The 288358-nt window shown below is 43.3% G+C and overlaps 1 protein-coding gene and 1 pseudogene across 2 annotated transcripts; one reads left to right on the top strand and one right to left on the bottom strand.

The window, feature by feature from the left end:
• Positions 1-38209: 38209 nt before the first annotated feature.
• Positions 38210-144402, bottom strand: Prep (prolyl endopeptidase). 2 transcript variants are annotated; one of them, XM_085691058.2, is made up of 15 exons: positions 144364-144402; positions 137799-137873; positions 117992-118125; positions 116194-116324; positions 113856-114065; positions 110823-110944; positions 92055-92160; positions 80725-80916; positions 78925-79122; positions 73024-73127; positions 48711-48847; positions 46351-46445; positions 43879-44010; positions 41421-41577; positions 38210-38953 (listed from the first exon to the last, which is right to left on the bottom strand). In XM_085691058.2, the coding sequence occupies exons 1-15, from the start codon at positions 144385-144387 to the stop codon at positions 38659-38661; spliced, it is 2112 nt and encodes a 703-aa protein (XP_085547184.1). In that variant the 5' UTR covers positions 144388-144402; the 3' UTR covers positions 38210-38658. The 2 variants fall into 2 exon arrangements, with proteins under 2 accessions (XP_085547184.1, XP_085547181.1); XM_085691055.2 differs by lacking the exon at positions 144364-144402 and adding an exon at positions 143440-143595.
• Positions 144403-200712: 56310 nt separating this feature from the next.
• LOC125409875 (10 kDa heat shock protein, mitochondrial pseudogene) lies at positions 200713-201078 on the top strand (annotated as a pseudogene).
• The last annotated feature ends 87280 nt before the right edge of the window (positions 201079-288358 follow it).

Genomic DNA, 288358 nt, shown 5'->3' on the forward strand with positions numbered 1-288358 from the left:
AGACAACACCCTTCTCCCTTCTTCCTCCCTGTTTTCCTTCCTTCCCTCTTCTTCTCCACAAACATATATACATACACCCAAAGATACTAGGATGAAACCTGTTGCCTTGCATCCTGACCTAATGTTTTCAAGTGAAGAAAGAGAGTGGGCTCTTCATCTGCTTATAATGGAATAAAGGTGATCAGAACACTTTGTCAGCAAGAAAGGGAATGAAGATGCTTATAGGGAAATAGTGCACGAACAAGGAGAGAGACTGGATGTTAAGAAGAAAGGGAAACAAATCCTTTCAACAGTGTAAAGAGCAGATGTCTAAAGGGGGCAACAGCACAAATATCTAGCATCAGTTCACAGATTAATCAGAATGTGGGATGCTCACACAAGTGAATATTATTCAGTCACAAAAAGAAATGAAATCCTGATACACACCACCTTGAAGACATTATGCTCAATGAAGTAAGCCAGGTATGCCACAATAAATGATGTGTGTTGTAGCTTAATGTGGTCCCTAGAAAATTCAAATGGATAAGGACAGAAAATAAGAGGGTAATTATGAGAGGCTGGTGGAGATGAGGGGATAGGAGTCCCTCTTCATGGCCATAGAGTTTCGTGTGGAAAGATTGACAGATCCCATGGATAGGTAACTCTAGTGGCTACATAGCATTGCTAACATGTGCAGTGCCCCTGAACTGAAATCTGGAGTGGTTAAAATGACCACCTGGAGGTTGTATATATTTTGTAAGAAAAATAAATGGATGACAGCTGATCAATGACTGGAGATAACAATGGGAACAAGCCATGCCACGGTAAGATGGGGATTGGTGAAGCTGATACCAAGTGACAGACTGTGTAAAACTTTCTCCATTTCGCCTGTGGTCCCATTACTTCTGGCTGAGGGCTATATGAATCGAGGAAGGTAAGAGGGGCTCTTACACAGCATGACAACTTGGTCACCTATCTTGAAAAACAAAGGTGAGTGCCTATGACGATAGAGCAGGAAATTGTTCTCTGGTGGGTGGGTGTTTGTGTGTGACATATAGTCTACACCAGTGTAAAGTCACGGTGAGGGCGACAAATGGCTCAGCAAGGAAACACGCTTGATGAAAAACCTGAGGACTCCAGTTCAACCTCTAGAAGCCACGTGACAATAGATGGAGCCAATCAACTCCATGAAGTTGTACTATGACCTTCACCTGTGGGCTATGGCACACATGCCTCCCTTCCCCCATCTCTATTATGCACACAGATATGTGGAGACACATAAGAATAAGTAAAACCAAATAAGACCATGGTACCATAACTAAGGGCTTAGAACAAAAGCCACACATTTTATGAGGAAACTATTGGATTAGGCACCCTCACCCATATAAGCATCACTTGATTGTTAGAGCCTGGGCAAGTCATTTCCTTGCTAAGTCTTCTTTCTTGCTTGACCTACAGAAATAATGGAGTTATTTCTTTTACTGGCATTCTTAAATTTATTTTAAAAGTTTGCACATGTTATCATTGTCTCTAATCAGCCTACAAGTCACAGGTCAATTTTCATTACACTTTTATTTCCATTTCTTCTAAAGCGTTGAAATGCCAAATGTTCATTTGCCAACAAGCTACACAAAGAAGACGTAAAAATTTCACACACAGGAGATTCTTGCTGTATGGGACGAATGTCTTCCCTGGACAAAATGTGAGAGGAGTGAGGTTTGTTGTGAAAGTGAGCATTGCGTACCTACTTCACAACCATGGGTGCACGCAACGATTCTCATTTCTCGAGTGTCTGTCGAGTGCTTCTGGATAAGACTGGCTTTTGAATCAGTGACTTCAGTAAAGTACATGGACCCTCCAGTGTGGACAGACATTGCTGAATCCTTTGAACAGATAGAGGAAGAGAGACTGCCTGCCTCTGACTAACTGTTGGAACAGAACATCAGCCCCCATGGGGCACTCCTGTTCTTGGACTTTTGAGATCTTGCCTAGATTCTGCACTAGTTCCCCTGATCGGGTCTTTGGACTTGGATTGAGTTTCTCTACCAGCTTTTTTTTTGCGGGGGGGGGGGGGGCTCCAGCTGTTGGTGACAGATTATGGGATTTTTCAGCCTCTACACTAGCACAAACAAATTCATGTACATATGTTTCCATATCTAACTTGTTTTTTCACTTCTGAAGAATGCTGGGAAGCACATTTGTATATGCTATTCTTGCTGGGTGATATCTATTTTGTCTACAGCAACCACCTTACAGTTATGACAGGACATGTCGGAATGGCAAGCCAGCACTGGCTATTTAAATGAAAATTTAGAAACACCTGGATTTTTATGTTCCCAAATCCACTGGACAGCTGCCTCCCTGGGAATTTCTTAAGATAATTTCTATTATTAGAGCTATTTTCCTTGGATGTTTTCCAGCCCAAAGTAATCCAGATTATATAATTCAATATCTTAAAATAAATAAGCTCATTAGAAACAATGGGGAAAAATTATTTCAACATACCCTCATCCCATTATTAATGTGCTTCTATGTGCCCGCACCTGCTCTCCTCCTGTATCAGTGATGAATGATCCCTGTTCTGATGCTCTCTGCACATGCTCCACCTCTTCTGCCTACTCAAGGATGGTACTCTATTCCTAATTGCCATTTTTCCTGTCTTAGGGTTGTTCCCACCACCACACAAATGGAGAGAGATAATTCTCACTCAAAACGCAGCAGAAAACAGACAACCCACCCTTTGACTCCATCTGCCAGAATCGTCACTAACCTCTTTGCTTGCTAGCTATCATGCCCAAATTCTTTCCTGTCCTTCCTCTTCTCTACCTACCTGCCACAGAAATCCCTCTTGATTCAATGCATTCACAACTCATGTCCCCACTACACCTCACAGTCCGACATTCAGTGAAGGCACCAACGACCTCCATGTTACTAGCTCAGTGGGCAGTGGTCATTCCACATAACCCCAAGGAGCTTTCGACACAACCTCTGCTCCCATGTAGAGACACTGGATGCCCTGTATTCTTATGTATTCTCTCTTGTGGGTCTTCCTCCTTGCTGTCCTTCCCCATCATCACCCTTTTTGGGGTCTTCACAACTTCCTGACTGCCAACTGTAGGAGTAACTCAGAGCTCAATGTTTAGCACACTTCTACGTTACATTCCCCAGGCAGTTTGACTTAACTAAACTCCATATATTTGAACCCAAAAGGTCTACACAGGAACAACAGCATTCCCCAGTGTCTAACATACATTTAAACTTGATTATTGACTGAACATCTCAAGTTTAACATTCTCTGAAATAAGTGTTTATTTTTTTCTCACTCCATGTCTCCCTTGCCTTTTTATTCTCAGTGACTGACACGCACATTATTTCACATGCTTTGGCCAAAAGTTTTGGAATCACCCTTGATGCATTTTGTCAGCCAGCGTTTCATGGTTTTGTTTCTGCTGCTTTCTGGGCCTCTGTCAACACTTATCCATTTAATAAAAATGGACTCTAAATCAGTTGAGTGAATTTGGCTACAAGAATATCATTCACAAAGGTATCCTTTCTTGGGCTTGAGCTATTTAATACGACAAATAAGTCATGGAATCAACTAGACGCAAAGTCTTTTCCCCAGCGCAACCAGAATAAGGATTATTGATGACTTCTTTCCCAACACCTTTGTGAAAACTGGCAATAACAGCGAAGCCTGCTCCTCATGTTTTCTGTGAGCTTGCTCCTGACTCTTGCTAAAGCTCCACCAGCGCAGGGGTGTGGCTTCCCATCTTAATGTCCATGTACATAATGCCGCATGGAGTGCTGCTGAAGACTCGGTTTAACCTTGATGCCTCCCAGGAACAGCAGGCAGCTATAACCTGACCCTTGCTTGGCCCCTCACTGAGCATAATGCTGTGGCATGCATTAAATATTTAGCAGCCTACTCCCAGTTTAAAACAAACGGAGGTGATCTTTTCAGATTGTCAGCAGCTCCACACAGCAACTGAAGAATGACTTTCCTGCCTCATTAAACATTTAGGCTACTTCTTGGCTCATGCAGGTGCCTGTCATCACAACGGCAGACAGAGTATAGCCGAGCAGGCTTCCTTCTTAGTTCAGGGAAATGATCATGTTCTTAAAGACGGTCTCTGGCAAGGAGATGGGAGCTTCAGAAGAAGGATTGCGCTAATCACATAAAATTGACACATATTTTCAAGAAATACATGTGGGAGCATATAAAAAATGTCTGATGATTAATAATGGCATTATGACCATTTATTTCAGTTTTGGATTGTATTTTCCTCTTTATCATTTGCTTTATCATTGATGAAAACACAAGCAATTTCTAAGGGCTTAGCTGAAATCATTTATAAACCTGAACAAGCTGTCACAGTTATCATTCAAATGGCAACAAAATCACAACCTTTGTCCTATCTTGTTCCATTGCATTAGTAGCTGTTTGGTCCACCTAAACTTATAGTATCATTATTTATTTATTTAGCCAAAATCATTGTCTCAGTGGCATATATGATGCTGGTAATCAACTTCTAGATTTTTGTTGTTGGTTTTGGTTTTGGTTTGGTTTTTTGTGTTTGTTTTGTTGCTGTGGTTGTTTCTTAGATGGAGTCTCACTTAGCTAGCTTGAAACTCAATATGCCAACGAGGCTGGCCTCAGGGCACCTCACAAGTGCCAGGAATGAATACATGAACTACCATGCTTGGCTTCAGTTTCAGTGTTTAAACCTATATTCAAATAATTTCAGGAAAGAGTTGACTGTATTGGAGATTCAATGAACATGGACCCAACTGATAATAGTCAAATAATAACAAAAACATCAACTGCTGGGTGTTTGCGAAGCGCTTTGAACTTGTGCTCACAAGCTGGTTCCTTGCTTGTTCTGAGACAAAGCTCAGTGTGTAGCCCAGGTTGGCCTGAAAGACAGGATCTCCCTTCTTTAGCCACCCCGCCCCCAAATGCTGGGGTTACAATGTGTTCACAGGTTTAAAATCTTCACAAATGACACTATTTGTTTTACATCCCAGCCACAGAACTGCAGCTTCCCTCTGTCCTCCCAGTCTCTCCCCAACCCCTCTTTATTCCTATCCCCCCTCAATCCACTCCTCCACTTCTACTTAGGAAAGAGCAGGCCTCCCATGAGCATCAACAAAGAATGGCCTCTCAAACTGCAGCAAGACAAAGCACCACCCCATGCATCAGGGCTGGGTAAGGCTACCCAGCACAAGGAGTTGGGTCCCAAAAGTCTGCAAAAGAGTCAGAGACAGCTCCTGTTTCCACCATCAGGAGTCCCACAAGAGGATCAAGCCACACGACTTAATTACCATCAAAATTATGAATTTTCGAAGCCAGAGGTATGGTTAAGTGCTTAAGAGCAATTGCAGAAGAGCCAGGTTCAATTTCCAGCACCCACATGGTGGCACACAATCATCTGTAATTGCAATCCCAGAGGGTCCAGCACCCAGTCTGGCCTCAGTAGGCACTGCAAGTATGTGGTATGTGGACATACATTCAGGCCCAACATCCATATACATATAAATAAGTAAGTAGATAGAGAGAGAGAGAGAGAGAGAGAGAGAGAGAGAGAGAGAGAGAGAGAGAGAGAGATAGATAGATGCACATTTTAGGCCTAGGGACATAGCTTCATCAGCAAAGTGGTTGTTACATGTTACATGTGTGAGTTCCAAACTTTGATGCCCGGAACCCACATAGAAAGAGGGGCATGGTGCCACATGTTTCTCATCTCAACTGGGATGTAGAGGCAGGCAGATGACTGGCATTCGCTGGCCAGTCAGTTGGTGAGCTCCAGGCCAGTTTAAGACCATTTCATAAAATAAGGTGGGGAGATTGGTGAGATAGCCAACAGGGTGATGGTCCTTGCTCCAAATCTACCAACCTGAATTAATTCCTTGGAACCCACACGATGAGAGGGAATAACCAATTTTTTTTTCCGTTACCCTCTGAGCTTCACATACATAGGGTGGTGTGCATAACCATTCACCTACCTACACAAGTCAATATAATTTAAAATTTTAACAATTAAACACAGTGGACTGAACCTGGGGAAACACATACACACACACAGACATCACATGCATGCCACATGCACACATGCACGAGCATCCATCAGCTTGTTCATGTGTAGCAGTTCCAGCAGCTTCTCCAGAGTGTCTGTCTTTAGAGCAAACATTTCGTGGTTCAGAATAAGCGCAGTATCTTTTTCATTCTCTGTCAGAGACACCATAAAGAGGATAAACAGGTTGCTGAGGCTTCCCCAGGACTGGGCAGTAGTCAATTTATTGATCACTTCCGCAGGTTGTCATTGAGTCGTGATCTAGCAGACATGTTGATGGCTAACTGACTATAAAAGAGCTTCCATATCTGGGTGTTGCATTTTGAAACAAAGCTAACAAAGAATAGATTAAGTAAGTGACCACTAATAGTTTGAGCCTAAATATTCTCTCCGGTTATTCTGTTACTTTTTGACCATGGGATGCTTTGTCAAGGGTAAGCTGCATGCCATGGAAGTCATGTAGATTTGTCCTGAACATCTCAGTAACCACACTGAATTTTCTAAATGCAGGTCAGTATTCCGCAGACCGTAAGGTTCACTTCAGACAGCAGTTCCTGGTGTTTGGGTTCCTCGAGTCTTCATTACTATCACTGTCCCAATACTGTCATTTATCCACTGCATCCTAACAGGTGCCTTCACATCAGACCAAGGCTCAGTAAGTCAATTGCTCTGGTCCCCTGCCATGAAGCTGCTCTGAGAGTTAGTAGATGGCCCTTTAATCATTATCCTTAAGTCGATTCTTGTGTGTATATGGTGGGTGTGTGCACACCATGGTGCACATGTAGGAATAAGAGGACAGCCTCAAGCATTGAGTGTCGGTTCTCAAATTTCACCTTGTGTGAGACAGGGTCTCTCGCTTTCTGCTGAAATGCCAGGCTCGCTGACCCATGAGCTTCTGTATATTCTCCTGTCTCTGCCTCTATGCTCTGGCAGGGAATGCTGGGATAGACATTTGTGTCTGTGAGTCTGTGTCAGTTCTGAGGGTCTGAAATAAGGTCATCAGGCTTCTGTAGAGGTGCTTGGCTCACTGAGCCATTTTCCCAGCCACTCAACTTTATTTTTAACTGATGTGTCAAACATAAAATTATACATATTAATGGGGTCCTATGTGATGCTTCAAGGCATGTATATCACATGCAGTACTTATATAAGTTAAGCATAGCCCCTCAATATTTATTAATTAATTATAGCAAAGATGCCCAAGCTCCTTTCTTCCGGGTTTTAGTTATATACAGCTCACAATCACTACAGCAGCTGTGTCACTGTGCAGCGGCACACTAGAATGTCTCACTCCCTTCTCAGCCACTCAGCAGCCTCTGACCAGGCTGTGTCCTACCCTCTATCTCCTTCACTCTCTCAGCTTCTAGAACTCCATTCTCCTCCCTTCTGTGAGGTCACTCCACGTATGGTTGAGAGCATGTAGTACCTGTCCACGTCTGACTGATTTCACGTAACAAATGTCTCCAATGTCATCCGTGTTGTTACAAATCACAGGATTTTACTTCTTGATGACGGGACCACATTTCCTTTGCTCGTCAGTGCTGGGTGCTTCAGTTGTTCCCATGTCTGCCTGTTTGAATAGTGCTGCAATGAGCAGGAGCGCAGAGGGCGTATGAGTACAAATGTCTCTTGGACATACTGCTTCATTTCTTGACATATACACCCAGGCTCAAATTTCCTGAATCATATGGCTGTTTATTTTTGGTCTTATGAAGAGAACCTACACTGTTTTCCATAATGGTTTTACTGACTTCTATTCCCGTTGATGCCAGCACTTGCTACATTGTTTCCTACATATTTGCTAGCACTTGCTATTTTTACTCTTTTTGATAATCCTTCCTGGAGGGAGGTGTTTTATCATTGTGACTTTAATTTTCATTTCCTTAATGATCCTAAGCATTGAGTACTTTTTCATGTCCCTTTTGGCTATTTTTGTGTCGCCTTTGGAGAAATGTCTCAATTTGGGTTTGGGCTGTGTGTATGTGTGTGTGTGTTGTGTGCTCTGTGTGTGTGTAGATGATATGTTTTTATGTATGTCCATATGATGTGTGAGTGTGCATGTGCTGTGGGAGTGAGGGCACACATGTGATACTCTGTATGTGTGGGATGTCAGAGACACTGTTGAGTGTGGGTGCCTGACTTCCACTTTGTTTGAGAAGCCTCTTATGTTGCTGTTGTTCAGGATGGCTTCAGTCCTTTTCATTCCTTGCTTCATCTTTCTGGTTTGTCTCTTAGTCTTTTTCTTGTGCTTTGAAATGCTAGCGACAAAGTGATTGAAAAGTAGGGAATATCCCTGTCTCCCTGCCCCACTCCACCTACAAAATCTATCTTATTTTCCCTCCCAAGGAGATTCAGAGGTTGCCCTAGTCCCTTCTTGCTGTAGAATATTATTTTAAGGTCTGTTACATTTGTTTATGTTTTGGAACATTTGTTTAATGAAGCAAAGATGTATTGCATTCTTTTATCCTGCATTTGTTTAACTCTGTGAAGCTGTGTTACTTTGCTTGTCTAAAACATCTGATTGGTCTAATAAAGAGCTGAACGGCCAGTAGTAAGGCAGAAGAAATAATAGGCAGGACTGGCAGGCAGAGAGAATAAATAGGAGGAGAAATATGGGAAGAGAAGATTAAGGAATGGGAAAAGGAAGAGAGGAGGACATCAGGGGCCAGTCACCCAGCTACACAGCAAGCCATGGAGTAAGAAATGAAGAAAGGGATACAGAAAAGAGAAAGATAAAAGCCCAGAGGGAAAAGGTAGGCAGGATAATTTACATTAAGAAAAGCTGGCAAAGACTTTGTTGACTCCCCCATGGGAGCCCTTACCTGTTGGGTAAGGGGGTTTAGGTAAAGGTAAGGGGTACCTGTTAGGTAAGGGGTTTTTTGGTAAATGAGTTTAGGGGGTGGAATGTAGGGGAGGTGGGGACAGGAGGAGTGGAGGGAGTGAGAACTATGGTTGAAATGTAAAATAAAGAAAAAAATAAAGATAAAAATACTAAAAAATGCAAAAAGAAAAGAAAAGAGAATAAAAGCTGGCAAGAAGCAAGTAAAGCTAAGGTCGGCATTCATTAGTAAGAATAAGCCTCTGTGTGGTTTATTTGGGAGCTGGGAGGTGGACCCCCAAAGAGCAAAGGGTAAAGAGTCCAAAACAACCAACACCACCATTCTCTGTATCTAACCTCTCTGAATCAACAGATTATAGCCTGGTCACCATTTATTTAATGACTAATATCCACATATAAGCAAAAATATGCCATATTTATCTTTCTAAGTCTGGGTTACCAAAGAATGATTTTTTCCAGTTCCATTCATTTGCCTGAAAATTTTATGATGTCATTTTTTAACAACTAAGTAATACTCCAAAAGTATAATCTCAAAAGTGGTATAGCTGGATCTTGAGGTAGATCTCATTCTCATCTTTCTGAGGAACTACCATACTGATTTCCATAGTCGCTGTTTACATTCCCACCAGCAACATAGGAGTGTGCGTACCCCTCACTCCACATCCTCACCAGCATGAGCTGTCACTTGTGTTATTGATCTTAGCCATTCTGACAGGTGTGAGATGAAATCTCAAAGTAGTTTCTATTTGTATTTACCTGATGGCTAAGGATGCTGAATATTTCTTTAACTATTTCAGGGGAGATGGTGTTGAGGCAGGGAATTCAGGGAGAGACAGCTAGAATTGAGGAGCATTTGAGAAATGCTATGGAAATCTAATGCATTGGAAATATTTTAAATATGTGAAGGCAATCCTAATTAAGTCTCCAAATGATGAGAAAGATAGAGTCCCAACTGACCATCTCTTGTCACCAAACAAAGCAGTACTGTGAGTGGGTTATATCCAATTGACTTGTTAGCCAAAGGAGCCAATGGAAATCTCCAAACAACCCAGGCTGTTGCCAAGACAACAGGTTGTTCTTCACAAACTGACAACAAGTCCCCACTGCTAAAGACAACACCCACACAACTCATTGGACATAGAGAGGTCTATTTGGTGCCTATATAGACCCTTCACCCCCACATTCTAATGTCTTTAGTATGGAAAGGTACTCTGACAGTTACCAAGAGAAAGGTGGGCATCAACCCAACCACAAAACATTGATCAACAATCTGTCCTGCCTGCAAAATATATTAGGGCAATGGCAGCACAAAGCTTGTGGTTATAGTAACCAACTAGTGTCTGATTTGATTTTAGGCCCACTCCTCGGAGATGTAACCCATATCCCTCATTGTTTGGGTGACCAAGAACCAGAGACTAGATGGCCCACAGACCTAGGGTAAAACCAAATATTACTGGTCTAGAAAAAGTTAAAATAAAATGACCCCCCAATGATACTCTACTGTACTCATAGATTGGTGCCTTATTCAGCCATTACCAGAGAGGCTTCCTCCAGCAATAGAGCAGAGAAAACATAGAGACCCACAGTCAGATATTATGGAGGGGAGGAGAAGGGAGGAAGGGAGGGGGGAGGGAGGGAGGGAGGGAGAGAGAGAGAGAGAGAGAGAGAGAGAGAGAGAGAGAGAGAGAGACCTTGGAATATAGAGCTCTAAAGGGAGTGTCTCCATCAAATCCTTCCCCTCAGAGCTCAGGGAACCAGTGTGGGATCTAGAGGGATAAAAGACACCAGGAGAGCAAGGCCCTTTAAATCAACTGAGCAAAACTCATATAGACTGTCACAAGCACAGGGCCTAGAGGGGCCTGCACCAGGTCCTCTGAGTATATATTATATCTTTCAGTTTAGTATGTTTATGGGACTCCCAAATAAATGAACAAGTGTGTCTCTGATTCTTGTGCCTTCTCCCAGGGCTCTTTTCCTTCTGTTGGTTTGCATTGCTCAACTTTGACAGATTGTTTTGTTTTTCTTAATATATTTTATGTTGAAAAATAATAAATTGCACCACCAAGTTATTTACTATACAAGACTTAAACTAGTTAGGATAGGATAACTATTGAATATATTTGTTCTTATTGTATATAATTTTGTATTAGGTTTAGAACTCCCTTATTTAAACAGAAGGGGGAGGAGCTGTAGGAAGTCTTACAGCTAGTGGCTACCTGCCTACTGAGGCATGGCCTTTTATACTATATATGCTGATGCAGAGCCTGCGTCCACCCTCCTTTCCGGCCTCTCTGTTTCAGTTGCAGATTTCATTTTCTGATCTCTGTTCCAGCAGAGAATTCTGATTTGTGAGTTTACTCCTAAATAAATAACCACCTATTTCTCAATTCTGAGTTAGTGTGGTATTTCTTTTTTAAAATTTGCATATTTTTTATTTTTCTATTAAAAAATTTACACTTTTTTCCCTCCTCCCATTCTCCTCCCACTCTCCCATTTCCCCTCCTCCCTCTCCCTCCCTCCTTAAGAGAGGGCAGGGTACCCTGCCCTGTGGAAAGTCCAAGGCCTTCCCCCCTCCATTCAGGCATAGGAAGGTGTGCATCCAAATAGACTAGGGTCACAAAAAGCCAGTACATGCAGTAGAGACAGGTCCTAGTGCCATTGTCGATGGCTTCTCAGTCAGCCCCCATTGTCAGCCACATTCAGAGAGTTCGGTTTGATCACATGCTCATTCATTTCCGGTCCAGCTGGCTTTGGTGAGCTCCCATTAGATCAGGAACACTGTCTCAGTGGGTGGACCAACCCCTCGAGGTCCTCAATTCCTTGTTCATCTTTTCTCTCCTTCTGCTCTTCAACTGGACTTTGGGAGCTCAGTCCGTTGCTCTGATGAGGGTCTCTGTCTTGCTGATATTCGAGATAAACATCAGTGTGATAGTGGGGCAAGGACAGTTCAGGCACCCTCTTCACTGCTGCTCGAGGCCCTAGCTGGGAACATCCCCGTGGACACCTGGGATCCCCTCTAGAGCCAAGTCTCTTGACAACCCTAAAATGGCTCCCTTAATGTAGATATCTTCTTCCCTGCTCCTATATCCGCTCTTCCTCCATCTCCACCCCCCCACTCCCCCAAGCTTTCCCCAGTCTTTCCCTTCTTCCTTCTCACTCCCCCTCCCCTTCCCCCATCCTCACCCCTACCCTTACCCCCACCCCTATGCTCCCAACTTTTGCCCAGCAATCTTGTTTGCTTCCAGTTTCCAAGAGGATGTTTTTCTTTGGGTTCACCTTATTATTTGGCTTCTCTAAGCCTGTGAACTATAGGCTCGTTGTCCTTTATTTATGGCTAGAATCCACTAATGAGTGAGTACATACCATATTCATTTTTTGGGTCTGGGTTATCTCACATGGGATAGTGTTTTCTATTTTCATCCATTTGCATGCAAAATTCAAGATGTCATTGTTTTTTTTTACCGCTGAGTAGTACTCTAATGTGTATATATTCCACACTTTCTTCATCCATTCTTCCATTGAGGGGCATCTAGGTTGTTTCCAGGTTGTGGCTAATACAAATAATACTGCCATGAACATAGTTGAACAAATGCTTTTGTAGTATGATTGGGCCTTTCTTGGGTATATTCAAGAATGGTATTACTGGATCCTGAGGTAGGTTGATTCCCAATTTCCAGAGAAACCGATCAGGATAGTCAAAACAATCCTATACAATAAAGGAACTTCTGGAGGCATTACCATCACTGACTTCAAACTCTATTACAGAGCTACAGTAATAAAAACAGCTTGGTATTGGCATTAAAACAAAGATGTCAACAAATGGAATCGAATCGAAGACCTGGATATTAACCCACAAACGTATGAACACCTGATTTTTGACAAAGGAGCTAAAATTATACAATGGAAGAAAGAAAGCATCTTTAACAAATGGTGCTGGCATAACTGGATGTCAACCTGTAGAAAAAGAAAAATAGATCCATATCTATCATCATGCACAAAACTCAAGTCCAAATGGATTAAAGACCTCAATATAAACCTGACCACACTGAACCTGATAGAAGAAAAAATGGGAAGTAGACTGCAACACATGGGCACAGGAGACAACTTCCTATGTAGAACCCCAGTAGCACAGACAACAAGAGCAACAGTGAATAAATGGGACCTCCTGAAACAGAGAAGCTTCTGTAAAGCAAAGGACACTGTCATTAAGACAAAAAGGCAGCCTACTGAATGGAAAAAGATCTTCACCAACCCCGCCTCAGACAAAGGTCTGATCTCCAAAATATATAAAGAACTCAAGAAACTAGACATGAAAATTCTAATTAACCCAATTAACTGTAACTGTACAGAACTGAACAGAGAATTCTCAACAGAAGAAGTTCAAATGGCCAAAAGACACTTAAGGTCATGTTCAACTTCCTTAGTGATCAGGGAAATGCAAATCAAAACAACTTTGAAATACCATCTTACACCTGTCACAATGGCTAAAATCAAAAACACCAATAATAGCCTATGCTGAAGAGGATGTAGAGTAAGGGGAACACTCATCCATTGCTGGTGGGAATGCAAACTTGTGCAGCCACTGTGGAAATCAGTGTGGGATTTCTTTTAAGTGTCATTCTTCATACCAGCAAGGTTCCAGAGTGTCTGTCTCTGGCGGTGGCTCCATGGTTTTCTCTGATTCCGCCTGGCTAGCTCAGTTGGTAGAGCATGAGACTCTTAATCTCAGGGTCGTGGTTCTGCATCCAGAATAAGTTTTGAGACTACTGGCTGAGATGACTAAGCCTCCCAGAATTTTTCAGTCAGGACTTGATCATAATCTTAAATTTTCTTTAGGTCCCCATAAGATTATCAGCACCCCCAAACAGCGGAAACTAGCCTGGAAAACTATGCCCACATTCCCAAAATATATATTTTGAGTGTTTGTCTTTGTTTAGAATGTTGGTTGCAACTTGTTATGGATAATGATCAGGAAAAAAGCTAAACAAAGGAGATTCGATTCAGAGTTCTTATTTAAAAAATGGGGAGGGAAAGTGCTATGGGACAATGGCCTGTAGCCTGTCATTTGTATTTTAAATAAATGCTAATTGGCCAGTGGCCAGGTAAGAAGTATAGGTGGGGTGACCAGGCAGGAAGTAGAGGCAGGGTGATGAGAATTCTGGAGAGGAAAATTCAGTCTGCAGTTACCACCCAGACACAGAGGAAGCCAGCCACAGAGCAAGCAAGATGTGACTGACTCACCGAAAAAGGACTAGGTGGACAGAAACCTCTGTCAAAGCTGGTCTCTGTATTAATTCTCATCTACTGCAAAAAGAAGCTTCTCTGATGTGGTCTGAGTGAGGTACCGATCTAAGGGTATAGTAGTATGATGTTATTGGGAGTCATTTTATTGAGTTGGGCCTACTTGAAATGGATGTACACAGGGGCATGGGAAGGCAGAAATGACTATTTCCTTCCTCATCCATCTGTGTGCTGGTCTTTGTAGAAGTTCTTCATCTTATTTTCTTTCAGCCTGCAGTCATTGCTTTTATGTCAACGCTAGATGGAGACCCATATCTAGTTTTGTGGTGAATTGAAGCTCGGTGCGCTGTTACTCTTTTAGCAGTAGAGGGGAATCCAAGCCCAGGTCTATTGTGATAAGTTGTACAGCATGAACCAGGGATTACTAAAAGGGAAAATTCACCCCCCAAGCCTGTCCCTGGACTGGAATAGACCTTCAGGCTCCTTCCCAGTTACTGGCCTATAATAGAAACTGTGACTTTTCTGTCTAGCTCAGCTCCAGATACAATCACTATTTTTTATATCACATATCTTTTTATATCTACCCTCTCGTTTACCAGTCCTATAAGACGTGCCACACTGAGGCCACAGCAGCCCTGTTAGATGAACACAGCACTGGGAAGGACCAAGGTCCACACAGCTATAGGGTGTCTATTATTGAGACGAATATTTTGCTCAAGTCCAATACAAGCAGCCACAGATGATCTTGACAAAATTAAAAGTCTAACAGGTTCAAGCCATGTGGTTGTGGGTTGTACCTGGGGACTCACTTGTGGACTGGCTTGGACACAAGTACTGTTAGGATCTATCTGTGGTTCATTTTGTTACCATAGCACTGAGATACAAGGCAAATTCTTGCTCGAAACCCTGTCCTATTCTCATTAATTAGAGTCTAGTTCTATGTTATGCTACCTAAGGTTAAGTTAAGCATTGATGAAAGCAGTTTCTTTGTTATCTAAACTGACTGGGTAGCATCCTAACTTCATAGCTGTAAAAACCTGCACAGTCTGCACTTTGGGCACCCTAAGCCCAATCCAATATTGGCAATAATGGAGATCAAAATTCAAGTTCACCTTTCTGGCATGTGTCTGCCTGATAGCAAGTCAGATTCAACCATGATGGGTGCACTGGTGTTTGGATTCTGTATCATACTATAATCTCGGCACAGAACACCACATGCTAAGCTGTGATTCAGTCCTGGGCTAGTATTTGCTTCCTGCTCCCCACTGATGGGAGTCTTGGCTCTATTCTGCCATCTGAGATTGGAGTCCTCCTCCTAGCTAGCCCAAACTCTAGCAGCCGAGTCCACTGGATGTAGATCTTTCTGTTCTGTTGTAGGTTCCCTATGGTGGGCCTGGTATGGGTTTGAAGTTTAAGGTCTGGACTGAATTTCTTCTCCTTTCCCCAAATGGGAAGAACCTATACTGCTTGATTGGAGAAGGAGCGACATTGGCAACTCTTTCCTTCAATGTCTCTTTCATTCTTATACTAAAGGCAGGTACTGTCATCTCCCAATGGGTTTCTTTAGCTCTTATTAAGATGTGTAATGAAATTGCAAACTACCAATTCATTTTAAAATAATACCTTTCAACTTGACTGTTTGACTTACATCTCTCTTCCTGCTGTCCACAAGTCTTCCCTTAAATCATGTCTTCCTCTTCAGGATCTGCTCAATCCAACTTTTCAAACATTGGGTGTTAAAAAATTTATCAACGATGAAAGGATTCTTGAATGTACAATGACCAAAAATTAATACAAATCCAACATGAATAGATCTGAGATGTTTCTGGTAAGTGTTTGCTGTGTTATACATCATGACTTCACTTCGGCCTTGGTCACATGAGCACTTAACTGTCACTCCATATAATACCAAAGAGTGTGGCCTGAGATTCCTCACTCAGATTTGTGTAGTTTTCTGTACATATAAAATTTTCCACTCCTACAGAAACACAATGGTCTAATATGGAAAATGAAGACAGTTGATATTTTCCCAGCATCATTCCTTAGCATGTAAGAATCAAATATGTTTTTGCACTGCATTGTGATAAAATGTTTGACTTTTGACACTGCTGTTTGAGTTACTGGCTTGAATTTCAGAAACCATTCAATTACCTTTGACTTGAGAGGAAAAAGTTTCTAACAATTATGAAATTTACATACTTCTGCCATTTTTGTACTATGTGTATGAAGCAACATTCTCATCGATTATAAATCAATGAGAATATCTATATCTGTGTAATCTGAAAAATATTGAAGGCACTCTACATCCTGCAATATCAAATGTCCAAGCAAGATCTAAATATACAGGAATTAACATATCCAACCCATTAGTATGCAAATTTGCTTTTGACTTCAATAAGTGATAAAAAAAATCCTATGTATACCAGACAATTATGTTAAACTAAATTTCTTTGTGATTTCTTGCCAGTACATGTTTGATTTGCATGTTTGTTTTTATATACCGGGGTCACTTGATTTCTTGGGTGAAAAGGGAAAAGAAAAGTGTGCAAATAGAACGAGCTAAAGCTCCATTCTAGAGCCAACTCACATGTTACTCTCTGTTCCAATCTGCTTCAGTGCAGTGGCTTTTTAACTGAGCAGTGCAGTTTATCGTATAGTAATAAAATGCTTCAATAGGAAACTTTGATTTCACCCAGTTTTTCTGGTTTATGTTATTCTACATCAGTTATTGAATGTTTTAAACTTAGTCTGCCCTAAGGGATTATCTAATCTAGGTCCTTAGTTTTGAGCTGTGTGACTGAGGGTCCAGGCAGGTGGAAGATTTGTGAGCTGTCTGCTGTCTTCTTCAATGTCTCCATCAATTCTTTCCCATGGGATAAGACTTTCCTGTTTATCCCAGATCCTTGACCTCAATGATATCTATAATGCTTCACTTAGCGTGCTCTTTCTGGGTTATCCCTGTCTTCCTCCCATCTATACAGTGCCACCTTTTGGTCTAGGGTGTGCTTTGATCTTTGACATTCAGATCTTGCTATTTTCTACTCTAAAGAATGCATTATTGAACTTGATGTAGAGGTGAATGTTTTACACCATCAGGCTTCTGTCCATCACCGTCAGCATGTTGCTCTGTGAGGCATGTAGAATGAACACACAGAAACAGACACCAAGCAACTGCTCAGTGTGCGTGAGTCTGATCAGTATGAGTTTTGCTTTTCATTCTTCCTTCCATTAAAGTCCAAATTTACTTTCTTATTTTGAAGGTGAGAATTGTCTTACTATGTAGCCCCAGTTGACCAAACTCACCACCCTCCTGCCTCAACTTCCTAAATGATAGGGTCACAGACATGTGCCACTATTCCCAGTTTACATTTGTATTTTGTCTTTCCTACTTTTGTGTTACAATATTTTCATTCTAATCAATGAGTATGCCAATATTTATCATTGACCCAGTTACTATACATTCATGTTCAATGAAATCTCTTTTCTTTACCTTTTGTGGTTTTGCCCGTTGTTTTATCGACACTTAATTCAAATTCCCTGAGTTATTGGGTCCCCAGAACACCAAATTCTACACTTGCATAGGAGCACACGATAACCAAAATTAGCATCCCTTTCCCTGCAGCCCTGGCCAGGACTTTCAATTCTGCCTCTGACTTTTTTTCCAGCTCTTAGGCTGAACAATATTTTCTTAAGAGCATAACTCCTGCTGTCAGATTATGGTAGGATGAAGTAAGTAGCCTGGAATTCCTTGGCTGTAGCCCAGGGCTAGAGCTGTGCCCTTTCTCTGATAGAGCCTTGCCAGCTTCCAGCACATGATGCGAAATAAGAGGCCTGCAAGTGTCTACTTAAAGGCATCTATTTTAATTTCCAGCATCCTAGCAACATTTTTTCCGATGAAGATTTGGCTTGTTTCCCTCAAGTGCTTGATGTCTCCCAATAAGTTTGTTAGCGTCCTCCTCCAGGGTCTTTCCCCTTTCTTAACTCCCTTGTCTCCTTTGCCGCAGCCCAACTTTATCAAATGCACATGTTTCTGGCATCGATGTTTAGTACTAGGGACATCCCATTTCTAATACTGCTTCAATGTGCTTGCTCTGCTAACTCTCGCCTATCCTTCTTGTCTCATTTTGCGGTCCTTCTTTTAGTTCTCTGCCAGATGAAAATTCTGGTGCTAGAAAGCGTGGTCTGAAGTTTATGCTACAGCAGAGACCGATCTCGTGCTTACCTGGTCCCCAGAGCATGTGCGCCTCACAGTCGGTGGTTTAGACCACCATGTAAGTACAGCAGACTTCTACACCGGCTCCCACCTCCATCTGCCTTCTAGCAAAGACTGGCATAGAGCATGCCTTTTCATTTGATAGCCTGGCCAGCTCTTCAGTTCCCCTGACTTGATCAGGAACTAATGGATTTGACTGTGATGCTTTGATTCAAGGTAGCTCTAGGAGAACTCAGTTTCATGGTGTCTCATTCTACACTGGGTATAAACGGAGTCATGGCATTTCCCAGAACATGACTTAGTGAGATTGGTATGACATCACTTGTGAGAAGAGCCACTTTTGAGTTCACCAATAACACTTACATCACATTTTGTGCAGGCCCAGCTTCTGATTACTCACAGCTAATTATGTGGCTGGTTATCTCCTTGGGTGTGCCTCACGGGACTGTGTGCTCCTGGGGTGGGAGGTGGAGGAATTGAATAAGATATCTGAATAATTTCACAAAACAATCTAAAAGTGGTTGGGAATGAGAACATTTTAGGAATGGCAAATAACTGTTAACACAGGAAAAGAGGTTTCTGCCGTTCTGAGGGGCTTGAAAGGCTCTTCTGGGACTTCTTTTCCCAAGGGCTGCACTGTATTTTTAAACAGTACTGAAAAAATGAAGAATTGATGTTGAAAAAATTAGTCAAATTAACAAACTTTTAGACAGATTAACCAAAAGAAAGAGGGGATCCAACCTCCATTATCTGGGTGCCTGCCTACTCTATCCTCTGCTCCCCTTCTCCTCCTGGTAGCCATGTCACAGCCTCCAACTCAGACAGAGACACCCTGCTCAACTTTTTTTCTGCTCTTTTGAGGTTTAAAGTTTTTCTTTCTGATTTCTACTTTTCTGTGTCTTTTGATTTCAAAGGGTTCTTATAATTCTTCCAAGTTCTACACTCCAAATAAAATGCAGTGTGATTTAGCCTGTGGTGTAACAATCTAATCTATCACCTTTTAATAGACTGCCACAGTAATTCCAAAAGAAAAATCCCACATAACATAAAAGGGCCACCCAGGGAAATCCCTGATTAGCTCTCCCAGATCATTTAACAACTCATTCATTTGGAGTTTATTAGATTTACAACTGAGACTCTAAACTCGGAGTATTACATTTTCAAATTCATTATGCTTTGTTCATTTTTAAAGTTTTTTCATTTGTGTTTGACCAGCATCTACCATGAAGATCTTTTCCTTATCAGTTTTTTTAACCAGTTAAAAAAAAAATTACCCATGGGGATCTTTATGCCTCATTAGGATCCTTTTCATTATTTAATTCACCTAGTTTTTCTTGAAAGTTAAATTTTATTGATTTGTGGACTTCCTAGTTTTCATATGAGGAGCCTTGCCTTGGTCCAGTATTTTCTTACTGTGCTCCCTTCCTTGCATTTTGTAATAATAATGCCATTATATGTTGGAAGTAAGTGATTTGCCTTTTGATTTTGACTTTACAGAGGGATTACAGTTAAGAGATTTCCATGAGTCTCAGAAGAGACTTTGGACTTTGAAACAAGTTTGAGACTATGATAGACCATGGGGACTTTTTAAGTTAGACTAAATTCATTTTGCATTATGACATTACTGCAAGCTTATGGAGGGTGCCAGGGAGTGGAATGTAGTAGTTTGGATGTAAACTGGCCCCATTAAACATAGGAAATAGCACTATTCGGAGGTGTGTCTTTGTTGGAGTGGGTATAGCCTTGCTGGAGGAAGTGTGTCACTGTGGGGATGGGCTTTGAGATTTCCTATGCTCAAGATACCACCCGGTGAGTCAGTCAACTTCCTGTTGTCTCTGAGTCAAGGCCTCTCAGCTCCAGCACCACGTCTGCCTGTATGTAGCCCTGTGCCCCCCACCATGATGATAATAGACTGAACCTCTGAAATTGCAAGCGAATCACCCCATTTAAATGTTTTACTTTTTAAGAATTGCTGTGGCCATGGTGGCTCTTCATAGCAATAAAAACCCTAGCTAAGACACCAATGGAATGAATAGGGGACAAAGAGAGAAAGTCGGGTGCACACTAGCATCTGTTGAGCTCTACCTCCTGACTGAAGACACAGAGCAAGCAGCTGCTCACTCTCGTGCTGCCTTGCCTCCTGGCCAAAAAGTTTTCTTTCCAACTCTTTGTTTTTTAAGCTTACTCTTTGTCTGGTATTTGTTGTGGCAGTGAGAAAAGTAACTAATACCTAAGGGGGAAGGAATCCTCTTATGCCAGAGGATTTGTCCTTAACAGACCTCTTCCATGGGATAGAGCAGTCATTCAGAACCTAACTGACAGGGGACACAGACACCCTGCTTCAGCCACCCCTCTTCTTTCTGTGCCTGCACCACCTAAGTGGGGAGAGAGCTGGGAGGCACCTGTGGAGCTCAGCACAAAGGTCTAGGCTCAGTAAACACTGGACCTCCTCAGAGGGCTGCAGAACGCCCCCCCACACACACTCCACACCTTACCCACCTCATTTATAAAAGCCAATTCATGGTGTTTCCGTTTACCCACCACATATCTATGGAGATCAAAAATTGCAAAACACATTAAAGCATAAAGTATAATTGGAAGAGCGAGAGCAAGCATCAGAGGCAGGCATAACGAGGATGCTGCAATTACCAGTCTTGAGACTCTTATGATGGCTATGCTAAGGGGTTCTAATGAATCAAGTAGATCTCATACAAAAACCACAGATGGACTGTGCCATCAAGGAGAATCCAAACCTAAGAAAAGACCATAAGAAAGGGCGGGGCCAAAACCACTGTGAGACATGAGGGGTGTCTTTTGTAGGCTTGTCAAAAGACTGGAGTCAGCCGAGGACAGATGTTCTGAGCTTGGGGATATGTTAATATAAACTTCAAACATTGAGAAGCGAAGAAAACAGAACTGAAAACAAAAGCACATACGACAAACAAATTAGCAGAAAGGACCATGAAGCAGCAGCAGGTCACACAGCATTTTAACAGAGATGAAAGAAGAAAACAGGAACAGAAATGTTAACGCCAATAATGACTGAGAATCTTCACAAAATCATGTCAGGTATCAAAATTCCAAACCTAGGAAGGAAGGTCTACAGTCATACCACACTGAAGATACCCAATCTTGTAGGATCTCGGAAGCTAAGCAGGGTCAGGGTCTTCCTAATACTTGGATGGGAGGACACTAAGAAAGACCTGTTCAATGAACAAAAACCACCCATATCTGGGCAAATCCCTTATAAACTATTGAAAATCAAAGACAAAAGAAAAATAACACGTACAAAGAAATAAAAATAAGAACCGGATATGACTGGTCAGAAATTGCTCAAGCAAGAAGTGAGCAGAGTGAAAAGACAGCGCCATTAGTGCAGCAGTCTGTACAACACTAAGCTGTCCATCAAAGGTGAAGGAGAAGGGTTTCTCGGACAAATTAAGATTAAGGAACGCTGCTGCTAACTGATTTTTATTTCACCAACAAAATGTAGCAAGGAGCTCTTTAAGCAGGGGGAAGCGATACATCTTGGAAACAGATCTACATGAAGAAAAAGAAGTGCATCAAAGAGAGTAAGTGAGGGTAAAGAGAACATTTTACTTCTTCTTAATTTGTCTACGAAAATCAGAAGTTTATTCCAACTGATAGCAGTAGCCACTCAGTTATACTTGCAAACGTATATTATATGTGTATATATATACTATATGCTAACGCATGCATATATACATATATGCACATACTTACATACTTGTATACACATGAACTGACAGCAGTGATTGAATGAACAGGAAGGAGGAAGTGGGATTCTTTTGTTGTTATAAAGTGATCTCCTTCCTGTGAGGTGGTACCATGTTTTACAGAAGCAAGCTTGTAAACTCTAGAGCAAACACTAAATAATTTTTTTAAAAAGTCCAGATGACCCATGGCTTACTATGAAAATTTTTCAATTGTGTGATTGTATGAGTATGAAATGATTCTTTAAAGAAAACATTGAAAACATGATTTGTGTGCATATGTATGTGCATGTGTGTGTGTATGCATGTGTGTATGTGCACATATGAGTTCAGAGGTCATGGAGGCCAGAAGAGGGTGTTGAATTCTTAGAACCTGGAGTTGTAGCAGTTTTGGTGGATATGTGTAAATGGAGGCTGCTCGTTTGTTCCCAGCTGCCCAGACCCAAAATAAATATCTTTGTGTATGGCTGTGGGAATCTGCTGTGTTCTCCTGCCTGTGCACGCCTAGCAGATCCTAACCTGCTGCCTGCCCAGGCTGCAGAGCGGCAGGCATGCTCTCAGCTACTGTTCTCCTAACCCCAGGCAGGCATACAAGCACCTCCACCCAAAGTGTGTGGCTTACCACACGGGTTAACCCCAATCATTCATGTGCCATTTCCTGTACTGCTTGGTGTTAGGCTGTATGAACTGGGGATGCAGCACCCACAGAGAAATGACTGCTGAACTTGCCTAAAGGTGAGATGATCCTTCAAGGTTCCTGTTTCATGAAAGAGTCTGCCAGACATTCTGCAGGACACAGAAGAAAGTAACTGACAAACTGTCAATAGAGGTAGGAACTGTCTTTGAAATTTTCTGTTTCATGGAAAAGTCTGCTGGATATTATGGGCCTATAGGCTGAAGATGGGTGCCCCAATGTTACAGAACTTTGGGTCCATGTATCTATCAATTCAAGAGTTTTGGAAGTTGCTTGCAATGCACTTTTTGTTTACTTAGGCAATATTTATCCTTTTGGAGTCTTTGATGGAGTTGAAGAATAGATAGTTATAATTATTGTTTTCCTTAGTTATGATAAAAGATAAAGTAGATACAAATATTATAATTATAATTCTTGCTTGATAAATGTTTTGTTATATGTAATTTTACTATGTTAAAATCAAAACCTTTCTTTTATATAGACAGAAAAAAGGAAGTGATGTGTGATTCCCCTCTGTGTGCTGTAAATGTTAACAATGAAGATGCTTGGCCCTAGGATAGGGCAGAATAGAGCAAGGCGGGAAAACTAAACTGAATGCTGGGAGAAAGAAGGAGTAGTCAGTGAGATGCCATGTAGCTGCCAGAAGAGAAAGACACAGTTGATGGTTGGCCATGAACCTCATGATAAAATATAAAATAATAGAAATGAGTTAATTTAAGATGTAAGAGTTAGCCAATAAGAAGTTAGAGTCAATAGCTAATAGAGCTAATAGCTTAAGCTTGAAATACACTAAACATTATTGCAGCTAATACAAATTTCTGTGTGATTATTTTAGGAGTCTGGGTGCCCAGGAAATTCACAAGCATCCTCCAACAATAGATATGTATCCTGGAAATCAAATTTTGTTCTTTGCAAGAGCAGCAAGTACTTTTAGCCACTGGTCCATCTCTCTAACCACACGAAACTAATTCATATTTGGAAGGAACCATAGATTGTCTCTCTGAGCTCCCTGGGCCAGTGACATGTGGTGTGATGGTCTCTGGTAATAGTGGGCCGTGGCAGCAAGGTGCAGTCAATCACATAACTGTAAGGATAAACACCTCATAGCCCATGGCGTACTGAGTTACTAAACCATGATGGAAAGAGGAAAGAGGTATTAATTCTACTCTCAGACTACAATATTTCCAGCTTAGGAGTGGTTTGCTGATGTGTGACCTCATTCTAGTCAAGGAGTATCTGTTTAACTGGCAGGCTAAGAAAGAGAAATGGGTAAAAAAAATAATACCCATAAAAGGCATAAGCAGTTTGGAAGACAAAAAGAGAAACAAGGAATAATAGTCAATGGAAAACTAATAAATGATATTAAGTATTAACAATATTAATACAATTATATCAACAATGAGTGAATATTAATTATCTAAATGCTCAGTTAAAAGACATGATTAGGATAGATAAAAGTTCAAGGCCCTGGGGCCTGGAGAGATGACTCTCTGGTTAGGCACAGTTTGCTCTTGTAGAAAACCAGAGTTTGGTTACCAGCACCCATGTCAGGTGGTTTACAGTCACCTGTAACTCGGCCCCAGGAGATCTGACTCCCTCTTACGGCAGGAACAAATCTGAAATAGCTATGCTAATTTCAGACAGAGCGATTTTTAAACAAGGGAAGTTATCATGAACAAATAAGATCATCACATAAGCATAAAGGAGCCAGTTTGCTAAAAACACAGAAACTCATAATTCCTAACAGTGGTGTCGAACTCTGTGTGGTTAAAAAGTAAGAGACCTGTAAGGGGAGGCTGACAGGTCCCCATAGGCCCTCAGTATGCCTGCCAAAACACATCCCATTTTAGCCCATAAGATATAGTTTAACAAAGTTTAAACAAACAATCATATGGTAATAGCTTTGTCAGTAACTAATAAAGGGGACATTTCTAAAAGTGGAGGTTAAATAACACCTGGGTCAAAGATTGCTCGTAAAAAATTTGAATTATTTTGAGCAAATAAAAATGAAAATACAGCACGTGGTGCTGGTATGCAAGAGAGTTCTGATCTGGAGGGAAATTTAGAGCATGAACCGTACGTACTAAACAGGAAGAGATATCCAAATCCAGGCTTCTAAGTTTCCATCTTAGGAAATAAAAATGCAACAAAAAATTAAATAATAAATGAAGAATCATTTCAATGTCAATAGATATTGAAAGAAGAATATAAATAGAGAAAATAAACCAAAGCTGACTCTACAGAAATCAGTAAAACTGGTAAGTCTCTAACCAGAGTAAGTAAGAATCAAGAAAAGAGGGCAAGGTTGCTAATATAGGAAGTGAAAGAGAAGTAATCAGTCCAGACCCCATGGGCACTGGAATGGTAATAAAGGAATCCGAACAGCTCTGTGATTACATACTATAGCCTAGAGGAAATGGAACAGCTCAGTGAGAATGTAAACTGCCTAAACTCACACAAGAAGAAATCTATAGATCCAGTGCAACCCCGGTCAGTCCGTATTTTCTAAGCCAACTGAATAAATAATAATAAATAACCTTCCAGAGCAAAAAGCAACAGGCCCAGATGGTTCACTATAGAAGTCTATTAAATACTTAAGGACGTAAGTGGATCAATTTCTAGAATTGCTGGGACAACAGAAACAATATTGTCTCAGTTATTACCTGACACTAATATAAAAATCAGAGAAGGGGGCTGCAACACTAACCGTTCTTCTAGGGAACCTGAGTTTAGTTCCCAGCACCCACTTGGATGGCACAACCCACTTTTTCCAGCTCCAGGGACTCCAACACTCTTTTCCAGTCTCCATGGACAACTGCATGCATGGGCACACACCTGCGCAGGCACAAATTAAATAAAATAAATCTTTATGAATATTGCAAAAAGCAAAAACTGGAAGTGAACAGCACTCATAAAAATAGATGCAAGACACAACAAAATGTTAGCAAGTAGAACCTAATAATGTAGAAAATGAATTGTCTAGAGCTGATTCAACATTAAAAATCAACAGACCAGGGTCGGGCGATGGTGGCACACCCTTTAATCCCAGCACTCGGGAGGCAGAGGCAGGCAGATCTTCGTGAGCTCGAGGCCAGCCTGGTCTACATGAGCTAGTTCCAGGACAGGCACCAAAGTTACAGAGAAATCCTGTCTTGAAAATCCAAAAAACCAAAATAAATAAATAAATAAAAATTTAAAAAAATCAATGGACCAAAGAAGAAACATAAATGTCTGTAGAAAAGCATTTTGAATATATACTTATTTATAACAAAATATCTGAGAAAGTTATAATATCACCAAAGAAGATACACAGATGGCAACTAAACACATAGGAAATTCTCCACATTCCATGACATCAGGAACATGCAAATGAAAACATCAGTGAGGGACTACAGCACATTCATCAGAATGGCCAAACCTGCAACAGGCCTCACCAAATGCTCTTGGGGACGAATGCCAGGATCTCCCACTCAGTGCTGGTAGAGGTTCGAAAATGATCCAGACAAGTGGGAAGAGTCCTTGTCTGCTTAAATCCGAGATACACGATTGAACATCTTTGTGGATTGCATTATGATACTTAGACACAGAATAGAGTAGAATACAGTGTGTAATCAAGCCAAGGCAATAGGCAGTTCTGTGTCATCAAACATTAGTTCTATGTGTTGGGGATTTGACACCTTTCTGAAAACTTGGAGATGTGTTAGACTGTTTAAACTGTCACCCCAAAGTGCTGCACGACACCATCTCTCCCCTCAACCTCTGTTCCCAGTGACCGCTGTGCTACACCATCTTTCTGTGATGCTGATTTCATCATACACAGATGCGTGAGAATGTGCAGTACACACTGTCTTGCTGTGTCCAGCTTGTTTTACTTAGCATGGTGATCTGCAGTTCCATCATTGCTGCTGCAAATGACAGGACTTCCTTCTGTGACTAGCTGAATAGTATCCCACTGTGTACACAACCATTGCCTTTGTCCATTCACCCACTGACAGGATCTGGGCTGCTTTCATAGTTAAGCAGCTGTGGATAGTGTACCAAGAAATGTGGGTGTGAAAATATCTCTTTTATTTTTGCAAATATATTTTTAACATAATGATTTTGTCTCTTTGGTGCATATGCTTAGTAGTAGAATTTCTGGACTGTGTGGTAGTTCTGTTTTTGTTTTGCAGATTTGCCACTCTGTTTCCCATAATGGCTGTAGGACGTGGCATTCCTACTGCCCAGTGTAGGTGAGCCTTTTGCCTTCTGATGACAACCATTCGAACTGGGTTGTGTTGATGTTGCCTGTGGTTCTCATTTGCATTTCTTTGATCATTAGCAAGATTAAAAATTTAAAATATACTTGTTGGTCATTTGTATATCTAATTTTAAGAAATTTCTGCTCAAGCCGGGCGGTGGTGGTGCACGCCTTTAATCCCAGCACTCGGGAGGCAGAGGCGGGCGGATCTTTGTGAGTTCGAGGTCAGCCTGGTCTACAAGAGCTAGTTCCAGGACAGGCACCAAAGCTACAGAGAAACCCTGTCTCGAAAAACAAAACAAAACAAAAATTCTGCTCAGATTTAAAAATTGGTTTATTTTTGAGTTTTTATGTTCAGTCTTTTGAGTACTTACCATATTGTAGATATTAATCTCCTGTTGGATGGTGGTTTGATGCCCCCCTCCCCCCACCGCTTTTTTTTCTCTGTAACCTCCCTGACTGTTGTGATACTTACTTTGGAGGTAAGGCTGTCCTTAAACTTGCAGAGATCTGCCTGCCTCTGCCTCCCAAGTGCTGAGATTGAAGGTGTGTGCCATCACTGCCCAGCTTTTAAATTGCCTTGTAACACAGTTATTTCTTTTCCTATATAGAAAAATACTCCATTTCCCTGTTTTTTTTTTCCTGTTTTTTTTTCTTTTTTCTGTGCTTTTAGGGTCATTTCTGAAAAATACTATTCCCTCTGTCAGCCTCTTACAGTCCTTGTTCATTTCATGTTTAGGGCCTTTGGTCCATTTTCAATCGATCTGAATGTGCACTAAGAGGGATCTGAGTCAAGGCTCCTGTGTATGTATGCCAATCTTGTCAACTATGGCACTTTCATAAAAATCAGTAGGCTATGTGGACACAGATCGCACCTGTGTGCTTGAGCATGTCTGTGTGTGTGTGTGCCTTTGTATGTGTAGTGTGTGTGTGTGTGTGTGTGTGTGTGTGTGTGTGTAGGTCAGAGATCAACTTGCAGTAATTCTCTTCTTCTTCCACATGTATTCTTGAGAAAAACTCAGGTCAGTAGGCTTTGCGGCAAGTGCTTTTATCTGCTGAACCAATATGCAGCCTATAACTAGTACTATGCTAAATGAGAATAGTGGAGGTTACTATCCTTCTCTTGTTTCAGATCAGAGAGAAAACACTTTATGTAATACTGTAAACGGAAACTACACTTTGTTTCCTGGCCATGCAGACCTGAATAATCACACAGAAACTATATTAATTACAATACTATTTTGCCTATGACTTAGTTGTATTTCCAGATACTTCTTATAGCTTAAATTAACCCATTTCTATTAATCTATGTATCACCATGAGGCTGTGGCCTACTGGTAAGGTTCCTGTGGCATCTGTCTCCTTGGGCAGCTACATGGTAGTCTCTCTGACTCCGCCTACTCTCTCTTTATATCTCTGTTCAGATTTCCCACCTGGCTTTATTCTGTTAAGCCATTGGCTGAAACAGTTTTATAGATCAGTTAATAAAAGCAACACATATACCGAAGGGCATCCCACATCAACTGACCATGTAGTTGTAAGGGTAGATATATGTATGTGTGTGTGCCCATGTGTACATGTGCAGAGGTTTGTATAACATTTAGGGCTTTAAGACATGTCCTTTCTGTGCTTAACTTGTACAGAATTTTACTCATAAAGAGATGTTGTATCTTGCGTAACACTTCTTTTGCATCCATTGTTAGAAGCCCATGCTTTCTGTTCTTCATTCTGTTGATGGTTTAGGTCATCCATGTTGACTGGTCTGTGCTGAATCATCATTGTTTCACCGTATACTCTTTTTGATGTACTGTTGAGTTTAGTGTGCTCTGTTGAGAACTTTGGGACACATGTCACAGGTATGAGTCTATAGTTTTCTTTTTTATTTGTTTTTATTGTTTGGCCTGCAATCAGGGTAATTTTGATCCCTGTCAAAAGAGTTGTACAGATTATCTTCCATTTGAGATTTTTAAAAATATTTTAAGAAGAACTCCAACTAGTTCTTTATATATTGATAGATTTTATTGGTGAAGCCATTAGGTCTTGGATATTTCTATTTTTAGACTTGATTACTGCTTATATTCCATCACTCTTTATTTGTCTGCTTAGATTTTCTGTTTCTTCTTGGTCCAAGTTTGTTATTTTGTATGTGATTAGGAAGTTTCCCATTTCTTCTATATTTTTCACGTTTTGCATAAAGTAGTTCCTAGCAGCTACTGATAGTCCTTTGTGTTTCTGTGGCATCGATTGTAAATGCCTTCTTTTTCATCACTGATTCTATTTATGTCTTTCCTCTTTTTTTCTTGATTAGTCTAGTTGAAAATGTATGTTTTGTTTGGTCCTCCCAACAACTCCTCTGTCTCTGTCTATTCCTCCCACATATATGTGTACATAAATGTATGCATGTGCACGTGCATGGACATGGACACACATATGTGCTTATTTGCAGTGAGATCAGCGGCCAACCCTCTTGTCGTTTCTTAGACATTATCCACCTCGAAAATACTTACACTTATATCCTTAAGTTTCTGTGTATATACGTGCATGTCTATGTGCATGCCTGAGGAAGCGGGAGGAGTACGTTGGACTCCTTGGGGCTGGAATGACATGTGGTTGTGAACTGCCCAGTATGAGTACTGTGAACTGAACTCAGATCCTCTGGAAGAGATGCAAGCATTCTTGCCTGCCGAGCCAGCTCTCCAGCCCCTATTATCCACATTTCCTTGAAACAGGGTCTCTCACTGGCCCACAGCTTGCCTAGCATTCCACGCTGGCTGGTAGTGAGTGCCAGGATCTTCTTGTCTCCACCTCTTCAGTGCTGGGATTACAAAAGTAAGTACTGGGGTTGAATGTGAGGTTTCCTACATGCTGAACGAGGTGTGGGGTTCAACCCCATCCACAAGCTGCCTTGGAAATGAAGTTAAAGGAGCCTGGAACAGTGGAGCATGCCTACAATCCTAGCACCTGGGAATTTGGGGGGCTGAGACAGGGCATTGCTAGTGCAAGGACACCCCATGTTACACAATGGAAATCTACACAGTGAAATAGCTTGGGCTGGGAGCAGGGTTGATGAGTGGAGAGTAAGGAATTACGGTCAACCGTGTAAAATTATGTGGAGGTTTTTACAAATCTGACGTGAAAACATTACTCCTGTAAGAAAACGAATGGTGAACTTGATACAAACAACTATTAGCTTAGATTTTACATACTGCCTTTTCATTTCTGTTTGAAAATGAGTAAAAAAGTCACGTATCAGTAGATGGTGTGTACTTGTCTTCGAGCCTTAGGAATCACGATGATGCCCACAGCCCTGGCCCTGCCTTCTGTCCCTGTCCAAAGTCTAGGAAACAACTTTGCAGTAGTTAGGATCTCTAAAATAACACAGTCGGATCTGCCTCATGATCCCCAAAAGGATTATTATACTTGTAGCACTGGAGAATTAAATTTACCAAGTCTTAGGTACTGAGTATTTGGGGATTGGTGGCATATTTGTGAGGTGATGTGACCCTTTTCCCTTCTAGGTCACAGTGGACCAAGTAGCCCTTTTAGCATATCTTTTTGATGCTCTGGAAAAACCCAAAAGTTGGGGGGGGGACTGAGGTAGAGGGTGAGGAGAATGCAGACCCTTGCTAATGCACATGTACAGGAAAGGATCCTGGTGCTTTAGTTCTTAATGTATCTAGAATAATGTATCTGCAGCCTGGACACCTAAGCACTTGGGCAGTCTGACTAGTAGGAGACATAGCTACCAAGATACTTTTCCTGATTATTTCTTATCTAATGCCTTTTAAGAATACTCATGCCTCATGAATAATCTAAGGACCATCTGTCAGTTAAGACACTATGTTAGTTTTTAAATTAATGTTTTATACTAAAGGTAAGGGCCAGAGTTTTACAACAGATTGGCAAGCTACGTAACAAGAAACAGGACTTGGGCTATCTATAGGATTTCCTTCAACTCGCCCATCACTCACCTCTATCTTCTACTAACAGATAAGCTTAAAGTAAGGGACAGTCTTCAAAGGGCTTGTCATTAATAAGAAAAGAAAGACAGAGGCACACGGTCCCAAAGTGCAAAGCAGGCTCTTAGAACAGAAGATTCAAGTTTAAACAAGGGAATAATTTAATGGCATTATATAGTCTGTTAATTGTGGATACATCAATAAGAGGAGAGGGAGATAAAGGGCCAATGCACTCATACATAGAAAGCAACTTTCCTGGTCTTAAAAAAAAATACAAGCAACATTCACTGTATGGGAATGGGATAAACTGTGTAAGCTCTGAGGCATAGTTTAAGCGCTGTAAACTGCATGTGGGCGCTGAGACACTGTGCACATGAGTGCTGTGATCTTGTGTGTGTGTGAGCGCTGTGACGCTGTGCATGTGGGCGCTGTGACACTGTGCACTTGAGTGTGTGACACTGTGCACTTGAGAAGTGTTGTGATACTGTGCACGTGGTGTGGCCAAGACTAGAATTACTCTGATTCCACATCAGCACTAGTCATGACTGGTTCAGGCTGCAACCCAGGGCTCTTGACTTGTGCTGAAGCTAAGGGTGGACAAAAGCATTCCTAGACAGACACCAACATCAGCAGTACAGGGCTGGAGAGATGGCTCAGCAGTTAAGGGACCACTGCTCTTCCAGAGGTCCAGAGTTCAATTCTCAGCAACCACATGGTAGCTTACTACCAGCTATAATGCAATCTGGTTCCCTCTTCTAGCACGCAGGAATATAAACATACATTTATTTTTTTAATAAATATTTTTTTTAAAAAAAGACAAAAAAGATTCGGAAAGGCCAATTTACTTGTATCCATTTCTTAACCCACAGCTTATCAGGACCTCTCTCCCTACTCTGCTAGTCACCAAGTTAACCTTAGGTAAGCTTTACCCAAGTGATGTTATTCCTCACCACCCTATGATTCACAAGGAATAGCTAAAGGCAACTCGAAAGTACAGTGGGTACCAGATGCTGAAGTCTTCACCCACTCTCTCAAGTCATTAGACTTTAGCATGTCTTGATGGATCACAGGGAATTTCCCAGTGTGGTGGCAAAGAGCAGCGACAGGGCTGGCTTTGGGGAACCATGTGCTCTGTATCCTGCATTTGGGGAAGCAGTTTGCAAGGATCTGTGGAAAAGGCCACTTCTGAAGCTGGTTCCTATTCCCATGCCCTGCTACTGAGCTGCCTTTAGCCTTTCCCCTAGAATTTCCTCGGGTGGTTATGCTTGATGCTGGTCTTGACTTCAGCTTAACTAACCTTAGTTCACCTTCTTAGTTATAGGCACTGGAGGTTCCTCTTGCTAGTTACTAAAGCCTTCAGCACTTAGGAACTAGAGCACAGTCTTGTTTCTATTGTCAACTCATGTGAACAATTCCCTAAGCCACTTGCTGCCATTAAGGTATTTGTTTACAATTCCAAGGGTTATTTGATCCAGATAATGTCTACAAATGGCATCCCAACCCCCACATCACAGATAAAATAGAAGCCTGGATGTTTACTAAGACTTAATAGTGGCAGTCAGGAGTGGGCATGGCTTGCCCTGGGGCTTCCTGGATGCCTCTGCTGCGTGCAGACTTGTGGGAGCCAGTAAGAGGATCAGCAGGCTGACTTGGGTCCAGGAGCCATTTCAGTGGAGGAAGCTGAAGAGCTTTGCCCTCAGATGTGAACTCTGATGTAAAGATCCCTGCTTAGAATGAATGCCTCTGCTGTCTCAGTGACATGAGTAATATACCAGCTTTTTATCTCAATTGCCCGTCACCTGCTTTGCTTTTCGAACTTGACATTGCAGTACACCCGCGCTGCTCTTGAATGACACCCATCCAGGAAGACTTACTGCTGCTTTTCTCTTTCCCCACCAGTTTGACATCTTTATTGAAGAACAATGTCCACAGCATGAAATGCACTCTCATGATTCAAAGATGTCCTAAGTTTGCTGGGCTGAGCAACCTTGACCCTAATATCGCTAAGCAGAGAACCTCTATTTCTACCCCAACTCCATGGACCTTATGAACTGCAATTTCACCTAAATGGAACGTATGCCCCATGGTTGTTGGAGCCTGGCTTCTTTGCTTAGCATGTCTTTGAGGTTCTCCTATGGTGTGGCATCCCAGTTATTTGTGGGCTCCTGCTCTCTTAGCCCCAAACCCCCTTCAAGGAGTTAGGACCATCTGATTCATGTGGCCTTCTTGCTTCATTTAGGCTCCTCTGGGGTCACTTCTGAGTTCCACCCCAGTGGCTTCTCCTGGGTTCATTCTACTCTTTCTGGCCTATCCCCCAACTCTGCCTTGTTCTCCTTTGGGGGCTTGGTTGTTTCCTGCCTCCAGCTCTTCCTTGGCTCCTGCCCTCACACTATTGCTCAGTCTGTCCCCTCATTCTGCCCAGGAATTTGTTGAAATCAGCCTCATTACATCGAATGAAATCGCATTTCTTGTCATGGGCTGCACATCTGTCCTACTTGCCTATTCAAAGCTCTTGGGTCCTGAAACTGAATTTCTTGTATATTGGGTTCTTTTTTTTACCACTTCCTAAATAAAACTACTTCCTAAACATAACACCAGTAGCACAGACACTGAGAGCAACAATAAATAAATGGGATGTCCTGAAACCGAGAAGCATCTGTAAAGCAGAGGACACAGTCAATAAGACAAAAAGGAAATCTAGAGAACGGGAAAAGATATTCATCAACCCCACATCAGACAGAGGACCGATCTCCAAAATATATAAAGAACTCAAAAAATTAGACATCAAAATTCCAAATAACCCAATTAAAAAATGGGGTACGGATCTAAACAGAATTCTCAACAGAAGAATCTCAAATGTCCAAAAGACACTTAAGGAAATGTTCAACATCCTTAGCCATCATGGAAATACAAATCAAAACAACTCTGAGATATCATCTTATAACAGTCAGAATGGCTAAGATCAAAACCACCAATGATAGCTTATGCTGGGGAGGATGTGGAGTAAGGGGAACACTCCTCCATTGCTGGTGGGAATATAAACTTGTACAACCACTCTGACAAACAGTTTGGCAGTTTCTCAGAAAATTGTGAATCAACCTACCTCAGGACCCAGCAATACCACTCTTGGGCATATACCCAAAAGATGCTCAACTATACTACAAGGATATTTGTTCAACTATGTTCATAGCAGCATTATTTGTAATAGTCAGAACCTGGAAACAACCTAGATACCCCTCACAGAAAAATGGATGGAGAAGGTGTGGCACATTTACACAATGGAGTACTACTCATTTCAAAAACAATGGCATCTTGAAATTTGCATACAAATGGTTGGAACTAGAGAAAATCATCCTGACCCTAAGCAATAGTGGACAGGTTGCCCAAACTGGTTTTGCCCTTTAGTCAGATTGATGATTATCTTAAATGTCACCATAGAACCTTCATCCAGCAACTGATGGAAGCAGAGACAGAGACCTGCATTAGAGTACTAGACTAAGTTCCCAAAGTCCAGTTGAAGAGTGGGAGGAGTGAGAATATGAGCAAACAGGTCAAGACCATGATGGGTCCACCCACAGAAACAATTTACCTGAGTTAATGGGAGCTCACCAACTCCAGCTGGACAGGGAAGGAAACAGCATAGATCTAAACTAGAACATCTGAATATGGGTGACAGTTGTATGGCTGAGGCAGACTGTGGGGCCACTAGCAGTGGCACCAGGATTTACCCCTACTGCTTATACTAGCTTTTTTAGAACCTATTCTCTTTGGATGGACGCCTTTCTCAGTCTAGATATAATAGGGAGTGTCTTGCCCCTTCCCCAAAGCAATGTGCATTTTCCTCTCTGAGGAGTGGGTGGGAGGTGGGAGAGGGGTAAGTGAAGGGGATGGGAGGAGAGGAGTGAGTGGAAACTAGGATTGGTATGTAAAACAAAAAGGTAAGTTTGTTTTCTTAAAAAAAAACCAAAAAAACTTATTTTTATGTGCACTGATATTTTGCCTGTGTAAGGGTGGCAGATTCCCTGGAATTAGAGTTACAGACAGTTGTGAGCTGCCATGTGGGTGCTGGGAATTGCACCTGGGTCCTCTAGAAGAGTAGTCAGTGGTCTTAACTGCTGAGCCATCTCTCCAGCCCCAGTGTAGTGACTTTTTAACAGAGAGAAGGCAAGTGTCTTCATCTGTTTTGGGATGTTGTAACGAAACATCACACACAGAAATGACAGCTCTGTAGGTTCAGAAGTCCAAGATCAAGGGGATGACAAGCAGTCTGTCAAAAGGGCCACCTTCCTAGTCCACAAACGGCTCCTTTGCTGCTGTGTCCACACAGGGTGGAGGAGACTGACTTTCAGAAAGGCACCAGTTCCCAACTACCCAGAGGCTTCGCCCAATTCTACCACCTTGAAAGCTGAGGTTTCAATATTTAAGTTTTAAGGGGAAGCACCCCAATCATAGCAGTCTCTAAGGCCCTACTGCTAGGTTTATGGCTCTGTGTATTTCCTGGTTGGGAAACCTTGGGTCTTTCCTAAATTAATGACATAGGGTGTAGCGCAGGCATCATCGGGCTACATGGGGACACTCAAAACACATGGTGGTTAGTGCAGAGCAGGGCAGGGGGAACTTCTAAAACACTGTTCTGAAACAAGGGAGGATCCACTTGATGCGGGAAGAACTTTCTATGTGTATAGACTCTGGAAATGGCCCTGTTCCGCCAGCCTTGGTCCTCACTTGACTGAACTCCCGGACGATGTTTTCATGGGGTCTTTCTAGCCCCCCTCCCCTCGCCCCCTGCTTTCTAGCCCATCATTAACTCACCTTTGGATGTTTGCACCCTGTTCTGAGAATCACTGTGTGGTCTTCCCTGGAAAGCTCCCCACGGTTGCTAAAGCTGTCACCAGACAGTGGAGACTGTTGTCAGCTTCCTTTTCCAATCAGTACCACTATTTGGGTGTAGCTGCCTAATGACTGAATTGCAGGGCTTCACAATAGTTCATGTAGGAACACAGTAAATGTCATCAATCTTACTAAGGGTAAGATGCTAAGCAGGCTCAACAAGGCTCCAGATCACACACACACACACACACGCCACAGGCAATGTAAGACAGGAGAAGGCAGAACATGGACAGAGAAAGGTGGCAATGAGTAAGTTCTGGAAAGACCTGCCCTCCAGTCCTAATCCCGGTTCCTCTTTAAAACTGTTTGGATGTTTACTTATGTCTATGTGTGCATGTATAAGCCAGAGGACAAGCTGCAGGTGTCAGCTCTCTCCTTCCATCACTGGACCCCAGGGGTTGACCTCTAGTTGCCAGGCTTGGTGATGCGTGCTTTTACCCACTGAGCCATCTCTCCACTCTATCTACTATGCATAAAGCTTAAGACGATAAAAAAGGCAATCTTGCCGGGTGGTGGTAGTGGCGCACACCTTTAATCCCAGCACTAGGGAGGCAGAGGCAGGCGGATCTCTGTGAGTTCGAGGCCAGCCTGGTCTACAAGAGCTAGTTCCAGGACAGGCACCAAAGCTACAGAAAAAGCTTGTCTCAAAAAGAAAAAAAAAAAAAAAAGGAAAAAAAGAAAAAGGTAATCTTCAGTGTGTGGGGAGCAGCGCCAATCTAAAGCAGATATGAACACTTGGAGACGTATTGCTTTGTTTATCTTCCATCACTGCCAGCAACCAGCGAGAGCTGGGCTTTGAACACAGGCCTCCGACACTGCGACAGGTACCATGCACCACACTTCCACTCTCAGCTGTCCAGGAGACATCAGTGGGGAGGTCCTGCTGGATTCTGCGGGAGCTGGAAGGCACCTTGTGTGGGGATAGCTCAGCTACCTCCCTCAGACAACTCAGTAGCCTGCAGAGGCAGCCCTTGGCTTCCCTCGGCAGAAGTATTCCTTCTCTCTGTCTTGCTGGCCAGAGGTCACACTGCCGACTAGCTAGCATCTCTCTAGATGAACGCTGCTGCTTCTGGTCTCAGCGTGGCCTGCAGGTGGTGGCATGGGTTTCCTCCAGAAGGGTCACAGAGTCTGACGTTCAGTGCCAGCTGCACTCCATGTCATGGTACTCATGTAAGGATTAGAAGACAGCAATGGTTCCAGAACAGAGAAAAACCTCATCCCACTTTTGAGTTGTGTTTGGTGTGTATTAGCAGGCATGAAGGAAAATGCTTATCTAATGATTTCGAAGAGCAACACTGCTTAAAGGGCATATAATGTGCTTTGTGATTGGACGCAGTCACTGGGACGAGTCGCATTGTGAGTAACTTTGTGTAAAGTTAAGATATCTCTTTTAATCACATCTGGTAAAGTGACACAAAGACCCTCTTTCTTATACACCAGATTGGCATTTTCCAACTGAGGGACAAGGAACAGTATTTAAATACACCCAGAATATTCTTCTCAAAGCCTAAGTTTGAGGAATCTTCATTGTTCCCTCAGAAATTACCAGAGCGGGGCAGGGCAGAGGGAGGGTGCAGGGGCTGGGAAATATTGCAGGCTCCCGTGTAGGGGAGCCTGGGTAGATGACTCTATCTGGGCATTTACTTGTGTAGTTTGATTTCCACAAATACTCTGTAACCAAGTCAACACACGGACAAATCAGTGAATGATCTTAATTTCTCCAGTTCAGGTTTTTTTTTTGGGGGGGTGTGTTTATGCAGTTTTTGCGTGTGGTACAAGCATGTAAGTGTGTGGGTGTGCCCATCTAGGCACGTGCACTCGGAGGCCTGAGGATGACCACTGTACTTTCTGTCTTTCTCTGGCACCATACCATCTCTCAATAAACCAGAAGCTCACCATTTTGGCTAACTTGGATGGCCACTGGATGTTAAAGATCGGCCTACTGCTGCCCCCACCGCTGGGGTTACAGGCACACGGAGTCTTGCCCAGCATTTTACATAGGTGCTGTTACTCAAACTCAGCAGGTCCTTGGGCTTGCACAGCGAGCGCCTTGCCTTCAGAGCCATCTACCGAACCCCAGTTCAGAGGTTTTTAAAAATAGAAGCAACCAAAATGAAAAATCTCAATCAGCTCTTTACCTGAGTAGTAACAGCGGAGATGGTGAGCCATCTCCCTTAGCTGCATCCCTTGAAGTGAGATGAGGTGGATGGTCAGCCTCTTTTGGGTGGTACTAATATGCTAATCGTTTGGAAACTAACCTACAGCATAAGGAGGGTTAGTCTTCGTTGTGATAGTCATCCGCATCCTGAGGGCTGCCTCTCATTGCAAAGGAACCAAAACTAAAGCCTCCACTCTTAAATAGCATTTATTAGTATTGCAGTGGAGTCTCCCTCAAGGTCTCCCATTTATTTAAGGATATATGTTATGGTTAGAGAAGCAACTTCATTATTATATATGAGTATGCCCAACTATGACCCTTACTCAATCCAGGGGTCAAATATTCACATCATGTGCATCACCATTTAGTTTCTTATCCAAACATGCCCCCTTCTCCCCCCTTTTAAAATATGTGCCTTGATCAAGTGGGAAAAAAACTGAAAGAAACAAAGCATCAAGGGCTTGCTATAAAGGAGAAGCCTAGAAAAGATAAAACCCCCATGGCATTCTGCTCAGTTGCTGTCTGTGAGCAGAGGCACAGTGCTCACGCGGGCAGCATTCTGCCCAGTGGTTTCTTGGTCAGGATGGTGAGAAAGCCCTTGAGGTTTTCTGTGGCTGTTGGGAGGAGGCGGAAATCCCATCTACTGAATCCACTCGATGTTTAGGCACCGCGCTATGAATGCAAACATATCGGAAACTTCTTCTATCACTTTGGCGGTGGGTTTCCCGGCCCCGTGGCCAGCCTTGGTGTCCACGTGGATCAGCAAGGGGTTGCTCTGCTTCCGGCTGCGGCCCACAATGTATTGGAGCGTGGCGATGAACTTCAGGGAGTGCAGCGGGACCACCCGGTCATCGTGGTCAGCCGTGAGGAGAAGCATGGAAGGGTACTGGGTGTCATCCGCCTCCGGAAGCTTCACGTTATGCAGTGGTGAGTATCTGCAAGGCAGAGGAACTTCCGTGAGGTTGGACACCAAGAGCAGAGTTACCACAGACAAAAGGACAGCGCTGCACCAGGATTCACGTGCTTCACCAGCCTGACCACTGCCGAGGAGGGCTGGAGCTAACAGCACATGAGGGCCACCATTTAGGCCAGGATTGTCAATGGCTACTGAAAATTGGGGAGCTGGGTCAATTTATTTAGCTCTAACCTTGAAGGCTGAATAAGAAAGGAAGTCATGGGGCTGGTGAAATAATGGAACTGTTTCGAGTTTACCATCTCTGTGTTGTTTATCTCTTGGCAGAAGGACCTGGCACCTGCCATGTGTCTGTTCTTTAGCGGATCTAACGCTTGTACCCCAGGGAAAGGCTGCTGCTTTAGGAAGGACACACCTATTCTCTGGGACTGGCTGCTAACCTGTACACTGAGAAGACCTAGCCCCAAGGTTTGGCCAATGGAGAAAAAGTAGTAGAAGACACTTCTAAAGCAGAAGGTAAGGTGAACTGGTGAGTTCATTAAGAAGGGCTTTAAGAAAGAAACAGAGTTGAGTTATAGGATGCTTGCTAACAGTTTAATGAAAGGAACATCTAGGTATCCTTTCTTTACATTTTTACCCATTATTAATGCTCAGTTTTCACAGTTTTACACTAATGGATATAATAATTTGTTTCAGAACAGACTGAAAGTGTAAATTTATGCTGGAAACAGCATAAATTCTGCTTAGCTTATCACATGAAGTCAAGAAGCCTGAGGCTGTAAGGTGTTGGAAGGCAGTGGGTCCATCTAACCAACCCCTGCATAAGCGTTAGCTCTCTGCATAGCGTGGAAACCCTGCCTATTAAAATTCAAATAACTTTTGTGGGTGAACAATTCCCGTTAAGCTACCGGAGCCCCTGCATGACCCTCTCTAGCTGATGTGCAGGGCTGAGCTGTGTGCTCACTCACTAGCTGCAGGGAAAAGGAAGGTTCAGTCTTGAATGAGCAACATCAGAACACTGAAATTGTTAAGCAGGAGTGCCATAAATTCTTCTAGAAACTTCCTTTTTAAAACTATTTAGGAAACATCAGATGCTGTGGAGTATCTTTCTTTTTTTTTTTTTTTTTTTTTTTTTGGAGACAGGGTTTCTCTGTAGCTTTGGAGCCTGTCCTGAAACTAGCTCTCCTCGTAGACCAGGCTGGCCTTGAGCTCACAGAGATCCCCCTGCCTCTGCCTCCTGAGTGCTGGGATTAAAGGCATGTGCCGCCATCTGGTGCTGTGGAGCACTTTGACATCTTTGATACACAATTCAGAGTTCATCATTTTAAAGGTCTTGAGCCTCTAGGTCCTCATTTCTACTTCATCTGAATTATGACTTCTCTGGACACAGTTACACCATGAACAGCAGTGAGTAACCACAGTATCCATGTAGCTTTCTTCTCTTTGAGGATGAAGTGCAGCAGTTTCAAAGCATTTAATTAGACACGTCAGATGAAGTTCTAAGGAGGGAAGTTAGTTACAAAAAACAAAGCATGACAAATTAAAAAATGTTTTGAATCAGAATTTATGATTTTTCCGAGAAGACTGCGATGAGAAACGAGTTTCTTGTACAGCCTGAGGGAATTCCTAACCACAGCTGCTAAGTGATCTGCAAATGTCCCGCGTGGGCCGTGAAGAGCCAGAGAGAAGGGAAATGTCTCATTTCCTCACCGCTGTCCTCAGAGCTGCCGAGGGTCATGAGTAAAGGAAATGTATAAACCAATGCCTCTAATTCCAAATATTTGTGGGTACAAATATTCGAGCATAAAAATGGTTTAACTGTGTTCTACGTTCCTAAGAAAGGCAATGTCTCTACTGATATAGTTGTAGACCATTCTATCTGAACTCCAGTAACAAAGGCTCCTGGCACAGAACAGGAGACTCAGGCCCCTCTTCCGCCATCAGCACCATGGACTGCTCGGCTCGGCTCTCTGCTCCCAGTGTCTCAGAGCAGGCGAGCTGTGAGCGGTCAGCACTTCTCCTGGGAACACTGGGAGAGAATGACAGCCACCATTCTTCTATTTCTTCTGAGCAGAACTCAGTCTCACACAGCTACGGGGCTGAGGACTCCATTTCTTCATTGCTATGAGTCACAGTGAATCTCAGGTTCCAGAGGACCCTTTTGCCACCTGAAAAATCCCTTCTTCATAGTACAACCTATATTAGTGTTTGACAGGAATCTTAAATAGCCATCTTTATGGAAAACAGTAAATCTGGGGGTTTGGCTGTGACTCAGCAGTAGAACGCTTCTCTACTATGTGCAAGGTCCTGGACTCAATCCCCAACACCGCAGACAGACAAAACTCAGGAAGACAAGAGGGCGCCGTCATCTCCGTGACGCTGCAGTAAATTACATGCAGTCAAAACACCAAATGCTAATCCTGTTGACAATGGTCACGATTAAGATAGTAGATTTTGAATAGCATAGGCAAACATTAAGGAAAACATACTTGAGAAGCCATTCGAAGTGTTGCTTGCTGTCTGAGCACCCATAATCAGTGGTCCAGGCATGACCAATGGTAAACTTGTGGAACTTCAACATGTCCATCACTCCAACCTGGGCAATAACACAGCCGAAGAGGTCTGGACGTTGATTTGCACAAACAGCTAAAAACCAAGAGAGAAAAAGAGGGAAGATGTTTATAATTAAACATCTAGATGAACCCAGTGCTTCATATCTTCAGGACGCTGGTTGTTTCATCCCTAGAACACAGGCAGAAGTTTTCATAAATGATTCAGGCATGAATCTCCAAGCAGCCCAAGGGAGAAGGCGGGGTCTTCCCAGTAATGGAGCATTTACTCCCCAGAAACACAGTGGGAGATGACCTGCTACGTTACTGGTTGGCGTTTCTCCGAGCCAAGTTACTTTCCCGGGTGATGGGGATGGGAAGGACTTGTTCAGATCTCAGGACAGTTCAGCGCAGAAGAGGGGCTGAAATGCAGCTCTAACCAACGCTGGTACAGTCTATCCTGTTTTCAGATGTTTTGTTGTTGCTTTGTAGCAGAAAATCTACGGAATATTTGCCAAGTAATAAAATAGACGATTTCTAAGTAATAAAACCAAATGTACTGGGAAGAGACCTGAGTGAGCCGTTAACAAATCACAGCAATCACTGTTGCTAAAGAAGGTCGGATGCCACGAAGTGGAGCAGGTGCCCTAAACAGCAGCCAGTGAGGCTGGTTGGAAGCCCACGAAGGCCACATGACTAGGGGTCAGTCAAAAGATCTAGACTATTCCTGCCTCTGGTAAAATCCAGAGTTCACACCCTATTCTAATTAGATCACATGCAATAAATAGCACAGAAGTCTGAGCCATTCCCTTTGAAGCCAGATCCTCTTGGAGGGTTAGGAATGTGCATGCCCAGAACGAGCATCCCATCACCTTGCTGCGGCTCTGTCTTTGTGGATTTCTCAAAGGACTTGGCTTAAGAGGGACAAAGCAAAACCGCAGCAGAGTTAGTGGTGAACCTGTAGAGTGCGACACAGATCACACGGCCTTTACAATGGTCTTTCCCGCTAAGCGTGGACTCACCTGTAGTTCTGTGGGCCCTCTGATTTGTAGCTCAGAATCTATTCAGACTCTAACTACCTATCTTCCAGAGCCACAGTGTGGTCCAAGCCAGTGAGGTCTCTCATCTGCTCAGTTTCTCGGCCCTTACCTTCTCCCCATCGGTTCAAGACTCCCAAAGCTTCCTGCTTCCCAGAGCAGAGAGAGAACTCAGGCTGCATTCCAAGTCTGTCCTTTCTGGGTTGGCTTTGGGACACCTACCTGAATCCATGAGGACATGAGCCTCCAGCACCTCTCACCTAAATAGTCTGTGTTAGCCTGCAGGCCTTGGTTTGTGTTTGACTCATCTGAACAGAAGCAAAGCTCCAGGAAGATAGTGACATCTGTCTTGCTCACCCATCTATGCCTGACACCTAAAGACATGCTTGGCATCTCTTGACAACTAAGAAAATTTGTGAGTTGCCCCATGTGAGTCCTAAGAATCCAACTTGGGCCTTCTAGAAGATCAGGAAGTGTTCTGAAGAGCCGAGCCACCTCTCTCAGCCTCACCCGTGCCAAATTTAAGCAAATTATTCTGCACAACTATAGTCTGATATTCATGAGCCAGCTGTGCACTTCTTTAGCAGGGCTTGGGATTTACGCAGGTCACGCATGTCAGGTATCACTTTACTATCACCAGCTATGAAACATTTGGCTAAAGACCGTGCTCTATTGGGGAAAGCGGAACTACAAAAATTCATGTGTGCACATGCTCCAGATGTTTCAAAGATAAATGAACATTCAACCCTCAACGCCCAAAAATAGTGGGCGGAAAACGGTCATGTACTGTGCCGCCTGCACATGTAACAACATTAAACACCTCAAACCCTGGGCTCATGTTCATGAGTATGCCAAGTGCTACCGAGGGAACAAAGAGTAAAATTTCACTAACCACCAACTTAGAAACGTGCCAGGCTATTTCCTGTGACGTGACAGGAGAGGGCTATCTAATCCTCAGTGTTCCTTAGATGTGGACAGCACATCTGCCTCGCAAGGTGCTCAGCAAGTGCCAGTATTCACACCAACCACTCCCTCCACTTCTGCATTACTACTAAAGTACGGGTTCCTCATGTGTACCCCTCTCTATGTTCACGGCATTTAGCTTCACACAGCATAGGTCACGAGGCTCACATCTTACTAGGCCTGAGTGGCACCATCAAGGGATATCAGGTTCAGCTGAGGGCTGCCACACTGTGGCGTTAGCCCGTAGAGAGTAGAGCAGTCAGGGCAGGCGATGCTCAAATGCAACTGAGTTCTGCAGTCTCTGCACCACTCCCATCTGTGAGCCTCCGGGAAAATGGAGCTAGGGGAAAGTCCTAAGAGAGGTAGCTCGTGACTGAAAGAAAAAACGCAGCTCTCACCCACTAAGAGGCCTCCATTGGAGCCTCCGTTGATGGTAAGCCTCTTGGAGGACGTGTAGCCTTCTTTAATGAGATACTCGGCAGCACACTGAAAGTCATCAAAACAGTTTTGTTTGTTGGCCAGGATACCACCTGTAAAGTGAGAGACTGCAATTAAAAAACAGCACAAAAAGCAAGTCTGAGCTATTTGGAGCTTTCCACTGCTGACCGATGTCAACAATGACTACATAAGCCACATTGATAGAGATGACTCAATTTAAATTTTATAGACTATGGAAATCTCAGCATTTCCACATTGCAGGCCCATATAGTGAATTTGTATGTTATTAACAAACTATACAACTGATAAGGCAAGAGCCTCAAAGAGCAAAATAGGATCTGCTCGGTGAAAGAGGCCATCAAAAAGAAGCTGGATGAGAAACGGACCAAGAAGGCCCATGCCCACCTAGCACACACCACCAGGGCCGTACCTGCTTCCTGCCCTGGAGAGCCACCCTCCCTCTGCAGTGTTGTGCTCAGCCGCTAATTTAAAGGGAAAGCTGAGACTGGGGGTGCAGCAGCAGAGCACAATGGGGACACCTGACTGTCACATGCCTTCCCAGGGACCATGGCACATCATCACCTATCACCTTTCCTATGTACGAAACCAAAGAGAGTCCTCAGAGGGAAGGTACAGGTGAAGGCCTCAAAGATGTCTGAAGCAACTGCCTCGGAATGAACAAAGAGCAGACCCAGATCTAATTAGATATTCAAGATTAACCACTTGTGCAGAAATTCAATTAAACATGAAGCAGTGCTACAGAAAGAATTTTTTCACATCAAAACAAATGCTATTAAGATTTTAATAAGCAATTACCGGTGAATTAGAACAGCTAGGATTACTTAGTTTCCAGGAACAATACCATTTGGTGTATATGTCTATTTTTAAAAGTGCATTACATTTTAAGCTCAATGAGCAGAATGAGAATTAGACACATCAGTGTTCTGCATACCAGGCTATAACTGGAAAAGGTCCCCTTCTGGTCCTTTCATTAGCTTTTTGAAGCAGTCAGAAAGTAATCTGGCTGTAGTCAAGCTCCAACTTGTCCACTCCCAAGGCTCTGGACAACGGTTGGGCTAATTAATGAACGCCTGTAGAAGCAAACCAGGGCGAGCACATCCTGTCTTTTAGACCACAGGGTCCATTCTCCCAGAGGGAAAATCTGGGAGCTGGAGCTGGCTTCAGGATCACAGTCTGTGGTTAGGATGTGTGTATATGAATAATGACACACAAAATTAGGTGCGTGAAAGGGCCTTTGACTTTGAGATGTAGGTCAAATTTATGCTGTGCATACATTTTCTTTTCATTCTTTCAACCATCTTTTCATACCATGGTATGTATTCAGTGTAACTGAGATCCACCTACTCTCAAGTCAAAAAATCACACAGTCACTCCTCTGTTGTGTCAAATCCAGTGACAACTGGGTATGGCAGGAGTAACCAGTCATGCTGTGATGCTGTCAGGGAGTCTAGGAGGATGTGCTGGCTCCAGGGTCAGGCCTTGGCCCCTGCAGCATTTCACGACCTACTAGGCACATAGAACCATCATTTTATAGGTTCACTCTTGTTGCTGAACTGATGTGGGGAACCAGGCCTTGGAGAGCGGAGAAGAAAGCTCTCAGATGTTCCTGCAGTGAAAGAAGATGCCTGTCGGTTGGTGCTGATGACACCGTATTGTAAATGCTGGCAGAGTTTGGGAAGTGTGAGGCTGGACGGAGAGTTGTCTTTGTTCTCCACCATAAGGAAACAGATCACAGTGAGTGAAGAACAATTCTGGTTGCACAGAGTCTGGACAAGATGTGAGAGGCTCCAGAGGGAAGGAAGGGGCAGGGATTTAAACAAATGACCATCAGTAACAATCCCAGCCTCTAGGGAATGAAGCTGGACTGGTCCATGAGCTCCACGGGGCCAGGAAACAGATACAGAAAAAGCAGAGAAGAAAAGGAGCTAAATTCTGGTGTCTAAAGGCTACTCGGCCTTCCCAGCACAATGCTAGGACATGCTGGTAGCCATACAGGAAAGCAGTCATGTCACAGGGCTGTTTCTTCCTCCGAGCAGAAATGGCCTGCTTTATGACCTCTTCTGATAGCCAGATGATGCCAAACTGAAAAAGCAAGGCCTTCAGGAGGCGAACTAGACACCAGAAGCCCCCACAATCTCCCAAACCACCTCAGGTGTTGCTGAAAAACAAAAATTCCATTATGTTTTATGAGGACTATGTCTGAAAAATTGTGCTTCATTATCCGAGGCTACCAAGGAAAACAACATATGAAGAGAGCTGTTTTTACTGGGGGAACGGTTTGTGCAATGTGTCGGAAAAGGGCTCTCATTCTGCCAAGAAGCTCTCGGTTCTCTCTACCCCAGCTCTTTCCAACAGGAAGATCAGCATGACCTAGTCAGGTCAGACTCGGCTCTGCAGAGAAAACACCCCACCTTTGTGCCACGTCTCTCCGTATTCACCACCGCCTCTGATGTTAGCCACTGCGAGGACGCCGCCCATGTGTCTCACAAAAATGAGCCTGGACACGCTGAGGAACAGTGAAGACAGTTTAATCTTTCAGCAACTGCCAACAAGCCCCAAGACTCTTCCCTCCACCTCAAAGTAAAATTGTATCCTAAGAACTCTCCATGCAGGACAGCACCCAAATAGAGGTCAAATAATTTTATATTACTTGATTAAAGTGGAAATCATGTAACTTCTGATTACTACTTGCTTGCAAAGCTCACACATGTTCATTAACAGTACCTTTCACTCTTCTGCACTGGCAAATGATCCACTGTGAGAGTCACAGTGCAGACATTACACAGAAACAATCAGAGACCCCATTTCACACTGACTACCATGGCAAACATGGGCCAGGCGACTCCCAGCCCCTCCCGACAGCAGACTACCATGTCTAAACTGCTCAACATTGGATAAAGCAAGCTCCCCTTGAGGACTTTAACTGCACATCTTAGGAAATTTAGATGGCAATTAGACAATAGTGGATGTGCAAGAATGGACATCATACAGAATGGGAGAGGAACAAGCCTCGAGGCTGAATGTTCTAGAAATAAGACACTATAGCACAGAGTGTCCAGAAAAAAAAAATACTCAATCTCTTTTGAAACCCTGGGTTTGTTTCTTTTTTCTTTTTTACTCTGACCCTAATGGTGTACAGTGATATCTTTCTGTTAAAAGTATTTTGCTTTAAACACTATTTCTGATGTTCTCCTTCTTCCTTTTGTGAGGGGTGAAGGAGGGGCCCCTGAGGAGATGAAAGGGAGTCGGAGTGAGGTAGATACAATTAGACTAATCGTGACCAATTTGCCAAAATGACTTAATGATTTGGTCCTTTACATTTTCAGGCACCTCGAACAGTTTCTCTCTTGAAACTATGACATCCACTACAGGCACGAAATGGCCTGGGGAGTCTCTCTTGATTCCTAGCCTAGAGGTCTAAAAAGAACTCACTGTACAAATGGAGAGACTGCTAGCTTTAGACACAGCAGACCCACTCAGGGACCACCGGGGTGAAGGGGATGTGGAACAGTGTGCACGTGTCCTGTTATCCCTGGAGGAACCATGTGTCACCATTCCTGACGTAAACAGCATTCTCACTGGAAATGCTATATAGAGTGGCAAACAATGCCATATTTAGGCTAATCTAATAGATACTGATTAGCTTGAGTTTCCAGATAACTGCCTCAGAATCAACGTGGCCTGCGACTGACCACTGAGATACGGCTGAGATAGGAGATGGCAGCCCAGAGAAGGGTTCCAGGCAGACAGACTGCTACTTTTAGCCTAAATCCAGGCTGTGCACCACCACAGCACTCTACTGGACCCACACCATGAATACTGCTCTGTACAATGATTTTATACAACCTGCCAACCAAGGCAAACAACCACCTCCTCAGTGTAGTTCAGTCTCATTTAAGATTCTGAGGGCAGGGACCATCTTTTAGCTTCATTAAATCTAATATCATGAGCAGCTTCAGTTACTGGATGTCCACAGCAAGGCAAGAGCTTTTGTGCAGTCAGGTTTAGGGCAGCTGGCTGATGGGTGTGAATGAATGTGCCCCAGCCATCATTAGTCCACCAGTCTCCTCACAAATGGAAAGGATCCTGGGCCAATCATGAACCAGACTTCAAATGAGGCACTATTCATATTGCTGCTTGATGTACGAACTCCTTTTATTAAAAATACTCAAGGCAAATTCTATTTCATACTAGGAATGGGATCCTGAAGTTGCAAAACAAAACAAAAAAACAAAAACAAACAAACAAAAAAACCTGACAAACTACTTAAACAAATAATAGCAATGGACATATAGAGATGTAGGCATCCATTATCTGAGAAATAATCACAGAACAGTTTAAAATGGATGACCCATAGACTACTCATAAAATGTGTTTATGGCTAAGAATTAACAATTTATTTTAGGCCTCTGCTTTGAAAATTCAATCATTAGCTATGAAGGCATTCCTCTGAATAGATGAGAAGGTAGTGACATGCTAGCCAATGACATGCCCTGAGGACAGGAGTGTCTTCTTCAGACCTCAAATGATGGTAACCATTTCCAATCAGGCATCTGTAGACTTCACAGCTACTTCTGGAACAACCTATCCTATTGAGGGCATCAAGTAACAACAACAACAACAACAACAACAACAACAACAACATGATGGGCTTGTGAAGGTCCTATGGTTCCTAAGCAAAAATTCAAGAAGTTAAATAAAAGTCCTGCCCTTAGCAGACCCTGCTGTGTGCAGAAGATCACATACAGGTCGTCAAGTGTCCCGTGCTTACCTGTAGTTGGGTGTGATGGAGATGTTGAAGCCACCATAGCCATATAAGAAAGCAGGATGTGAGCCATCCAACTTTATGCCCTTTTTATGCACTATAAACATTGGAATCTTGGTGCCGTCCTTGCTAGGGTAGAAAACCTACAATAAAGGAAAGCATAAGGCTTAGCTACAGCATGGTGTGGAAAACACATACAGGACTTTAAAGTTGAAAAAAGAAACAGTTGTTGAATTCTCGGTTCAATGTGTGCAGCAGCATGGGGGAAATCTAGTACTACCGAAGGGCACATGGGACAGCGAGACACATTTTCATTTCTCAGAGACAGGTGAGCGCAGAGGTGTGGATTGGATACCAGGAGAGGAATCAAGCCTGGCAACCTTCCCTTAGCCTCAGTTTTAGTCTCCCCGTGTGTTCATCACACCCATCTCAGGGCCTTCACGGAGCCACAAGAGAGAATGAGCGTTCAGTCCTTGCTGCTCACCCCTCAACCCTGGAAAGCCAGACTCTGCCAATCAATTTAGTCTCAGGAGACTTCTTGTCTTGAAGACAAATTTCATGTTCAACTTCCTCTCTAAAGGTCAAGACACTCAATATGTCTTCATTTTTCTATGTTCGACTATTAAACAAATGTTAGTGAGAACAAAAAAGATTAACTGAGTGAGCTGACAAGGACATCATGAAATCCTATTATTCTTGGCTAAACAAAGCCATTTTCTCAGGGTTGGTAATTAAGCCTCATAAACCTTTTCTAAATCTGGGCTATCTAGGATAAGTTCAGCCAGCATTTTCATATTCATTACTTTTGGGATAAAGAATTAAAAGGAAAGGATAAGGAACCCTAAATGCTACTCCTGTGATAAGCTACAGACTGAGTGATAAGCTACGGACAGAGATAAACAGAATCCCGTAAATAGCTTTTTCTTTGAGCAGACGTGGTATTTTTACCCCAGCTGACAATGGGAAGAGGTGGCTGGAAAAATCCTGTTGACCTTGGTCACACTAGAGGGCATTGAGCTTCCAGTAGTTCTCAACCTGTGGGTCTCAATCCCTTTGGGGGTTGTATATCAGATATTTATCTCACAATTCATAACAGTAGCAAAATTACAGTTATGAAGTAGCATAGAAAGACTTTTATGGTTGGAGAAACTGTATTAAGGCAGCATTAGGAAGGTAAGAACAGATAACATATGCTCTTTTATTTTAAAGTTACCACATCAGAAGCTTTTTAGGGTACAGCTCTGCACCAGAAAGCTACCCCAAAGTCCTTGGAAACAGAGGGAGCAGGGAGAGGGGAGTGGGCAGGACAGGTGTTACAGGGTAGTAGTATCCTGGCTATATTTTTTGTTGTTGTTTTTGGTCAACTTGACAGAAGTTAGGGTCATCTGGAAAGAAGAACCTCAGCTGAAAAAACAAACAAAATAAATAAAAAACTGCCTCCATCAGACTGTCCACATGCAAGTCTACAGGTTATTTTCCTGATTGCTGATTGTGTGGGAAGGCCCAGCTCACTGTGGGTGAGGCCACCACTAGGAAGCTAGTCCTGGATGGTAGAGAAAGGCTGAGCCAGCCCTAGTTTCTGTCCTGAGCTCCCATGCTGGCTTCCTTGGTGATAAACAATATGGAGGCCAAATAAACCCTTCCACTCCCAAGCCGCTCTTGGTCATGGTGTCTTCAGCACAGCAATAAGAAGCAACTAGGGCAGTGTCAAGTACTCATCTGGTTTTGAACAATTCTTTTTTTAAACTTGTCGATAAAAATAAAAAGAAAAACACAACAACTTTGTTTTTGATTGCTGAAAGAAACACTGCTGAGACACGGACTAAATCCGGCAGTATAGGATCCTGGGAGATGTTCTGCGGATTCTGAATTGATCAGAGGGGAAAGTTTGTGTAGAGTTACGCTGGGTGCCACTAGTGGAACATAGCTGTGTGGCAGGGACATTGCTTCTCAGGAACAGAGAGGAGGAGCCACCTGAGAAGCAATGGTGTCTATGGCACAAAGGAGAAGCTGTGCCCCATCACAATGGAAACTTGGTGTGCAAAACTTGGTGTTCCCTCCAGCTATGCCCAACTGCATGAACTGTACCCAGTCCCTGCTCAGCTTCCCCTCCCTGAAGCTCTTGGCTGTCACTCAGGCAGGTGGACAGATGTTCCTCTCTCTTCAGACCCTCACATGCTCCCCGCTCCCCACTGTATGACACTTCAGCTCCCCCATAACCTTTTCTGCTCCATCCTGTGAGACCGCCAATGTCTAGAGCTGTCCTGCCACCCCCAATCTCACCTGGCTCTAGGACCAAAGCATACTTCTAGAGTGTTATGAAAAGCCCAAACAAAGCCCCATATGTCCTCAGTGAAGACCCTAAAACATGGTTTAAGTTGGTATGGTTCTGATGGTACAATAACAGTATTTTAAACTTTCAAAGTTGAAAGACAAGCAAACACCCTGTAAAAAGGCAATTTCTTTCTTAAAATACATGCACTGCTCCTCTTCTACTAATAACTGAGCCTAAACTAAAGCACATTTCACCATGCAAGCATTTTGGAAACTGTCATTAAAAGTAGTCAGGGATGGAGAGATGGCTCAGCAGTTAAAGCACTGGCTGCTCTTTCAGAGAACCTGGGTGGATTCCCAGCACCCACCTGGTAGCTCACAACCCTCTGTAACTCCAGTTCCAGGGGACCTGACAACCTCTTCTAGTCTCTGAGGGCACCATGCACGCTCAAGGTACAGAGACATACATGCAAGTAAAGCAACACAATAAAAACTAAAACACAAGAAAGGAAGAGCAGAAAGAAGGATGGATGGACAGAAGGAAGGAAGTTAAGTAAGTAAGTTCTCCAGGCATTTCCCACCACACACTGGCTTCCTGTTGAGGCCACTTTGCTAGATGAGGAGAAGCCAACAGATTCCTCCCTTCACAAACAACACCATACACTCTACATCAAGTGGATCCCAGAGGATTTTATCATCCTTTTTGGCTGGGGCTAAGCATCTATGAAGAATCATTTTATGTTCCAAGCGGCACGGAGCCCCAGACCTTCAGAACTGATACATTTTCTGAAACTTGCCAAGGCAGTCTATCACTTTTAAGGCTCTTAAGTCAGTCAGTCGTTTGTGCCTTCTTTACTGTCAGCTTTCCTTGTTCTTTCTTGCCCAGTTTAGGATTCCTGGCCAGTCCTGTGACTGTCATTAATTCCTGAAACCCTTTCATTCTCATCTCAATCCATTGGCTCCTTTACTCCAGCAGTGGGCCAGACACCAGGGAATGACAGTCGCTTCATCACAATTTAGCAGCGCATGAGCTTAACTGGCCCTGAAACTGCAATGGGGCTCCTGCTCCATGGGAATCCGTGTATCTCTGTTCATGTGTCTTCCCTAAATGTCTCCTTGCCCCACCCCTCCCAACCACCGTCCAAGTCGATCTAGGGTAACTGCTTCCTAGGCTTTCACATTCGTTCATTCTCACCACTCCACACTGGCACCCCTCTTCCCTTTCTACCTGACCCACCTGTCCCTCACTTCCTCCTCCACCACTGCCCTCTTCCAATCACCACTTAAGCTTTGAACTTTCTCCCTTTCTGGGGCAAGTAAACAGACTTAGGTGTCTCCAACAATGATGTCTGTATGACCCGAATTCAAGCTGAATTTTACCTTCAGCTTCCTTTGGACTGACCTTACCTGGTGTCACCCAGACTCACAGGACCGACCTTACCTGGTGTCACCCATACTCACAGCTTACCCATCACCTGCCTCCTGGATGTCTCTGACTCTCCCTGCTCTTTCAAGAGTCATCAATGAGGACTCTGGTCTTTCCCTCACCCATCTACACAACCACTATTCATGGCTATATCCTTCCCCACTTTTCCATAAGCCTGGAAGCAAGACTGTATACACAAATGAGGGGCACCTCAAAACATCTCTCCTTTCTCTGCATCTGTTCTTTCAGGATATCCACTGTGGGCATTGCCCTACAATGGGACAATGATGCTTTTTTGGGGGGAAATTTTTAATGGACAGAACAATAGCTTATGTGGAGCTAGCAGGTGCCCACTGGAGAGGCAGGAAAAGCCTGTCAACCTAGACTAATTGCTTATCACATGCCTGAGGACACTGCCTCCACCTTCCTACCAGGGGCACAGCAAACGGCCATCCAACAGATCTACTTTTCAACGAGCCTGTGATGGAAACATTTTTTATTTGAGTAGATTTTAAGTCCCACCCAAGAGGCTATGTGGACAGATGTCATTTGGAAGCATGGTTAGATCCCGAGAAAGCTATTTTACACATGAGCTTTCATCAAAGATAATGCAAACAGAAAACAATGGCAAGGCAATCCAGAGTTAAACCATGAATAAGAAAGCTTTTTCCTTTTGTTTTTCTCCCCCTTCAAAATTTAATTATTTTGGAGTCCTGAGGAGCTTGAGGAGAGGGCTCTGCCCTTTGTTGCTGTAAAGAAAGAGACAAATGGCAGGCCTTCTCTTCAGGTCCAGGGCCCTGACACTGCAGGACAGCCAGCCTGTGCAAAGCTCACCTGCCGTAAGTGCCCGTCCTCAGTGAGCAGCTGAGTGTATCTCTTGTGATCAACCAGCCCACCCAGACCCAGAACTGGGTACCCAATTCACCCAGACCAAGGACTATGTACCCAGTCCACCCAGACCCAGGACTGAGTACCCAGCACACTCAGATCCAGGACTGAGTACCTAGCTTGTCCAGACCCGATACTGAGCACCCAGCCCACCCAGACCCAGTGCTGAGAACCTGGCCCACCCAGACCCAGGACTGAGCACCCAGCTCACACAGACCCAGGATTGAGCACCCCGCCCACCCAGGCCCAGGACTGAGTACCCCATCCACCCAGGCCCAGGACTGAGCACCCCACCCCACCCACCCAGGCCCAGGACTGTCCTTCCCGTATTTATCAACTTTGGGAGGGCGGGATGGAACTTAAGAGCCACCTGTGAACAGAAGGTTCACAGGCAGAGTCTATGCTAGACTGCTGTGGAGTGTCAAGGATGGATGGGCATTCTTACGTCAAGGGAGGTTCTGACTTCCTCCCGGGAATCTCCACAGAGCCGTGGCCTATAGACCAGCCTGTTTTCATTAGGAAGTGCCGACAATGTGTGCGTGCTACGCTCACTGTCTCAGTGGCCGCTCCCCAGTTAAGCCTGGTTATACGTTTCTAGAGAAAATGAGATTTTTCCTGTTTCATGTTGTGAATTGTTTCACGTTGTGAATAGAAATAGAAAAGGCACACTCAGCGCAGGAGAGCAGGGTGTGCTGGAGGCACACCTGAACCTAGGGAGGCACCTTTGGTGGGTCACCTGCAACAGAGTCAGGAGCATAAAAAGCCTGGCAAGACGACGGTGGCTATGTGACAAACAAACAAACATTGCAGACCCAGTGCTGTGATCTCCTGTGACCAGTGAGAACACACCAGAGGACATTTTCAGTAAGTGCAGGGGAGGCCCAATGTGCAAGAAGCTAAAGGAAGCGCCTCCTGCTGAAGACCAGGGGAGAATGCCAGGGGAGAATGTGGCTGTCTGCTCACAGCACACATGTGTGCCCTCTGCTCCTGCATGTGACCAGAGGTTGCACACAGAGGGTTATGACCACTTGCCATCAATCAGTACCTGCTAAGTGAATAACAGAAGGAGAATTGTATGCTGAACAAATGTTCTATCTAAGACAAAATGCCTAGGTCAGCTCGTTCCTGGGGCTCAAACCATTCGTGTCCCTTGGCACGGCAGCCTGGCCTTCCAACAGACTCCCACTACGTTCAAACTGTGGGCACCTCTTCCCGGATTTACCTCTCAGACTTCCCTTTTCAAATACGTATTTATTTTAAGGTATGTTTATGTGTGGGGCATAGAGGCCAGAATAGGGAACTGGATTCCTGACCACCAAGGTGGAGTTAAGGCAGTTGTGAGCTACCTGATGAAGGGTGCTGGGAATCAAACTCAGGTCCTCTGGAAGAGCAGAAGGTACCCTTAACCACCAAGCCATCTCTCTAGCCCCCAAAGCCTCCCTTTAAATGTGGGTGACTCCCCATTACAGACCTGTTTCCATTCCCTCCAGAGCCAACACTGCCTTTGCCCTTGATGAATCCTTTCTAGCTTCACCACCCTCCTGTCTAGGGAAAGCAGCTGTTCCACAAAGCCTCAGTTCCAACGCCACATTCCTTAATTACAACTGAACACTCCGATACCCCTGGCAGCTCATTATACCAATCCTTCCCCCACATCCAGCTGGAGACACTTCAGAGTTCCAGGTCAGGCAGGTGTGCTCTTCCCTTGAGAATTCCTATTACATAAAAAGAAACCTCAGCTAGTGCATGACCATTCACTTCACTTCAGAGCTTGTTAGAAAGTTCCCCCTTACCTGACAGTGTTAAAACATCACCCGGACCACAAGACAACAAACAAACCAGGACTGGAAGTTAGGAACCCTCGGAGACCAAACCAGTACATCCTACGCAACCTAATTAAATATAGCTCCTTATGTTCAAAAGCAAATACTAGGGGCTGGCCAGATGGCACGGCAGGTAGAAGGTCCTGCTGCCAAGCCTGATATTCTGAGTTCAATCCCTGGGACCCATGTTGTGCTGACAAGCTAAAGTCATCTGAGAGGAAGGAATCTAAGTTAAGAAAATGCCTCCATAAGATCAGGCTGTAGGCAAGTCTGTAAGGTAGTTTTTGATTTGTGATGGGGGGGTGAGCACATTATGGGTGGTGCCATCCCTGAGCTGGTGGTCCTGGGTTCTATAAGAAAGCAGCCTGAGGAAGTCATGTGGAGCAAGTCAGTCTGTGGCCTCTGCATCAGGTCCTGCCTTCAGGTTCCTGCCCTGTTTGTGTTCCGGTCCTGACTCCCTCAATGCTTAACATCGATATGGAAATGTATGCTGAATCAACCCTTTCCTCCCCAACTTCCTTTCTGGTCATGATGTTTCAGTGCAGCAATAGACACCTTAACTAAGACACAGGTCAAGGAGGGGGTGAACCTACGCCAGCCAGTTGACCTCTGCCTCAACCCCCCTATCTCCCATCCACGCCACAAAACAAGCAGTTGGTCTCTCTAGTTTTCACAATAGGGTTTGCTTCATTTGTAACTTTATTAAAGTGCACACTGGCGAACTTGGACTTGTGGAAGAACACCCTTGTAGTGCTTACAGTGTACCACACTAGTTTCGGGACTGGATTCTCTCCTTTGTAGCAGGGGCCATTCTGACACAAGGAGGTAACTGGCCCCCTAAGTGTGGTCAAGAACTCCTGCAATCCCAGCTCGGCGAGCAGAACCATCATTTTCAGACCAGCCTGGGCTACAAGTGAGGTTCTGTCTCAAAGAAGGAAAGAGATAAAAGCAAAAGCAAACAGGAGAGAAAATTAACCAGCCCAAGCCACACATCCTGTAAATGATGTGGCTAAGGTCTAAGGATTTCTGGCCCCAGACTCCATGTTCTTAGCCACTGTCGACAAAGAATTAGCTAATCCCTGGCCACTCCTTCAGGGGTGCTCCTAAGACCTCTTTGGGGCTCCTTCCGGGCCTTTCCCAAGGCTGTGCATCTCTCTGCCTCTGCACTTAGCACGGTACTTAGAAGAGTCTGTGCTTAGAACATAGGCTAGATAAGTGCAGACGCATATCCCAGCTGGGTCCTGCAATAAAAGTAAGGATTTTAAATGGCCTTTCATTAAAAATCTACACGCATACAGTAGCCTACAGTCTGGCCACAAAATGCTTTGCTGGAAAATAATAAAATTAGGTTTGGCTGAGGACTGAAAAAGATTATATAAAGTTTTTAGGGTCACAAGTTCCCAGCTTACTACTAATAAAAATATTTAACATCTGACGTTTTCCTTATATTTTGCTGTTGACCGATGAATTTAGCAATCCAGGGCAGAGAGCTTTATGGATCTTAAACTGTTTAGCTCTGGTAATTTATTGCAAGGGATTGCACCTGCATCATGAGGCCGACAAGGATCTAGAAATTCATTTTAAATCCTCATTAACTCAAAACTATAGCAGGACACTTATTTATTCCATTAGAAAAACACAATAAATAACAAAGATGCTCTGAGTAGAATGTTCAATTACAGAGGAGAAGGGAACTGTGTGGCCGGTAGTTATTCACCCCTGAAGAGGGCAAATTGTTAAAGACAGCCAGATGTTAGTGAAGAGAAAGGGGAGTGAGGTCTGTGGGGTCCGTAGTGGTACGGGAGGATTAAACAGGATACATAAACAGTAGCCCTGAATCCTAGACATATAATCCCAGCATAGCATCTATAACCATTATTTTATTTGCACAGTCAGCATAAAACTCATATTCAGTGTGAGATATTGAGGAGCAAGAATACACAAAATAGTTTTCTTAAAACAAAACAAACAAAAACAAACAAACAAACAAACAAAAACAAAAATCCCAAATGGTCAGAATCTGAAAGGGGTGAGTGAATCTGGTATTGGAAAAACCTAAGGCTGCTATGATTCTCTGGTCTGAATCTTTTGGATGACACAAACGTCCAAAATAGATTCCCCCATATGAGTCAGAAGAAAGGGGTCCATGATGGATGGTTTCAAGTTACTTAAGGAACAATCTAGGAGCCCAGGGGCACCACGGCTCTGCAGCCCCCAACTGAGAAACGTGAGCAGGTCCTTGAGGCTGGACTTGGATGCATGCTGGCAGTGGCAGGCTGCAGGGCAGTTGTCAATTAGCAGGGACTGCCCAGGGGTGCAGAAGCAGCATCACACTGCAGCTTCTAGGAGGTGGCTCACTAGGGGGAAGGGAAAAGAGGGCTGCTGAGGAGGACGGCAAATCACAAAGTTCAAAATTCCTGCTGGGAGGGTACAAGATCAATTCCTTTCTGAGTTATATTCTAAATTGGGCTGTGCAAAGTGTCCCTTTGTATTTGTACATGCTGATCTCAGGAGAGAAACTGTATCCTTAGCCTGAGAGCTAGCATGATAAAAAGGTTTTGTCTATTGCTTTGAAATGTTCCTAAACACGGAAAAATATACTCTTAACCACACACAGCCTTTTTATCATCAGTGGTAATCAAGGAAACGAAAAGGCAGGGATGAATAATGGAGCCGTATTCATGGGTGTCTTGAATAGAACATCGGATGCCGTACTGATGATAGATAAAGCACCAGCGTGTGCAGGAAAGCTGCCTATAAAGCCAGCACACACTGAACAAAAATCCCCACTGAGTGAGCTCCACAGAACACTCCTGACGGCTGACACACAACGCTGGGCTCTACTGGAAACAAGTGGGCTCCCCAACCCTACCTACCCTACGGTGCTGTTTCCATCCCCTGCTCCAGGTTGTGGAGGAGAGAACCGGTTGGTGTCCCCATCACTGCTCCTCCCCCAACACTTCTCCCTGGCTCCCACAATGCACGCTGTTCAGGTTCCTCTTCCTTCCAGGTACCTTTCCTATTGGAGTCCTTGCAGACCTTACACTCTACTGGAGTTTCAGCCTGTATGTATGTTCCAGGAGTTCTCTGAGCATCTGGCAGGTAGATGACCTAGGGCGTATCCCACACAGGCCCTTTCCTTGCTGCCTTGCCAGAGACAGACCCAGCCCATGGCGTCTGGATGTGGGCTGCTTTCCTGTCACTGGTTCTAGCTGTGCAGAACTGCTGTATTCTTCCCTGCTGTGCAGGCCACCCTCCTCTGGAACACTTCCTAGGTACTGCTTCCCAGAGTGGTCCTAGACACTACTCCTCTGGGCTTCCTTAGGACCTAACAACTGCACCCCACCCCACCCCCACATACACATTAAATTGTCAGATACGTTTTATTACTTTCCCATTTTCCCTAGTAAACTCCATCTTTCCTTGCAGCCTCGGCATGACCAACACTGCCAGATAAAAGGCACAGTGCTTAAAAAGGGTCTAAGGAAGAATTATCGGTTTCACCCTTCTCCACACCACCATTCCCACTCACTCAGGTGAAGCAGGGGTGGTGGTGTACAATTCCATACTATTTACAGCACGATGTATCAGCAGAGCGACCACCATCTTTAGCATCCTTGCATGGGGAGACTTTGGGACCTTATTTAGGGTAAAGCCAGGAAGAAGGGCATTTTGCAAGAAACACAAATGCTGCCAGGAATCATAAAGAAAGTCTCATTTTGTTTCTCTTAAAGCGAGGCGGCGCTCTTTCTGTTTTGGTTATAAAGCAGGGTGAAAATCATTTCTAAAGACTAGCTCTTACAAAAACAATGCCACAGAAAAACTGGAGCGAATGTCTGTTTTGTTTCCAGTCTGTTCTGAGTGGACCAGACCAGGAGAACAGGGAGGTGGTCTAACAGAAACGCTGCGGGAAGGAACGGCCCTGTGATGCCAGGTTCCTGGCGATAAGCATATTTCACAGTCCATCACCTGTCACGGCTCTTCTCATTCAGTCAAACATTTACGCATATCTGTTCTGTGCTCTGAGCAGACAGCAGTGGGTAAACTGCACTCCACTGGGAAGGAAGAAATGTGAAGTCAGCTCACGGTGGGAGCAAAGAAGAAACAAAAGTTGGACACAGGGAGGAAGGGCTAGGGAGGGCTCTGTGGTTCATGACGGTGTCTCTAATACACTGACAAAGTGAATATGTGGTCAGGCCAGGGTGACGTTGGGGTGGCATGTGTGTATAAGCCAAACAAGGTGGCCAGTATGACTGTCCTCTAACAGGCAGGAGGGAGAACAGTGGACATGAAGCCGAGAAAGGACCAGAGCCAGAATGGGCGGCGGGAGCCTGTGAGCACGACTCAAGGCCGGACTTAAGAAGTCACAGTGTCCTATGAGACAACGGCAAAGTCCTGTTCTCCTCACCAGTGAGCTAAGAATGGGTTGCTTTGTCCGTGGGCACCAAGCCTGGCAGGGAAGAGAGCTGTTACAGGATCAAAGACAACATTAACTACTCACCTGTACAGCCCAACAAGCGCTTTCCATCCTACGGGGTGATACATCTACCAGAGGCTACAGTCCACCCCTGCCACCCCAAGGATAGGGGCGACTAGACAGCTCATGTTCTTCCAATTGAAAAAAAGAACATATTTAAGGCAGCCTAGTTGTAGAGGTTAACCCCACTCCCATATACACTAACTCCGCTCTCAGCCTTGCAGCTGGGAAAATCCAGTGGCTGTGAGGGCACAGTACTCTCAGGGAGTGTCACCGCTCTTCCGGAAGAGTTTGGCCCCAGAGCAGGAGAGATGGGGAGCAAGAAGGAGGATGAAGGAGGGCCAGGGGACCAGAGGGACAGGACTAACGGCGGATGGAGACCAAGACCCCTCTGGCTGAGGGGCTACCGGTCACCACGTCTCCTGTCTGCCCTCTTCTCACAGACCCAACACCAGGCCTAACCACGGGTTCCAGGATCCAGAAGGTCCAGAGACAGATGCTGGCAGGCTCAGCCACAGGAAGCATGCCTGCAGGAAGCCCCACAAGGCAGGAAACATTCCTCTGCAAGAACACTGTGCTCAGGACATACACATGATTTGGAGTGTGGCAGAGAAAGCAAATAATAAGGTTCACGGACGAAAAGAAAAAAAAAAGATTTTTTTTTTTGAAAAACTGCTTGTATTTTTAAAGAAAGCTTTTGGAAAATGAAAACATACAATAACAAAATAGATTTTTTTTTTCTTGACAAGATTTTTGGTAAAAGAATGAGAGAGTGCTGAGGTGACCCACACAGCCCATGGAGTTGCCTTGATTCCTGGGCTCCATCCCACTCTGCCTACTCTCAAGGTCTCCTTGTGAGGTGGTGGTGTCTGACCTATGGGAGATGCCACTTCTAGACAAAAGGATTGAAGGTCACTGTGGAGATCAAATTCTATGTCTCAGTGGCACTGGGAGAAGCAAAGTTTGGGTGGGAAGCTCTGCAAGCAGGCCCTGGTAGAAGTCCCACGGAAAGAGCCTGAGATGATGTCTGCTAACATCATGTTCATGCTTGAACAAATGTGGTCCTCAGGCCACATGTGCGCAAAAGGCCAATACCCAGTGCTCTCAAAATAAATAAACGAACGAATGAATGAGTGAGTGAATATCTGACCTTCGGCTGTAAGGCCCTGACACTCTGGAGTGGTTTGCTAACAGCAATGAACAAGCTGTGCTGGCTGGAATCCGAGTATAATATTTCTCACACTTTTCCTTAACTCTAGAGCTCAGACCACCAGCTACTGAAAGCCTCGCCTATAAAATAAGCTTGAGAAGGAAAAAAAAAACTTATCTTATTGAAAAATGCACCTTTGTTGTCTTGGCGCAGCCATGCAAACATTTGTCTTCGGGGACAAATGGCACACTTGAAGGTAAGCCAGAGAAGTCAGAGAGGATGACAGTCAGGAAGCTGCTGTAGGCCACGGCTGCTCAATGCGCGATGCGTTCAAAAAACCCACAAGGGAGTTTCCTCAGTTTCCTCTTGCAGGACCAATGGAGGACTGCCGGTCCATCAGGAGCCGATGCTACAAGACCTCCTGTCTGTCTCCAGCACAGCACTCACACTCTAGAGAGCTGTTCTCGGTTAAAATCACCAGTGATGGTCAGATCTAGAAACACCTCTTTCCTCCTTACTCCACCAGCCGACAGCAGGGAGCTCAGTCTGCCATCTTTCCTCCTTAATCCACCACCAGGGAGCACAGTCTGTCACTCTTTTCTTCTGCCTCTGCATCTACCACATCTGCATTTTCCTTCTCTTCCTTACTAGTTTCTTTTCCTTTGCTGGCTTTTCCTTGCCCAACCAACCCCTAGAAGATAGTGTCTTAGTTATTTTTTTTATAGCTGACAAACCACCATGACAAAGGCAATATAAGAGAAAACAGTTAATTTGGGGCTCATGGTTCCAGTGGAGTTCATGACCGTCACAGTGGGGAGCATGGCAGCAGGCAGGCAGGCAGGCAGGCGCGGTGCTGGAGCAGTAGCCGAAACACCAATCTCGAGGCCGAGAGTTAAGTGGGGATGCTGTGAGCTTTAGAAACCTCAAAAAGCCCCTCTTAGGGGCACATCTCCTCCAACAATGCCACACCTTCTAATCCTCCCCAAACAGGTCCATCAACTGTGAGGACCAAGTTTTCTAAATATATGGGCCTATGGGACCCATTCTCATTTAAACTGCCGTGAGTATCCATCCTCCTTAGGGCCCAGTCCTGAGCCTTCTCCATGCCTTACAGTCTTCTCTATCATGTGATTGTGTCTTGTCACTGTATTAAATAACACAATGAAGATTCCCACATTTTTAGCTCTTAATTCAGATCTTTCCTGTGAGTATAAGACTCAAAGCACTCACTATATATATAATACATAACCACTTTATGACAGTTGATAATGTTCCAAAATGACATACTGAAAATCATGTTCCTTCAGAACCCATCCTAGCCAACCTACTGCCAACATATTGATAAATAGTACCAGCTACTTAGATGTGGAGTCAAAGATTCATCTCTGCTATGCCTTTTCCCTCACTATTCCAGTGCCCAATGTCTCTACTCTCATTCAGACCATCCTTTCTATCACCAAGGCTACTGCTATAGATGCCTCTCCCTGTTCCTACATCAGCACCATTAATTTGCTCTCTGCAAGACGGAAAAGGACTTTCTTTCATCAGAACCATACCACTCTCCAGTCCAAGACTTCAAAGTGACTCCTACTACCCTTGGAATCAACGTAAAATTTGAACAGGACTACAATGCCCTGCCCTCATCCACCATCTAGTTCCCCGTCCCTTCACTGGACCCAGTCTTCCGGCAGGTTTCCTTTGTAAGCAAGCACTGTATTTTCAGAGCCTTTGCTTTAACATTTTAAGCTGTCTGTCTCCCCAAGCACATGGTTAAATCCTTGTTAGCCCTAAGTTCCCCATGTAGGTGACCTCCAGAGGGGCGTGGCCCCTCCACCATCCCTGGTTGCAGTTCTTCTTTAGTGTATTAAGGGCCTTCCTGGTAAGTGTATTCTGGATGCTTACTTTCTATTTCAGACCTCACAAGGGCGAAGGCACACCTCCTAAGCTCACTGCTATCATCCAGTGTTTAGAACTCTGCTTGACATGTGGTAAATTATTAGTGGAAAACAACAGGAAGGACGAATGGATGGTTCTCCTCCACCCTATACCCATCAGTCAAAGCCGGCAGAGTCTCTGATGGTGGAGCACCACTGACAGCTGCGCGTAGACTGAAATGAGGTGTGCAGCCAGAAGGAAGAGCAGAGGCAGCTCCGGCAGCACCTGGAATATCCCACCATAGCTCCTACCAGAAGGAAGAGCAGAAGCAATTCCAACAATGCCTGGAACACCCCCACCATTGCTCCAACCAGAAGAGGAGCAGAAGCAGCTCCAACAACACCTGGAACACCCGCCATTGCTCCAACCAGAAGGAAGAACAGAGGCAGCTCCAGCAACGCCTGGAACACCCTGTCATTGCTCCTACCTTTGAGGCTTCTGAGCAGGCGTCAGATCCAACATAACCAAACCAAACCAAGCCATAGATTCTCAAAGGCCACTCCACCACGGTTCAGATTACATGTATTCTATCCAGCCTTTCTCAAATATTTCAATCATTTATATACACAGTAAAACTCTGGAATGAATAGATACAGCTTACACAAAACACAAAGTTAAGGGTCTGTATGCAGATAGCAATGCATACATATAATGGCTTTTCCATTTGTATCCAATATGACTTTCTTTTAAAAGTACAACTTCAGAACCATCTACTACTTGAACTGGGATTAAAGATCACATCCTGTTTAAAAATACGCTTTCAAGCACACCCACATAATCTCCAACACACATACTTACAGATGTCCACAGCCGAGGTGGGGAGGACTCGGTGTCAGCTATGGTTTAATCTAGCAGATCCTCGTAGAGAGATGATCTTCAGTGTTTCAGGATTAACAAGGGGATGCTTAGCAGTGCAGCCTGGGTAGATGACTTATAAGTATTTCTTTTCAAACATCATCCAAGTGAATGAAGTGTCTCTCGGGTCTTAGGAAAGCCCCAGTGTGTTACATCAACTTCTACATGAGGATCTGGAAGAACCAGCCAAGGCATCAAGCCTTGATTGCAAGAGCCTGACAAGGGGAACTGGCATAGCTTCTCACAACTCAAGTCTTCCTCTCAAGAAATGGGCACAGGGCACAGGGCCTGGCACACAGTATGAACATCCACACTTTGCTGCTAATTGACAGCTGGTGCCCTTAGTCTGTCTTTTGCTCCAGACTGACCTCCCAAGGGCAGAAACAATAAGAGACTCTACAGAGTGTTGGAAAACAGAACAAAGATGAGAATACAGCAGTCACAGGGTGCAGCTGAAAGTGAGCCTGGACCAGGGAAGGGAGACGGCACCTGGGCAGCTCACACCCCTTTTCTTAGGGATATCAAAAGCCAAGTCTCTAAGAACAAAATGTAAACCCACGTAGGATGACCAGGACCTGGAGTGTCCAGCATGGACTCTCACATGGCCTTCCATGTGTATCATCAGGATAGCACATCCGTGTTGTACTGTACATTTGCTCAACACCAGGCATGAGCTGGAACAAGTGAGTCCGCCTCTGGAGGCACAGGCCAGAGAATTCATAACACAATCAAGGGACTACACTTGTGGAAACGGACAACTTTCCATTCCTCTGCTCAGGCCAATGTCAGTTACGCTCGTCATGGCTTTCCCCCAGGGGTGTAATGGAATATCCCCAACACTGGAGATATTTATATGCATACTGTCATCCGCCCATGCCCATCCATGTGATCATGGCAGAACAGAGCGGAGGGGAAGGGGGAGCAGGTCAGGAGTCCACACAGGCTCTACCGTCTCTTCTCTCACTTTACCCTGAAACACAGAGTAGAGCAGGACTCCGAGAACAGCTGTTCAGACGGCCACCACTGTCCTCCTGGAATGACTGACTGAACAGTCTGCAAGTGGCAGGGACCAGACTAGGAGAGGACGTAGGTTCTGTCAGTCAGATCCTGTTTCTAGCCTCGTAATTCTGGGTCTAGTAATTGCTTACTAGAAGGCAGAGCGATACGAACGGACACTGGAGTGGATGCACACCTGCAAGGCGGAGCGGAAGAGAAAGCCACCTGCCTGGTTGCAGAAGCTGCTACCCATACACGCTGCACAGGAGCCAAGATCTTAAGCTGCTACCCATACACGCTGCACAGGAGCCAAGATCTTAAGTTAGCTTCCATAACCGAAGCCTGAGAAAAATAACAAGAATAAAAGCATACACAGCTTCCATTCGTTTTTGAATATACTTAAATGGACTCAAGCTTCCATGTGTGATGATCAAGATTTAAAAATACAAGTAAGGCTCCGTAATAAGTGTGAGTGTGCCGTGTGTCGTATGCCACAAATATCAAAATGGCAAACCAGTGAAGTCCCTAGTAACATGAAAGACTGAACATAAAAATACTACAAGATCTCTGTCTCTTAAAAAGGTTTATGTCATAAATAATGTACTTAAAAATGTAAACTTTACACACAGAATATTTCTATTATTTAATAAGTTCCACAAGAGTTTACTTTAGCAGACACTGAGCACAGAAATGGTTTCAGAGGCAAGAACAATGATTTAGGAAATCTACAGCCCATTAGTCTTTTTCCCATCCAAATTATTACACGGGCAAAATAAAACAAACACCAAAGGCACACCTTGAACTCTTTCAGAGAACAACTAACTTAGACAACAGTCATTCTAGAGACTGAGACCTCCCTATGTGTGAACTCTTCAGGGACACTGTCAACCACATTCAAATCTAAGACGCCACAGCTCTGTCCTAAGGGCCAGACCCCATGAGAGGACACACACACTATGCAGGAAAAAGGAAAGGGGTAGCCATGAAACTAGCAGCCCAGCTTCAGGATACAGGCTCACCTGCACCATGCCTCCATCCCTCACAGTAGTAGCCCCCGCCCCCCCACCCAAGAGGGACCATGTCCACAGGCTAGACAGAAAGGAGGAGTTGGTTATCTTAAATAGGAATCTGGTTCTGGCACCAAGTCAAATGTCCAAAGAGTCGTGTGGGCATTGGCTTCCCTTGTAGCCTCACTGACCCAGACAACCCTTCAGAACTCATCTTTAACCTCAAATACTTCTATATCCTCAAGACATAGATTTATCCCTTTGAAGTTCTCATGTCCTTGTCAAGAGCTTGTGCTGGGACAGGGGAGACGACTGGTTGGTAAAGGGCCTGCTATGCATGCAGGAGAAGCTCAGTTCCTACTACCAACATTCTCCTCAAAGCCGGACAGGCACATATGTGTAACTATCACCTATATGCAAACATCCACACAAGTATGAACATACGCATATATCACACATACATACACACAAAGTGCGTCTGTCTTTGTTCTGTGTGATCACTAATCTCAATCACCTTGCCGTAAGCCAGAGACCTCCTGACGGTGAAAGGATGGAAACAGTATTCCACGCAAACGGAACCAGGAAGCAAGCAAGTGCTGCTGCCATAGCAAAATAGATTTGAAACCAAAACTAATCAGAAATGATAAAGGAAAATTCATTCTGATCAATGGAACAGTTAACCAAGAAGACACTACAATCCTAAATACATCTGCCTTGGGACTCCTACTTACATCCAGAAAACATACTACCGGGCCTAAAGGCACAGACCAACTCTAGTTCCACACACCACGGGAACTAAAGACAGCCCGACTCCAGCATGCACACATAGACCAACTCCAGTTCAATAGCAGCAGATGATTTCAATACCCCACTTTTTCCAATAGACCGATCATCCAGACAAAAACAGAGAAACATTGGAACTGAATTATTATAATACATCAAGGGACCTAATAGATATCTAAGGAACAGTCCATTCAAACACCAAATACATGCTCCACTCAGTAGCAGGCTGAAGCTTCTCTAAAGCAGGTCTTGTGCTAGGACACAAAACAAATCTTAAATTCAGGAAAAAGTTAAGTAACTCTGCATCCTCTCTGACCACAGTGCAGTAAACTTGGAAACAACAGCAAGCAAAGTTCTAGTAAGTACACAATCTCAGTACTGAATAACAACCAATTATCAAATGATGAATGGGTCAAAGAAGAAATCAACAAAATTTCAATAGTCTATGAGTTTTTATTTTTATTTTTCCAATTCTAAGAGTGATATTTAGGTACCTGGCCACCAGGGGATGTAGAGTCCTCTGGTTTCGGGGCATAGTCCAAATACCTAGTTGGCTCCTATTCTGTCCTAGGTCGGGAGCTGCTGGTTGTCATCTTCCCCCACACTCAGTCCTGTTTCCATGGCAATAAGCTCTAAGTTTTAGCTGGGCACGTACCTCCCCTTGGGATTTACACTACATTTCACACCTCCCTGCAACCAGGCCTTACTCTTTCCCCATAACTTGCCAGCAGCTGAGACCTATGTCTCTTTCTAGCACACAGCCATAGCTGGTGTGGGCTGAAGAATGGGTATAATGGGGTCAAACCCCCAGCAGCCATGAGGGAATAGAAGCTATGCAAAGCTGAGCAACAGAAGAGGTGGGGAATCCTTGACCAGCTAGGACCCCTGTGCACTCCCTTATGACCTTCAAGCTATCAACATTCTGATTTACTTTGGTGTTCAGAGATGCATCTACACTGAAAAACAGTTTGGTTTGTTTGGTTTGTTTTGGCTATTTGAGAAAGAATGAAGGCTGCCTTGAACTTAAGATCCTCTTGTCTGAGAGCTGAAATTACAGCCAGACTGATCTCATTTTTAAATACAATTGTTAAAATGGCTAGTGGCAGGCACATTACGCCACTGATGTTTTCTAGCACGCTACAGAATAGGGACGTGATGCCACTGTTTTCCATGACAACGGGGTAGAGGGGCAGAGTACCTGCCTCAATATCAGCAGAGACCACAGCAGCCTTTACACCTCCCAAAGTCACAACTCCTAGGGAAATACTGCACCTGCATAAGCGACTTTATCACATATAAGAGAAAATTCAGTAATATATGCAAATAGCTGAAATACGAAAAAATTTTAAACACATTAAGCATAGATTTCTTCACCCTTACTTAGAGAAGAGAGTTGCTGGAGTATATTCAGCTACTGCTCCATTTTCAGGTCTATGATCTTTTTCTTTCATTTCAGTCCGAGGGGAAAAAAAACCAATCTCTCAGCTGGCTGAACCACAATGAGACTGTGAGAAGCCAGAAGTGTATTCTGGCTACGCTCCATTTCTTTGTTATGCCCTGCTCAACCACAGCACACAATTCCATCTACTGATGACATGGGCCAAAGGCACTGCTATCACACAGAATACTGAGGACTAGAGGCTTAGCTTCTTGAATTGACTGGGAAATTATGAAATCTCACAGCAATAAAGAAGCAGATGCATGCTCCGAGTGACAGGAGGTGGTAAGCGGTCAGTGATTATAAAAGACACTCACACCTTACACACCCCTCCCAGTCTCCACCTGCTCTTAGTCCCTAGCCAGAAGCATCTCCACATACAATAGCATCTTTCCCTGGACTACGGCAGCAGCATCCTCAGGTGTCTTTAGATCTTTATGCTCAACTCTCAGGCCTGACTGTATTTTCCATGGAATGGCTGCATTCACATAGTCCCTGGCAGTATTATAAATACAGTATTTATTAACAGACTAAATAACTAAACTCATTTTGCTAACAGGGAAACTCATTACTGGCAATACATACATATAGATAGGTTTTTCAGGCAACTTCACAAATCTGTTTCCTAAGATGACATTACTAATTAATCTTCACTTCTTTTGAAAAGACTTGGGCAGACAGGTTCTAATCAACCACATATGATTGTCCAACAGTAAAAGGCAGAGGAAATGATGATCAACTAGAGATTTAATAAACCCACCTAAAACTGTAATTCTTACATGGACCCCCAAATGAGAAGAGAGGGTACCAAGTCTTTTAGAGACTTGTCTCTCGGGTTGCTGTGAACAGTACCTTGGACAATAAGTAGAAAAAGTGTCTCTGATACACTCCGTTTTCCCAGAGCTGCCATCAGGATGGAGACATTGACTTTGTTCTGTCTGCTGACAAAACGCAACGCTACGTCCTTCACCTTCCTGGGCAAAATAAACAGGTCTTGGGAAATACAGACTGTTTAACAAACACCCTTTCCCCAGGGGGAGGCCCTAGCCATGGGTTTCCTTGCTTGTTCCCCACCCTCTCCTTGGTTTGGTCCTTCGGCCTGCTGCACCTCCAGGAAGAAGGTACCTCTAGGATGCAGGAGGCCACGGGCACGACTCGTGGCCACCAGCCCTGCAGGTTACTCCACGCTTCTGCAGTCACACACCTCACAGATGGCAGAAGGGAAGCAGCCCAGGGAGTCTGTTCAAATTACACATGGAACAAATAGAAACTCAAGCCATGTGGGATTGAAAGGGCCAACACCCAGAGTAACTGAAAATGAAAGGAAAGGAGTTCTTCCAAATCTGCTGCCTTTCCAACATGTACACAGGCTAGGGACGGCTCAGGCTTTTGAGTACTTGTCCAGCGTTTGCACAGCCCAAAGCGGAAAGAGAATGTCTTCTACTCACCGCAAATCTTCCTCCCCTGAATAAAAAGCTCTAACTACCCAAGAAGGCCGGGCTTCGAGCCTTGAAGTGTCAGGGACCGAGGGATTCTTGGAGTTGTGCAATGACACAGGCACCGTCCCCTGGGAATCTCAGCTGCTCTGTGCACAGCTAAGGCATTTGTACTCCACACAAGCACTTGCTCAGCTCCAAAGCTTTACCCTCCCATTTGGAACTGAAAAGAATGCATCTACCACCCTCATCAGGGATCCCCAGGCAGGAAGAAGGCTTACGGAAGTCAAACGCAACAGCCGACAGTGTACCTTTTCTACAGAGCCATGTTACACGCGTGTGGGGCAGCAACCCCATATAGAAACCCTCCCAGATGACCAAACGGCAAATGAAGCTGGTGTCCAACATGTCCAACTGATGTAGAAAAGTTACATGAACACTAGTTATTTTTATTGTACTCAATCTATATGTTACTTCATAATACACATTACCTTCTAATACTCCCAAAGGGACACTGAAAACTGTTTCCAATGAAAACATAGTGGCAGAAAGGTCACGTGACCTACCCAAAGCCACTCAATAAGTCAGGCCTGTCTGAGAGGGCTTCTGATTTTAAATACCATTCACACAGACCACAATCCACCAGCCAAGTTTCTTCAGTGTTCTAACATACTAAATAAATTAGGTCTGGTATAATGGGTCTGCTCTCCAATCTGACAAACCGCCTGCTTGCTAATAGTTAAAACAGGACATAGATGGTAAACCACAATTGTGTACCAAACCCAGCTTCCGCCTGTTTTGTTTGGTAAATAAAGTTTTACTTACAGTCTATATCTAGTCCACCAACTGACTAGTTCCAGACGGTTGAGGATAATTCACCCCATCTTAATGCTGTTCTAGTGTCATGGGAACACCTTTGGGAGCATTCAAGATTCTTGAATCCAAGATCTACTGCAGTCTTTTTGATGTTCTGTAGGCTCCTGTTCTGTAGGCTGTGGGATTCAGCCTTCCAGGTGGGAGTGCCTTTTATTTTAAGCTTCTTTGAAATGTTTATTATTTTTTTAAAAAAAAGTGATTTTTTCTTCACACAATGTAATTTCGACTGTGTTTCTTCTTCCTGCACCAGTTCCTCCTACTTCCCTACCTGTTGGCAGAGGCTGCTCATTCATTCCCAGCCGCCCAGACCCAAAATAATCACACAGAAACTATATTATTTGTAAAACTGTTTGGCCAATAGCTTAAGCGTACTTTTAGCTAGCTCTTAAATCTTAAATTAACCCATTTCTATTATTTTATATTTTACACAACGTTCGGGGTTTACAAGCAAGGTTCCAGCACGTCTGTCTCCTGCGGTGGCTACATGGCATCTCCCTTTGACTCTTCTACTCTCTATACATATCCTTTATAGCCTGGCTAATATTCTGTTAAGACATTGGCTGAATTTTTTAGTAACCAATGGCAATAAAACATATTCACAGCATACAAAGGGGAATCCCACATTACCTCCCCTTGCCTTGGTATGGATCTTGGCCTAATGATATAAACTTAAGATTAATTTTGTTATATGTATTTCTGCACCTGATTAAAGTATTGTGTTTGTGCAGCTCATTTAAAAATGTAATGTATAATTAAGAAATACATATTAATAGATGTCATCTATAATAGTCAAACTTGTAGTCATGCTAGTTAGGTTTTCTAGATGTATAAAGATGTATTTCAGATGGACAGATATTCTTCAAATCTTTCAAAGACTAACAGAATATGGCATTTAAAATGTTTTAATAACTTAGGAGTTTTCATGACAATGAGATTCAGTTCCTGGTAGCGTTAATTATGTCAAGAGTAATATGGGCATTAAAGAGGCTCCTTATAGAGTTTGTTAGCCATTTGGGCAAAAAACTGTCCTTGCCTGAACTGTTTGATGTTATGCTGTATAAACTGGACACACAGGACCCACAGAGAAATGACTGCTAAACTTGCCTAAAGGTGAGACAGTCCTTTGGGGTTCCTCCTTCATGAAGAAGTCTGCCAGTCATTCTAAAGGACACAGAAGAAAGTGGCCAACAAATTGCCAATATAGGTGAAACTGTCTTTAAAATATTCTACTTCATGGGAAAGTCTGCTTTGGGCCTGTAGGCTGAAAATGGATGCCCCAATGTTACAGAAGAACTCTGGGTGACAGTCCAGGTATTGAGATATTTCTATCAATTCTAGAGTTTTGGAAGTTGCTTACAATGTACTTCCTATTTACCTACGTAATATTATATTCTTCTATTGTCTGTTATGGAGTTTAAAAAGATCGTTATAATTATAAAAGATAAAATAGATATAAAACTTTAGACTCACAAATATGGATAGATAATAGATTATTTTCCTTAATTTGCCAAATGTCAATGGACTAAATATTATAACTATAATTCTTGCTTGATAACTGCTTTGTTATTCTAATTTTCTTATGTTAAAGTTGAAACCTTTCTTTTTATTTGAACAGAGAAAGAGAAATGATATGGGAAGTCCTTCTGTATATGTTGCTTTAATTGGTTAATGAATAAAGAAGCGATACGGCAGAATAGAGATAGGTGGAAAAACTAAACTAAATGCTGGAAGAAAGTAGGTGGAGTCAGGGAGATGCCATGTAGCCGCTGGAGGAGACAGACGCCCAGTAAACCATGAGCCTCATGGTAAAAATATAAAACATAAAAGTGGGTTAATTTAAGATATAAGAGCTAACTGGCAATATGCCTAAGTAATTGGCCAAGTAGGGTTTTAATTAATACAGTCTATGCAATTATTTTGGGTCTGGGCAACCAGGAATGAACACACAGCCTTAGCCACCACCTACCCACCCAATTTTAAGTTTTTCTCTTTCTTTAAAACAAAAGCAAAATAAAAACCCCACTAAAAGACCAAACTCCACAAAACAAATCAAAATAAGGAAGCAAAAGACCAATAAGACATATAAGCAAACACAATTCCCAAACAAAATAAAATGAGGCAAAGTGCCTACACAAACACCATTGAGATTATTTGTAGCTGGACAACTACCCTTGCACATGGGAACTTCCTGAAGTGTGGTTAGTATCCCCAGTGAGATTCCACTGGCGAAAACTGGTTTTTCCGTTGCCACCGATGATAGACAGCTTTCTTTGTTAGCGGTGGGACCTGTGTGGGCTTTGTGTCTGCTGCCATAGTCTCTGCAAGGTTGTATGTGCATCAGTCCCATTGTCTCTGGAATGGGGTGCCTTTCAAAACACCTCACACCCTGTGGGTAATCCCTCACTGCAAAGGAACAGACAGCTCTTCATCATGTCAATCAAACAGCAATTCATTTTCCAAAAGACTCAATACCCTCAGGGAGCTAAACAAGCCAAAAAGAGAGTTATGCTGGAAAGACAGTGACCAGGGACTGAAGTGCGGTGCCCTACCAATTTTTTTTTTTTTTTTAGCTCATCCGTTCACTCAGATGTGCTGCGAGTGCCTGGTCTACTGAGCAGAAACACACAAACTTCAGACTGAAGATGGAGACACTTTACATGGAGCAAATCTCATGAAGACCTGAGCTTGTAGTCAGACAGACACCGACAAATGGTGTTGGTTTTTTGTCAAGAACAACAGCCCTGGGAGCAGAACCCAATGGGCAGTGACTACAGGACCTACTTACTACTGAGCCCTAAGCACTTGGCTCAGTGCCTAGAAACAGTGGGAGCTGCGAACGTATTTTCCTCTGTATTACCATGGGTCAGCTCTGTGGGTTTTGACAAGGGGGAATGTGAACAGCAGCCTGTGAGTCACATTCCAACTGTCCTGCTAAAGACATCAATTTCTCCATACCTGGATTGTCTGGTAATCAGAAGCATCGATTCCCTTCACCGTCACCTCGCGGAAAACCATGGGTTCCAGCTCCTCTTTGGTAAGATCACAGTGGTAAATGACGCCTAGAAGAGGAGGAAGTCTCAAGTTAGCATCCAAGACTCATGAAACACAAGGGCCTCAGCGATGCTAGGTGGTACCCGAGGCTAGCACCAGGCAAGACCCTATCCCATCAGCACCCTGATAGGTGTGGCAGGCAGATGAGAAGAGTCTGCTATGAGCGGTACCCTGGAGGAGTGGAGGTCTCCTCATCAGCACCACCTACTGCCTCCCCTCCTCCAACACCCTGATGGTACTGTTTACTGTCAACCTGACCATGTTTGGGTCACCTAGTGGCCACACCCTGGGTGTTGCAGAGAGTATGTCCAGGAATTTAACCGAGGAAGGAAGACTCACCCCAACTGTGGGTAGTGCTATCCCATGGATTGGGGTCCTGGACTGATATAAAGGGGACAAAGGAAGAAGGCAGGTGAGCACCATCGTTCGGCTCTCTTCGCTACCTGCCCTGCCCTTGTGTGAGCAAGAAGTCAACTCTCAGGCCTTCCCCGCTGTCTTAACTACTTCTAGATTGTTGTGATAAAACACCATGACCAAGGTAATTTACAAAAAGAGGTTTAATCTGGCTTAAAGTTTCACAGGGTTAGAGTCCATGATGGCAGAGTGATAGAACAGCCTAGAGCTCACAACCTGATCTGCAACCATCAGGCAGAGACAGACTGGGAATCCCATCAGATTTCTGAAGCCTCAGAGCCCATCCCCAAGGACCCACCTCCTCCCACAAGGCCACACCTCCCAATCCTTCCCAAACAGTTCCACCAACTTAGGACCAAGAATTCAAATAAATGAGCCTATGGGGGCCATTCTCACTCAAACCACCATATCCACCATAGTGGATCCCACACCTTCAACAGTGAGCCTTCTGTCCAGGACTTTGTCACAGCAACCAGAAAAGTAGCTAAAACCAACACCACCCTGAGCACTCACTGGAGAAAACTCACACATCCCTGGGAATTTGAGAAAAGGAAGGATACCTGACTGACCTCAACAGTTTTTCTCCAACCCAGTTCACAAAGGAATGCCCCCACCCCCATGGTAAACTCATCTGGAGTCATTTACCTGAAAGGACTCTGCTAGGAAAGTCCCACCATCTACTCAAGATCTACAGCTGGGGGCGGGGGCTCTTGACCAGTCCCTTTGGGCTTGTGCTACCTGACACACACCCAGCCAAGGACACAAAGGAACAAAGGTGATCCATCACACGTCATTTCAGAATCAAATTTTCAGCTGTCCCAGTGATGGTGGAAATACCAAATAACTAATATATACCAAGGATTTTAGCTTATTAAAACCACTAATGAAAATTCTACTTCCTGAATTTCATGCTGCCCTCTTAATATTTAAGAATTACATGAAAGAAAGAATTAGAGAGTGAGTCAGAGAAGCTGGCATGGAAACCTTGGCTCGCACTTTAAATATACACTGTCAAGGGGAAGACAAATTGGTCCCAGGACCCCAGTGCTTGCTAGAATCCCACAGGGCACAGTGAAATCGACTGCTCATGGATTAAAATGACAGCTCTCTTTCCTCTCAACCCCTCATTGATAGGTATTTCCCTAGCAGCTGAGAAACAATATTCTGTATATATATAACTATGACAGTTAATGAGGGTTTTTGGTTTTCTTTTTTTTAAAAAAAAAAATCAGTACAAGGTACCCTCCCCTACACCTCTGAATTGGGGAGAAAAATAGGTTCCAAACATTGCAACAAAAATAAGATGGAATAAAGAGCAAGCATGTGCCACATGATCACCTAATTTGTCTTGATGTCACCACAAATAATGAAGGATTTAGGAGCTAGAATTAAGAGCTCAGTGAACGCAGACAAGGCACCAGATACTGGAATTAAAATCCCTAATGAAAGATGAAGAAGAGGAGATAGACTCTCCATTCCTGTTTACTCAGATGACACAATTCTCAAGACAGAATGAATACACAGCCGAGGCTGGCTGTCACTTAAAGAGAGTGGCCCATACTTCCTCCATCCTGGACAAACACACACAAATGGTCTGTGAAGGAGACAAGGATAAGCTTGATGGTCTCCATGATAAATGCATTTTATCAATATTCCTGGGTATAGTCATCTGGGTTAGGGCAGGTTAGTTTACTGTACATTCTTAATACTATAACGTGAGCCAGGGTAACCATGTCTGTCCCTCCTGATCATGTAGAGAAAGTGAGCTGGAAGAAAACGTTCTGGATCATAATCAGCAGAAGGCTGCCGAGGAAATGAATTCAAGATTGAAAGAAGGACTCAGTTATAGAAGTTTCTTAAGGTAGAGGAAGTATCTGGCCTTAAGATGATCCTTGATAAAAAGCAGGGTCATTACAACAGTAGGAGGGAGGCGGGGAGGGCGGCTGGTGTGGGCTGAGGATGGAGGACAGGAGAGCGGCTGGTGTGGGCTGAGGACGGAGGACAAGATGGAGGACAAGAGAGCGGCTGGTGTGGGCTGAGGATGGAGGACAGGAGGGCAGCTGGTGTGGGCTGAAGATGGAGGACAGAAGAGTGGCTGGTGTGGGCTGAGGACGGAGGACAAGATGGAGGACAGAGTGGCTGGTGTGGGCTGAGGACGGAGGACAAGATGGAGGACAAGAGAGCGGCTGGTGTGGGCTGAGGATGGAGGACAGGAGGGCAGCTGGTGTGGGCTGAAGATGGAGGACAGAAGAGTGGCTGGTGTGGGCTGAGGACGGAGGACAAGATGGAGGACAGAGTGGCTGGTGTGGGCTGAGGAGGGAGGACAAGATGGAGGACAAGAGAGCGGCTGGTGTGGGCTGAGGATGGAGGACAAGATGGAGGACAGAGAGCGGCTGGTGTGGGCTGAGGACGGAGGACAAGATGGAGGACAAGAGAGCGGCTGGTGTGGGCTGAGGATGGAGGACAAGATGGAGGACAGAGAGCGGCTGGTGTGGGCTGAGGATGGAGGACAAGATGGAGGACAGGAGGGTGGCTGGTGTGGGCTGAGGAGGGAGGACAAAATGGAGGACAGAGAGTGGCTGGTGTGGGCTGAGGAGGAAGGACGGAGGACAGAGGGCGGCTGGTGTGGACTGAGGAGGGAGGACAGGAGGGCGGCTGGTGTGGGCTGAGGAGGGAGGACAGGAGGGCGGCTGGTGTGGGCTGAGGAGGGAGGACAGGAGGGCGGCTGGTGTGGGCTGAGGAGGGAGGACAAGATGGAGGACAGGGAGTGGCTGGTGTGGGCTGAGGACGGAGAAGGGGTAGTTAGGGAGGACAGCACTCTGGGAAGAGGTGGAGAAAAAAAGGGTCAGGGGGATCTCCAGGGGAATCTCCGATGTCCACATGAAGAGAAGGCAACAGGGTCCTATAATTCAGGTAGGTATCTTACCTGCTATATTACAAGGTAGGATTTAATTTCACAAAAAAAAGGGGGTAAAAACAAAACACAAAAGCCAAGGCTCTTTAAAAGATTTTGTCATTTCCAAACCATGTGTGAAAGGCTCTTTCCTCCCTGCCTCCAAGAGCTGGACCTAGCAGCTGCTGCCCTGCCTTATTACAAAGCTCAAGTCTGGCTGAAGCTAACCGAAGGCAAGCCCACCCAACGTTTCCACAAGTACAAAACTAAGCAGTTCAAGTACTAAGTGGCCTATATCACAGGAAGTCATTGGACCCTGTTCCAGACTGCCCTGGCTGCCTGTTTCTTCCCAAGTGGGACTTGAAGTCAGAAGTCACAAATGATCCGGTCTCAAGATGTGTCTTTACCATGTATCTCCACACAGTATGAAGTCAGCTGATGTCCTGGCTAGAGGTACCTTGCTTACACTGGGAAGCTGGGGCTGTACATCATCTCATGACTTATGTACTTATGACTCAGAGGCTGATCATCTCATGCCTCTGCTCTGACTGCAGTAGCGAACGCTAATCTACAGACCGACAGAGGCCATCTTTTGCGTACCGGCTGTGCCCGGATGTGTACATACACAGGGAGTTCCTGTTTGCCTGACAACTTCTGTAATTATTGGAAGGCTGCTTTGCACTTGGCTTTCTTAGAAGGCCTGAGTCTGGAAACTCCACTCTCTGGCTTTAGGTGTCAATTCCATTAAGAGAGAAGGGAAGGATGGGGAAGTGAGCGAGAGGAGACAGGGAGACAAAGAACATCACAGTAACAAATGAAGCCTTTCTCGGAGGCAGCCAGCAGCACGCAACTAGGAACACACTTTTCCCTCCAACCTCCACAGCCACGGCCACAGGCAGCAGTTCACTGCTTGGCACAGCATCATCACTTCCCACTAGGACAACAAGCCCTTTGCTTCAGATAATGATGAAATAAACAGCCACGGGGGGTCACTGGAGGAGGGCCTTGGGGACCCTGGATTTCTATTAAGAGTGGATGAGTCACCCTTATCTGTCTTCTCTCTCCTTCATTCACTCAAATGACTGACGACAAGAGTTTAAAGCACAATGTTTAGACCCAGCGGAAAGCTTGAGAATTAAGTGTGGGCCCTGTGACAGCAGGGATGGGGGTGTGCCCCTCTGTTCATCTGTTACTGCTGAGAACCAGGTTTTGGGCAGGGGGGTAAGGGTCAGGGCTCCTGACTTCCAGCTTTGGGGTCTGCTTCTACTCTCTTGGGCTCCCTCAATCCCCTGAATGGTACTTGGGGAGTAAGGCCTGATGCACCCCCACCTGCTCACGGAGCATCCCTCTCTCAGTTGTAACAGTCCTGTCAGCAGGCTGTCAGGCTAAGATTTCTTATGAACTCAGAGGCGCAAACAGAATTGCACCCAGATGAGGCACCACTGCAATCTGGTCAAATCCTGAAGGAAGGCTGGCCACTTTGTCACCCTCTCCAGAGACTGCTCCGTCTACCAGCAAATAACGGCGACAAAATCGGAGGGACAGAGAGTGCTCCCCAGGAGCCTGGCAAATGAACCAGACAAGTGTGGGAGCGGGTCTGCCTGGTCAGCTACAAACTGCCAACTGAGCAGACTCCTGGGGCAAACACAGTCTGTGTGTGGCCACAACTCTATACAGTGGAGGAGAGAGACGTCCACACAGAGCCAGATGAATGTGACCAGCTCCGCAGACAGTACAAAACAGAATTACTTTACTTTCGAAAAAATTAACCCATACCACAAAGTGAAAAATCTCATCTTCGAAGTCTCTTCCTTCTCTAACAGATCTGAGACAACACACTTTTTTTTTTTCCAATGACAATGAGACTGCACCTTTAGAATTAGTTCATTCTGGGAGGCATTCTGTATGCCGGGTGTGGCTGTTCAAGGGGTTTGTCGCTGTTACCTACCCTGTACCTCTCTGTGCAGATCAAGGCCTGGACTAAGATGTACATTTGTTGGCACTGAGAATAGCAGCTGTTCCCACAGAAGGTAACAGGAATCCGGTTTCTAGTTTCCTTTGTTCTGAATTTCCGATTCCCTCTAGATGGTTCTGTCTATAGCCCAGCCCTGAATTCCTGGTTCCCTCTAGGTGGTTCTGTCTATAGCCCAGCCTTGAATTCCCGGTTCCCTCTAGGTGGTTCTGTCCATAGCCCAGCCTTGAATTCCTAGTTTCTTCTAGGTGGTTCTGTCTATAGCCCAGCCCTGAATTCCCGGTTCCCTCTAGGTGGTTCTGTCCACAGCCCAGCCTTGAATTCCTGGTTTCTTCTAGGTGGTTCTGTCTATAGCCCAGCCTTGAATTCCCGGTTCCCTCTAGACAGTTCTGTCTATAGCCCAGCCCTGAATTCCCGGCTCCCTCTAGGTGGTTCTGTCCATAGCCCAGCCTGTGTTAGGCACAAACATCTTCACACTGCCGCTTCCCAGAAGACTTCCCCTCACCACCAGCGAAGGACCTCTCACCTGGAGACAGAAAGGACGTGAACTGGTAGAAGATCTCCGAGTCCTTTTTGCGCCCGCTGTACCCCACCACGCTGCCCACGTCCAGCGGGAAGGTCTTGAGGAGAGCACCCGTGGTCAGGTCGTGAAGCTGCAGAATGTTCTTCACGTCGTGGAGGTAGCACAAGACCAGGAAGTTGGACCTGACACAAGCCACCCACTCTGAAATGACAGGGAGAGAAAACCCAATGCTGCTTTGAAAATCAGAGAACACGTCACTCAGTGAACTAAACAGCAGTGCTACAGCCCGACTGGGTGTGCTGTGATGTTTTAACCCTGCGCCCAGACTTCAGCACAGTGGCGGCTGTTATGTTCACTTATGGCACCCACAGTAACACGACAACACAACACACAACAACAGAGTTCAATCTTGAGAACTGCATAGTGTTTAGGTCGCACTCCGGCTACCCATGGCTGCATGAGTCCTGCAGACTGGACAGGAGACATGTGGCTGCAAATGTCCCTGCCTTGGAGCAGGTGTGAGCATGGCACCTCGGCAGGGCTCCTGGCTGTACCACCTCATGTGGAGAGCTCTGCCTCAGTAGAGACAGGTCAACTGGCTCTCCGTGTGACATGGAAGGGTTCTGGCCCGATTGTGCCGAAGGGAACGAAATGGTCCAGCATCTGCTCTGCAACTCATGACTGAAACGGTCCAGCTTGCTCTGCAACTCGTGACCAACTCAGCATCCAAAAATAGAAGGTCAGAGGAGACGGTTTTGAGGAAGACAAGAAGGTGCTCCTGGCATGCTATGAGCATCTCTCCCCATGCTGAGAAGTCTGGGAGAGACTACAGCCTGGCACGTCTACACTGTGGCAGGATCGAACAGGTAGGACCAGGTGCTACCTTAGTGGAAAACCTGGGCTGAACTGGGGCTCTCAAGTTGCCGGTGTGAATTCTGCAGGGAAGAGTGGGTGGGGCTGTCTTGGGGCTTGTCTGACTGGCTTGGGGGTTCAAGGCAGGGATCCTAATACTTAATATCAGATGGTGGAGGGGTGCAGCCCAATGCCCAAGGCTGGGGAGAAGCCAAGCAAACTCAACTTCCTCAAGAACCACGGACATTGTAGAAAGACACCCTGGGAGCCTGTGACCCTGAGATCAGCTCTCCGCTGTCCACGCCAGCAATATCAGACATTTCTGCAAAGCGCGGTGGGCAGGACTTTCTCACAGGTCCAGATGTGAACCTGGATCTGCATGGCTGCACACAAGTGTCACTCCCTGGAGAACACATAGCAGGAGGGCTGTAGCTGAGAAAGGGCTATTCTGCAGCCTGGGCACAGCTCTCCCTACACACAGTATACTTCTGAATGGCCTTAGTTCCTCACTCAACTTACCACAGATGCTCACTTCAACAAGCGAACTCTTCATTGGTCTGAAGAACGGGGCTCTTTGGTGTGATACTTTCTAGACTAGTGAGGCATCTAGAGAAATTCTGTCTTCATGCACTCATTTATAAGTCAGCACATAATTTTTGATAGAATGTTTAAGTGCCTGTAGCAGCTTCCAATTAAACATAGGTGCAACTTAGTCTCTCTTCTAGCAAGGTGGCTGGAAATCCACCCTCACCTCTACAAGAGGCGGAAACAGTCAAAGGCGACACAAGAATTGTCATTCTTTTTCATCATAAAGTGCGCACTGTTTAAGAACGGCATTCCTAATAATTACACACCAAGGGTTCGGTACTGAGGAACTGTCACCAGACTGTGAAGTGGACCAACCTGATGATGTTCTCACAAGCACAACTTCCCAGCAGCCACTGTTCTTACCTAAGACATCTTTCTCATGCTCGGGAACAAGCACTTTCCACTTAGACTCGTCAGGGTCCATGAAGTCGATGTTGATCAGACGGTAATTAGGAGAATTGCGGTTCGTCTTGAACGTGAACACCGTCCCCTCATTGGTCACGTAGTCATATTCTCCTTCAAAATTGTCTATCAGTTTGACCCACTTCAGGATTCCTGGGAAGACACAATGCATTCCTGTCACCTCTGATACTGTAAGAAATGATTCAGGGTTCTGCAGAGGGAGGTTAGGGGCTCTTCTCTTTCCATAAACCACAAGACACAGATGGTACTGGGAGCTCCAACACACAAGAATGAGCAAGGGCTAGCTGTGAGTGGGGGCCAAAGAGCGCTTGAACACTGGCGCTAAGGGGGGAACTGAAGGATCTCGTCTCCCGCCCTACCATTGCCCAAATCTGCTAAACCCTCTTCTGAGCAAGTCTCAAATCAAAGCCTGTCTTTCCACCTCTCCTGTCACCCTACAATGTCACCACCTGGTCTATGACAGTGGCCCTTAACCCGGGCAACAGACACACCTCTTCTAAGCAGCATTTGAAAGGTCTACAGATAATTTTGGTTGCTGTGATTTAGGAGGTGAGGACTGCTACTGCCATCTAGTGGTAGAGATCAGATATGCTGCTAAAAAAATGCTACCACCCACAAGTCAGCCCATAACAAGAGTCAACAGCGCCCAGTCTGAGAAGCTTTGGCAATAGTTAGCTTTCTGACCGGCTTCCCACAGCCACTCTTGATTTACTCTATTCCAGTCAGCAGGATGCCCTAATACTCTAACCTGGTCCACAATGGTGCCCTTCCCATTACACTCGGAATAAAGCCCCACACAACACAAGTCCCACCTAAGTCAACGTTGGCACATGCCAACTCTGAGCTCTAGGGGTACTCAGGCTCTGTCCTCTGACTGGGCCACTTTCAAGTGACTGGTCACTTCTAACAAGCACACGCTTGGTGACACTGCTCTCCAAGATATAGCTTTGCTGCTTCACACTCAGCTTGCAGGCATTCGCAGTACATAAGAGCTGCATTGAATGAAGCGAGGGACACTTGGAAATCCTTTATTCCGAAGACCTGGTACAGAGTGGTCATCACTAAGCATCTTACCACATTTGTCATCATCTTGGAATGGCTCTGAGTACCTTAATGATTGAGTTACTTAAAGATTGAGTTCTTAAGAACTCAACAGATTTAAATATTCTCTAAACATCTCCTGACTTCAACTGCACAGCAAACTTCCATGTTAATCTGGACCATTCGTTCCTACCCCAGTGTCTTTGGTAAGTACTCTGTACTCATGTCTTATCTGCAACCACAGAATAGCTTTACATATAGTGTTGTGGACTTAAACAAATCAGGGAAAGTGTAATTCCAACACAGGAGACCAGTCCCGTGGTTAGAAACTTGGATCAAAATCCCAGCCCTCCCCTGGTAAGTCACGTAGTTTGGAGTGATTTCTTTATTCTCTGTCTAGCTTTATTTCCTCAACCATCAACTAAGAGTCACAGGAAACATGAAAAATGATTTTTAAAGTGGTTGTTAGTATATCTACTGCACAATAAAAATTCAGTGAAACTATTTTTAAAAGTAATTTGAATTAAAACCAAAAAAACCAGCAGTAAAAATCTAAAACCTTCCTAAATGTTGGCAGTAACCAGTGAAAAACACCGAGGAGGGCCTTCATTTATAGCAGAGGGAGTCATAGGACACCTAGGAATGTACCTAGCACGAAATACGGGGTCTACACAAAAACAAAAAAGCAAGCAAAACCACCGAGGAAACAGTAAAATAAAAACACAGCACAGCCCCAAGAGACAACGACCCCCACTGGAAACAGAGAAATGTGAATGTAACGTTATTCTGAGACTCAGTTGGGAAAACAAAACGCAAGGTAAATAAGGCAGGAGCTTGTCTGTGTCGCTGACCAACCCAGCTCTGTCCCTCCTGCGGATGTTCACACACCATTTTCTGTCTCCTTTAACAACTGTTCCTTTACTGTCACCACAGAGTCCCTGCTTATCACAAATCTTTCACGAGATGTTATCTTGGTGAGGTTTGTTCAGCCTTTGGTTATTGGTATCGGCTTTTGTCTAAACCTTACTGTGCTCACAGAATACATCAGATCTTATTTTAATCCTTTTCAACTTAGTAACAGCCTTCTGACTTCAAACTATGTTCTGTATACAAGAACATAAACTTGTGTTCTAAACTCACTGGGAATGATGTGACACATAAGCCTGGGGTCATTCCCTGTTCATACTGCTCAGTACTATGCATCCAAGGGGATTACGACATTCATTCTATCGGCCACAGAAAGCCGGAATAATCATATGTAACAGTTGTGGGGCCATTTTAACTTGTATGTGTTCACGTGATCCCTAGACTTAGAGGTCAGACTGTTATTTACTATCCTCAGAATTAGCAGACTTAAACGAAACTCACTGAAGGTGCTTATGGTCATGAAGCTTTATGTCTAGTAACACATTTTGCTTTAAATTATACTCCGCTATTTATTGAGATAGCCATATCATTCTCATCGCATTCTCTTAGACCAGTCATTCTTCACCTCTTTAGTGCCCGTAAACGCCCTCTGCAGAATGGCTGTTCCCAACCTGTAGTTTATCATTTGTAGGGAAGTTAGTCTTCATGTCCAATAACTCAGGTAATTTCTTTATATTTATATTCTCTTTCACTAAATCTCTCCTTTGCTGTGTTTAATCTCTTCCTTAATAGTTGTATTCATAATGATAATGGCCATGTGTTCCACTGTAAGTATTAGTCGCTTTCTAATCTGATGGTCATTTGCAGCCTTTATTTCTTATTTAAGCTTCCAAGGGTTTTTTGGTTTGCTTTAATAGCAGCATTATGCTGGCTATTTTTTTAAAAAGTGTACTTAACACACTTTACATTGGTAATCTGATAACACCACTGTGTATGATTTTTTTTGGTAGGTTTTGTTTTGTTTGTTTGGTTGGTTGGTTGTTTTTTCGAGACAAGAGTTTCTATGTGTAGCATTGGAGCCTATCCTGGCACTCACTCTATAGACCAGGCTGGTCTCGAACTCACAGAGATTTCCCTGCCTCTGCCTCCTGAGTGCTGAGATTAAAGGCATGCACAACCACCACCTGGCATGTATGTTTTTTGACTATGCGATGCTGATATCCCTTGGAACGTTGTTTTTGGACCCCCTAGGGGCCTGGGTTGAAGGGGCAATCTTCAAGGGAAGGAGTATATTTCCTTTTGCTTGCCTCTTCAGATACAACCAACATAAGAACTCTTTAAATTCTTGGCATGTAGAGTTCTAGACCTCAGAGGCATCACTGTTGACTTCATGAGAAGGCCAGTGTCTCTCATGCATGTGGGGAAAATGCTCACCTTGTCTACGGTTCCATCACTAACGCCAACTTAGAATTTCCTTAGTATCCATCTTAGACCTTCCACAACCGGATGTTTCACTGATCAGTCACCCCTGCATAGACTCAACCACGGAGAAGCACACAGGCTTCACCATCTACCTACTTTCCCAGCAGAAACATCTGAGACTCAGTCTCTGTCCCTGGGTTCCCGTGCACATTCCATTTCTGTTCTCTACGATTTCTGCTCTCTTTCTGCCAACGACAATGTATATGGAAGGCCCTGTGTAAGTGTTTACAGTACTTAGATGGTTTCAGCTCAAAGGCTTCTCAAAATACACACTCAGACACTCCTGGAGCAGACCTTACAATTATGCTTCATGTGAGGTCAAAATGCACATGAAGCACGGCTGGACTTCTTCATTTTTTAAGTGGCAAATTGCTCTCCTCAAACGAGTACTCGGTAGGTGATCCACTCTACGGCAACAGTAACTTGCTCACACACACACACACACACACACACACACACACATATACACACACACACACACACACATACACACACACATACACACACACACACATATACACACACACACATACACACACACATACACACACACACACATACACACACACACACACACACACACCCTCATGTCTTTGAACAGCAACAATTTAAGTCACCAAACATTTGAATATAATCAGAAAGCTTCATTTGTTTATAGTAAAAACGATAAATCACTACTTCTTGAACTATGACATTTGCGGATACCAAATCCTGATCCAGTGAAATGTCAGACTGCTTAAATATTCCCCTGACATCAAAGCATTCATGATGTAAACGTTTACTTCACAGCAGAACCTTCTACGGTTCCTGCTTGAAAAGGTCATGGAGACAGAGGCATTTATCACTATCCTAACCCGTGTGAAGCCACTGGAGTACGCACCAGCCCCAAACACAGCAGGAAATTCCTCTGCAGTGCACACAGGGGAGCCTGAAGAGAGGCAAGGTTCCTCAAACAATCAGGTTCTGCTGAGCACCAGCACCTCAGACAAACCTGTGGGCACGTCACTCCGCTCTGAAGAGCTGAGTAGCTGCGATCGTACACTGTGGGTCTGTGGTGCATCACAGTAAGAAGCTGTGACTGGATTTGTGCAAACACAGGTGTAAAGTGTAAAATGTTTTCATTTAAATTGACTTTATTATAAGAAAATAACCTGGGAATTAAAAGCACCACACACAGAAAGCCGCCAGACCTGAAGTCTATATACACACCTCAATGGACTTCTAAGGACAGATGTGCGGCAGCTGTGGAGTGTCACGCTGGATCTTACACTCTCACAAACGTGTTTTACACACTTAGCTACCACCAAAGCTGAAACATCCATGACAGAGTTAAAACTAGAAAAATAATTAGCTTTATATCCTCTTTCTATCTTGTGTCCATTACAGCATCTCCTAATATTTAGACTTTCTTATTCTCTCTTCTACATGTTATACTGCACCCATGTATATATTTGTTTAATACATATAAACATATTATATATAATAAATGTATATTAAACATATATATTTAAACAAAGATACATACACACATTATAGAGGGAAAATGTGTATTTTTTTTCTTTCTGAGATTGAATGACCTCACTGAATATTATGAATTCTAAATCCATCCACTTTCCAGCACATTTTGTGGTCGCATTTTTTTTTAGAGCTGAATAATATTCCATTTGATACAAACACCAAATTTTCATGATCCATTCATTTGTTGTTAGACATCTAGGTTGCTTCCAGTTCTTTGCTACAGTGAAAACAACAACACCAGCAATAAATACAGGCTGCAAATATCACTATGATAGTGACGAAAAACGGTTCAGGGCCAGGCCCTCACTGGGCAGGACATGTCAAAAGGAAGCCTGTGAAACCCTGTGTGCCCTGGAATCCTGTCTAGTCTTTGATTAAAAAAAAAAAAAAAGAAGCAATTCATTTAAAAAAAAGAAGAAGAAAAAGACAAAGAATAGAAAAAAGGTAGTTTGGCTACAAGGGGGCTCTTTCATTTTTGCTATTTACAAGTGAGAACCCTGTTGATTTAAATGCACAACATGAAAATTAGTTTTACAAAAGAGACACGGCTTTAATTCCTTAACCCTTTCAGGGTTTGCTCACTTTGTCTGCAAGTGCCACTATTCACTCTGAGGCCAACAGAATTCAGTTCCTAAACCTCTCCACCATAAAGTTAATGTGGCTTTTGGTTAAGCCTGCTTCTCGCTGGGGACTGATTTGTCTAATGGGTGGAGATTAAGTTAAAATAAATCCTCTTATGGTTTTCTTAGAGCAAAGACACACTTCCACTTCTTTCTTTAAAAATGATTAATGATATTAACTACATCTCATGGGGAAATCGTGGCAGTCTCTAGCAACAGAATTAAGATGCTTTTATACTGTACAAAAATCTATACAGGGTTGGCACGTTCCAAATAGACTCAAGGTGGTATTAAAGGCTGAGGCTGAGCAATGAGAAGTCTCTGGAACCCCCCACTCCCAGGTGTGAAGGACTTCTTTATGCTGGCCTGGAGCTGCATCTTTATTTGCTTAACTTTGTCTGTTGCATTACATCCCACCCCCTCCTCGCACCAACTCTTACAGTACCCCACCATTTGTGGACTCTTTCTCTTTAATTACTATTGTTATGCGCACACGTATAAATATGACCTGTTCAGTGTCTTTGGTGTCCTTGCATGGATATCTTCTGAAGGCTTACACTTGGTACTGTGTAACCACACAGGGGCTCATCCAATGGAAGACTGGCCCCCCTCTCTCACCAATCATCTCGGGGTCTTAAGAGTTCTCCCATCTACACTGACATGTCAACTACTATTGTGTTTAGGTATAAGAGACCACAGTGCTGAGACTCCTTGGGTGTGCCTTCTCTAGCATACACAGACACCATCTTGGCAAGCATCCTGTCCTCTGGCTCGTCCAGCTTTTCCACCCTCTCCACTGTGATGATACTCCCCAAGCCTCAGATGTTGGGGCTGTGACACAGAGATATCAAATGGAGCGAGGCACCCAACAGTGAGCAGTTCCCTGCATTTTGATCAGTTGTGATTTTCTCTACTGGTCTGTCTGCTGCAAAAATAAGTTTCTTAAATGAGATGTGAGAGCTACACTAATCTCTGAATACAGGGTATTTAAAATGTAGCTAGAAATTACACTGGTTTGACAAAGTGACCACGACCTCAGCAGCCATGTATAATTGGCTAAGTTAACAGTAAAAGGCAGGAATTCCCTCCTATCGAATGGCCCAGTCACTCATGTGACTCAAGGGTGTCACAGCTGGGCAGGACTATGTACTGCACTCTCCTTCGGTAGCCTGCGGAGCGCCTTCCTAGCCATGAGAGCTAGCCCTTCCTTCAAGTCCTATACCCACAGGTTCTTACCTTCAAGTTCTGGGAGGCCACCAAGGGCAAAAGCAGCTATATTTTGGGGGAAACTCTTGGACTTCCCCAACCAGCCACTCCAAAGGAGGTCTTTCATGGCTGTTACTAGAATTTTCACTAGTTGGTCTATGGCTCTTGGGGTGTGGTATTATCACCTTGTGGTATAATTAATTTCATTTAAGCTACACACACAAAGTAACTTTGAATAACATAAAATAACACAGCTTCTATAGTTTTTAAAAATATGCTTAGTGTTATTTATCTTTTTTCCATCCTTCTCCCTTCGTATACATCTGTGTTTTAAAAGTCTGCTGTGAATCAAATCCTGCTTGCAAGCCCCCATGGGGAGAGAAAGTGCTACTCAGGGGAGAGGGGCTGAGAAGACTAAAGCAAGGATCTGCATGGTAGCTCTGAACCTGCTCCCTGGAAACATTACAAATGCAGCATTTAGTACCCCGATTACCCCAGCATTCTTCAAGTGATGAAAATGGAACATGATGCCTCTGAACAGAATGACTTTAAGTCATCTCTTAAAATCTAATTTTCCTCTACTGAGGCATACAGCCATTTTCCTAAGAAAAGTCTATATTTATAATCAATAATTTAAAAATGATGAGTTCCCTAAGTCATTGGGTTATATGAATTAATGTACAATTTTCATGACATATCTAATATAAAGGGTTCAAAAGTTTAAGAAAAAAACATAGCATAAATATGGATTTTATTATTAGTACAGAAGGGGGAAGGCTTATCAGGCAGGGTACCTGGACATGTGTCTCTAAAGGGACCTTAACTAGTTATCTTTCACAAGCCGGTGCAGCTATCAGGAGACCATCAAGCGCTGTTCATACACACACACACACACACACACACACACACACACACACACACGCACGCACAGAATCAGAGGGTGAAAGACAACGAGGTCTAGAGTCATGCAGCTCACTGATGTGAACTTTTCACTTCTTAAGGTAGGCAACTTTGTAGTGTCTTAATATTTAATTTATTTTTCTGTCCTTGAGGTTCAGACTTATCAAAAGGAATACTCAGGTCTTACTCAGGTAATACAGAGATTTTTTTTTAAGATTCTATGTAATTTTTAGTTATCATATTTTCTTGACTAATTCAGCCACATTTGAGGTAAACGGTAGGTACATTTAAATTCAGTGGCTCTCCTTCCTTTTAAATAGCATGACTAAAGTAGATAAGGAGCAAGATAAGAAGCAAGAGTGAGAGAGTGAGGTATTCATTCTTACCAATCAGACATAAACCCTGAGACCCTTCCCACCAGTCGTCCACAGAGGCACACACGGAGAACTCTTCTGATTATGAATCAGTGGGGCAGTAAACAAGGACATACCAAAACTTGTATTTAGAGTAAGTTGATTATTAGGAGTTCAAAACAAACAAACAAACAAACAAAAAACCCTCTAAATATGCCCTTAACCTACTATGCTGTTATCTAAAACGAAAGTCCTTGTGATTCCAAAAACCCACTTCTGTCAAGAAAAAGCAAGAGGGAAGGATGTAGCCTTCTATATGCCAGAAACCCAAACCCTGGTCACCCTTTTCTCTGCATTTTCACTATGGCTTATAATTAATTCCCTGTAAAACAGGTATATTTTTTTTTTCATTTGTAGACATGGATATTTTGAAAGGGAAAAACAACGTTCCAATCAAGATACTCAGCTGTAATTACAGCAAACCATGTAAGCACCTTCACAATCACCATTCCCATCGGCCGTCTCCTTTGTAGAGGCTACGTTGATTTAATCCCTTCAGTAGCTAAGCACACACAGTACAGCACTTAACTGCTGTGGGATTCACAGTCCCTGATCCAACCAGCCAAACTGAACAGACACCAAAGAAAAACTGCATCTCTACTGAACGTTAGACCGGGCCACTACCCCTAGACGATCCAGAACAGCGACTTTATATCACATTCATACTGCCTTAGCTCTTATGTGTAATCTAGAGATGATGTGAAACACACACAGATGTGGGAGGTGGATTCTGGTGTCTGTCAGGAGTGAGTCCTGACATCCAAGTCACAGGGACATCAAGGAACAACTGTACAGCTTCTTTAAATAGCTGTAGCCATGTGACTGGTCCGCAGTGAACTAGTGATTAGTATGAAAATAACAAACAAGATGCCGCCACCCCTGCCCCTTGCAACTGACTTTTGAGCCTATGTATGAAACTGAGCAGCTCAGTCGGTCAACCCAATCACTGTGGGGTTCTGCTACCCACAAACGTAAGGCCAGTGAAGCAGTGACCATGAAAGCTGAGGCTGGAGAGGTGGCTCAGCAGTAAAGAGCATTGGTTTTTAACCAAAGAACTCCAGTTGGACTCCCAGCAACCACACGGTGGTTCACAACTGCCCATAACTCAACATCTTCCACTGGTACAGACAAACATGCAGGCAAAACACCCCGCCCCCCACCCCCACATCTTTAGAAAAATTTACTAAATAAAATAAAAGAGATGGCAGGCCCTGTAGTACCAGGAACCTGCCTGTGGCTGCCACTGCAGAAAGCTCATTCTTAAGCAGCTCACAACTTGGCTCCACCCACCCTGCCAGTCACTCAGAAGTCAGCCAGCTTCTGAGAGGAGGAGGGAACAATGACCTGCTTTCAGTGACCTCTGGACTGTCCAGCTCAGCAACCTTATGGACACTGAACTCAGGCCAGTGCCACAGAGCCATCTGCTCCACTGCTCTGGGCAGCCTAACGTCTCTAGTTAACCCAACGCACTAACGTAGGTGTTCCTGCCGGGTGTTGCAGAGGTAAAAGAAAGCACAGGATACTATTCTTGACAAGGCACGGGCCTTACTCAACAACTGAAAAGTCAAAGGCTGACCATGAGGCTTCCGTAGAGAAGAGAGTCCACTTGAGGATCGTGGCACCAGCCTGTTGGACCGTGCTGACAGCTGGCCCTACAGTGCTCACATGTGCCCGAATGGTTCCCACGACCACATTTGCCAACCCCCTGCAGCAGTCCCTTCCTATTCATTCTCTCCCCACCCCGTCTCTGCTTCTCTCCTGCACTCCTGCATGGGCCACCAACCTCACAAACACAACACTGCCATCTGGTATGAACATGGACCTAGCGATTGCAGCTCGGTGTGCAAACAAGTGGACGGAGCTTCCTTATCTATCGGAAGTTGAGCAATTTGTGCTTTTTAATGTGTTAGCCTGCATTTTTTAACAGCATAAGTCTACCTAATAATGTAAAGACAAGATGAAGTTATAAACAGAAGATGCGAAACACTTGTCTCTTGAGAAGGAGTTCTCTTCCTGGGATTTTTAAGAAACCAGAAGGCGAAATCCTATCTACCACCTGAGAAACACAGGGTATGGGCAAGGACAGGCACAGAGTTTCATTTGGGTGCAATCTCCAGGGTTGCTCAGTTCTACAGAAACCCAGAGAAGAACTGTGGGTACTGGGTTGCTCCTTACAGAGAATGTGAACACCGATGTGCTGGCTGTAGTTGAGACTAAAATAGGTGTCGCTACCTTTTAAAATAAAATAAATAGCTTTACTATGTATGCATTTATTACTGATGTAAAAAATTACTGACCCTCCTGCTGCACGGCTTACCTGTGCTCTGTGATAGCCAGAAATACAGCATGAGGACCTTGCTCAGCAGTTTAAATGATGTAATACCCAATCAAAAGGAATTATCTTTGTATCAGCATGTGGAACACTATCAGTGAGACACATAAATTATTCAGAATTGTATTTAGAATGGTTTATTTTGGAATCCCGTGTGAAGACTCTCTGAAATAATCCATATTTTACACTAATTTCTTAGGCACCTGGATCTAGTAGTCAGCTTATGTGAGAACTTTTCAGGGCTGGTCAAACTTCAACATCGTAAATTATGGAGCCGACAGCTTAAATGCCTGATCTTAGTATAGCAGATCACCTTTCAAATCAGCATCAGTCCACACTGGCCTCAGACGCACACAGATTCATCTGCCTCTGCCTCCCGGGTGCTGGGCTTAAAGGCTGGTGCCATCTGCCCGGTGACTGCCCTCAATTTTTAATAGGCTAGTTCTGTGCTCACTATGGTGACATATGAAGCTCCAGAAAACAAAAGTGGGCTGTCACCGTGTACACAGCTTGGGAGGAGCAATCATGTGATTATCTGTTAACCTGGTAAATACCCACGTTTGTATGAGCCACACGCCTGGGACAGTTTGCATCCTAAGAACTCTGTGACTATGAACAGCGACAGTGTTCAAGGCGCCAGTGTCTCCTCACCACACAGGACTTCATCACCAGCAGGTGCAGAAGACACACTTAACCCCCATCTACACGGGAAATTCAGATAGCCAGCTTCACCTGACTTGCCCTTATGACATTCAATAGCACAAACATTTGCATGACCTGAGATGACATGGTAGAAAGGAAGATGGCTGGCTGAGAGTCAACGGCGAGACTGACATACCACCCCTCTAATGGGGCATCCTAGGGGAAGTACATCGACCTTAAACAACTTACCAGTGATACCGTTGGATTCCTGCTGGAGGTCACAGTACCACAGTCGGTTTACCGGATCACACCCCTCCCAGATGGATAACAAGACGTAGCGGCCGTCATCCGAGAGCTACAGAGAGACAACAGTGCGGGGGTTGAGTAACATCGAGTTGTTTAGCGGCCTGTGCAGTGGGTGTTACTGTTCCCATCACTATGACCAAACAGCTGACAAGAAGCTCCTCGGGGTAGAAAGAACTAATCCAAGTTTATGGCTTAAGGGGTTAGAGTCTGTCATGACAGAAGCTTGTTCACATCCGACAGGAAACAGACACAGGATGGACTTCAAACCTCGAGGCCCACCCCACAATGACATACTTCCTCCAGCTAGGCCACACCCCTTCGAGGGCCTACAACCTCTTCAAACAGCCCCAGCAGCTGGGGACCAAGCTTGAATGTTTATTCAAGAGGCCATGGAGGACACTTCACATAGAATTCTAACAAACGCTAAGGAAAAAAAGTGAACACATCTTCACTCCAAGCTCAGGATCTGAGAATGAAGATGCTTTAAAAAAAGAAAGAAGATAGGTATTTAAGTAGAAAGTCCCATTAGGAGAACAGAATGTGACGATTTTTATCTGAATTTCTTGTCTATTACCTAAGAACACGTATTTGCCATTTTGAACCCTGACACGTGTGTTCTTGGGTTACCCATCTCAAGAATTATGGCCTGAATGAGTGAGGACTGGTAGAGGGGACTCTCACACGGCTACATCTGTCCAAGGGCTACATCTGCATAGCTCTCCTGACGGGCTCTTCATGGAGTTCCTCTGTCAATTCTACCACAAGATCAGAGGTAAAGAGCCTTGGCTTCTGGAAATTTCAAGTATGAAAAAGCATATCTATGGGGAGTAGAAAGAATCATGGCGAAAACCTATGATATCAACCTAAAAAGAAAATTCAACAAGTAAGAGATTATTCTCAGTTGTCGGGTCTGATGCGAGCAACATCAACCTGGGTTTAGCCTTCCATAACTCATTTTTCACATAATATCCTTGACAACTAGTTTGCACTGATCTATATAAATCTGTTTTATACATTCTACCTCCTTGATGCTCTACATTCAGTCTAGGGATGCCACCCAACTGATCCTTCTCCCTATTACTAAATATTTACATTGTTCCCATTTCCTTCATACTATAAACAATTATTTAGGGAAAAAAATCTTAAGCATATCTGTGACCTAAAGTGCTTCCCAGGTTCTAAAACAGAAGTAATCTGTTGCTGGGTATGTATATCCTGAACTCTATTAGATGGTTGTACCAATTTATGCCATTACCCGGCTGCACTGTCTGCAATCCCGGTACCTCTACAATCTTGTAATGGTTATTAACTTTATGTCAACTTGGCTGAGCCACGGTGCCCAGATATTTGGCTGAACAGTGATCCAGACGCTTCTGTGAAGCTCTTAAGTGGAGCTGTGTTTAAAGGAGTAGACATGGAGCAAAGCGTGCTTCCCTCCACAATGCGCTGCCCCTTGTTCAACCAGCCAAGGGTGGTAACTGAACAAGAAGCAGACTGCTCAGGGCTCAAGGACCACTCTTCCCAGAATTCCCAATCTGCTAGCTCGCTCGGCAATTTCAAGAACTGGCAGGCCTCCACAATAACAAGGCTATTTGTTAAAATACTTTGTCTTTATAAAAACACGCATATGCACACACTGCTGGTTCTTGCTCCCCAGAGAACCCTGCTATACTTTCCAACTATTTCCAACTATTATTCTTTTATTTAGACATAGTCTAAAGGTCTGCATACAAGCTCAGGTCTAAGTTTTGTTTTTATATGATAAGGATGTATCAGTGAACAACTCAGGAAATGTCACAACTAACAAAGGAGACAAACACATAAATATGGGATTGTGCCACCCATTACTCATGGACAAATGGCATGAGCAACAGGGAGAAAATTAGCAAAGGAGGCATCACACGTGACAAAGGTCTGTAGTCTTAAAAGGAGCACCAGGGCAGGCCTCACAGGGAGGTGTCTAGGCATGGGCAGTCACTGCTTTAGTTTAGAACTGTCATTTTGTTTCACTATTTTGTTTTGTTTTTCCCAACAGGGTTTCTCTGTGTAACCATCCTAGCTGTCCTGGAACTAGTTCTTGGAGACCAGGCTGACCTCGAACTCAGAGATCCATCCGCCTGCCTCTGCCTCCCAAGTGCTGGGATTAAATGTGAGAGTCACCACTGCCCGGCTGTCACTTTTTTTTTTTTTTTAAATCTACATGGAATGAGTGTTTTATTATCTGGAGGCTTTTACTATTTTCTTGTTACTTCCATGCATTTGCAAGTCAATTACAACAGTCTTGGCTGTAACGGTGTACTTGGATTCACTGCACTTCTTGGATCTGCGGGTTTGTATATTTTATCAAATGTAACAGGTTTTTTTTTTTTTCTTTTTTTCACCTCCTTTACATTTTAAGAACACCCTTGTCTCTATCCCGGCATTTCAGACAGACATTGTGTTTCACTCGGTCCTGTCTAACATTTCTAAGAGCCTCTGAAAACTAATCCTATAATTTTTTAAAAATCTTTGCTAACTCATTTGCCATTTCTGAATCTGTTCCTATGATTAAGGTTTTTGCTGGCTTGAGGTCACATTATTCTGCTTCATTACACATGTATTGACTTCTGAATTAGATTCTGGGCATGTGGAATACTGGAGTTTTTTTCTTCTTTCTAATCTGACTATAAAATGTTTTCAGTCAATTAATTTCCTGGCAAACCAGCTGGCTCCATCCAGGCTTGCTCTCCAGCCTCGCTGGCTAGGGTCGCATACCGACTGGGAAAGCTCGGCCTCTCTAGAGCACACCACACCCCTGGGTGCTCAGGCTTTGTTAGCTGTGTCAGAACATGGTCACCAGCCTGTCAAGTCTTTAGCAGTGGACAGTTTACAGTTCCTGGGTGTTGTGCTAAGCCTGAATCAGGGAGCACCATTCAGTGCACACAGCTCCTGATCAACAGCTGAATCCACAGGGGATGCTCAAGTGACCCTGTGACCCTTCATGGGACGTCCCCACCTTCAGCATCTGACTCCATAGACTCTAGTAGCTACAGTCTCTTTGAACCTTTTTCACCCCTGTGCTGGAGTCCCTAAAACACCGTGAGGCAGAAGGCTGGGGCGACAGTAAGAATGACCCAACCGCATCAGTACCAACTTTCTGCCAACCAAGTTCTGCAAACTGCTGTTTGGTCTCTCCCGCTATGCTCTCGAGTCCTGCAGGGCAGGAGCTGAGGCTAGAACCATACACACTGGTGCGGTCAGTGACGAACACCCTGATGTCCAGTGCGCCTACTTAAAATAAATAAGACATAATTTGGTTTTCAATATCCAATCTGAGACTCCGAAGTTTTACAAACCACAGTTATCAATTCTTTCCAGTGTTCTATTCATCCTGCTTCTTCCTTTCTCTTTGTTCCTGTTTTGGGGATTGATCCCAGGGTTTCACCCACACTACGCACGAGTGCCCTAGTTAGCTCCAACCCCAGCCCTCTAGTAAAAATATTTATTTTTTGAGACAGTACCTCATGTAGCTCAGGCTGGCCTTGAACTCACTACACATCCACAGGTGACCTTCAATTCCTTCGTGATCCTCTCCTGTCTCCACTTACGAAGTGCTACAACCACACACATGTACACTGTGACAATGCCTGTCTCCACTTACCGAGTGTTAGGATCACATACATGTACACTACGACAATGCCTGTCTCCACTTACCGAGTACTAGGACCACACACATGTACACTGTGACAATGCCTGTCTCCACTTACCAAGTGTTAGGATCACATACATGTACACTATGACAATGCCTGTCTCCACTTACCGAGTACTAGGACCACACACATGTACACTGTGACAATGCCTGTCTCCACTTACCGAGTGCTAGGACCACACACATGTACAGTATGACAACTCACAATCAACTTCTTTCTGAACTTTTCTTTTTCATTCAGAATGATTTGAAAGCCACATTTTACTTCCCTTCAGCTTTTAAATAAGAAAGCTAACGAGCTAACGTTCAGATTTTTAGTTCCTCCATTTTAGACTGTCCTATTTTAAGAATATCAGTAATCCACAATTATAATTTTATTAACTATCACTCAAAGCAGCCTCATTAACATTGGCTCACATCTTTGTTCTCTTGTCCGTTGAACACAGACAGAACCTGTACAGCCTGCTCCTTAAGTCATGGCACCTCAATCACAAACCATGTCAACTTCGGCTGGAGGGCCTCAGTCAACTGAGATAATAGCGACATTCCTGCAAGAGGCCAGACCTGGGCAGCAGCTGCTGCTAGCCCATCCCAAGCCCATCCCAAGCACTCCCCTCAGCACTGACAGACTGATAGTCACGGCGCTTCATATTTAATCTGAGGCAGGAGTCCCAGGGCACCTTGCTGTCACAACGCAGTGGAGCCAGGCTTCCTCCTGGATCATCACAATTCAGAGATGTTCAGAGCCACAAAAATTTGCTTAACTGGAAACACCTTTGCATTTTCAATGTTCAAGCTGGCAACCTTAAAATCACCTAATTTCTGTTTTCCTCAGAATGTACAGATTAGAAAAACATACCTTTCTCCACTAAAAATTAACCAGTAACAACAGATGTTTAGCCTCTTAGACTATTTTAAGATGATTTATTTTTAGACAACACTGGGAAGACAAACACTATAACATGAAGTTTTTCTGACTCTAATGCATAAGCTAACTTTCCTAAAAGCCAGAGAAAAGGAAAACAAGGCGCAAGAGAACCAGGCCATGGTTCCTTGAGACAACCCAGGTCCTCTGCTACCAAGTATCCCTGTTTTCAGCAGTGAGATCGTGGTCACAGTGACCCTGCTGTCTGCAGGCAGTGTGACTAAAAACAGTGAGCAAAACACAGATGGCAACATTAATCTTACAAATTATGAAATACGGAATTCCCAACTTGTGGGTTTTCACACCTTTTATTTTAAAATATTTTAAGCAAAATTCCCTTAAAGTCATCGTCACTTTTTAAATAAAACATTAACACACACAAACCCTCAAGAGTATCACTACAAATGAGACAGAGTTGTCTCCTAATACTAGATCTATTTTCTTTTCTGACACTATTGGTAGGGATCAAAGTTGGAAGTCACCATTCTTACTACTATAAAGTTTAATACGCCGGCAAGTTTAGGACACACCCTGTTTCCTGGCACCTTTCTCTTGTCCTGGCTTTCTCAGTTGTGCACTGCCCTGCACTGGATTAGCACTGCAGCCCCAACAAGGAGAAAGACTCGGCTTGCTTTGGTTATAGTTACCTGGATAAACTACCAACAAAAGGGGGATCCTGGTGTGACCACAGTGAGATTCACAAGCAAAACTTTTTTGATAATAAAGTCTATTCCTTTGCCCAGAGTGGATCAGGGTAGACCAGGCTCCAGTGTGACCAATGGTGGCTGATCTTAGTAGGATCATCCAGGTTTTAGTCGGCTTTCTATTTTCTCTCCCAAAGATAAACCACCAAACATAGACAGCTACTCAGGGGAGATGGGGCTGAGGATGTGTCTACTCAACCAATATTACTGAGGGGCTATCCAGTGGCTGCCATGGAACTCAATTCTAGAATACAGAGAAAATAAGGACAGGGCTTTTGAGAGCTCACGATAAGATGTTTGAGAGAGAGACAGAGACAGACAAAGGATGAGTCACACCATGAACATGAGTAACTTGAAGTATGATAACCAGAGAGGAGCAACTAATGGAGGAAACTGTAAAAAACAGATCCCAGAATGCTTTGGGGAAAGATGTCCACGATTCCTAGGGAGGAGTCAGTTGGTTAAAACTTTCCATCCTTACAACCGCTTATACTAAGCATCGGGGACCATCACCAGAGAGCTATCTAGAGTGCACTCAGGCTGTATGCAATGCACTCATTTTCAGTGTCCATCTTGGCAGGCAGATGTCACCCTCTAGGATAAAGCACTCATCCCGTTCTGTGCTGGGTGCTGGAGCAGATGGCTCTCAGCTGGGAATCTCTGCAGGACTCACCCTCAAGATGGAAGGTCAGCCCTATTAAGGTCACGCATCCTCTCAGGTTCATCCCCAAGGAGTATCTGGCTAGTGCAGGTTATAAAGCTCTCGACACTGATTCCTCTTGCCCAGTTAGGGCAAAGCTGAAGGGCTGGCCTGGTGGAGAGCTCTCTCAATGGTTGGTTAAGACCTGTTTAGTACTTCAAAGCTTGCTCCCCCCCATCATCATCCTCAGCAAGTCAGAGGGTTAGAAAGCACGCCGTTAAACTTTCGGCACAAAAATTTCTGTCAGTTTGATTCTCCAGGATCTAATATCTGACAGCATGCCAGGCAACGCCCTAAAAGTATATAACAGGAATTCTCTGGCCACTGGTCTTCTACCAAGTACCCTGGCATCCAAACTTCTCCCTGGGTTCTGAATCAACTCGAAACAGGAGTCAGCAGGTAGAGAACAGAGATGTCAACGCCGTTGTTCATCACTCAAGGTGACAAAGAGTTGTGAGTCGGCTGAGTCTCAAGCTTCCAACCTCTCATACCAGCCACCAGGACACCACAATCAAACGTTCCTCAGAACAGAGCTCAATATAAAGGGAAAAGCTGCTCTCTCCGTGCTTCGTGGTTTCCTAAAGTGGCATGCTTTATGCTCACCAGAGAAACCTCCACAAGCGTTGGCTGCTACCATTACCAAACTTATGTTCATCCAAAACCAGGGCAGGCGGTCTGGAGTTACAGTGTCATTATAAACCACAGAGCCTGCTGACAAAGTTAATGGTGCACACACACTACAGTGGAGCTAGCGAAGGTTACCTAGACAACCTCTGACAAACACTGTTCAGCATGTCTCTCATAATTTATTTTGTTAGGTTGCCCCCAGTTGTCCAGTACACATACAATGAAGTCAACTCAGCACATACAATGGTGCCAGTGACCTCCCAAACTGATAACACGCTGATTTCAAAGAGATCAGCAGCTACCAGAGGCACCTACTGACAAACAGTTCTATAAATGTTTTCAGTTAATGCCTCATACAGGTGAGGAAGGTGATTCAAACCAAGAGACTCAGTCAAGCTGTTCTTGTTCAGAGAACAGCAGTCCTGCCTGACGGTCCTCAGACTACAAAACAGAGACGATAGAAAGATATGTCAGTCACTACTAACATGCTAATAAGAGCTGTGTGTCTGGAGAATAGGGCATTGGTGTGTTTTTTAAAAAATAAATCCATATGACTTTCACTCCTAGCATCAAGAAAAATCTAAAGATGAAGAATTTAGCTATTATCAGTCTTAACACGATCACGTCAGGGTAACTGGGTTTTCCAAAAAACATATATGAGCAAGCCTTTCAATATGTGTCTCAGAGTAAAGGAGAAATTAACAGAAAAAAATGATTATTATTTTAAACTCCTTATCATTCATCTACAAAAATATCTACATTAACATCACACAACAGGACAAACACCCCACCTTTGCATACACAACAATTCATCATACATTAATTAGAGAAGAATTCAAGCTACTGTAGTTTCTGGACTTAAGTCACACAGCCTGTGTTAGCACCCTAACAGGACGTAAAATCTCAATTTTATCTACTTAGAAAAGAGGATGAGTAAGTTTACTTTAACTCGCGTCTACGGGCATTTCTTCAAGATGAGGACGGTACTTTGTTCGGTATGTCCTAGAACTGTGTGTGTAAAAGGTGCAGGGAAGCACCGACACCTGAAACAGGAAAACACAGAAGGAAGGAAATGGATTTTAACAGCTTTCAGAGTTAATTATGCTCCTCTCAGAGCAGCAATCTCTCCCAAGTTTATTGGATTCCTTTTATATCAGCTTTGAATCATAACAACATCACTTTGATATTGAGCAAGTCTCCAACCCCTAATTAAGGAAAACGTTTAAATGCCAAACTACATGCAAATGATGAGCTCTCAGATAGGATTCATGGATGGCATGAGAGACAGTGTTAGGCGGATAAGCAGCCACGCATGCAAGTGTGCACGACCAACCTACGCATTCCTACGCATTTCTGACAGGCAGCCATATGGCAGGCTAGCCAGTGTTCCCCAGATAGTACAATACTACAGTTCAGGAGAGCCTGAGTCTATCCAAACACCATTTGAAATGCTGCCTGGTAAGTTAGAATGGTGGAATGGGGGCGGACAAGCAAACAAAACCTATTTAAAATAAAATAATGCAGCTCTTGACAAGGTATAGACACTTACGCTCTAATTCATCGGGTTTTTTTTTTTCTTTCCTGGTAGACAAGCTTGGTTATTCAAGAATCTACCATTTGCTTTACTTCCTCCCTTACTGAGTGCTAACATGAATTAGAGAGAGGGGTTGGCCAGCTACCCAAGCCGATCATTTCTAGTTTAAAAATCCATAATCTGAGCTGTCAAGTAAGCTCACTAGGTGAAGATAAGCAAGGCTGATAACCTGAGTTTGGTCCCCAGAACATATAATGCAGTGGTTCTCAACACATGGGTCATAACCCCTGTGGGGTCATATATCAGATATTCTGCATATCAAGATATTTACATTATGATTCCTAACAGAAGCAACATTACATTTATGAAGTAGCAACAAAATAATTGTATGGTGGTGGTGGTGGTGGTGGTGGTGGTGGTGGTGGGTGGGGGAGTCACCACAACCTGAGGAGTGTATTAAAGGGTCATGGCAGTAGGAGGGTTGAGTACTACCGCCATCATGGACAGCAGGAGCTCCTGATAGCTTTTCTCTGACTTCCACACATGCTCTGTGACAAATGTGTGTTGGGATGCTGATGCCATGACACCACAAATAGAAAAACCCACCCCGAGCTCAAGAGACAGTTTGCAGTCAACGTACAGGCACATTAAAAACTAACTTTAAGCAATGCCCATGTTACAAAACATTAATACGGACTTGGGTCCTGTGATGCCTCATCCTGGTATCAACTTGACATATCCGGGAAATCAGACTGGCTGTGGGCAAATGGTGGGGCATTTTCTTGACTGTTAACTGACTATGAGAGCCCCATCTACTGTGGATGGTACCATCCCAGGGCAGGTGAGCCCAAGCTCACTGAACTGTTCCCGAAACTGAGTCTTAGAGCAGCCGGTGAGCAGCTTCTCCAAGGTCTGTGCCCCAGGTTCCTGCATGAGTTTCTGTCCTTTTGATAAAGGACGATAACCAGGGAAGGGAAATAAGCCCTTCCCTTCTCTGGGTTCTGGTGTTTGTCATAGCAGCAGGAAGGCAAACTAGACAAGGTCCCACCGCCAAAGTGACACATTAAGTGTACAAACATTACATCTCAAGGACATGGGGGTCCCAAGCACTTCAGAAAGGAGACACTTAACCTCCACGATGGGACGGTATTCCCACCAGTAGCTGCTTTCTAAGGGAGAGCATGGCCTTCTTGCTTGTCCACATATAGGCTGTCTACCTTGGTGTCTGATTCATTCTGCCTCTCCGGTCACCCTGCCGAGATTCCTCCTTGTAATAATCAGCATGGTGACTGGGGTGTGTGTGCAGTGAAGGGATCTGCTGGGTGACAAAGCCATCAGTCTTACCCAGCTGTTCAACTCGGGGCTGCGTAACAACCAGCCTGCGAGATGTGCCCGCGGCTGCAAGAGCAGCAAGAATGCTATGGGTAACCAACTGCCTGAATTTAAGGTTTATTCCTCAGGAGGAAATGCACGCTCAACACTCTAAAGAACCAACGGTTGGGGAAGTCATAGGGCCCACAGCAGAACCTACAACTGTAAATGGACACAGCCAAACTGTCCTCTGAGCTCCTATCTCCATACACACAGATTAATGCAGCTCCCAGACCTCACTGAAGGGCTGGGTTGTTTTCTGTGTGGTGGGTGATGATTAATTCAAAGTCAATGATCAAAGTTCAAAGTGCAAGTTCAGTGGGGTGCCCAGACACAAATGGAACATCTCTATCATACCCTCCCTAAGGCTCAGGGACCACTGCAGAAGAGGGGCAGGAAGACAGTAGGAGTCAGACAGTGCCTTCTGGTCAGGGCAGGACTGAAGCCCCCATTGACTCCCAACAGCAGCACAGAACCTTCACAGAGAGTCAAATCGCCATCCCTACCTCAAGAGCTACTGACAACTGATAGCTTCCAAGGAAGGAAAAGTCACTTTTTGTCCAGGGTTGAAAGACCTGGACAAATCCAGACCCCCCCCCCCAACAGGAAAAAATACAGCCAAAAATCTAAGCATGGAGGGAAGAATCAGAAATCTAGGATTAGCAGGTTCAGTGACTCTATTTCAGGAACTAGCAGAAGATAAACTTAGATTGTAATCTTGAGAATAATCTTGAAACAGGGAATTGCCCCCTTGTGATCATCACTGGTATTTTCGGAATTTTCTATGATGCCCTCCCTACCCACTTTGGATTACTGGGCTGTGGTTTCTTCCTTTAAAAACCCCTTCCCCCAGTTACTCGGGGTCAAATTCCTCCCCTGTGTGGGTTATGAATCTTGGCCCCAGTGCACTGGTTCCTGCCTTGTTGAATAAACCTCATGTGATTGCAGCAAGAATGGTCTCTTGTGAGTTACTGGGGGGGTCGTGTTATCCTGAGACTTGAGTGAGAGTCTCCCCATACCGGGGGTCTTTCAGGGTATATCCCCTAGTAGGCTGACCACACTGTGGTAGACTATGGGTGCCACATCCATGAATGTATGGGCAGCACAAATCTAAATCAGTGAGTTCTTAAAAAAAAAAGCAAGAAGGTATGCAGTTGGGAGGGGTGGGACAAGCGGGAGAAAGATGTGTGTGTAAATAGTGTGTAGATATGATCGAAGTATGTTACATGCATGCTTAAAATTCTTAAAATTCTTAAAAATTGATCATATTTATTCAGGCTTTTTCATTCAGTATATTTTAATCATATTCTTTCCCCTTCCAAGTCTTCCAAGTCCTTCCCTGACATCTACCGACCCATCAACAGATGGTAGGAGCCTGGGCTGGTGGACAACACAGCAGGTTGATGCACATATGAGTTTATACAGACGGGGACAGTACACAGGACCCGCACAAACCCAACCAGAGGCAATCCAGCACGCAGAAGGGGAAGCGGACTAAGGGCCCACCAGGAAGCTATCTGCCTTTGATACACTGGGAAAGATCAAACAGCTCTCTCTATTGGAGTGTCCCTAGGATGGATGTCTTGGATACTCATCTGTTGCTGTGAAGAGATGCCATGGTCACGGCAAGTTATACAACAAAACATTTCATTGGAGGCTTGCTTACAGTTTCAGAAGGTGAGTCCATGCCATCATGGGAGGAAGAATGACAGCAGGCAGGTGGGCAGGACTGCGCTGGAGCTGAAGCTGAGAGCATACATCAGATCCACATGACAGAGACCCCCAGTGACACACCACCTCTAACAAGGCCATACCTCCTAGTCCTTCCCAAACAGTTCCACCAAGTGAAGGCCAAGAACTAAAACGCATAAGTCTTGGGGGAGGGGGGAGGCATTATCATTCAGATCACTACAACAACGCAAACCATGCTCCAGGGCAGGCTACATGCCCAGTTGTGTGTGTGTGTGTGTGTGTGTGTGTGTGTGTGTGTGTGAACTTCCCATGTAAATATATGTGTAACATGTATAATTGTGTATACAAGTGTGTATTTTTTAATTACAAAGGATCACAAGTCAATGTATAAAAAATAGCTTATGACTATATGTGATAAACATTAAGATTCAGAATTGCCAAAGGAAAAAAAAAAAGGTCTTTCAGGAATAAAGTGTGACAGACAGAGTTAGGGCCCCAGTGTGGGACTCAGTTGTCTGCATGCTTCTAGCTTTTTTGCTTTTCCACAATTTTTGCTCTGCAGCACCCCCTGCTGGGAACACTGTCTCAAGACGTGGGGATTTTTGTTTGTTTGGGTTTTGGTTGTTGTTTCAACCTGAAATGTTCATGGATGACTTCAAAATAATAAAGCTTTTGGCTGGGGAGTGTGAGAGTAAGCAATGATAATTTAAGTCTGGGCAGAAAGGAAATTCTTTACTTCCTCCAACCATTATCACCTGGGACTCTGGCCATCGATAAATTGAAGTGGAGTCTAGAGTCTCAATAGTTTACCCTGAGACAATGTCTGGCAACCCCCACCCAAGAGCAGACCATGCAAAGGAAATTCCTGGCATTCCAAGCACTGCAAATAGAAACACCTGCCAGCACTTCACCAAGACACCCCTAACAAACATCAGCCAATCGGGGGTTCTGGACCTCAGAGGCCCCTCACCCCCACCTTTACTACTATAAAAACCCAATTCTAATTGAGCTTGGGGCTCTCTGGATATTCCAATATGTTGGACATGTCAAGAGACTGAGTTTGCAAACTTGATTAAAATAAAGGCTCTTTGCTTTTACATATGGGACTCGGTCTCCTTTGTTGGCTTTTGTGGGGACTCACAGATTTGGGCATAAGAGGGAGGTCTGCGCTAACCTAAGACACAGCAATCTCTCTCCTCCCTGTGCCCTTCACCTTCACCTCATCATGTCCACCACAGAGCCGACATCTTCCCATCCAGGCAAGCGACAGCTGGTTTTTTTGTGCTCTGCCCCAGGGGCCCAGGAAGGCCCCAGGAAGGCACTGCAGTGTGACTGCACAGGACAGACTGTGAACAGAGGTGGCCTGAGGTCCCTGGGAGGCAGGTGAGGAAGCAGTGGTGATCACAGCCTGAGAGACCAGGTGATCCACAGATGTGGGACAGAGGCCACCGGGAAAGCTGTTGGTCTCAGTCGTCTTGAAATTTCCCTGCTGAAAGGTGTGCACCTTACAAAAATACCCCAGGAGGAATCAGAAGCATGGCAGGAGGAGGCAATGGTCAGCCAGAGACAACAGTAGAGGCCCAGAACTACAGAAGAGTGCCACTGGGAAGCTGGCACCCGGAGACATGCCACAGCTGAGCAGCCAACACAAACCAAGCCAGCAAATGGCTGTCGGCAAGGGACACCCCACCCCTTCCTTTGATTCGTTCCTTTATGGCTACTGGGGAAACTAAAATGAGAAGCACACCTTCCCTACCTCGCCTGACACCCAAGTGAGCCGGCACAGGAAGACAGCAGAGAAATTAGATTTCAACTTCCACCGCAATGAACTCTAGTGACAACCTCCTGTCCGCCTGCACTACAGCACTTCTCCAGCCTCACCCCAAGCATGAACGCTATGCCCCCCTTCACTCACACGCAGAAGCCATCTTCTCAGTCAACAAGCTCCCCAGACTATGGAGACACTGGTGAATCCCACACCTATACACCCTCAGGGCCCTGGGACAGGAACACCGAGACACTGGTACATCCTGCACCCACAGATCCTCAGGGCCCTGGGACAGGAAAGAAAGGACTTTGACTGTCTGTTTGTTTACTTATTTCAACTTACTACATCTGTGTAGTAAACAAGCACCCTTTCTGTACTGCCATTCCTTAAATGGTCTTTGCTGTTATTTTGTGTGGCCTCTTTTTCTCTGATGAGAGGCAATCTGCATGGTGCTCATAAGGACATAAACAGTTTGGGACTTCATCCATCCATCCATCCATCAGTAATTCTGGCCGTGGTCTGCGTGTTAATATCTGTGCAGGGACTTGATGTTGTCTATGCATGAAGCAGTCATCTCCTCTCAACGCTGTGGTCCAGACCATGTTAAGCATTAGGCTAACACAGTCAAGTTGACTAAAAGACGATAGGATGCCCACAAGTACTTAAAATTGCCTTTGTTTTTGTTTGCTTAGCTAAATGTATACAAGAGATACTTCCTATTTGTAAATGTTAGACGCTCATAGCAGCATCATGGTACTACTACAGGTAGACCCCCCCCCCATCCCCTGTATCTCTGGATGGATGAATAAAGAAAAATGTATATACACATAGTGAAATCTTGCTCAGCATCAAAATGAAAGGGAAATCTTCAATATGCATCAATCTTGAGGACCAGGTGAGTGACATGTGCTAATTACAAAATGACACAGAGAAATACAGAATAGTCACACATACAGAGACCAGAAGTGGAGGAGCAGTCACAGGGAACACAGAGTGGTCACACACGCAGACAGGAAGTGGAGGAGCAGTCACAGGGAACACAGAGTGGTCACACACACAGACAGGAAGTGAAGGAGCAGCCACAGGGAACACAGAGTGGTCACACACGCAGACAGGAAGTGGAGGAGCAGCCACAGGGAACACAGAGTGGTCACACACACAGACAGGAAGTGGAGTAGCAGCCACAGGGAACACAGAGTGGTCACACACACAGACAGGAAGTGGAGTAGCAGCCACAGAGAACACAGAGTGGTCACACGCGCAGACAGGAAGTGGAGGAGCAGCCACAGGGAACACAGAGTGGTCACACACGCAGACAGGAAGTGGAGGAGCAGCCACAGGGAACACAGAGTGGTCACACACACAGACAGGAAGTGGAGGAGCAGCCAGAGAGGAACACAGAATAGTCACACATACAGACAGGAAGTGGAGAAGAGTGGTCACACACACACGTACACACACACATACACACACACACAGGAAGTGGAGGAGCAGCTGTCAGGTGGTGGAAGAAAGATAAGGGGAAGAAATAATTTCCAATGGCAGTGAGTTTCAGGTTTGCAAGATAAAAAAGTTGTCAAGATGGATGGAGGAGATGGTTGCAAATGGACGGAAATGCACTTGATGTCACGGCCTTAAGATGTTAAATTGTGTTTATATAGATATATGCATATATATGTACGTATAAATATTATTCTATACTTTTTAAAGTTTCAAAACAAATCCGGCACAGATTCAGTTGCTCCTACCAGACACAGGTAGAGATCTGTGCTAGCGGTTGCGTGTTACGCTCTCCTTTTCTTCCCTTCATGGATTAAGAATACTGGTGTTCCAATTTCAACATTCGTGCAATCGTATCAACCAAATAAAACTGATTAAAATAGATATTCTGGGAGCAGGACTGTAGCTCAGTGGGAACAGTGCTTGCCCAGCATGCTCGAAGACCTGGGTCTGTTTGATCCTCAACACCACACAAGCCCGGCAGGAGGCATACACCCCTCCACACCCAGCACTCTGGAGTGAGAAGCGGCAAGGTCATAAATCAGGTTCATCCTCAGCTATAAAGGGAGCTCAAGGCTAGCCTGGGATACATAACAAGACCACCTCAAAATAAAACAAAAGCAAAAATGTTCTGCTGCCATGAAATTATTATTTCTAATGTTCACAAGTTCTCTAGGAGATTGAGTTTTCTATTTTCTGAAGAAGTCAGAAGGAATAAAATTTGAATACTAAATTTCCCTCATTAATACTCCTGTCCAAAAAGGTAAAGAGAAAGACATACTGCTTAATATTTTAATTTTTTGGTAACATAACCTCCCAATTGTTTTTACTCAGATTAAGGTGAAAATGTACACTATTTGTATAAATAAGCACCAGGGAAATCACACAGCAAGAAATAGTCTACTGAGATGGAAGATAAAAGCAAACATGTAAGAAAAATGAAGGTAGTGATTTGGTGTGGGGGGGTCTTTCTGCCTATGTGTTGCTTTTATTGGTTAATGAATTAAGAAACTGGCTTGGCCTATAGCATGGGAGGAAGAAGGCAAAGTCAGAGGGACGCCATGGAGCCACTGCCAGAGTCAGAAACTCTGCCGGTAGCCACTGCCACATGGTGATACACAATTAATAAAAATGGGTTAAATTAATATAAGAGTTACCCAGTAAAAAGCTAGAACTAATGGGTCAAGCAGTAATTTAATTAATATAGTTTCTGTGTGATTATTTCGGGTCTAAGGTGGCCAGGAAGAACAAGCGGCTCTCCCTCCAGTAGTAACCACACAGGAAAGGCTGGTGCCCTGAGGAGTTAGGGCAAGAAAAAGCACAGCAAAAAACCATTTTGAGGAAACAGAACAAAAATTCATCTTGAGCATATTCCTTTAAAATTGGGAGCATTTTCCTGAGAATGGCCAGACAGGGAATATTTTCAGAGTTGGTCATGGGACGTCTGTGACCACGGGCTAACGCTGTTGAGCATGACTGGGCTCCTGGGAAGCTTCTTCCACAAAAGCTGGCTGCTCATGGCCCAGGGCTGGTGATGTGCTGACTCTTGATCCAGGTAAAGAACAACTAGAAACACTAGTTGTTCACTGTAGTGAAGACACACAGACAGACACACAGACAAGAACTGCCACTGGTCTGTCCTTCAGCCAGGCTTGGGAATTAACAGTTTTAAAGTTGCCTCTCGGTGTGCTAACACGTCTCTGGTGGATTCCTACCCACAGTGGGATGCCAATAGGACACAGCGTCCCCCTTCCTTTACAGCAAATTCCCCTTAGGTCACAGACAGAAACCCTCCACCTTACTGGGAGAACTCCTAGGTTTCTTCACAGCTGACTCTCCGGACACAGAAGACAACCTGGTCACCTATTTCAAGAGCATATCATTTCAGTAATTACTGCTAAGACCGCCCCAAGGAATGTAAGAATATTCATAAAGTGGAAAAATGTCCAAAAGATGTCTTATGAGAAAATATGGATGAAGAAAGCACACGGAAGAGGTTCTTTACACTCTCGCCCGGGCAGCAGGAAGCAACTTAGAAAACTACGGTGCTGATCTGACTGTTCACGCTTTTCTTTACCACCCCATCTACTTCTACACATGTGTAGGGCCCAGCACGGCAAGCGGAACAGAGGCCTGAGTTGCAGGTTACCGAGACCACGCAGGAATGGACCATCCAAATGGAGAACACCTAATGTTCCAAAGGAAATCCCCAGTGTCCCAACCTGAGTCTCTTAGCCCAACACATACCCATCCCCTTTCACCAGGGCACCCCTAGACAAATGTCAGCCATTCACGGGTCCTGAACTTTAGAAATCCCTCACCACAACCTCTGCTATTATAAAAACCCCACTCCAACTGAGCTAGGGGCTCTCTGATCATGCCAATGCATTGGATGCATGGAGAGTCAGAGTTCAAACTTGAATAAAGGCTCTTACTTTTATGTATGGGACTCGGTCTCCTTGCTGGCTTTGGGGGGACTCTGAAATCTGGGTATAACAATAGGCATTGCTTGCTTGTATTAAGATTTTAATGTTGATCCTTAGCCATTAGGGAAATGCAAATAAAAATGATTTTGAGATTCCATCTTACACCTGTCAGAAAGGCTAAGATCAAAAACACAAGTGACAGCTCATGCTGGAGAGGATGTGGAGCAAGGTAAACACTGTTGTTGGGAATACAAACTTATACAGCCACTTTGGAAATAAAAATGGTGGCTTCTCAAAAAATTGGCAATCAACCTACCTCAAGACCCAGCTATATCATTCCTGGGCATATACCCAAAGGACTCTCTACCATACCACAAAGTACAACTATGTTCACAGCAATTTACTTGCAATAAGCAGAAACTAGAAACAACCTAGATGCCCCTCAACTGAAGAATGGATAAAGAAAATATGGTACATTTACACAATGGAGTATTACTCAGCTGTTAAAAATCAATGATGTCAAAAACTTTGCAAAGAACAGAACTAGAAAAGATCATCCTGAGTGAGGTAACCCAGAACCAGAAGGACAAACATGGTGTACACTCAGTCATAAGTGGGTATTTGCCATAAAGTAAAGGAGAACCAGGCTACAATTTATAGATCCAAAGAAGCTAAGTAACAAGGATGGTTCAAGGGATAATGCAAGAATCTCCCTCAGACGGGAAAATAAATTTTTGAGGGTGGACTGGGGGTGGGTACTGCCTGAGGGGACAGGAGAAAACAAGTGGGGGGTGGGGAATACTGAAATGACTAGAAAGAACTGGGGAGCGTTTTGAGTTGAGGTGAAAACCTAGTGCGATAAAAATTGCACAGATTCTACAAGAGGAACGCTAGTAAAGACTCCTTATAACGGGGGATACGGAGCCTGAACCGCCGGCCATCTTCTGTACCAGGCAAGGCCTCAAGTAGAGGAACTGGGACACCAAGCCAGCCACAAAGCCTTCACCCTACAGTGCATCCTCCCTGCAGTGCTTTGGAACCAGAGCTGAGAAGAATCGTTATCAAAGAGGCCAGAAAGACTTCATCCAGCAACTGACGGGAGCAGAGGCAGAGACCCACAGCCAAACATTAGGCAGAGCTCAGGGCGTCCTGCAGAGGAGGAGGGGGGAAGGATAGGAGGACTAGAGGGGTCAGGGACACCGGGAGAACACGGCCCACAGAATCAACTGGCTGGGATTCATGGGGCTAGAAAAGATCGGAGAGCCTGCAGGGGTCTGACCTAGGTCCTCCACATGTATGTTATGGCTGAGTAACTTGCTGCTCTTGTGGGATCCCTAACAGTGGAAACGCAGGCTGTCTCTGACACTTCTGGCTGTTTGTGGGACCCTTTTCATCCTACTGGGTCACCTCGCCTAGCCTTGATATGAAGCTTGTGCCTGATATTATGGTAACAGAGTATGCCATATTTGGTTGATGTCCTGGGAGGCCTATTCTTTTCTGAGGGGCGGGGGGAGATACTGGGACGAAGGGAGGAAAACCACACTTGGGATGTAATATATGTAAGAAGAATAAAATAATAAGAAAAGATTTTAATGTTGAAATTAACAGTAAAAGGTTTACCACCTTCATTATTAATAATCAATTTGAATGGCACTATTTTAAAAACATTCCTGTACTTCTGCCATCTATGGGACATCTACTACCACATCACAGGAATATTCATATGTGAACCATGCAACAAGGTCTTTGAGGATAAAATTTTGCAGTATACAATACCTCGGCTCCCCCCATCCATTTGGGCTCGTCGGGGAACTCAGCACACAAAACATCTTCTGACTGATCTGTCCCCAAGACGTGGTAGCAGAGCTTCTGGTGGAGATTGGTGGATGTCTCTGTTCCTGAGGAATAAAACATGGTCGCTGAAATACGGTTGGCAGTTTCAAAAAAATCTCCACTACGTCCATCGCATAATGCTAAGAACACTTCAAAGGTGGAGTGTATGGCGGCAGGACACAAGGTTAACAGGCAAGCCAGTCACGCTCCTACACACCAGCAACGAATGAGGAACTGCTACCATAGCAACCAGCAAACTCACTATAAATCTAGCAAAGTATGTACAAGGTCTATATAAGGAAAACTATAAACCATTCCAAAGAACTAAAATAACTAACACACAGAGAAACTCCACGCTCACGGAGCAGAAGGCTCAGGACGATCAGCATATGGGTTTCTCTGGATCTGACTCAGAAGCAAGTACAGAGTCCAGTAGAGTAAGCCGTGGATAGGGACCGTCCTGGTGGTGTCGTTTGTTTGTTTTCTTGTCACCTTGTCACAATCTCAAGTTATCTGGAGAAAGGAACCTCAATTTCAAAAATGCCCACAGGCAATCTGAAGACGGCATTTTCTTGATTGACAATGTGGGAAGGTCCAGCCCATTGTGGTAGTGCTACCCTTGGGGCCTGGAGTACACAAGAAAGCAAAAGGAGGGGCAAGCTAGTAAGCAGCGTTTCTCCGTGGTTTCTGCTTCAGTTCCTGTCTGAGTTCCTGTCCTGACTTCTCTCAATGATGAAGTGCCACCCTGAAATGTTTAGGTGAAATAAACCCTGTCCTCCCCCAAATTGCTTTTGGTCATGGTCTTTATCCCAGCAACAGAACCCAAACTAAGACATGAACAAATTGATTCCAAAGTATACGTGGAGGAACATGATGATTCAAAATAACTATGAAGAACAAGGTTGGGGGGACTGATGCTGTACAACCTCAAGACTTGCTGCCATCTGGGACAGCAGTCTGAACCAACAAGAGGTACCTACTACTGAGCTACCCGACCCTGAGCGCACTAAGACACTGGTGGGCAGTCAGGAGTTCTCACAAATACCACAGGCTTTGGAGGAAGATGGTTCTGCAGTTTCTCACCGTAAGATCTGGTAGCTGTGTTACTTGGCACTCATCAAAAATGTCCGCACAGAGATCTACCTATGATAGCAACTTGGCACATAACGGCTGAAACAAGGAAACCACCCAGGAAAAGGGAAAGAGACAGGCAGGCATGGTGGTGTGTGCCTTTGGTTCCAGCATTCGAAAGGCAGGCAGATCTCTGAGTTCGAGTTCAGCCCGGTCTACAGAGTGAGTTCCAGGACAGCTGTGGTGGCTTAAAAGAAAATGGCCCCCAAAGGGAGTGGCTCTACTAGGAGGTGTGGAGGAAGTGTGTCACTATGGGGGCGGACTTTGAGGTCTCTTGCTTAAAGATTCCCTCAGTGTGACACTCTCAGTTCCAGCATGTCTGCCTGCATGCTGCTCCCCTTCATGATCAAAATGGACTGAACCTCTGAACCTGGAAGCGAGCCCCCTCAACTAAATATTTTCTTTATAAGAGTTGCCATAGTCATGGTGTCTCATCACAATAGTAAACCCTAACACAATAGCCAAAGCTACACTGAGAAACCCTGTTTTGAAAAATTAAAAAAAAAAAAAAGGTAAAAATCATGGCATATGGAAGAAAGAATTAAGGGTAGGAGCTGATTTGAAGAGGCTATATTCTGTACAGCGCCACCTATGGAACTAAATCGGACAGAAAAGGCCCGGGTGCCCAGCACGCAGGCACAAGCCTGTGTCTTCTGTACCTCTCGGCTAAGACAGAAAGATGTAAGTTCAAGATCAATTTGGGCAACACAGTGAGACTCTGTCTGAAAAGGAAAAAAAAAAAAAAAAATAAAGATCAGGGGCCGCCAGGCACTAGGGAAGGGAGAAAGAACTAGGCAAAGTACAAAATACTTTCGAGGCGAGGAAAATCATTCCCGCAACACTGCACAGGGGACATGCCGTAACATGCCATAACATGCCATAACATGCCGTAACACGTACAGGATGTACAACGTCAAGAGTGCACCTAACCCAGGAGTGGTGCACGCCTTTAATCCCAGCACACAGGAGGCAGAGGCAGGTGGATCTCTGTGAGTTTGCGGCCAGCCTGGTCCACAGAGCGAGTTCCAGGACAACCAGGGTTACATAGAGAAAGATTGCCTTAAAAATCCAACAACAACAAATTAAACCTAATATAAACTACAGACTCTGAGTAAAATTGATGATGTGTTACTGCAGGTTTGCTAATTATAAGTTATCAATTATTCCTCACTCTGGTAAAAACACCAAAGATAAATTCATGTACTTTTTAATTCTGCTATGAATTAATGCATTAAAAAAATGTTAGGCACTAGCTGCCTATCACCATAAAGTAATTTATGGATATTTGCTGATTTTAAAGACTATTTAGAGACTAAACTTTATCTTCTCATTGTGAAAACGTACTAAGCTATCAGGGCAATAAATAATATTACCAAAATGTAAAAAATGCTTTATAGTCTTTAAGGACACTCACTCTCTAAGGAACGCTGGCAGGAAGCACAACATGAACTGTTTATGTCAATCATAAACCCCTCCACTACAGTCTGAGAAACTTTTACATACCGCACCAAAAAATAAAATAAAATAAAAAAGGAACAGCAAAATAACAGCTATGAGACACGGCCTTTTAAAACCAATCACAATGACTAACCTACCTGCAGCCTCCAGGCTGCCACTGCACCCGGGGCCACATGTAGTCAATGAATAGAGTCAAATATACAATAATGAACAATGTGAGATTTTTAAAGAGTATGCTTGGTAACTTGATTGCGTGTATTTGTGGACAGCAATGCTGCTGCAATGTGAACAGGTTGGACACACAATGGCAATCAAATGAGCTTCCTTTTCAGCCATTAAGAAGCCACGAGGTCTCGTATAACACGCGTCCCTGAAGCATCCACATACCGTCACTCTTCCCATCCTGCTGCGGGTATGAGTTGTAGAACATCCCCTTGCCATCATGGGTCCAGGCCATACAGGTGAACTTGACTCTCTCCAGCACGTCAGGAAGCTCTTTGGCACCGTCGACTTTCATGAACTTGATCGTCACCCAGTCTGAGCCACTGGCACTCAGACCATAGGCAAAGTATTCACCGTCTTCACTGAAGGCATAACCTACGGGGCCCAGAGAGAGTCAGATGTGACATTTAACTGTTCATCTTGCCCACTGTCGTCGTCCACACTACCAAAGCTGCCTGAAATAGCCCGGAGACTGAACGTGGCAATGGAGGAAATAGGAAGCTAGTACTGAGCAAACCTGGGCTCGGCTGTCGTCTGGAAGGAATTACCATTACAATGACATGGTCCCTTAACCTCCTTAGGTCATACTTTCTTCCTTTATAAAATGATGCCTTGGAGTATAGGCCCATTAAGATACTTCCATTTTGAAATTTTTATAATTCAATGGGTAGCTCAGTTAAAAGCAGAGCTCATCTGGGACCAGCAGCATATTTTATTTATGCCCTAAAGGGTATAAGTAGGGGGAAATCTGCCTTTATAGTACGGACTAAATTATGATACATAGCTTATAACAGAATTAAATTGTACTCATTAAGTAACTTTTGGGATGGACTCCAAAGCATTTGAGATCAGTCTTTATAGCCTCATTTCGGAGCATTACTGGCACCATGACATCACAGGCCCAGGTGAATATAGCTGGAGGGTTTGCAAGGAAGGATCCTGGTGTGCACATTCCGAAAGAAGCAGAAAGCAGCTGTCGGTGGCTGCCATGCCAGGTCTAGGTCCTTGGGGATCCAACAAGGTTCCCATCCAATCTGCGAAAGTTTCTTGGGAAGTGGTCATGCTTTATGTTGGCTTTTATAGTTCATGTTCTCAAGTTATCCTCGTAGAGTAAGATTCAGATTCCAGGGATTTCCTGGGAAGCTTGCTAAACTTTATTGAGGATCTAAAATTTATAGGAGGCTCAATTATTACCATGGAGCTTTAATTAGTAGGAAATTACTTTAAAATCTGCTAACATACTTATTGAAAATTGTCAGGGAAAAAGGAAAAAAAGTTATTTTGATTAAAATCACACGTAAGGAATCATATACCAGGTCTCGGGCCTAATTCACCTTTGTGTCAATCATGTCCTGGTTTGCAGGAGACACCGAAAGAAACATTGCCCTGCAACACGGGGATGAGAGGTACTGGACACAGCCCTCCCAGATGGGCTGTAAGGCAGACTTCAGTGAAAACTACACAGATTCTAATACAGGATACATGACTACCTCGGAACCATACCATTAAATTATTTCTAAACCACAGACTCAGACTCATGGAAATACTAATATACTCTTACAAAGATAGTTGGTGCCTCACTTCCAAAACAGTTTATACACTAAGCTTATTTGGGAGGAATGAAGAGGACCACCAAGTAACAGAGGCACAGCTAGAAACGGCAGGAAATACCTGCATAAAGGTCTTTGGATGGATCCAGTGAAATGGGTCTGTCATTCCTTTCCCTCTAAGCGGCAGACACCACTGTTCAAATTTCACAGTTCTAGAGAGTTAACCTGCACTGTGCTTTGGCCATTGGACAATATAAGAGAGACACTGAGCCCGCCTCATTAGGAACAGTTGGCATGTCAAGGAGTAATTTAACCATGAAATTACTAAACCATAGGACTCTAGAACAACCCACTTTTTCCTTATCCTAAAAATCCACTCATAGCACAAACCAAGGTTTATCTTCTCTACAGCCTGCAGGAGGCAACACTGGGAGCAGTTATTGCAGACACGGGGCACCGGCAGGCAAGACGCACTTAGATTCGGGTTGTATGGTAACATCTTCAGAGACGGGGTACCAAGAGGTTCAATTCCACAAAACTGGGGGTTTTTACTTTTAATTCTAACTGTGAACTACCTAGGTTTTAATACTCTGATCACTCTCCCCCGTTTATAGCTGAACATTCCTTGCACAGCTGGGAGTTTCTTGCAAGAGGGTCTAAGTGTTTCTAGTCAGATGGGTCTCAGATGCTATGGGAAACGATAACGCTAGTTCAACATCCCAGAAGGGAGTTTGGGTCTAGTGTGACTTATTCTTCAGTTCTGTTTCATGCCATCGGGGTGAGAAAGATGAATGTGACTATCCATGTGTTCTAAATACAGTATGCAAAGTTAGCTTTCCCGATACTGTGTGCATCTGCTCTACAATATGGCTCACACCCAGCTTGGAATCTCAAGACTTCAGAGCTCCAAGTGGCGCCGCAAGGACTCCCGAGGGCCAGGGTGCAGCACTTACCTCGAAGTGCTACTGTGCCGTCATCCGACAGGGTGTTGGGGTCGAGGAACACCCTGGCTTCCCCCTCTAAGGAGTCCTGTACATACAGTACACGCTGGTTCTGCAAACCTGTATTGTAAAAATAAAAATACCTGGGGACAGAAATTCCCTGTATTTAGCTGTGGTATTTTCCGTTTGTGAAGAAGAATCAAACACATGAAGAAGCAAATTTCACAAGACCACACACAGAAAGAAATAGGTGCCATCAAGCCGAGACAGAGACAGCAGATGAGGTGGAAGTCCCTCCGGCTTCCTAGGTGGCAGCTTGTTACTTGAGCAGCTTTCTTTCTGTATGCAAATAATTTACTGTAGTTTGGCATGTGAGCTAGCGACAAATGAAGACCAGTCTGCTAAAAATAACACTGGCAGTCAAATACAGCCATGCCTACTTCTTCTAAATGGAGAAGAAAGCAGATTTCCCACTGTAGCACCCTGGCCCGCTTCCACAGCCTGGCTGGCCCCCAGGTGTGAAGGTCATCGCACTTCTACAGAGAGAAGGGCCTGTGCGTTCAGACTCTGTGGGCCACAAAGTCACCCCGCTCACCAAACAACCAAACAAATGGGCAGGACTATGTTCCGTTAGAGTTAATTATAAAGGCAGGTGGCAGCAGGGCTTGGCACACTGGCTCTACTTTGCTGCTATCTGCATGAGATGGGGAGGCCCTAAGAAATTCCAGAGTAAACGTGGGAAGGTGCATCCAAAGAACAATAGGTCATGTTCAAGTGGCTGCGAGAAAGAGATCAACCGGAGGGCTAAATTCGCAGGCTCCACTTTGTGGCCCATTCTTGGATTGAAAAACGTACATATAATAAAATGTTCTCAGGAACTACAATCCAAAGATAATGTTAGGTGGAACCAAATCTCCCCCATTGTTTATGAAACACAGGCTCACCAACTAACCACAAAAATGAGGATTCTCCATAACCTACTTTCACAGGCTATATCACTGCCAAGTATCTTAACTGCTATTATATAAATATGAATGAACAGCACTTCTCAGTACAAAAACTATTCTCAGGTTCAAACAACAACAATCACTTCCTTTTATAAACTGGTAAGTTAGTGCAAAGGCACACTTCATTTGTTTGACACATGGCGTCACTATGTAGCTACGGTCTGGAAATCACAGGGATCCACTTGCGTCTGCCTCCCAAGTGCTCGGATTAAAGCCCTGCGTCACCACACCTGATATGTACTTGGCCATTAAAGCATTCATGGGAGCTGTAGAGATGTAGAGATGGCTGAGTGTGGAAAGTGCTTACTGCATGAAGACCTGAGCTGGAATCTTCAACACTGACATAAAAGCTAGGCACTAGGGTTCAGGTCATAACCCAGCACTGGTCAACTCCAAGGTGTGAAAGGGACCCTGTCCCTCAGTAGGGGTAGAGGCAGGGAGTTGTGGTAAACAACTTTACTCCCAGCCCCCAGGATGCAGAGGCAGGCGGATCTCTGTGAGTTTGTGGCCAGTCTGGCCTACACAGTGAATCCCAGAACAGTCAGAGTTATGTAGAGACCCTGTCTCAAGGAAAACAAAAGGAAGGGTGAAAAGCAATCAAGGAAGAAACTTAATGTCAGCCTCTGGCGTGTGCACATTCCTTCTCTCTCCCACACACCAATGCATACACATATCACACACACAGACATACACACACACATAGAAAAAGAGAAAGAGAGAGAGAGAGAGAGAGAGAGAGAGAGAGAGAGAGAAACACCAAGCTGGAAAGTGAAAAGGGGAGGCATGCAAGCACCCTCACATACCGCTTTCCTTTCTTGAAGTGGCAGCTGTACTTGGGGTAGTCATACAGTTCAGTCATTCTCTCCTTGTATAAACCTCGGATTGGACACTGCTCAAGAAACGGCACCGTGATCTTGTTCTGTGCCTCCACAAAAGCCTGCAGAGAATTAAAAAGGACAAAAGGCAAATCAAATATAAAATATTCCATGTGTTATGTTACTTCTGAAGGTGGATGGCTCAGGAGGTTGCCTGTAATTCATTCAGGAGGACCAGTGACTTCAGAGAGAGAGGAGAGACAGAGAGAATGTGTGTGTGTTCTATGCTATATAGGTATTTCCAGACTGGCATGGGCTACAGAAGGACATCCTATTTCAATAACCAAACAAAATATAACTTTCCCCTTGATAATTAACAACTGACTCTTACACGGCACCACCTCAACTAATGCTTACAGGGCAAGTATCAACTTATTAAAGTTTCACCTTTAGAGAAGATTCTTTTATCCTTCCTCCGTCCCCAGCCTGTGTTTGAGTGTGTGTGTGTGTGTGTGTGTGTGTGTGTGTGTGTGTGTATGTATGTGCGCGCACACTGTGGGATAATACTCTTGTACACTGTGAAAATGTGTCACTAGTATTGGTTTAAAAAAACACTGAATGCCCAGCAGCCAGGCAGGAAGTATAGGTAGGATGACCAGACTAAGAGAATACTGGGAAGAGGAAAGGCAGAGATGCAGTCGCCAGTCAGAAGTAGAGGAAGCAAGATGGGAATGCCTTACTGAGAAAAGGTACCAAGCCATGTGGCTAACCATAGATAAGAATTATGGGTTAATTTAAGTTAGTTATTAATAAGCCTGAGCTAAGAGGAGAAATAGTTGATAATTAATAGAAGCCTCTGTGTGTTTCCTTGGAACGGCTGCGAGACCGGGTAGGACATAAACTTCCATCTACGAGAGAGAGAGAGAGGGAGAGAGAGAGAGAGAGAATCCCACAGCACTGGAACTCAAATCATCAGGCTTGGTGGAGACAAGTGCCTTTGCCCACTGAGCCAAGTCTCCAGCCGGAGCAGAGTCTTTTAAGAGGCTGAATTCCATAAAAGACAGCTAGATCTTGAAGTGGTTGGAAAACTATCCAACATTATACAGCTAGGGGTAAAGCTGGCTTCTGATCTATGCTCTTAATAAACACACTGTACCATACAGCTTAGTAATATCCTTAGACTTTATTTATAAAGTCCCAAGGGGTCAGCTTAAAGCCCCCAGGCCAAATTTAGGAGAAAATTTAGGCAGTATTTCAATGACTTTGCTTTATCATATTATCTAAAACCTCTCATCACAGAACTTCACTAAAATGGGCAATTGAAAGTTATTTAGATATTTAGAAGAATGGAAGTGGTGCTGGGTAAGAATGTCAACAATCATGGTTTATAGGAAAAGGAAAGGGGCTGCAGGAAGTCGGGAGACCTTGGGGATGAAGGCCTCATCCTTGCAGTCAGTTGTACCCTGTAATGCAGAGTCACAGTTTTAGCTAGCACATACTGGTTGTACAGAATACTGGATTTCACCGTGGCTTCTTCATACAAGCATATAATGCACGTTAAACTAGTCACTGAACCCCATTACCCTCTCCTGTCTTCATTTACCTAAGTAGCTTAGAACATTGTAAAAATCTTGTCCCCATAATTCACGTCTGAGTGTCATTAGAAAGGAAGCAGGTGTAAATGTACTGGAGCTATGTTCAGTGGGCTTCATCAGCTGTCTACAGAGATGAGCAGCCGGGGGAGGCCAGGAAATAACTGAGCACGTGATGTGCTAGATGGCAAAACACAGCATTCCTTTCAGTCCACTTCTGGATACAGCTTAAGCTACCGGGGCCCATTCAGTCTCCAAGTGCTATTTTAAGTGGACAGATAAGTCTGGGTTCTCCTACTGCGATCTCACGCTGAGAGAAGTGGTACCAAAACCCATTAATGTTTATGACTTCAAAAGAGAAGAATGCTGCATATGAATATAGTGATTAACAAGGGTTTTGTAATTCAACAAACATAATTCAAACAAACTAAAACTGAGTCCCTCACAATATGACTGTCAGCTATTTATTGCTATGGATGGGCAAACTCTGCTCATCTCTGGGCTACAGAGTCAGACCCTGCTCAGAATCAGACTGGTTTGGCCCTGCTCTGTTTTTGCAAGGTCCTTCAGTTAAGAAAGGGGTGTGTGTGTGTGTGTGTGTGTGTGTGTGTGTGTGCGCGCGCGCGCGCACGAGCGTGCATATGTTTGTGTATTAATATTGTGCATGTATGTGTGTGTGGACACGTACTACATGTCTGTGTGTTGTATAACAGTTTCCTCCTAGATTAAAACATTGCATCCTTCAGGGAAGCTCTTTAAACAGGAAGATAAACTCAAAAATTCCTCAGGAAGTCCCTGAAGCTGACGAGATTCACTAAGCCCCGTTCCTTCCCGTGCAAGCAGAGTCAAGCTACAGAGAAGAATCTCAGAGGAGCCCAGCTGCCAAGACTCACAACAAGCTGAGCTGCATAGATTCCTAGACCAGACCAGCTGCCCGAAAGAAGGAGAAATCAGCCACACTGCTTGGAATAGGTTGAGACCAACTGAGGTACCTGGAAAAGATACCCTAAGCTGTCGAGCTTCCTGCAGGCTGTGCAGGGTGCTCCTGGTACCCAGCTCTGTGAGCTGTCACCCATGCTGGGGTGGGCTTTGGTGAAGCAGCTGTCTTTGGGTCATTTCTGCTCCTGTAAATAACCCCAATGAAACTCAGGGTTCACCCAACTGGACATTGGTGGTGTCCATACTCTGGTCTACTGTGAGTAGAAATGAATGTTGCTTCTCCCCGGAAAAGTTTTGTCACACAATAACATGGGTAGAGATCAGAGGTCAACACTGGGTGTCTTCCTCAATTCCTCAATTGCTCTCCATCTCATTTTCTGAAGACAGTGTATCTCAACGAACTTGAAGCTTGTCAATCAGCTAGACCGTCTGGCCGACAAGATGGACGCATCCTCCTGCCTCACCAGCGCTGGGATTCTTGGTGTGTACTGCAATGCCCGGCTCTTTATACAGGTGCTGAAAAATGAACTCATGGTTGTGTGGCACGACTTTACCCTCTGGGCAGCTACCCAGCTCCTTTATGTTTTAAAGGGTTTGGACAAAGGGCTGGATAGGTGGGCGTTGCTCACTAGTAGAGCACTTGCCTAGCATTCGAGACCCTGGGTTTGATCTCCAGTACTCGAGGGAAAGAAAAAAGGAGGAAGAGAGGGGAGGAGAAGGAAAAGAAAAGAAAGAGAGAAAACAAAGGAAGGAAGGAGAAAGAGTGAACTGAAGACGGGGAAATGCTACAGGACTGTGTTGACAAAAGCGCTTACTATGTGGCCCTGCACAGTTTGCTGACCCCAGCTGGCTCACCAAGGGTGAAGGAGGAAACTGTGGCTTTTATATAATCCACACAGTAGCGACAGTTTGGAGATCAGTGTCCAAGAGTGTGGCCCCATTTAATTAGGGAAGGGAACACTATGCCGCTTCAAAGACAGAGACAGATGCGAGGTGTTAAAGCTACCTGATCAAGCCACCCGTCAAGTTGACTCAGCAGTTTATTCTTCTTGACTGTATTATAATAAATTTATATATGGATGTGATACATATCATAATGCTGACTATATTAACAGTATAGTGGAGACTGGGATCGCTTTATACTAACCACAGGGACAGTGACACATACTGGATGTGGAGATGAGGGAGAAGGGATGGGTGGCCTGAGCCACCCGTGAGATTTTCTGCCATCCACGGGGCATTCCTCGAGGTCTAGCACATACTAACAGAGATCTTGGCATTGTGACGGCACAGGTGATGGAGCTGAGGCAAAACCTCTGCCATCACGGGGCCCACAATCTATTGAGACAGACACAAAACAAGCTGTAGAGCTGTTTGGCGTTCAGTTCAGTGGAGCAAGGTTGCCGCTCAAACAACCAATCATGGACCATGTTAGTCACCGACTGCTCTAGTTCCTCAACTGCCGGCTACTAACAGGCAAGACAAGACAAGGGTTGGAATGGAAAATGTGGAAATCTTTGTAACAGTTTGACACACTGACATCTTTGTCATATTTGATAACGACCAACCCTACTTTAGAAATGTACAAACAAGATAATTATGGTAGAACTTCAAGACACAGAAAAAAAGGTGTTTATTCAATGAGGAGGCCAGGCAGGGAAGCTTCTGATAAAGGAGGGAATGTCCTCAACTGAGGTCTGAGAGCTTGGGAGAGTTGCCAGGCAATGCAGGGCAGAGGTGTGGCAAAGGCAACAGCAGGTTGAGTGGCCCTTGCAACAGAAGAGCTTGACAGGTGTGAGCAAGAGAAAGGCCAGCATTTTGGGAAGGAGCAGGAGAGGAGGCACTAACTGAGGCTGGATGACCGGGTGTTCAGGACGCAAATATAAAGGTTTAGTCTTTCATCCAAAGACAAATAAGCCACAAGTGGGCACGGGCACAGGAAATGTGATTATTGTCTTAAAGAGTACCCTACTTTGGTAGAGAATGCACTATGGGACTACAAAAGTGGAGAGAGACCCAGGCGGGAGACTGAGGCAAAGGTCCAGGCTAGACTCAAGTCAGTGGAGCAGCTGGACTCGGAAGGAATGGGAGCACCCACGGCCTGAAGTGGAAACAAAGATGAGACACCATGTACATCGGTCTACAGTGCTAAGGGCAACTCTTCCAGAGGGCCCTGCCAAGTTATTCTAAGAAGGTAAACAGTCTGAACCATAAGTGGGGCTCCCAGCAAGTTGAGGACGTGGCTGATAACAACCCCCTTCTCATTTGGGGTGCTCAGCTCTGTACATCCAGCCTGCTAACAGGCTGCACTCTGGCCTCAGAGGGTCCTGGGAGTCAGTGTTCAACAGACTGTGTGTGATCTTCACTGTTTCCTTTTGCTTCTCAGCCCTGCCCCACACCCCAGGACCACAACAGGTGCCCCCCACTGTTGTGAACAGTGGGGGTGAACACAACCTAGCTGTCCTCACAGAAGGGACATGCAGCTGCTAACCCGGGCAGAATCACACTGCAAGGGATTTTCAACTCAGTCCAGTTTTGTCATCTCCCACCCACAAACGTTAGACGACTACTTTAAATAGAGCAGTATTTAAAGACTGACGTCCTCCAAATCAAATGCTGAGATGCAAAACCCAGCAGTAGGCTCATTGTCATCCCTTCTTCACAACCTAGAGAGCCCTTCGTGCGGTGGGGGCGGGCTTTCTGCAGAGCATTTTAACTTGGCTTTCCTGGGATGTCCAACTCTTTTGCTCTTAATTACATACAATATATATTGTACGCACATATATAATAGTTCTAACTTCTTGATCTAAGAATAAGAACAAGTTTGGGAGAAGAGACGTCAAGGGTGAAGGTAAGGAGAGGAACACAGCCGAGTGGTTTGGGAAGATGTGATCGAGTGAAGGGAGTTCAGACTCTGCTTCTCCAGGGGCTTCGGCCACCACAGTAACAAGTAGAATGTACTGAAGTCACTGAGACACAGCTCCTTAACACAGCATATTCGGGGGTCTCTGAAGGGGGTCATCATTGAGACACAGCCCCTTAACACAGCATATTCGGGGGTCTCTGAAGGGGGTCATCATTGAGACACAGCCCCTTAACACAGCATATTCGGGGGTCTCTGAAGGGGGTCATCATTGAGACACAGCCCCTTAACACAGCATATTCGGGGGTCTCTGAAGGGGGTCATCATTGAGACACAGCCCCTTAACACAGCATATTCGGGGAGTCTCTGAAGGGGGTCATCACTGAGACACAGACCCTTAACACAGCATATTCGGGGAGTCTCTGAAGGGGGTCATCATTGAGACACAGCCCCTTAACACAGCATATTCGGGGGTCTCTGAAGGGGGTCATCATTGAGACACAGCCCCTTAACACAGCATATTCAGGGGTCTCTGAAGGGGGTCATCATTGAGACACAGCCCCTTAACATAGCATATTCGGGGAGTCTCTGAAGGGGGTAAAAACAAGGCCTTTTTTCTTAATCCGCAGATGTTTATTCAAAGCAACAAACTCTCCTACCTTACTTGTTTTGTTATTATGATATTTACAATGAAGCCCAGGCTGTGAACAGTGGCCACACCTGTAATGCCAGTACCTGGGAAGCAGCGGCAACAAGCCATGAATTCCGGGCTAGCCTGGGCTACAAAATAAGACCTCATGGGAAGAGATGGGTGACAGAAGGGGGGCAGGGAGTTAGATCTGCCGCACACACCCCGTGACTACATTTACTCAGCAGGCACACGCCCTCCTCTGAGGTAGAGCTCGTGAGGTGCATTCTTAACACAACTAGAAGATAAGAGCAAGGCTACCTAGATAGGAGTGGCTGTGTTTGGGAGCTGAAGACTCTATGACCCGTCTGCGACCCAACATTTCAGGTTGTCCCTGACGCACTGGACTTTCATAAACAAAGTAATCAAGACCGATGGTAAGAGCCACAGAGACAATCTCATCACTATCTCCCTAAACATGGAATCGAAAGAAGCCACCTTCAGTGGGAGGAGTAAAATGGAGGCTATCGGGGGTCGGAGGTCAGGGTGGTGGACAGTGGCTGTTACGGAGGAGATGTTGGTCAAAGGACACGAAAGTTCAGTTAGGAGGAGAAAGTTCAACAAATCTAGTGGATCACGGTGACCAGAGCTGTCGGAGGAGACTGTTTCCACCACAGGAATGGTATGTAAGGTAAATACGCTGCACAGCTTGATGTAGACATTTGCAACCTCTGAATGCATGAGACTAGATTGAAAACAGCTAACAACTGACTTTTAACCTGTCAGCTAAAAATACATACACACTCAAGGAGGAGAGATGCAGATCCATTACTGACTGGCTTATATGAATATATGCATTCTTACTCTGCCTTTCTAGGATGAGGTATAAACCAAAAATGTGCTTCACTAAAAGAAGACACCCCTTCCACAATTCCTGCATAAATGAATAAACATGATGCCCACGGTGACCCGGTAACTAAACGTCTCCACACAGCACGGTGTGCGGCAAACAGGACACAAACTACAGAAGAGCAAAGGAAGGAGAAGCCACCTCCAGGGGAGGATGTGGCCTGCGGGCCGTCCAGTGACCAGGGGTACTGCGGACAGGCCCTTCACAATCCTGCCTTTTCAAACGCCACCATCAAGTAAGGACAATGCGTTTACATGCCACAGACCGTAGTAATTCCTGCTGCATAAACCATCGGCCCTCCACACCTTCCCTTGGACTCACTCAACCAGAAATCAAAAGAATCTGGAAAAAAAAAAAGCAATCCTACTAGACACATATAGGCCTCCCCATCCCTCGTCATTGTCCCTTAACCAGTACCTCAGATATTTACGAAGGTCCGTACTAGGTCTTGTAGGTGATCCGGGGTTGGCTGCAGTACACAGGTAAAGAAAGTGCAGTCACAAGCCATTTTACACTGGGAGCCTGAGCATTCGAAGGGTCTGGTGTTCTGTTTGTGGAAGGCGTTGGTCTCAGCCCCCTGCAGATGCCCAGTGATTATCATAATTAGCGAATAAACCAGTTTCTGGAGGAAGTGGCTGGTGTCCAGCAAGGCCTGGCAGGAAACTACATCCAGCCAGAGTGCAGGCTGAGTGTCTGGAAAGCCAGTGAGGACACACACACGTGGATCCCTTCTACTCCAGCGGAGCTCACCAGCTCCTCTTCCTTCCGGGGCAGGGCACTTGCAGACAAAAGCAGCCCAAGGGACGGCAGAGCTTGCCCACAAGGCCAAGAGACCCAGGACCTGTAGGGCTCATGTTCAGCGGGCCACAAGGGCCTCTTAGGAGCCCAGGGTTCTGCTTCCCCTGACTCAGCTTGTTTTCTCACTCGGGCTAGTTACTGTCAACCGAGGGGAGAGAAAGGAGAAACCCTCGTTTGCCCAGAGACTCAAGCACCATTCATTACCTAGTCAAAGCTAAAATTTCCATCTCATTTGGGTCTGAGGCTTTACTGACCAAAAGTCTGGTAAAGAAATTTAAAATTCAATCCTAATTAAAAAATTAAAACATCCCAGCACTCAGGAGGCAGAGGCAGGCGGATCTCTGTGAGTTCGAGGCCAGCCTGGTCTACAAGAGCTAGTTCCAGGACAGGCTCCAAAGCTACAGAGAAATCCGGTCTCAATAAAACAAAAAATAAAATACGTAAGAAAAATTAAAACAGAAGACACATCCTCTCCTGAATAAGCATATCCAACATACAGTAAGTATATTTGGAAAATAAAAACAAGACACGGAGTAGGAGATATGGCTCCGTGAAGTGATTTGTGCAGGTTGGAGGACGTGGGCTGGGATTCACTCTTGACTCTGGTTAGGCTGTCTAGGTGAACTGGGTAGATGCAGACTGAGTAAGAGTTGTCTCAAAAATGAGGTGGACACGTGACAACTTCATGCATACTAACTTACATGGAAATATTATCTCTCTGTCTCTCTCTCTCTCTGTTTCTCTCTCCGTCTCTGTCTCTCTCTCTCTCTCTCACACACACACACACACACACAAACAATTAAAAATTAAAGATCATGAGAATTGGCCAGAAAGTGTGTGTGTGTGTGTATGTGTGTGTGTGTGTGAGAGAGAGAGAGAGAGAGAGAGAGAGCGAGCGAAACAGAGAGACAGAGAGACAGAGAGAGAGAGAGAGAGAGAGAGAGAGAGAGAGAGACTATTAGAAGCTAAAGATCATAAAATGTGCCCACCAAATGATTCTTCTCGGTACCTTTAGGAAAGAAAGCCTGACCCCTGCTGGCCAACCAGAGCATCTACTCCTCAGATCCCAGGCCAGGGCAACATCAAAAGTTGCAGCTGGGGGAAGGTTTATCTGCATGACTTTCATAGGCATTGGCAAAGGTCACTTGCTCTAGTCCACAGGACTTTATTAGGGCTGCATAGGGCAAGGGCTTGGGACTGAGTGCACTGGATATGCTGAGCACTGAGAGCAGAGATCTAGCTCACGGTGCTAACAACGAGCACCTGATTTAGGGGTGTGCTCTGTACTCCCACAGAACACGAGGATGGAAAGCAACCATCTGCCCTCAGTCTTAGACTCTAAAGTCAGCTCATGCCCATGAGGCCTGATCATTTGCACCTGCTCATTCTTACACAGGATCCAGGGTCCCAGTCCTGGCACCTCAGTTGGACCAGCATTACAATGACATGCATCTCCAGTCTGTGCTATCTCTGTGCATTCTTCTATAATTAAATCCAGCTCATCTGAATGGCAGTTTTCCAGCAATTCTTGTCTAAATAGATGCTTTCTTGAGATGGGAGGTAAACACTGGTAGACAGATCACTTCACCGCAGGAGGCAGCAGTCTGTAAGGACTGTGAAACCCAAAGAATAAGACCTTCTTTCCCCACCACCACAGTAGCCAACCAGGAAGCAAGAAATGACCTAATGAACAAAGAGCCGGGTTCCAGAAAACACCACACGCACTCCCAGATCAGACTAAACCTGAAAACACACATACCCTGGGCTCCAAGAAGCAATACTCTGCTACAAGTCGCTTTCCTTGGGGTTCAGCCATGCTAATCACGAGGCCTGACGGACAGTTCTAGGAGTCCACAGTTTGCTGAACAAGGTGAGAGTGGTCACCCAGAACCAGGAGAGGCTGACAGGACCTTGTTCCAGGGCCGACTGAGAAGCCTGAGAAAAATGTCTACAACAAAGAACTTATCATTGAGGGAAACTAAACTAAGCATTCATTTTTATTAAGGGAGCCTGGGACATATTTATTTGTTTGTTTGTTTATTATATATACAGCACTCTTCCTGCATGTCTGCCTGCACCTCCAGATGAGGGCACCAGACCTCATTACAGATGGTTGTGAGCCACCATGTGGTTGCTGGGAATTGAACTCAGGATCTCTGGAACAATAGCCACTGCTCTTAACCTCTGAGCCATCTCTCCAGCCCCAAGCATTCATATTTTAAAAAGAAAAGGTAACTAAGAAACTTACGCGTAAAAATTTTAAAAATCATAATTTCTAAGTCAAAGAACTACTTTTTTGTTTAAAAGAAAAAGTACATTCAGCTTCAGCTCTAGTCAAGCTAAAGGGGAGTGAGGAGACGAGCTCAGAAGGGACACAGAAACAACCCAACAGGGAGATCGCGGAGCATAATGCCCAACCTCAAACTAGCAAACTAAAATGCCTTGGTAAAATGGACAGTCCCTGAGAAATACTGATAATTAAAACTGATCCAACAGAAGTCCCGAACAGAGTGGAGGAAAACTTCGGAAAGGCTCAAAAGTTAATCATAACATATTAGTTTTCCACAGCTCTACGGAGGAGGTCTTCAAATCCTCAAGACGCAGGTAACTCCTATGCTCTGTAAACTGCCCGCTTGGCAGGGCAGGGACAAGCACTTGCTAAGTGCCTGCAACTCTGGTAAGAGGCTCAAGACCATTTAATCATTTAATTTTCACAACTATGCGAGGTGGTTTTCTTCAAATTACAAGGTAAGAAAAAGAGCAAAAATATGACCACACGACCACTGAAATTGTAGAGCTAGAATTCAACCCTGTTTTTACCTCTAAGGCTGTTCCTTTAGTGACTACATATTACCACCCGAATAATCAGATCCCAAGGTCTGAAAGGGTTCTCTGGAGTTGCTGGACACCATAGGGTAGAAAGAAAAATCTGGAGAGGAAAACCAAGTAAGAAGCTGATAAGCATTAAGATACACAACCAGCCTAGGTGGGCATGGGTGAGAACAGGGAGAAAGGGGAGCGTATGCAGACACAGCTGAGTGCCCAAGACTCGCAGTGACTCACGAGCCCAGATCCAAACGCTCAGGTCACACAGCAGTCCAAGTGTTTTGATACCTGGGCTTCCCCAGTGAGAAAAACTAGGCCAACCCCCCGCCACACACACACACACCTACACACCCTGGGATTTACAAAGATGCTATATATAAGAGAGGGAGTGGAGCTGCAGGGCCTGGCAAGTGGGCCCTACATAAACCTCAGGTGGCCACTACTTCCTCTAATCATTGCCTTAGCCTCCTCGGAGTCAGGATTCCTAGGCTTCCTAGGTCTTAAAAACCAAGGATGGGAACTGAGATGTCCACCAAAGCAGGGCGCTCCAGAAGAGGAATGTCCGTGCCCTCCACTGGTGCCTCCAGTGCCGTCCACCGCAAATGGACTAAGAGCAACTAAATGTGGGGGGGTGGGGGGGAACAAGAGGTTGAGAGACAGTTCCCTTTGGGTTAGACCTTTTAGTTCTTTGTCTGGGGCTGGGGGTGACTGGGACCCGCACGTTCAGCACACATAACCAATGAGTTGCACATCTAGCCGCAGTTGTCACCTGATGCCAGCATCTCACAGAAGAACCACAGACCCCAGGGAAAACAGAAATGCTCTATGCCAGTGTCTCACACATCTTACCAGGGCCTTGGGGTCGGCTTAGCTACCAGGGAGTCTGCTCAGATGGGAACCAAACGGGACTGAAGTGCGAGCTGCCACTCAAGGTCCCTTCAGTACTGACCTCTAAGAGCTCCAAGGCGTCCCTCCAGCCCACACTAGCCCGCGCACCTCACAACGGCACACTGCACACCACAGCATACGCGACCTAAGAGTTGGTACGGGGGCTGAGGACAGGGGAAGAACGATGAGAGAATGAGACTCGGGGCAGCAGTCATCTGCTTCCCTTCCCTGGTTCCCACACTTTTTCTACTCCCACAGGAGAGCCAAGAGCTAAGCACCTGTGTGAAGGTTGACTGACAACCCCTCCCCAAGGGGGGCACAGTTACTGGAACAAGGGGCAGACAGCCTTAGCAGTGGTGGGTGTACAGTGAGTTCCTACACGGAAGCCTGCCTGCTCCATGTGGAGCCCTCAGCCCATTCCTGCAACCGCCCTCAAATCCTGGCCGGGAATTCCTCATTTGCCTAACTTGTCCAGAATCGGTTTCTACTGCTTACATCAAAAACTCTGGTTCAAGGCCAGTGAGCTGGCACGCACAATCCTGAGGACCTGAGCTTGACACCCAAAGCACACATACACACAAGCGTTAATAATAAAATTAAATAACTCAAAAACCCGGGGACAGAAGCAGACAGGGAGAAAGCGAACCAACAGGGAAGGCAGTACTTGGAAGGAGTCGCTGGGCACCAGCAACTTCCTCATACTTTTGACAGTTTTGCCAGTGAGAGATCAAAAGGAATTTGTACCCTAAATACGCAGTCTCAAGAGTGGGTTTAGGTAAAGTATGTTTACAAACGGAACTTGGCTACACATTCCCACAGGAGGTAATGAGCCATTTGTGACAGAAGTCCTGGAGGCTGCAGTAACATGGGGCCGTATGTTTACTTAGAGCATGTTCTGTCTCCGTTTGATAAAGTGGTACACAGTGTAATTCTCCATCCAGGTCCTGACACTAATGAGTGGGTAGAAGTGCGCTTCATAGGCCCACTTTGCCAGTGGGGTTCGCAATGTACCAATTAGAAGGGAGACACCAAACAGCTTTGAGGTGACCACTGGCCCAGTTTAATCATCACACTTAAGACACTGAAATAAGTAGGGTGGCAATCAAGACAAAGAATGTATCTTTTTTTTTGTAAAAAAATCTAAACTCAAATAAAGGGAAATCTGGCTAAGTTTGCGGAGGAGATGAAAGGTCTTTAAAGCCAAACTGAGGTGCTGACTAGAAAAGCAAGCTGGGGGGCCAGTACGCTGTTACGCTGTACACTGTAGCACGTGTATGTGAAACAGAGTTTCACATACACAGCGCATGTTCTCACACAGGTGTCATAATGCCACAGCTACATGAATAAACAAAATTTTTATTTTTTATATGTGTGTGCGCACACACACATGTATATGTGTTCACACATGTGCGGCCACACCTGTGCATGAAGGTGCATGTACATATGTATATATAAAGGTTGGTGTCGGGTGTATTCCTTGATTGGTCTCTAGATACAGCCGGAGATCCTGCTGAACCCAGACCTCATTGATTCAACTAGTCTAGTTAACCAGAGAGCTCCAGGGCAGCAGTGCTCAACGTGGGAGTCAAGGATGCCCTCACAGGGCCACCTAAGGCCGTCGGAAAACACAGACTCACATTACGATTCATAGCAGTCGCAAAATTACAGTTAAGAAGCAGCAACGCAAATAATGGTTTTCTGGTTGGGAGTCACCACAACATGAGGAACTGTATTAAAGGGTCGTGCATTAGGCAGCCCGAGAACCACTGTTCAGGGCTTCCCGGCTTCTTCCTCCCATGCACTGGAATGACAGGCAAGCCACCACACCCACTCCATGTTTACATGGGTTTGGGGGACCTGCACAGCAGCCCTCACGGTTGTACAACAAGCGCTTTACCCCTAAACTGTCTCCCCAGCGCCCATTCATTTGTTCTTATAAAGGAAATGAACGCTACACTTAATAGCTTCCTTAGGTCCCAGAAGTGCACATAAAACTCAGGGCCTGCTTGTGCCCTCTGCCTTCTAGGTCACCTAACAAGCATTCCATTCCACTACAGAAAAACATCCTCTACGCTGGAGGAACAGAGCAGACACCTCCATCTGTCATGAGGACTTCAAAGAACACAGTAACCCAGACGAGTCCAGAGCTGAGTTTCTGCGTGCCTCCCGCCAGCGCTCATGGCTACTTCACAGCCCTGAAAGTCCCCTGAGCATGCTTCCACTCCATGGCTTTCCTGCAACCTGCATGGGGGGATGATGCAGTCAGAGGGATCCCTGTTCACCTGGCTCTGGACCACACTAGGGAAAGCTCTTGCTCCAGGGAGACCTAGGCCAGACTAAGACACACAGCAGCTCCCAGTTTAACACTAGAGAGCAAAACTAAAGCAAAGCAAGCACGTGGAAAGCCGATCTCAGCCGCTGCAGGAACGGAGCCCGAGAAAGTGGGCGCCTTTCTCCTGAAATCTGTCCTCTGCTGGTCTACCCGAGGTCATTAATCTCATAGGAACTATTGGATTAGTTAAATGTCCTAGACAAGGAAAGGAGAGGCACTGGAGAAAAGAAAAAAGGTAGGACACTTCCAAGCTCCTCGTCCCCAAGACGGAAGGCGGTCTGTCCTACTTTTCAGCCCCTTGCCAGCAGGTGTAATGGGTACCATAAAGAACCTGGTCCACAGAAGACAGGGAAGAGAAGGTACGAGATGCTCTAGGAAGGGGCACTGACACTACACATTCTCTAAAACAAACGGCAGTTCATCTTCTTTGTTTAGAAAGGAGAACTATACACACAATGCTTTGTATTGATTTTCTGGGTGCTATTAAGAATTCTCTCAAGAAACAGAAAGGAAATAGAGCTGCTAGTCTCTCTTCGCCAGGAGTACCTCTCGAGAGGAAAAAAAAAAGCCATTGGAGACATGCAGCTGGCTATACATTTGGCTCCTCAAGTGCCCAATCCCCAGGCGTTTTGATGAAATCCGAGATTGACTTGGCAGGAAGAATTCAAGCAGTTATCTCTTGAAAGGTGTAAATGCGTCCTTTCTCTGTGCCCATCTCCTTCAGCCACACAGTACCAACTTCAGGAAATCAGTTAAAAGGGTGAAGATACCCTAAGACACACAGGACAAAGAGAACGTGATTACAGATGCCACTTCAATCTAGACCTGAGAGCTACAAAGCCAAGCCTGGGAAGTAAGAAGAAATGATTGCAATGGGGCGGGGGAAGGGGAAGGCGTACGGGGACAGACAATAAAAGGTGCCCCGTGGGCTGCTGCCAGCTCCTGGTAGAGCAAACACAAGTTTACTACTCCTGCAGTGACCCAAGGGTCAGGCAGAGGAAGAGGAGAGTCCCCTTACAGGATATACAGGGGACCAGAGCTCCTCCTGTGTAAGGCATAGCGATTTCTGAAAGGTGCTGGCCTTGGCAGCCAGGCCACCACAGATCTTTAAGACAGTGGTTTACAGAAGCTCGTCGCTTACCTGATAAACCTATGGGAAGTTTCAAACAAAGTCGCAACTGCATTGACGAGGCCCAACTTCCCAAGGCACAGCACTAGCGACAATACACTGTGAAGCCTTGGTGGCTAGCTCTCACTCCTGTGACTGGGCGCTTTGGGGCCATAGCTGCCACTATGGCCAGCAAGCCCCACCCTCGAAACCCCAACTACAGCTGCCGCTCACCGCACACTGCTTTCCCTACTGCAGCGCTGCAAAGCCAGGAAGTCTGCATCAATGCCTGTCTGGGGTCTGGGGCAGGTGATAGAGGGGAAAGGGAAGCACATCCAGGAACATGGAGAACTGCTTGTGGACCGGCACAGAGAGACTAGGAAGCACAGGCTGACTCATTTATGTATTTATTTTTCACATTACAGGTAAGATCTGAAGGACTGCAAACCTCTCTGAGACTCAAGTATTTCATGCTGAAAATGCCCTTGGTTACCTGACTCTCATATAAACCAGTGAGATTTTCCTGTGCACAGAAGGAACCCTTCCATTCTAACAGAGCTGAGCAGACCTCTCCTGGGGCAAGGACACTCACAGACAAAAGCAGGCCAAAGGATGGCAGAACTTCCTCCAGAGGCCAAGGGACTCAGGTCCTGGGGGGGAGGGGGGAGGGCAGTCACAGGAGCCAGTGAGCAGGGCAAACCAAACATCAATATATAACTGCTTCCCAGGACACACCTAGAAATCGAAGCTAAAGGAACGGAACACTGCGCTTTTCAAGACAATGGGAGAGTCTATTTCTTAAAGCATCTTTTATTTTCACTACTCGCTGAACAGCAACGCGAAGAAGCATCAGACAACACGGAAGCCTTTACCCCCAGAAGCAAAGCCTGTTCAGCTGCGGCAGTGATGCCCGCAGTTCTCCCCTACGCAGTGTGGTCTTTCCCTGTGGTCCCATGGCTCTCTCAGCCCTGAGACACAGCTGATTCGTGCTGGGCACCAAAGCCTTTGGCCTGCTAGCATTACAACCTCAGGGTAGGCGCCTGTCTCCTCCCCAGGGTCACCTGCCCTCAGATCAGGAGGGCACATGGTTGGCAGGTCACGTGGGGCCTCCTAGAAGCCCAGCCCAGTCTCCCTCCCAGGCTCTGCCTCAGACTGTGCACTGCTATAAAATGGGTCCTCAGCAATAACAACGTGAAAGGTGTCACCCCGTCCCTGTCGGAGAGTTTCCCAAGTTATATGTCCACTAAGTGCCCAGTCAGAGTTAGACAGCCCACATTAAATACTAGATTAAATCACAGAGCATTTCAGGACCCAGTACAAAAAAGTTGCAAGCGTTTCTCGCTTCTGACACGTTTCACTGAAAATGTGACAAGTCGGCTTTTGCTGGTGTTCTGTGCAGTCTGTGTAAAAGCTCTGCTCTTGCCACCAAGTATGGCTAACACTCCTCTGGGGAACCACTGACGCACAGAGGGCTGAGAAGGCAGCTCAGGGGCACAGCATCTGCTCAGCAGGCAGGGGACCCGGGTTTGGGGGGCTGCAGAGACAGTTCAGTTGGTAAAGTACTGAGTTTAGATCCCCAGCTCCCATATAAAAGGCTGAGTGAGGTGGCATGCCTGTCATCCCAAATCCCAGGGCTAAGGAGGCGGAGACCAGAGGGTCCTTGGGGCTTGCGGGCCAAACAATCTAACCAAATCAGTAAATAGTAGGTTCAGTGCGACCGACAACAGACACACAGACAGACAGACACACACACTCACACACACACACACACACACACACACACACACACAGGACAACCCTGTGTCCCATCTCCTATAACCGCCCCACCCAAAGAAAGAAAACACACTCTCCTCAGTTTTCCTTTTAATCTGAAAATAAAAGTTTAACTCATTCAATTTCAAGTACGACCCTGGACTGCCTTTAGAGGCCTCTTTAGAAGGAACAAGGAAGCTGTGCGTGAAGCGGCGGCGAGCAGGCAGAGTAGCCACAGCTGCCGTGTGAGCAGACCCTGGCGTGGAGGGTGACAGGCACAGTCACAGACACGTCCCTTCAGCCAGAGTCCCCAAGGCTCATACAAGTCAACGGTCGAGGGATTTTTCTTTCAGTCTTTCAACTTTTGTTTCTTTGTTTGCTTTTAGTTTCTTGAGACAGGGCTTTTCTGTGTAGCCCTGGCTGTCCTAGAACTCATTCTGTAGAACAGGCTAACCTCAAACTCACAGGGATCCACCTGGCTCTGTCTCCCAAGTACTGGAATTAAAGATGTGCACCGCCACCGCCACCTGGCTTCCACTTTTATTTTTATTTTAATTTTTGATAATTACTCTGCTGCTGGAAATACACCAGAAGGTGACCTTGGCAAGTTACTAAATCACACTTAGTAGTTCAATTTCTTTCCTATAAAACGTTGGAAGAAAGATCTACTTCAGAGTCCAAGAATCAAATACACTAGGGTAGGCAAAGCTCTCAGTAAAGTGTCTGACACACAGTAAGCATACAATAAATCTGAACCATGAAAATAATAATGCATTATTAGCATCCATCAAAGGCTGACTGCATCACTAATTAGCAAAATGTCATCTATTAACTGGAAGCTTGGCACCCACTAATAAGTGGCTTATAATCCATAGGGTCAGTCATTAGGAACACAGGAACACACCAAGTGCGTCTGGTCAGTCTGAGAGTACTAAAGAACTTGGACAACCAGCGTCAGAGGCTGGAGAAACCAGGGTTGGACCAGACATCTTAGGCAAAGGAATTAGCACTTCACTGGGGGCAGCTTTCTGGACAATGTGCTGGAAACCCTTAAGAGAAACATTCAAGTCCAGGGTCACTCCTCAACTGTGAGAATTTGGTCTTTCTTGAGGGGAGATGGGAAACGAATGGTGGATTGCGGACCAGAAAACCTCCAGGTGAAAGGCACTGAGTTCAGGAATGCAGAGTAGGAAGGAACCTGAAAGAACCATGGTGAACAGAGAAGGTGGCTCCAGTCACACGGGATCGGTGAAGCTGGCAAAGCCAAGTGGAGCAAGCAAGCCCCTCGTGGGCTAGAAGGAAGGAGACAGAGATGGCGTGAACTCTGGCCAGAGTGATCCCTCCTCTGCTATGTCTCATGTGCTCTAGGGGAGCCTACAGCAGTTCTCTCCTTGCTGAAGCAGGAAGAGCCCAATTCCACCAGCTGCCGCTTTCCAGAGAATGAAGGCAGATTTGCAAATCTGAATTCAGTTCACTGAATGGCATGGTGCCGTGGGCCCATGACACACAGATACAGGATACGGAGACGGGGCTGAAAAATGACCTGGGCACCATGTGACTGTTGTTTTTCTTTTAAATTAAAAATTGAAAAAAAATTTTAAGGGGGACATATGTGCTAGAATCCTAAAGACACCCAACTTTGTGAAATGGCAGTATTCCCTAGCTTTTAGCTTGGGGAAGGGGATTTATCTGGCCTGCAGGCTGTACAAACCAAGACAGCAGGAAGCAGGGGCAGAACTGCAGCTGAGACCATGCAGGACACTAATTACTGACTTGCTCCCCTACCTTTCTTGTACAGCCCAGGCCCACCTATTTAAGGATGGTACCATCCATGGCAGGCTGAACCTTCCCATCTCAACAGTCAAGAAAAATGCCCCCACAGACTCGTCCATGGGCCAATCTGACGCAGGCAATTTCCTAGCTGAGGTCCCCCTTTCCCAGGTGACAAGTATATGTCAAGTTGGGCAACGAGCATATTAGAAACAGAACATGTATGCATGGTCTCCTTTGTGTTCTGTGTGCGTGCGTGCGTGCGTGTGTGTGTGCTTATATATGTAGATGGGTGTTGAGTGCATGTGGAGGCCAGAAGTCTACTGATTCTGTTAGACTGCCTCACCAGCAAAACCCCTGGATCCTGGCAACTCTACCTCCCCAGCTCTTGGATCACAGGGTACACCCAGCTTTCTATGCGCGTGGGTGATCTGAACTCAGGTCCGCAGGCTTGCGTGGCAGACACTTTGCTGATGAGCCATTTCCCCAGCCCCGGTACACATGTCCTCAGGGACAAAGTTTGTGGCTACACCTCAAAGAGGTTAGGAACTTAAGATGAATCTGAGAGCCAGCTGTGGTGGTTTTATCCCACACCTTTAATCTCAGCACTCTGGAGGCAGACGGGAGGATCCCTAAATTCGAGGCTAGCCTGGTCTACAGACAGAGTTACAGGACAACCAGAAAAGAAATTAATAAAGAAACCCGGCCTCGAAAAACAAAAGAGAACATAAAGGTGAATTTGAGACACGGTCGTCCCTCCCAAAGAAAGCTAATCACTTAGCACATATACTGAGAAGTTCGACAACGTAAAGGAACACTCTCCATTTCAGTGTTTGAGCAGAACTTCACTAGGGAAATGGGACTTTGGCTGAGCCATTCAAATGTTTCTCCAAACAACAACAAAAGTTTTATGTTCTTAGAGTTTTCCCTCTGCCCTGACTTTAGCAATGCCTAACAATATTCTCCTATTCTCCTATTCACAACTTTCTTTGCTGTGTTAAAACCAGCATTGACTATCAAAACTACCATTTGTCTAATGTGCAGGATTTTTATTTCTTTGCTCCACCCCAAGATATACTAGGCCATTTTTCCTTCGTGCCATGTTTTTCTCTAGTACAACCTTTTTTCTTCCATTCCTTCTCATATTTTCACTCCAAATACATTGTTCAGCAGTGTCAGGACAAGCCACATTTCCTTAACATTTATTCACTCTGAGGATTTAATGTGTTTTCTCCTTTTTTCCCCTCACAAAAAGTTGGGATGCCCACAGGTACACACCCTGTACCAAGGCAGAAGCACAGCAAACACAGGAAGGGAAAGCTCTAGGAGCTACAGACATGGGCCGGTGAGGGCTGCTCACTAAGGCTGCGGATCATGAGACAAAATTACCTTTGTCTGCTCGCTGTCTGGGTCTTCAAGCCAAGCATAAGGATCACAAATTTTATGTCCATGATAATCCTGTACCTGCAAGAGACAAAATGAGGTTTTGAGTAATCAGTGCCCAAGACCAGTTAAAAAATATATATTCTGGATGTGATGGAGAAACAGGAAAGGGTCAGACAATGACACTAATGGGCTCATTGGCAACACGTCTGCCCAAATTACCACATGAACCAAACTTGGCAGCTTCAACGGTGTCAAGCCACTCTTCATGAAAAGAATGTTTTAGCAGGGGAGGAAAGAAAGATGAAAAGGTCCGAATAGGAAAGGGCTCCGTCTTTACAACAGGGAACAAAGGCCGGCTGCTGGGCTAAAGAAACTCAAAACTGTGCTGCTGGGGTGAAGCATGGAAGGACACAATGAAGTGCGCACACAAGACGGTCACATCTGGAAGGAGTCACCACACACATCCATAGGCTCCTGGTCACACTCAACTTGGCTAATGACATCAGCTCCCTCCAACATGGCACATGATCAGTTTTGCTTTTGGGTCTGAACTACTAAAAGCAAGTTTCCAATTCATAGCATGGTTCTGCTTCCCGCTACGGAAGCTGGCCTACACACCATGGGGTGTGCTCTTTTGTACTGCTGTGAGACCGTTTTTATCACCTATGCACAGCACAAATGTCACCACACACACACACACACAGCACAAATGCCACCACACAAACCCAGCACAAATGCCACCACACACGCACAGCACAAGTGCCACCACACACGCACAGCACAAGTGCCACCACACAAACACTGCACAAATGCCATCATACAACACAGCACAAATGCTACCACACACACACAGCACAAACGCTACCACATTCACACAACACAAACGTCACCACACACACACAACACAAATGTCACCACATAACTCAACACAAATGCCACCACATACGCACAACACAAACGTCACCACACACGCACAACACAAATGTCACCACATAACAACACAAATGCCACCACATACACACAACACAAACGTCTCCACACACACACAACACAAATGTCACCACATAACTCAACACAAATGCCACCACATACGCATAACACAAATGTCACCACACACGCACAACACAAATGTCACCACACACACACACAACACAAATGCCACCACACACGCACAACACAAATGTCACCACATACACACAGCACAAATGTCACCACACACACAACACAAATGCCACCACACACACACACAACACAAATGCCACCACACACGCACAGCACAAATGCCACCATGCACATAGCACAAATCTCACCACACACACACACACAAATGCCACCATCACTTGGACACCTGAAGAAATGAAACTGCTGCATGTTGTCGGACCTAAGATGCTTCTGACAGCACAAAGTCCAAGGCCTGGCCAACCCCGAGGACCAGAGAAGGGGACTGGAAGACACAAGCTTGCTCCTCATCATCTCCATGTGAGCACTCCTGAAGACACAATCCAAAGTAAAAAGCATTACATAATCTCTCCACCTCAGGGTCAAGATGAATCCACTTAACTAAAACCTACTGCTGTCAGCTTCTCCAGTTTGGTCTGTGGGTGACCCTAACTCCGGGTAAGACTTCTGGCACTGGGTAGTGGGTCGCTCACCTCTATCACGATGAATTCGTAACTTGTCTCCTTGCTTTATGTCACAGTGCCAGAAGGCTAGGGCTAGTCCCAAAGACGGCAAACTCTCCTGAAAGGGCACCTGAATGTTCTCTCTTGTGCTCCTCCACACTCAGGGTCTCCTGAGAGCCCTGGCTGTGTGCATTTCCCCCTATCTGGAGCCGCCTGGGAGAAGAGGAAGATGTACACAAGAGGCTAAGTGAGCAGGAGGCAGGTCTGGAAGGAGGGTCGTTATACAACTGACAGACCAGAGCAAGAGACCTAGAAAAAGATTAAACCCGCTCCCCAAGCAAGGGTCTTCATAAAAATCGATTTTCACCTTTATCACTTTCAATTTTGGCTGATCGCCACTCAGCGAAAGCATTTTAAGATCTTCTCATCTACCAATCTTTCCCCCTCAGCACCTCGAGTGGCTATATAATAGGTTGATAGTAAAAACTTCCTCTCTGTTGCCAACACAGAAATCAGAGTTTGAGAGTCCTCTGAGGGGTTCTGGGTGGCACAGGACTGAGCACCCGCCTACAGCCATGCACATTCACGGGCAGGGCTGTGACCAGCCAGCCAGCCTTGGGTACAGAACACTCTGACAATGCCTGTGGGGACACCCCAAGTTAACTTTTCATAAGAAAGTACAAAAGTTAAGAAATTATAGCAGTTCCACACCTAGGAGAAAGTGTTGCTGTGGTATTTACTGAACATTTATTGACCACTCACGACTTTGCTACATAAAAAGGGGGTGGATTTACTTATAAAAAGTTGTTGCTGGGTGGTAGTAGTGCACATGCCTTTAATCCCAGCACTTGGGAGGCAGAGGCCTCTGTGAGTTCAAGTCCATCCAGCCTAGTCTACAAGAGCTAGTTCCAGGTCAGCTAGGACATTATACAGAGAAACTCTGCCTTGAAAAACCAAAACCAAAAACAACAACAAAAAAAAAGTTGTTGATATTTCCATGTTAAGATTGCAAAACACAATTCAAAGAGGTTAGTAAGAACAGAGGTCAAATGGTTTACTCTGGACTGACAGGAGACTGTGAGTTCATAATACTCTAATAATACTCTACAGATTTCTTCCACACTAGTTCAACCAAACCTGGCTGGGAGGTGAGGAAACTAAAGCCAGAAAGAGCTAAAGCAACCAGGGTCTGAGGGCTAACAAGTAGGGTGCAGCCTTTCTGTGGCTGCCACCAAAGCCTGTGGACCTAACACTTTGTTGTGTACTTAGCTACTAGGCCTGATCAATCAGGCGTAGCCCAGAATGTACATGGCTGGACCCAGAGCATCACATGCCAGAGTGCTTCCCAAATGGCCCTCGACATGAAGTCAACACCCGTATCTTCCCAGATCCAACACCGCCTTCCGATGTTGGTTATCACACAGACATTAACCAAGACAAGAAACAATTCTCCAGGTGGCTCCCACTGTTGAACCCCAGGAGCCAAAGTCCACAATGCCCTCTTCATTGTTGCCCCCCCTTAATAAGACATGCACTACAGAGTAATCTCACAGCCACACCCCTTGAATAGAAGTTACATACATCCAGTTCATCACGATTTAATTCTGGGAGACATCCTTCACCTCCCCAAGGGGCTGTAAGAGCCTGGAGAAGACCCTGCACTGCTTAAAGCTCTTCCACACTGCGCTGGGCTGCTGCTCTATCCAGCTGCCTCTGAGCCTGACTTTCCACGGGTGGTGTGGGCATGAGGGTCTTCCTGTTGCCCTACAAGTAAAAGTAACTTCATGGCTGTTCAGACTTGCACAACTTTAATCTCGGGTTCAAGAATGTCCTTTCTCCCTTAGCCGGTCAACTCTCAGACTCAATTAGGAAATTATTTCCTCCTGCTAATAGAAATTAGCCCCGCCCTTTTCTGTGTTCTCCTCTCACCCAGCACCCTTCCATGAGGGCTTGCATGTCCTGTAGGAAATTTCCTGACCTGTTAAATGAGAAACAATGATGTAGAAGAGTCAGTGAGAAGGGCCACACTTTCACAATTCTGCTCTTGAAGACACAGGTCCACACACGAGCTTCACGCCCCAGCTACTCATTTATGGGAAACTGATAAGCAGGGCCGAAAGGTGCTCAAGGGAGAGACAGAACTACAGAAAGTTCCAACGTAAGTTTCAGGGACCAACTCCCCTTCCAAAAGCGACAATGGAGCAAATGCATGAAGTCCTGCCTAGGAGTTGATACTAGACTCCTCCTGTAGCAGGAAAACACCTCCCATGTAGGTCATCGGCCAACACAACTACAGTACGAAAGCCACAGGCTGCACCTGGCGCCTACTCCTTCACCAAGGCCACAGGCTTAGGGGTACCATAAGATCTTTGGTGAGAAGGAACTAGAGTGTATCAAATTCTAAACACCCTCTTTACAGTTGTGTGAAAACCTTTAGAAAACTTCACAAAATCCCTATTTGACCCTTTAGGAATTGTTAAACTACAAGATTAGTACAGATTGGAATAGAGAAGCATTAAGCAAGAACCAACACTACCCTCAACCCATCCCAAGGTTCAGAAAAAACAAAAACAAAAACCACTAAGACTGTATTCAGTAAAACCACAAAATGGTAGTGGCTACATATACAAATAATTCATATTACTGATAATGTATTATATGTGTATGTGTGTATATATGTACACGCACACATACATACACACACCTGAAAACCAAGAGTCAAGATTCTGAGTCAAGACAACATCTTCCATGTGACCTACCGCAGAGCTAGGCTATCTGAATGGCAAGTCTTCCATGAGCAAATAAAGTCCCATGTCAGCCCTAACAGTCCATGTAGGAGAAAGGAGACCTGGAACAGCTATGAGATTTGCTCAGATAGTGAGGGCCACCCCCCAGAACAGCATACAGGTTTTCTGGGAGCTAACCCGTCCCCTTCCTCAGTCCACTTTACTCCTATAGGCAACAGAAGCAGCCCTCCCCTGTAGGAAGAGAGTTTCGTGAATGCTTAAGACAAATTCAATAAGCCAGCAGCTGAACAGGCAAGAAACATGGTTACCAGATGGTCACTGGTGAGAGAAACACTGCAGCAGATACTTGAAGTTCATTTGAAAACAAGATGGTCCCACATTCAAGCCTTTACCTCAGTGTGCTTCAGAGTACACTTTCTGGCATAAACCGGATCAAAGTAAACAGAAAAAAAAAGACAACTGTATTATACAAAAATATCTTTTACTATGATTCTATTTTAAGTAACCTGACAAATTGGCCTGTGAGTGCAGGAATCACAGCCATAATATTTGTTGGACTTAATCCACCTCTAGAATGCCAAATTTTTATACACAGGCACACACACACACACACGTGTTTGCCCAGAAATGTGAGTTTCACTGTGTCTGATGTTCACCTGCAGCTTAGGTAAACAGTTACTCTTGGGGCAAAACTTACTCTGCAAAAGGCCTTCCCTGACCTAACTTCCTTTCTTAAGCAAACTTGAATGTTTTGTAGCCTAGCCCCTGCTCCTTCCCCACCACTCTGCCTCCTCACCTGCACTCCAGTAACCAACGCCCAACACCCGACTGGGGCAGGGCAGCCTTAAACCGGAATGAATGAGCTTCAACTCTAAAGACTTGCAAATTCCAAGTTCTCAAAGTTTGCTTTTGTTTTAAAATCTTACATCATTTCCCACGCGCGCACACCAGCATCCACTTTCTCCTACCACCATATTTAAGCCAGAAGGCTTGCCCTCCTAGAGACACAAGGGTACATTCTGGGTCCCCAGGAGCACCAGGCGCCCATGCCTGCCGGTCTGCCCTAGGGGCCGGGTGGCGCTGACCATAGGCTTGCTAGGGCACGTGGGCCGCGGCCGCTCGCCGGTCCCGCGCTGGGAGGAGCCCCGCGACCCCAGTCCGCACGGCAAACAAAGGCCGGGAAGCGGTGCGGGGTGCAGGGACGCGGGGCTGCGGGAGCCGAGCTGCGGGCGGTGCGGGCCCGGCGGCGCGGTGCGGCGCGAGCGGGGTACTCACGGAGGTCTCGTCCCGGTACACGTCGGGGTACTGGAAGGACAGCATGGCCGGGGCCAGGCGCGGGCTTCGGGGGGTGCGGGCGAGGCTGGGCGCGGACTGCGGCGGAGGGCGGCGGGCGAGAGAGCGGGCGGGCAGCTGGCGGCCGGCGCACACGGGCGGACTCGCGGCGGGGCTGTACGCCAAGCAGGAAGACGCTGTCGGCGAGCCCGGGAGCCCCTCCCCGGCGGGCGGGCCCAAGCGGCGGCAAGAGGGAGAGGTGTCGCCGCGCGGGCGCCTGAGCGGGCGCACAGCTCCCTCTGCAGGCTCGCCGGCCGCGCCCACGACCGCGCCGCCAGGGTGCACGGAGGAGCACGCCCACGCCAGCGCGCCACGCCGCCCGGCGACCGGCCTCCCGCAGCCGCGCCCCTCGCCTTCCCTCTCTCCGCGCCGGCGAGGGAAACTTTGCCTCTTCCCCAGCCCTGGCCTCCTTTCCCTCGCCTGCCACTCTGGACTTGGAGGACGGTACGCTTCAAGGTGAAGGCAGCACACCTCCCTCCACCCCAGCGTTTGATGGACACGGGGAGCCCGGCCTCCAGGCTGCGGAGGTCCTTTGGAGGTGTTGCCAGGACGAAGGATGTGCCGGTGTTGGAGATTTACTGACTGTCAGGGAACGAGTTGGAAGGGCTCTGGTTATCTAGGGTCCTCTGCTTACCCTGCCTGGCTCCTCCCTTCTGCCCCGGGTTTTGTATTCTGAGCACCAATGTTCCTGTGCTGGAAAGAGGCAAGATACCTGCCTGACCCATGAAAATTGAATAACTACACTTCTTTACCCCTGGGCTAACGATGGTTTGTGTCCGGGCCTCGATTTGTAGACTATGCGGAAGAGGCCTTTTAGCTCCAGTCCTCATAGTATTGCGTGTGCCTAGTGTGTCCCCACCTTCTTACCAGTCCTGGGGAGGAAAGGGCCATCAGAAAAAGCTTGCCTTGTGGGAGACCTGGCGCTGGTGATTTCCAACAGTCAAGACTGACTCTGTAGGCTAGCACTCGTGAACCCAGCCAACAGGGACTGCCAGGCAGTCCAGCTCCTGCCTTCTGTGAGTGCTTCTAAAAGATTATCCCAAGGACACTCGGCCCAGACAACAAACAGTTGATACCTCATTAAACTTTGACATGAAAACTGTTATTGTCCCAGGTTTACTGCTGAGATAAACTGGGCCTTTCTTTTCTTCAGAGATTTGCAAATGTAGGGTGCAAGAGAGAGAACCAGGATTCTGTCTCCGGTGCTAACATTCTTTTCTAACCCTCTGATGTCTTTCCCTCCGAAGACAAAGAGAGATGCAGCCTGTCGTTTGCAAGGGGCACCCCTTAGCAGGAGAAGCTTGACTTTGACTACTTATAGCCCCGGAACTGCAATAGCAATCCTATGTTTTGGGTCCCTGTTTGCTGTGACCAAAATCAATGCGGGGAGGAAAGGGTGTTTATTTCTGCTTAGGGGTTACAAGCTGACTCACTTAGCTACCTGCCTACCTAAGTCAGCCCAAACCTACCCGCTCAGGGATGGTAGGTCCCACGGAGGGCTAGGCCCTCCTACATCTAACAGCAGTCAAGAAAATGCCCCACTGGCCAATCTGAAAGAAACAATTCTTCTGTTGTTCCTTCTTCCCAGGTGTGGCAGGCTGCTAAGATTAGCTGTCACAATACCCAAGGAAGAATGGAGCCTCAGATATCACTCTCTTTCCTTCTAGTCAGTCGAGTGCCGAGCTCCTAGGGCCTTGATGAAAATGTGCGCTCCCTGATTGCATGCCCTCTCTGGTTTCCACGCTCTAGATCTGGGCTGTCCCTTTTAGTCCTGTGGCACAGTCCTTTTCATAGAAGCAGGGCAGGAATCTCAGCTGCTTAAATACGAAGCCCCCCAGAGTTTACATTCTTCACTTGGTCCTAAAGTCCATCAGAACCGTTCTAGAAATGGAGGTGCTGTCTCCAGAAGAGCACCAGCGTTCCTCCGTTACCATGGAGCATGGTAGAGACCCGGGGTACCTCCAGGGCAGCCTCTTAATAGCATCACCTCAAACGTTGTCCCTCAGAGGCTGGCTAGTGATCAGGTACTTCTTTGCTGCTCAATACCATCCCACACTGCTCACCAAAGTGCTCTTCCCACAAAAGCATTGCAGTCTGTGAAAGAGGGTGGGGCAGATACCAAAATCCAGCCCATCACTTGCCGTACACCAACAGGCCCTAGCTATGTTCACCTGGATCAGGGAGGATCTGTGTCCTCGCAGTCCTGTCCTTGTCAAAAGACATTTTTCTGATTTCCACAGGAGTTCTGCCCTTTAGTATCCCTCAGAAATAATGCCGCGTTCAGTATCCCTTAGGAATGGTGCAGGAGATACTGTTTTGGATGATCTACACTTCCATTTGACCCGAGTTTCCAGACAGGAAGTTAACCGCGTCACTGTCCTGCAGTCCTTTCGGCTGCCTTCCAGCGAAGGTATTGGTAAGGTATTTCCCAGTGTGGCTATTATTGAAAATTCACATGCATTTTTGTGTACCTAACTCTGCAAGTTATTAGGAGTGTGACATGGTCCTAAAAAGTGAAGTCCTCTTTCAGGTCAAATCACTAGCAGCTTCCTCACTTTCTTTATACAGTCATATAAAGATCTGGAAAATTTTGGACCTAATGATTTCATAAAATTAAGAATATTTTTAAGTGAGAGCTACCCTATGAGTGAACTTGCAGAATGTAGGAATGTAGTGACATTTCATTTATATTTTAATAAATAAAGCTTGCCTGAAGATCAGAGAGTACAACGGCCCCACTGGTCAACTTTACAGACTAGGCAGTGTTGACACGCACCTTTAGTCCCAGTAGCCACACTAGTTTGCCATAGAAACTGGGTGGTGTATGCCTTTAATCCCAGTGGTGCACACCTTTATTCCTAGCCCAAGAGAGGAATATAAGACAGGAGGAGACAGCTCTCAGATTCTGAGATTCTTGGAGGCAGAATCGCCATTTTTGGACTAAGGTAGAGGTAAGAGCCAGTGGCTGGCTATTTTGATTTTCAGGTTGAACTCCAATTTCTGTCTCTGGGTTTTTATTAATTGGACTACATAGGATCTTCACAAGTGACTCTGAATTAGTGAAATTTCCCTGAGGAGTGCTGCCCATATGTCATAAACAGATGGAGTGATCATCTATCCAGTGAAAGGATTTTCATAATTTTCTCTGTTTCAAACCCTTCCTGGACACAGATGCAAAGTGAAGGCCTGTCATCCATGCTGAATCCCTAGACTGACCATTCCATGCACTGTAACACTCTGATGAAGTCTCAGTTGTCTTGGAAGGATACGAGTAATATGTGGATATCTAGGTCTACACCTCATTCTGTCCCTGCTGAATTAAACACTGAAGGACAGCATAGGGTTGAATTCAATCCAGATAACAATGTGGGCAGAGGAAGCCAATCATAGAACTTTACTGCATTTCTAATGAAGTCCCCAAGTTAGACGTGTTTGCGATTGGAAGAGAAGAGTCTTTTCCTTGTTGTTAGAGGAGAAAATTCAGGTTAGATTCCACATGTAAAATGAACTTTGCTTATTTATAGAGATCAATTATATCATCTAGTCATCTGTTATTTTAAATTAAGAACTGAGAACTTAAAACAATGAAAACTATCAGTTCAAAATTACTGGCTACAAAGTTAGATCTGTAGGAGGATAAGGAAGATCATGAGAAGAAGGATAAGATAATGAAGCTAAAATAAACCAACACTGGTTTCCTAATGCCAAGAAAGATTAACAGAAACATACGCACATGCACATACACATGCATGTGCACACACGGATGTGCACACACACATACACCCGTGTAAGCATGCATACAGAGACCATATGAAAACATGCAGAAAAACTCAGAACTAGGCACGCCTTACTAAATGGTTCCCTTGTATGCACTCATGAGCCATCACCCTACAAACAATGATTGCATCAGAATTGCCGGTCACAAAAGGCCATCTTTTAAGGAAAGGATTCCAACACTTTTAGGAAGACCAAACTTCGAGGTCTTCTGTGATTCAATCAACACAATGTAACTCAATCAACTATCAAGCAAGGGACCTCTGCTAGTTGGGGTTTGCTGTTTTCACACCTTCTGCCTCTGCATTGGAGCTCGAATTCGTAAATTACCTTTCCTAAGTTCTCTTGTTAGCTTGTTTTTCCCCCCCAGGTTCTATCAAAGGAAGGAAATAGATTAGAGAAGGGAATAAAAAAAAAGACACTTCTTTCTTTCAGTTAGGTCTGCCGAGGGCCGGAAGCTGCAGTTCCCTCTTCTCTGGTGCTGAAGTGGTTCTGAACAGTTAGGTGGGGTGGGAACCCAGGAGCACCTGCAGTTACCTGAGCAATTTCAAAGGGATGGAAGGTTGCCAGGCTCCTGTAGAATCAGGGAGAGTTTGGACTTTGGTTTTCTTATATCCTAGCCACAGTAGTAAGTGTGATAAGGAGTAATAAACAGTAATTCTGTCTGCTTAAAATATTTAATGTAGTTCCTGTTTGTCCTCCTTGACACCCTCTAACTTGAATATAAGCAATAGAAAATAACAAAAATTATATTTAGGCTGTCCGTGGATTTTATATATTTGAAAAATAAAGCATAGAATATGAATGGCTAGATAGTAAATGTTTCAAGAGAGGAACAAAAAAAAAATACCCCCCTTCACAAAGTAAGTCGCAAAGAATTAATGATAAAAATGACCAGCTAGATTTGGAAATAAAAGTCTAAGTTTTAGAAATGGAAAATAAATTGGTAAAATAAAAATCGTGGATAGGTTAAATATGTAGCTAGAATTAGTGAACTGGAAGAAATCTCCATGAACATAAACACAGGCAAGCAAGGGGTGTGAAGAAAGGGAGCCATGAAATATCAAAGTAAAGACATTTAAGTATTTCTGTGGGTTAAAGAAAATGATGGCCTCTAAGGAGAAGTGAAAAGGTGAATCTCAGATTGGCAAGGCCCCAAGACCACAGACTCCAGAATCTTTTCTGTGCTTTTGCATGTTTGCTGCAGCCATCTTTCTCTAGTACCTGGCATGGTGTGAATGGATGTGGGGAGATCCCCACTACCTGCAATGTAGTGTGTTTATATCATGGAAATATCTCGTTCTACTAGGAATATCTCACTGGTAATATCTCATTTTATTTGTGGATTATTATGAAGATGATTCCTTCCTAAGATGCATTGTCTAATTGATAATAATAATGTTAGTTTATATAGAATTTTGATGATAAAAAATAAGACAAGGAAGTCTCACACAACTAGAACTCATGAGTTTCTATTGAGGAACCAAAAAGACTGTGGTGTAAATTAATAATTAAGAAAAGCAATTGAGTCCCAGTAGCCCAGATAGTTTAAATTCTTTTAATCTTAGTGTAGGAAAACGTATTCACAGGTTTTGGAGTGCATCATAGCTGAAACAAAGCTTTGAAAATAATTTAAAGTTAGACTAAGATTTTTATCAAATAACTTTGAGGTGGAAAACCCAAGAAGACAATTTAAAGTTTCAGAAAGGCACAGAGTTGAATGTGGAACTCATTGAGGTCAGGGAACAAGAACGAAGCAGCCCAATTATCACTAACTGAAATGCCTTTCTTGCTAGGATGAGTCAATGACCAAAGGTGATGATAAATTCCTTGTACCCATTTTTGGTGCGGGAGAATTATCTGTATTCTGTCAATCATATTTTAATAAAACGCTGATTGGCCAGGCAGACAGTATAGGCAGGAAAGCCAGACAGGAAGTAGGGGTGGACCAAAGAGACTGGGAGTATTCTGGAAGCAGAAGCTCCCTCAGCCATTCCTGCGCAGACCACCAAAGAGGCAACATGTAAGCTGTCACACTGAGAAAGGTACTGAGCCCGTGTGGCTAACATAGATCAGAATAATGGGTTAAGATAAGCCATAAGAACTAATAAGTAGCCTGACCTAATGAACTAATCAGTTTATAACCTTATGGAGTCCTGTGTGTGATTTCTCTTTGAGATTTGCCGGCTGTGGGGTACTGGGCAGGACGGAAACCCCAACAAGCCGGCCCCCTCATACTACACATTTTTGACCTCAATATCCTGATATATAAAACTATTGATGAGTGGGTGTATACACACTAGAGATTTAAAGTAGAGCTAACTGATTATTGTTCATATATAAAAGTTTAGATTTGTGGTTCCTTTAAGATTTCTTATAAGATTAGCTTTCTTTTTATTTTTTAATAAGCTTACCTTTCAAGATAAGTAATAAAGTGATTGGCTCTTTCTTTGTAACTGCAAAACACAGCCTGCCAGTAAAAGAATATCTGGCTGATCACACATTGTTAATCTATAACAAGTTGCTTGGGTATGTGGTGTGGAAAGTCCTTCTGTGTTTGTGTTGCTTTTATTGGTTAATGAATAAAGAAGCTGCTTTGGCCTGTGATAGGGCAGAATAGAGCAAGGTGGGAAAACTAACTAAATGCTGGGAAAAAGTTGGCAGAGTTAGTGAGATGCTATGTAGCTGCAGCAGGAAACAGATGTGCCGGAACCTTGCTGATAACCCATAGCCACGTAGTGATACACAGATTAATAGAAATGGGTAAAATTTAAGGTGTAAGAGCTAGCTAGAAAGATGCTTAAGCTATTGGTCAAACAGTACTGCAAATAATAGTTTCTGTGTGTTTATTTCGGGTCTGAGTGGCCAGGGAACAAACAAGTGGCCTCCGCCTACATGTTTGAATGCATATGGGTTCTTGGGATAATTTGTTTTTCACATATAATATATAAAATGTTTAATCATGAGAGGGATATGGAAAACATTCTGATTTTTACTTGTATTCATTGTAATCATTCACTTGAAAAACAGAATGTAACCACATTGTAATTTTTATATTGCTTAAAAGATTTGGCTGGGGTATATAAGCTGTAAGAGAGAGAATAAAGAACAGTTAAAATGAGTTGGGAAAAAAAACATCAAGAATGAGAGAATCAGGAAGACCAAAGACAGAGTTAGACGGAAAAATCAAGAATGAGAGAAGGAAATCACCAGGAAAATAAAGAATCGAGAATGCAAAAGAAGAATAAGGAAAAGGTCTGGAGGAAACCATCAAGAAGTGTGAGTGTTTTTTCTCTTAATCCACTCAAATGTAAAAGTCTAGTATGTGCCGACTTCGTGATTCCCTCCGAGCCCTGCATTGCTGGAGACTGGTCCTCCAGGCAGTGATAGTGGGGTAAAATCTGATGACGGCTGGAGGAGAGAAGCTAAATGTGGTAGTGCATTGAGAGGCTGAGACCCTGAAGCAGGATCACCCAGAGTTTGAGGACATCTTGGTCTACATGGCAAGACCCCCCCTTTCTCTTTCATACACATGAAGAAGAAGGAGGAGGAGGAGGAAGAGGAAGAAGAAGAGGAAGAAGAGGAAGAAGAAGAAGAAGAAGAAGAAGAAGAAGAAGAAGAAGAAGAAGAAGAAGAAGAAATTTATAAATATACACAAGGAGAACAATAAAATTAAACAAATGCTAGGCCATACCACATTAAGACGCCAACTAAAATTTATTAAAGGCTTAAACATAAATTTTCAAATTGGCAAAGATTACAAAAAAAGACAAAAGAAAGGCCCCCGTGTCATTGTTTTAGGCAATGACTATTTGCACAGGCAACAAAAGTAGAAGGGATCAGCAGTGCCATCACAGGCAGACACGTGTGCACAGAGAAACCACCAAGTGAGTGAAGGGAAGCCTACAGAATAGGAGTAGTATTTGCAAACCACACATTTAATAAACGGTTAATATTCAAAATGACTAAGGGATTCAAACAACTTTATATCATGAAAACAAATAATCTGATTTTGAATGGATAATCAGCCAGGTGTGGTGGCACACAACTGTACTGCTAGCTGCCAAGGAGGACGGCATCCTTCTAGATGTAAATCTACTTCGAACAATGAACACCTTTAACCCAGCATTTCCAGAGTACAGCCCCTTCAGTGAAATTTACTCTATTTTCTCTTAGACATTAGTTCATCCTTTAGCCAAGCACTGTGGCCGAAGAACTAAAATTTGAATCATGCTTTGCTGCCTTACCTTCAGGATAGAGAGAAGGGTACTGAACAGCAGTATAAAAGAAATGATAACTTCAACGTGAACGAGGAAGAAGTGAACTTGTCTCTGATGGCAGCTGATTGCTTGAAAACCCTGAAGTGATGACAAAAACTGTTGCAAACGATAACTGAATCCTTTAAAGTGGCAAAACGCAAAGTCAGAGAGGAGACCTGGAGGCATTGCACTGCCCGGTTTCCAAAGACACTACAAAGCTGTGGTTAGCAGGACAGCACAGTATTGGCATGAAAACAAAAATATGGTCAGTGGAATGGGGTGCAGAGTCCTGGAATAAGGCCACGGTCCTACTGGCCAATAGATTTTTGACAAATGTACTAGGAACACACAACTGAGAAAGGGTAGTCTTCTCAATAAATGTGAGTAAAACAGGCTCTCCGCAACAGAAAGGATGAGGTGGGGCCATTATCTCACCTCTCAATCAAGAATCCATTCAAAAGGTTTAAATCCTAAAGGCTTAATCTCAGGCTTAGCTCTAAAAAGAATAACTAGAAAATTCATGGGATGGAAACACTATCAGGCTGATTTTCAGGGGTATAATCCAAAAGTACAGCTAGCAAAAGAAAAGTAGACAAATAGGATTGCATCAAACTGAAGATTTTGTACAGCATAGGAAACATCATGGTGAAGAGACAAGTTACAGGTGCAAGGAAATATTGCAAGCCACACTTTAGATACAAAGTACGTATCCAAGAAACAGAAGACATCAAACAACTCGACAGAAAGGAAACAAAAACAAACCTGCCAATAACTTGATTTTAAAATGTGCAAAAGACATGAACAGAAATTTTTTAAAAGTTGTACAAATGGCCAACAAGGACAAAGAAAATGTTTATTATTGATAATCAAGGGTCGGGCGGTGGTGGCACGCGCCTTTAATCCCAGCACTCAGGAGGCAGAGGCAGGTGGATCTCTGTGAATTCAAGGTCAGTTCAAGGTCTACAAGAGCTAGTTCCAGCACAGGCTCCAAAGCTACAGAGAAACCCTGTCTCGAAAAACCACACACACACACACACACACACACACACACACACAAACACACACACACACACACACATCAAGGAACTTCAAACAAAAACCACAGTGAGATACCCACCTGGTATGATAGCTTCCGTTCTAAAAGAGAGAGAGAGAGTACTGGAAAAGTGACTCAGCAATTAGGAACAACTAATGTTCTTTCAAGGACCCAGGTTTACGGTTTACAACATTTGTATTGTGCCTGACAACCATCAGTTTCAAAGGATCAGGCACCTATCTGGCCTCTGAGGGCACCAAGCGTACACATAGTCACATACATACATATAAACATGCAGGCAAAACATGCACACACATAATTTAAAAATAAATAAATCCTACAAAAGAAAGATAGTAATTGAGGACATGAATAAAGAGAACTTTTACTGTTGATGGGGATCCAAATTAGCACAGCCATTTTGGTAAGCAGCGCAAAGTTTCCTCAAAATATTAAAGGTACAATTGATATATACGCCAACAATTCCACTACTGGGTAACAGCCAATGGGTATAAAATCACTATGTCAAAAGTGTACCCTCATTGTCACGCTCATTGCATTTTTCATAATAGGCAAGATAGGAAATCAACTTTTAACTGCTCTGAATACTACTTAGCTTTAAAAAGAAGGAAATCCAGCCATTTGTGTCAACATAGACAACCCTAGAGGACAATGGAATGTCCTGCAATGAGCCAGGCCCAGGGAGATACATACACTAGCATCTCATTTACATGTGACATCTCAAACAGGCAATCCTAGCTAAAGAGAGTGGAGTCTTTGTTACCAGAGACCAGAGGAGCAGGAGGGGATTGTGGAGTGTCAGAACACAAAATTCGGGTTCAGTAGGAAGAAATATAAAAAGAAGAAAAAGGTGGGAGTTCTGGACAACAAATTTTGCCCCCCTTGGCCAATTTCCGACTGCAGAGGGAAGACACAAAGTCCCCACTCTGAGGCAATGGTGCCCCTCAGGCTGGAGACAAAGCTTCAAACAATTCTCTGGGACCAAGGGGCCAAGAACCTAGACAGGCTCTGAAGCCTCACAAACTTGAAGACACCAAAGTCAAGGTGTAAACTCTTGCATTTGAGGCAGGACAAGACAGAGCTTGCACTGATTGTGATTTGCACAACAGAGCCGGGTGCAGACAGGCAGGGGGGCTGTCCTGATGGCTTCATGAAGCTCCTGGTATTCACAATCAGAGTCATTTGTGATTTATTTAGGAGGCAAGGCATGCTGATTCCCCGGTACAGAACTGCTCAAGGCCAACGCACCAGCAGTCCTGCTGACGGCCTTAAAGGGAAGATATTCCCTCTTTTATAGGGATGAAGGAATGTTTCGTTGCTTGCAAGTGGAAATGCTCATTTGCCGCCACCCCAAAGTCCTTGGAACCCCAGGAAGTTCCATGCATTTCTCTCCATTTGTTGGGAAAGACTCCTGGGTGCTGGACATGGATGGGTGTGTGTTTATACCTTAAGTTCTGGGGTTCACCTGTAGATACTGATAGCTTAAGGGTCTCCTGGCTGTGCCCTGGCTCTACAATTCAGACAGTGCAATTTGAATTTAAAGGTAATTCAGTAAAATTTACTCACTGTTCTCTGTGAATTGCCTATGGGGGAAAAAAACAAACCCTCACACATGAACCCTTTCATAAGGAGGGGTCTAAGGGATTGGAGTCCAGAAGATAAAGGAAACAGTGCCTTCACATTGCCACCATGGAGGAGCAGGACAGGACATCCTGTAGTTTAATCCTCACAGCTTCAAAACCTACTCACCAGGAATCGTGAGCTCTCAGACAATTCCTCATCTCTTTAAAGCAGCCGATTTCACGGGCAATCCCTCACTCCTCATTCTCCCATAAGACATGCTGGCATCTGCTAAACTCTTAAGCACCTGCCCTTTGGAGACTCACAATTCAGTGCACTGCCCCCTGCTGGCCTGACTCAGATTTGTTCTCTGACTTTCTTGAAGGTGGCTCCTCGGTAAGTTCTAGACTTTTGCTCCTGTTGGTAAGGATGATAACCTTGTCTTAAATTGATTTTCTTGACCTACCTGTTGGCCTCTGGCTAGCTTTGCTTGCAGGGTGAAACTTTTAATGCAAACAGAACCTAACAAATGACAGACTTTTCTTGCATAAGTTTTCTAAGACTCCTGAAAAGTGAGACTTCACTTCTGAAGGGCCCCCAACTTAGGGCCCAATCCCTATAGCTCGACGTTCTTCCAAGGCCAAGATTTGAGGTTTTTTCTACTTTTTAAGCCAGAGATTTTCGCCTTGCACTTGAGTATATTGCCACCTAGACCGTAAAGGGGACTTAAGAGACTTGCCTGGGCATCCCTTGATTTTCCTGTGACATCAAGTACACCTAGTTTGTTCTGATGGAGCCTTTGCCCCAGTCACCCAACACCTTGTCCCTTGTTCATACCTCAGGGTGACTGTGTCTTCAGGAAGAAGTCACAGCTTGCTTTTTCAAAGATTATCTACTAATAAATCAATTTATTATCACGAAACAGAGTAAATTGGGTGTGCTACTGAGAATTTACCTGGTAACTCACAATGTCACAATATTATTTTTAAAACGTCCTTACCTTCCTAGACTCGAATATTCAGAAATCCATGAATCCTAGGTTTTGTCTCTTATTTGCTGGCCTTCATGATTGGGTATTGCATTCAAATCGACTGTCCTTCAGAGTTGCATCTCAGTCTCCATTCTGAGGTTGACCTGTCTTTTGCCAAAAGGATTTCAAAGATCCCCATTCCCCATATACATTCAATACTCTCACTTGCATTGGTCTCTCTATTTTTTTCTGAATATTCCTCAGAGGAAAAAATGGTCATTCTTAGGCACATGTGAGTACACCCTGGAAACTGGACAGAGGAGTCATGCCGAGTCTAAATGCAAGCAACAGGTTAAGGCTCAGAACTTCACCATGTTTTTCCTTTAATAATAAAAGCCCTTTCCAAAGGAGATAGTTGTATAACAAAAACACATATGTAACATCTGTGTACAAGGGAAGGAATTAAACAATGGAGTCACAAAAGATGCAAAGGACATAAAAACATCATCTAGTTCCCAAACACTATCAATAACTAGTCTTAGGATTTTGATGGCTGCTTTGGGAGTAAGTCTGAATAGTATCTATTCAATGCTTGCCACATCCCAGGCACCATGCTACAACTAGCCATACACATGATATACACAGCTCATTCTCTCAAGGAACCAAGATTCAGAAGGGGACAGTGTCCGGCAACTACGAGTTGGTGCTTTACAGTCTTTATGACATGGTACTGTGGGAGCAGTGGTCTCTTGAGTTTTGGAGAGCTGTCAAAGCACTAGTCATGATTAAGCTGAAATCTCAAGAATGTGTAAAGATAAAACAGATACGGATCTGGAGGGAGGGTGGGGTGGGGAGAGGCAGTGAAGAATGTTTAGGGAACACTCTGTGGGAATGGCAGGAGTTAAGAGGAATGTATACCATTGAGGGGTTACAAGAGCTGGGGTGGTCAGTGCACATGCGCAGAGCAGTGCAGGAGCCAGGAGAGAAGCCAGAGAAGAAAACAGGTTTCCTATATTCCCTGTAAGAAGGGAAATGGAGCAACTTACTTAATAGTGAATCACTTCTACGATGTGCAGGTCCGATAACAATATTGATGTGATCAAAATAATGAATGGGGGTAGACCTTGCTGCAACAAGAGTTCAATGACCCAGGAAACAGAAAGTTCATTTCCTTCTCAAGTCCTAGGACTTGAACGGTTTCAAATGAGCACACAGAGACCAGAAAGAGAAACGCTGGCTCAGCGTATTACAGTCTTCTGTCTCAAACAAATTATAAAGAAATCTGAAAAGTGGACCCTGGCCATGTGGCCAAGAAAAGAAGATGGATTTCAGGTACACTGACAAGCCCCTGCCTCAGTCAGAACAGAAAACCCCCTGCTCAACTCCCAGCAGAGACTTTGGTCTGTCACCTCTGCTTTTCTCCTGTCCTTTGTCCCTGTTTCATTTCCACGTTCCTCACATTGGTGTACTGAGGGCCTCTTGGGTTATTTTTGCCAACCCTAGTCCTTCTGCGATGACTTTTGTACTTTGGTCAGCAACGAGCTGTTTGTTTGCCCTGCTTGTCCTGCTTTGAGAAAGCAGTCCAGCTTTGCTGGTCAGCTGGACGAACTAGACATTCTGGTTTGGTGAATCAGCAGGTGTCACTCTGTGTCAGCAAGACACCCATTCTAACACTACACGCATGCAGTGAACGCCTGGATTCAGTCACGCTCAGGGGAACCCGACAGCACTGGCTCTCGTGACCTATTTCCTCAAGACTTCAACTTTCAAAAGAGCGACTACACCCAGGTTGACCAGTGGGTTGTTAAACACAGGGATGTCAACATGCTCTGAACTGACTGCCAACAAAAGCATTCCCTTTGTGTCACGCTTTCTTCATAATGGACTCAGGAAGGACAAAGAAGTTTGACCTGTCTGGGTTGGAGAGCGGCAAGCCGCTGTCCTCAGGGTTTCTCTCCAGGAGGTGAAGAAAGAGGCCTGGGTGTTTTAAAATGAGAGTTGAGGTGACTGCCCTCATAACCACTAATTAGTCCTATTTGCTCTTAGGAAACCGGCTCCGTCAAAGGCCTCATTGTTTTCCTGCTTCTGTCTTTTGCAGTCCTTTCACTCCGTATCTTCCAGGTTGTTTTCCGCAACACTGTGAAGGTGTGGATGAAAGTGGTTAGAGGCAGATCTGGAGATGGGTCTCTTCTATGCTCAACGCTAACAATGCTAACGCTCACAGCAGTGTAAAGGGACAGGGAATGTCTTAGTGAGGAAGTTATCTGTGCATGCCTGTGGGTCTGTTTCTTTTTGTTTATGTCCAAAACCAGATGTTTACAGATCATATGTTTATGATCACGACTCATAAAGACCTCTGCAGTCATGACAAGCCAATAGTTTCATAGGTAATATTTCTAAGATAATCTGAATGCTTCCCTTTTGCCTTCATTTAATATATAAGCCTCTAGAAAGCCCAGCAAGGAATGGGTTTTCCCTGATGCTAATTTGTAGTAAGCATTGTAATGATGAGAGATCAGTACTTGTCTAATTCCTAAAACCATCACTATTGACATCTGATTCTTAGTCATAATTCAAACTAAGCCATCTATACAAATACAGCAGTACTTTTTTTCTCAATGCCCATCTTTTATTTTGTTAGTCTTTTTAAAAAATACATTTTCCTAAAACTTCTCTTCCAAGAACCCCCTTTCTATTTACCTCAATTAGATGCATGATTTTTCAACACATTATATCTGTAGCATAGATGTGGCTGCACTCTCTGGGCATTCAGGTTCTAGAAGCCACATAATGTAAAGTTTAACAAACCCCAAATCTCAGTGACTTAAGTCAGCTAAAGTGTGTTTCTCTCTCATGCTTCATGTCCAGTGTGCGTAGGACAGGAGCTCTCAAACCTGTTTAGTCAGCCAAGGACCAGATCCAGGGCTCCATCTTCGTGCGTGTGCCAATCATAAACCAGATCCAGGGCTCCATTCTGGTGTGTGTGCAAGCCAAGGACCAGATCCAGGGCTCCATCTTAGTGCGTGTGCCAATCATGGACCAGATCCAGGGCTCCATCCTAGTGTGTGTGCCAGCCATGGACCAGATCCAGGGCACTATTCTAGTCTGTGTGCCAACCATGGGCCAGATCCAGGGCTCCATTCTAGTGTGTGTGCCAATCATGGACCAGATCCAGGGCTCCATCCTAGTGTGTGTACCAACCATGGGCCAGATCCAGGGCTTCATCCTAGTGTGTGTGCCAGCCAAGGTCCAGATTCAGGGCTTCATCTAGTGCGTGTGTCATGACCATTCTTTTTGAGAAGCATTGGAACACATCGAGGCTTGGAAATATCTACTTAGAAGTGTGTGTGTGTGTGTGTGTGTGTGTGTGTGTGTGTGTGTGTGTGTGTTGTTTGTGCTAGGTTGGCCAAAGGAAAGGCAGGGTCACAAGTAGCTGTAAACCAGTAAAAATGGTTAAACAGATGAGTACCTCCTTCATTTAGACATATTTCACAATAAAGAGTCCCACATCTCATAAAGGAAGAAAGGGTAGGTAATGATTTCTTAGATACATAACATATATTTTGTACATAATAAATCTCAACTTTCATAGATAAAAATGTGAAGATCCAATAAACTTCATTTAGTTTGGATTATCATGATTGTTACTTCCTTTTTACTTTTTTTTTTAAAGTTCTGTTTCCTTTTGGAGATTGTATACTTGGTGATTTATAACCACAGATTCTAGCAACTGTGGATTGAAACTTTTTGCCCAAACACTTGCATCTGTACCAAACATGTCCAGATTTTCTCTTGTCATTAGGCCCTGACCATTCAGTAGAACATTCGTTGGTAACTTTTACACAGGTATCAGGCCTTACATTGCATTTCAAGGCGATTAACACACACAGGTGGCTGCACAGATTCTATGCAAACACTCGGTCGCTTTGGGTGAGGGACTGAACGCTGGCAGATTTCGCTTCCCTGGGCTTGGTTAGTGGTAGGGAAGCCTGGATCCAGTCTTCTGAGGAAACCGATAGATGGCTGTATTTGAATTGGTGAAATTAACAAGCACCCATTTGTGACCTAATCCTGATGCTTAGAGTTATGGTAAAATAACTACCATCACAGGAGTTGAGAAAACTCCAAACCCCTTTAGAGCTTCTCCAGAGTAACCCCAGACATCACCTGTGGTATTTCTGTGTGCTAATAAATGTGGTCAGCCAGGTGCCACTACTGACCTAGCCCTGCCTTCCTGAAATACTGAGCCTTTGAAGCTGGAGCTTGCTTCTTCCAGAAGGATGCTGACACCTGGGGAACAGGTCAGGCACCAGACCTGTTTCCACTCCCATAGAGAGCCAGTACCTCGAGTCTCACTAAAGTATAAAGAGTTCTTCACCATTTTTATTGACTCTTGTTCCAGCTCTTTGTTGTTTACACCCAAGCTTGCACCACCCAACCTGTGATCAGGGTCTCCTACTTCAGAGCTGTGGGCCTCAGCCCCTTTTCCTCAATAGACCATCAGACCCTGAGGCCCACCTGCCTTAATTTCCAGCTGTGCTCAAACTTCCCTCAACGTCATGGCAAGTGAACCCACACTTGCCGCAGTACTTTGGAGGGGTATAGTCTCACTATAGTACGGTAGAGGATGGGACTAGTTGGTTTGGTGCATTGGCACACGTCAGTGCTCCGGGTGTTGTGTAAGACGCTCTGCCCCCTGGACAACTTGGAGACTAACGTGTAAAGGAAAACAAACACTGAACCCAGGGTCCAGCCTATATTATAGCTCCAGGTCTATCTCCCTTTATGTGATCCTGGGAGAATCTCGCATTTCTTCTAGAACCTAGAGACTTTTAGCGCTTGAAAAATGAAGGAAGCAGAGCAAAGAGGGTTCTAAGGACTTTTTCAGCTATGCTTGTGATTTGTGGACAAGATTTATTATTTGTGATGTTGTCAACAGGTGGCAGCAAAGTCCCAGCTTTCAGCATGTGAAGAGTAGCCCCAAGCCACAGCAGCGACATTTCAGACTCATCTTAGGAAACTTTATTCATTCTAAATCCGATGAGACGAGGAAAACTCCACAGTTAAAGGCTTTCTGGCCATGGGAAGGTTCGGGCCAGCTCTATTGCAACGTGAATCGAAAAGCAGAGTTTGAAGAGGAAGAGTCAGTTACCTTATATTTTAAAATGGAAATCATCATTTCCTAAACAGTTGGATTTAGTACTTTTCCTCCAGCCATTTCCTCCAGTTAAGAGTGAGTAGGACCGGGACTGCCATATAAGGTGATGTCCAGAGTCTGTTCTTGGTGCCTTTGCTGTTTTAGCTTTGATATTGGGGATGGACTCACACACAGACACTAGGAGTTTCTTTTTCAGGGTTAAGTGTATATTACAGTAAATGAGCATATGAAAGTTCATGTACACAGCAACACTACAATATTATTTCAGCTTATATTTGCCATAGTTTGGGGAAAAATGACTCTCTCAAAGCCTTTTGAAAAATGTGAATTCTAACTTGTTTATGAAAACATTCCTAATCTCGATGATTTAAAATGAAGAGCTGCTTTGAAATTATTGCTGTCCGTGCTTTGCTGAGCTCGGTGAGAACATTAACTTAAACACGCCTGGGAGCTGGGGAGATAGCTCAGTGGTTCAAAGCAATGGCTGCTCTTTCAGGGGATCCTGGCTGTGACTGCCAGCATCCACATGACAGCTCTCATCTGTAACTCCAGTTGCAGGTGATCTGACATCCTCTCCAGGCCTCCAAGGGCACCATGTCCAGGCGGAACACAGACATACATGGAGGCAAAACATCTTGAATAAGTCCTAAAAATTTAAAACTGAAGATATGAAGCACCCCCATGGATGACTTAAAATAACCAAGCAAAAATATTCATGCCGCTTGATTCCATTTCATTGAACACTGTTAGCAAAATGGTTATTTTTGAAACTGGCGAAATACTATGAAAAAATTCTCTGGAAGATCGTGACTATGCTCAGTAAGAGTCTGCTAAAGCGATTTCTAGTTTTATCATAAATATTAAGGTAACGCCACTCTGAAAATTAGAGACAAAATAAGTAAAAATAAAACACCTTGAATTCTGTTTGTACATTTAACCGCCTCTTGATTTCTCTGCTTAGCCTGACTTAGTACAGACAAAAATAAACCTAACCTTATCATAGGAGTTTAGTGACTGAGATTATCAAGAGCCTTAATCTAGAAATGGTGTACTATTTATTAGCAGTGCTTGAACCTTCACTAAATTCTCTGAGTAAAAGTATATTAGGTTAAATCAGTCATTATCAAATTGATCATCAAGCAGCCAAGAGACAAAGGAAGGAAAAGAAAGAGAGATATAATTGTACTGATTGAATTAGAATTGTATGATTAGTATAAATGCCCGAAAAGTGATCAAAAGCCTATTTCTCAGCTAAGTCACAAATCCTTATTTTAAAGCTGAAGAAATTTGATGGTAAAATGATTAGCACCAAGTAGTAGATACTACATCCTGTGTTTGGGGCTTTGTATCATAAGTCAGACCTCGTATCGCTTTCGAAAGGCAATGCCTCCAAGGAATCCTTTTCACTGTGTGAAACGGCAGCAGTTTTTCAGCACTGACCATAGAACAATCCTTCCGCCTCTCTAGAAGGAGCTCACTACTGTCATCAGACCTAAAAGCTAAACGCATTCAGCTACAACTAGGTAGCTGCGCTGTCAAGGAGAAAATGGGCAGCAGCACAATAGGCCACCCTCTGATCCATTTCGTCCCCAAGTGTCTGATCTGCCTGCACTTAGGAGTGCAGCCCCAGACACCACAATCAGAGTAGGTTCTGTGACATCTGCTCCTTGACCTGTGAGTGGACCTTGTGAACGTGCCTGCCTCCTCTCCGTCAGTCAGGCCATCTGCTGTGAGTCAGCCAATTCAAAGAGCTGCACGTTCTCTTCCTGAGCCTGGGATTGAAGAAATTTGTTCAACCGAGGGCTGTATTTTGCCTTCAGTGAAAACACTTAATTTTACTCTCAGTGAAACCACGTTATTTTTAAGTAGTCCTTATCTAATATGCTTCAGATCAGATCAGAAGTACTTCAGGATTTGGTTTTTTTTTCAATATTAGCATATATTGAAATGCCCTTAGGAATAGGACGCAGGTAAATTCATGGAATTCTTTTATATTTTATGCATGTCTGATACACAGCTAAAGTTTGGATATTAAAAGTCCTCTAAAAGTTCATGTGTTGAAGGTGGGGCCTTTAGAAGTGACTATATCAAAAAAAAAAAACTCTATCCTTATCAACTGCTTAATCTACTAATACGCTCACAACGTAAAGGTCTGTGAGCAGGTGGTGGGAAGCATAAGAGGTGGGGGGCCTAACTACAAGTCCCTGGGGACATGTCCTTAAAGAGTATATTTTCCCAGCCTTCTTTGTCTCTCGAGCTCTCTTTCCTGGCACCCATGAGTCAGCAGCTTTGCTTTCCTTCCCATCATGATGCTCATCTTGCTGCAGGCCCTAGCTCTAAGCCACGTGACATTGGATCGAAACTTCAAGAACTATAAACATAATTGCCAATTTTGAAGTTGTTATTGTAGGTGTTTTGTCACAGCAACAGCAAGCTGGCAGGGGTTTATTATGACATTTCGAACAATTTGCGTATGATATAAAGTCTGTGTCCACTGAACCTTCATGTTGGGACTCAAAATGTTTCAGAAATTGAGACAATTGAAGTTTTTGGATTAGGGATGCTGGATTTGTAAGAAATAAAAAAAGATTTTAACAATTCTAAATGACTACAACATAGTATCCAGAGGACCCAACTGAGTGTCTCTAGAGTTGGGGCTCTTGACAGGCAAGGTATTTAAAAATTATCTAGTAATTATCTAAAAATTATCTAGTCCTACAAGGTGGACTTGGTTAGACATTTTAGTTTCATCTTTCAGCAGAGATCCCGAGTCACTTCAGCAAGCAATGAGAAAGAGGAAAAGAATGTTCTTCCCAGAAGCTAGCTGGGATCTAGCACCCCCATAGGTAACCGAGAGGGGTAGCCATGACTGGAAGGCACTGTAATGCTTTCTCTCTGGCATGTTTCTGGAAGATGCAAACTTGCTCCCTCTGTGATCTCGTAAATGTCTGAGCACACCAGTACTGACACACCAGGGGCAAAGAACATTTTTTAAAGCAAAGACTCAATAAATGTGATTTTGAAAGTCCCCTATCACTTTAGAGTTTAAAGTATTGGTAAATCATTGGCAATTATATAAAATTTCTAGCTGCGAATCTAATCGTTCCATAGGAATTAGCAAATTAAAAGCGAGTACAGTAATGAACAGGGTAGATTCAACACATTCAACTTTGTGGTTGGGGCTATTCTTAACTTAATATGATCATGTGTGTACATGATGTGTGTGGGCATGCATGTGCCACCACACTTGCGGGGAGGTCAGAGGGCAAATCTGTGTAGTCCATTTCATCCTTTCATTACTGTAGGATAATGCTTTTGTACACTGTAGAGATTTGTCACTCATATTGGTTTAATAAAACACTGATTGGCCAGTAGCCAGGCAGAAAGTGTAGGTGGGGCAACTAGAAGAGGAAAAATTTGGGAAGAGGAAAACAGAGACACAGTTGATGAAAATGCCTCACTGAGAAAAGGTACCAAGCCATGTGGTTAAGCATAGACAACAATTATGGGTTAATTTACGTTGTAAGAGTTAGTTAATAATAAGCCTGAGCTAATAGGCCTAACAGTTTATAACTATCTAAGCCTCTGTGTGTTAATTTGGGACTGAATGGTTGTGGGACAAGGCAGGATATAAACTTCTGTCTACATTATATGAGTTGAGGGGAGGACCTCAAGTGTCATCTGCCTGCCTGTGGTTGGAGTTCTTGATAATCAGGCACAGCATCACAGGGCCCTGTCCATGAGCTCCTTTCTAGCTCATTCATAAACTAAAGAGTTATATGAGTGTACTGCATATCTTTTAAGTCTCAGATAAATTATTTTATGTATTAAAATTTATATTAAGTATATATATAATAAAAAATTTTAGTGAGACAGCCAGACCTCATAATGCTTAAAGAAATCTTTAACCCCTATAATCAGAACATGAAATTGCTCATCTCTTATTTCTACTTTATTTCATTTTAACTTTTGTGTCTGAATAGTTTTAGACTTACATGAAAGTTGCAGCAATGGTACTGAGAATTCCCGTATACTTTGCATTGACTTTTCTGTTATTGATATTTTCTATTCCTGTGGCACATTTGTCTGTAAAGGAGCCAACGTTAATGCGCCCATGTCAAGGCCTACACCCTATTCACATTCACTTAGTTTATATCTAGCTTTTTGTTTTTCCTGCTCCAGTACAGAGTCTATCCAGTATCCTATCCAGACATGACACTTGACTATCATGTCTTCTTAGGGGCTACTCAGACCGGATGTTTGTTGGCCTTGACAGTTTTGTGGAGCACTGCCAAAGTATATGGCAGGAAAACTCTGGGATGTGTTGGATGATTTTCTCATGATAGGACATCAGTTATGGGTTTGGGGCATAGAGACCACAGAGATGAAGTCCCCGTATCATCACTCCACCTGCTGTTACTAGACTTTTGTCACTCTTGCACTTAACTTTAATCTCCTGGCCACCGTAGTGATGCTAGGTGTCTCTGATGGCAGGTTACCTTTTGTCTGCTCTCTCCTTTCTTTAGAATGGAGAGAATCCTAAAAAGTCTTGTCTTTAGAATAAAATCATGATGCATGGCCCACACTTACGACGTGGTTAACCTTACCAAGGTGGTTTACGTACCAGGGACTATTCTGCTAGAGCAAACTGACCCTCCTTCCCAACAGATGACAACTGCTGATTGCTCCACAGTGAGGCACAGGATTGCTTCTCCAACTCTCCTCTTCACGAGGAGTCTTGGTCTGGGTTGGATTTGTGTTGGTTTTGTGCATGCTGTCACAACCACTGTGAACTCATATGTGCAGCTGCCCTGCTGGGTCTAGATGTTTCCTGGTAGCCACCCATTGCCTCTGGCTCTTATGCTCTTCCAACCCCCTCTTACACAGTAATCAGTTAGCTGTGTGCGTGCGCTTTTGTGTGTGCGTGCGTGTGTGTGTGTGCAGTATATATCAGTACATATGTTCCCTTTAGGACTGCGCGTTCTGCAGCCTCCTATTCTCTACATCTTGGTTATCTGTAGTTCCCCGCGTCAGTCACCATCTACTGCGAATAGAAGTTTCTCCCACAGGGACTGAGAGATGCGTTCATCTCTATGAGTAGTTCACGTATCCAAACAGTGAGTTTCTGAGCAGCCAGGCTAGTGGAAAAACCTCTCACAAAGTCAAACAGCAAACGAACAAAGTAATATTTGGGAACCACAAAGAGCATTTCGAAGCGTTTTTAAAAAAGAACACAAGTTGGGTTGGAGGGAGGATAGATCTGGAAAGAGTTGGGGCCCACGAATATGATTACAGAGCACCGAAACTCCAAATTCTCAAATGACCAATTTTTTAAAATTTAAAATGAAAAAATGGAAAGACATACATCTTTTCCAAGTCACAAGAAACTAATTTCAAATTTAAATACCCTCAATGTTTAGCTATAGCTTTCAGGTTATTAGATAAATTTGGGGGTAATCTTTTAAGTTTTGAGTGACTAAACACAAAATTATTGGGAGAAAAAGAGAGGTATTTGAGGGAAGAGAAGGAAAAGAGAAGGGAAGAGAAATATTTTTTCCCCTTTTTAATCCCCAATTTTCCAAGGAAAATTTCTAAGGGACACTTTTATTCCCGCAGGGCTGTAGTTGTGTCTGGGGTGGACCCATGCCTGTCATATCAGCACTGGGGAAACTGAGGCAGGAGGATGGCAAGTTCAGGGCTAGTTTTGGCTTTTTTTTTCTTTTGGATATTTGACTATGGTGAAACCTTAACTCATAAAAATAGAGACAATGTAACATGGTTTCCCATCTCCTCCCACTCCAAGTCTACTGGACGGGATGCATTGTTTTAGAAGGAAACCTGTCTCTTCTTCACTGTGTTAGCAGCATGAGGAGGCAGGAGCGTTCCCAAGTTACTCACATGACGTCAGCACTCACACTCAACAGTGCTTTTGCTGTAATACCTGTGACATTTTTGTTGTTGTTCCCACCCTTTGGGAACAACAAACTCTGAAATCACAAATGCTCATGCCAAACAGAATATTTTCAGCCTTTGTTTTATAAAACTATATAGGAACAATGGTTTTGTTTGTTTGTTTTGGATTTTGGTCTTGGGTTTTTTGTTTTGTTTTGTGTTTTGTTTTTGGTAATAAAAGTTCCAGAGAGATATGTAGCATAAGTTTACTGGGCTGGGGTATGGCTCAGCACTAGAATATTCTCCCAGTATTTGTAACCCTGAGTCCTGGGAGAACAGGAAGTCCTTACCTGCTCTGTCTACTGTAGAATTTGTTCTGTTACGAAATGCTGCTTTCTTCAGGCTTTCTATCAAAGATGGATCTGTTGTTTATTAAATACATTTTAATAGATCATTGTATAAAGAAAGTAAATGAAGAAAAGTACTTAAAATTTGGCTTGGTCGTTCCACTTTTTAGTTATTTAAATGAATGTTTACTGAACACCAAGTACGTGCTGATGCTGAAGGTATGTAGGAGTATGAGATAGGGAGAAAGAAATGATCTGGACTCAAAGTGCCAGTGCAGAGGGCCAGGCTTAGCAAGCAACGAAGTAGACAAAGGCCTCTTCTGCCAAGCACCTTTGTTACACAGAATATGTAAACCAAAAAGATATCTTAATAAAGAAAGATAAGATTGTTCCCTAGGCTAGTAAGAAACCTAGCACTAGAGAAATTTCCAGGAATCCACAAGGATGACCCCAGCTAAGACCCTAAGCATAGAGAAGAGGGTGCCTAAACTGACCTCGCCCTGTAGTCAAACTGATGAATATCTTAAATGTCACCATAGGCCCTTCATCCAGCAACTGATGGAAATAGAGGCATAAACCTGCACCGGAGCACTAGACTGAGCTCCCAAAGTCCAGCTAAAGAGTGGGAGAAGTGAGAATATGAGCAAAGAGGTCAAGACCATGATGGGTCCACCCACTGAAACAGTGTCCCTGAGCTAACGGGAGCTCACCAACACTAGTTGGACTGGGAAGGAACAAGCATAGGACCAAACTAGTCCCTCTGAATGTAGTTGACAGTTGTATGGCTGGGGCAGACTGCGGAGCCACTGGCAGTGGCACCAGGATTTATCCCTATTGCTTGTACTTGTTTTTTGGGTACCTATTCTCTTTGGATGGATACTTTGCTCAGCCTAGATATAGTAGGGAAGGTCGGGACCTTCCCCAAAGCAATGTACCTTACCCTCTCTGAGGAGTGAATGTGTGTGTGGGGGTGAGTTAGAGGTAGGTGGGGCAGATGGATGAAGGGAAAGGAGTGGGAACTGGGGTTGGTATGTAAAATGAAAATAGTTTCTTTTCTTTTTTTAAAAAAATAAGTTAAAATTAAATTATAAAAAAGATTGTACCCCATTCTGTATATATCTATTAGTTTATTCAACTTTAATTTGGAACAACAGTAATACCTCAAATAAGATTTTGAAAACAAGTGTGAATTGATGCTTTTATGGTATGGCATAGTGGCAACCTTCTGAGATGGTACCTGTAATTTCTTACTTCCTTTCTTCAAGATAATGAGAAAAAATTATCCATTGGTCATGACAAGAATGAATATGCTAAATTTACTATCCCAGTCTTCTCAGGTGTGTTCAGTGTGCCAGTCTGACATAGAAACATACACCCCCCCCCGCCCCACACAAACACTGGAGTTAAGTCCTGCGCCAAAATTGGATTTCTCAAGATGATCTCATTTATAATGCATAAAAAGTATCTTTGGGAATAATCATCTATTTAACAAGCATGCTTTAATTTCAATGTTAAATAGTCTACAATTAAACCAAATTGGAAATATTACATCGGGAAATTCTAAAAGAGAAAAATAAATAATTATTTTGCTTGGAACTTATCTCAGAGACACAGGGCTCGGCAAAGATGTGTAAAACCCAGGGTCCAGTCCTTAGCTGTGAAAAGATTATTTCCATTTTGACAGATCATTTAAAACATTCAACATTATTTTGTGAGTATAGTTTTATTGCATACATAATTTTGCATTATTTTTTATTTATTTGATGTTTCCTAAGTATTTTTTCATAATCACCCATCACTCTTATTTTCATGGTTGCCTAATTTTACATGGTATTGATATTTTCTTATTCAGCTGGAGCTTATTGTTGAAAAATAGATTTGTTCCATTTTTAGATATTACAATGCCACTGAGAGTGCATTTTTTATCTCAAGGTGTTTCTAATAATATAGATTTCTGCTTTTGAGTTATTCTTTTATGATAGGTTTCAAAAACAGTATTGTATAGTTTGGCAGCTGATTGCACTGCCAAGTTTTTCTGCAAAGGAACTGCTGCCAGTCGATGAAGCTAGATGGTGAGTGGACAAAGCCCTGCCAGTTCTGCCACAGTGAAAGGCCATAAGGAGGACAGCAACAGACAGAGATTTATTACTTAGTTTTCTGGTAACTCTTGCCATTATTTGAAAATCTTTCATTACTAACCTAGGACACGCAACATCAATCCATAGATCATGCTTCTGAGGCCAGACTGTGTGTGTAGCAGAAATCCACTATAGACTGCTAAGATGTCCTCTGAGACTAGATCCAATGCCTTCCTTCCTTCCTCCCTATATGTCTCTCCTCTCTCTCCCTTTCTTCATCTCCTCATCCTCTTCCTCCTCTTCTTACTTCTCCTCATCCTCCTTCTCTTCCTTTTCTTCCTCCCCTTCTTTATTTCATCCCCTCCCTCCTCCTCCTCCTCTTCTTCTGTTTCTGCTTCTTCTCTCTAGACTCTGACCTGCTAGAACAGAAACAGGCCCAAGAGCGGTGGAAATAGAGTATTGAGCTTCAAAGTAATACCACATCAAAGAACTTTGACTTCCTGAGAGCCATGTGTACGGTTTTGGTTCTTCTATAGGCAGAGGGGATGCTGCCATCCTGCATCCCTGGTGGCCTTCTCTACTAAAAAGGGTAGCCGATTTTCGATGGAGGAGATCGGCAAGTATATGCATATTCGCTGGTGTGAATGACAAAGACAAACACATTAGCACAAAGAGAAAACCATCTTCAGAATATACTGTGAGAACAGCAGGGTGCTGTCATCTCAGATTGCCTGAGGTATTTCCTTACCACTAAGATATAAAAAGATCTTGTTTTCAGATATAGCTTCTAAAAAAGAAAGAAATAAAAGAATAGACACTCCACGTGAGTTTTCTGGTCCTGCACTCTGAACTTTAACAATTATGGTAAATAAAGAACAAAGAGGAGGTTATCAATAATAACTCATCAATGCAAGTGTGTTCTGAACCCTTCTTGTCCCTCAACCCCTTCAAATGGTACCTTTGTCTTCTTAGATGGAGTTGGCTGGGCAACCTTGGGGGAATCTTTTAGCCTTTCTCAAAAATCATTTACAGCGAACAGGCTCCTTTCTCTCCGTAGACAGTACAAGCTATATTCACATTTATCTGCCTTGATAAGCACACCAGTCTCATCTTACCTGACTTGAAAGGGTCGTCTGCACTGTCAAGCCTAATTAACCTGTCTCACTCTCACACAGGAAAGGAAGGTTACTGAAAGGCCACGTCGCCTTCTTTCTTGGCTTCTTGGGTACAATGGCCCGATCAAAGGCCATCAAAGCATCAGGCCAGTAAAGCAGACCCTGAAGTTGTAGGACACTGATATAGAGCTTCACATGGCAGGTTCTGACTTCACACTGGAAGGCTCAGAATAAAACTTATATGTACCGGCACACCCACCCCAAACCCTAAGATTAAGAGGCCTCAGGCCGCTTCTTAATTTTTTAAACAGGACTATAAGAATTACACTATATTTTAAATGTTCATGGCTAACAAATCTAATAATATAATATAATATTATAATATAACTTATAATATAAAAGCAGTGCAATGTAATTGAAATTTTCATCAAGTAATTTACAAGATTTATAAAACATATTTGGCTTGCTCTTAGGCAGTATACAATACTGGGAAAGAAGTTTAGCTTTAAATGATGGATGTCTTTTGTCAGCCACATCTGTGCATTTTTTTAGACTTCTTTTGAGGAAAATTATCAAGTTCCAATTTGAAAACAGGTGACTAGGAACTCTGAATAAATTGAAAATAGCTCCCTAAAGCTGAGTTCTCCCAAACAGGCCCTATGCACACATGCCAGTCCACAGAGTCAAGACCAACTTCCTTTTACAGGACTCTCAATATCTGTACATTTAATTATAGAAGCAAGCAACCCAGAATTTCACTCAGTTATTGTCTTGTTTGTTATTGAACTGGAACAAAAGGACTTTAGATGCACAGGTGTGTGTGTACCACTGTGGCCTTACTTCCTCTAGTGATCCGTTTTGATGTTTATAAATCTGAATATTTGAAGCAAAATCAAATGAAACTCAGATTATTTGATTTGGATAAAAGAGAAGTTGACAAATTTCCACATGTCCTTTTGGTGAAGAACATTTTCTCAAAATTCTGTTTATGAAAAATGTACATGTATACATGGACACACACTTGAGCACACATACCCACGCGTGCTCATGCATGTATGTACACAATTCTTGCACATATACTAACACATATTAATATCTGAGTCCAGATTAAACAATATATAGTATTAATGTTAGTACAGATTTTGTCAAAACATAACCGCATTCTTAGATTTAAATTTTTCAGTTCTAGCAAAAACGCAAAGTGATCAAGGTCATTAAGCATCTACAGTCTCTACACCTCTACTAAGAATAGAAAGAACAAGTGGGTTCAAACGAGGTTAGACGGGGAGTACATTCTACACAGAAGTATTATCGATATAGTTTGTGGGAGTTCTTTGAGGTGTAAAGATTTTGGGTTGGGTTAATTTTGGTGTGTTAACTTTTATTTACTTGTAATTTTTTATAATAAAGTTTTTAAAATTAAAAAAGAAAGTAAGAAAAACTGTGGCTTAGCTAAGTGACTAAGGAGTTGTGACACAAGCCTAGAACCCACATAAAAGTGAAAGGAGAGAAGCAGCTCCACAAGGTTGTCCCCTCACCTCCATACTATGCGGTGGTCTGTGTGCTCATGAATATGTGCACATGCATGTGTGTGCTCACGTGCTCTCTCTCACACACAGACACACACACTGAAATGAAATAAATATAAAAAAAGAAGTTTGTGGAGTTCATCTCTAATGAGATGAAGCTTTTAAGAGGAAAACAATAGTGAGTGTGAAGTATTTCTTTATGCTGCATGAATGTATGTCACTGTGATTGGTTTAATAAAACTGACTGGCCAATAGCAGGATAGCATAAGGTTAGGTGGGAAAACCAGACTGAGGATATTGGGAAGAAGGGCGGAGTCAGGGGAGTCACCAGCCAGACACAGAGAGGAAACCAGAGGTGCAGGATGAAAGAAAGGTAATGTCATGTGGCAGAATATAGATGAATATAAATGACTTAATTTAATTAATTAAATTTAATTTAGCTAGTAATAAGTCTGAACTATTGGTCAAACATTTATTATTAATATTAAGCCTCTTTGTGGTTACTGTGGAGTGGTCTGATGGGACAGAAAAGTCCATCTACAATAAGTGCTTAGCTTCCTTTGTACAAAAGTGAAAAAAATAGAGAAAATGTAAGATCGCCCAGAACTTTAAAAAGTATTATAAGCTGAGGCAGGTGAAAGACACACAGAGAAGTCTGAGTCCTAATGGTTCAGCCTTTCAGAAGCATCCACCACCAAGTCTCTGTTGACATCCATGACTCATGTTGCCACCAAAGTCACAGGAATGCCTAGGGTGTTGGCTGCCACCTGTAGCCATTTTGGTGTCCAAGAGTCATGCCACACTGGAGCCAAGATGATCTGAGTGATCTGTACTGTTTTCCAAGGGACATGATGACATCCAGTCCTGTGCTGCTGCCACGGACCATGTCTGGGTCCGTGGCCTACCACAGTCAGTGTCTGAGTTGATATCCATGACTCCTGACACTACTGAAGGCCATGCAAGAACCCAGGGTTTGGACTATGACCTGATGCCAAGTGGGGCTCTGAGGGTCATGCTGCAGCTGGGGCCATTCAGATATGAGTGGCCTTCAGTGCCACCAAGTTCCATGGCAACGTCTAGGCCTGGGTTACAGCTGAAACCAAGTTTGGGTCTCTTGTCCTACCTCAGCCAAGGTCTATGTTGATGTTCGTGGCTCCTGATACTATTGAAGGCCATGCCAATGCCAGGGATCTGGGCCACCATGGGACCATGTTAGTGTCTGAGGGCCACTCTGATAAGGGGGCCATACAGATCTAGGTGGCCTGGACTACCACCTAGGGCTATCGTGACATCCAAGTCAAGGCTGCTGCCTGAGACCATGTCTGGGTCCATGTTCCTAGCACAGTGGGGGGGGGTCTGTGATGTCTGTGGCCCCTGGTGCCACCAAAGACCACATGGATGCCTGGGGTCTAGGCCACATCCTGTAGCCATGTTGGTGTTTGAGGGCTGTACTGTCACTGGGGCCAGGGTATTGTTCAGGCCAGGCGGCCACAGTGGGCCAAGTCTGGGTCTGTGGTTCTACTGTAGCCAAAGTCTGTGTTGATGTCTGTGGCTCCTGATACCATCATAGGTTATGCTGATGCCATGGGTCTGAGCAGCCATATGAGCCGTTAGTGTCTGAGGGCCACATTGCCATAGGGGCCTTGACAATCTAAGAGGGCAGTGCAGACTGGGTCTAGACTGCTGCTGTGGGCCATGTCTGAGTCTATGGGCCAACATCAGCCAGGGTCTGAACCAGGATCTGTGGCTGTAGGAGCCCACATGTGACTCAGTTTCCATCTGACTTGAGTCAGATGAGTCAATTCTGACTTGTAAGTCATTTGAGTTCGAGCTTTCCTGTTCTGCTTTTTCCAATAACATTGAGGGCTGTAAGAGACTTCTGATTTAGCCCATGGGAAAGAGCATTTTGCCCATGAGGAAAGAACATGGGCAAATAGAATACTGCTGAGGCCAAACCTCAGGAACATCAAGATAGAAAGTGAGGCTGCTTCCAAGCAGCAAGCACATGTTGGAGAGGAGGTTGCTCACTCAAGGACAGGAATGGTCTGTGGTTAGATACTGACTGGCTGTCTGTGCTGTGCTTTGTTCTGCTTTTGTATACAGGCAAGTTCTGATGGAGCTAGCCCTGTCCCTCACTAGTCCCAGGATAGCTTGCCCTACCTGTCGCTGGGCACTGCAGCAGGAGAGCTAGACACCAACAGTCCCCATGGGGGAGCTGACACCAACAGTTGGGAAAGCTGGTCCCACCCATCACCATAGGCATGGGAAAGCTGACTTCAATGAAATAGGCCTAGGAGAGTTGACTCTTCCCCTCACCTGAGGGGGTGCTCCCAATGGCCCAGACCAACCAGCCCAGATCCATATCCTTGGCCTGGGTAGGCCCACCCTAACAGCCATCCCATCTATGACCTTCTGGAGTGCACACATGAAGGGACTGGTCCTGTAGAATTGTAACCAAAGGATATTTATGACTTGGGGCAACCACTGATTGTTGAGAGGAGTTTCAATGAGGGCCCAGTGATGATGGTGTACCAGAAACCAGAGACCTTGAACCAGACCAATGACTCATTGCAAGAAACATGTGAGGGTGGGGCTGATTGGGCAAAAGGGGTATACTGTGTGACACACTGTAGCTCCAAATGCCAATAGGATGAATGAAGAGGTGTTGAGAAGACAGAGGAGTGAGGTGAAATTTTTGGTTGTTTGTTTTGTTTTATTTTATATTTTTTTGGAAGGAGCATACCGCTGGGGTGAGGGGCAGATATGGAAGGTCTGGAAGGTGACAGGGATTAGTGTGCATGATGTGAAATTTCCAAAGAATCAAAAGAATTATGTTTTAAAAAAATATTATAAGTGGCAATTCAAATAAAATGAACCTGATAGAAACATCACTGGAATGTAAATACCTATGCATGTATTTTTATATATGAGTTTTGGTGGGCTTGGAGGGAATGTGAACACATATGTATGACTTTTGGTGGGCTTGTGAGGAATGTAGACACCTATGTATTGTTTTGGTGTGCTTAGGGGGAATGTGAACACCTATGCATGTGTGTTGATAGGACTTGGGGGGCTATTCTGGTCTCATGATCTCAATTTAACTCTAAAGACCCAGTCATAATTGAATTTTAATTTCTAAAAAGAATTTTGTTATTTTTTTGTAACATGAGGAGCTGACTTGTTGGGGTTTCTGTCCTGCCCAATTTCCCACCACCAGTAAGCCCCCAAGAAAAATCATATAGAGATCTCTATAAGTTACAAAGCTTATTGGTCCATTAGGTCAGGTTTCTTATTAGTTCTTCTAACTTAACCCATTATTCTCATCTATGTTAGCCACCTGGCTCAGTACCTTTTTCAGTGGGCAGAACACATCCTGCTTTTTCGGTGGTCTGGGCAGGAGTGGGAGGAATCAACTTCCTCCTCCCCAGAATTCTCTTTCTCACCTTGCATCATTTCCACTTCTTGTCTGGTTTTCCTGCCTATACTTCCTGCCTGACCAATCAGCGTTTATTTAAAACATGATTGACAGAATACAGACAATTCTTCTACATCATTTTTTGTATATGGGTATTTTGCCTGCATGTATATAAAGGCCTGTTGCCTACTGAAGCCAATTCAGGACATCAAATCCCCTAGAATTAGAGTTACAGACAGTTCTGTACCACCATGTGGGTACTGCGAAGAGAACCCAGATCCTCTGGAAGAGCAGCCAATGTTATTAACTGCTGAGCCACCTCTCCAGCCCCTATGAATTGAGTTTCAAAGCCTCCTCAAGGCTGATTATGGTGATGTGTTGACAGAGGTTTCTGTACTGCCCAGTCCTGCAGTCATTCAGTCCCAAAGAAACACAGAGGTCTACATAAATTACAAGCTTGTTGGCCTGTTAGCTCAGGCTTCTTATTAACTCTTATAACTTTTAATAGCCAGTAATTTTTGTCTGTGTTAGCCACACGACTTGGTACCTTTTATCAGCAAGGCATCTTGCTTCCTCTATATCTGGATGACTACTGCAGACTGAGCCTTTTTCCTCTTCCCAGAATTCTCCTGTTCTGGTTGCCCCACTTATACTTCCTATCTGGCTACTGGCCAATCAGCATTTTATTAAATCAGTACAAATTACAAATCTTTACAGGATGTAAGACCATTGTCTCACAACACCCCCCCTTTTTTAAACATGAACTGTGAATCCATTTTTTGGGAATGTGGGCATAGTTTTCTAGGCTACTTCCTGTTGATTGGAGACATTGATAATCTTACAGGGACCTATGGAAAATTTAGTCCTGACTGAAATATTCTATGAGGCTTGATCATCTCAGCCAGCAGTCTTGAGGATGTTCGGGATGTAGAACTCGGAGAAAACTCCAACAGAAGTCCTCTGAAATGTTGGATCATCTGGGCCATTCACTCCTATCAGAGATTTTTTTCAGGGGGGTCTTCCTTGATCAAACCTGATTTTTCTTAGCCCAGAAGAAATCCACAGCTTCTCATTTGTTGTAGAAACAAAAACAAAACCTCTTCTCCAAAGTAACATATCTTTTGACTTAAATTTTGAAGTCAAGGCATTTTTCAAAATATGTATATTGGATTAATCCAGCAGCATTTTTAATCAAATGTCTTTTAACAGCTGTTGCTCCTTCTTCAGCATTCAAACAATTCAAAGTCAACACAATAACATATAGTATCCAGACTCTCTGTATATTTTCCATATTTATGTGGCTTTATTTTAAACTCTATTTCTTTTCTTTTTCTTTTTAATTTTTGGTTTTTTGAAACATGGTTTCTCTGTGTATCTTTTTCTGTCCTGGAACTCACTCACTCTGTAGACCAGGCTGTCCTTGAACTCACAGAGATCCACTTTCCTCTGCTTCCCAAGTGCTGGGATTAAAGATGTGTGCCACCCTACCCAACTTCTCTCTTTCTTTTTTTAAATGACTTTCTCCTTTTTGTTTTCTCTCCCAACTCTACATATATTTCTAAACACACCATAAACTGTGTAAAGATTTACTTCATCTGAATCTATCTTTACTGTTTATCTTTCTTTTACTGACCACATGAGTCTTTAATTTGCTAAACAATATGGCTAGGATTAAAGCCATGGCTTTGATGACTAGATCCACCCCATTCCTTAGATTTCTGAGAGTCTTGCTTCATGGTGGAGGTACTGGCAGGAGCCATGTTTATTGCCACAACTCTATGGAATTTCAAGATCCCTGCCACCACCAAGAAGCATGCTGTCAGCTATTCACAAATTCCATTTAAGTGCTTTGTGGCAGAGTCTCTTAAAAGAGCTACAAGGTTTCTGCAGCTAAATCTGAGTCAGGAAACCTCTCTTAAATGAGATACACTTGTCTTCTGTAAACAGAGCCCACTTGAGAAAATGCTGCTACCAAGAAGTTGTGCTTAACTCTGTTCTTTTGTGTCTAGAATTACTTCCCAAGCTGTCTCACATTTTACGTGGATGTAGTTGTCCACACTGGGTCTCATTTGCTGACAGAGGTTTCTGTCCCATTCAGTCTCACAGCCATTCAGTACCAAAGAAACACACAGAGGTCTACATTAACTATAAACTGATTGATCTATTAGCTCAGACTTCTTATTAACTCTTATAACTTACATTAGCCTATAATTCATGTCTGTGTTAGCTACATGGCTTGGTACCTTTTATCAGTGAGGCATTCTCATCTTGCTTCCACAGTGTCTGGATGATGACTACAGACTGAGCTTTTCTTATTCCCAGAATTCTCCTGTTCTGGTTGCCCTGGCTGTACTTCCTGCCTGGCTACTGGTCAACCAGCATTTTATTAAATCAGTACAAATTACAAATCTTTAAAGAAATTAAGACCATTGTCCCAGAGCAGTGGTGTATGCTTGAAATCCCAGCACTTAAGAGCTATCTTGGGAAGACTGCTAGAATTTGAGGCCAGCCAGAACTGCAAAGTATATACCTGGGCAGCCAGATTACAGAACAAGAGCCTGTCTCAAAAAGTCAGAGCATAGCCCACTGCTTACCTAGCATGTGCAGGAATCTTAGTCAAATTCCTGTCACCAGGACACAATGGAAAGAAAAAAAATCCCATCATTCCAGTTTCATTTTGATTAGGTATTGTCCCACAAACCCTTCCTAGCTCTTGGGAGGCTGGGTGCAAGAGGATTGCAAGTTCAAGGTCAGGCTAGGCTGAATAGTGAGACCCTATCTCAAGGAGGAAGACAATAACTCAAATGTATATCTTTAAATCAGGCAAGAGGATGAAACAAAGTTCAGACCTAGAAAGGGGCAAAAGACAGCAAGTGCTGACCCTGAAATTCTCAGGAGCCCCTTGGCCACAGTAGAGAGACTACAAGACAGGGATGTCAAGAGCTTTGTAAGGAAGCTCTTGAGTTGCCTGGAATGTGAGATCATGGGCCTCCTGAGGTGGGGACGTCCCCATATCTATGATAAAGACAAGGAACATAAAATGAGAGGGCACATGATAAGTATGACACGTCACTGAGAGTGGCTTTGTTTTCCATCCCCAAGAGCTTATTCAGACAAATGCTGACATCAGCATGTCTCTTGTTGGCAGGTTGAACACTTTTCAGCGGGTATCTCTATACAGATTTAAGTAACCACACCATAACCAACCAGTGCATGTGCTGTGCAAATGGTTTTGAAAATGTCCACTGTCGACAGGCAGGAAGAATTTCAGTCTGCAAACTGAAACAAAGATGTTCCTTGTCCAAATCTCTGAGAACTGATCTTTAAAATAGAGAGATTATCTTGGATTACCTAGGAGGAGCCAATGTGACCACAAGAGTCTTTAAACACAGAAGACAGAGGACATGAGGTAGGCGAGAGGAACATGAGCGGAGAATGATTCAGTTTTCTACTGCCAGATTGGAGGGAGAGGTGGAAGACCTGGAGCTAAGGCATTGGAGGAAGTCTCTGGGAACTGGAAAGGGCAAACAATGGCTCCCATGCCCCTCTGGAGCCTCCAGGGAGCAAGGCAGTTCCATCGACATCAGGAGGTCAATCTAGGAAGAACCATGCTTAACTTTTCTTATATACCGAGTGTGCAATTCCAAATGATACTCCTTCATTGACTCTAAACTGTACTCTGGAGGAAGAAAATCTGGACCATAACTCTTTAGTAGCCTGCACATATATACTGTCACCCATACCATGAAGACTGGTGGCTCCCCTCTTCTACCTCAAAATGGTGTCACTAGCCCACTGCATAGCCCAGTGCATACATACTTGCTTTCCCTACTTTCCCAGCACAGTCCCACCTGGTGGTCTCCTATATGGCAACGTTTGTTTTCTCCAGATTATAATGACAGAAAGTTTCCTCACGCATGGCATGTTTTGTTGAGACTGCCCAGTCCCTGGGGCTTTAATGGTATCCCTTTATTTATAACTCAAAACTGGAGGCATAAAGAAGGCAGAAGGTTTTTTACAGAAACAGCCAATTTTAATTTTAAGCAGAATATGAATTATGAACAGCAAACACCCGAAACCTGAATTCTAAGACATGATAGAAGTTCAGGTTAATTAAAAATGAGTTTATTATTTTTTTTATCCTATAAGATGTTTCTGTGTGGAGTTGCATATGTGTTCACATGTGTAAATATGTGCTTAGGACTGAGCCTCCTACTGAGCCATGTCTCTTAGATGATGAGTTGAGCACATCAAGCTAACTAACACTCAGTGGGAAACCAGAAAGCTACCTCCATAGAGAGGATAAATATTTCATCCATTCAAGCCATTCTGTAGGACTTTGCTTTCATTTTGTTATATTATGTGTTTTGCCTGCAGGTATATATGTGTACCATTCATATGCTTTTGGTGTGTAAGGAGGTCAGAATTGGGCCTGGATCTCTGGAATTAGAACTGTGGATAGTTGTGAGCCACCATGTGGGTCCTGGGAACCAAACCCAAGACCTCTGCAGAAGCAGCAAGTGCTCTGAACTGCTGAGTCACCTGTCCGGCCCCTTTTTAGTTTTTGTTTATACAAAAGAGAATGAAAATTAGAGATATTCTGACAGTGTGACCCAAGAGTCAATGATCTCACGTGGAAAGAAAAGATAAAGAAAGAAGAAAAATAATTTCTCACAGATTGGTTATCGGGATGAAAGAAGCTATTGTTTTAAATGTCCATGTGACTGTCATTCTCATACAAGGGACAAAGAATTATGTTAAACCAAATTTGGATTGCAATTCTTCAGACCACTTTATTTATGAATGGACTTTCATAAGCATACCAATGTGCCACCAAGGAAGAGAGGGACAGAAGGTGGGAGCTGATTGCCTTAGCAAAGAAAGGTCCAGGCAAGTTTTCGAAAGAAACTCCCAAGTGTCTGTCTGCTAAGTAGACAATAGGGAGCAACTCCATGAAGTCACTGGCCTTAAAGTAGAGCAAAAAAGGATTTGGTACAGTCATGAGGAAATACTTCATGAATATAAAGACTGTGAAACATGCTGTTTAGGGAAGTCATGGAGAGGAATAGCAGCCACAAATAAGTTACTTTGTGCTGCCAACTTGACCAAAGACAAAAGGAAACATACTTAGTTTCAGAACGTGGATGCTCTGAGCTAGTTAAACATCTTTCTTAAGTTCACTTAGTTTCGGTCTTGATGGTACTATAAAATTAAATTTTAAATGGGATTTTTTAAAAAAGGAGAGACAACATCTCTTTGGGGGGAGAGGGAAGAGGGCAAACCTATTAAAAATAGAAGAATTCAAGAAACCATATTTGATAGTGACTAGGAAGCTTATGTGAAGATGATAAAGTCTCGAAGACATTGCCGTAACAAAATCAAACCCACCCCAGACAGATTCCTTTTCCGTTTTCCCCGTAGTGCCCCCAGCGCCCCTTCATCTTTATATTTGAGTGCTACCTCATCACATTAGCGTGGGCCACAGCGCCGCTCTTGGCTCAGTGGTGGCAGCATCCGAAGTCCTGGATGCCTCCCATACTCATGGGCACGTCACGGAGTAGGTGGAGATCCCAGTGGTCTCCCAGCCGCAGCTTCCATGGAGCAGTACTTTGTTCTTGTCTTTCAAAGGCATGAATGAGAGCATCTCTGTGACGGCTCAACAGTGACAGCAAAGTAACCCGAGTGCAGCTAAAGGTCACCGACCAAGCTCCGTGCTGTCCAGCGAGCTTATCAGGGCCATCTCCTGAAATAATAGCCACTTCCAGGTCTCCTTCATCTGTCCACTATGCGCCTCCTGGCCCCCCTCCTCCAGCAGAGCCCTGCCTCCCCTCTCAGGATGCATCCTTCAGCAAGGTTCTCTTTTTTCTTGGACTTTTCCTGTTACTATCACAAAGCCCCAATGTCCTTTGCAGAGTATTTTCATCTAACCTTGAGCCCGGAGCCATTCTTGCCTCAGGTAAAAAGAAAAGAAAAAAATTTCCCTGTTTCAAGCATCTTTCTTTGAAAAGGGAGAGAGAGTGATTTTTAACAAAAATGATAAACCAAACGTACTGGATAAAGTTTCTAGAAGAAGCAATGTCATTTCATAAGGTCCTTTAGAGAATATGAATTTGATAACTGTTTCCACCAATGTACAGATTTTTCTGTAGGCAGCATTACTTTGATTTTTCTGGGCATCTGACCCCTACCTCAATTTTTCTGACACATAGAAGTAGATTGTCCAACAAATGTTTCTGTTGACTCTGCCAAAATAATTATCAAAATTGACTTGCACCACGGCTGCTCCGTGTCTTTTGACATTACAGTCACTTAATATTTTTATCTCTTATGATAGCAACTATAACTGGTTTGTTGCCAGAGGCCAGTTTATTTATATAGAGATTTACCACATATCTTCCATAGCTAGGTCTACCTAATGCATTTTCTATTCAAAGGGTTACTTGCAATTATCCCAGTTTCTTTTGTGGGGTGAATACAGTATGAAAAGCATTATTCAGAGCTAGGAGGTGGTGGCACACACCTTTCATCTCAGCACTTGGGAAGCAGAGACAGGTGGATCTCTGTGAGTTCAGGAACACCCTGGTCTTCAGAGAGCATTGCAGCATAGCCAGGACGACACAGAGAGCCCCTGTCTGAACAAAACAAAACAAACAAACAATGGAGCAAAGCACTGCACAGGCTCTAAGAGAGCCTGGAGTGAGTAGAGGTCAGAGAGTGTTCTCAGGTTGAGGCCAGTCCTTTAGCCCTTCACCATGACCTAAAAGTGTGCCATCTCATCTAGGCTCGGAGCCTCCTGATTTCGTCTCTAATAACTTTACTGCTGCATAGTGCAAGGCAGTCATTTCCATCCTCTCTCTGCTCCTCACACTTGCCAAGAAAATTCCTTCTCAGGACTTCTGTCCTTGACACACTTCTACCTGGCCCCCTTAAAACCTTCTTTCTTCCCTGGGGAGCATTTCTAACCATCTCCCCTGTTGCCTTCTCCAATCCTTGTTTTAATTTTTCTTAAACAGTTCAGCTACTTACAGTGTTGGGCATAGGGCTGGTGCTTAATAAACATTTCTGGATAGATGGATAGATGGATGGATGAGTGGATGGATGAATGAATGGATGGATAGATGATGACAATGTGACAGCACTGGGAAGATTTGAAGATGCTGCTAAAATCTCACCTTCTTTCCTTTCATTGTTTTTATTCCCCAGGCTGCAACACTGAAACCTCTCACCTCCCCATTCATTCACCACCATGGACTTCTAATGCTATCACCGTCTTGCTAGAGGCCTCACCTAAAAAAGGAGGTTCCCTGCAAACTGCACAGAAGGTGAACTCGGCAGTTTTCTCAGTTAGCACCCATTTAAACACTGTAGAAAGATACCTTGCCCAACAGGTTTCAAACGGAAACATTTTAACAAGACTTTTGCCAAACAGGTTATGTATTTTGGGAATATTCAAATTCAAGTCCATTTTGCTATACTCTTCTGTCTGGATAAACTTAAGAAAGAATTTAGCCATGACAATAATTTTATGATCTTTATTTGGAGAAAATTTTGAAACACCCCCAAATCCTGACTAAGGCAAATAAAGTTCCTTTATTTATATATTTGTAAGGGTCAGAGAACTAGCCAGTACGCGTGTTCTGATCAGGCTTTGGTTTGGAAGTTCATGGAGACCTCCCACAGGAGTCCTGCTGCATGTTACTTGAGAAGGTTACTGAAGCCCTGTAGCTCTGGGGTCTGCCTCTAGTCTGTCAAGGGTTTGAAGAGCTACAAAAGTATGTATGTTATCTTCTGGTTGATTGAACACATTATGGTCGTATACTGATGTGAATAGCAAAGACCTGCACATCTTTGTTGACCCCATAAATTTATAATGAAGTTGAAAGTTTTACACTGCCTAATGGCCTTGAAGTAGGACACATACTCACATGCTGAGGTAATGCTGACAACAGCTGTGCATGTGAAGTATAGTACACACAATTCCACACGGGCCATAACATTTGAACATGGCAATGAGTGGCTAGAATATTGGTCTGTATATTATAAGTGTACTTTTTTTTGGTTCTCAAGACAGGATTTCTGTAGCTATGGAGTCTGTCCTGGAGCTTGCTCTTGTAGACCAGGCTGGTCTCGAACTCACAGAGATCCGCCTGCCTCTGCCTCCTGAGTACTGGGATTAAAGGTGTGTGCCACCACCGCCTGGCTGTACTTCTTTATAAAAAGTTTACTATAAAACAACATGTTGTGCTATTCAGCTGTGGCCTCATGTCATGCTTACTCTGTCTATTGATTGCATTGAAAGGCCATGTGGAGTAACTGCTCTGCACTATCCGTGTTTATGCAATGTACTCGGTCATGCCTTTCCAATAATAAAAGCCCTGAATTGTGTGCCCATTTGATCTAATCCTATTATTAATATGTCTGCCAATTGTAATAACGGAAGCCAAGAGACTGTACCAATATATCAATCTAAACAACATGGGAATTATTTCTACTTCATAAAGCAGTGCAAAGGTACTGTGTCAGGAATGCATGGACCTGTCAGTTGGCCAAGGAACCACTTTCCCGCCACCTCACCCAAGACCCATGAGGAGCCTCTGAGCTCCTAAGAAGTTGTCTTGGAACCAAGCTGGCAGGCTGTTTCTTTTCTCATCGATTTATGTGTCCATAACTAGACCTCTTTATTGCCATTTCTAAGCCAGAGGAATAAGAAGCTAAATGCTTTCATCATTAAAGAAATGATCCAGGAACTACAAATAATGTACTTTTCCTACACCTCAGTGGTGAAAATTCAATCACGTGACATTCCTGCAAAGGAATTGGAAAATGTAGGCTCTAGCGGGTGCCAGGTGCCCAGTTAAACTTGGTGGGGTTTGGAATACTAAGAAAAAGAGAAGGAGGTCAGCAGAGTGGCTAACAGTTTTTCACAACCTATTATCGTTCAGACTTTAAGTCTCACCAATAAGCCCTCTGGGTGATATGAAAGACATTTTCATATTTTTGGTCAATTTTGATTTTTAAAACAACTGCCCTGAGTTTGAAGACTTTCCTACTGCCTGCCTCTCCTGGTCCTCCCTGAGTGAAGGCAGTGAGTAGTGGCTTTCTTGGTGCTTCCTGAGGACCCATTTCCCGAGGCTGAGCGTGTGGAGGCCACCTTGGCATGAGATTTGGGGACAGCGGTGGTCCTGGTTCTGGTTTCAGTGAAGTGAACTTGATCGGATGTCCCGACAGACCTCTTGGCGTGGCTTAGGGAGGGCTCTGGGCTCTGCCATTTCTCAGCCTTTCTCTCTTGCCCTACCAAAAGGTCACAGGTTACTCCCTAACGATTTTGTTGTTACCGATGTTTGAGTTCTCCGCAGCTAGGTTTCCTGCTAACAGAGTGGGAGGCTCACCCGTTTGCTTCTGTGCTTTTGTTCCCTGAGATAGTGTCAGATAGGGATGGGGAGAAGAAGTTGTATGTTTAGTCATCAGACATCGAACGGCCCTGATAATAGGTAGAAAACCCGGATCTTGTAATGGGGGAGGGCAGTGGTAGCTTCTTGCCCCTGCATGCTGATCTTTCCCATATAAATATATCTTATCCCAGCAACTTCTACGGAATTGGGTTTGGAGGTAGGAATAGGACACATGTTGCCACTCACCAAATGAGGTTGGCCATTTTGAGCTTCTTGGAGAACTGGAAACCAGACATTCAGCTTCCTTGGTGTTGGAAGGTCCAGGTTACTCTACCAGGCAAGCAATCTTGATTGGGAAAGTATGACTGATCACAGGAGCAAAACTGGGTGATAGAGGAGGAAATGGTATCACAGTCATGGGTAAATTACAGCATTGTCGATTGTAGATGTGTTTAATAAGCCAATGATTCCTTTCATCATTTTTTAAAATTTCACCATGAAGAATCTGTGACAGGAGGTGGCAAAGTTACTGTAGAGTAGCAGTGGCTATGAGCGGTGCGCTGGATGGACAGAAGTCGATGAAGCCAGTGTTAGTGCACATTCCCTGGCACCCACTGGTCACTCATATGTCAACTAGACTTTCTACTGATAGTATCTGCGATGCTACTTAGAGGTTCTCCGTGACCATCAGAGCCCACTCTATGCATACAAAATAGGGCCGGACTGTCAAGGAATCAAGGTCCCCAGGGTAGAGTATTTAACTGCCCAGATACCTAACTTCCTCTGCACTTGGTTGGGATAAATTCAAGGTTAGGGTTAGGGATTCGGAGTTGAGTTCATTGTGAGATTAAGCTCCAAGTGTCCTTGGATACTTGGATATGCCTTATCACATGAACTTTGCTGTCCTTCTTCCTAGGAAGATCACAAGGTCCAGGTGCTCAGAACCCAGAGTTCTGCATCCTGAGGACCAGATGCTTGTTTATAGGATCTGAGCAAACACCTCCCTCCAAGCTGCTCACAAGCACAAATGAACTTTCTAACCTGAGGGATAGCTTGGGGACTTTTTGGACAAAGGATCCTCATGCAAAAAGGCAGGACGCTCTGTGTACTGCAGTAGAGTATAGCTAGAATGTTCTGGTAAAAATTCTAAAGAATCGTAAGTTCTAAAATCATACCAGGCTCTCAGGTCACTTTGTCGGTAAATTTGTCAAAGCAGGATAGAATCTGTTTTATTTGGCAGTTTGTTGACATATAATTCAAATATTTGGACATTTGAGACACAGTCCTCAATTTGTAATCTTGCTCCCAGAGCCAGGAAATGTCAGGAATGGGCCCGGAAATCACTATGTAATCAATGGCCTTGAAGAGCAAAGAGGAGCCCCGTGTAGGGGCCCAGCCATTCAGAGTTCCTCACAAAGGTTATTCATTTACACAGCCCTGAGCCTGTGCTTAAAGACAAGCACAGAGGACTTGGACATTGCTATCCTGATGAAAAGATGGAAGGCACCGGTGATGATTAATCATTGGCTTGTCTCCTATTTTTTATCACTGCTTTCCACTAAAGCAGCTGGTAATCGGATCCACCACTGCACTCTGTTCCAAAAGAGGACAGCTGTTGCCATTAGCACATTCCTCCAGCCATAAGTGGCCACGCCATCCCCTGAAGTAAGAGTCATCCATTACTTTGCCACCTCCAGGCTAGGCTGTCTTGATACCTTCCATATATGGAAAAGTGTCAAGCTTGGCCAGCAGCATCAGCTCATGTGTGACTCTCACGCGGGGCCGTCACTGATGCACAGGGCATGCTCATGTTATTAACAACACTGAACTGCTAATCTGAGTAGCACTCTAGGAAGACTTCAACACGGACCAAAGAAGAACATATATGTTCTACACACACACACACACACACACACACACACACACACACACACATATACATTGACAAAAATATATTAATTACAAATTATCTGTATAATTAAGTATGCTGGCAAATAGTGAAAAGCTAGCATTTTCCTCTCTGCCTCTGCCTCTACACCCTACCTTAGGCATTGTACAGACACTTTTTCAATGGATGGTTTGCTGTGAGGCTTTTACTTTGTAATCATGTTAAAGTATATTAGCCAGCTTTCTGTAACTGTGACAAACACTTGAGGAATAAATTTAGTAAGGGAACAGGTCTGTTAGCTTATAATCAGAGCTTTCAGTTCATGGCTGGGCGACTGTTGCTTTTGGCCTGTGGCGAATCGACACCTCATGGAGAAGGCATAGCGGACCAAAGCTGCTTTGAGAAGCAGAAGAGAAAGGAGCCATCTCCCTTCAAGGGACTATCCCCAGTGACTCACTTTCCTTCCATGAGGTCCTACCTCCTAAATCTACCTACCTCCTACCTCTCTTGCCTCCCTAAATGCTATAGGCTGTTAGTACATGGGCCCTTGGGGCACATTGCAGACCATAGCAGAAAGCAAAACCCATCCAGTAGAAACTGTATTTTGAATGTATACCCGCTGCTAATATGAATTAAAATATACACTGTCTCCTATCTAGACCCTATTGTCATTCATTTGCTCTGCCAAAGAACTGTAGGTGGAGTGTACTATAAATATAAGATGGTTTAAGCAGAAGCACACTGTAAGTAACTCAGCACAAGGACGGCTCGTTGCAAGTGCTTATGTCTCTCAGTCTCTCTAGCCGCCTTACTGTGCCCCATGCAGGGCATTTCCAGAGTTATGAGAATTTAACCTCGTTGTCGTTGATCTGCACTTGGCTCCTCCCACGGTGTTTTTGACAGATTTGTGTTCCATCACCCAGTGTATTCCTCTCTTTTGGGTCTTCATGTTGCTAATTTGAAAGTTCATGTATTGATAGCAGTTTCTTCCCTTTTCACATGTTCAAATCCAGGTGAGAGAAGGAAAGAAGGCTTGCCCAGGGAAAATTCCCTCATGGTAGATACAGATGGCTGAGACACTGTAGAACATGACTCATGCTGAGAAACATTCTAACATGTTCTGTAATCATCCTCAACCAGTCACATGTACTGAGCTGAAACGTTCAAACACAGTCACCATGGCTGCTCTCCTGCTCCACAAAGATTTTCAATTTCAATTAAATCTGTAACAGCAGAAGAGAAATAAAAACAAAAGAATTACCATTTTGTTCTAAGAAACTGCCTAACTGTATCTCCATTCTTGGCTCTGCTTCCAGCAGCTTTGCCCCTCTTAATCCTCTTTGTGAGCTTGTGGATGCAGCAAAACTGGGAAGCAAAATTCAGGAAGGTCTGTTGGTTTGGCTCAGTGGTAAAGAGTTTGCCGAGGGTTGGCAAGGTCTTATGTTCAAGCCTTAGTACAACAAAAACAAAAGCAAGTACAAACAGGCCTGGTAGAAGATAGTCCAAATATCTTAGGCTGGCACAAAGAGTAAGAATCAGAACTCTGGAGGGATTTGAGCTATGCCTAAGACAAAGTGTACCTGCATTATTTCAGAAGGTTTTTGGTATCACATGACACAGAAGATGAATTATTAAGGGTAAGGGAGATAATCAAAGAAAATAAGAAGCTGATATACTGCTTTTGGTGTGTATAGGGGGTGGAGAATGTGTGTGTGTGTGTGTGTACACATTGGTGGAGATCAGAGGACATCCATATTTGTTATGTCGCTCTCCTATTCCCCTAAGACAGGGTATCTCACTGCACTTGGAGTTTGACTGATAGCCAGGAAGTTCCAGCGATCTTCTTGTCTCTGCTTCCCACAGTACAAAGGTTTCAAGGGTGCACAGCTTTGATGTGGGTGAGTTCCATTTGAACTCAGTTTATAAATTCAGCATTCTTACCTACTGAGCCATCTTTCCAGTCCTGAAATTGATTCTTTAAACAGGAGAAAGACTATAAAGAGAGCTTCAATGGTGGGAATTAACTTCAAGTGGTTCTATCTATCTATCTATCTATCTATCTATCTATCTATCTATCTATCTATCCATCATCTGTCTGTCTGTCTGTCTGTCTATCATCTATGTATGTATGTATGTATGTATGTATCTATCTATCTATCCATCCATCATCTGTCTGTCTATCATCTATCTATGTATCTATGTATCTATGTATCTATCCATCCATCCATCCATCCACCCACCCACCCACCCACCCACCCACCCACCTACCTACCTATCTACCTACTCTCTGTCTATATTGACATTCTCATCATACTCACTATATAGCCCTGACTACTTGGAACTTAATATTTAGATCATACTGGCCTTGAATTCAAAGAACTTCACTTACTGCAACTTTAATGTTGGCATTATAGAAGTGAACCACAATACTCAGCTATATATGGGTAATTTAAATACAGAGAAAATAGATTTGGAATATTAAGCCCCAATATGCCTTAGCCTCTTTGCAGTTTTTAACTCTGAAGATCAGTAGTTATTTAGGACCATGGAGATTAAGAGGTTAATCAGAGAAACATTCACATATAATACGGAAATATGTTCACATTTACATACATAAAAGAGACTGAAGTATTTCCTGTTATTTTAATAAGTTTGTTGAAGTAGAAATATGAATGGAAAATTATTGACCCTGTAAAAGTGGGATTCAGAGTTCTGTGTCATTTGCTATGTGTGGATGTAAGTATATATATACACACACACAAACACACACATACTTTTGTATCTCATCTAAAATGTAAGATAAAGAGGAAATCATGGTGCCTAGTATAAAATTATATGATATTTGAATCCTTGTTTGGCACCTACTATGTTTTCATGACTAAAGTTTCCTTACTTTCAATCTTTTCGTATTTGAAACTTTCATAATAGTAGGGAAGTGACGAGGCTATGTAACAGCTAGACAGGTTCTGCACTCTCAGCTAACATTCACCACTGGATTTACAGAGTGGTCAAACATGATCTCACAGTGATTCATGAATATTGTCATCCTTTCAAGCTATTTATTATTCAAGAAAATAGGATATGAGCAAGAAGGGGAAAATGCTCTTCTTTTCACTTTTCTTGCTAATACAGGGCCTCTGTGTACTCTAGACTGTCCTTTCACTTCAGCCCCACCCCATTCTCTCTCTCTCTCTCTCTCTCTCTCTCTCTCTCTCTCTCTCTCTCCAGGGTTTTTCCGTAAAATAGCTTTGGCTTTTCTGGAACTTGCCTTGTAGCTCTGCCTGGCCTTAAACTCTCAGAGATCTGTCTGTCTCTGTGTTCTGAGTGCTAGGATTAAAAGCATTTCTTTTTTTAAAGTATTTTTTTAAATTCTGTTTTATAAAATATATTTTATCACATTCTTTCCATTTCCCCGTCTCCTTCCAGATTCCCCCTGCCTCTCTATCCACCCAATATTCACGTTCTTTACTTCTCTCTTCCTTTCTCAAAAAACCAAACCAAACCAAAAAACTCAAAGAATGAAAATCAACAAACTAAAAACAAACAAAACTCCCAAAATCAAATGGCACCCACCATCTGGGGCATGGATCCACACAAGACTTAAAAAAGCTTAAGAAAATAAAGAGGGCTTCTAGATCCACAAAAACAGGAGTCAAGCACAGCTTCTTGGTAGTTGCATTTCCTTTTTTGGATAGGCTCTATTTGCTGGCAGTGAGAAGAGGCGGTTCCCTGAAGAGAAGACCTCCTGACTCAGCATTAGCAGCAATAGCTGTGCATCTTCTTTGAGAGACAGCTTCCTGGTTCAGGCTAGCAGCATGAGTAGCTCTGGCTCTTTCAGGAGGCAGAGCACTTGAATGGGATTTGTGGGCAGTGTGCTACAAGTTCCGTGGTGGCGGCATGGGGCAATTGCTTCCCAGAGTTGGGATGGTAAACATGGCTCCCAGAGCTGGTGGTAAACGTACCTCTGCCAGGTTGGAAAACAAGCAAGTTGGAACCAACAGGCAAAGCAGCTGCTTTGTTTCTACTCATGCCCTGCTTAGCAGTTTACAGCAGTGATCAGAAAAGGATTACAGATGCACAATAAAGACAGATTCAGTCAGAAATAAACCTCTGAACAGATCACAGTGTGTTTTAAAAATGCACATAGGCTTAAGAACAAAAGAAAATGGGCATAGCAGTTATAAAAAGACAATGAGGTCTTTAAAGAAACAGTAAAAGTAACATGAAAGAGTACAGACAGTCACAGATTAAGGTAAATATTAGTAAAGATAAGAAAGTAAATATTAAAAAGTAATGGAGTTAAAAAATAAGCCACATAAATACGGTAAAAAAAAAAACCAAAGAGTCTGGATTGCGTATATTATTGTGTTTTCTTTGAATTTTTTTGACTGTGAATGGGCTAAGTACAGAAAGACATTTCATTGTATAGGCTGCTAAGCTAAACCAATATATATAGTTTAAAGGTATCTTGACTTCAAAATTTGAGTCTAAGGATTTGTTACTTTGGGGAAGAGGTTCTGCTTTTGTTTTCACAGAGTATGGGAACCTGTGGATTCCTTCCAGGCTAATGTGGTTTGGTGAAACAAGAACTTCAGAAAGGTATCTGTGAGTCTCCAAAATACTTAGCCCAACAAACAAGAGGAAGCAGTTTGAAGAAAACTATGCGTAAATTACCAAAATGATGTTTATAAATGTAGGTTTTCATTTAAAGAGGTTTGATTATAAGTGATTAATGGTCACAGCCAATTTTTTTAAAAACATAAGAGAATATGAAATAAAGATGAATACTTGGCATTGGTGTGGATCTTGGTCTACTGATAGAAATTTACAGTCAATTTTGTTACATTGTGTACATGTATTTCTGCTCTTGTTTAAGGTATTATGCTTATTTAGCTCATTTAAAAATGTAATGTATAATTAAAAATTATGAATTAATAAATAATCATCTATAATAGTCAAATTTGTATTTGTATTAGTTAGGTTTCCTAGATGTACAGAGATATATTTTGGGTGGTTAGGTATTCTTTTTATTTTCTAATTTTTAATTACTTTACAAATAATACCATTCAAAATTTTGACTTTCTCCCCTCCTCCCACTTCCCTCCAGCTCCCCCACTCACCCTCTCCCCTCCTCCTCCTGTCCTAAGAGAAGGTAGGGTACCCTGCCCTGTGGGAAGTCCAATGCCCTCCCTGCTACATCCAGGCTTAGGATGGTATGTATCCAAATAGAATAGGATCCTAAAAAGCTAGTACATGCAGTAGAGACAAATCTCAGTGCCATTATCATTGACTTCTCAGTCTGCCCCAATTGTCAGCCACATTCAGAGGGTCAAATTTGATCCCATGCTCGTTCAGTCCCAGTCCAGCTGGATTTGGTGAGCTCCCATTAGCTCAGGGACACTGTCTCTGTGGGTAGACCAACCCCTCTTGGTCCTGACTTTCTTGCTCATATTTATATAGATATTCTTCAAACCTTTCAAAGACCTACAGAATACAACATTTAAAATGTTTTATAAACTTAGACTTTTTTTTGACAGTGAGACATGTCTGCTTCTGGCAGCACCAATTACTTAGGGGAAATTGGTGGGCATTAAAAAATTTCATATGGAATTTGTCTTCAATGTGACAAGGCTAACCATTTGGGCAAGAAACTGCTCTTACCTGGACTACTTGATGGTATACTGTATAAACTGGACATACAGGACCCACAGAAAAATGACTTTTGAACTTACCTAAAGAAGGTGAGATAGTCTTTCAGGGCTCCTGGTTCATGAAAGAGTCTGTCAGACATTCTACAGGACACAGAGAAAGTGACTGACAAATTGCCAATATAGGCTAAACAGTCTTTCAAATTTCCTGTTTCATGGAAAAGTTCACCAGATACAATGGGCCTATAGACTGAAGATGGATGCCCCAATGTTATGGAAAAACTTTGGGTGACTTTCCAGGCACCGAGATGTCTCTGTCAATTCTAGGGTTTTGGAAGTTGCTTACAATAAACTTCCTATTTACTTAGGTAATATATCCTTCTGTGGGCTTTGATGGAGTTGAAGACAAAAAATTATAGTTATAGTTTTTCTTAGTTATGATAAAAGATAAATTAGATATGAAACTTTAGACTCACAAAAATATTGTAACTGTAATTCTTACTTGATACCTATTTTATTATATGTTTTTACTATGTTAAAGTTAAAGTCTTTTTTTTATTTAGACAGAAAAGAGGAAATGATGTGGGATTTCCCTGTGTATGCTGTGAATATGTTTTATTGTCATTTGTTAATAAAGAAGCTGATTTGGCCTATGGCAGGGCAGAATAAAGCCAGGTGGGAAATTGGAACAGAGATATAAAGAGAGACTAGTCAGAGTCAGGGAGACATTATGTAGCTGCCAAAGGAGACAAATGCCAAGTAGTTGCCAACCTTACTGGTAAACCACAACCTTGTGGCAATACACAGATTAATAGTAGTGGGTTAATTTATGATGTAAGAGCTAGTTAGGAATAAGTCTGAACCATTGGCCGAAACAGTGTTGTAATATAGTTTTTTGTGATTATTTGAGTCTGAGAGGCCAGGAGCTGAATTATACAATGAGACAGAAGCAAAACAAAAGCATGAAAAAAAACACATAAAAAACATGAAGTTTGTTTTATAATGGCCAACTTCTCCTGGTCCTGGGGCCTGCCCAGAAGTGTGGTTGATATATACTCTTTCTTACTCCAATGAAGAAAATTGATTTTCCCTTTCCTAGCAACTATAAGTTGCAAATAGCTTCATGGTAAGGAGTGGGACTTTGTACCACTTACCCTTCTTTGTGCTGGGATTTTGTCTGTTGTGAGCTTTGTTCAGATCTTGTACATACTGCCACCATTTCTGTGAGTTTATCTGTACATCAGCCTTCTTGTATCTGGAAGATGCTGTTTCATTGGCGCATCCACTACCTCTGGTTCTTAGAATCTTTCTGCCTCCTCTTCTACATAGGTCCTTAAGCCTTGAGAGAAGGGGTTTGCTAAAGACATTCCATTTAGGACTGAGGACTCTAAAATCTCTCAATTTATGCAGAGTCCAGTTGCGGGTCTCTGTGTTAATTACCATCCACTGCAAGATGAAGTTCCTTGATGAGGATTGAGTGATGCACTGATCTAAGGGTATAGCAATCTACCCATATTCAGTCATCCAGAGTCATGTTATTGCTGTGGTCCTTCAGCAGGCTAATAGCAGTAGGTTTCTGCCTTGGGCCTGTGACCTATTTAGTGTTAGGTTCTTTTCTACATCAGCAGTGTCCTATGTGAGTTCCATTTCAGGCAGTGGGTCTTAAGCCCAATCAAAAAGTGGTTTGTTACTCTCTAAACATTTGTGCCACTATTGCAGGAAGGTCACTGTTGTTGGTTACAGGTTTTGTAGTTAAGTGATATTGGTGATTAATGTTGATGATTAAGTTTTCCTCTTGTATCATGCATAGTACCTTCCAGCACCATGAACACTAGTAAGTGCAGGTGAAGTTTTTAGCTAGAAGTTCACCTTCTCCATATTTGATGGCTTTAGTAAGTCTGTCTTCAGCAACAGGACCTTCCTGTAAAGTTGTTGCCATGGACCGGCTCTCGTGGAGGCACTCAGACCGTGGAAGAATCAGGGCAAAGGCTCAGGAGAATTCAGAAATCGGCGTGGAACAAATGACAGACAGACACTCTCAATGTGATTGAAAATGCTGTTGCAACTTTACTTCAATTAGTGTAAGGCTTTTATATTTTTTCAAACAAAGAACTTGGCAAAGGCATACATCATCAGATCATAAAAAAAAGAACAGCATAAAACAGTTTACAAAAAGAATCTTTGAAAATGCTTTGACTTGGATACAAGGACTTTTGCTCTCTCATATTTTGTAAAATAAACTCTTTTTCTTGCCTTCAGAGAGACCATTGCCCTTGAGCTAGGCTATCTTTAACAGCCTGTACCAGGTGGCTGGCTGGTTTGAGCTAAGTGACCTTGTGCTTCTGGGTGGGAAAGAAGAAGGCCACTATCTCCCTGGGAAAACTTTCTGCTAGGAAATTTCAGAACCTCTCTGAAACCCACTCCTTATCACTGACCTCAACTCTCCTCCCTTCTCAATTCTCAGGCTCAGATGTTGTCAGCTTAGGTTAGGTCTTTTTCTTCCCACAAGAAAGGTTTCATAGGCCTTCTGTTTACAACTGCACATTTTTCCCAGGCAAATGCCTAAGGCTTCTAAGGTTTTTCCTAGTAAGATTAACTCCTTTTGTTCCACATCATCAAGGAATTATCCTAATGATGACCCTGCCAAGTCCCAGAACTGACTACTTCTTTTAAGGCTTTAATGAATAGTGGGGCAGAGCTCAAAATGTCTTCAGCAGTCTTGTTTGTATTTGTAACTGCCTGGAATAGTCTGATCTGTTGGCAATATGCAAGGATCACAGAAAGACAAGAAAAAGACAAACATATTGGTGCCAAAGACAGTAAGGTCGAGTCAGTGCAGGTAGCAACTTCAGGTGGCATCATGACCACAGCTGATTGCCAAGGGACAGCCTGGGGCAATTAACTCCACGGAGCACAGACCCCAATCCTACAGCAACAGTCTGTCCAGTCAGCATTTCTGCTACACTGGCGTGACAGCCGTGGATGTAGCAAGTTGTGAAGAGCAGTCAGTAGCCTTGGCAACAGCAAAATTTCATTTTATACCAAGAAATTCTTGTCTGTGTTACTTACATTTCTTTACCACTTTTTCAATAATTAGGAAAACAGAAAAAAAACCCAATTAAAAATATATGAATTTTGAAAAATTAAGGCATTCAGATAAACAAATCCCAAGTATATTTTTATCCCTTAGAAAAATACTTTAGTCTGCAATGCTGTGAAAGACCATCCTTAGGAGTCATTGTTTTGACAGCTGATTACTGTACTGTACTGAGTTGAAAATAGGACTATCCCTGTGTGTTTTCAAAAAGAAAAAAGTTTAATGCGTTAAAATTCCTAGAAGGACTACAGGCCATCACTGAAATGATTGAATCAAAGAGCAAACCACCAGTTTGTTCCAACACCCACACTCCCCTCAACAGTTTTATTTGTTAAACCAAAAGCAAAGAAAAGCCAAAGCTATATATAATCTTTACAAATGCCTATAGACAAGAAGATAGATGGCAAGGGATCAGAGCAGTTTGTTTCTGGACCCCAGCTCTACACTAGCACTTCCCCCTTCTTTCTGAATGACTCAGATTGTCATGTTCTGTTGCTTTGGGGTTGTCATTTGCAGTGACGAATATTAGGGCCCAATGGGCCTAGGCTGGAAAAAGTGAACGTGACAGCTAGCACTCACTTTAGGGAGTAGCATATGAAGGCTGGAACTCTTAAAATCTGGTGATTCAACTACCCCAATTTCATACACCTATGCGTTATACTCCCATATGCATTTGACATTGCCTCCAGCAACATGGAGGAGGAGCTCTAATGACGTTTATGGCATGTGTGGTGTCTATAGTCTTTCTGCTAGGGTCATCAGCCCATAGTTATGATCAATTCTGAGAATGGAGGGACCACTATTAATTGCTCACAAGGATCGAAACCTAGCGCACACCCGGCACAGCTGTAAGGGTTTCTGGAACACAGTGCCATGAGATCATGCTCGCCACTATCACTGAAAAAATTTGTTCAGACCTCACATGCTTTGAGTCCAGTTAGACAGAAGGGAATCCAGGAGCATTCTCAAGTGTTGGAAGAAATAACAAAGACATAAAAAAAAAAAAAAAAGACAAACCTAAAAAAAAAAAAAAAACAAAAAAAAAACCCTGGCATCTATTGATTCTTAACTCAGAGTAATCTATGCTTATGCTTGTTTTAGAAAGTAAGACATTAAATAGAAATAGAACATAAAAATGTAAAAGGCTTTGGACATCAATTTGACCTACAAAGTCAAAATATGGGCTCTGTAAGGACTGTGATAACTGTGGGTCAGACAGGCCAGAAGTGCCATTGGACACTGGGCTTTTCATTCAGGGGGACAAAGAATCTGAAGGTTTGACAGGCAGGTAAGGACGTTTCACTTTAAAAGTGCATCTCTGGCCTAACTCTAGTTATAAATTGGCTCAAAGTTTCTGTTCTCTAAGACTCTCCGATGAGTCACTGGGCCACACTCTGGCCACTCATTCACTTATACTTATGCGAAGACTGTCTGTGGTACCATACACATTCAAGTGTCTCCAGTGGTACCACACTTCCTGAGGTCAGAGGTCGGTCTGTGGCACCATAAGTGTTGTGTCTCCAGTGGTACCATGCTTCCTGAGGTCAGAGGCCTGAAATTCTTCTTCTTTGCAGATTTATTTATTTTTCTTCTTTATATATGTTTTGTTTGCATATGTCTGTGTACCATATGCATGGATTGCCTGAAAAAGTCAGAAGCAAGTGTTGGAACTGGAGTTACAGATAGTTCATACTTGCCATGTAGGTCTTGGGAATCAAACTTGGGTCCTCTGGACAAGTAGCCCATCCTCTAACCATTGAGCCAACTCTCTACCCCTGACATTCTTTTTGTATTTATTTTCCTCCTCAATACCAGATACATCATTAAGCCTATCGCTGGCCCTTGGCTTATCAAGTAAGTCCTGAATTCAAGCACGCATGCGTGAGTGAATGACTAATCCTTTGGGAGTCCTGGGAATTAATATTGCTGACTACAGAAAAGAGCTTCATTGAGTCATCATCACAACTCTGTGACAGATGTCTTACTAACATTGCCACTCAATGGTAGAAACTGAAACAATGCCATTGCTCACGTGGCTGGAATGGTCACGGTTCAAATGCAGAGCCATTTGTTTCTAAAGCCTTTGCTCTGGTCACTCTTCTAAGCTCCTGAAGCACCGGTCTGAACCTTTTTCTACCTCAGGAAATAGAAAACTAATTAAAATTTGTTTGGGCAAGCAAAAGAGGGTGGCTTTGTTGGGAGAATGGGGTGGGGGAGCGATGTAGAGATTGGAGTTTCAGAACAACAGTGTGAGAACTGTGGGAGGGACATCTTTTAGGCCACGCCCATCTCTGCTCAGCCCCAGGGTTGCCTCTGAAGGGTGCCTTTTACTTCTGAGTGTGGTGTGAGGATGGAGAGAGAGGCATGAGGGTACCCCAGACTCAAATCCTTTCTCCTTCGTGGGTCTAACTTAAGATCATACTTTCAACTGGCTTTAGTGTCATCACAGTGCTGGGACTCCCAGTCTCAGACTGGGAACAGGCCTTGTAGCCCACTGTTCAGGTAATATTCCCTCTCCCCCTTCACATTAGGAGCTGTGTCTTGTGTGTCTGTGTGTCACCAGAGAAACACCTCTTCCCAGCTCAACCATTTTCAACATAAATTTGTCTTTGTTTTTCCAATCACATCTGTTCTGTCTTTATTTCTATAACCAGGGGAAAGCAAAATCAACGCACAGTTTCCATTGGTCATCTCAGAAACATCCTAAAAACACCATTTCCAAGTTACTCCATTTTCCTCAGACAAGTCAGTTCCCCCATTCCCTTTTTAAGTTCTACAGGTTCAAAAGAAAGTAGGGCCTCTCCCTGATGCACAGATCTCAGTGGGTTGACGGAAAGCTTCTGATTTCTCCTGGGAAAACATTAGTGCCAACAAAGGCCACCAGGTTTTCAACCTTGGAGCTTCAAGATAGGAGTCCCCCAGGCAATGCCGAGCATCTGCCAGTCCCCCCCCCCCCCCCCCCCCCCCCCCCCCCCCGCTTGTCATTCCTTAACCAGTTCAGTTCACAGAAAACAAAAAGGGCTCTGGACACTTCCGGGTTAGGTGATTGGGAAGTCAGAAGTGTTGAATTACAAAAGAATCTCTGAGCTAAGGTTGACTATATCACACTAGATCAGCGGTTCTCAACCCGTGGGTTGTGACCCCTAGTGAGGGGGCGCACGCCGGTAGGATTTGCTGAGGGAGGCAGAGACAGGAGGATCTCTGAGTTCAAGGACAGCCTGGTCTACAGAGTTATTCCAGGACAAAGATATACAGAGAACCAGTCTCAAAAAGTAAAGGTAAAAATAGGAAGAAATAGAGGTTAAAATAAAGATGGAAAATATACAGAGAATCTTGATACTGTATGCTATTATGCTCTCTTTGAATTGTTTGAATGCTGAGGCAGAAACAACAGCTGCTAAAGGACTGTTGTTTATAAATGCTGCTGAACTAATCCAAGATAGGTATTTTGAAAATACCTTGGCTTCAAAATTGAAGTCAAAAGGTATGTTACTTTGGAGAAGAGATTTTGCTTTTGTTTCCACAGAAAATGAGAGGCTCTGGATTTATTCAGAGTTAAGAAAAATCATCTTTGACCAAGGGAGACCTCCTGAGCAATCCCCGGTAGGAACAGATGGCCCAGATATCTGAGTTCTACATCCAGAACAGATTCAAGACTGCTGCCTGAGATGATCAAGACTCACAGGATACTCCAGTCAGGACTTGATTATAACTCTAAATTTTCTTTAGGTCCCCATAAGATCATCAGCACCCCCAACCAGCAGGAAGTAGCCTGAAATACTACGCCCACATTCCCAACAAATGGACTATGGGTATTTTCCTTTATTTAAAAAAAAAAGAGGGAAATGATGTGGGAGAATTGTCTGTATTCTGTCAATCATATTTTAATAAAACGCTGATTGGCCAGGCAGGCAGTATAGGCGGGAAAACCAGACAGGAAGTAGAGCTGATGCAATGAGAACAGGAGAATTCTGGGAAGCAGAGAGGTTCCTCAGCAGCACTCCTGCGCAGACCACTGAAGAGGCAGCATGTAACTTGCCCAGCTGAGAAAGGTATGGAGCCATTATGGCTAACATAGATGAGAATAATGGGTTAATATAAGTTATAAGAGTTAACAAGAAGCCTGACCTAATGAGCCAATCAGTTTATAATTTTATGGAGTCTTGTGCGTGATTTTCTTTGGGGCCTGCCTGCTGTGGGGTACTGGGCAGGACAGATACCCCAACAAGCCAGCCCCACATACTACATCTAAGACCATCTGTATATCAGATATTTACATAGTGATTCATAACGATAACAAAATTACAGTTATGAAGTAGCAACAAAAATAATTTATGGTTGAGGGTCACCACAACATGAGGAACTATATTAAAGGGTCAGTGTTAGGAAGGGTGAGAACCACTGGACTAGGTTAACATATGTTTTCACAGCTCCTTTGATTGAGAAACCATTTAAATATCAGCTAAATTGTTTTTCCTAACAAATAGTTTAATCTAGACTCTTTCAGTCTTAGAAGTACTGCCTACTACCAGAAGATCTTAGTTTTATACAGCAGTTAATGTTTCTCTCCAGGAAGCAATGAATTGCTTAAATTCTGTAGTTGGCTCTGTAGGAAGCCGGGCGCTGACCCCCGCTTCAGGCCAGTCTCATCCTCTCTGAGGATTCCTGTGGCAGCCAAGCGAAGCCACACTGGAAACACCAAGGTCACGCCAGGAGAACTGGGCTCTAGGATGTTTGGATATATCGGTTTCTCCCTCCCTACCTCTTTCCCTCCCTCTCCCTCTCTTTCTTCTTCCTTTCTTTCTTCTTCCCTTCTTTATTCCTTTGCTACCTTCCTTCCTCCCCCCCTTCCTTTCATTATTAACAATGTCTCTCACTGGGTATGAAGATAGCCTACTGACCAGCAAGACCTACCCAGCGCCCTCTTATCTCTACTTTCATGGGGTTACAGGTATATGTGGACACCCTGGCATTTTACTGAAATAGTGCCTGTTTGAACTAAGTTCCCATCCTTGAGCAGCAAGTACTGAACCACACATTAGTCTTTTTACAAAGATAGAAAGAGTAAAGATTTGATTTTAGGTAGCCAAGATGCCTAGATTATTGGGAAAATTATTGAGAACAGATTTATTTGCTGTGTGTGTGCACACGTGTGTGTGTGTGTGTGCCTGCACATGCATGTGAGTCATTTGCTATGTTATTTTACTTAACTTAGAAGAAACCTAAGAAACATAGGCTGTGTTTTAAGTCAGCATGATAAGATCTTATTTAATAATTTAACTTTATAATTCTATTGCAATGTTGTTCTTCAATGTGGAAAAATACAACTGTGTTTTCTTTGTTTCCATCAAGGTGAAATAAAATCTGATTTGGAAAGACAACAAACAGACAGAAACAGCAACAAAAATGCAGAAAAGTAGTCAGCAAATTCAGACTTTAAAATCAGGAAAATGTTCCAAGTTGTGTAAACAGGGACGTGACATGATCTTTCCGGAGACACACAGCACTGGAAACGTCTACATTTCTGGACTATGACAATTCAAAGCACATAACATACCACCTTCCTTCATTATCAACCCAAGGTGACTCCAGTTTGTCATGTGGGTGTGCAGTGTAAGTCTTTCTCTACAGACTTTTCTCCCACTCTTGCTTTGGATTCTCTGGATTGCTAAACCATTCAGGGTAGCAACTCATTCATCTTCTTAACATAGAGGTGGTGTCAGCACACACCATCCCAGGTACTATTTAACTCTTCTCCATTCTACTCACAAATGTCCGTCTCACTTCATGACAAACTCCTCCAATGCCTAAGCCAGTCAGCATCATTTTGGAGATATGAAGTTCCCCGAATGTTTAGCACCTGCAGACTCTTTTTTTTTTTTAATTGAAAGCTGAGAACAGTGTCATAGACATCAATCCAATTTTCTGAAGTCTCTGGTAAGCACAAAAAAGGAATCTTAAAAAGTTTATGTCCTGGGGACTCTTCTTGCAGTGGCGGCCTGAGCGCAGAGTCTGAACGGCGGAGGCAGTGGCTTGAGTCATGGCTGGACAGGCGTTCGGAAAGTTTTTCCCGCACTTTGACAGAGTCTTGGTTGAAAGGGGTGCCGCCGAAATGGGGACCAAAGGTGGCATCATGCTTCCAGAAAAGTCGCAAGGGAAAGTACTGCAAGCAATGGTAGTGGCTATGGGATCAGGCACGAAAGGAAAGGGCGGAGAGATTCAACGAGTCAGCGTGAAGGTTGGAGACAAAGTTCTTCTCCCAGAGTATGGAGGCACCAAAGTAGTTTTAGACGACAAGGATTATTTCTTATTTAGAGACGGCGACATCCTTGGAAAGTCCGTGGACTGCTCACTGTTGAAATGGTATCATGTGAAGCTGCCCATTCCGTGGACTGCTCACTGTTGAAATGGTGTCACGTGAAGCTGCCCATTCCGTGGACTGCTCACTGTTGAAATGGTGTCACGTGAAGCTGCCCATTCCGTGGACTGCTCACTGTTGAAATGGTGTCACGTGAAGCTGCCCATTCCGTGGACTGCTCACTGTTGAAATGGTGTCACATGAAGCTGCCCATTCCGTGGACTGCTCACTGTTGAAATGGTGTCACGTGAAGCTGCCCATTCCATAGACTGCTCACTGTTGAAATGGTGTCACGTGAAGCTGCCCATTCCGTGGACTGCTCACTGTTGAAATGGTGTCACGTGAAGCTGCCCATTCCGCCGACGTCCTGAGCTCTTCACTATGTGAATAATTTCTCCGCCTCCTTTTATAATAAACTGCTGATGCCTGCACTGATGACATCGTCATCTGCAGTTGAGTGTGTCGCTGTGCTGTTGTGGCCCTTTGCAAATAAAATTATATAAACGGAAAAAAAAAAGAAGTTCATGTCCTGATCCCTGGACCTTATAAACTTTGCCTCAAATGACATTAAAGTCATCGTTTTCGACAAGCCGTCATAAGAGGGACACCAGAGGAGAGGAGACCCAGACCACTCCAGAAGGCTACTAGAAGTTGAAGAGGGTGAAGAGACGGGCCTTTCCCTCATAGCCTCAGGACAGGAGGCTATGACAGTTCGAGGACAACCTTGCTTACACCCAGCCATTGCTTAATGAAATCTTGTGTATCCCTGACCCCCAGAATCTCAGGGGACAATTTTTGTTTTAAGTCAGCGAGTCTGTAGTTCTTTGTGAGCTGAGGTGGTGCAGGCTGTTTTTACTCTCTGCTTTTAAAGATTTTTTAGGAGCAGCAGCCCCATTTTTAAATTAGTTAATTAATTTTGCATTCTTTCTTTTCCCAGAATGTAAGGAACTAACACTCTACTTGCCTTTAATTCACTTGAAACATAAAATGTGTGTGTGTGTGTGTGTGTGTGTGTGTTGCTTAAAGGAGAAACAGAGTGAAATAGAATCAAACCAAAGCATGCCAGAGCTGAGCTGAATGGCTGGTGGGCAGGCAGCAGCTGCACCTACAGTTCTTCTGTAAAGATTTGGGTCTGCAGACAGTAGTTGCAATCAAGTCGGAGAGCCCAATAACAGATGATCTTGGAGACAAAATATCTCATATTCTTTAAGCCCATACTCTTCTGCTGTGCTCTGGCCCGGCCTTCAATTCTGCTTTTTAATCTTGGAATTTGTAAGGTGCGTGCATAGGTGTCTGTGTGTGTGTGTGTGTGTGTGTGTGCACGCGCATGCACGGAAACGTGTCTGTGTGAGCGCATGTGTGTATGTATATAAGAGTGTGTGCTTGTGTGTGAATTTGTATGTGTCTGTATGTGTGCGTGTGTATGTATGTGTGGATGCGTGTGTGTGCCTGTATGTGCATGTGTGCCTGTATGTGCATGTGTGTGTGCATGCATGTGTGTGTGTGTGTGTGTGTTTATTCTTCTGAACTAAGCCTGCCCTTGGCTTATGAATCCTGTGAATTGGAAAGCTGTTCTCAAAATGGGCTTCCTCCTGGAGAAAGTCCCAAACCCCAGCTTGCTTTAATTACTTCCCAAGAAGTTTTCAATGAACTGCTTTGAACCTGGCATTCACAATGCACTCGCCTTGTACTGAACGATAGCTTTATGACAGGAAGCTTTGTTAGCTGGACCACCCGGGGGACGCAGCTTGAGTAGAACATGGCTGCCCGGACACTTGAAAGTGTGGGCTCTTTTGGACATACCACACCTGTGTTCCCTTGGCCGCCTGTTCATTTCCCATGTAACTCAAGGTGTTGAACTTAGTCCTTAGAGATTTGTATCAATGGTTTCATTTATACGCCTTTCTAAGGCCCACATTCCAGAAACTTCTTCCTGTGTAATTTGTAGGTGCCAGAAGACTATGCAAATTACACATTCAGGTGGTGTCTGAGACATGATGCAACCATATTTATGCAACAGCTGAAGTTTGAGCTGAAGCCTGTGCCTCTCCTCCCACTCCCTCAGCCCTGGTTCCTTTCTGCACTGGGGATTGAACCCAGGGCCTGGTAGGCAAGAGCTGTAGCTCCGAACTATTCCCCAGCCTCTCATTGTGGTTTTGACTCCAGTTATGATCTTCAAAATCAAAACAAAGATAAAGTTGTTATTTAGAGCAGAAGAACAAAGTGATTTAAACAATAAAAATTCTGATGGAGTTTATAATAGTTCTCTAATAGCTTTGCTTGTTTCAAACAAATTGACCATCTGCCTTGCTACTTTCTATCTGAAAAGACATATTTTGCTTTTAAAGACAACTTATTAAGATTATCATTTTAAAAGATGTATTTACTATATTCCATGTAATTCATGTGTTTTGCCTGTCTACTTGGTGCCTATGCAGTCAGAAGAGGATGTCTAGTTGTCTGAACTGGAGTTACAGAAGGCTGTGTGTCACCATGTAGGTGCTGGTGCTAAACCAGCATCCTCTGTAAGAGCAAGAAGTTCTCTTAACCTCTAAGGCATCTTTACAACCCCCCCCCCACCAAAAATTATTCTTAACTTGTAAACCTCACTAAGTTGCCCAGGCTGCCCTTGAACTCAAATGTAGTCCAGATAGTCATTGGACTAGGAATCTTCCTTCCTCAACACCCCTGCCCCATTAGCTAGGCTTATAGGTCTTTGGACCTGACCTGGAGATTCTCTCTCTCTCTCTCTCTCTCTCTCTCTCTCTCTCTGTGTGTGTGTGTGTGTGTGTGTGTGTGTGTATGTTTGAGAGGAGCATTGTGATGTTTCCAGGCATCTATACATTGTGCAGTTATCCAATCAAGCTAATTATCATACCCCTCACCTCACACGCTTATCATTTGTTTGTATTATGAACAAATACAAATTATTCTTGGTAATTCTTGCAGGATCCCATTGGTGCTTCCTATCTGAACTGTGTTTTTGGCTCATGCTGGCCCTGTCTCATCTTTTCCCAATCCCCAGACCTTGGTCATTGCTATTCTACTTTCTACTTCTATGAACTCACCTCTTTTAGACGCCACATACAAATGAGACCATACCGCATCTGCTTTTCTGGCCATGGTGTCTTTGACTTAGCATGGCTTTTACATTCATTCACATCACAAACAACAGGACTTTCATTCATTCATTCACTGGTGGCAACATTGTCTATATCTTACTTACTGTGAATATACTGCAATGTACATGAGGGCAGACATCTCTTCTGCATAAGTAATTTCAATCCCTTTGCATATACAGTCAAAGTGGGTATTTCTGGACTATATGGGTTAGATTTCTCAGTTAAAAATAATTTTGGGGAGGCTGAAGGAATGGCTTAGAGGTTAGGAGTGCTTGTTGCTCTTGCAGAGGATCTTGGTTCAGTTTTTACTTTTAGTTTTTTAAAAGACATATTTTATGACATTATTTATTTATGTGCATGAGTGTATATGTGTGTGTATACCATGGTGCACACAATGAGGTCAGAAAACAACTTGGAGAAGCTGGTTCCTTCTTTCCACCATGGGGGTTCCACGAAATGAACTCTGGCCATCAGGTTTGACAGCAGGTGCCATCTTAATGACCTAATCTTAGCTTTTAATAAGCCTCTATACTGTTTTCCAAAATGTTGGTGCTAATTTACATATATAATAGCACTGTGTAGAGGTTCTTTTTCCTTCACATTCTTATCTCAATGTTCCTCTCTCTCTCTTAGTAAAAGTCATGCAACAGAGGTGACCCCTCACTGTGGTTTTCGCTTGCATTTCCTCTGTTACTGATGGCATTAATCTCTTTTCCACATCCTTGTTGGAGATTTCATCCTTTCTGCATGGAGACAGCCAGGTGTCTCAGCATCACATATGGGAGGGCTTTGGGATGTTGATAACGGTCACATTGGTTTCATAGATCACTTTGTGCGTGATGGCTGTTCTAGCACTCCCAGTCCTTCCAGTGCCTGGGCAGAGCTCTCTTTCCACCCACCACCTTCTCTTATCAGCCTGGAATTTGAACTTTTAAATTGGCCCTTGAGAAGTTTCTTCTGCCTTCCTTCCAAGGGTGGTTGATAATGATCCTTTATATTTTTTTCTTTTTCATTTTATTTAAATAACTTTTTATCCCATTATTTTACATGCCATCCAGTTTCTCCTCCCTCCTCTCCTTCCATCCCTCCCCCTTTCCCATCTACCCTCCTCCTCCCCATCTGCAACTTCTCCATCTCCATTCAGAAAGGGACAGACCTCCCGTGGGCTTGCACAAAGCATGGCACATCAACTTGGGGCAGGACTAAGATTCTTCCTTTATGTAGAGGTAATCTAGCATGGGGAACAGGTTACCAAAAGTTAGCTAAGTGCCAGGGAGAGGTCCTGCTCTCACTATTAGAAGCCTTACTAGGAAACTGAGCTACAGATTATCACACACCTGCAGAGGGCCTAGGTTGGTCCCATGCAGGCTCCCTAGCTGTTGGTCCAGCATCCATGAGCTCCTGGGAACTCAGGTCAGCTCTCTTTGTGAGTTCCCCCATCCTGACCATCCCTGGCTGGTACAACCCCTCCTCCCTTTCTTCTGTAAGACTCTCAGAGCTCAGCACAGTGCTTGTCTGTGGATCTCTGCCTGTGCTTATTTCAGTTACTGGATAGGGTATCTCTGATGGCAGTTAGGGAAGCCGCCAATCTGCTGTTCAGGCACCTTCTGCACTATCGCTAGGAGTTTTAGCTGGCATCATCCTGTGCATTCCTGGGGTTTTCCATGGCACCAGATTTCTCCCTAACCCTGAAATACATCTCCTACCAAGATGTCTCTTTTGTTATTCTGCCCTTTATCCTGCCTTCAATTTGCCACCCACACCCAGCCTGCCCAACCTACTCCTAATTCCCATCCCTCCATCTCCCCTCTCCCAGTTTGCCCAGAAGATCTTTCTAACTTTCCCTTCCCAAAGAAATCCATACATCCCTCTTTGGGCCCGCCTTGCTATCTAGACTCTCTGGGGTTGTGATTGTAGGTTGGTTAGTCTATACTTTACTCCTAATAATCACCTATGAGTGAATACATACCATGTTTGTCTTTCTGGGTCTGGGTTACCTCACTCAGAATGATGTTTTCTAGATCCATCTATTTGCCGGTAAATTTCATGATGCCATTGTTTTTTACAGCTGAGTAGAACTCCACTGTGTAATTGTACGACATTTTTCTTATCCATTCTTTGGTTAAGGGACATCTAGGTTGTTTTTAGGTTCTGACTGTTACAAATAATGCTGTTATGGAACATAGTTGAACAAGTGTCTTTGTGGTATGATTGAGCATCCTTTGGGTATATGTCCAAAATTAGTATAGCTGGGTCTTGAGGCATATTGATTTCCAATTTTCTAAGAAATTGCCACACTGATTTCCAAAATGGTTGTACAAGTTTGCACTCCCACCAGCAATGCAAGAGGGTTCCCCTTACTCCATATCCTCTCCAACATAAGCTGTCATCAGTGTTTTTGATCTTAGCCAGACAATGACCTTTAAACATCTAGTGTGATTGTTGAAACTTTTATGTGTTTAAATGTTTACAGTGAGCTCAAATCCTCAAGTTTTATAGCAAACATTCTTTTTATTTCCTTTTTTTTTCTTTTTTCTTTTTGGACATGGTCTATCTACATAGCCCTGGCTGTCCTGGAACTCACTCTATAGACCAAGCTAGTCTCTGACTCTATCCCCTGACTGCTGAGATTAAAGGCATGTGTTACCATGCTTGACCTTGTTGATATTTTTAAAATGAGTTCTTAAACAATTCTAAAGAAGATGAATTAAAAGTCAAGGAAGACCTAACAATGGCTTACTTGTGCTCTGGTAAAATGGTTTCTCTCTCTCTCTCTCTCTCTCTCTCTCTCTCTCTCTCTCTCTCTCTCCATCTACTCCATCTATTATTTATCATATAAATATATATATCAAACATTCAAATGAAAACACTGTCCTCTCACGAGCTTTCTTCCCTTTGGAGGTGAGCTCAGAACCACTGTGAGTGCCAAGCTGCACATGCTATGTGCTCCCGCCCCCTCTCCTGCAGTCTGTATTTCCAGTTAAAAACCCAGTTACAAAGTGAAGCAGAAGCAGGTAGAAAATTTTGAACTTTTCCAAGTCTTTCATTAAATTGCAAAAATTAAAATAGCTGAATCATATGGGAAAAGTGAATTAAAATTTTATTTCTTCTATTTATCTCTAGCTTCTGCATTATCTCTCTTGTTTCTGTTTTTCTTTTCTTCCCTCAACTTCTTTGATACTGTATTATCTTTTTAATTTTACTAACTTATTAATTTAGACATGTACGTTCAGCATCTTTATAGAACAAAGATAATTTGGTTTCTTTTTAAAGACATTTCATACAGCTCAACCTGATGTCACTTGTTTTTAAAGGAGATTTCATAGTTTTAAATGTCAATTCCAGCCTCTTCTTTCTACTATGACACTCCTCGGTGGCTTCTAGTCCTGTCTGCATCACAACACATTCCTAAAGCAGCTCCAAGTAACAGCTGACAGGTAGCTGTCTGGTTTCCTGGGCCAAGATGCTGGAGTCCGAGCTGCAGTATCTCAGACTGAAGCCTTATTTGAAAATAGGATCTTTGTAGATTGTCAAGATAAATGGCGACATTAGGGTGAGCCTTATGCTGTAATCGTCACTGCCCTTTTGTAAGGGGAAGACTGGACATGAGACAAGCCCAGAGGGAAGGCCACATGAAAACACAGAGAGAAGGTGATTATGTGATGAGGATGAGGGATGCCACTGCAAGCTAGAAGAGGCAAGAGAGGGTTTCTTTCCAAAACCTATCAGAGGGAAGGTGGTTTGAGACCAGACCGGGCTGCATAGCAAATCACTATGTCCACAAATATAATAATAATTTTTAATAATGGTAATGAATTTATAAATTAATTTTAGAATTTTAGTTTCTTGTTCATACTCCTTAGATCTTAAGCCAATTCAGCTGGTACTTCAACCATATCTTTTTATTTTTTTAATATAATATTTTTGCCAATTCACCCCTGACTACTGACCCTAATTCCTACCAGATACATCCTCCTATGTCTCCAGTCCTTCCAAACTTCATGCCCTCCTTTTTATTATCATTCTTGGTTTGATATTGCTGCATTATACTCATGTTTATGAGTGTAATGAATTTGCAAGCTGCCCGGCCCGTAGGGGGCAGCGGATCCCGAGAGCAGTCAGTCCTGGGCAGGGCCGGGCGCACTGTACAGCAGGTCTCCAAAGGTGACTGGACCCTGGGCGGCCCCGGCGGCTAGCCATGTGGGAGGTTTGCTGCAAGCTGCCAGGGTCCCAAGCAGGGACGGCGCACGAGACCATGCGACAAATCTCCATGTGACTGCGGCCAGTGGGCAAGAGAGACGGATAAACATACCATACAGAGTAAAGTTAGACATTTATTAGATGGCTTATGGAGGGGAAGGGGGGGAGAAAGAGAGAGAGAGAGAGAGAGAGAGAGAGAGAGAGAGAGAGAGAGAGAGAGAGAGAGAGAGGACAGCCTCTCAGAGAGAAGGGACAGGAAGAGAGAGAGTGGGGGTCTGAGGCTGCAAGCAGGAAGGGAGTGGGCATGGCTTGTCTCTTGAAGAGACAGAATATTACAGTGAGTCCATCCATTTGTGCTTGGTTGCCCACAGCCTTAAAACAACAACAACAAAAACTGACTACCATCAGCTCTCAGTTGCTCCTTAATCAAGGGCTTGTGATCCCAGCCTAGCCTTGAACTCTGCAACTTCCTATGGCGTTCTCCCAGCTGCTGGGACTCTAGGTATCAGTGACCATGCTTGGCTGCATGGCTGCTATCTCTGCTGCCTATGGATGCAGCACAGACTTGCCAAAACCGAGCTGCAGATGGCTCTGTAACCTTGCATACATAACAGAAACAAAACGTCTCTTCCCTGTTCTGCTTGAATTAATTTGTTTAGTCACTTAGAGATGAAATGACCTACAGCTAAAACTCAGTCCAGGTCTGTGGGACTTGTCATCTCTGTCTTTCCTTTAATAATGGTAATGAATTTATAAATCATTAATCATTAATAATCTCTACAGGTGTGACCTGTGAGAGAAAAGATGAAATCTTTCATTATTTCTAACAGGATATGGAGTACATTTCTAAATACATGAAAGGTATTATTATTATTATTATTATTATTATTATAGTGTTTGATCTGACTATATTTCTTAGAAAACTATTTGTCCCCAAATTAACTAACTTTATAAGCAAGTGTAATTCATCTTAACAAAACCTAGAATATGTGAAAAGCCACCTTGAAAAAGACCCATTGCCAGCTCTATTCTAGTTTATAAGGACGACTTATCAATAGTAAAAAGTCACAGTACTCCAAGGGTGTATCCTTGTCACAAATACTTGAATATTGCACTCTGTTCACTTTATCATGGTGAAAATCATTGAGCAAAATCATGGTGGAAAGCTACTTGGAACTGCATCCAAGTAAGGTTAAACTGTCAGAAGGAAGGAATTAATTAAGAGTGGAGAAGGTAAAAAGATCATGCTTGCATAGTCTTATTATCTTTGTCTGGATCTTCTGTTTTGTAAATTTTCATTGTCTGCACTCATTATCATTCATTATCGCTTAGCCCTCCGGTTCCAACAGCGTTCTGAGATAGTGAAGGGAGATTAAGCACAATGCATACCAAAAGGCAGAGTAATTTGAAATGTTTCCAAAATCAATTACAAATTAGTCGTGGATTATCGGTGTGAGGTGGGAGCATAATAGCATCTAATTGAGGAACCGCCTGTGCACATGTGCCCAGCACACACTAGGTTTTGTACTTCTGTGAAACAGGGGAAAGTTCAGAATTATCCTGCCCCTTCTGGTCTTTGATTGACACCACTGACAATGGCTAGGAGTTGATGTGATTTAGCAAGGTGTGGACCTGCTCCATCAAATGTAGCTTAGGGCTTACTTGGGTGGTGGTATGGCTTGCCTCCAAAACATGTTCATGAGCTGTCAATAGTATTTCTCCCTACATGTCTCAACCTATAGTGGGCTTAAAATGCGGCTATCAGCTAATGGAAATGCAGTTTGTACTGCCCCCATCACCGCATGCATTCTAGTCTTCTCTGGGCTAACCAGGTCCCACAAGGCACCAGAGGGAATCCTATACCATTAAACAATGGGGGTAATTAGTGAGTGTCTTTAATTTCCAGTATGCTTGTGTTTCTCATAAGGCTTGGGAATCTTGACTTGGAGGTTGGCTGTCCTATTAAAATTGACTAGCTGATTAACTTTCATTCGGGACATCTGGAAAGGTATGCAAACTAACTCTTTGGCAACCCTAAGTCAGGTGACCGGCTTCATTTTCACCGACTTTCACTTTGATAGACATAGTTTTGAAGACTTTCCTCCCAGTCATCCTTTTCTGAATTGGATGTGTCAAACATGCCCCTACTGCTTACCATGGCCTGTCTGTCTGTGAAGGAGAGACGGAAAATTCACATTCGAACCACACTGCCAAGAGCTCCTAATGAAGAGGCGCTGAAAGCAGCTGGCCCAGAGCCAAGTCTGCTCCAACAGGGTGGTGTGGTCCTAAGAGGGAGGGGAGAGGGCAAAGGAACACCAGAAACGCAGATTCTACGTAGACCTTAGAGGAAAGCCACTGATTCAGATGCCATGTTGAAAATGCCTCCTTCTTGGTTTCCAAGTGACTGCTTAGCAGTAGGCTGCTAATCCCAACACTTCCAATAATAACGTGAGACATTTGCTTTAGTTCAGACAAAACCCTCCAAGCGGCCTACTTTCATTTTCATCTGCACGAACAGTTTGTGGTTGTAATACTTGAACGAGGTTTGAAATTGTCTTAGTAAGGGAATACACTTTTTTGTTTTGTCTTGTTGTTAACCCATCAAACTAACTTGTAAATATCTTTGTTCCTAAAGACCTTCACCTTTTTCTAGTGACACCATGATTTCCTTCCTCAGCTGTGGAAGCTTCTTTCAGGCTGCAAAGGAGACAAGAGAGGAAGAAACAAGCATTGCACGACGTCTCGGATGCCTTCCTCTATATCTTGCCTTTCGTCGATTCTAATCATGGTCGCATCTGTCGGAGAGGGACCGAGCAAGGGTCTGCAGCCGAAGAGCCAAGTGTGGTGACTTTGGACCGCACGCCACCTGACAGGAGATTGCTAAGAGGTGATGTGTGTTCGCTAGTTATCCCTCGGATTCCTCATACATGATTACAGCTTGGCTGGGAGGTGAAGGCTAGGACAGGCAGATTAATATGACAGCTTTTCTTCACAACAAAGTCATTTGTTAAAAAAAAAAAAATCCCCGGGAAAGCTGACATCATAAAAGAAGTTAGATAGCATTGGGAGGCAGTTACCACCCTCAGGATCCTTGAACTCCAGAGACTTAATGATCTTCAAATAAATACTATTTGAACAAATCCCTTTTCAAATGAAACAAAGGTCTGTGGACTTTATTTAATAATTGCCACAAAGTTTAAGTGGCACAGCAAACGCCCGTGAGCTGATATTTTGATAACAACTGTATGTCCTGAGTAAGTTTTTACAGCCTAAAAGTTAAAGGTATTTCTGTTGTTGTTGCTGTTAATTTTTCTGGATTTTACTGTCAGAAAAAAAAAGATTATTACCGCTTCCAGCTTTTAAGCATAAGTGATCTTTTGTAAATTCACGTGGCGGGAAGATGGTGGAAAGAAGTCGTCCCTCCCCCCCCACCAGCTGATGTGGGCCGTACGCACACAGCACACACATTCCCTCAAGGGACAAGCAGCACGCTCCCACACCTTTATTCCAGTGCAAAATGCACGGAGAAACCTGCAATTCTGAAGGCTAACATCTGCTTCGTGAGCTCTGACAGACAGCTCGAGAGTTCGAGAGCTCTGCCGGGCCTTTCGAAGCAGAGTCTGTGAAGTCAGACCCCTCTGAGGGGCATCCCATACAGTAGGACAGTTGTTTGTCTACGTGCAGATTCCTGTATAGTTTGTTTGCTTGTTGTGGGACCCTTTTAGAATCTGATTAAAGATAGAGAATTCAGAAACAGACAGACACACAGACAAACACCACAGATACACACACACACACACACACACACACACACACACACACACACACACAGGTTGCTAGGGACACCCACAAAATTCGGAAGCCTGTAAGCCCATTCCTGTTCAACAAAAAGACTCTACTTTGATTGGTATACTCATCTTGGATTTTTTTAAAAAAAAATAGCCTTTCCAGGCTGTCTTCATTTTATCGCTACTTTTTGGCAAGAGAAACTTGAAAAAAAATATCCAGCTAAACAAGATTTCTAAAAAGGAAGAAAGAAGACACAAAGAAACAAACTTAAAATTCCAACAACTCCTGAGATTCAGCAAAGTGTGCAGCACACCCCATTTTTCCAGGCGTTTCTATTTTGTTCCTCATTGAAGTCCTGGCCTATCATGCACAGTGGCCTCCAGCCTGCCCTTCTCCCTTCCTTCGTGGCCCAACACAACGCAGCACCTTCTTATCTCTTCTCAGCTAGGGCTGCCCCCGGGGTGAAAAATCTTTCTAACCGAATTCTCATGTAACGTGTGAAACTGGCTTTTTTTCCTCCAGTCTGTGCAGTTTTGGTCACAGGATGTTGCCCCTTTCTTTTAAAAAGATCTTTGAGAGGAATAAGTTCTGAACTCAGAATTTATTTTCCTTTCTCGAATTAGCTGTAGATAGAGTGCACTGACTCATTTCACATGCAAGAGAGCGTGTTTGCTTTCCTTAGCGCCGGATTGCCCTTTAGCACACAGAAAGTCAAGAATAAGCCAGTTTCATAACCCGTCCTTTAGCACTCGGCCCCAGTCTCACACCTGAAAACCAGCCCTGTCTGTGAGCGCTTGTAGGCTGGCAGCCTGCAGGAGGAAGCCCAGTGGTCATCTCCCTCTTCAAGGCCATTTCTTTATGTGCAGTTTTCCGATCTTCCACTAGTTGGGGCTCTACACAAAGAAAAGAAAACAAAGGGGCTCTGGGGCGAAATTCTTTACAAACGGAACACACTAAGCAAGACGACTTTAAACTGCTTTCTGTGTTCCTGAAAATTCGACTGCTAATTTTATTTTGGTTCCAACACATCTTCCAAGGCTTTTATTATATTGGCGGGTCCGTTTTATTTGCTTTTCTTACCTTGGTTTGGAAAGTCTAAATCAAGGTTACTGCTTTTGGCACAGTTTATAGGTCATCAACTTGTGCTGCAGAGTTCCTTCAAACCATGAAATTGCGAAGCGCATGGAGGGAGAGTTAGCCCACGTGCAGCGAGACCGGCTCCTCAGTAAGATTCTCCCTACCCCTCTCTTAGCACCACACACTGCACATGCTAGATGTTTAATACATGTTTGATTGGAGAGATTTTATTTTTCCTCTCAGGCTTGAGGATTTCTGCATCAGGATAAGGAAGAGCATTTGGACAAGATTACCTGAACAGCAGCTTTCTGGGAAAACTGTCAGGAAACTGTCTTGGCCTAAGCTAAAGTCTGGTTCTCGGTCTCTGTCTTAACTTTGGTCTGGAGGAAAGATCCCTGCCGACAGTCACAAAGAATCAAGGCTCCCCAGCGCTTTGCTTCCACTAGCGCTCTGTTTTAGGTTTGTTTGTCCTGTCTTTCTCCACCTCCCCGGAGATCCTTTGGCAAATCTGATAAACAATGCCTTTTTCTTGCTTAAGGCAGAAAGAGCAGTTGAATACAATGGGAGGCCAGACTTGGCTGAAACGCTGGCTGCAGGTGTTCTTAGCATTGTGGTCATTTAAACCAGATGCTGGGGAGTTGAGCACCTGCTTCCCCTCTCTGTGCACACTTCAGAGACTGTGCTCCTGCGTCGGACAGGCCAGCGTGTGGTTAGAACTAAGGACGCCGGCTCGGCAGAAGCATCCCCCGGCACATCAAATGGCTTGTACCAGGAACGGTTTCATAGGGAGCCTCTGTAAATCCTCAAACATATACAGTTTAATTCAGTGTTCTTTCTTTCCCTTTCCAGACATAACATCACTACTTTGTATACACACACACACACACACACACACACACACAGAGAGAGAGAGAGAGAGAGAGAGAGAGAGAGAGAGAGCCCTTCCCATCAGAGTCTACTTAAAGCAGACAACACTCAGATTCAACTTTCTTTTTCTCTGAGTTATATTATTTAGAAAGAGAAGACTGGCCAGGGACAAGAGGGTGATGATTTTTATGGTTCTGATAACCGTAAGACAGATGCCGAAAGCCTTGTACAGCTATGGTTTTATGAACATCTCTACAAGTGTCATAAATCTTTGAGCAATCCACAGAGAGCATTAAATTGTCCACCTTGAATGTTGAACGTTAAATAAGAGACCAGGGCGATCCCTGGAGGTGACTAGACTGGACTCAAAGCTGTAGGAGGTGGTTGGTAATTTTGAACTAAAACTATCCTAAAACATATTTCAATTCTAAATATTAAGACTACATTGACTTCAGGCATATGTGCAAGTATTCAAAGTCTTTGTGGTATAGCTGTATGAGTCAGGCCTTGTCCGGCTTTTAATATTTTATTTTCAATTTAAATATTTCTTCTTCATCATAAATGCTTTCAGAGTAGACTTCATTCTTCACGTTGATGCAGATAGATATTTCCCCCTGTATTTATGAACCGTGTTCTTCAAAGTTAATTGAGAAAGGTTTTGTCGTGAGACCTTAAGTCCTGTCCAGTTAATTCCTCTCTGAGGTTCCTATGCAAACACCCGGTGCCAGGGCTGAGGTCAAATGCCTGGAGGAGAACCAAAATCCTGAACCACACAGATCTCTAATCAAAATCTCTGATCCACCCAAGAAAAACTTGTCTCCCGTTTGAGCCTCCACTGATAGCACTGTTTGAAGAAACTCTTTAAATTTGTTTTCCATAGCGCTTAAAACATGGCTATATTTTTTTCTGTGTATATGGTGGTAGAAATCGAATCCAAAGTCTTCTACATGATTAAGCACATACTATACCACAGACCTACACCTTTAGAGGGTGAAATATGTCCTTGTGGCTGCCTGCTGAGAATAATCACTGAAATGAACAACTTTGAAAAGTTTGTAGGCCTGGAAGGAAAGGGAGGGTGGGCAGGATGGCAGAAGGTTGACAAAGCAAAAGCAACTTGTGGACTTAGCTTGAGACAGGTTATGAGGTACTGATGGAAAATAAACGCTTTGAAATAAACCAGAGTCAAGGGGGCTATATCCTCTTTTTCTCACAGGTCCACATTGTTCTTAGCAAGCACTCTGTAGAGTGATACCAAGATGTAGGAAAGAAAGAAAGAGGGTATGGGAGATGGGGGGAGGAAACACACACTCACTCAGAGAGAGAGAGAGAGAGAGAGAGAGAGAGAGAGAAGAGATAGACAGAGACTCAGAGAAAGAAACTGGATATCCCAACCAGTAGATGTGTGGTACAGCAGGGCTAGACTGTACTCCAGCAAACAAAACTGGCTAGAGAGGATGGCTTACCCGAGATGAATATGGGAAGGGAGATTACAACCTAAGATAAACCTTGCATCTTGTATTTAATATCATTGGAGCTGTTTTCACTTATCTGCGTGACTCTTTCTTTTGTGCCTCTTAATTTCTCCTTGAAGTTCTGTATCTAATCATTAGTTGGGCAACCAATAATTCTCCCTCAGTCCCCCACCCCTTTTTACAACCAACTTTAATCTTTTGACTCAGTGAAAAACATGTTTCCCCTATCATAACTGGTTTAACAAAAATTCTCTTTCAAGTTTAGATTACTCAGATACAATGGCTTTCCTGCAGCAAGCACTTGCAGAGAGGAATTTACATCAGAAAAGAGATTTACGATAGCCTTAAATTTCCATTTGAATATGGAGCGTTAATAACATGCATATGTTTTTTTATTATTATTATTTTAAGGTTTAAGCCATGCCATAGGCTAAAGGAAAGCTGGAAACTGTGGGGCTGGCAGAGCTCAATGAATAATTTGATCTGGATTTCATTCACAAACAGCAGCGCACTCCTCGGGAAAGGACCTGAGCGTCTCCCCAGATCGGAACTGCACTGAGTGCCAGGATTTCCTGATTTGTTTACATTTCTCAAAAAACTTCTTTCTCCCCACCGGACCAGGCCAGAATTAGACTTCCTTTTCCACTTTTGGCTCCTTCCAAGCTATTCTTGCTCAAGGTATTCACCCCCCTTTCCCTGCATTCTTCTCTGTGGAAGTCTCAGCTGGCTTCTTTGTCTTACAGAAACACTGGGAGGCAATGAAAGATGTGGGCGGAAGAATAACGGCCACAACGACAACAATAAGCCCACCGGAGCTGGCTTTTCCTGGACACAGCCCAGTCTGTCCATCTTTAAAATCTACTGAGTCTCACACAGAGGCCTAGAGAGGGACATGAGACAACCACGTGTTGACCTTTCCTCGGCTCTGCAAGGGGGGCCTGAAAGCAGCTCTTCCTCCGCACCCTGCTGATGAGACCCGCCACTCAGATAATGACGCTTCAGCCAGGGGGAGCCTTGGGCGTCCTCCGTAGTGGCCAGGCTTCTATGGGGCTTCCATCCCGTTCTCTTTGGTTTCGCTTTCACCGTCTGCATCATTTAGAATCGTCACAAGTTTATCTGGAGATTCTACCCTTAAACTCATTGGTATGTAAGTGTTTTGGTGTCTGGGTGTAATACCTTTCTTAAGAGAAACACAGGTGTGGTCAGTGCCCAAAGTGGATGGATCCAAGGCGGTCAGCTATCACTGTGTCCCACAGACAAGGAAAACACAGAGAAACACAGAAGGAGAGGGGGTCAACGGCAGGTGTACTTTTCTGTTTAGTGGTATTTTCAGTTCTATTTTCCTTCACTCTTTCTAAGGCTAAGGGACTCTTTGGCTTCCCTGGTTACATCATTTTTGTTTTTGAAAGAAGTCTGCCTTCCTAGCCCTAGACAGTCTGGGAGCAAGTCATTCTGCTGGGCTCCTTAGGGCAGTCAGTTCTTCCTTCCTGCTCTCCTGGGAGTTTCACCCAGCTCTGTAAAAGTTTCACTTGCCTGGGGGTTGAAGTAAATGTCAGCATTGTTCTAAGACTGTTAGTATTATAGCAAAAAAAAAAAAAAAAATCTTAAAATGAAGGAGTGAGTCTCTAAAGACTGAGTTAGTGTGATTGACATAGGTCCTTGCACAAGTTCAATGCGACTCAAGCCATATTGAGGACAACGTTTAAGTAAAAACGTCTACTTTCCTCAAAGTCACTGTTTTGCACTGAGCTCTTTCTGCCTGCTTCAACCGACCAGGTCAAAATCAAAATGGAGTCACCAGGGCTAAGGTCATCAAACTGAAACTAAAATCAGAATTAAAGTGATCACGCACACATTTCCTGAACAGGGCAGTTTTAGCACAAAAATAGAGTTTCTTCTGCCTTAACCCTTCACAGAAAAAGAAGCCTAAAGTAACCGGAGATTAGCCAGCTGTTTTAGTCCTGTTACGTCTCTCTCTGTTCTGGCTTTAAGGAAAGCAACTTTAAATGATCATCCTGCTGGTTTTCAACAAATAAAACAAAACAAGAAAAGTTTGTTCTGCTTTATTCTGTCCATAAAACAAAACTCCCACCTTGGAACTGCTTTTCTCCCTCGGTCTCTGATGGCGTGAGGTGTTGGTTGCGGCTAGAATAAAAATATAAAGCCGACGAAGAGCACTGCCTTGGCATGAGGCGGCTTAGCTGGTGAGGGCCTGACCTCACTGCAGATCTGAAGAGGTCTGTATACTGCTCCTCAGAGATTTGCCCTCTTCTGCGGAAGGCACCTTGGCCACTCTGAGTGGGTTAAGCTGAGAAGGCTCATTCCCTGGACCCCCATTCCTGTCGCTTTCGTCTTTTAATTCATAACCATAAAGCTGTTTGCCAGCGAAGAAAATGCAAAAATGCATCAGTTTCCTATTTTACAAACAAAGATTTTCTTTTAATCGTTGCCACACTTTTATAATTTCAGATTTGTAGGTGGGTAGAAGCAAGTAGATTCCAACAGCGGTCTATAGATAGTTCCAGGCTCTTACAAAGGGAATCTTGAACCGTGATTCTTGGCGTCTATAACACCCGCTTAGGAGTCCTCCCTGGCTGGTCAACTAGTTTGAGCCTTGGGAAGTTTTCGTCAAGTAAGCTCTTGGCCTTCTGAGATGCTTAAGGAGGCTCAAGCGGAGCTGCTGACGGCAGCGGGCTTTCTGAAGCTGGAGTGGAGGGAGAAACAACTGTGAGCGCAGCAGACCCTGCAGGCAAACAGACCTTGTCCAGCCTGAACCCTCCATCTCTGCTTTATTGCCAGAGTCTCAGTGCAGCCAGAAGCAATGTCCGGAAGAGTCGTGTGGGAGAAGAGTGGGACAGTGACCAGCACAAGGATGTGGCCTTCCAGTCAAATGCCCAGGTCCCACCAGGGACTGTTGAATGGAAAGTCTCCATTTCCAAGGAGGGAAAGCTAACACAGAGGAAGCCTGAGAGCGCTCAAGGCCACTTGGTGACTCACTGACAGAACAAGGTGAAGTCACTGAGTTTCCAAGGGGACCTCGGTGGTTTTGAGCCAACGACAGAACTTTCTTCCTTATTTTCTTTGCCCCATGCCACTCGGCTCTGGGTTCCTCTGCCCACCTGTGGAGAGCAGAGGATCTTGGCTGTGGAAAAGTTCACCCGTACCACACTCACCTGCCTCAGGCAATCTTGTTACTTCTCCTGAGGGTCATTTAGTAGCGCAGGACATTAAGATATGATAATCTGAACTCTCTACGACTAGGGGGAGACTCCTGTGTGGCAGTGTTCCTCAGAATAGCTCTGGTGAAGTGATAGGATTTAGCTCAGAGACAAAACGTGTGTGGATGGCTTAAATAATGCAACGTTATATTAAAGGTCTGCTCACTCATTAAGAAAACCCTGAAAGACTGGCAGCTGCCAAGACTGCACTTCTAAGTAGCTCTCACCTACTTTCAGCTTTGTGCCTCGTCAGCGCTCTAACTCCCCAAGTTTCGTTGGTAGGGTTTCCTGCTAGAGGTTCAATTTTCAGTTACAGATTTGCTGGCCGAGTGGTGTTTGCTGGGAGATTATCACAGCTACTGCTGTGCTTTGCTCGTCTTCGAGGGAAGTTCAGATAAACACCACTGCTGGGCTCATTTTGAACAAACCTTCTGGTTAAAAAGTTTCATAAATCAAACAAGCCAAACAAATAAACAAAAGCTCAGACAGCCAGAGAGGCAATTTCCAGCAACACGGTGTTGGTTGGAATTTATGAAGTTGAAGAGTTCAGACTTTGTCCAAGTCAGTGACTGATAAGTGACAGCCAGCTTCAGGATCCTTTCCCCCTTTCTCAATAGTGAATGGGACTCTCTTTTCAGGGCTTCTAATTTATTGTTTAAAATTGGAACCAGTACAAATTCAAAGCAGAGTGAAAGGAAGTCTCCAAAACAATGCACTGAAATTCTCCCAGGGCTTTTTCAATGGTGAGAATTCAGTGCACCTGAGAGGAGAGACTTCCAGCAGTGGCAGCGTGCCTGTGAGGATTTTTGACATTAGACCCAGGGAGGTGACTCCTTCCTGAGGTCCAACATCCATCCATAAGGATTTCTTTCCCTTTTGTTGAAAATGTATAGAGCATTGCCCAGGGACTAGGACATTCAGGGGAAGCAAGCCCTGTTCATAAATGAAAGTAAGCCCTCAGCACAAAGCTACAGGGACAGTCCCCAAATGTCTTTGGCACACCAAGTCATGTGCTACAGTGCGTCATGTGTTTGGTTTTCATAAGGATATTCTGAGGAGTAGGTGCTTTTCAGTGCACTTTCCTGTTTTTCAGATGAAGATTCAAGAGGTTCATTCAGCCACCTGCCCAAGCACAGCCTAGTGAGAGGCAGAGCCAGGCTTTCAACGCTGACAGCCTCATCGGTGCCATACTGCAGACCCCTTTGTAAGACTGTCTCCTCAGATAAGGGAATTGTCTAGATTCAAGGATATTAGGGTGCTGGAGACCTAGTGGGACGTGACCTGGGGGCCAAAGAAGTTTAGCTTGCTTTAGTTTTAAAGATCAGTCCTTTTTTCATTCCGCTTTTGAATTATGAGTCAAGTTGGGTGAGGACATCCCCTAAAATTTCTTATACCTATCTGTGTGTGTGCGCGTGTATGCATGTGTGTTTGTTTGCATGTGTGTATGTGTGTGTGTGTGTGTACGTCAGCCCAGGACAACTTGAGGAACTTGGGTTTTCTTCTTACCTTATGGATTCTGGAGATGAAACTCAGGCTGTCAGGCCTGGCCTTTAATCCCTGAGTCATTTCTATATTCTCAATTCTATTATTTCCATTCCCAATTGGCCTGTTTCTGAAAAGCAATGAGAATGGTGACTTACATGCAAATATCTGGCTTCCTTATAAGTCTTGTTGGAGCTCCAGTCTTGTTTTCTCTACTATGTAAAGTGTTACTGCTGATTTCAGGTCTTCACGTACCCCAGATATCAGCATTCAGTTTTGAAGACACATCCAGCCAGCTCTTCCCCTTGACCTCCCTTACCTGTAATGTTTAATTCAGCCACCGAGACTCTAAAGCTCAGGATAAACTTATATGTCAATTTTTTCTGGATTGTACTTTACCTCCTTTCCCAGGCCCACACAAATAAGCAATCAGTTGCATCTGGCTCAACTCATTCCTACAGCAATGAACAATTCTCCAAAGCCAGACATTGTGTTAAATTTCCAGGAAGACTTTCTACTGTCAGGCATTCTGCCCTGGGTAGAATATTAGATTAAAAATGGAATTCAACACTTTTGGCAGTGTTATTATTATTATTATTATTAATATAATTTCATTCTAGAAAGTACTCTGAGTTCGAGTCACATTTTTGAAGACTCAGACATGAATCCTGATCTAAGGAAGTCCCAAGTATCCCAAGTAACTACATGGCTTCCTACTTAGAGCAAAGCAGAGCCACAGAGAGCATTCAATGAGTTTCTAGTTCCTAGTAAATTGATTTTAAGTTGTTTGTTTGTTTTTTTTCATTGGAAACAAAGATTCTGCACAGTTTGGCTTAATGTCCTTCTTTCTAGCACCCTTTCTGCCTGCATGTCCCACCTTATGCTCTTTAGGGCCCTTTTGGCTTTTTCAGTCTTGCTGTTCTTTCCGATCCAATCATCCCCACACCGCAGTCCTTGGTATCCCAATAGTTGGGCTTTTAGCCATAGGTGAGCACTCTGCTTCTGTCAAAGGGTCAGAACATAGGATGCATATGCTCCTTCCCAGCTCCCATCAGATCCTCTACTGATCAGAATAGGAAGGATAGAACAAGCCCAGTGATTTGAGCAGCTGGAAGTGTATCTGTAATACTTTTGCCAGATTTTCTGGGGATTCTGCTTTAGTTCTAAGACCTCATAGCAGTTCTCAGTCTTGGCACCTGAATGTGCCTGTTTCTGCCCCTCCCAATATACTCTTAACACATTTCTGAGCCTGAAAACCCACCAGTGTCTGAGACTCCAAGGCCCCCGAAGGTTCTGTAGGCCTTGATAGACTACCTATCTTTTTGAAAACAAAAACATTATGATCCATTTATTCAGCACTTAGTGTTAATTGAAGCCCTTCTCTGTGCCAAGGGCTGGCCACATAACACGAGGATTTCCATGTTTGCACAGTGGAACAGTTGGTTAAAGAAAAAGCAATAACTCTTCTAACTTCCATTGGAACCAGTCATACATCTGGGTGCAAAGACAGATGTGCAAGCAGAGCACCAATGCATCTATATGCATAAGGTTTTTTTTTTTTTTATTTAAAAAGGATCATGATTTCAGTGAGAGAGGAAGCTCATGGAGACACACAGGCATTCCCAAATCAATGGAAAACTCTAGACCCATACTCAAAGTTGTGGGATACCAGTCTGTCATGTGCAGATACATGATGGTTTGGGGACACTGATTTCTAAAATGTTTGCTGCTATAAAAATGATCATGACTTGGAAGAACATCCTAAAAGACCTTAGAAGGCCAAAGAGTTTTGTCTATTGTTTATTTTCCCCTACTGAGAACGCTTGTGGGCTGTGGAGAATCTTCCATGGTAACTGTAGGAACATACAGGATGCAGTTTTCAGTAAAGAAGCAGTCATATATTTACGTTATTTTAGATATCTAGTTATTTCAATATGAACTAACACATTAAAGAGTTTTCAGATGCACACCTGCCCTGGCAAGTGTTGTTAAGAAAGTGGAGAAACACAACCTGTGAGGGGTGTGTACTCTAGCACAGCCTCTGTGGTGACAGAACTTGTACAAAGGAAGGAGGAAACTCGATGGGTGTGTTCCAGCAATTCTACCCTGGAGAAGTTGAGCACATGCGCACAAAGACGTTTTATTCAAGAATACCTGTGGGTGCAGGAGAGAGAATAAATTACAGTGTATTCATTTGTTTTATTGACACAACGCTAACTTCACAAATTTCTCCTGGGAAATTTTTGAAAACATAATGCCCACAAAATTTACAAACTGCATGATTAAAAATACACTATGCTTTTAAATAAAACGAAAAATTCAGAATATAGACACCAACAAATAATAAAGTTAAGAACATGCCACCACATTCAACATAGTGGTTAAGTCTAGGAGGGATATGGGAAGGGAGCTGGAATTAGGAATGAGGTAATTTAACTGAAGATGGATGTTTGGCTTTTCATTTTACTTAAAAACGATTTGAAATAAATAAACCAAGGTAATAAAATCTGATGGTGTAGAGTATGTAGGTCAAAGTTTATCAACATTTTGTCTTTTTTATATCCTTGTAAGAATAAGAAAGGCAGGTCAAACAAATAAAATATACCAGAGACCAGTTGTATTTGAGAGAAAACACAGCTTAAGCTACTAGTGAAATAGATATTCAAACACAAAACAAAACAAAACTCCATAAATTCTTGCTGCTTGTTTTCTTGTGCTTGTAGGAAAATGAGCTGGATTTGGACTTTCACAACAAACAGCAATAATGATAATGAGCAATATGAAAATGATTAAGATGGCATGTTTGAGAAACATTTCTTCCCACATCCTGGAAGTGTAAAGCTTTCTTTTCCCTTTAGACAGATTTTATCTTGCTAGGGGCCGTGTAGGAACTTAATTGTGTATTGTCTTTTACTTTCATTCATACTTATCTTCCCAACTAACGTGAACCAGATTTCTGATCATCCAGCTTCCAGTCTGGACAATTTCCTGTCATTACCATATGATTTTTTTTTCAAGAAATACTTTTTTGAGGGGATAACAAATCATCCCAGTTTTAACGCAGTGATTTTCATTGTAAACCTGTCCACTTCTTCTGAACCAATGGCCTACTGGAACGTTTGCTCTTCTGCAGGTTGTGAATTCTTTGTTCTTTAGTGTATGCTCAGGTATCCTCATTTGTAGAGTAACAACGGCAAAATAAGCAAACAAATATGATCTCGTATTCCAAGCATATAAAGTGTACACTGCATACTGTTTTCTGGCCAGGGCCTGGCTTACAGGTCCTTCCAGGCATGCTAGAAAATGGTCTCTTCCTCAGTGTCAGGGCCACTCTTCCTTCTTCTTCAGGAAACACACATCTTGCCCGTCTCTGTTCTGACATTTGTAGTTTTCAAAGGCACACTCAGAAAGTCTCAGCTACTCTTTTAATTCTCGACAATGGCAGGAAAATTTAGAGGATCCAAGCACAGCTCTCAACAATGTGGATGAAAGCAATCTCTATTTTTCCCTAATGCTGAATCCAGCTTTGAGCGTCTCTATTTCCAGCAGTATAAAGGCAAGTGTTTGTAGTGTGTTTTTGGGACTTTTTTTTTCTTTTTCTTTCCTTCCTTCTTTGTTTTTTTGATGTGAGCTGGCATCTCTCATGAAAAGATAAAGGAATCAATTAGCTATACTAGCAAACCTCAAGGATAAAAGCCATTGCTGTACACAGAGGTTAGGCGTGCACATGGTATCAAGTCCGGGCCTGGAAGCAAGCTGCTGCCACAGAAAGCAGATGCCTGTCTCCTATAAGGAGATCAAATCATGTGTATGTTGGCTATTGTTAATCTCCAGATTGATTCAACAGTGATGGTATTGTCAGACTAATTTGAGTAGATTGCCACCACTGTCATTATCATTGTCACAATAAAATTTTAAAATGTTTGCCTCAATCAACTGGTAACAAAATGACAATGAGACTAGAAAGAAGGAGCCATCCGGAAAGAAGAGAGGGTATGCGGAGTCCTGAAATGGTAAAGGGCCAGAGAACCTCCACTTCCCGCCTCTGCTGCCAAGGCAGAACTGCAGATGTGGTAGAAGAGGAATTCCCCCACATCACAATGAGTAATAACGCCTCGCTCACAATCATAGGATGCATGAGACAATGATGAATTGTATATTGCAAGCCTATAGGAGACAATAAAGTGGTCACTTTCTTCCTACTGGAATCTCCTAGCAAAAATTAGAACAGAAAAAAATTTCCACTTGTGGTTTTTTACACGCAGTTTTTCCTGTTTTCTTGACGAAGTTGTAAAGAAGAAACAGTGCAGATGCTCAGATTTCTTCTGTCGCATGACTCTGCTTCATCCTTTTATTATGTTGCTCTCATTGTTCCTTTTATGTTGTGGTGTTTTAAAACTCCTCTGCACATGCTGTCCTCCTCCCGCTCCCGCTCCCCTTCCCTCCCCCTTTCCTCTCCCCTGACCACTCATTTGCTACTTTTCAGGATTATAGGAAGAAGGGCAGAATAAGGAATGGCTACCTCAAACTGAGAATTCAATTTGTCGTGGATTATTCTGTCACGTTACAGGCCTGTTCAGTCCCTGCTGACAGTCACACTAGGGGGCTTATCCAGAAAGGCCCTGACAGCTAAGAAAGTTTCAAGTGACCCAAGAGGTCTGCAGTTCTTCTGACTGCTCAGACTTGCTCTCTGGAGGTCAAATCAGGTTTAGTTAACACCAAGTCTCCCTGACACCTCCCGCCCTCAGTGTTTACGGAATGGGCATCCTTATGTTGGCCAAGTGAGAGATGTCAAAGCCATTGGAACTAAAGCTGGTTTTGTTTCTTTTGTCCTTTCTTTGTGTCTATTCCTCTAGCAAAGCCTTGTTTACCTATGTGCTCGACTCCAACTTCTTTTTACTTTCCAGCAGAAGAGCTTCATTTGGTCTCATGAAGTCTCCAGAGACCCTTAGCTTCTACTAATCCTTAGGGGAAAAAATAAGGTCCACGATCCCAGCCTTGGCTTTTACTCTTCAAGACTGTGTCTACAAGATACCAAACACCTACATGTTTCCAGATTTTGGTTACTGGTCTGCCTGACGCCAAACATCTGGATAGTTGAAAACATCAGGATGCTTGGCATCCAGCAGACACAACATCTGGATGGCTGCTTGAGTTTTTCACTTTTTAACTGGATGTTTGGTGTCATGTAGACACAAGCTGAGGCTCTGACTTCATCCCTGTAACAGCCCCCGGGGCTGCCAGGCTGGCTCCAGATTCCCTTTATTGCAACTGACATTTTTACAAGAAAACTTCGCATTCTGCACAAGGCTTGCTGTGCTTCTGCTCAGAAACAGATTCGTTACTCAGAAAATAAAAAGAGGAAAAAAACCCAAAACAAAACATCCCCAACTGACCCGCAGAGGCCGCGTGCTTAAGCAAGGCTTGGCCGGAGCTGGAGAATTTCAGAATCACTGCTGCCCTGCGAGCAGTGTTAGTAAGTGTTACACTACCTTAGCAAGAGGGGGGCGGCCCGAGAGAGAAGAAGGTCTCTAGCCCATCCAATCTGACTCACATTTTAGACACAGAATAGCGCTGCCTGGTTGTCAAAGACGCTGCTTCCTACGTGACTGGATGGAGCTGAATAGTCCAGGGGAGAAACCAGATTCTCCAAACGAAATGAGAGGGGTCCTTTGGGAAACATCCTTTACCCCAGAGTTTCTGAAGAAGACTGAACAAGTAAGACGATCAATTTTGCCTAACTTGAGCCAGAGTTTCACAGACAAATGAAGGCTTACTGCTTCCCTCACTTTGGAACAATGGTTCTAATGACGAAAGTAGATTACCAACAGCTACTTATTGACCACCTTCTGCGTAGCTGTCATGAACTGTCTGACTTCACATCCCTTCTCATTCCTGTTCTTGCCAGGTGGACCTATTAGCATTAGATGAGCTCATGCCTGCCCACTCACTGCGAGCAGCTCTGCTCCAAGGCACAGAAAGCTCGCCAGCCTTTGAAAGTTGTTGGAACAGGTTCAAACCATACTCTTCCCTTCTTCCGTGATCGGCATAAAAGATCCTTTGCCTGGACCTTGCTCCTTGCCTCCTCAATCATTCACTTGTGTTTTACTCTCCACCTGAGTCCGTCATCATTTATTTGCTGGTTTAGGAGACTAGATTCTTATCTCCGGGCTTGGACCTCCCAATTTTGGATTATGTTTATTAGCTATTGGAATTACAGGATCTGCTTCTTCCTGCCTTTCCCTAATAGCAGCCCCTTGTGGAGTGCAGCAGCTAGCACGATTTGACCCTTCTATGTTGGGGGTTGAGTCTTATGCATCTTAGGCATGAGTCCAGCTGCCGAGTTTTACCCGCAGCCAGAGGTAACCTTTGAATATCGTATTTAATCCTCTCATGAAGCTGCTAGGATGGTATTACAAACCACTATTTTCAAGATTTGAAGCAACTGAGCAACTTGCCCAATCTCACAAGAGAGAAGTGAACACAGTCAGAGTCAGGATGTAAAGTCTGGGATTTCTCCGAAGCCTAGGCAGATCTGTCCTGCCACAATCTGCCCTCTAGAACTCTTGCTTGTCTCATTCACAGGACATCTCCATCTTAAGTGCTTTGAATTTTCTTTACTGAACTAACTCTGTTTGACCCTGTGCCTGGCATTAATTACTCTTTCGTTTATTAGGTAACATGTCTTGAGAGTCACTGGGCTTTGTTCTGAGAATCAAATGGAAACAAAATAAAACCCAGGTTCTGCCTTCGTTGGAAGATTGGCTTAATGCCTACTGGAACAAATGGACAAGTAAAAAGGCAATTTTGACAACATAATGAGTCCAACTAGTACCTACTGGCCAAACTCCCTCTTCTGACCCCTTTGGGCTTTATGGCTTCTGCCCACGCTGTCCTCACTTCCTTTCTTCCAGTTAGCTCCCTGTGAAGTCACATCACTGTTCTGAACCAAGATAGGAAAGTAGCAGGTAAGAGTCTCTGGGGACAACTTAGCATCTTCTTCTGTGTTCATAGACCTGGTTCTCAGAAGCTCAGTTTCTAACTCTGGAGCTCTGGGCTTCCTTTGAAGTCAGGGAAGGAAGAACCCTAGGGTTCTACAGACGAGTTCCTGTTTCCTCTACATTTTCAAGAGTAGTTCATAGGAATGATAAGGGTTTGATGAAGAGGCCGAAGTTCCTAAGTTCTATTTCTCATTGTTTCCCAGCCATTAGTGCTGGGTCACAGTGCTCCTTCCGAGCAGAGTTTTGTTGCATGGGTGCTGTTGTTACCTGTGAACTACAAGGACTTTGAATGGCCTCCTTATGCTTCAATTTACCTAAGTCTCAGGTGAAGTGGGTATTTTTTTCTATTTTTATTTAATTATAGGGTCTCACTACATGGCCAAGGCTAGCTTTGAATTCAGTATCTGTTCCAGGCTGACCTTGAGCTCACGGTGGTTCTCTTGCCTCAGCTGCCTAGGTTCTAGATGACAGGCATTAGCTTCCACACCTGGCTTTCTCATGTGATCTTGTTGCAGATGAATTTACAGTGAGCTAGAAACAACGAGCACCTCCACTCAGCATCATCCGCTGCAGCCTGGCCAGCTTGCCTGTGCCCTTGCTTAACAGTGATGGTTTTCTTAACACACTGAGGCCCAAAAGGAAATGCAATCTCTCTCAATGCAGTAACCAAATGCATAAGTCAATAAATACTTGTTAATGGGATTAAAACGGGTAATGTTAGGGCAAAGGACTGAGTGGTAACACAGATCTTAATAAACATCAGTCATTCAGTTTGATGATTCAGATTTGTTTGAATTGACTTAATCTACAATCTATCAGGGGGTGGAGATTTATAGATAAGAAACAACCAATGAGCAGTAATAGATACTAAGCCTTTGTTTTCCCACTTGATATGAACTTCTCTGTAGAAAAGGTGGAGAGTCTTACAAATCAGGATTGTCAACAAACCACCATGAGAAGATTAAACACTTTGGGCCATTAATGTATCTCATATTTTTTAAAATGAATTTTCCAAATGATTACATAGAAAATGTAGCACCCCACTTAAAAAAAAGTCAGACTGAGAGATTAAAGAGTATCTAGTAATGAAATAAAGGTTTTATTCAAGTTTGACAAATATTAGTTGCCTACTGTGGTCGTAGTTTATTGCTAAAAGTAATGACGTAAACAAAGAAGACGTGATTTCTCTTTGGGTGCAATGCTGGTGTGCCTAGGTTAGAAATAATAGATCAAAAGATCAGATAGACAGGAAGCAGCCTTCAGACCCGAGGGGGAGGGAATCACTGGAGGTGTGATGACTTGAACTGGCAAAGAGCATGAAATACATTGAGACGGGGCAGAGAGGCCAGGTCACAAAGTGCCTTCGGTACCCTGTCAAAAGGCTGACTCAGGACAGCTATAGTAGCTTGTTGTCTTGAGCTTCGAGACTAGGCATTCCACAGCATCTTCTCTCAACTTCTCTCTCTTACTTTTTTTAGCAACCAGACCTGCCCAGTAGACTTCGTTGGGTGTAAGAACCACGTCTCGCAATGTCCTCACACATGGCTGCAGTCCTGTCCTTTTCTCCCTTGGGTGCTTACGGCCTCAGTCAACCTTGGCTCTTTTTATTTAACTGGACTTTCCCTTTGCTCTTAAGAGTCAAGCTCTAAAAGAAGGATGCCTTAGGGTGGTCTCACAGAGGCAAACTAATTGACTTTGCATATTTCTTGTGTTGTTTAAAAGTTTTCCAAGTGCTTTACTGCATGTAAGGGACAAAGTAGAGCATGGATTTCCTCGACATCCTATTTATCTCTGGTGCCTGGCTCCAGAAATATTTCTTTTTAAGCATGGTAAAGGATGAAATACGCCTCTTAGTCTGCAGACTTGCAGATGTGGCTCTGTTCTCCACACTATCAGGCAACTTCACAGCTACTTGTGCTTGACAGTGACTTTTTAAATTTCTTCAGAACAGCCTGACAGAAAGCGTCTGAAAGGCTACCACGGAGAGTCACCCTTCCCGTGGAATCCATGATAATGCACCCCAAGAATTCTAGGTGCTTGTTCTATTCTGGGGGTGACTCCAGTTTGGATGTCTACAGAGCCCATGGAACTGTCCTTGTATCCTGATGAGATCCTCGCGCTAAGCCACCACATGAGTATTCTTTCGCAGGGAAATGAATTCTAAACCACAGTGGACATGGGTTTCACCCCTCTGCAGCATCGTAAGGGCATGAAGCCCATTAAGGCCTGTCAGCTATGAGGTACCTAAGGTCTTTACACAGCTTACTGATTGAAAGGCAGTGAGCGCTCCCCTCAGGGGTTTTTGCTTTCAGCCACAGCATCATTTGATGCTATATTCACTTTATTTTCATCTTTTTGAACACATTTATTCTTAGTTTCGTGTTTTTCATGTGTCAGCTGAGGCAACAATTTTTACTGAAGGTTCTAGTCTCCCCTCCACCTGCTATTCCTCACATTGTAGTGTATTTGAATTGCCTATGAACTATTATTACCATTATTAAAGACAATTTTTGAGTCAGGCATGGGTGTTGCGTACTTATAATCTCAGCGTTCTGGCAGTTGAGGCAGGAGGATCATGACTTGGAGGCCAGTGAAGACTACATAATGAGAACCTCTCTTAAGAAAACAAAAAAATTCAAAACCAAACCTGTTGTCTGAGGTTTTCTGTCCTGCCTGGTCCTGCAGTCATTCCATTCCAAAGAAATCACACAGAGGTCTACATTAGTTATAAACTGATTGCCCTAGTAGCTCAGGCTTCTTATTAACTCTTATAACTTATATTAGCCCATTTTTCTTGTTTATGTTAGCCATGTGGCTCAGTACCTTATTCGGCGAGGCAGTCACGTCTTGCTTCTTCTGTGGCTGGGTCACGGCTGCCGAATGGGACTTCCTTCTTCCCAGAAGTCTCCTGTTCTCATTGCCCTTCCTCTACTTCCTGTCTTTCCCGCCTACACTTTCTGCCTGGCTACTAGCCAGCCAACGTTTTATTAAAATACAGTTGAAAGGGTATAAGCCATTGTTCCACAACACAAACCAAAAAGAAAGAAAGATAAGAAACCTAAAATATCCAAATCGATAGGCAAGCACCACCTTCTAAAAGGTTTCAGGAGGCAGGGTAGATGTTGAGCTTCTGCTCTGGGAGCCAGTGCCTGTGTAATGATGCAGGCCTACAGCTCTGTCTGGCCAGCATAGAACACATCGAACTTCTCCTAAAGGAACCAGGCATGTGGGAGATTGAGAAGGAACAAAGGAAGAAAATGGAGGTCTGCCTGGCCTTCTTAGGCTGGGTACAGTGTTATACAGTTAATCAGCAAAATCCAATTCTGTCCTTCACTGAGGACTTTAAGTGACCCAGAGTTACTTACCTTTCTCCGTGTTCTTCTGTTATAACAGAACGCCAAATACTGGCTATTTTATAAAGAGGCCAATTTTGCTTTTGCAGGGCTGGGAACAAAGCAAGGCTAGAATAGGCACAATAGGGTTCTACCACTACTCTGTGTCCCTGGCCCAAGAGGTGATTTATGTCTTACAATTCTGTATTTCATAAGTTTAATATTAAGTCATGTGATGAGGGGTGTCTTCTGGTTTACTATACTGTGGGCACACGGTGAGAAGCTTTGTAACCAAGTTACCTGGAGCTGAAAATATACTTTTATATTAGCACAACCCCTTATTAGGGTAGAGGTCAACACTCTGATATTGGCACTGACAGTATGATTGCATTCTTTGCTTTAGTGGGGACATTCAAATGACAACATCGGCCTTCATGGAGCTTTATCTAGGAACTAGTGACTTGTAAGAAATCTGCTAATTTCTAGGAAATATAAGTGGTTGTCATTCATGCTCATTTCCCACATCTTATTATCTTCCAGGTAAAGCAAACATAAAATAATTTATTTCTGGAGGTGAATTCATCCATAGAAAGAATTCCAGTGTTTCATGACTGGCTTGAAAGCTCTTATTTAAAAAAAAAAAGGAAGGAAAGGGAAAGAAAATAGCTGTTGCTTCTGGAGGAGGCTGCTGGCCAACAGAAAGTTGGCTGCCTTCTAGAGACTCGAGTCTTGGTATGAAGGTAACCCATACTCCCAACCCCCTGTTTGGCAAGATCTATCTTGCTATGGTTCCTTAGCTTCTGAAATTCATCTTAAAAATATAAATATCACAGGAAGCGTAGCAGCAAGGATAATGTGCACTCCAATTCCACTGGTGATTGACAGATGCTAACCAGGAAGAAAGAGGGAACTTGGCCCAACCTACCAGACATTAAGGAGAGAGAATAGGCAGCGTGAAGCAGGAGCAAAGGGATGTTGTGAAGATAATACATGTAGACTCGCCTTCTTCAAATGCTGTCAATGGCTTGTTTGTTTCAGCACTGATCATTCTACTACCCCATTCTCTCACATACATTACAAATATGTGACAACCATGTTTTGACAAGTCAAGTAGTAAAATATATGGCCAGACATCTGTTTTCTCACAGAACACTTTCCCCATCAGTGAATTGAAGGCAATTCTGTTAAATAAATTCTTTTGAGTTATTTCTATGAAGCAGTTGACACCCAAGTAGATGGCTGACTTTCTCCCTTATTTATTTTATTCTATGTAGACCAGAAGTCAGCAAACATTTTCTGTAGTACAGAAACATACACACACACACACACTTTAAATGTAACAGCTTGTACAGTCTCTGCAACAATGATTCAATTGTTGTAGCACTGATTGACAATATCTAAATTAATGATCGGTATGTCAGTCAATAAAACTTTCAGTCACAAAATCAGGTGATTCATTGGACTTGGCCTCTGGGTTGCAGTCTGTGCCCCTGTTATAGACAAAATGTTTTGTGTTCATTAATCAAAGATAAAAGTTAAATGTGGAACAAACCCCACACATGCAGTTGCAGGGCAGAGTGGACATTCACAGAGGTATAAAGACAGATTTGACTCCCATAACAGATGCTGAATATAAACACTCACCCAGGGCCTCTAGAAAGTGGCTGTAAGCCTGGAAAGTTGCCCAGAGAAGGGTGTTAAGTGGAGAAATTGAGACTGAGTTAAAGCAAGTGTTCTACTGTAGTCCTATGTCAGTCCAGTTGATAAATTAAAAACTCTACCACTCTGCAAGAGTGTTTAGATTTTCCAGAAGTTCCCACCAGCCCTTTGCCAAAGCAGTTGTGACATAGGATAAAACTGAGAGCTAGTCCTGAAAACACCTTGAGCAGTTGCTATACATTGAATTTTCATGTTTTGTTGAAATTTCTCTTTAACCACATATCAAATTTATCTCTATTGTTGAGTCTGTGAAACTACTATACTGTGGATGTCTGTGGTTGATGAAGTGGAACTCTCTAGCAACTTAAATGATGCTTTCTGAGTTTCTCAAATGAGGCCAGATGGAGACTCTACGTATTATGATCTCAAAAAAGATGCCTAGATAAGAGAACTTGTTAGGATTGTAAAGCATATACATAGTAATTGTACACATTATTTACACATGCACACATTCAGAGTTCAAATTCTTCTTCCTGTGTGGCCCTGCCTACATTATCTGTGAAACTGCATTTTAAATGTAAATTAAAGGTATCTAAATATAAGCATGTTTATTTTAATTACACGAGTAGCAGTTTAGCTTCATTCAATTATACTTCCGTTTTTGTTCTGTTTTCACAGGAACTGGAATCCTCGTCACCAGACAGAGCTGTAGGTAGGACCGGGATTTCTTGTTTGTAATAAGTGTGCTGTTCTCATGATGTCTTTTAACATCTATCCTAAATCAACCCTTTAATCTAGGAGCCTTTGATCCTAGTTCCCTTCCCAGAGTCTTCAATACCAGTACTTCCCCTAGTTATTCTTGTGTAAATCGATATCATGGATGTTAGAAGGCAATAAAGGAACAATGCCACATCTAGTGTTTATAACAACAGGGATTATTAACTTAATTACCGTATCCTTTTGAAATATCTGCAGAATGATTATGACCTCAGGGACACCAGCGACAGCCACCTGATCTGTTTCTTACAGAGCAGTGAAGTCTCCCAGGCGTCCTACTGTGGTCTATGGTGGCAACTGGGGTTTTCTCTTCACAGAATTCTACCGCAGAGAGAAGGGGTCAGGACTTCTGTATTTCATTAACAATGAAGATTTCAAAAGGAAATCTGAGGGACAATATCTAAATGCCAATTTTTTGTTTTGTCAAGTGAGAATGATAAGCAAAAATATTTCATCTCTGTGTCTATATCTTACAAAAGAAAGAAATCTGAACAACAAAATATTATCTAGGGAGTATTTTCAAACTAACAAGATTCTTATGAAATTTCCCCATACTATCTTTATTTTTTGTTTTTTTATTATAGATCATAGAACAAATGCATAAATCATAACGAAGACAGAGAAAACCAGGAAATGTTAAAATCTGAAGGTTCTTTGACTGTTTAGACAAAATTATTTCAAATTAAATAAAGCTAAAAGAACTAATGACTTCAAGGTTTAAAATGTTTGGCTAACGGTACAGCTCAGTTGTGGATGCCTGCAGGGCGTGTGTGAGTGTGTGTTAAAACTCTAATACGGAAAGAGAAAGGCAGGGAAGAAGGTACATAGAGACACAGACACAGACAGAGAATTCTGTGATCCTCGGGAGCATGTTCCCTCAAAGGGTACCCTTCCTTGAGAATGTCATGCCTCACTTACACTGCAGGCAAAAATTTAAAAGTATTTTCTAAGATTTTTCAGACAGTCAGTCAAGAAAAATATTAAGGATGTAGTGGGTTTAGGCTGAACTAGTGGTCTTGTGGACCACAGGCACACATGAGAGGGCAGCAATCTTTTGACATAAAGCCGCACTTCCCAGTTAGTCTATTTTTACAGCAATTTAAGTGGAAAATTGTCATACCCCAAGAACAAAAATTTGCAAGAGATGTTTTCAGCTTCTTTCCTATCCAGTTCCCATTTCCTGTCCACTGGCCTCGGGGGTATAAGCAAAGAGAAATTTCAAAAGCTTTTGGAAAAACAAGATGTGTGTGTGCGTGTCTGTCTGTGTGTGTCTGTGTGTGTGTTTGGGGGAACATAGAGATGGAGGCCAATAAAATCAAAACAGACTTAAAAGGTCGCTCCTTGGTCACTTTCCCATTTATTCTAAAGAGTCAGACATGCACATGCTCTGGCTTTGTGAAGTTCACTGTGGTGGGCACAGTGTGACCAATGAAGAGCTGCGATGAAGGAATTCAGTGGAAGCATTCACGAAAGGACACAAATAGTTCGGAAGGCACCAAAGCTATCTTATTCTGACGGTTATCAATGATCAAGCCACTACAAATATCAACACTTCATCCATTAGGTTGAGAATAACTGGAGTGACACCAACTAGGACCTGATTGGGTATAATTGAGGGTTCAACACCCCTTGTAGTTAGAGACAGTGACTGAGAGTCACATCTTATCAGGAGGTCAGAGTACAAAGTGTAAGGGCATCTGAATCTGGAGACAGGAATCAATGTGCATGGGTGACAGCATGAGGGTGGTTGACGGTACACTTCTGCAAGGAAGTGAGGACAATAAAGTAAAATCTTTGTATTGTGAGACTCTATAGCAATACAGGAAATTGATGGTAGGAGCTCTGATTGCCTGTAAATAGAGAACTGAAAGAAAATGTAAGCATGGGAGGGAGATGGAGGGGCTAGTATGTTAACTATCAATGAGATGCTGTCTACTCTGTAAGTGCCAGAGAAACATACGTGGAATAAAATAGAAAATCAGAGAGCATTAACTTTGCAGGCTTTGAATAGAGTGTGGATAAAATCCTCCACCAGGATAATGATGGAGAACTAGGGTTGGTAATGAATTTACGAAGAAAGGGAAATGAAAACCGTGGAAGAGTGAACTCTGTGCTGATGGTTCTCTTTATTTAGTTCATCAGTCCATGCTTCTGAAAAAGGAAAGTGAACAAGAAGGCAATCTTATTTTATTTTGTTTTGTTTTGTTTCTGGTAACTACCTTTTGCTAGCGCTCGAGCAAATTTACTGTCTTTAAGTGACTAATAGCCATAGAGTGTCCTCTGGTTATTAGGAAGGAAGAAATCTAAATACCAAAAAAGGGTAAACAACACAAAGATAAATATTTTGAAGTGATCCAGATTTGGAAAGTCCTAATACATTGCTACACTTTCCACATTTTCTTTGCCACAGAATGACTCCTCTGAGAACAAAGTGATTGTTGACTTCAAAGAACTCTAAGGAAGTTCAGTGGATGGAAAGAATTTGACTGGCAATTGGGTGATTCAAATCTACTTTTTCTTTGTATCACGGGTGTCTGCACGTGTGTGCTTATGTGTGTGCATAGAGCTCATGCTTAGTTCCAGAAAATATAACTCACTACCTGAGTATTTCTCAATGTTTGGAAGGTACTGGAGAATGGAAATACCCTTCCTAGCTGGTAACTCACTGCAGAGCTGTGGCAGGGTCCTCCATAATCAGACAATATAAGTTACAGACTCCAGAGGTGTCCAGACATATCTGGCCTTGAACTTACGTAGGACTCTTTCAAAGAATTCTTGAGTTTTCTAACAGTTCTGCTGAATCAGACTCTTCAGAGTGGATGAGCTAAATGTATGCTTGTTTGCATAGCTAATTCTGACCTGAAGCGGGATTCCCCTCTGTATGCTGTGAATATGTTTTATTACTATTGTTAATAAAGTAACTGTTTTGACCTGTGACGGGGCAGAATATAGCAAGGTGGAAAATCCAAGTAGAGACAGAGGAGGAAAGAAGACGTAGTCAGGCAGAAGTCACGCAGCTGCCAAAGGAGAAAGACACCAGAGTCTCACCGGTAAGCCACAGCCTTGTGGTGATACACAGATTAATAAAAATGAGTTAATTTAAGATATAATAGGTAGCTAGAAATATGTCTGAACTGTTGGCATACATCAAACAGTGTTGTAACTAACATAGTTTTTGTGTGATTATTTGGGTCAGGGTGGCTGGAAAGCAAACACACAGTCTCTGTCCACACTGACCAATGTGAGAGACCACTTAGACTTAACTCAGGTTGGAGGTGATTCTGAGGACTTGCATATCTAAACAATTCAGTGGGTGCCTCGGTTAATTGACAGCTACCTGTTCCTACTGAAGCTACTCCCTTCAAACCTGAAGTTCTGGGCAGACCTGCTGAAGGTCTTTACATCTAATAGCTCAACTATGCCGTATTCACCACACAAAATCCCACTTCCGTCATTGCTTCTCAAAGAAAATGTTCTGCCGATAGATACTGATCAGTCTGGGCAATTATCTAGAGAGAGCTGATATCCCACCAATGGGTTTAGGGGTTATGCTCCAGTATCTTTCTTTGGCAGGGTTCCAATGCTGACTCTGAACAAGCAACCCAACCAGGGGAAAGTGCTGCTTGAGAAACAAGCTCTTGTTTTGTTGATTCTTTTGTTTAAATGGTTTCTTAGTTTAAAGAAAGTGTCCTCCATGAGCTCAGCTTTCCAGTCTATTAGAGTTATTTCATTTAAATATCTTTCTTTCTTATTATTTTTTCTTTTCTTCCTTTTATTGAAACGAGATTCTTAGCTCATACAGTATATCCTGATTTTAATTTCCCCTTCCTCTACTCCCAGTTTCTCTCTACTCCCTCTTCCCTCTGGATCCACTCCCTCTCTGTTTTCATTAGAAAAGAACAGGCTTCTAAGAGACAACAACCAAACAAGACAAAATAAAATATACTAAGATAAAGCAAAAACTATCATATTGAAGTTGAACATTGCAAGCCTACAGGATGAAAAGAGTCCTAAGAGCAGGTACAGCAGTCAGAGACCTACTTGTCCTCACAGTTTCTGGCTAATATGAACACAGTTGCAATGAACATATCTGAGCAAGTATCCTTGTGGTAGGATGGAGCATCCTTTGGGTATGTGTCCAAGAGTGGTATAGCGGGGTCTTGAGGTAGGTAATTCCCAACTTTCTAAGGAACTACCGTATTGATTTCCATAATGACTATACAAGTTTGCACTCCAGCCAGCAATGGAAGAGTTTTCCCTTGCTCTACATCCTCACGAGTGTGAACTGTCACTTGTCTTACTGATCTTAGCCATCATGACAGGTGCAAGATAGAATATCAAAGTAGTTTTGTTTCGCATTTTCCTGATGGCTAAGAATGTTGAGCCTTACTTTAAGTGCTTTTCACCCATTTGAGGCTCCTCTGTAGAAAATTCTGTTTAGATCTGGTTCCCATTTTAAAAATTGGGTTATTGTTTTTTTGATATCTAGCTTCTTGAGATCTTTATACATTTTGGATATTAGTCCTCTATCATATGTGGAGTTGGTAAAAAAAAATTTTTTACCATTCTCTAGTCTGTCTCTTTGATTAACAGTGTCTTTTGCCTTACAGAAACTTTTCAGTTTCATGAGGCACATTTCTTAATTGTTGATCTTAGCGCCTGTGTACTACAAGTGTTCTGTTCAGGAAGTTGTCTTCTGTGCTAATGCATTCAAGACTCTTCATCATTTTCTCTTTATCAGCTTCAGTGTATCAGGTTTTATGTTGAGGTCTCTGATCCACACAAACTTGAGTTTTGTCATGGGCGATAAATATGGATCTATTTGTATTCTTCTACATACAGACATCCTGTTTGACCAGCACCATTTGTTTAAGATGTTGATGGGGGATTCCCCTCTGTATGCTCTGAATATGTTTTATTACCTTTGGCTAATAAAGAAACTGCTTTGACCTACGACATGGCATAATGTAGCAAGGCAGGAATTACAAGCAAGGATAGAAGAGGAGAGAAGGCAGAATCAAGCTACACCATGTAGCTGCCAAAGGAGACAGTTACAGTAACCTTACCAGTAGGCCACAACCTCATGGCAATACATAGATTAATAGAAATGGGTTAATTTAAGAAGTAAGAGCTAATTAGAAGTATACCTAAACCATCGGCTAGTGTTCTAATTATTATAGTTTCTGTGTGATTATTCAGGTCTGGGCAGCTGGGAAACAACATACAGTCTCCACTTACATGCTGTCTTTTTTTTTCAGTGTATATTTCTGGCTTCTTTTTCAAAAAATCAGGTGCTCATATTTGTATAGATTTATGTTCATGTACATGCATATTTATGTATAGCTATTATTTCTGGGTCTTTAATTTAATTCCATTGATCAATATGTCTGGTTTCATGCCAATACTGTATGGTTTTTTATTTCCATAGCTCTGTAGGACAACTTGAAACTGAGAATGATTAATACTCCCAGCAGTTCTTCTGTCGTTCATAATTATTTTATTTATCCTGAGGTTTGCTTTTACCATGAAGTTGAAATTTTTTTCTGTCAAGGTTTGTAAAGAATTGTGTTGGAATCTTGATGGGTATTGCATTGCATCTGTAGATTGTTTTGATAGAATGGCCAGTTTTATTTATTTATTTATAAAAATTTCCACTTCCTCCTCTCCTCCCAATACCCTCCCACTACCTCCATTCCCTCTCTCTCTCCCTCTCCAGTCCTAAGAGGAATCAGGTTTTCCTGCCCTGTGGGAAGTCCAAGGTTCTCCCCCATTCCTTCAGGTGTAGGAAGGTGAGCATCCAAACAGACTAGGCTCCCACAAGACCAGTCCATGCAGTAATCAAAACTCAGTACCATTGTCCTTGGCTTCTCAGTCAGCCCTCATTGTCAGCCACATTCAGAGAGTTCAGTTTGATCACATGCTCCATCAGTCCCAGTCCAGTTGGCCTTGGTGAGCTCTCATTAGATCAGTCCCACTGTCTCAGTGGGTGGACGCACCCCTCACAGTTCTGACTTCCTTGCTCATGTTCTCCCCCCTTCTGTTCTTCATTTGGACCTTGGGAGCTCAGTCCAGTGCTCCAATGTGGGTCTCTGTTTCTATCTCCATCCATCACCGGATGAAGATTCTATGGAGATATGCAAGATATTCATCAGTGTGGCTATAGGATAAGGCCAGTTCAGGCACCCTCTCCTCTGCTGCCCATGGAACTAGTTGGAGGAAATCCTCTTGGACACCTGGGAACCCCTCTAGAGCTAAGACTCTAGCCAACCCTAAAATGGCTCCCTTGGTTAGGATAACTTCTTCCCTGCTCCCATATCCACCCTTCCGCCATCTCAATAATCCCATTCCCCTAAGCTCTCCCTAATCCTCCCCTTCTCCCTTCTCTCTCCCCATCTTCCTTACCCCCAATCCACCCCCACCCCCCTGCTCCCAACTTTTGCCAGATGATCTTGTCAACTTTCATTATCCCAGAGGATAAATACATGTTTTTCTTTCGGTTCACCTTCTTATTTAGCTTCTCTAGGATCACGAACTATAGGCTCAATGTTCTTTGTTTATGGCTAGAATTCGTTTATGAGTGAGTACATACCATATTCCTCTTTTTGGGTCTGGGTTATCTCACTCAGTAAAGTGTTTTCTATTTCCATCCATTTGCATGCAAAGTTCAAGATACCATTGTTTTTTACTGCTGAGTAGAACTCTAAAGTATATATGTGCCACACCTTCTTTATCCATTCCTCTATTGAGGGGCACCTAGGTTGTTTCCAGGTTCTGGCTATTACAAATAGTGCTGCTATGGACATAGTTGAACAAATGCTTTCGTAGTATGATAGAGCATCTCTTGGGTATATTCCCAAGAGTGGAATTGCTGGATCCTGAGGTAGGTTGACTCCAAGTTTCCTGAGAAACCACCACATTGATTTCCAAAGTGGTTGTACAAGTTTGCATTTTCACCAACAATGGATGAGTGTTCCCCTTACTCCACAATCTCTCCAGCATAGGCTATCATTGGTGTTTTTGATTTTAGCCATTCTGACAGGTGTAAGATGGTATCTCAGAGTTGTTTTGATTTGCATTTCCCTGATTGCTAAGGAGGTTGAGCATGACCCTAAGTGTCTTTTGGCCATTTGAACTTCTTCTGTTGAGAATTCTCTGTTCAGTTCAGTACCCTATTTTTTAACTGGGTTAATTAGAGTTTAATGTCTAGTTTCTTGAGTTCTTTATATATTTTGGAGATCAGACCTTTGTCTGATGAGAGTTTGGTGAAGATCTTCTCCCAGTCAGAAGGTAGCCTTTTTGTCTTAATGACAGTGTCCTTTGCTTTACAGAAGCTTCTCAGTTTCAGGAGGTCTCATTTATTCATTGTTGCTCTTATTGTCTGTGCTACTGGGGTTATACATAGGAAGTAGCCTCCTGTGCCCATGTGTTGTAGACTGCTTCACACTTTCTCTTCTATCAGGTTCAGTGTGGTCAGATTTATATTGAGGTCTTTAATCTATTTGGACTTGAGTTGTGTGCATGATGATAGATATGGATCTACTTTCATTCTTCTACATGTTGAAATCCAGTTATGCCAACACCATTTGTTAAAGATGCTTTCTTTCTTCCATTGTGTAATTTTAGCTCTTTTGTCTAAAATCAGGTTTGTTTAGATAGAATGGCCAGTTTTTTACTATGATAATCCTACTGATCCATAAACATGGGATATATTTCCATTGAATGTTTTTTTTCAGTTTCTTTCTTCAAAGATGTGAAGCTTTTTTTTATCATTTAAGCATTTCACATGCTTGTTAGAGTTATCCCCATGATATATTATATTATTTGAGGCTATCGTGAAAGGTATTTCCCTGATTTCTTTCTCATAGAAAAGCTATTAATTTTTTAGTTATTGTTATATCCAGCTACATTGCTATAAGTGTTTATCAGATATAAAAATTCATTTCCCATTTTGTTAACTTGAACGTTCTCTCTCCAACTTTTAGCTAGTTTGGATAAGGGTTTTTCTATCTTGCTGATTTTCTCAAAGAACTGTTTCATTGATTCTTTGTATGATTCTTTTTGATTCTGTTTTATTGATTTCAGGTCTCAGTTTGATTATTTACTGTCATCAACTCCTCTTAGGTGAGCTTCCTTTCTTTTGGTTCTAGAGCTTTGAAGTGTACTGTTAAGTTGCTAGTATGAGATATCTTCAATTTTTTTTAAATGTAGGCACTTAATGCTATAAACTGTACTCTTAGCAATGCTTTCATTGTGTCCCATAAGTTTGAGGATGCTGTGTATTCATTTTCTTTAAATTCTGGAAAGTCTTTAATATTTTTCTTTGTCTTGATGCATTTTTTATTGAGTAGAGAGTTGATCAGTTTCCGTAGGTTTGTAAGCTTTCTCTTATTTCTATTGTTGTTGACGTCTAGCTTTAATCCACTATGGTCTGTTAAGATTTACCGAACTACTTAATTTTCTTGTATCTGTTAGAATTTGTTTTGTGTCCAAGTATGTGGTTAGTTTTGGAGAAAGTTCTGTAAGGTGCTGAGAAGAAGTATGTCTTTTTTGTGGTCGGATAAAAAGTTCTGTAAATATCTATTATATCCATTTGCTTTATAATGTCTGTTAGTTCCAGTATTTTTCTGTTAAGTTTTTGTCTGTATGACCTGTCCATTGGTGAGAGTGGAGTATTGAGTTCCCCACTATTAATGTATGAGGGTTAATATGTGGTCTAAGCTGTAGTAGTGCTTCTCTTACAAACTTGGGTGCCCTTGTGTTTGGGACATAGATGTTAAGAATGGAAATGTCATCTTGGTGAACTTTTCTTTGATGCATATGTGGTGTCCTTCCCCATCTTTTTTTGATTAGTTTTGGCTTGAAGTCTTATTTTGTTAGATATTAAAATGGCTCTACCTGCTTGCTTCTTATGTCCATTTGTTTGGAATATCTTTTTCCAAACATTTATTCCAAAGGTAATGGTCTATCCTTGATGCTGGGTGTGTTTCTTGTATGAAGGAGAAGGATGGATTCTGTTTTCACATCCATTCTGTTGTCTATGTCTTTTTATTGTGGAATTGAGACCACTGATATTGAGAGATAACAATGACCAATGATTGTTGATTCCTGTTATTTTGTTGTTGTTGTTGGTTTCCTGTTTTTTGATTTTGCAATGTGAGATCATTTATTTCCTGTGTTTTTATTGGTGTAGTTAACTTCCTTAGGGTGGAATTTTCATTATAGCACCTTCTGTAGGGCTGGATTTATAGATAGATATTTTTAAAATTTGACTTTATCATGGAACACCTTATTTTCTTTATCTATGGTGATTGAAAGTTTTGCTGAGTATAATAGTCTGGGATGGTATCTGTGGTCTCTTAGAGTCTGAGCACATCTATTCAGGCCCTTCTAGCTTTTAGAGTCTCCACTGAGATATTGGGTGTAATACTAATTTATATGTTACTTGGTCTTTTCCCCTTGCAGCTTTTAATATTCTTTCTTTGTTTTGTATGTTTAGTGTTTTGATTATTATGTGTCCAGGAGGCTTTTTTTGATCTAATCTATTTAGTTTTTTAAAAAGGTTTTCTGTATTTGTAGGCATCTTCTTCTTTAGATTAGGAAAATTTTCTTCTATGATTTTGTTGAAAATATTTTTTGGGCCTTTATATTGGAATTCTTCTCTTTCTTCTATTCCTATTATTTCTAGTCATGGTATTTTCAAAGCTTCCAAGATTTCCTGAATGCTTTGTGTAATTATTTCTTTATCTGATATTTTCTTTTGCTGATGTATCCAGTTCTTCTATTATATCTTTAATGACTGAGATTCTTTTTTCCTTCTCTTGTAGTGTGTTGGGGAAGCTTACCTCTGTAGTTCCTGTTCAAATTCCTAAATATTTCATTTTCAGAATCTCCACAGTTTGTGGTTTCTTTATTGTTTCTATTTCCATTTTCAGGTCTTAAATAGTTTTATTCATTTCCTCCTTCTGTTTGTGTTTTCCTGGGTTTCTTTAAGGGATATATTCATTTCCTCTTTAAGGACCTCTATTATCTTCATTTCTTGTGTATCAGCCATGTTAGAATATTCAGAACCTGCTGTAGAAGGACAGATGGTGGAAACATATTGTTCTGGCTATTACTGATTGCTTTCATGCTGGTATTCAGGCGTTCAGTTTTGGCATGATTATAGGTCTAGGTGCTGATTTCTGGATTTGTCTTTGTTGAGTGAGTGTTTTCTTCTTTGATTTCTGTTTTCCTCTGTGGATTTTTGGAGAGTGTAATGCCTATATGGTGCCTGTTTTACTGGTCTACTCAGTTAGTGTATTCATAGGGAATTCTGGTCTGAGTTAGGGGAAGAAAGTTTGGGAGAGAAGGTCTTTATGATCAGTTTGGGATTTGGTCAAAGAGGAAAGGGAGATTGCAGGGGGTTTCCTGTTACAGAGTTGGGATTGAAGCTGGGAGACTGGATCTCAGAAGCAGCAGGAGAAGTGTGAGTTGACTTTCAGCCTACTTGTGGCTCTGGGAGGAGAGATTGGCTATGTTAGCAGAGGTTGCTTGCAGGAGTTGGAGTCTGGGACCCAGCAATGAGTTGGAGTAGGAAGGTTAGAAGGGCAAGATCTGTGGGATCCACACGAGATGGGAGCAGGGGCCAAGGAGGGCTGCAGCCGGTGTTTTGTTGCAGATTGGGGAACTGGATTTTTGGGGAGGAGGGAGTTGTGAGGCTCTATGTTAGTTTACCTGTTTCTCTGTTCTGTTTAGCTGCTGTGTGCCTCGTGAATGTCTGCTGGTGTTGGAGGCTGGAATAATGAAATAAGTTGGGGAAAAGAAGCTTCGGGAAAAAGATCGTTGTGATCCTTTGGGGTTGGGATGAAAGAGGAAAGAGAGACTACAGCAAGTTTTCTGCTATAAAGCTGCGAACGAGACTGAAAAACAATTAGTTGTTTTGTGTGCATGGGTGTTTTGCCTGAATGTATATTATGCGTGATACCCACAGAGGCCAGAAGAGAAGATCAGATTCCGTTGGGACTGGAGTTGCAGACAGTTGTGAGCCACCACATAGGTGCTGAGAATTAACCAGATCCTCCGGAAGAGCAGTCAGTGCTCTTAACCACTGAGGCATATCTCCAACCCTCTATTGATTTCTGTACCAGGCAGAATTGCAAGCAAAAGACAGGTACACCCAGCTGTCTGCTGGTCTCAAGATCCCAGCTACTCTGAGTTTTAGGGTACTGAGTGTCACCTGGCAACCCATTTTGCTGCTTATTTTTCTGTCTTTGCAAATATTTTGGTGCATCAATCCCACAGTATCTCATATGGTGTGCTTGCAGTTTTGGTAGTGGAGAGCCACATAATTCAAGGTTCATTTTTTTTTTTCAGAAATGATTCATCATGAACTATAAATGATTTGCTCTTGACCAGGATGTCTTAGGACACAGTGCATTTGCTGTTTCAAGCTAATATCCCCTTCCATTTTGGGTCTCAGCACTTATTAAGGTTCAAAGCATTTATCTTGATTAATCAGATATTTTGGCTTTTCTCAAGGCTTGTGATTCACTGGTTTCCTGTCCTTTCACTCCACAGGGCCTGGTTTTCCCATTGATAGTTGACATGTAGTCTCGGCAACACAAATCAGCCTGAAGCAATTTTAAGCCGTAACTATGACTCTGTCTTATTTGGGTCTACCGGGAGATTGCCATGACCAAACAAAATAACCACCCAAAGGAAAAGCCACCAGGTCCTCCTCCGTTTGAACAGCCAGATGTTATTTACGGCTTTGTTTGTGAAGTATTTTCTTGACCTTGCTGGCCAGAGTCCATGCACTTTGTCATTTGGAGCACAATGTCCTGTCACATGGTGACAATGTGTGCCCTGAGCAAGTAAACAGGCTAGACGACTATTGTAAGGGTAGAATAATCTAATTTTTTGCCGTGATACTGTACTCCACCTATCCACACCTCTAAAGACAAAAGGGAGCATGGGAGAATAGAAATGAAGCCTGTTGTGTTTTTAACATTTCAGATAATGTCACCACTCTGAAACACCTGGAAGTGCTGTGACTGAAGAAGTCAGCTAATTCATGAATCCAACACTTAAGGCTCTCAGCCCTCATGCTAATGACAGATACAATGTGAAGGTTCAGTTGCTATAATTCTTACAGAAGGGTATCAGATAGTCGTTCTAGAGTGATGTGTGTGTGTGTGTGTGTGTGTGTGTGTTATTCAAATCACTAAATTTAGGGAGGAATATTGCATGTTTAAATTGGTGAAAGAATTAATTAAATTATAATCTGTCCCCCAAATGAAAAGCTTTGTTTCCCTGTTTCCTTCTGCTGCTACCAGAGTTGGCCCTGGTAGCCATTGTCCCCAGGCTCTTACCCCTATGACAGCCCAAAGCCTTTGGTAGTCTAGACCAGCTTCCCAATGTTTGGTTCATTTCCCAACACCTCTTGCTGTTGCACAAAGGAAGAGATCTCTATGCTGTCCGTTTATGATCTAAATGATACTGTAGCTGAAACCTAAGAACTGCTCAGGCCGCTGAGGTCCCTATGGGCTCCAGCCCAGATCCCACTTCACCTTAAGGAAAACGGGAACTTTCTTCTTCTTCCCTCAACACTATCTAGTCTTTTAAAATAATATTTATTTATTTTATTGTATGTGTTGAATATTTTGTCCACATGTGTGTCTGGTGCTTTTGAGGTCAGGAGCAGGCATCAAATCCCAGGAACTGGAGTAAAAGACAGCTGTGAAATTGTCACGTGGGTGCTGGGAACCAAACCCAGTTCCTTTGCAAGAGGAACAAGAGCTCATAACCTCTGAGCCATCTCTCCAGCCCCACCTTATTCTTCTGATGTGCGCATGCCATGAGGGACCACCTGATATTTACCCTTATTGAGGTAATTTAGTGGCACACTGGGATTTGATCTTCACTTAGAAAGGATTTTTCATGTGCCCACTGCCTGTCTGTCTACTGTCCTTGCCCTTAATGACATCTTACTTGGATCTTTGACAGCACTCTAGTTGGTCCAGTTGATGTGGTAGCCTCAAAATTTCTGTTCTCACCCCTGAGTTTCTTTGCCTTTATGAGACTTCTGCCCCCTGGGTGGTGACCGTACTTCAGGGTTTGACATGATTAGCTGTTATGCTGCCTATAAGATGCCAAGCTTCCTGCTTTCTGTCCATCATCTCCTGCTTTTACAACTCACCCACCATTGTAACCTTTCTCCATGTCTTTGATCATGCAGGGCTGGACACCTCTCATTTTTCAGTTCTATTATCCACTCTGTTACCTGTCTGTGTCTCTTTTCTTCCTAGACTCCACAGCTTACTGCTACTTCCTTGCATATGCTCTCAGTGTGTATAATGGCTTGAATCGTGTTTCCCCAAAATTCATGTCCATCTAGAACCTCAGAATGTGACCATATTTGGATATTGGCTCCTGAATATACAATCCATTAAAATGAAATCAAAACAGGTCAGTGTGTGGAGCCAAACTCAAGAAGCCTTGAGTTAATATGTCAAGAGTAGATAAAGTCTGAGTGAATTTAATTTGTCAGTATGGACACAGCCATGTCAAGAGCCAGTTCATTAGACTCATGGGAAATTGACAGCGTCTTTACCTGGGTTAGTCTTGGATTGGTAAAGCCTTCCTCTAGTCCAAGTACAAAGTGCTTACAAATGATTGGCCAGTGATTACAAACACTAAGAACTGCAGACTAGAGACTGCTTATGGACAGAGACCTCCCACCAAGAGTAGGTAATTCCTCCACAATGCTGTGCACAATAAATGACTGAGGTTCTGATTGTAGTGTGGTTGGTACCACTCTATCAGAGTGCGTAGCCTACCTGACCCCAGTTTTTCTGTACATGTGTTGATGCTGTTTTCATTCCTTCAACATCCCAGTCAGGTTTCCTGGCAAGTTATATGGAAAGTTGAAGACTAGGCTAAATGCTATATTCAATCACTGGTACCCTTAAAGGAAGGGAAGAAAGAAAGCACCCAGAGACATAGACACAGAAGCAAAGTCATATGACAATGGAGACCAAGAATGGCATTGTTCGGCCACAATTTATGCCATGCTGTAAGAGAGGCATGACGTACCTGTCCTCCAGAGCTTCCAGGGGCAACTGATAGTGTTCTAGTCTTGCTTTCAGGTTTCTGGTCTTCTAAACTGTGAGAGAATGAAATTCTGCTATTTCAGTCGCCTGTTTTGTAGTAATTGAGCACGGCGGATTTTTTTTAAAGTGTTATTTTTTTTAATATTTATTTGTTTATTATGTATACAATATTCTGTCTGTGTGTCTGCCTGCAGGCCAGAAGAGGGCATCAGATCTCATTTCAGATGGTTGTGAGCCACCATGTGGTTGCTGGGAATTGAACTCAGGACCTTTGGAAGAGCAGCCAATGCTCTTAACCGCTGAGCCATCTCTCCAGCCTGAGCACGGCGGATTTTAAATGGCACCAGTCCAGTGTCCTTCAGGCTGTAGCACTGACTAAATTGACCCCTGCCCCTGTCTTTCCGCAAAGGGCCAATTTTAGGTGGGAGAAAACTTACAAGTATACTAACCGGTCTTACCTCACAATTTTAGCCCTGTTATGTTGTCTTGACACTTCCTGGCAACCCTACAACATTTCGTGTGTATTCGTCATCTATCTTAGAGTGCAAATGGGCCATACTTTAATCTTCCACTGAATAACTGCATCTGATCACACTGAGAAAAACAGATACACTGAGAGGAGAAAAAATTAAATTATCCTTGCTTCCACCAAATCTACAAAGTCACTTGCATATATATTTTCCTTCTTGTTCCACTCATTTAACACATAGCTAATGTTCATTAATTGACAATACATTTTAGTGCATCGATAAAGTCCTTTCTTTCTTGGTGATTATGTTCTAGGGTAAGAAACAAATAAATAATCAAGCACATATTTCATGTAATATTGTGTCATGTTATTATAGAAAGAGACAGGAAAAGTATTATGAATGAGAAAATGAGGTTGTAAGTATAGTGTCTGATTCGGAGGTAAAATTTTAGGGAGAGTATTCTGGGAGGCTCTCTCTCACCAGGTCTGAGAGGAGATCTGAATAAGGGGAGGGATGATGAACTGTTTGGGCTTCTTTGTAGGTCTAAGTCCTTTTCTCTTGTGTAAGGTATCCCCTTCTCATCTGATTCAAGAGCTTTTCTCCTATTGTCTTCACCTAATTCTCCCTTACACAACCTCTCAGTATCTTCTTACTGATTGGCTCATAGCCATCAACATACAAAGGCATAATACATGCCATCATGCAAAAGAAATTTCTTGACTCCATACCTCAATTAGTTATCACTTCATTCTCCTTTATAATAAATAAACTCCCCAATGAGTTGTCAAAGTTAACTATTTATATTCATGCATCCCAGTAAACCTTCACTCTTTCAGAAGTTTTTCTAAAACATTTATTCATTTTTATGTGTATAAATATCTTGCCTACTTTTATGCATGTGTACCATGTGTGTGCATGCCACACATGCTAGAAGAGGGACATCCCTTGGGACTGCAGTTATAGATAGTTATGAGTTGCCATGTTGGCACTAAGAGTCAAACTAGGGCCCTCTACATAGGGTCCTTAACCACTGAGAAATCTCACAGTCTCTAAATAGTGCTAGTTTTAAACCTTCATCTTTATTTGTTGCTATTTTGCTAAATATATCCTTTTGAGACAGTCTTCAATGTGAGGTTCAAGATGTTTCAAACTCAAGATCCTCCTATGTCAGTGGAGTGCCAAGATTACAAGTGTGAGCCACAATATCTGATTTTGACTTTCATTTTAATGATTTCTTACGAGAATTTGAAACACTTGCAGCAAATTCTTTCCTAATTTTTCTATTTGATTCGTTTCTCAGAGATCTCAATTTCCAGTCTTTCTCTACTCTGACTAGACACTCACCTTCAGTTTCCAAATATCTAAATGGCAAAGTATTCAGGATTTAATCTTCAGCTCTTTGCCTGTGTGCCTAATATACCAAGTAGCCTCATCCTGCCATGCTACCCACACACACGTTGCTGGCCCAGATTTTATCTGGAGCTCTTTCAGTCTCCAGACTCACAGTCTGTACTATTTTCAGTAAACAATATGTAAGGTTTAATGTGCATAAACCAAAACTGATTTCCTCACCTAAGAGGTTCAGGTGTATTGCTATTAAAGAATATGGTCAGAGCAATCCTCCCTGGGGAGCGTGGCTGGGGAGCATCAGAGAGGGTTTGCCTGGTCACATGATTGAGCATGAACTCTCACTCTCTTTCTCACCTCATTGATGCCTTGTTGCTCAGGCCAAAACTTTAGTGAGTGTGTGTGTTCTGGGATCCTTTGCACGTTTTCACATCCAAATGTAGTGCTGAAACCTATGAATATTATGCTTTAATCATGCCCATTTTTAAAAGCACCCGAATAACTGACACTATGGCCCAAACCTTGATTATTTCTTATTGGGGTGGCAAGAAGCTTCTCATTGCTTGTTATTCACATAACTGTTCAGAACACTCTTAGTAAAATATGAACCAGACCTAGATTTTTTCTATACAAAATGCTCTAAGGGCTTTTCATCATACTCTATGTAAAATAAAAACCCCATTTTGTGGCTCACAGGTTGCAATATTTGCAACCTTATGTTGCTTTCCACTCTGTTCCAGCTACCCTCATGTGAAGCTCTTCAACTGGCACTCTTCAGGGAGAATTTATCTGGTCATATTATTTAAAATAGTAAACTAGCATTACAACTGTACCATATTCAATCAACCAATCAATATAATACACACACACACACACACACACACACACACACACACACACACGCACGCCTCCTACTCTGATTTATTTTATTTTGGGATGGTATTAGTTAGCAACACACACACATATATGCACACATACACACTACTGATTTGTTAACTATCATCCCTATTGGAATATAAATATCAAAGTGTGTTGGGGCTCTTGTGTCTCAGTCCTATTTAGTGTTTTAAATGAAAAATCTTGAACATAGTGGTCATTTGAAAATACATGCTTAGTTGGTCATTTAAAACGTATGCCATTGGAAATTTAAGAGCATGGAGAAAATTCATTAAATAAGGTGGGAAATAAAAGTCATTATTAATCAAAGAATAATAGAAGGAATATTCTAAGTACTTTCCAGGTATGGTCTCTCTAATCTTTAGATATCATTGTTCTTAAAACTAGGGGGTGTTATCTAACAAATAAGGACAGTAGAGCTTACCGAGTTAAAAAAAAAAAAAAACATGGGGTAGACAGAAAGTGGGTATCCATCATCAGACACACAGCATGCATCGTTGGGAACTGCAATATCAAATCACTTGGAGACAATCTGTCAGCCTCTGGGTTGAGTCTTCCTACTTAGCATGACAGCCCCTCACTGTGACCTACTCAAAGTCAGCTCTGGACACAATTAAACACAAACAAAAAGAAGAAATTCTCTCAGGCTCGAATAGGTCGAAGATCTGGGATAGTGACCTAGATTTGTCTGGTTCTAAGTCCCCAGGATTCCAAACCTCAGCTATGTAAATGTTTATTCTTATTTATGGTAGAGAAAGGTTGTGTTCACTCAATATACTGGAAAAGATGCCCAAGAGACCATCTTGATTGAAACAAATCTTGAGACATAAAAATGCTTCAGCATGCTAACACAAACCCAGGCATTTGCCACGTACATACCCGAGAGATCAGGAGGAAGTAAATGTCTCTGGAGGCTTTATACAACCTGGGGACTTGGAACTGTGCCCTTGCTACTGCTTGGGACCCTGAAGGGGGAAGGGACTCCAGAGATTTGCCAAGTCTGGGAATCCTTGCATACAGTCACAAAAACCTCAGTGACATCATCCTCTGCCAGAGGACACATTCTAAGAAAGAGATGTAGAGTGTAACCTTTCATTTTAGAAAGAAGGAACATACCTTCACTGTAACTGTAACTTCCATTACATTACTGTCCTATAAAAAGTCATGGTGGTTTCTCAGGAAATTAGGAATCAATCTACTTCAGGATCCAGCAATACTACTCTTGGGAATATACTCAAGAGATGCCCAATCATGCTACAAAAGCATTTCTTCAACTATGTTCATAGCAGCATTATTTGTAATTGCCAGATCCTGGAAACAACCTAGATGCCCCTCAATGAAAGAATGGATAAAGAAAGTGTGGAATATATACACATTAGAGTACTACTCAGTGGTAAAAAATAATGACATTTTGAATTTTGCATGCAAATGCATGGAAATAGAAAACACTATCCTGAGTGAGATAACCCAGACCCAAAAAAGATGAATATGGTATGTACTCACTCATTAGTGGACTCTAGCCATAAACAAAGGACATTAAGCCTAGAGAAGCCAAATAACAAGGTGAACCCAAAGAAAAACATATATAGATCCTCATGGAAATTGGAAGCAAAAAGATTGCTGAGCAAAAGCTGGGAGCTTGGGGGTGGGGGCAGGGGTGGGATGGACTTGGGAGAAGGGGAGAGGGGGAAAGAGAAGGGAGAAGGGAAAGACTGGAGAGAGCTTGGGGGAGTGGGAGGGTGGAGATGGGGAAGGGTGGATATAGGAGCAGGGAAGAAGTTATATACATTAAGGGAGTCATTTTAGGGTCGGCAAGAGACTTGGCTCTAGAGGGGATCCCAGGTGTCCACGGGGATGTCCCCAGCTAGGTCCTTGGGCAGCAGAGTAGATGGTGCCTGAATTGGCCTTGCCCCACTAACACACTGATGATTATCTCGAATATCACCATAGAATCTTCGTCCGGCGGTGGATGGAAATAGAGACAAAGTTCCTCATCAGAACAACAGACTGAGCTCCCAAGGTCCAGTTGAAGAGCAGAAGGAAGAAGAAGATGAGAAAGGAAGTCTGGACCGCGAGGGGTTGGTCCACCCACTGAGACAGTGTGCCTGTTCTAATGGGAGCTCACCAAATCCAGCTGGACCGGGACTGAATGAGCATGCGACCAAACTGGACTCTCTGAATGTGGCTGAAACGGGGGCTGATTGAGAAGCCATTGAATAAGAACCTTCATTCGGCGATGGGTGGAGATAGAGACAGAGACTGACAATGGAGCACTGGACTGAGCTCCCATGGTCCTAATGAGGAGCAGAAGGATGAAGAACATGAGCAAGGAAGTCAGGACCGCGAGGGTTGTGTCCACCCACTGAGAAGGTGGGACTGATCTAATGGGAGCTCACCAAGGCCAGCTGGACTGGGACTGAACCAACATGTGATCAAATCGGACTCTCTGAATGTGGCTGACAATGAGGGCAGACTGAGACGCCAATGATAATGACACCGGATTTGGATTCTACTGCACGTACTGGCTTTTTGGGAGCCTAATCTGTTTGGATGCACACCTTCCTAGACCTGGATGGAGGGGGGAGGGCCTTGAACTTTCCACAGGGCAGGAAACCCTGACTTCTCTTAGGACTGGAGAACGAGGTGAGGGGGAGTGGGGAGAGTGGGAGGAAAATGGGAGGATGGGAGGAGGTGGAAATTTTTAATTAATAAATAAAAAAAAGTCGCATTGCCAAAAAAAAGTCATGACTAGAGTCAATACATTTGGACTGAGAAATTAATTTAAATAATCTCCATATGGGAGCACTTCCAGGTAGACAGAAATCTGCTTGAGATTGGAAATTCAATTCCAGGCTCAAGGAATTACTACAGAAAAGGCCCTTTCAAAAGTTTTCTATCTTAAAGAAATGTTCATTTACACAATGGAGTATTACTCAGCTGTTAAAAAACAGTGACATCATGATATTTGCCAGCAAATGGACAGAACTAGAAAAGATCATCCTGAGTGAGGTAACCCAGATCCAGAAGGACAAACATGGCATGTACCTACTCATAAGTGAGTATTAGTCATAAAGTGAAGGACAACCACGCTGCAACCTACAGACCCAGAGAAGCAAGGTAACAAGGAGGTCTGGACCCGTGTGTGTGTGCAAAAATCTCACTGTGAAGGGGAAATAGAGTGGACAAGTCAGTGGACATGGGTGGGAGGTGGGGGTGGGAAGTTGGAGCATGAAGGGTGAGGATGGGGGATGGGAACAGAAGGGATCAAGTCCAGGGAGGATGGAGGGAGAGAGAACTAGGAGAGACAACTGAGATCTGGGGGTATCTCTGGAATGAGCTAGAAACTTAGAGCAAGGGAAACTTTCAGGAATCTATGAGGGTGATCATAACTAAGACTCCTAGTAATAGGGGATACAGAGCCTCAACTGGCTATCTCCTGTAATTAGGCAAGACGTCCAGTGGGGGGGACGACTGGGGCATCAACTTGGCCACAAACCCTACCTACAAGATGTGTGGGGATGAAGATGGCATAGAAGTTGTGGGAGTGGGCAACTAATGACTAATGACTGGCCCAGCTGGAGACCAACACCCTGAGTGGGAATGTGGGAATTCACCAATGAGGGCCAGGACCAGAACTCCAGACACCTAGGATAGAACCAAACACAACTGGCAAAAAAGAAAAAAAAAAGCATTGAAGTGATTCCTAATGATATTCTTCTATAGACATAGACTGGTACCTAGCCCAACTGTCATCATAAAGGCTTCACAGAGCAACTAATGGAATCAGATAGAGCGATCCACAACCAAGTATTGTACAAAGCTCTCAGAATTCTCCGAGAGAGGGGGAGGAAGGATAGTGGGAGCCAGAGGTGCCAAAGATACCACAAGGAAAACCATAGAACCAACTAACCTGGGCTCATGGGGGCTCACAGAGACTGAACCAAAAACTAGGGAGCCTGTATGGGACGGATCTAAACCTTTGCATGTGTGTTACAATGGTGTAACTTGGTCTTCTTGTGATATTCCTAACAGTGAAAGGAGGGGCTGTCTCTAATTTTGTTACCAGCTTTTAGGACTTGTCCCTCCTACTGGATTGCTTCATCTAGCCCCAATTAAAGAGGAGGTTCCTAGCCTCACTGCAACTTGATATACAATGGCTGGCTGATATCCATCAGAGGCTTGCCCCTATCTGAGGAGAAAATGAGGAGCAGAAGATGAGGGGCAGAGGTAAGGGGAGACTGGGAGGGAAGGAGGGATGGAAAACATTGGTTGGGTTGCTAAAACAAGCAAAAAAACCCAAACCATGTTTTATATCTTTATTATTGTTATGGTATGAATGTTTTGCTTGCATGTATGTCTGGGTTCAACATGTATGTGCCTGGTCCCTGTGGAAGTCAGAAGAGGGGTCATGTCCCCTGGAACAGTAGTTACAGGCATCTGTTTGCCACTATATGGGTGCTGGAATTGAACCCGGCCCCTCTGCAAGAGCATTTAAGGCTCTGAACCACTGAGTCATCTCCCTAGTCCCCAGAAAATGCTTTAGTAGAAATGAGTAACTCACAGCCACAAAACACCCAGGGAACCACATAAAGGAAAATGCCAAAGAATTAGACCCGGGAAGAGTCAAATTTAGTTCACTAGATGCTGGGGGTCAAAAAATAAAGCAGAAATTGAAATTTTAAAATTTGAATAGGGAACAAGTAGAACTTCCAGAAATTTAGGAGATAATATTTGAAAATAAAATTTTGTTGCTGATCAGCAGAGTGTAAATTTAGTAGAACGCCTCTGTGTTACAAGAGGGAAGGTTGGCCCCCAGGTCACTGGAGGGAGGGAGGGAGACGTGAGATAATCACCCACCATTCTGGCAGGCTGCCTGGAAGTGAGAACACCAGGTCTCAGGTTGCTCTTGTAGTCTCCTAAGATGGAGACCACCTGACTAATGGCTTCCAACTGAGATTGGGCAGATCTAAAATGCATCATCATGTGACCACGCTGTCCTGGTCCAAATGAGACTGGGCAGGTCTAAAAAGTGTCAAATTGTGACCAGGCTGCCCTAGTCAGACAAGGACCTATAAGCTATACGCCTCTCTCCATGCATGTGGGAAGCTTCTTGTGCAGCCAGTGATTCTCCGAGAGTTAAAACACATCTATTAAAATGAGATATTACTGCCCATTTTTCAAATTAGAAAATTAGGTGGTTGGGATTCCAAATAAAACTATACAGACACCGCAGAACTCTGTTTTCTCAGTATCTGACATCACTCAATTTGTATAACCTTAGACTTAAACACGTTAGAATTCCATTTAGCTGCATCTTTAAGGCTTAGTCTTCTTGGTGTTTCCCCACCTATTTGGCAGGTCTATTGTCCTTGTTCAGCTCATGCTTAAGCAATCAAGTTGGCAAGGTTTTATGGGTGTAGCTTCTAGTGTTACTAGGAGACACAGTCTCATTGCAAAGTTCTTTTGGCTCTTACAATTTTTTGGTCCCCTTTTTACAAAGTTCCCCAAGCCTTAGGTGCAGGAGTTATTTTATACATATTTCAATTGATACTAGGCTCCACAACTCTGCATTTTGATCACTTCTGGTCTTCTGGGATGATCTCGATCTGTTGCAAAGAGAAGTCTTGATGAGGGGTGAGAACTACACTTATCTGTGGATGTAAGGACAAACATTTAGAGTATAGTTTGGGATTATGCTGGGTTAGCAAATTGGAGACCATTAATTCTCCTCTAAGATCCATGACTTTTTTAGCCCCGTGTAATTGACATGATTTCCCTCTTGCTGAGCAGGTCACAAGTTCAATTAGAGAGTTGTTGGTTACCACCAAGGTATGTGTGCTACTACTGCAACTGTAGAGTTATCTCGCCATGCTGTCCTTTTGCTGCAATTTACAGGTGTCAAAACTGTGCAGACTGTTGGTTGCCTCCCTCCTTTGGAAGATTGCATGGTGACTTCTGGTACCATAAAGCTAGTCCTCAGGGGGGAGGCATTCAGGCTAGCTCCAGATCAAATGTTTCTGTGGCCCTTTACTGAAGTGCTTTGGTATGGGACAAATGTCTATATTCTGTCAATTATATTTTAAATAAAAGCTGATTGGCCAGTAGCCAGGTCAGAAGTATAGATGGGACAACCACACAGGAAGTAGAGGCGGGTTAATGAGAACAGAATTCTGGTAAGAGGAAAGCCCATTTCTCTGCAGTCCTGACCCAACCACAGCAGAAGCAAGATGTGACTGCCCCACTGAAAAAGGTACTGAGTTATGTGGCTAACATAGACAAGAATAATGGGCAAATATAAGTTATAAGAGTTAATAAGAAGCCTGAGAGAATGGGCCAATCAGTTTATAACTAATGTAGACCTCTGTGTAATTTCTTTGGGACTTTCTGTCGGGTAGGACAGAAAACTCAGTCAACAGTGCTTGGTATCTTTAGTGATAGGATTTACCTTCCACCTCTAGGTGGGTTGAGGCAACTAACAGTGAGAGCAGAAGCCTGTATATTTGGGGAGTCTCTTCATCAACCCAGACAAACAACCCAAAAGTGGGCTTTTCATGTTGGGCCTTGAGGTTTTTGTTAGATGGACTTTGGCTCTTGGAGGGAGCATTGTCAGCCCAGATGAAAACAAATTTCATTTAAACTCTACATGTATGTTTATACATAGACCTACATGCACTACAGTTTTTAAGAAAGTTATGACTTTTTCAGATATCTGTTATTTTATCCACTTCCCTCCTGTATTTTCTACTCTCACTTCCCCATTTCCATAATCAGATCACTAGCATCCTCCTCTGTCCCTCTCTATTGCTCCCCTGACCCTATACAATGACAATGGTCCTTTTCACTTTCCTAGTTTCTGCAGTTCCTCCAGGATATGTACATGTGAAGATTTGGGGCTAGGAGCCTTTGATAAGAAGCGCTGATAAAAGAACATGTACTCTTTGTCTTTCTTATATTGGGTCACGTTACTTAGTGCGATCTTTTCTCTTCTACCCATTTGTCTGCAAATTTCATTGCTTCATTTTTCTTTACAGCTGAACAATATCCCATAGCATAATGCACCACATTTTTATTATCCATTCTTCAGCTTTAGGATATTTAGGTTGTGTCCACTGAGTGGCTACTGTGAGCAAAGCAGCAATGAACATGGATGTACAAGTCTCTGTGGAGTAGGATGCAGATTCCTCTGGGCATATGCTGGGTATATGGTAGTGTAGCTGGTCGTAGGGTAGATTTATCATTAGCTTCCTGAGGATCTCCACATTTATTTTTATAGTGGTTGCACAAGTTTGCAATTCCATTAACAGTAAATGAGTTCCCCTTAGCCCTTCATACTTACTCCCTTCTGCGTTTGTCGACAGTCGTTTTGTTGATCTTTGCCAGTATATACTTCCTTGTCAGCATATGGACTCCGTCTGGCTTGGACCTATGTTAAGATGACCTGTCTATCAGAGAAAGTGCAGTCCTAGATTAATAATGTTAACCTGTGTTCTGAAATCCAGCAGTACACTTTTATGGTGCCCCAAACTTTGGGGCATAAGTATTTAGGACAGTAATATCTTGTTGGTCAACTGTTTCATTGATTATAGTGAAATATCCTCCTTTGTCTCTTCTGATTGGGTTGAGGCTGAAGTCTAAATTGTCAGATGTTAAAATGAAGATGCCTACTTGAGTCCTGATCCCATTTTATTGGATACTTTTGTCTATCCTTTCACTCTGAGGAGGTGCTTATCTTAAAAGCTAAGGTGTGTTTCTTATAGACAACAGATTTTATTTTTTGATCCATTCAGTCATCCTGTGTCTTCTGATTGGAGAATTGAGGCCAGTGATATTTAAATAATTTAAAGTTACTATCAAAACATTGTTGTGTTGTTTTCATTTGGTGGTGTTGTTTCTGTTATCAGTTATATTTTGTGTTTTAATAATTGTGGATTCACATTTCTTCCCACAGTCTCTCTGCTATGTTCCATCCTCTCTTCAGCTTTCTATATTTTCTTCAGGTTTGTTTTGTCGGATACACATTTTTTAGGCTGTTCATTGATAGGTATTTTTAGGCCCCTGGTAGTGGATTTCTCTGCCAACGCAATAAGCCAGATCAAGCTGAATTAAAAAGAGCAGATTTAATGAATCAAGCACCCTGGGGAGTCTTTTCAGCCACCCAGAAGTGAGGAGGAGGAGAGAAGAGAAGAAACCATGTTGCAGGTCTAGGAACCAGAGCTTAAATACCTGTAGGTATGGTCTTGAGCTTTGGGGAGGAGCCTGTACTTTTGATGGTCTTTCTGAGGGAGGCAGACTTTGTAAAGGGAGGAGTGGGGCTTCCAACTGAACATTTATGTTGTGAAAAAATTTTTCCTTTTCTTTTGATAATGGTGGATAGATTTGCCGGCTATATTAGTCTAGGTCAACTGTCACTGTCTTTTAGGACTTGGAGTGCATTGCTACAGACTCCTCTAGATTTTTAAGTATCCATTGAGAAATCAGCTGTGATTCTGATGGGTTTCCTTTTACACGTGCTTGTGTTTTTTCTCTTGTAGCTTTCAAGATACTTTATTTGATTTTGTCTATGCACTGATTTGGCATTCTGCTTTCTCATCTATGCCTACAATTTGAAGGTTTGATTTCTTTCATGGTGTCCCATATTTTCTATATGTTCTGTTTCTATGTTATTAAAATATTTTCCATATTCCTTACCTATTTGATCTATATCCCTATTTTATCTCTGTGACTTGAGGTTCTATCTTCTGCCTGATTCATTCTACTTATAAAATTTTTTCAGTTTTCTTGTTGTGTTATCAGATTTTTCCATTCTATCTCCTTTTCAGCTTGAGTCATTTTCAATGTTTTTATCAGTCTCTATTGAATTACATTTTCAGGTACTGCTTGTTTCATAACGTCCATCAGCATTATATTTGTGTTTCCTTGGGCATCACTCAGGCATTTATCTTTACTCTTAAGTTTTTTTTCCCCCTGTGTCTCCTTAGAACTTCTTGAATCTTTGATGAAATTTGTAATTTTTCTTTTAAATTCTGTGTGCTGGTTTTCAGCTAGGAAATTTTGATTGGCAGACATTCCTACATATCTGGTGGGTTTGGAGAGAATACACTTGCTTTATCTTTCATATTATTTGGAGTTTTATAGTGAGATCAGTGCACGTGGACTTATTTTCTCAGTTCTAAGTCTGATATGGAGAGAGCAGGTTGGGGCAGAAGAGAGGATGTGCAGGCAACTTGGGCCTGGAAGTTGAAAATAACTTGGGTGGAGGCAGTCAGGTGGACAAAGAGGCCTGGGCTGGTATCCAGGATGTGCTTCCTGGTCTAAGTCGGGTGTGTCAGGGTCAATCTCGCTATGTGGAAAGGTTAGATGTGGCAAGGGAGGGGACTGTGGCTTGGGAGCTAGGAAGAGCCAGTCCTGGTGGTGCCTAGCGGTTTGCTGAAGTGTGGTAATGGAGGCCAGACAAGCAGGAACACTGGACATGGAACCCAGGCTAGATCTGGCAGGTTAGGGAGAAGGCATGAAGGGAGAGTCAGGGAGACCCATTAGGCTAGACCCGGAATGAGGAGGTGGGAGGACTGGCTCAAAGATGAACTTCTTCCTCTTCCGCTTCCTCTTCCTCTTCCTCCCCCTCCTCTTCCTCCTCCTCTTTTTCTTATTCTTATTCTTTATTCTTATTCTTCCTTCTTCTTTTTTGGTTTTTCGAGACAGGGTTCCTTGGTAGCTTTGGAGCCTGTCCTGAAACTAGCTCTCGTAGACCAGGCTGGCCTGGAACTCACAGAGATCTGCCTGCTTCTGCCTCCAGAGTACTGGGATTAAAGGCGTGCACCACCACTGCCCCGCAAAGATGAACTTCTTAAGGAAGAGTTCTGACCATCATTGCTCATGCCCTTTTCAGTTAGTAACTAAATCTATTCTTTCTTCAACTTTTCTATGTATTTCTAGCTCCCATCTCGTCTAGTTAATATTTCATCAACTCACTGGGTGGTGGGGGTGCATACATTTAATCCTAGCCTTTGGAAAGCAGAGGCAGGCGAATCTCTGTGAGTTAGAAGCCAGTCTGATCTACAGAATGAGTTACGGCACAGTCAAGGCTACCAGAAAAATTCTGTCTGGAAAAACAAACAGAAAGATTTCATCATCTCTTGCCTGCGTTCTCATGAAAGGAAAAGAAACGAAGTAAAGGGAAAGAGACACACTACTGAAAGGTTCTTTTCTGCAGGGAGGTTTGTTCCCTCCAGGTGTGGAAATGAATCAGAAACAGTGCTTGCCATTAGTTAGTTCATAGTCTAAAGGAGGACAAGAAGCAAGCGATCAGACAGCAGTGCAATTTGAGGCACAGTAAGGACAGCCTGAGGCATGAGCATGAGGAAGGAAGGACTGACCCCTGGCTAAGGATGTTGGGAAATCTTTTCCAGAACTGAGTTGGCAGTTAAGGGAATAGGGCAAGGCCATCTGGGAGGAGCAGAGACACGCAGCCTGCTGTGGGTGATCTAATCTTTTGCCCATTTTCTTCCTTTTCGACCACACATTCCATGTGACTTATTGCCTTGGCGGTGCCCCTTTCTTTCCCCACCTCTGTCCCGTGAATGACGATATCCAGGAAAGATTTTGATTCAAGGAGAAACTTGAGGGCTATGGTTTGACTCCAGGAGTCTAAAACTCTTCCCCACAGACTCTCATTTTGAATACTTGGTCACAGCTTGTGGCGTGACTCTGAAGGCTACCGAGTTTAAGAGGGAGTGGCAGAGGTAGCCACTGGGAATGTGATTGTGACCATTACATCCAGCCTTCACCAGTTTTGCTCTCTCCCCTTCCTGGCCTGCCGTCATCTGAAGAACCTCCGCCACATACTCCCCACCATGGAGGACAGAAAGTTCCTCTGAAACCATGAGCCAAAATTCTTTCTCCCTTCAATTGTTTCTATCAGGTATTTTGGCCACAATGAAACAAAAGTATCTAACACCATGATGGAACTTCAGTTTTTTTGTTTTTGTTTTTGTTTTTGTTTTTGTTTTTGATGTCCTATTCTTAAACTGTAGGAGCATAACTGAACCTTGGCCATGTGAGGCAAGAGAACTACCGCAGAACTACACCCTCAGCTCCAGCAAAATTATTTTGGTGGCTTTGTTGGCACTGAATTGAAGGGAAAAAGACATTAGTGAGAGCCAATCGCAATATTACCCAAGAGCCAATAAAACTCTCAGGCAACTGGGGTTGAAAGGAGAGAACAAAATGAGGTTTGGTTTTGTTTTTGTTTGTTTGTTTTGTTTTTAGGCATTTGGTTGCCTGCCATTGCCACCAAACAGAGTATGGAAAGAAGGATGAAGAACACTTTGGGGAGACAGTTTATCCCATCTTGCCACAGTATTGTTAAGGGTCACCTAGGTAGAGATTGCAGGAAGCAGATGCATTTTAGGAAAGGGGTAGGAAGGTTTTACGCTGGGAGGCAGCAGCAAATAGAAGATGGTTGAGAAGAAAGAACGCATGATCCAAGTGGAGAAAAATGGGTAAAATACCGAGTTTGTGACAGATGCAGAAAATAACGATGCTGAAACCTAAGAGGAGGGACTCACGGTTGTGGTAGGAATGCCTGAATTTTATACTAGTCCCGCGAGACAGAATGGTACAGGTCTGTAGAAGAAGTAGATTGCATTTTCTCCAACACTAGGTGAGTGAGAATTATGCAGAAGATAAAAGGTACACTTTCAGCCTTAGGTCTCTAAGCATGGGCCATTCTGCTAGCAGAGTTATCTCAGCGCAAGCAATCTTCCTGGATGGGCCAGTCTTTGAATGTGGTTTGTAGATGTTCTAACTATGAAGGTACTTTCCTTTCCACGTCATTACAGTCAACTCTGCAAACTTAGGAAAGATAATGCATTATGAAATTATTTTGAAAGAATAAAAGGAACACAGTGTAACAACAAATATATCCTTCAAAGTTTGGAAAAGAGACCAAAGGAGAGTGCCAATTTTTATACCCAAGAGAGGGCTACATTGATTGGACAATGCATTAATGAGATTGGCAAATGGCAAAAAAACTCAGAATAGTAGGGGAAGACATACCCGGTAACTGTGGTGAAATAAGACCTCCTTCAAGATCACTCAGTACCATTTATTTTGATGATAATATAATAAAGAGTTAACTTAGCCTTGTTAAACAAATCAAAGGCTTATCAGATCTTTAAAAAATCATATTAGAAAGTGTGGTGGTGTATACCTTTAGTCCCAGCATGGAAAGGCAAAGGTCAGAGGATCTCTGTGAGTTCAAGGACAGCCTGGTCAACACAGAGAGTTCCAGAACAGTCAGAACTATATAGAGACACCATGTTTCAAATAATTAAACAAATTAAAATTTTCATTTTATGCACTTAAGCATTTTGCCTGCTTGTGTCTGTGTACCACTTTCGTTCCTGGTGCCCATAGAGGAGAAGTTTACTCTCCTCATATGTATTTGCTTTCAACGACACATTTTAGAATTGTGGTCCTTACCTTTGGTGTCTAAGGTACGTCATCATCACAAACATTTAGGATACCAGGAACCTTCACTAATTGATCTGTCAGATCTTAATGATCAAATTGTAGCAAAGTTATGATTATCCTTGCCTTGTTTATTACATAAAATCCAACTGACTTAGTTGATCAATTGACCTAGTTGATCAATATTTATTGAACAGTTCTTATGCCTAATACTTTCCATCAAAATGTGAGGTAGTAGTGGATCCATGAATTTTCCAGTAAGGAAATAGGCTCATGGCAAATGCCACCTGCCTTAGCCTATGAAGGGCTAGCTTACATCTGGACATCTACATTGTCTTCTACAGCAAGCACCTATGTCATTACACTATCTGTAAAGAAAAGAAAACAATTTTCAGGAAATTTTTAGAAAATGCCAAACGAAAAATTTCAAAATATTTCCTCTGTGTTACTTATTTAGGATGACTTAACACTTAGAAGATATTAAGGGTTCTGGGCAGACTTCATAATGACATACAAGACAAATTCAGAAGAAAAAGGATAGTCATCTATATAGATTCATATTTGTAAGTTTATTATGGCAAACACATGCATATGTATATCCCTTTCCTAATCAATAAGCTGATCAATATTTACTGAACAGTTCTTATGCCTAATACTTTCCATCAAAATGTGAGGTAGTGGTGGATCTGTGAATTTTCCAGTAAGGAAACAGACTGTTTGTCTAAAAAGTGCTAACTGAAATGGGCTTAAAGATAGGATTATTAACAGAGACGTGAAAAAGGCTAAGAAAACTAATGCGCAATGATCTACTTATTTTTGAGTTTTTGGTTAATGGGACCTGGTAGACCACCAAATATTACAGACTATTTGTGGTGAGAAGAGGGAGCCCTGGAAGTCTTGAGTGAATGTGTGTTGTTGCCATGAGCTGACCATGTCAAAGATGATCGTTCAGCCTTGTTGGAAACAGCAAAGCCTTCCCTATACAAAGCTCAGAGGGACAGTCACTCTTCCCCCATGGTGAGACTCAGAGTGACAACTGAGTCTTTGCTTTGTGCGCAGATGGTGATAGTGTGTGTGGAAATTCTCCTCCAGAGCTTTCTATACCTGGAGAGTTATCACTGGCTTCTTCTGAGATGAGCTAAACCTGCCTCATGGTTCAGATGTGTCTAATAACCCTGTTTTCTTTTTTTGTCTGTATGTAATCATCCCGCCTCCCTGCTCAACTGTATGCAACAATCCCACACCCTGTTCAACTGTATATAATAAATACCTTGAGTTTCTTCATCAGAGAGCCTGGCATACCTGATCCCCGTTTTTTTGTGTGTATGTGGGTCCATGTGTCTGTCTGTTTTTCATTCTTTTACTGTATCCAGGTAGGTCAATCCTGTTGTTCTAGGTACTGACCACATGGGCAACACAAATTGAACATGATGTGGAGCGAGAGAAAGAGAAAGAACACCTAAGGCTGGTGGGTAAGAAAGTGTGGGTGGATACATTTAAAATTCTTAAAGTTCATTGAAATATACAGACTTTGGGTCTGGCTAATATAACTGAAAAAATTTTAAAGTTGCAAATTCTTTACAACAATGTTTTAATTATTAATATAGAACACAAATAATTTTTAAGAAACAGCACATTTTAGTAGGAGAAAACAACCAATAATAGAAATGTGTAAATTACAAAAATAATTAAATAGAGTAGTTTCCATTGGGTTTGTAGGAAGCATAAAAGGTTTTAATGGTGAAAGAATAATGTTCTAAGAGTTTGCAATGTTCCAGGGATTCTGATTTACATATTAATCTTTGCAATAATCCTACAAGGAGTTTTATTCCATTTCCATTGTAGAAATGAGCAGACTAAGGGCCAGTGCTTTAAGTAACACACATAATCAATAAGAGCTAGTAATAGAGTGTGCGTTTGTACACAGTATTTGTATTACATCATTATCCAGAGACACAAAGTGTATGACTTCAATTATCAAAATTTGGTCCCAATGACAAGGTTTGTCTCAAATTTCATCATACTTCATCTCCTTGGTCTGCTTATTGTTCATGGTCTTTTTCAGTCCTTTTCTATTTCAGGGTTATGTCCATGGTTATGTCTAACCTTCACAATGATGAAGCAAGTTTGCTTCATTCCAAGTTTCCCACTAGTAGATAGGAGGGTTAGACCTTCGATGCAGGTGTTATGTTCTAACATTTCCGTTCTTTCCTCCAGGATAAAGATAATTAGGAACATAAAGCTTATAGAGACAATGATTCCTTTATGAAATAATTGGAAATAATTGTTTTTTGTTGTTGTTTTAAAGATAGGGTTTCTTTGTGTAGCCCTGAGTATCTTGGAACACAGACAAGGCTGGCCTCGAACCTGCCTCTGCCTCCAAAGAGTGGGCGCCACCACCGCCTGCTTGGAAATAATTGTTTATGAATCATAAGACACAATAACAATTGACAGAGTAAAAATAATACCCTTGCCAACATCTTGGGGACCACTTCAGAAGAAATAACCTCTTTCCTTTGAGAAGAAACAGAAAGAAAGGCTGATATTGTGCTGGTTGAGATATTAGGTAAGCATTTGGGAAGCGCCTGCTTGACCTGATCTGAAGAGAGAACAGTATTGGTGGTTAATGGCTTGTAAAACCATTAGCTTCTGGAAGGGTTGTGTATGCCGAACTTTGAAAGGCATGTGCTCAGGTGAAAAAGAAAAAGTACACATAAAACATTGTAGGTATGAGAACACACAATCCTTGGGAGGTTCCCAGCATCTGGAGTTTGCAGGAAATGGAAAAACGAATCCAGGATGGTGCCCTACACAGCCAGGAACAGACTCCTCATCCTGAAGTCAGGGAGTGAAAAGCTCAGATGGATATCTTAGCTGCCTCTCTTGAGAAGCAATCCAGAAGATGAAGCAGAAAGAACTGGAACTGACTTTCAGATACCATGCTGATGACTTCTTGTGACATTCATGAGGGAAAGTCCTGCATGGATATGTGAACTGACTCAAGAGTCTGCAGGGGTCAAAATAATCAGGGCTTTAGCACACTTTAGATATGGTAGCAAGGCAATGAGCTGTATAAGTGGAAGGATCCTAAGGCTTCTGATGGGAAACGGTGGAATTTAGTGTGAACAGGTGACATAGTAATAGCACAGGGAGATGCTGAGGTCTGTTCCATGCTTGGGATGGCTGTTGAAAATTCAAATAGAGATGCCTCCTCAGAAGGTCGACATGAGTTTTCATAACGAAAGTTCTGTGGGCTGGCAATGCAGATGCAGAAGTGAGTAATGGATAATTGGTACATAATCCTGAGGTAGGCACTTAATCATTATTTGAAGATTTTGTGGAAGATCGTATTATGTGACAATTAATAAAGATTTCTTTTTTTAAAAAAATATTTATTTATTTATTTATTATGTATACAATATTCTGTCTGTGTGTATGCCTGCAGGCCAGAAGAGGGCACCAGACCTCATTACAGATGGTTGTGAGCCATCATGTGGTTGCTGGGAATTGAACTCAGGACCTTTGGAAGAGCAGGCAATGCTCTTAACCTCTGAGCCATCTCTCCAGCCCCCTTAATAAAGATTTCTTACATTACAAAATGCCATTTGTTGAGCATTAATCACATATAGACCCTTGTAAGAATGTTATAAGCATTGTTTGATTTCTCTGCCCTTTGACTGATGCTCCGCGGGCTTATGTCAATTCTATAAGCTTCTTAAGATTTATCAAGGGCTCAGGCTTCCCCACAGTTAAATAGCTTGCCCAAAATCATATAGGAAATTCATAGAATTAAGAGAAATGATTCTGCTCTAAAGTCTCTTGGAAGTAGGAGTCCTCAGGAGTCACGGTTCATGTCTTTCCTGGATTTTATGGATTTTAAGCAAAAACAGATTCAGGCATGTGTGATACTGTTCAGCATCCTTTACACAGACATTCTCATCCTCTCACCGCCATCAGCACCACTCTGGAATGTGAATGCTCACCGAGCAAAACAAGGCTGAGCCAAAATCAGGAGGCAGGCAAAGGGCTCCTTCCTTCCTTCCTTCCTTCCCTCCCTCCTTCCTTCCTTCCTTCTTTCATTCCTTCCTTCTTTCCTTCCTTCCCTCCCTCCTTCCTTCCTTCCTTCTTTCATTCCTTCCTTCTTTCCTTCCTCCCTCCCTCCCTTCCTTTCTTCCTTCTTCTGTTTTATTACAAAATTATAACCTAAGAGGTAAACCACCCTACTGGGATTATCCCTTTGCCCCTGTGTAGTTAGCAGGCCTCAGACAGTGTAGCTGTACGTAGAGTATGCCACAGTACAGAAGTTGAGAGGAAAAGTGAATTTAAAGGAAATGACAACGCTTGTTTAACTTGGGAAACTGTCGTCTCTCAAATAATCAGTAGAGAATATTTTATGAAGGGAGGAAGCATCTTATGACTATATATTATCTATTCATATATTATTATGAATCATTGGCTCTGACTAGGATAGGCTTTGTATTACTCAAATAGTGGCGCAGCTACTCCTGTCTCACCATGGCGACTACTCATCCTCTCCTCTGACCATACTGACCGTCCCGAGAGCGCCACAGGGCTCTCTCAAGCAGGTGATCTGGACATTCAAATTGCAGAAATATAGCAGGTGATGAAAATTTTTCCAGCCTAATACAAAGTCTTAAAATTTTAGTATTTGTCTAATCTCTACTTGCACAGCACAGCACAGCACAGCACAGCAGTTTTCTTTGTTCCCTACTGAGCAGAGTCAACACAGTTCAGACAAAAATATTGTCATGGGGCCTATTATCCATTAAGATGATTAGTTAGGCCTTTGCACATGTGACCTGAACAACAATGCATTTAGCAATATTTTGCTTTTCTATTGCAATAATGTTAATTTTAAATATTCATTTACGTGAATTAACAGTTAAATATGCATTTTATATGTTCCTATGACATTTCTGCTTGCTTTTCTGAGATAAAATCTCATTCTGTAGCCTTGTCTGGCCTCTGGCTCATGAGCCTTCTGTCTCAGCTGGTTGAGTAATGAGGATTTCAGACGTGTACTGTGGAGGCCGGAAAATGCAGGCCCACTTCCACCTTATCTGATGGTCAGAGAGTTTGGAGATTTGACAGGCATAGTTACACATCCTAACTCAGGAGGTGATTGCTAGCTTCTTTTGAAGTTAAGATAGCTCATTCTAGTAAATCCTTGCCATCCTGACAGGAAGTCAGGATATGCAAATGTACTTCTGCTCCTTCTTTAGTAACTATGAGGTCACCTAGGGAAGGGTGTCTTCACAATAAGTGACCTAGAGCATTTTAACTACCTAGACAACAGAATGCTAATGATTTGATGTCTCAGAGTGATAAAGCCATTGGTTGTGTGACTTATCCTTTTGTATCATGTTAATAAAGTCTTTTGTTACCTCCTTGTTCATGTTATGTTTGTTACCTTGTTTATGTTGGGTATAAAAGCTGTGGAAAAATAAACGTGGGTGAATTTTAGAATTTCAGTCACTAGAATGCCTTCTGGATACCTTCTGTGCTTTCTGTCTCATTATTTTTATGCGTCTTCATATTTTTTACTTATATTTCTTCATTTCCCACTCCCCTACCCTGGTAAGAAGTATTTATGTTGAGAATGGTCCTTGACATTGTACCATCAAGTCTAGGTCAGCTTTTCCTCAGAAGTACCTGACTTAACTTAGTAAGTTTTCCCGTATTAGGTCAGGAGGATGAACAGAGTTAAGTAAATAAAAATAAAAAATAGAAAAGTAAATATTGCTTGTGTTCACTCAAATATTCTTTGATTACATTGTTCTTATATCACATAGAAAGAGATAAAGATGTGGATATAGAATATACTTTTTTCATAAAGATCACATAAAATTGCTTAGAGGATGAAATTAGGCATGACAATAAAATAGCATTTGCAGTTATCATCATATGATTTTATCATCATGTTTTCATATTTGAAAGCCACCCTCCAGCAAATGCCTTTTATGGTAGAGTAAACCTGAAACTCACCTGTTAAAATAATGTTCCTTGGCTCATTGACATCAGTTGTGAGCTTAAACTGACAATCTAAATGTTCAGTTCATTAGCTTCATCAATAGTGTGTTTAAATTTCACACGTATTGGAGAATTTCAATCTTGGCAGTTCCTGAGAGGCACTAGCTTATTTACTATGTTCATATTTAATCCTGATGAAGATCTTTTCTTCCTTCTTCTCTCCCTTCTTCCTCTCCTTCCCCCCTCATTACCTCTTCTCTTTCCCTTCCTTCATCCTTCCCTCTCTTTTCTTTCTTTCTCCTTTCTTTCTTTCTTTCTTTCTTTCTTTCTTTCTTTTTTTCTTTCTTTCTTTCTTTCTTCCTTCCTTCCTTCCTTTCTTTCTTTCTTTCTTTCTTTCTTTCTTTCTTTCTTTCTTTCTTTCTTTCTTTCCTTGTTTCTTGAGCACACTTTGCACATTGGCTGCAGTGGCATGGGAATGAGAGGTCCCCAAGTATGCAGACACCGAATGGAGCAGGTGCTTATCCAAATGCTTTGCAGAGAATCTTTCAAGGCAGTGTAGACAGCAATGTGAATGTGCCGTCTCCATAGTGACGGAAGTGGTGAGTCTACAGTAAAGTGGGTATGTGATCATTCCTTTTCTCAAAAAGATTCAACCTTAAATGCCCTTCTGAAGAACTGGAATGAGCCAGTCTACTCTTTGCAGGACAGAGGGAGGGGTGTGGCAGTTGCATTGCACGCCTGTTCTTCTTGGGAAAGCTAGTCCCAGCTAAAGTGAAAGAAGTATCCAGGTCACAGCTTGCATACACATCAGAGGCACTTCCAGGTAAGAATGCTTGGCTCCCAGACAGCTGAATGAGGCTGAGGCTTTAAGCGGATTACCTGAACTGTTTGTTCTTCTGAAGCATTTCACACCCAGACTTTCTTCAATACTGTGTTTCAAAAAAAAAAAAAAAAAAAAAAAAAAAAGGCGGCAATGTATTTTTGGAATTAACAAAGCCATCAACACTTTCCCGTCATATGTAATGTTGTATTTTCTCGTAGGTCATTGGCACAAAGTCAAACTGCTCTACATTTCGTAATGTCAAATAGGAGAAGTAACACTGTGTTCTAGATCACTGATGGCTTGATGTCTGAACCAATTCGAGTAGACCGGAGGTCTAACGAAGAGAAAGTATCATGCTGTTATACACGTTGAAGATTTTGAACATCTTTTTCAGCACTGGAGATCTATCTTTGAGCTTCCCAGCTCTTTATCACTGAGCTGCATCCCCAGCACAATTCTGAAGTCTTAAACCACTACATTTAAACATTGTTGTTGTAACTTATTGAAACGGCAGTATTGCCAAACACATATGTTTTCCCTCAAATCAAGTGATGAAAAGGTATGTTTTCAGTAGGAGAGTGGATGGGCGAGCTAAATAGTACACGAACACGAGCAGGAAGAGTATACTAAAGCTCACAGTCTGGCAACCCCCCACAGCTGTCCTCCAGAATGCAGCAGCGAGACTGCTGAGCCCATGCGCATGCTGGCATGGCAAATCTCACCTTAGGAATTCAGTTCCAGGGAATATTCTGTTACACCAACCACTTAGCTACATTGGTACTCTACTTGGATGCAGGAAATCCACACTATTCTCATTATCCTAGGAAAGGCCATAAAGACTGATAGAGGCTAGTCGAATATTGAGGTTTGAACCCCAAATCTGCAAGGGAGAAGTTTCACCTGACATATATTTTAAGTTCAGCAGACTTTCCTATCTGTCCTGTGTGCCGTGTGTAGGCTCATACCCTCATTACTCGTCTACCCTCCTACTCTTCAGACCTCCTCTTGGAACTTCTCTTAGACACTGGTTACTTGGATAGTCTTTCTCAGGATCCCTACTTGGTGTGCACACCTTCCTGTCACCCTAACACAGCATTCCATCTCATCTGTGCAGTGGCTGTCTCTAACTGCTTGCTTTGCTTTGGACCATAGGTCTCCCCAGGAAGGAGCCTTCCACTTATAATCAATCACCCCTTCCCCAAGAGCAAGCCCAGTACATAGGTAAACCTCAACATATGGCTGTTTAGTTCTGAGAATCAGAAGGATGGTCATTAACATTTTTATAAATGCTATTTTAAAAAAATTACTAACCTTAAAATAACACAGAATACAGAATGATAAGAATAGCAAATCCATGTGATCTTCTTTTTATAAATCTTGGAAAATGAATACAGAAGGCAAAAACTTATCCATACATGTTTTAATGATTTTTTTTAAATTTTAAATTAATTTTTTTTGTGTGTGTATGAGTGAATGTCACAATCATGTGGGTACCCATGAAGTCCAGAAAAAGTTGTTGGATCCTTTGGAGCTGGAGTCGCAGGCAGTTGTGAGCTGCTTGGGGTGGGTGCTAGAGACCAAACTCAGACCTATGGAGAAGTAGCAAGTTCTCTTAACTGCTGAGTCGTCTCTCAAGAGCCCATAACATGATACACATACATGCATACACTTACATGTGCACATATATGTTTAAGTATGAATATATCATATATACACACAGACACACACAGACACACACAGACACACACACACACACACACACACACATACGGTGAATTCACATCCTTAGAAAAAGGAAGGATTTGTCGTAAACCCAAAAGGAAGGCAAGTTTTAAACAGTTACATTAGTTCATAAACTGTAAGGATTTTGTCATGCAAAGAGTTGTATGACTGGATGATGCTTGTGCAGGTAAGCTACATATTAGGTTAGTCTTGGATCTAACTACTGAAAAACTGCTAGTTTCTTTTCTTACAATGAAAATTTGAAAAAAGATAACCTTAGAACATAAAAGCTGTGTGACATGGTCAGACTTCTGTCACCTGTAGTCTGGAGACTTGCTATTACTCATTCTTAGTGACATCAATCCTGGGTACAAATCCCATGCCTTTTAGCTGTTCAAACTGATAAAATGCTTAGGTTTGTGTCTCTTTTTAAAAAAATATTCATCTGCAAATTGATTTTAAAAAAAAAAACCTTCTCTGAAGGATGAAAGTTAAAAGCTTATGTAGTAGTTGACATACAGGATGTCTTAACAAACATCATTATTAACAATTTACTTTGGCTCAACTGCCTTGTTAATTACTAATGATGATTCAGCTACATACCTTAAATCTTTTCTCCTAGATTTCAGTGTACGATGCACAGTTAATAATCACACACATATGATTATAAGTACTACTGAAAAACCTTGAAGTCAATAAGGTACCAGATCAGTATGTCATCATATAAATCGTTTAAAAATACAAACACTGGAAGGGCTTCAAAGTCAAACAATCTGAGGATCGACATTGGCGATGGCAGGTGTCCAGAAAAGGGAGGTATGCCAAGCTGTTTTTATTGTTTATTTACTATTCATTTGCTTTCAGGAAATGTGGATAACTAAAGGAAAGCCACACCTATGGCAACTTCCAGGACTACGAAAGCTAGCAGAAGTTCCAGCTACGATCCTGCTTCATTTGTCAAATACCTTGTAGCAAAGGTGTGTGGTGTTTTCAGAGAGACGGTCTTATTGACCAGTTCTGGTGGACAGCCAAAAGGAATGGTGAGAGCCTGCATTGTGTAGGAGGTCTTGGGGCTTCCCTAGTCAACAGCTCATAAAGGGAATCTCAGGCCTGGCACTGGGATTTTGTTGAATAATCCTCGACTAGTAGAACAACACTGTCTATCTATGCAAGCGATCTCCCTTCTATCTTTTCTCTTAATTTTTAAAATCCTACTTTGAATCCTTAGATCTTTGTGTTTAACTTGGGGCACCTTGTAGAAGTCAGGGCACTAGGAGCAGGCCGTGTGGGGTGGGTGGATGCTTTGAGGAGGATAATATAGGAACACAAGAGATGGAATGACAGAGGGAGGGTACTTGGGATGGGAGGGGGAGAAGACAAGGGCTTGGAGCAATGAGAATTAACCAAAACAAAGGTTATGTGAAAAACTCATACGGAAGCCTAAAACTGTGTAAAGTAATTATAAAAATATCTAAGTTTAAGAAAAGGACTGACAAGATGGCTCAGATGGTGAGGACATTTTCTACTTTGATGCCAGAACCTGCAGGGCAGAGTGAAGGAATCTACTTCCCTAGCTTGTCCTTTGACCTCTCAAAGCATGTTATATGTAGCATGAGGGGGCCAGCTTGTTGGGGTTTCTGTCCCGCCAGGTACGCCACAACCGGCAACTCCCAAGTGCACATTGTGCACGCTCACACAATTAACTTATCTCACATAAAAATTTAAAAAGAGAAATGAGATGTCCTTCTTAGATCTTACACCATTTCTCCCAATGACCTGTACTTTCCAAAGTGTGTTCAAGAGACTATTAGCATCATGTGACACTCTATGTGAGTGCCACCATAGACTGACAGATCCCGAATGTAGCAGAGTGTAACACGCAGAAGAAAGGAGCGTGCGCTGTAGTCCCTACACTTACTCCAAGAAGTCAGCTATGAAGGATTACATGCATTTGCACAGAAGTCATCCTATGTTTATTAAAGAACATTGATGTTCTAATAAATGTTCAATAGTTCAAAATTCTGATTTAATCCCAAGTTCTACTCTTAGCAATTGGCTGTCACAACCCTTGGGAAGAATACCCTTTGATCCATGAGTCCTAACAGGCTCACACCTTCATAGTCGAAGGCCCAAAGAGTTGGAGATATTTGTTCCATTTAAAAGCTGCTATGATTTGGAGAAAAGCAGTTTCAACTTTACCCATGTGTATTTTTTTAAGAGCTGTATTGCTTTGATTTTAGCACAGAAGTTAAAACAAGTGTGTCTTATGGTTTTGAGTTGTATTGAGTTTGTCAGAGGAGTTCTCAGGGCATTTCTGAAATGGGAGATGGATGTCATCATGTGGAACCAATAGTGTTTTTTTTAAAAAATAAAGGAATATTATTTTTTGTTATGTACAGTTATTACCAGGGGACACACATGGAAAAAGAAAAAAAAAAACCTCCCCACTACTGTCAAAACAAATGAAAGAGTCTGTTTTCACTGGCTTATGAAATAATCCTCTAAATATTTAGCAACAGTATTTTTATTTTTCTCATTTCAGACACTTCTTGGGGATAAAAGATTGAATTTACAAGTGAAAAATAGCCACACATACAATTTCAACTGTCTAAATTGGAAGCTGGTTGCATCCCACGTTTTTAATTAATAACATCTCCGCTTTTCCCATTAACTCATATGGGATTAATGGCAGTGAGGATGTGATAATCCCAATTCCAAGCAGTGCTGTCACACAGAGACGGGCTGTGGACACAGATGTAGTGGGTACATTCCTTTGGGCAAAGGTGTTTTGAAACTGCAATGATTGACATGCACATCCAGGGTAAGCAGAGGATCTACCCACATCTTAAAGGGACAAGGAACCGTGGAGGGCAGGCAAGAAAGCAAGTTGAGCTTCTCAGCTGGGCTCTCAGGCAGTCTGGAGTGTGGCTCCCAGTCCTCACCCAGTTGAATGATGCTGGGTGGTTCCCAAGTCCTTCTGGAAGTCACAGTGGCTTGCTGGTAAGAGGAGCTATATCATATCTATTTCCCAGAGGGGTTCTGGGGATGAAGGAAGATGATGCAGGTCGAAAGTAAAGTTTCTGCTATAACCCAATTCTTTTAGGACTATTCTGCTCCCCTGTGACAGTAAGTGGGCACAGCGGAAGGGGACTGACTGGTAATCTGAAAAGATTAAAAAAATGAACTGCTGACTCTGCCTTGCGAGACTGAATCAAACACACCATACTCCTGAGAGCAACATCCGGGAACAGCGTGCTTCATGGTTTTCCAGAGAATCACTCTGTTCACCGTAAAGATTCTCTTAAGCCAGCGGGTTTCAACCTTCCTAACGCTGAAACCCTTTGATACAGTTCCTCGTGTTGTGGTGACTCCAACCATAAGATTATTTCATTCCTACTTCATAACTGTAATATCGCTGCTGAGTAGTGTCTCAGCTCCTAGGACCATCAGAACTACGTGTTTTCGAATGGTCTTGAGCCACAGGTTGAAAGCGCTGCAGTCTAAGTGAAAGCGAACAGGGAGGATCTGTGCTCTGCTTCCCAGATTCTGATATTTATAGGTTTCTTAGGTAGTTCTAGTGAAATGAACAAAATGAATGAGATGAAGATTACCCTTTGGTCTAAAATGGCAGAGGTTCAGAAAAGGAATATAAAATTGTAAAATTGCCTGAAATGTGTGTGTGTTTGGGAAATATTTGCTTACAAAAATATGACATAATAGGATGAAGAAAGTGACTCATAGTGTTGGAGAAAAAAATAACTCAGCAAGGCCAAATGATTTCTCATGGCGAGGAGCACGGTGTCTGTTCTGTTAGCCCGAGATATAAATCACTTCCTAAATGATGCTGAATTCATGGGTGACGTGTCCACAGTGGACTTCGGAGCCATTGGCATGCTTGTACATTCTAGAATCAGTTGAGCTCAGCATGAAACTGGAGAAGCCTTGCTCTCAGAGCTTTGTTTGGCGCAGCCTTGACATCTCTACGCTTAAAAGTTTTACGGTAGTTAATTTGGAGTTCATTTCCAATTTCAGTGTAGTGCTATGTAAGACAAGGAAGCTAACAAGAGGCCACACTCATGGTTTGCTTGATCCTGCCTTCCCTGAAGTCCTCCTCACTGTCCCTGTGCACACGTTGGCTCAGACATAATTACTCAAGTTCCTGGAGACTGCGTTTCTCAGCCAAATCCTATAACTCAACCTTTTACTCATCGAGACTGGACCAAGGAGAACAACGCAGGAGGACAGATACAGTCATTGATTGTGGATTGACAATAGCTTGAGGAAGCTGGGTGCTATGTTAGTCTGCTTAATGGTTTCCCCCTAATGTTTAAAACATTAACTAGCCCAGAGACACTTGAAGTTCAGAAGAGCTGTCATAGAATCTCACAGGAATAAGAAGCACAATAATTATTTTTTCCAGAAGAAGACCCAGACTGCTTTATAATAGTTTCATTTTTTTTTTAAAAAATGGCTTTGCCATTGATTAGCGTAACGACAGTGACTATCAACTCTGTCACTGTGGTTGTTGTCACAACACTCTTTTGAGTCAACAGCAAATACCAGCTTTTAGGACAGAAACCACCGAAGCGACACATGAGTGACATTTCTCGTTCTCTGGTGGTGCGATGCCCTTGGAGGCCAGTCTGGCATCTGTTCACTCGCTGGCTCTATTTTTATACAGCTATTGAAAGTTAGCGGCTTTCTCCAGGGCCGGCCTCTTGAATCAGAGTGTGAAACACAATTCCCACTAAGATGCCACTTGAAGCAAGGAAGCTGTATTCATATCCTGTGAGCAAATGCGGCCTTTTCCAATCATACCCATTTAAATGTCTCAGTTCCTGAACGCAAGTATGGGGGTGTCGGCACAGCATTTCCAGGATTCAGGGTGGGGGAATCTTGTCAGTGCCTTATGGCTTAGGAAACTTATCTGTTCTGAGAAACCCACTGCTGTTTATCTCTGTAATAATTACTCACTTCTAATTTGAGAAAGAAGTCGTTGGAGAAAGAAGTTTGGGAGGCAAGAGTTCTACCGCATTGATTTGTGTCTTTTTTTTCTTTTTTTCTTTTGGTTTTGTTTTGTTTTGTTTTCTGTGCATGGCTTGACAAAGCACGATGTGAGAAGCATCGTTTTTCTTTCTTTTTTTTTTTTTAAAACAAATGAAAACAATATGTGATATTAAAGAATGGACACTTTCCAAAGTCTAATTCTGCTTTCTGTCAACAGCAGGACTGGCTCTAAGGGGTGTTCTCTTTCTCTTTCTCTTCCTCTTAAGCGTCTCCAGTTCTAATGTCATGTGTAAGGGACTCTCAGAAATGCAACCAGTACAGAAAACACGTGGCCAGCCTCCTGTTTTTAATCTTACAGAAGACCTTTAAATGGTGGTCCTTTGAGGATGGCCTTTGTTTGAATTGTGGGAACAAGGCCCGAGGACAGGGATTGCCTCTAAGAGATGCTCAGACCATCTGTGTTCTGGTACACACAGACACATGGATACTGTGCCCAGGTAGGGCACATTCAGCTAGCAGGAATGAGAACAACTTTACAAAAAGAGGGATATGTCTAAAAGAAACAGAAGTGGGGTGTGTGTGTGTGTGTGTGTGTGTGTGTGTGTGTGTGTGTAGTGTGTGTGTGTGTGTAGTGTGTGTGTGTGTGTGTGTGTGTGTGTGTGTGTGTGAGCTTAATTAGGGACTGTATCTATTGGAAGCTAGAAAAGAGATGTATGGCATACAAAGAGCACCCAAGGAACTAAAAAGGCACAAATATAAACACAAAAGTATCAAATTAATACACAGAAAGTCCTCCAACACATGGCTTATTTTTCCAGGGTTCCACGTGCTTCAAAGGACCTTTCCATTACCAGTAAGAAAACTCTGGAAATAGGCAGTGTAAAATATGGCACAAGACAGATGGGTTCAAAACCACAGCGGGTGACAAGGTACGCCGTGCAGAGAGGGTCTGAGCCTGGAGAGAGGGTGAGAGAGGGATAGAGAGACAGAGAGTCAGGGAAGGAGGGAGGAAGAGATGAAAGAGAGGGGGAACAGGAGAGGGAAGCAAGCCTAGACTGCTTGCCTAGGTGGGAAGAGAGAGGTTAGGAATGGGTGGAGCTTGTTTTTTAAAAAGACCTTTGGACTGCAGACAGAGGAACCACTTGCCCAGGGGGCCAAGGTGTGCCTGGATAGCAACAGTATCCAGACTCTCTGTGTCCTTTCTATCTTTATGTGGCTTATTTTTTATTACTCTATTTCTTTTTAAAGGACTTTATTTTAAAACTAGATTTTAAACCTGAGACTCTATACAGTCTCCTTTTTCTTTTCCAAGCCTATGCATATTTTGAAACACACTGTGACCCGTTTAGAGGCTTTCCCCCCCCCCCCCCCTGAATCTGTCCTTACTGCACATCTGTAACCTTTTCTGATTGTATGAACAACAACAAAAAACTGCTGTGTATCTTAGATCCTGGTATGCTGGCAGCTGGGTCCTCCATCTCGGTTCCCCGAGAGTCTAGTCTCATGGTAGGGGTGCCTTTACCACCAGTTCTAGGAGTTATCTTTACTCACCCAACTCTACGAAGTTTCTGGGTCCATGCCAAAACTGAGTAGTGTGCCACCAACTGCTCACAAACACCACACATAAGTGTTTGGTAGAAGGACCCCTTAGAAAAGCCACCCGTTTTTTGCTGCTCGCACCAAGCCAGAAAGCTGTCTCTTAAAGGAGCTGTGCCTCTGCTCACCAACACTAACAGAGACCACTGGAGAAAAGGCAGCTGCCAAGAAGCTATGCTTGACTCCATTCTGTGTGTCTAGAATACTTTTTTAAGTTTTGTCAGATTTTATGTGGAAATTTCAACCACATGTAGGAACGTATGTAAGTAAATGTTTCCTGTCCTGACTGCCCAGTCCCAAATAGTCGGCTCACAGGCTGAATATGAATTACAAATGCTCGACTGATAGCTCAGACTTATTACTAGCTAACTCTTACACTTAAACTGGCCCACATTATGCTTTGTCATGTGGCTCATGGTTTGTTATGTTATTTTTTACACACTCTGCTTGTTTGGTGGCTGACATATTTCTCTACTCCCCTGACTCTGTCCTTCCTACTCCCATCATTCTCTCTGCCTCAGGTTGCCTTGCCAAACCAATCTCTTCTTGCCATGCAACTGGCCAATCAGTTTTTTTTAATTAACAATGAGCATAATCCACAGCAGAATTTTCTTCCAAGAAAGCTGGTATTTAGAAATCTCCAGCCTTGCTTAGTAGCATTGTTCCTAGGTTCATCTTATGAGCAATGAAAAGAGTTTAGTACATTTGGTTGTTTCTGCTCATTTACTTATCTCTTCCTTGCACTGTGAGTTCCACGGGACAAGAAACTCACGATCCTCACCTCTGTATTTCTAGCATCCAGCCTTCCCCAGAATGGAGTCCTAATGAATATTTGCTTTGTGGGTGTTGGAATATTTTGTTTCTATTCTTGTTCTTTTTTTTGAAAGTCTTCTTTTTACATATATTAAAGATGAAATTATTTGCCAAAATTGAGAAAGAAGGTCATATATGGTCATAGAATTACACAGGGTCAAATTGTTATCATGAAATAACTCCAAATATCTAAACTCGATTGTTATACATCGACAGTTAAAAATTTTGCATTTTGAAATTATCTTTTGGTTAGCCATTGTCATTGTACTCAGTGAATCTGGGATGAGTTTAGTGACAATTAAAGTTGGCACATGTGTCTATGGGAAACAAGGGACAACAGAGTGGGATTCTATTTCTAAGTCAGGAAGCAAAGACAGATTTCTCAAGAATTACTCCACCTACAATGATATGAACACTGGCTTTGGAGGAAGCTCCCATTAACTCAAATAAGTGATTCAACAATAAACTTTCCCAGTATTATAAACTACAGTTTTTTTCATTAGTGACCATTCCTCAGGAAGTCGTACCACATCAAGGGGTGCCCACAATAGACTCAATATTCTCCACTTAATAACATTTAGGCAAGCCATTGTCTTCATAGTCATGGTTGCTAGAAAAGAAAAGAGTCTTTCAAAGTATAGCATCTGGTTAGAAGAGAATAGGACAAACCCCAAATTACACACAAAAAAGTGACTTTTTTTTTTGCCTGATTCAGAACACGGAAAGGCAGATTCTACAAGGCTTACGTGTTCTTTTGCATGAGGTTTTAGAATTCAAGTCCTGATACCGACACAGGTATTGCAAAATCAGAATGAGATTTTTTTCCTAAGGTGGAAACACTCAGAATGGTCCCAATGCCTTGTCTTGCTGGGAAATGTCTCTCTGTTTTGTAATAAGCTGGGAAGACTTCTCCATTGAGACAGTCAATGAAGAAAGGCAAGGGCTTTCCAATATTTCAAATGCAAAAAAGAAAAAAAAACCAAGTTAGATGGTTGTTTATAAAAGTGAATCCAGTAAAAGGAGTCTCTGTCAATGATAAACATTTATTTTATTCTGCATGTTTAGAAGAAGAAAAGAACACACTGAAAGTTGGCCAAATGTGATAACTGTTAGTTTTTCAGAGCTCATAAGCTCTGTAATGATGAGAATGTTTTTGAACACATCTTTATTTTATTTCCAAATGGATTAGTGACAGTCAGGCATAGAGGGCCAAAAAAAAAAATAAGGGTAAATTGGAATAGCAGAAAAAGCAGGGTACCTACTATGCAGCTGTGTGATGCTGTTATAGTTTTATAAGTCTGCTGTTTAAATTTCATACAATCCCAGGTGCCAAGTCTTCTCTGATGAATGTGGATGATACCTCTAGCATTTGAACTTTTAGAAGCAGATCCTGAACCCACAGGCATGAACTAGGTTTTTTTATGCATAGTTATTCTCACATGAGTCTAGGATCTTATCCCTCGCCATCAGGACTCTTGTTATTTCTAATTCCTTTGTTGTCCCTTTCTTGGATAAGCCATTACATGCTTCAGCCACATCTTGATCTGATCTATTGTCTAGCTCCAACTCCCCAAGGACTTTAGCACTTAATTCTGTGGTAAATATTTAGATTGCGGTGAACGTATGACAAAAGAGACTGTGGCCCTTCCATCATAGGTAGGGAAAAAATGACCGCGGGTTTATTGTGAAACAGGAGGTGTAGGTTAGGATGTTGCTGGAGAGTCTAAGAGAAATGGAGGAGAGTCAAGAGAATAAAAACAAGATCCTAGGACCCAGAATAAGAGAAAATTGCTAGATTCCATTGTTGAAAGAAGTGTCCCGATCCATATGACTTTGGCTGTGACATTTGAGGGTAGTCCCGCCAGAGCAAGACAAACACATTAAAGGATCAAAGCTTTGCAAAGGGAGCCAGGCAACAGTGCAGTTATCACCCATGGAGAGTGACCAGCAGATCTCAGTGCTGGAGTTGGTTAGGCGCGGCAGCTAGATATTAAAGTTAGGAGTGGGAAAGGGAAGACTCTAGGAGTGTCTGCTGGGAGCTGTGCTCCTTGCTACCGTGTGAGAGTCACAGTCAATTCCAGAAGTTCTTTCTCTGCTGAGAGGACCATTGAGCAATGGCTCAAAGAAGAGTTTAGTCACAACCATTGGCCAAAGGTTTAAAGAAGACTTTTTAGTAACAACTGAAAACTGAGAGTGCAAGTTGATCAGCAGAATGCAAGTCCAAACTCCAGAAATGTGCTCGAAGAGGAGAGAAGTATAATTCAGTGTCAGAGCAAGTAGCCAGAGCATGGCAAACCACTACGAGCCTGGCAAAACTGGGAAGGGGGAAATTTTGCTGCAGGGTATATGGAGCTCCAAATTTCATTTCTTTTGTTCCAGTTAATGGGCAGGGCTATGATTACAGGACCATGTGAACCCATGTCGTATGAGTCAGAAGCAGGCAGGTAAAAACACAGTGGAGGAAGAAGGAAGTGTGGCCGAGGCTTCGGTCACTCCCGTCACTCATTAAATGCCTGGCACCTCCTGATGACTGTTCAAGACTCAGATCAGATGCTCAGTTTTACAGAGTCTTCTTTAAACTCTGTATATTGTGGGCAGCTGGACTGTGAGAGACACCATTGTCACCATTCTTTCCCTCAAGATCAATAGTACCATCTCCGTCTACTTTAAAGTGTTATCCAATTGCTTATGGTTGGTACTGCTTTTAAAAGGCCTGTACTCTAAAACTAGATACCCTTTTAAATGAAAGACAACTGAAATGTTTATCAAGTTTCTGTTAGTGATGCTGGAAGTGTAAATGGGCTGTTCTCGTTCACAGGCTTTCAGATGGAGACAACAGAAAATCCATCTCCAATCAGCATTGACACTAAAGGGGACTGGAATGGCTCAGGAGATGAGTAGCACATGGGGAGATCGGGGTTTCCTCCACATTTCTCATCTTCTGTGGTCAGCATGTCTCAGAGGGAATGTTGAAGGAGGCTGCTAGTGAGTTCCCAGCTGCTTAGCCCCCAAATAATCACACAGAAACTGTATTATTTAAATCACTGCTTGGCCCATTAGCTCTAGCTTCTTATTGGCTAACTCTTATATCTTAATTTAACCCATTACCATTAATCTGTCCATCACCACGAGGTCATGGCCTACCAGCAAAGTTTCAGCACATCTGTCTCTGGCGGCAGCTCCAAGGTTTCTCTCTGACTCTGCCCTTCTTTCTCCCAGCATTCAGTTTAGTTTTCCCTGCCTACCTAAGTTTTGCCCTATCAACAGGCCAAGGCAGTTTCTTTATTCATCAATGGTATTCACAGCATACCATCAAGAGAAGCTTGCCAGAGACACAAGACTACAGGCATGTTCATTTCTGTGCCTCCACTAACTCTTTGCTTCATCATTCTTACAAAAATTTAGGAACTTGGGGCCTGTGAGTGACCTCAGAGGATAAAAGCACTTACAATGCATGCCCCAAAGACCCGAGTTTGATCCCTGGGACCCACAGAGGACAGAGGGGAAGGACAGGACTTTCACTTCTGAAAGTTACCATCTGGCCTGCACTCTCCTGCTGTGGCATGAACATGTTCATACTCCATCCATCTCCCCACCACCTGCAACACATCCTGGTGCTTGACGTCACACACTTTGTAGGCAACACTGTGTTGATTCACTATGCTGATGTTACACTCTCCCCTGGGTCCTCCGTCCCAGTAGGACCATTTCCCCCAGAACCACGTGACTCTTCAAATGTAAGTTGCAAGAGTTGAGGTGACTGAGAGGGAGAATAATAAATACTAAAGAAAGTGTTGATCAGTGTCCTTAGGGTCAAAGAGCCAATCCAGTAAAGGAAAATTATTTACTGGGATGCAGTGTTGTACAGTAAAACATACCAACACAAAACAAGCAAACAGCCCCCAAACCAATAAATAACAAAACCAACTTGGGTAAAAATACATGCTGTAGCTTGCTAAGACAGACTTAGCAGAGCACTAAAAACCAGAGGTTTAAATAACAGAAATCATTGTCTCCCAGTTCTGGAGACTAAGAGTCTGAGATCAAGGTGTTGGCAGGGTTAGCCCTTCTGAGGGCTGAGTGGGTGGATCTGTTCCAGGCCTCTCCCTAGCTTCTGGTGGTTTTCAGACAATCTTTGGCACTCCTTGGTTTGAGAATGCATTACTTCAGTCTCTGCCTTCTTGTTCACATGGCATTCTTCCTGTACAGCCACCTGGGTCTTTGTCCAGTTCCCAATCCCTGCTTTCTAAAAAATAACACTGTAGTCATAATTGAGCCGGGACCTACTCTGATGACCTCATATTAATCTGGTGAGGTACAAAGAACCAATTTCCAAATAAGGTCACATTTACAGGTACTGAGGAGACTTCAAGATCTTTTGAAGGAACCAAAGCAAGTCTAACCACAGCAGTAGAAATAACTTAGACCACATGTTATTAGCTGTCACCTCTGGCATCGCCGTCCCCATAGCATACCCTGCAGCCATCTCTGCTCTTCAACGTCACTGCCACATTCCAATTTCTAGACATCTGAGTAGCAAGCGTAAGTGTCTGTCTCCTCCCTTCTCTCTCCTCCCCAAATTCTCACAGTAGAGATGCTCTTCCAACACAAGAAGTCTCTGGTTGCTGGCAAACCAGATTTGAAGCCAGTATGTTACAGGTGGCAATCTTCAAACCACCATGCGCATTCCGCCTGTCCCCCAGGCTGTCCTGTTTTCTATTAGGACAGTGCTGGCGCATAATTACGTACCATGTTTTGGAAGAGCTAGGGGAATTAATTCTGATGAAGAATGAGTGAAGAGTATCAGAGATGGCAGGCTGGAAAAGCCTTAGGTCTGTCTCTGGTTCAGCATTTTGTCCTCAGAGTAACTCAATCAGTCTCCTTTGCACATAGAAGAAAAGAAATGGTGTTTGGGGGTTCTCGTATGCTACAGAGCATGGGGGCACCTCAGACAAATCATAATCAGGAGTCAGGGCTTCTGCTGGAGGTAGTCATGGGGGACCAGCAGAGGCTGAGCTTCCCAAGTGTCTGCACAGTGCATAAGACTTCTTCATTAGCTCTTGTCCAATCCTGATTCATGTGTTCTTGAACTAAACTGAAATGTCCATGTCTTTGGGATAAGCTTCCCTAGTGATAGGTTAGTTTGTATATTTTAACAGTGTTTTGACATTGTGACAATGTAATCTCTACATGCTCATCTATGTTTAAGATTGTGTCTCTTTGGAGATCGCAGGATAACTTACCTATTGTAGTGTTCTCAAAGCACCTGAAGTTGGAGGTTCAGCAATGTCAGCTGAACTCATGGTTGGGGCATATAAGCATGGTATTTGTTTTGATTGATGGTAAAGTAGGGTCAGGGAGATTTACTAAGCAGTTTTAAAATACTGAGTGGCAACAGAGGGGATATGGGGAGGAACAGCTAAAACTAAGGGTTATTTGAGGGATTGTATGGAAATCGAATATAGTAGAGGCTTCTTAAAATACAGGCATATATAAGAGAAATTTAAATTGAAATCATCAAATAACAGGGGAGACAAAGACCCAACTAGACATCTCTTATCACCAAATGAAAGTCCTAGTGTTGAGAATATGCCACATCTAACCAAGTTGTTGACCGAAGAGGCCCCATGAAAGTCTGGAAACAACCCAGGGGATTGCCAAGGCTATGGGTTGCTATTCACTAACTGATGGAAGGCCCTATTGTCGAAGACAACACCTATATAACTCCTTGAACACGGAGAAGTTAAGCTGGTGCCTATCTACTGCCTTCACCCCTACTGATTAGTATTCATGGTGTAGGAAGTTACTCTGCCTACTACCAAGTGAGAAGGGTAAAGACCAACCCAGCTGCAAACCTTGTGATCTATAATTGTGACCTGCCTGCAAGAGACTATACGGCATAATAGTGGCACAAAGTTGTGTAGTATCCAATCACTGTCTGATTGGAATTAAGGCCCACTCCATGAGATGGAACACATATCCAACACTTCTTAGGGGGCCAAGAACCTGAGACTAGATAGGCCATGGTCCTTGGGGAATAGCAACTAGTTCTGTTCTGCTAAAGGTACACAGCAACAAAATGACTCCTAACGACATTCTGCTATACTCATAGATCAGCATCTTGCTCAGCCATCATCAGAGATGCTTCTTTCTCAAGAGATGGGAATAAATAAAGAGACTCACAACTGGACAAGGTGCAGTGAGTGAGAAAACGTGGAACACTCAGTCCTAGATGGGTTGTCTACCTCAAATCCCTTTCCTCAGGGCCCAGGGAGCTCTGTAGAAGAAAAGACATAAAGACTGCAAGAACCAGAGGTGATGGAGAACACCAAGGAAACAAAGCCGTCTAGGCACAACAGGATTGACACACTCATGGACTCGCAGAGCCTATGGCAGCATGGACAGGGCCTGCGCAGATCTAAGCCAGATGAGGCTCCAGTACCAATAGGGGGAGTGGACAGAAGTTCTCCTATCCATCCCTAACTCAGAAGGTATTTCCAACTAACTATCTCCACAAGAGAAAAATTCATTTTCTTTTATAGAGTCCTACTTAGGACAAACCACACTTAAGAACAAGTCCCACATCCAGCAGTAGATGACCTACACAAAATGAACTCAGTGGTATTTTCTTTCTTTCTTTCTTTTTTTCTTTCTTTCTTTCTTTTCTTTTCTTTCTTCCTTCCTTCCTCCCATCCTTCCTTCCTTCCTTTCATTTTTTCTTTCTTTATTTTAGTCCTGCTTTCCTTCAGCTCTGGAAATGCATTTAGCTCAACTTCTTTTTTTTTTTTAAATTCTCTCTACTAGTTCTCCAAGCAAATAAAAATTAATCTAAACAAAAACCTGTCTCATTTAGACAATTTTGAATTTCTTCTAAAGTATATCTTCTTTTTAACTTTCCCTTGAGACCACAAAAACTTGAAGGTAAAGTATTTAAAAAAGAAACTTGAAAATTAAATCTTGGACCTTGTAAAAGCCCTTGCTCCCACTGAGTGCCCCTCCACAGGGCTGCTATCCTGCTGGAGAAGGTGATCCCCACGTGCTCATTTTGAATACTTCCAGTAGTTGTTAAATGTCTGAATTTTATTTGCAAAATAAAATAATTTATATTTGAATTAAAGATAGTAATCAAAACCAGAAGAGCCATATCTGGGTGAGGAAGGAATGAACGGGATTTACTGAAACTGCCGCGAGAGGTTCCACTTCATGGTGCTAGCAAGAGCGCTAGACATATAGAAAAGCAGGATGGAATTACATGACGGAAACAAAATTTAAAAATATATTTAGAAATGTTTCTGATAAGCAGATATTGTTGACTATGTGCATAGCGTCTGATTAAGTGCTTTCCAAACGAGACAATAGGAAGATATTTCTATGCATCTCTAGGACGCCACTTAAATTCATACATACTTCAGTCCCAGATCATAGACTTCTAGAGTAGTTTTATTTTAAAAATTGATTATTAGCTGTTGGAATCTTGTGCAATGTTTTCATTATGTTCACCCTCATTCCTCCCCGATCCATTTCTCCTTCCCTGCCCGCCCAAGTTTGTGCCTTGTTATTATTGTTGTTATTAATAAACACCCATCAAGCCTCATTTGTGCTACCCATATATTCTTGGTCTTCCACTGAGTGTGGTTGACTCCAAGGGCCTGTACTCTTAGAGAAAACTGACTCTTTCTCGGTGTTATCTAACTGAGGGGTGGTCACAACCTGTACCTCACGTCAAGTCTCACTAGCCATCAACAAGTCAATCCGAAGATAAAAAGGAACTCACAAAACAAAACCAACCACCAGCAAACAAACAAACAAAACCAGATTTGCTTAGTGTGGCCACATTGGAAAAGGGACAAAAGATGTAGCAAACTGAAGTCTGGCTTGGGTGTCCTGAAGTACAATTAAAGTGCAAATGGAGGGCTGACCCACCATTGTCTGGGCTTAACAGGTCATCTGTTAAGTTGTTAGAACCGTGTGAACTCTCTTTCTGGGAAGCCAGTTCTCTCTCTGGATGGCTGCATGAGATTCCTGGGGAAATTCTCATTTCTTTGTGTTCCATTGCTTCAATAGTGTGATAGTGAGATTTAGAGACAGGAATATCTTTCTAGACTATTTTCAGGTTTTGCTGGCTGGTGACAGCAGCTGCTATCAATTACCAAGAGCTCCTAATTGGGGGGTTGGGGGGGGTATTTGTGTTTGTGTCTCTCTTCCATACTGCACTAGGGTCGGCCTGAGTTTGCACGGGTCTTCTACCTACTGCCGCAGCTCCTGTAGTCCTTATGTGTAGCTGTCCTGCTGTGTCCAGAAAATACCGTCTCCCTGTAGCTGTCCAGAGCCTCTTGGGAAGAGCATGAGAGGGACACTGCTGTACATTCTTATGGAGGTGTTTTGTTGCCCTTGAGAAGTAATCTGTGGAAGTTCTCTTGTTATAAAACTTCCCATTCATTTGCCTCACTGTGTACATGTTCTGCCGCTTCTCCAGCAGCCTTTGATGGAGAGTCCCGCCAGGATCCCCAGACATTCATAGGAAGAAAACTCATATTCTTATTATTAGGCCTCCTAATGGCTTGGGTAGGAGTAGTAAGCTCAGATGCAATTCACTGGCAAGAAGAGTAACATAAAGTGTAAAATAAGGAAGTAGTAGTTGGTCTCTGACAAATCGGGGACTATGTGCTATGTCTGAAAACACTCAGCTCATTGAATCCCATCGCACCAGCCAATAGCACACATGACTGTGAGGACTTTTGGTTAGGTAGCTTAGTTGTTTTTTTTTTTTTAATGTGTTGGACAACAAGAATAAGTCACTATAGATCTTCTGTCGTTTGAAAGGCAACTCAAATACACAAAGTTTGCAGCCAACTCACAATACTGCTAATGATAAAGACTTTAAAGTATTTTCTGGTGAGAGTTCTGTTAACAAAAGTAAAAGACTTAAAGACTGAAAATCAATTTCCACTGTCAGCTTGACCCAGGAGAGTTATATAGCATATTGAATTCCTAAAGAACTATGATTGTCTTCCTCTTTTATTTGTTTACTATGACTTAATCATGTGAGGGCTGATGGGGAACGTTTTTGCCCTGTGTGTATATTTACTGGAACCGTTAAGCACAGTATTTCTACAGTGTTGACTCTAAAATCAGCTCTCCACTCCTAAAATTGACATCTCCCAAATCAGTCCGACTGCAGAGGAGATGGCTCCATTTCGCTCCACAGGCAAGGAGCTGGTCTCCAAAGAGCAACAGGGACGAGTGGGCACCTTAAACAAATTGTACAAATGTGATTTCACACAAGCACAGAACAGGAGGAGAAAACAAAGACAGAGTAATTGCCAGTGGACCAGGGCGTGCCCTGCAGCCTGGAATCTGGAAATTGTTAATTCCTAGTTTTCTCTCACCTCCCCAACGTTTCAGCGCAGGCATTGATGTCTGGAACACAATCTGCGCTCGATGCCTTCGCACGACAACATCTGGTTCTCAGGGAAGGCCACTGCCTGCCTCCTTGAAGCGGTTCACCTTTTCGTCTGAAGTGTGTTCTGGCATCCAAAGATGTGTCTGACTTCCTCTGTGATCTTAGGAATCCCACTTTCTCCTCACTCATAAAACCGGCAACCTGGCAAAGGGATGGCAGAGGTCTGCTTGCCGAGTGTGTGTTTCGGGGAGGGGAGGGCAGCTCTTCCTTTAGACACACTCACACTGTTCTCATCCCAGCCAGGGGCCAGACTTCCTTTCTGTCGAATGGTCTGCAGTCCAAACCACAAGCCCCCCGGTGATCAGTGAAATCCTGCTTTTGTCCTCTTTGCCTGATGAATGAGGTAGATCTCTGCTCTTTTGTGAAAAGAGCACAAAACAAACTCATGTACAAAGGAAACCCCATAGAGTTTTTTGAGCAAGAGGTTTCAAGTTTGAAAAAATAAAAAAACACTTTGAATTTATTACAGCGTAGTTAGTATCAAACCCAGATGCTTTATTATAGCAAAACATCTTTTTATATCTACCTTTAAAAGGATATAGAAATGTTGAAATATATATCCCTAAAATATGTTCTTTTATGAACTAAAACAAACAAGTATTCCTGAAATGAATAAGATGACGCCACCATCAGCAACCTTCC

Source organism: Myodes glareolus, chromosome 1 (genome assembly GCF_982192425.1).
Source record: "Myodes glareolus chromosome 1, mMyoGla1.1, whole genome shotgun sequence".
NCBI classification, from domain to species: domain Eukaryota; kingdom Metazoa; phylum Chordata; class Mammalia; order Rodentia; family Cricetidae; genus Myodes; species Myodes glareolus.

Bases quoted from the DNA above. Each gene is read 5' to 3' on its own strand.
- Prep (XM_085691055.2), bottom strand. From the start codon at position 143,484: ATGCTGTCCTTCCAGTACCCCGACGTGTACCGGGACGAGACCTCC. The intron at 114,066-116,193 runs GTAAGTGCTGCA...TGGGCCCCGTAG, and splicing joins CGGCACAGTAGCACTTCGAG to GTTATGCCTTCAGTGAAGAC. The intron at 44,011-46,350 runs GTGGGGTGTTTT...CTCACTTTACAG, and splicing joins CGGAGAGACGTGGCACAAAG to GTGGTATCCTGGCCAACAAA.